The following is a 282,138-nucleotide window of genomic DNA, read 5'->3' as shown; positions in this document are numbered from 1 at the left end:
TTTTCTTGGCAAGGATACTGGTTTGTAATTTCCTTCTCCTTGTACAGATGAGGAAACTGAGGCACACAGGGTGCAGTGACAAGGTCCCTGGAAGGGGGAACGGGGGGAACAGAACCAGGGACCACAAGATCAGACGTGTCTCCTGGGCACGGCTTTGGGCTAGCTAGGGCAAGCCTCCGGGAGGCTGGGCTCTCCAGGGCTAGAGACTAGGACCTTGGTCCTGGTTTTTTCCAAATTCTCTCTCCCCCAATCACGGTGACCATTTATTACCGGGCCTTGAGATCTCCAACAGGAATGTGGTGAATGAATCCAGGTAACCCACCCTGGAAAGCCAGGGCAAGGGTCCTTCGACTTTCCCTTTGGGCCCAGGTCCCAATTCCACATTCCCCGTGCCCCCTTGGAGACTGGGGGGCCCCAGAGAATGGAAGCACCCAGAGCCAAGACCCGGCTGTTCTTGGTCCCCACTGTCCCCCCGGCAGGTGCTTAAACGATCCTGGCTGCCGGCTGCCTAGAAGTCTCAGGCTTCATCTTACAGACGAGGAAACTGAGGCGCCCAGCGTGGCGGCGACCTGGGCGCTGGGATGAGCCCGGACCGAGCCCCCATGACTCTCCTGGGGGGTGTTGGGGCGCCCCGAAGTCCCCCCGGGATCTGGTCCTGGCCCTGGGGCACGGCCCCCGGATTGCCGCCCCCCCCCCCCGTAGCCCAGCCCGAGGCTATATTTAACCTGCGTGGCAGACAGTCCCTCTGCACTCGGCCCCGGCCCCGGCCCCGGCCCCGGCCCCGGCCCCGGCCCCCGGCCCCGGCCCCGGCCCCGGCCCCGGCCCCCGGCCCCGGCCCCGGCCCCGGCCCCCGGCCCGACGCACCTGGCTGGCTTGGGCCTGAGCGCCGGTCCTGCGGCGGGTCCTGCCTGCCTGGCCCGGGCTGGAGGGGAGCCGGGAGGGGGCCGGGGGCGGACAGGCGGTGTGGCCGGAGGGCGGCTGCTTAAGTGTGTGCGCGGCCCGGGCGCCCGCCTGGGGCCCGGGCCGGGAGCCGGGGCGGGGGGCGGGCCGGGGCGGGCCGGGGCGGCCATAGGCCCAGCCCGGAGCCGACCCTGCCCTCGGCCCCGCCCGGGCCGTCCCCTCGGCCCCCCCCATCCCTGCCTCCTCTTCATCAGCTCAGCTGGATCCCGCGCTGTGGGCAGGAGCTAACTCCCTGCCCCTGCCCGCCTGGGGGGGGGGGGGGGCGGGGAGCGAGGCTTCCCAGTCTTGGGGTGTCCTTCCAGAATCCTGCGCCCCTCGCACCCCCTCCTGGCTTGGCCTCATCCAGGGATGAGCTGGTCTCTGATCTGGTTGGGGCGCTACTCACGCCCCTGAACTTGGCCTCCCTCTAGGAGAGTCCCGGCTCATCTTCCCAACAGCCCCCTGGGCATCTCCAGGGAGAGGCCTTGGCCGAAGAGAAGGCGCCCGTGCCCCCCAGGGATGGCCTGCACTGCCCTCCCCATTGGGCTCCTGGTGGGGCAGGCCCTGGGATGCCAGCCCTAAATGATGGTCTGCCGTTCCCTGCAGCCCCTCCACCCTGGAGTTCTTCCCTTCTCCCTGGCTCTCACCAGCAGCAAGGTCCATAATCCAGGCCTGGAATCCCAGGAGCAGGAGTGACATGGGGTGGATGTCAGCGGCCTTCCCACCCAACCCCAAACAGAAAAGAATAATCACCCCCCCCCCAGCATGGCTGGACCATGGGACCTCTAGGCTTCCAAGAGAGGGGGCCTGGCACCTCCCTAAGCAGCCCAGGGTACTTTGTGGGTTCTGTCCTTCAAGGCTTAACCTGATGGCTGTGCCCTGGATTCCCTTAAGCCCTGTGACCTACCCCCTTCTTTAGACCAAGCCTCCCAGCTCCTCAGAGGACAAGTGCTGGAGACCCTTTACCCTCTCCGTTACCAGCCCTTGCACACACCCTCAGGCTCTTCAGGGTCTTCCTCATCTGTGGCACCCAGTTTGGGAGGCCTGACTCCAGGGGAGGTCTGACTGGCAGCATTGCCTCCCTCTGCCTGGAGGACTTGGCCCTTCTTCCTGCAGCCCAGATGTCCTGGGCTTGTTCCCTTTCCTCCTTTCACTGCTGACCTTTGAACATGCAAGTCACTCAGACCTCCAGATCTTTTTCAAATGCCCTCCCCCATCAAGTGGATCTCCCCCATCTTATACTAGAAATTTTTTAAAACCCTGAGGTATGATTACATTACATTTTTTACTTTGCATTTTTTTTGTTTTCTACATTAATCCCAGCTTGCCAAGCTTTTTCTGTTATTCAGTAGTCCCCAATCCAGAGGAAGGTGCTGGGAACTTGTTGCACCTCCAGGGAGAAGAAGCCCTCTGAAGGAAGAATCAGTGACTATGGGACAGCCAGAAAGCAAAGACAGGGGCTCAGGGGAGCAGCAGCTTCAGCCTTGGGGGCACAGCTTGGGGGGGGGATTGTAACTTTCTGGGCCACTTAGAGCTGATTATCCCTATAGAATGGAAGGAGGTGACCATCCCCACCCCTGCCCCACGGTGGGGTGGTGGGGAGAATGGAGGGGAGCTCTTCTCAATTTACCCCTCAGGACCAAGTCAGATTTCTGTTTCAACTCTCAGCATCATCTCGACTTCCTTTTGTGACTTCCCTTTGTGCCATTCATCTCTAGGGTAGGGACCACCAGCCAGCCTTGAGCAGTCCGTGTATGGAACTGATTGGTCCTTGAGGCTAATTGCAAGCCACCAGAGCTGCCAGTATGTCCTGCTTTTGAATCCACTCTGACCCACTACCTTGCTTAGCATGATTGTGCTTTGTTTTCCCAAATCTTGGAGAAATCCCTTCCCTGTGCCCAGCAATTCTCATTTCCCAGGTATTGCTGTGTCTGCCAGACTACTGAGCCCATCATTCCCCCTCTACGCAATGAGGAGACTGGGAGAGGTGATGTCCAAGGCTCCCAGGCCACCCTGGGGAGGAACAGTGGGACTTTGTTTCCACAGTCAATGGCTCTTGCCTCCTTGCCAACTTCATTCAGATCCCTTGGAAACCCAAGGGTAGCTTTTGTGACTGAGGGCATCTCTAAAACAGATTCCTTTGCTGCCCAAATTTACAGGCCAGTGAAAGCTTTGTTCTGGGGATCCCCAGAGCCATGAGACCTTGAACCCTAATCCCTGGAAATTGGTGTTGGCACTTTGGCTCCCTATTCCATGGCAAGATTCAATTCATTTCCCTGAGCGCTAATTAGGGATTTTTAAGGGACCTGGAAGATTAAGGGTTGTTATGTGGGTTTGGAGATACTAGGCTGCCCTCTAGGCTCTGCATTCTACCCAAGGTGCCCACTGAGAAGAGAAGATGAAGGGCCCTTTGGAAAGGCAGCCTGGGGACATATTGGGAGTCACTTTCCATGCCATTTGACTCTACCCATCAAAGGAAGCTTCCAGGCCAGGGCAATGATATGTTGCATTGAGAGACCTTAGAGCCATCTACAGGTTGGAGGCTTATTATTTCTATCCTCTGGTGCTGATCTCGGAAAATGAATGCACCATGGCACAGCCAGGAAAAACTGCCCATTGAAATCAACCATGTTTACCCAGGAGGCTTCTGCTTGTCTATTGACCATACCTTTATGGAATATAGACTGCTATTTTGACGTGAGAAATAAGGTGATTTCTGGAAGGGCCCAAGTTACACAGTGCAAGAGGTCACTAAGACTAGTTTATGGCTGACTTTAGAAATGTCTGAGAAGATTCTAATCACAATGTTAACTACTTGCTACTCATAGTCACCCCAAACTAGGGGAATGAAGATACTGAATTCAATAGTCCCCTATCTCCATCTGGGCCTCGTGTTCTTCCTGGTCAGGTCTCACCCATCTATGACTCTCCATCTCTTCCAGGTCTCTCAAGGCCTGTCCCTGGGTCTTGGAAATTTTCATGGGATCTGTGGGGTCACTTCTTTCTGGCTTTGGAGGCAACTGAAGATTAAGCTGCTTTGGAGACAGCCCAAGATTTTACCAAAATCTTATTGCTGGAAGGATCAGTGATTGCCTCAAAAGAGAAAGAAAGAGGGAGAGAGAGAGAGAGAGAGAGAGAGAGAGAGAGAGAGAGAGAGAGAGAGAGAGAGAGAGAATTTCCTCCACCAAGTCAATTTATTCTCTCTGGTATAGTCAAACAATAGGGAGGGAGAGAGAGAGGTTGTGACTTGTCCAAGGTCATAGGATCATAGAGCTGAAAGGGAGCTTAGAGATCATGTGATCTTACTTCCCTCTCACCAATTTCAAGATGAAAAAGAAGCCACTTCCCCAGTGGCTCCCATCACTTTTCCACTAGCAACCAATTCCTAACTTCTTTGCCAGTGGCAATACAGTGTCTATGGGACACTCCAAAGACAACATCACTTCTATTTAAACCTTTTCTTGATTCATCCTCAAATATTCAGCACTGTGTTTCCCCTTTGCCTCCTCTTCCCCACCCCTCCGCACCACTCTGGTTCCTGGATATCCATCCCTGAGTATATCTGTATGTCCTCTGACTTCCCCCTTTCCTTCCTCTGTTCCTTTGGAATAAGGCCAGGCCATCCAGAGCCATATTCGCATTTTGAATCTCCCCCATCAGGTACCACAGGTACCTAGGTGGTTAGGGTTATTCCATATTAGGAAGTGGAGTTCCTCCAGCTCATGGCCCATCTTTTGTGCTTTCTGTTGAGCCATGGCCTTTGATGTTGCCTACTTCCCTAGATTTTTGTCTCCAGGAACTTCTGTGGATCTCTGAAAACTTTTTGCAGTGAGTTGGCTTCTCACTAGGGTATCTAGCTTGGTGGGTTTAAAGCAGCAGATTTCTGGTTTCCCCCTCTTCTTTTTGCAGATGAAAAACATTTAAATTTTAATTGTTACTCAGCCCTTTAATAGTAGGAAATTTTGCTTTTCAGTAATTTGGGGTTTTTCTTGGCAGAGATACTAGAGTGCTTTGTCATTTCCTTCTCCAGTTTATTTGACAGATGAGGAAACTGAGCCAAACAGGATGAAGTCACTTGCCCAAGTTAGTAAGATAGCTAGTAAGAGTCTGAGGCTGAATTTGAACTCAGTTCTTGACTTCAAGTTTAGCAACACTTTCTTCCTTGATTTCAATTAACCCTCACCAACAGACACCCTTAAATTTTAGGAAAACAAACCTTAGTGTTAGCTTGGGAGATCCTGACCTCTCACGGGTCCTTGAGGGCTTAGTTGATGTTTATTATTGAAAGAAGACTGCCTTCTTTGACTTGGTCCCTGAGGCTGTAACTATGGGAAAACAATGAATGGAAATCAGAAATGAGAAATCAGGAAGCCTTGAGGTCTGGCAACTTTTCTTAATTACAAAGCCCTGAACTAGACTGAAAGGGTTCCATAAAGGGGTAGTGGGTTTTTGCTCCTCTGAGGCTACAGGCTGCAGGCTGCCCCTTCTCCATAGATTCAAGTTGACCCTGTGACCCTCAAGGTCTCTTCTATGCATTGTTTTAGGGGTTGTCATTCCAGCCTGAAGGATAAGACTTAGGCTTCCAGAGCTAACCAAGATTTGACTAAAGAAAGGACAATTTTGAACAGAGAAAAGAATCACCACTTTGAGGAAGACTGTCCCTTTGGGGGAAACCCCATGGGTCCTGAATGTGGGTAGGTAAGGTTATGGTTCTTCAATCTGCACCTACCTTGGTCCCAGGCTTTGGGGTCCTGGGATTCCTTGGAATACTCATTCTCCACTTGTGACTCTTTTCATGGGATTTAGGAACCCAGAGTCTGGAGAAAGACTAAGAGAAATGGAGGCATCTCTCCATTGATTACTTGCCTGTTTGTATCTGTGTGTGTGTCTGTGGGGGTGTGCATATGTATGTAGAATGTGTATTGTAGGGGCGGCTAGGTGGCGCAGTGGATAAAGCACCGGCCCTGGAGTCAGGTGTACCTGGGTTCAAATCCGGTCTCAGACACTTAATAATTACCTAGCTGCGTGGCCTTGGGCAAGCCACTTAATCCCATTTGCCTTGCAAAAAAAAAATGTGTATTGTATGTGAGTATGAGTGTATGTGTGACAGAGAGAGACAGAGAGAGACAGAGAAGAAAAACAGAGAGACAGAGAGACAAAGAGATAGAGACAGAGACAGAGACAAGGAAACAACAGAGAGAAACAGAGACAGAGAGAGGGATACAGAGAGAGACTGAGACAGAAAGAGATAGAGAGAGACAGAGAGAAAGAGGAGACAGAGAGACAAAGAGATAGAAAGAGAGAGAGACAGAGAGAGCCAGAACCAGAGAGACAGAGACAGTGAGAGAGACAACAACAGAGAGACAGAGAGAAACATAGACAGAGAGAGACAGGGATACAGAGAGAGACAGAGACAGAAACAGAGACAGAGAGAGTGTATGTATAAGAGCCATGGAAGCAAAGGGGGCTGGAGCTCACTTGTGCTCACAGGTCCAGGATTCCAAAACTTCCTCCAAAGCCCTGGGGGTGCTTTACATCAAAGCTCCCTGTCCCAAATGTAAACCCTGGATGAACCAGGGGCCCTGGAGGGGGTTGATTCATTCTTCGCAGCAGCTTCTAGGCATTAGATCCTGTTCCATGTAAACAATCTGGGGTATGGCCCTGCCAGGCAGCATTTTATCAGACTTCCCTGTTCCCAAGCCTTGGATTCTTGCCTTCATCCTTACTTCCTTATTTCTGTCAGGGCAGATCCTTCCAGGCCCCAGGTGTTCTGAGCCAGTGTCTCTTGTCTGGATCCTCTCTTCTCATGGCTGCAATCCTTGATACCTCTCATCTGGACAATGGCAATTGCTCTTCCTCCCTGGTCTCCCTGCATCTCATCCCTCCTCTCCCCAGTCTAGCCTCACTGGCATAGGGGGAATGGAGCAGGCAGCGAGTGAAGAAACTGCTTGACCAGGACTGGAGGCCCTGGGAGGCCCTTCCTAAATCTATGCTCTGATTTTCTTCCCAACCAGCCTAGAAAGCAGGAGGTGTCCTACTCTGCCCCACTGGTCCATAGCTCCTTGGGATATCTGGGGTCCCTCTCAGATTGCCAGGACCATGGCTGATCTCCCTTTGAGTCTCAGGCTTTCTATCTCTTTGTCTCTCTGTCTCTGTCTCTCTCTTTCTCTCTGTCTCTCTCTGTCACACATACACTCACACTTACATACAATACACATACTACACACATATGTACACCCCCACAGACACATACACACAATCTATCTCACTTCATATATCTCAGGTTTAATTGTGAAATCAAAGCCCCTCATGGGATTGGAGAGAGCCAATGAAACACTGTTGGGGTTCCTCCAACCTCACCCCTTCTTGGATTACCTTCTAGACCATTTCCCCAGACCGAACTGCTTCTCCATTCTCTTCCAGTCACTTTTCTCCTGAGGAGGGGATTAGACAGACTGGGAGAGGCTCTATCCAGTATCCCAAACCCTTAGTTTACACGGTCAGTCCAGGGCCCTCCCCAGACTAGTACAACCAAGCAGTCAATGAACACTTATTAAGTGACTACTGTGTGCCAACAAAAATCAGAAATTCCGCAGATTAGAATATGCCAAACAAATCCAGTAAGAACTAGTCTGTTGAGGGTAAGTTAGGATCTCAGTCCAAACCTGGAGTGAGCAAAGAATGCTTTTTTCTTGGGGGGTGGGTCCCTCTCTGCAGTCTTATGAATGACAAGCAGTGAGTTGTGGCCAGGACCCCCATCTGTCTGTGGCGGGTACTGAGGAATCCAGCCCATCACCCCCTCTTCTCAATCTCTGGATCACCTCCCCACAGCTTCCTTCCAAACCTCTCCAAGGGTCAGTAAGCAACTCAGCTAAGTGCTTTCTACAAGGACTCCAAGTTGCTCCAGTGTCTCAGCCAATCTGGAATCTTGACTCCCTCCATGTAGGTAGCATGCAGAACAGAAACGATTTTTTAGATCACCCCTAGCAGAATGTTCCTTAAGCTTGAGAGACAGGATTTGAACCCTGGACCTCTGGCTCTGGAGCCAGTGTATTTATCCTCTTTGATCCTCATTTCCTGTCTCATTCTCTTTTCTTACAGTTGAGGTTCTTCAAGGAAAGTCTGTAGCCATTTAAGAAATGTCATAGGCAGTTGGAGCCAGTGTTCTCCTGATTTCAAGCTACTTAGAGTAAGGAAATAATGTTGAACTAGGCAAGAGACTTGGATTCCAATCCTGCCAGGGTGGGGGGGGGCAGCTAGGTGGTGCAGTGGATAAAGCACCGGCCCTGGAGTCAGGAGTACTTGAGTTCAAATTTGACCTCAGACACTTCATAATGACCTAGCTGTCTTGGGCAAGCCACTTAACCCCATTTGCCTTGTAAAAAAAAAAAAACCTAAAAAAAAAAAGAACCAATCCTGCCTGGGAGGCTTACTAGCTTCCTCTCTTGGAGCCTCAGTTTATTCATTTGCAAGATGGGGAAAATAACCTGTAGCATCTTTCTCACAAGGTGTAGATAATGTCTCTGACAACCCTTGGCAACTCCCAGTGCACTACAGATGTGACTCCCATCAAAAGACTAGTAATTCCTTGCCACAGTCACCTAGATTTGAGCCTGCCACTGATCCAGGAAATAACCCCTGGTGTCTGACTCTTGGGGTTTGCTGAGAGGCAAGGGAATTTCAAGGGACTTTTGGGGTGATATTTTCCATCCTCTACACACCCACACATACCAACCAGATCCCAGTAAATAGTGATTGTTCCTGCAGAGGAGATTTACCTTGGCTCCCCAACAGGGGTGAGTTGACCCTTCTTCATTCTCACAAGGGCCAAGCTCTCTGAGCTTCTGGGATTAGCCAAACATGGGAATATTTCCTCCAGTTCTTGTTGGTAGAGGCTTTGAAGTTTTACCTCCACTATGTTTCTAGCCATCAGAGAAGAGGGACAAGAGAGGTCCAAAGAAAAAAGGGGGGCTGGATTCCAAGATGTGTCACCTGGGTCTGAGTCCCACTGCTGCCACCAACTAGCCACGTGACCGTGGATAAGGCAGTTCTTGTCTGGGGCCTCAGTTTCCCATGCTGTAAAATTCCTGGATTCCAAGCTAGAATAAGATTTTGAGCTGGAGAGTCATTCTTTACTTTGGAGCATTGACCTGGAATTGTATGATTTCAGAACATTTCTGGGAAAGTGTTTATAGACAATTAATTTGTAATTGCTATAGAAGTGACTTGCCCAGGGTTGCACAGCCTCATGCCATGGACTAGACTGGACTCTTGATTCCCAACCATTTATCCACTATTTCATGGTCTGGACCAGAAAGAATGTTAAAGACCTTCAGTCAAAGCCTTCATCTTAAAAATAAAGAGGCTCAGAGAGGTTGTACACTTTCACTAGAGTCACACAGCAATATTCAAATCCAGCTTCTTGGAGTCCATATCCATTACCCTGCCTGTTGCCCTTTGCCGCCCCACACTCCCTCTCCTGTATTTAATTCTTGCTCCTATTCAGTCTCAGGACTTAGGGCAGAACTTTGCACACTGTGAAAGATTACTCAATTCTTGTGGATAGATCTCATTCCCATCATTCCCATCCTGTGACTGTCTAGTCCAAAACCCCATATCACTGGCCCCCACCCCTTGCCTTGTCCCCTCAGAATGGAGGCTCCTGGGGCAGCTAGGTGGCACAGGGGATAAAGCACTGGCCCTGGAGTCAGGAGGACCTGAGTTCAAATCTGTACTCAGAAACTTAATAATTACATGGTTGAGTGACCTTGGGCAAGTCACTTAACCCCATTCCCTTAAATAAATGTAATTTTTAAAAAGAATGGAGGCTTCTTGAGTGCAGGGACTATCTTTTTTGTGTCTCAGGCACTCAGATTACCAAATATTTTACTTCCTGAATTCACTTATTCATGCTTCCATGGATTCATTCATTCATCGTAGCTAAGGAGTCCAGCCACTGCTGCCTCCATCATGTCACCCCGTTTGTGTGGAGCTATAGGAGATATCACGCCATGGGACAACTGGAGGAGGTTCCAGGGCCCTTTGGGCCTATGTGCCTCTTATGAACTCTTTCCAAAGCACTAGAGAAAGGGGACAGACACCAAGACCACAACATGGAAGTAGTCTTGTCCTGATGTGACCAAGTCTGGTTGAGTCAATCCAATTGAAGTTGGTGAGCACTTATTAGCTGCCTACTGTGTTCCATATACTGCCTAGGGGCTGGAGATGCAGCAATAAAAATAAACTATTCCTGACCTTGGAGAGCCTAAATCTGACTGCTCATCTATTGGGGGGGAGGTGGAGGGAAGGGGATGATAGGAGAGGGGAGAGGAGGCTCACTGAGAATTTTTTTTATGTTGAGATTCCTGAAATAGAAAGATGTGGTTCATAGGGTAAATGCAACCAAGCCCCAGTGGGTATTGTGCCCCAGAGAAAAGAGAAGTTTATGAGGTGCCCCTTGATTAACCCCATGACTTTCCTTTATGAGAACCAGACTTCCTGGGCTTCACTTTCTTCATCTGTGAAATACGGATGACACAACACAACTAATGCAGAAATGTTTACATGATTGCACATGGATAATCTATATTGGATTGCCTGCCATCTTGGGGGGAAGGAGGGAGAAAATATTTGAAACATTGAATTTTTTAATTTATTTGAAACTTATTTGAAATCTCATTAAAAATGAATGTTGAATACTATCTTTGCATGTAAAAGAGAAAGAAATAGGAGTGATAAAGGAGTCTCCAGCAGATGAATGGATAAAAGATAGGAAGAGTTTTCAAAAGCAAAATTGCAGACCATGTGAAAACAGGCTTCCAAATCACCAAGAGAAATACAGACCATGATGAGTTCAACGTCTCATATCAAGCAAATCAGCAAAAAAAAAAAAATCACCAAAATGTGACTGAAGAAAGGACATCAACATACTGTGGGGGAAGTTTTGAATTGCTTGGGACAGTTGAGGATTAAGTGTAACCCCACTTCCATCACTGGCAGGTTACATAATTTCCTGAAGGAAAGTCTTGTGATGCTGCTTGTGTGTTGGGTATCTGGAACAGGTTGTGACCTATGATTGGTCAAGAGACCTCTGATCCTGGGAGGCTGCATATGCCTTACCTGAAAGGATGAGAACTAGAGAGGCAGAGACCAGAGATAGAGACAGTCACCTAGACAGAGAGAGAGAGAGAGAGAGAGAGAGAGAGAGAGAGAGAGAGAGAGAGAGTAAGGCAGAGACAGACAGACAAAGAGACAGAAACAGACAGAACAGAAAGAGAGAAACAGAGACAGAGAAACAGAGACAGACAAGAGAAGGAATAACTTCTGAATAGGAGATAATAGATCACTCTGAAGTCACAGACACATGGGGGAAACCCCCCAAGGTCTCAGCAACTATACTGAAAAATGACTTAGAAAGTATTTCCCTTTTAAGATTCTTGTCTCAAGTGAAAGAGGGAGCAAGTAAACATTCTTTTTTTGGTGGGGGGTGCAACACAAATGCCCAAGGCCACACAGCTAGGTAATTGTTGAGCGTCTAAGGCTGGATTTGAACTCGGGTACTCCTGGCTCCAGGGCTGGTGCTCTGTCTTCTGTGCCAGCTAGCTGCCCCGAGCAAGTACATTCTTAGAACTAAATTGACCTTGTCTTTAAGAACAATTTGATAACATATAATAAACAGCAAGTGTTAAATCTGATCATATTGTTTAGCTTAGCAAACTTAATTATAATAACATCAATAATGATTAGCATTTATGTAATTTTATTTTTGCAAAGCACTTTCATTTGTGGTATCATAACAATTCTGCAGGGTTGGTACTAGCACCATTTTGCATAGGAAGAAACTGAAGCACATAGAGATTACGTAATTTACCCAGGGTAATTTAGCTAGTAGATGTCTGAGGCAGAATTTGGATTCCTCTTCCTAATTATGGTATGGATCTAGTGGGATAGCTAATGTAACCTACCTGAAAACATTTTTAAAATAAAATTATATGTACAGTGAAAAAAAAAGATTCTTGTCTCCATTATTGAGTTGAGATTTGACCTCACTCCTGAACAGTTCTATATAGCACCATATACACAGGACTTATACAGACACACACACACCCTATATAGCACCATATACACAGAACTTATACAAACACACACACACACACAAAGAGAGAGAGAGAGAGAGAGAGATACACACCACATCACACCATACTACAGCATACAGTACTAGAGGACTGCTCTTTAGGAAACTCAACTAGTCAGCAGCAGTGGAGTTATATAAGGAAGCGTCTCTTTGACTCCAAGATCCCACTAATGAGCTTATAAACCCAAGCTAGAAATATCTTTGGTTCTAGGATCAACATTCTCATCCATCAAAAAGAATTTTGTTCATTGACTCTGGTGGAAGGAAAAAACAATCCCTCTGACCGCTATGAATTTAGTCAAAGTTTGTCTCAACATTTCTTGCTATTCAATCCTTCCAGCCCAGAGGGAGATCTAACTAGGCAAAGCTGCTAGGATTCTCCCTGGTCCAAGTATGCTCACTGACATTTTAAAGTAACCAAGAACAAACAGAAATTATATTTTAAAAAATCCACAGTCCACAAAGAAAAAGTACAACACTTGGGGTTATTAATTTGCTTTAAAAAAACAATAATAATGTCAATATCAAGTCACCCCTGGAGAAAAATCCTTCCAAATCAATCATTCCCTCTAAGGATCACCTTTTCAATCAGTCAAAAGTGACCAAAGATCTCTGTCAGATTGAACCAGCAGCCATAGTCAGTCTTAGTTAGACCCACAGCCGAGACAAATTAGCTCTCTGATGATTGTGATTCCTGGGAATCAGGATCCCTCCCTGAATTTCCATTCAAGGAAAACAGATTAGGTTTTTTATTCAGGTGAGATGAAGGACTACTAGATTGCAGACTTCTTATACTTTTACTTCTTCAGGCAACTAAGACTTCAATGCATATGCTTCAGAGGGTTGGGGATACCTAGGCAGCATTGGTCCCTGTCCTCAAGGAGCTTACAGTCTAATTGAGGTGATAATATGTAAAATCTAGAGATTGTATCAAAGTTCAACTCTACATTCTGTTCTCTCACATTTTTTGGCCCCTCATCCTATCACTGGCAAACTTCAGCCTTGGATCCCTCCCACCATCTTCTGCCCTTTTTTCTTCTTATTTATGGCTAAATGAAACTGTTCTGACTGGGTCCACCACAAATTTAGATTAGATCATCTTATGGACCCTCACTGTTTTTAGGCAATTCTTTTACACCTCCCTAATTAATTCACTCTCCCATTCACCACAGTGGTTTTTTCAAATTATTTCATCCTTCCTCAAACCTCCCATCCTCTCAGCTGAAAACTTTGTCTCATATTTATTTAAACTGTCCTCCTTGGAAGTTCCCTTGATTCACATCTTTCACCCAATAGAAGTACCTACAGCTGTGGTATACAAACCTCTATATCTCTCCTCTTCCTTCCTCAATGGTATTTGGTATTTGACTCACAGTTTTTCTCTATTCTCTAACTTCTGCCCTCATAAACTCTGTCTTCTTCCCTCTTCCTCATCTCACATGACTCACTTTCTTCTCCTTTACCTCTATCTCTCATAAAGCAGTGGCCCTTCTTGCCAAGGCAAACCTCTCTGCCTGCACAAGCAATTCTACTCCACCTCATATTTCAGAGTGGATTGTTCCCTTCCTCATTTCCACTTTTATTTCCAATCTCTCCCTCTGTACTAGTTGCTCTCCTGTTGCCTATAAAGTCACATTTGAACCTTTCATCCTTGCTAACTATTGTCTCATATCCCTCCATCTTGAGAAGCCATCGACAATAGATGCCTATACTTCCTTTCCTCTTGTCTGTTCTTAACATTGGAGGTTTTATGGACTCAACAAATAGCCACTACCTTAGACTTAGTTACTACTCTTACTAGTCCTTTGGCATTAATGAGGATCACTCAGCCCATTTAGTGCCTACCAACACACCAGGGTCTGGGGCTCCCATGACCAAATGAAATGGCCTCTGCCCTCCATTCCGTACAGGGAGACAACATACAAAATATAGGAAGTGGGATACAGGACAAAACCAGTAATTTCCTTAGGCACTTAATAGATGTTTAATAGGTGAAAAAGCAAATCCACCTCACTGAAGGGAGAATAGCTCAGCTCAGTCAGTGGAGTACTAGGTTATGAATATTTTGGCACTGGTCACTTGGGGACCTAGAGAGGCTTTGAGATCTGCCCCATGGAGGGAGTGCCCAAACCAAGGAAGTCATATCAAGTCTGCTATTTATATGGCAAGACAACCTGGTGCCCCAGGATTTATGTTCCAGGAAAATGTCCTGGAAACCAGAGCTCTGGAATGTCTTCTCCAAATGCCATGTTTCCATGGAAATTGTTTGTACAATAACTGGTAAATCATCAAGCCTTTGTGAAGGGTGATGATATTTATCCTTCGTTCTCAAAGAAGACCATGACATCAGGGATGTGATGCCATGGGAGGTATGTGAATTGGATTTGAGTGGGGGGGAGGGGCTGTGCTAAGTCACCAGATTCACTTTCTCCTCCAGAGCCATTTGAGCTCAGTGGCCAGATGAATCAGGACAACTGGAGATAGATCTGCATGCAAGATAAACAGAGTTAAGTGACTTGTCCAAGAAAATGGGTCACATTTGAACTCAGGTCTTCCTGACTTCAGGGTCAGCGGTCCACCATTGTGAATACAAGGACAAAGAATGAAACTTTTCAGAAATACCTAGTACCTATAGAGAGCTAAATGAGATAAATAAAAAATGAATAAATACAAATCTCCACAAAGTAGTTATCTGGAAAGTGCAGTTTGTGAGGGAGGCCACTGGAGATTGGATGGATCCAAAAAGGCTTGTTGCTGAAGGAAATGCTTAGGCTGAATCTTAAGGAAGGGATGCACTCTATGAGAGGAAGGGGAAAAGGGAATGTATTCAGATATGTTTGATAATCATGGTAAATGCAAAGAGAAGGGAGACTGAAGGCATGTGAGAAACAGTAAGGAGAGAGGTGTAAATCTGGGAAGTTAGAAGGGGTCAGACTATTAAAGGCTTTAGAAGCCAAATACAATTTTATATGTTATCCCAAAGGTGATAGGGAGCCACTAGAGTTTATTGAATAGGCAGGGATGATATTGTCAGAGTCATACTTTAGAAAGATCAATTTGACAATTGAGAGGAGAGTGGATTCTGAATTTAAGAAAAGACAGAAAAGGTCAGAAAACCAATTGCAGAAAATTGTAATAGTCTTGCAAGTGGCTGGACCATGGTGGAATCAGTGCCATGTAAGGAAAAGAGATGCATATGAGAAAGATATTATGAAGATAGAAACAACAGGACTTGGCAACTGCTTGGATTTGGAGAGTGAGAGATAGTGAGGAGTCAAGGATGACCCTCCTAGGTCTTGATCTTGGAGTGGGGGAGAGATTACTTGTTTGGAGGAGGAGAAGGTTTTTGGGGAAAAGATAATGAGATAATGAGTTTGGTTTTGGACATGCTGAGTTTAGGATGTCAGTAGGACATTCAGTTGGATCTGCCCAATAGATAGTTGGAGATGTGAGCCTAGAAGTCAAGAGGGAGAAAAGTATATTTGAGAGTCTTTTGCATGATTGTTGAGTCTTTGGGAGCTGCTGACTCACCAAGGGAAATAGTATGGAGGGACATTCACGGTGAGCTAGTGTAACCTTGGTGGAGCTCCATCAAAGGAACCAGAGTAAGTGTGGTCAGATAGGTAGGAGCAGAATCAGGAGAGAGTGATGAGCCTAAATCCTAGAGAGATTAGGCCATCAAGAGGGAGAAGGTGGTCAACAGTATAAAGGTTGCAGATGCAACTATGAGAATTGAAAAAAGGCCATTAATGTATGCCCAAAGGGCTATCAAACTGCATACTTTTCGACCTAACAATTTACTGCTAGGTTTGTATCCCAAAGAGATCACCAAAAGGGGAAAAGGACCTATAGGTACAAGAATAGTCATAGCAGCTCTATTTGAGGTGTCAGAATTGGAAATTGAGGTTATGTCCATCAGTGGGGAATGGTTGAACAAGGAGTGGTATATGAATAGAATGGAACGGACTTGTGCTAAAAGAAATGATGAGTAGGCAGATTTCAGAAAAAACCCAGAAAGTCTTACACAAACTGATGCTGAGTGGAATGAGTGGAACCAAGAAAACATTGTCCATGGCAATAGCAACACTGTGTGATGATCAACTGTGATAAACATAACTCTTCTCAACAATATAGTGATCAAAGACAATTCTAAAAGACCTGCCATGAAAAATACTATCCTAATCCAGAGAAAGAACTATGGAATTTGAGTGCAGATCAAGAGCTGACTATTTTCACCTTTTTAATTTTGTTTTTTGCTTTTCTTTCTTGTGGTTTTGCCCTTTTGTTATGTCTTCTTTCATATCATGGCTAATATTATAAAAATATAGCTAACCTGATTGGACATGTATAACATATCAGATTACGTACTATGCTAAGGTGGGGAGAGGGAAGGGTGGAAGGGAGAAAACTTAGCTGAATGTGAAAATTATTTTTACATATAATTGGAAAATGAATAATAAAAATATATGTTTAAAACTCTATTAATAATTAGAAAAATAAATCAATACATTTATGGTTAAAAAAGAAAAAATAGAAAAAGGCCATTAGATTTGGCAACTAAATGATCATTGGTAACTTTGGAGAGGGCAGGTTTGGTTGGAAGGATGATTTCAGGAGCCAGATAGTAAAGAGTTAAAAAGAGAGGTGAGAGACAATAAGTTCCTGAATTCCAGAGGAATTGTAGGAAAAGAGAATAGGGGTCAGATGCAAGAGATATTGTGGACGTCAGGATGGTAGGTTTGTTGAGACATGTTGACTGAGGAAGAGTGAGGAGTCCAAGATCACTCCAAGATTATGAACTTGAGACCCAAGTCAACCAGATGACAAACTTGGGCACTCTACCTACTCCCTCTACCCTCTGTGTTGGCTTAGCTGAGTTACATTCATTGCCTCTACTGGTGTGTGTTTAAGTGTACAGGGGTTACCATGTTAGATACCTTTAAAGAATGTGACCAACATGGTCATCAACTATGTTAAGCATGGGGGAAAATCATTTGTTCAAGGTATTATAGTCCTAGGAGGATCATCCCTCCCAATAAAATATTCATTTGCAATTCGCTTGTGCCTGGTCATCAGAATAACCGAGGAGTAAATTTTTTTAACTGAGTGCCTCCTCTAATCATGCTGCACTAATTGTCTGCCCTAAGTCTTTGATGTTTTGCCCAATGGGTCATCTTGGGGGAATTGGACTTGACAGTACCACTTCATGCAGTGCCAATGGGCTTAGACATTGTGGCAGCAGTGTGGCGAGAATACCCTACCCCGCCATGGACACAGCTTATGATTTTGCTGAGTTTGTTACTTCCCTTAAGTTCACGGTTGAGTGGAATTAAGATAGTCCCAACATCCAACTGTCAGACAGAATCTCCCTCATGAATTTGGTGTTGATTGATGCCCCTAGGAAGAATGAGGAGATCAGAGGGCCCACCACCCCTGGATTCCTTTAGACCAAGTGTGCTGAACCTTTTTCGTGTCCTGGATCCCTTAAGTATTGAGATAAAAGCCATTTTCAGAGTAATATTTTAAAAATCATACAATAAAACATACAGAATTACAAAGGAAATGAATCATGTTGAAACAGTTTTTTAAAAATATTTTAAATTCAGAGATGCCAGTTTAAGAAATCTGCTTTAGGGGCAGCTAGATGGAGCAGTGGATAGAGCACTGGCCCTGGAGTCAGGAGGACCTAAGTTCAAATCAGAGCTCAGACACTAATTACCTAGCTGTGTGGCCTTGGGCAAGCCACTTAACCCCATTTGCCTTGCAAAAACCTAAAAAAAGAAAAGAAATCTGCTTTAATGGTGACCCCTCATTTCAACAGAAGTGGGGGAGCTATTTTAAAGAACCAAAAATTTTTAAATGAAAATTGTTAAAAGAAAAGAGACTGAAAGGTATTCCCTGCTTCCCTGCCTTCCTGAACAGAGCACATAGATCAGCTTCAGTAGGAACCATGGCATAGGAGAATGCCCAAGAAACTCAGGACCAAAGAAGGACTTTGATTTTCAGCCTTCATATTGACAAACTGTAGGACAATGAACAAACCACTGGATTTCATTGGTTCTTGATTTCTTTATCTGTGAAATGAGAACATAAACCTAGGACATAAATCTCAGCAGCAAAATGAGGGAGTTGACTAGATGACCTGAGGTCCCTTCCAACTCTATAGTCTGTGGTCTCACCTAGTAAGGTTGCTATAAGGACTTGTGAAACTGAAAGAGTTTTGGAAATGATGGCTCTTATCAGGAAATGAACGTTTTCTTGACAGTTTGGGACAGTCACTTTGAATAGAAGTATACTGTAATGTAATGATAGCCTCAAGAATTACTATTGTACTGGGCTCCTTTGCCCCTACCTTGATGGTCCTCTATGAATACTCATGTCTGCTTTTCCTAGGTGATCTCTATGTCTTCACTGTGGAATCCTTGGCCTGTGGCCACCTAGACTACAAGACCATTCATTGGAAAGAGAACCTCTTCTCCCTTCCTTCTCTTCCATCACTCAGATACCTTTTGTCCCTCTTACCTCCTTCAACCCGGTCTCACGAGTTGAGGAGGTCTCATTCCTCACCAAGGTCAATCTTTCAAACCTGTTCAAGTGACCCCATTGCATCCTGTTTCCACCAGTTGACTGACCTCTCTGTCATCCACACTCCTTTATTTTTTAATTGAAATTTTATTTTATTTTTCCAATGACATGCATTGGTAGTTTTTCAACATTCATTCATTTGCAAATTATGAGTTGCACATTTTTCTATCTCCCTCCCTTCCCTTCCACTTCCCCATGGTGGTGAATAGTCTGGTAAAAATTATACATGTGCCTTCATGTTTAATATATTTACATATTAATTGTGTTGTGAAAGAGGAATTATAACTAAGGGGAAAGGAAAAAACCATGGAAAAGGAAGGGAAAAAAATAAACAAAAGCTTTTTAAAAGTTAACCTAGTATGCATTCAAACTCAGTAGTTTTTCCCCTCTGGGTGTGGATGGCATTGTCCATAGTAGGTCTCTCAGGTTTGTCCTTGATTTCTGACACACTCATTTATTTTTAATATCTCTCTCTCTCTCTCTCTCTCTCTCTCTCTCTCTCTCTCTCTCTCTCTCTCTCTCTCTCTCTCTCTCTCTCTCTCTCTCTCTCTCTCTCTCCCTCTCTCTCCCCCTCTCTCTCCCACTCCTTTTTCTTCCTCTCCCTCTCCCTTCCTCCCCCTCCCCCCTCTCTTTTTCTATTTCTCTCTCTCCTGGCCCCTTCTCTACTGTCTGAAAACTGCCCATCCTAAAAAAAAAATAATCCTTCCATCCCTGCTATTACCCCTTGTCTCTTCTGCTTTTTTGTAGCTAAACTTCTCAAAAAGGTGTCTCCAATTGGTGTCTCCACTGTCATTCCTCTCACTCTCTTCTTACCCTCTTATAATCTGATTTAGGATTTCATCCTTCACCCAAACTTCTCTCTCCAAAATGATCGGTGATCTCTTAGTTACCAAATTCAATGGCCTTTTCCCAATCCCTGAGTTTCTTTGACCTCTTTGCAGCCTTGGACACTGTTAAGCCCTTTTTCCTCCTTGAGACTCTCTTCTCTCGATTTTCAGGACACCCCTTCCTCCTGATTCTCCTCCCACCTCTCTCTCCTTTTCTGCATCCTCCTCCAGGTAACTCCCTCTAAGTAGGTCCCACAGGACTCTGTCCTGATCTTCTCAGCTCCCATAGTGATTTTCACATCTACCTATCCTGTCCCAGTCTTGCTGCTGATCTCCAATTGCCTTTCAGACATCTTCAGATGGATTTTCAATAAACATCTTCAACTTAATATGGCCAAAACAAAGCTCATGATCTTTCTCCCTAAACCCACCCCCACCTTTTCCTATTTCTAGGATTGAGCATAACTGACAGTGAGAAGGCACCAGAATCAAGGGGGAATCAGGAGAGACTTCTGTGTAGGTGCAGAGAATGCACACCCCTCACTATTAAGAGATCTACAAAGACCCCTGCCCTGCCATACTCTCCCCCTCAATCAGTCCATCTTCTTTCTCATGCCCCCAAATCTCTCATAAGTGTAGCCTTTGGGATCAGCATGGGTACAGTTCTTGGTTGGGTGACAGGGTGATGGAGTGGATAGATAGCCAGACTGGTAATCAGAAAGAGGAGATTTTGAGCCCCAACTCTGGCACAGAAGGTCAGGGTGACTCTGGGCTCTTCTCTGGGTCCCAGACAACTCTCTGACCCTATACATCACTGAGTAGGGGCAACCGCTGAGTTCACTTTGGTCAAGGGCCAATAGATGATCCACTATGTGAAGGCCTTCAATTTCAACTCTTTGATGATGACAGTATCCTATGACTGGGCAGCGAACATCACCAGATGACCATTGTTCAGGGAGAAACTTGGGAAATTAAAAGTACTGCACAATTTCCCCAAATCATCCAACCTGCTTCCTTGGGTTCATTTCTGGACTCTCCTCCATGTCTGTCCATCCAAGAACAGGGGTCTTTGTAGATCTCTTAATAGTGAGGGGTATGAAAAAAAAGAAAAAAAATAGTGAGGGGTATGCATTCTCTGCACCTACACAGAAGTCTCTCCTGATTCCCCCTTGATTCTGGTGCCCTCTCACTGTCAGTTATGCTCAATCACTTCTCTCAAGACCTTGTTCTCTACATGTCGCTTTTGTTAGATTGGGAGCTCTCTGAGGGCAGGGATTTCTTTTGGATCCCTGCTGTTCAGTGCTTATGAATGTGTGTTAATTTGACTTGACTCAACATTCATAGAAGCTAGAATGGGAGAACTAGATCAGAAGTCACATAATCTCCCCTCTCCTCTGAGAATGAGGAAATTGAGACTCACAGGAGCCATGAGACTGGTCCAAGGTTACACAACCACATGTGGATAGAGCTAGAAATGGCATCTCATGACCCAACCTTCCCCAGACTTTCCTATTCCTGTGGCAGACCCCCCATCTTCCCTGTCTCTCAGGAGCATACTCCCTCTTACTTGCCCACATCCAATCAGTGTTAATCAGTGTTGTTAGTTCTATTTCCACAGAATCTCTTTTTTTTTTTTTCAAGGCAAATGGGGTTAAGAGGCTTGCCCAAGGCCACACAGCTAGGTCATTATTAAGTGTCTGAGACCGGATTTGAACCCAGGTACTCCTGACTCCAAGGCTGGTGCTTTATCCACTATGCCACCTAACCGCCCCCACAGAATCTCTTAAACCCATTTCCAGGGTGGCTAGGTGGCGCAGTGGATAGAGCACGGCCAAGAGTCAGGAGTACCTGATTTCAAATGTGGCCTTGGGCAAGTCACTTAACCCCATTTGCCTTGCAAAAACTTAAAAAAAAAAAACCCATTCTCCCCTTCTCTTCAGATCAGTCACCTAGTTCAGCACCTCCTCACCTATGCCCTGGATTCTTACAACAATTTTCTGAAGGTTTATTTAAGACTGGGTCACAAAGTTTCAGTTTTATTGGAATAATTATCTTCCTCAAACACAGATCTGACTCTTCTCTCTTCTCATTGTCCTTATAGGCTCCCATTGTTCTAGGGTAACATAGAAACATTTAGAGCCCTCTAGGAGCCTGTTCTCACCTACCTTTCCAAGCTTATTTCATCTCCCTTCCCTTCTCTCTTTTCTAAATAAACTGCCCTACTTGTTCTCCCTTTCATTGCCTTCCTTCTGCTCGGGCTCTCTTTCCCACCCATGCAGGGGAGTTACTCCCTTCTTACATCCTCCTGTTAGAATTCAGATTGTCCTTCAAGGCTGAGAAGTCAACTCCTACACTTAGCCTTTCCACTCCCTGCCAGGCCACCCTCTCTTCCTCCTCAATTACCTTCATTTGATTCCCTGGGTGCTTTTGCTTCCCTCTAGAAAAACAGAGGGTAAGCATTCCTTCTTTATTTTGTCTTTTCAGCTCTGATGGCCACCCTTTGGTATCAATGGGCATTTATTAAACACCTACCATTTGCAGGTCATCGTGCTAAACCCAATATACAAAATACACACAAACAGGCAAAAAAACGGATCCAGGGATTTCTCAGGGAGCTCACAGTCTAATGGGGGATTGTTGAAAAACTATGTACAAATAAGTTAGGCTCTTAGGCTGTCAATATGCATTGATTAAGGGCTTACTATGTGTCAGTCACTGTGGGAAGTGCTGAGGATGCAGAAAGAGGTGAAAGACAATCCCTGCCCTCCAGGAGATTGCAATCCAATGGGGAAATGCAATCAAACAAGCTATCTACAGGAAAACTGAAATAATGAATCAAGGCAAGGCACTAGAGTTTAAGAAAGGATTGGAGACACTTCTCAAAGAAGCTGAGACTTGGAAGAAGTCACCTGGGGGTGAAACCAAGAGGGTGAAGTAAAGGCAAGGACTTGCCAGAGCTCTTCTCCAAACTACTCCAAATACCTTTAAATAATGACTACAAAAATTCTAAAGCAGCAGAACCTACAAAAAAGACAGGGTGAAACAATTTTCCAGCCCAAGACAATAGGGAAGATTCAGGGGAAGGGTCATCAGTGCCAGGGTGAGAAAGGAGCCCTGTCTAGCATAGACCTCAGCAGCACAGACCCGACCTCAGCAGCACAGGCCCAACCCCAGCAGACCAGGAGAAGGCCTAGGAAGCCACTGAATCAGCAACAACAGCTGATTCTGGAACTCTCAATCCAGGGATGCTAAGTGAATTAGAAGGACATTACAGGAATCTCTTTGCTATCCCTGAGGCAGGGCTCCATTTTTTCACCTATATTAAGATCTAGGTCACAGTTTGGGACCCCAGTTCCCGGAAGAGGAGGACGCACAACAGAGCTCACTGCCTTAGCAGAGGAGGGAATCTCCTCATAGTTCTAGGGCAGAGGGGAGCATTTGTGATCACCCACAGACAAGAATACAGCCTAGGAGAGTAGCCATAACCTCTCCTTAGATCATAAGATGTTAGAAAAATTGAACACTCTCAGGTCCCTAGAAATGTTAAGCAACTGCAAAAACTCCCCAAAACTTGAGCCAGTGCATCCTTCACAGAGCCCCACCTCAACAAAGAGTTAAAATCATGTTATAAGTGGGGGAAATGAGCAAACAATAGAAGGAAAAAAATCTGACCATAGACAGTTTCTATACTCATAAGGAAGATGAAAATACATACACAGAAGATAAAGTCAAAGCTTCTACACGCAAAGCTCCAAGAAAAATAAGAATTGATCTTAGTCTATGAGAAAGCTCAAAAAGAATTTAAAAATCAAATAAGGGAGGTAGAGAAAAATTCAGGAACAGAACAACATTTGTGTTGAAATGGATCAAATTGAATTTCTGCCACACAACTTTGTTGCTCTATCACAATTAAATCTTGTCCACACTGCCAAGAGAAAGAGGATTTCAGCTGTGTGGGTCACTTCCTCCGCTGAAGTTCATCACTATCTCTATGTGAATAGTTTCATCAACTTCTGTGGTCCAAACCATCTTCCTCCTCTACTGATAGGTGTTGCCCAACTTCAGCTGGTCCCTGAATAGAGGCCTGGGGATTGGCTCATCCTGTATACTTGCCCTCTTGGTTCCAGATCATGAGCTCCATCAATAGAACTTGTGAAAACTCTCCACTGCAAGGCATCAGAAGAAGACACCTCAAAAGAAGATCTTAGTAAATGATTGTTGAAAGAATGAATGATTGCTTGGAACATCATATTTCCTTTTTAACAACTCCATTATGCTAGAAGCTGGTGAACTGGCAGTCATTTAAATCCTTGCATCTCTCTGACCTTTGTCAGAGAGATAATTTTACATCATACACCCCACACACACACACATGCATATGCTCATGCACCTGTACACATTCAGTGCCTCTTTGCTTGTTGGAGTTCCTTCTGTAGGTAAAATCCAGATTTCTTCCTCCTTCTACCACAAATTTCACTTTCATGGCATTGATCCATGGGTCCAGATTGGTGGAGTTCTTTAGGATCCCACTTCTGCATGCCAACCCTAACATCTCTGATGGACTATGTCTCAGTAGGTAGCTAGCACAGATAGATACTTTGCTACAGACTATGTCACCTTCCGAGTGACCTTTAGAGAATGCCTAACTATAGACTCCTGAAAGTTCTTTTCTCATCTTGCATATGGGTAAACTAAGCCCCAACCTCCTCAGGTTGGTACTACCAAGGCTCACTGCTTCCCTTTCTACAGTGTTATTGCTTCATCCATTGGATCCTTTCAACATCATTCAGGAAGGATGATGTGTTAGGTGCCCCATCTACAGATGAGGAAACTGAGGCTCAGAGAGAATCTTGGCTCACAGGAGTGAGAGCCAGAAGAGGATGCAGAGACTGTTCTGTCTAGTCATCTCATTTTCATTATTCATAGATCAAACAGAAAGAGAAAGAACTGGGACTTGAAACCTCTTTCCATCTTATCTTATGCTTCCCATGTTGCTTGGATTTCTTGAACAAATCTGGCCAGATGCAATGGGTCAGAGTCTCTCTGCACCTTAATGAAGGGGGAGGGTCCCTCACTTGGGTCAAGGCTGGGGGGGGGGGGGGAAGGGTGTGGTCCAAATAGAGAGTGGGTCCTACTTGGTGACCACTGAGCAAACAGAGGGCTGGCAGGCCCAGGACAGTTTGTCCATTAACCTTTGGGAGTTTAAACAGAGGGATGATTGTGGCAAGGCAGAGGCTCGGGAGGAGGAGGGGGTGGAGGTGGCATCTGGTCCAATCATTTGTGCACTTTTCAAAGTCAATCAAGGGGAAAAAGGCACCTGTGGGGGTGAGGATGGGTCTAGGGCAGGTCTTTAGATCAGGGCCATCATCAGCGAAGATTTTGGTGTAGGGCTTCAGGGGGCTGTTTTCTTTGTCTTATCAGGAGGCCCAAGTTTGATCTGGGTTGAAGGGAGATTCTTGTTGAGGCCAAGGACATCATAATCACCTTTCCAGTCTGGAAGAGACTGCTTCCAAGTGCAAAACTTCAAGGAGGTCTTGGAAAAACAAAGTCAAGTTGGGCTGGCAGGTCCCCCAAGCCCAGCTTTTGATTGTCAGTCTCATGCGCTAGCCTGTGATTAGCCAGCCCAGGGGGTGTGCAGGGGGTGGGGGAGGACTTAGGAAGCCACTGTCACTGTTGGGCTCAGGGCCAGCTGAGAGGTTGAGCAATTAGTGGGGGAGTCCAACTCAGAGGTTTTCCTGCTGGTTCAGTACTGATTGACAGGAGCACTCAAGGAGTGTATGTGTGTGTGTGTGTGTGTGTGTGTGTGTGTGTGTGTGTGACTGTGTGTATGACTGTGTGAGTGTGTAAGGGTGTGGGAATGTGTGTATGAGTGTGTGTGAATGTGTGTGAGTGTGCAAGTGTTTGTGTGAGTGTGTGTGTATGTATATGTCTGAGAAAGAGAGAGACAGAGTGACAGAGGGACAGAGAGACAGACAGACATGCATATGCACACATGTATGTATGTTCTCTGTTTCCAAGAAAGCTCTGATTGGTTTTTCTTTGGATATTTGGGGGCTGCCTGGACCATATTCCTACAGGATATCAACCCTTTTCCACAAGGCTCTTTTCCACAAGGTTGGTGGAGCTGTGAACTTGGCCAACCTTTCTGGAGAGAAATTTGGAACTATGCCCAAAGGGCAAAAAAATGTACATGCCCTTTGATCCAGAAATACCACCACTGGGTCTGTACCCTGAAGAGATGATGAAAAAACATCACTTGTACAAAAATATTCATAGCAGCCCTGTTTGTGGTGGCAAAGAATTGGAAATCAAATAAATGACCTTCAATTGGGGAATGGTTTAGCAAACTGTGGTGTATGCATGTCATGGAACACTATTGTTCTATTAGAAACCGTGAGGGATGGGAATTCAGGGAAGCCTGGAGGGATTTGCATAAACTAATGCTGAGTGAGATGAGCAGAACCAGAAAAACACTGTACACCCTAACAGCAACATGGGGGTGATGATCAACCTTGATGGACTTGCTCATTCCATCAGTGCAACAATCAGGTACAATTTGGGGCTGTCTGCGATGGAGAATACCATCTGTATCCAGATAAAGAGCCGTGGAGTTGGAACAAATTTAAAGGACTATTCCCTTTAATTTAAAAAAAACCTGATATCTCATTGTCTGATCTTTCTATCTCTTATACTTTTTGTTTCTTCCTTAAGGACATGATTTCTCTCTCATCACACTCAATTTGGATCAATGTATAACATGGAAATAATGTAAAGACTAACAGAATGCCTTCTGTGGGGGGGTGGGGGGAGGGAAGTAAGATTAGGGGAAAAATTGTAAAACTCACATAAAATCTTTAATTAAAAAAAATATCTCAGATCCCACACATAATTCTCAATTCCAGGACTCCCTGTGGTCAACTTTAGACATCTGCCCAGATCTTTCAAAATCAAAACCACTCAGAACTGAGAGAAATCTTCTAGGCTCCCTCTGGCCTCTTTTCATTTTATGACAGAGAGGCACATGGTCCATCCCCAAATCACATAGCTAGTGAGAGTGTGATTCTCAGGTCTTTGCAGTCTGAAATTCTACCTCATCTGGGGAAAGAACTTGCCATGTGATTAGTGAAATCCTGCAAGACATAAGCAGCCTATCTTTATGCTTGCTACACCCCTGGTAGCACTGGGCTACATGATACTGATACACCATCAACACAGAGCTTTTCTTGATTTTCAAGCTCAAGAAACATTGTCTTCTGAAAACATGGCTTCCTTGGCCTTCACAAATGGGAGTGTCTGGAAGGAAGAGAGGGGCTCCTTTTATGCTTGAGTTGGAAGTATAGGCCATCTTCTTTGAGTCACAAAAGGTGGTCATAGGAGAAAGGCTTAGCCATTGGCAGAGTTCAGAGGAGAGATCAGGGGTGCAGATGAGTACAACTTGGATTAGTCAGGAGCCTGACATTCCACCCTGGATATGTCATTGGTTTTTCCCCTAGAAGTGCTTTCTTTAGGAAGCCTAGTGGAAGGACTAGTGGATCTGGAGCTAGACAATGGAAATTTAAATTCTGACTCTGCCACTTACTAGCTCTGTGGCTGTGGAACAGATGACAACTTCTCTGTGTCTCAGTTTCTTCAAAAGATGAAGGTAAAAATGGCATCTGAGATCATTTCCAGACCCTAAACTTTGACTATGACAATGTTTATAGTTCAGAGAATCAGAGAATTTATAGAAGTGTACAACCCCCCCCCCCCAATTTTACAGGTGGCTCAGTGGGACAGTGGTTAGAGCATTGAACTTGCAGGCATGATGCTGAGTGAAGGGAGCAGAACCAAGAGAACACTGTACACATGAATTTCAATATCGGGAATTGATCAACCCTAATGGAGGCAGCTCCTCTCAGCAGTTCAGAGAGCTAGGACAACCCTGGGAGACCTGCTATGGACAACACCATCCACATCCAGATGAAAACAAAACAAAAACTCTTCAGAATCGGAATGAACATTTTTGGTTCATGTTTTTCAAAATTTCTCTTCTGTATTTCTTTCTTATCTCATGGTTGTATTTCTTTTCCCTTCAACCTAATTCCTCATGCCGAATATGACCAATCTGTGAACATGTTAAATACAAATTTATGTGCACTATATGCACCTGACCGTTTGCCGCTGCGGGGCTGGGTGGGAAGGAAGAGTGGAAGGAAATTATATAACTTCAAAATATGCATCTGCATGTGGATGAATGTTCAAATGCTTTCATAACATATAATGGGAAAAATAAAACATCAATAAAAAATAAGAAAACAAACACAAAAAAAGAACTGAAGTTCAAATCTTGTCACAGGTGCTATGATGAATTATTTAAACCTGAAAAGGGACTAGCTGAAGGACCCAGAGACATCACACATTTTCAAGTACAGTCAGCTCCCAAAATTCTATCCAGTAATTACATAGAGAACAAAAACCAAAACTGATTTCTGAAATGCTTTGTTTGGAATTTGAAAAAGCCCTTCTTGAGTTTGCTTTATAAATTCAGCAAAAATAATTCAAAATCGGCTGAAATTTGCTACAAGTATCTTGAAAAACATATTTTCCCAGAATCCTTGGAAGCAGTTACAAAGAAATTTCAGGACCTACACACAGCAACACATACCCTGATCATTGCTGCAGTAAACATCATAAGAGAGACTATGGTGCTCTGAAGACCCCATTCCCAGAAGTATCTCAGGAAAGCTATTGCAGAAAGACAGAAGTTTATAACAATCTGTAGGCCAGAAAACTTGAATGCCACCTCACTTAATTAAAGGAGGCAAGAAGTAACATGTGGAATGGAACACAGAAAACAAATGTACAGGCAAATTTTAGACTTCAGGCAACATTTGAAGGTAAAAAACAAAATGTAGCTTGATCCTAGGAATCCAAGAACAAAGGAATTGATTTAACTTCAATCAAAATCTTTATTATAGAGGATTGATAGCAAAGACATCAAGGATAAGGAAGATTCTCAAAGAAGGTTATGGAAAACTACTGTCTCAGTGATCTGAAGTCCAACACAATGAGAATGCAACTTGGACAAAACATGTAAAACATAAAAGATTATACACCATCAGTATAGTAGTTTCCTTAAGGGAGATGACTGATCATTACCTTTTATGCCAAATTTGAAAGCAGTAGGTCCAGATACACATCATAACTATTGACTGGAAACCTTCCCAAGGCGACATGAATTACTAATCATCCTTTATCATCTTCCTCTCAGATTCAAGTTTGATTTCATCTTTTTTCTACAGAAGATAGTTCCTGTTTATTAGAAGAGAAACACTAATGACCTTGCCAAATATCTACAAATGATATACTTATTTACTCTTCCATTCTACTTTCATCCTACTAAACCATTCACTCTTCCCCCTTTAGTCCCCCCCCCCCAAGCTCTAAATTAATGTAACAAAAAGGGTGGACCCCAAAGTCCCAGAGTAGGGGATATAAAAGACCACCTAATTTCATATTTGGTAATCATTGAATTGGCCACTCAAGTGCCATAGCATTTAAGCCTCCTTTACTCATTACTGCTAAATTTTTGACTCTGTTAACTAACATGCTAACTAGCATACTACTAACACAATAAAATGAACAATTAATAGAAAATGTAGCATTTTCAGGGAGATAAGGTTTTTATTTTATTAAATTAATTGATTTTTCCAATTATATGTAAAGATAGTTTTCAACATTCATTTTTGTAAAGTTTTCTCCCTCCCATCCTTCCCCCCCCACACATATTTTCATATTAGTCATGCTGTAAAAGTGAAATCAGAACAGAAAGGGGAAAACCATAAGAAGGAAAAAGTAGGGAAAAAAACAAATTTTAAAACAGGAGAAAATAGTCTACTATGATCTGCATTCAAATTCCATGATTCTTTCTCTGGATGTGAATGGTATTTTCCATGGTCACTGCTGAGAAGAGCTAAGTCATTCATAACTTACATAATGTTGCTGTTAAGGTGTACAACATTCTCCTGGTTCTGCTCACTTCACTCAGGATCAGTTCGTGTAGTTCCTTCCAGATCTTTCTGAAATCTGCCTGCTCCTGATCTCCTATAGAAGAACAGTGTTCCATCACATTCATATAGCACAGTTTGTTCAGTCATTCCAAACTGATGGGCATCTCCTCAGTTTCCAGTTCTTTGCCAACAAAAAGAGCTGCTATGAATATTCTGGTATGCAGTTTTATTACCTTTGGGTATAGTTCCAGATTGTTCTACAGAACTCCATCAACAGAGTATTAATATCCCAGTTTTCCCACATCCCCTCCAACATTTATCATTTCCCTTTTCTGTCATATTGGCCAATCTGATAAGTGTGTGGTGGTACCACAGAGTTGTTTTCATTTACATTTTTCTAATTCCTATGACTACAGAGTGCTTTAATTTTTCCATCTGAAAACTGCCTTTTCATATCCTTTGACCATTTGTCAATTGGGGAATGATTTGTAGTCTTATAACTTTTACTCATTTTTCTATATAGTTTGGAAATAAGACTTTTATCATAAACACTGGTTGCAATAATTGTTTCTCAACTTTCTGCTTTCCTTCTAATCTTGGTTTTATTGATTTTTTGTGTAAAACTTTTCAATTCAATGTAATCAAAATTATTCATTTTATAATGTTCTCTATCTCTGTTCATAAACTCCTCCCCTCTCCATAGATCTGTTCATAGACTATTCCTTGTTCTCCTAATGGCTTTTTATGTTCTCCTATGGACTTTTATGACTAAATCCTGTACTCATTTTAACATTATTTTGGTATAGGGTGTGAGATGTTGGCCTATGCTTAGTTTCTAACATACTATTTTCCAGTTCTCCCAACAGTTTTTGTTAAATAGTGAGTTCTTTTCCCAGAAGCTGGTTCATCAAACAGTAGACAAGTAGAGTCATTTTCTACTGTTTCTTTTGTATCCAACCTATTCCACCGATTCACCACTCTAATTCTTAGCCTGTATCAGACAGTTTTGATGACTACTGCTTTATAATATAATTTTAGATCTGGTATGGCTAAGTCACCTTCCTTTGCAATTTTTTCTCCTTAATTCCCTTGAAATTCCTTCTGGTGAATTTTGTAGCTAATTTTTCTAGCTCTGTAAAATAATTTTTTGGTACTTTGATTGTTATGGCACTTAATAAGTAATTTGATTAAGTAGAATTCTCATTTTTATTATATTAACTCAGCCTACCCCTGAGCAATTGACATTTTTCCAATTGTTTGGTCTGACTTTATTTGTATGAAAAGTGTTTTGTAATTGTGTTCATAGTTTCTGGGTTTGTCTTGGCAGGTAGACTCCCAAGTATTTTATGTTGACTATATGGCCTTCTGTAAATATTTTCTCTGTGTTAGCATAGAGAAAATAACATACAGGTAATTTAGGGAGGAAGGACACTGACCAATGGGGGAACAGGAAAGGTGTGATATAAATGTTGGTATCCAAGGTTGGTCTTGAAGGAAATAAAAGATTTTTTGAAATGAAGACTAGAAAGGAAAGAATCCTAGGCATGGATTGACTTAGACATGGAGGAATGGCCAAATACAAAAGTTTGGAGACAGGAGATGGAGGGTTATAGATAGATAATTTTAGTTGAACTGCAGAGCATATATAGGATGGGGTTTAATTATAATTTACCTGGAAAGATCAATTGAAATCAATTTGTAGCAGACTTTAAAAGTCAAACAAGAGTTTAATTTCTTCTCTGAAGGACAGGATAGTAAGCCACATAGAAAATGATAGATTATCAACAGGGATGGCATTAAACAAATTGCTGTGCCATGTGAATTTGTTTACAGAAATGGAGGGAGGTCATGTCACCCAACAAGGTCAGGTCATGGATGCTGGGAAGAGTCATCTTTATAGAGACTGAACACATTAACCAGTGAAATTCTACAAGGAAACAGTAAAAAAAATGTGAGATTTTACTAGAAGTTGCAAAAATTTATCTCCTACTGAATGCCTAAAAAAGATGAAATCTAGGGGCCATGGTGACACACCAGATTCTCACTAACCTTCACAAACTAATGTAACAAATAGCCATCCTAGAAGTATAATCCTCAAAATATCCTTGCAAGACAAACTGCAAAGGCCATGAAACCCTATTCCAGATAAAACTGTTGCCCAGCATCACCTAGATGTCATGTTGCCCTATTAAAAACAAAGAAAAATGCTTTAAATGTATATATCCATAACCAAAGTGTATCACTTCCAATTCACATGGAATGAAAAGCTTTAAAATATCCAGCTAGACAGTTTTATCCAGTTACATTTCTGTCTAACCTTAATCCTGTCCTTACTATCATATTCTATAGACATGGCAGGAGAAATTCAAGCCAAGTGGGAACTTGAGGAAAGATCCATTGTCCCCATTATCCTGTATCTGCTTCCAGATATGCAAGATGAGCTGCTGATGTCCCAGTGCAGTAAAGTAAATGTTGGACCAGCCAACCTTAACAGAATGAGAACAAGAGAGCAATGTGTGTCCCTGATAGAAATAAATGAACTATCCACTCGATGATGAGAAGAATGAGAAAACGAATAAGGGCAATAACTCTTGAAATTTTTAGGGTGGTTTAAGGCAGCTAGGTAGTGCAGAGAATAAAGCATCCACCTGGAGTTAGGAAGACTTATCTTCCTGAGCTCAAATGTGGTCTCACAAATTTGGTAGGTTTCTGACCCTGGATAAATCAATTAATCCAGTTAAATGTTAAAGGAGCTGGAAAGGGAAATGACAATCCACTCTAATGTCTTTGCAAGAAACCCCCAACAGAGATCCCAAAGAGTCGGACTTAGTCGAAAATGATGGATGAGCAAAAACAAGAATTGCAAAGCTTCATATACATTCTCTAATTGGCAAATCACCAGTGCCTCTAAGGTAGGCACTACAAATGTTATTTTTCCCATTTACAAAAGAGAAAACAGGAGGCTCAGGGAAGCTCAAGGATTTAGCCAAGGTCACACAACCAGTAGCTGCCAAAGATCCAATTGGAGCCAAGATCGACCAAGCTCCAAAGGCAGTTCTGATCTTCTATTTAGCCACAGACTGTCCTTCTTTGTCCTCAGGGACAAAGGAGTCTGGTATGATCAATAAGTCACAATGAATCCGCAAAAATACTGATTTTGAAAATTCCCCCTCCCCTCCAATAGAAGCACTACACCAAAAGTCAATAGTTAATATATTTATTAAGCTCCTTCTCTGTGCTGGCTCTGTGCTAAGTGCTAGAGATCCAAGTACAAAAAAGAATGTCAGTGCTTGACCTCAGGAATCTTACAATCCTAACTAAGGCAGACAAAACACAAAAGAAAGGTCAAAGAAGTCAAAAAATGAGTTCAGGCAGGTGGAAATGAGGAGATGTTGACTTTAAACCAATTTCCTTAAAAGGCAGCTGAGGAGCTCATGCTCTCCATACAGAAGAATGAGCACCATGGCTCATTGGATAGTGCCCAAGGATGAGATTCCTAGAGCCTGGTGGAGGACTCAAAGAAGCCCAAACTGAGTGCAACTAGCCGGGAAACACACCCTGCAAAGCAGGAAGGATCAAAGTAGCACAGGGAGTAAGAGTAAAATATTCAGATTTGAACCCAGTTCCACTGAGTGCAAATCACACGGTCTTATTACCATGCCATGTTGCTGACCTTTCTTGGTCTTGTTTATTTGTCTGTAGAATAAAATGGGCAGATGGGTCAGACAGGATGGTTCAGGGGAAAGAGCCCTGAACTGGGAGAGAGGGGACCCCCATTTGAATCTTGATTCTGCCATTTGGGCAAGTTCCTTCATGCCTTTGGGCCTGTTTCCCCATTTGTAGAATGAAGAGGCTGCATTCCCTGGCCTTGATTCCTTCTAGCTCTACATCTGTGCACCTAGAATCCTCTGAACTTGGTCTCTAACATTCTGTGATTCTATAATTAAGTGGAGCAAGTAGCCAGGCAGTCTTGCTAGGATCTGAACTGGGTTGCACATCGTCCCTTGCAGAGGGAGCTGTGTGGGAAAGTGATGCAGTAGCAAGAGCTGGACAGAATCCATGGTAACAGCCCAGGAGGGAGGTCAGGATGGCCTGGACTCTGCACTGGCTGTGCTGCTGTCCAGGAATCCTGCTCTTCCAGTTCCTAGGATCCTGCTTCTCTATGGGAAAACATTTGTAAATGCCCTCCATGTACGGGTATTAACAAATTGTATGTGTTTCTACTAAACCGATGAGTATAAATGTGATAAAACATGTTAAAACTTACATGAAAAAAAGTAGACATCTAAAAAGAATGAGATGAGATGAAATACTATGTAGTACTGGAATCAACTGGGAGCCAGTGAAGTTCATTGAGTAGGGGAGTGACAGATCTGCACATTAGGAAAATCACCTCAGCGACTGTGCAGTGGATAATCTAGAGAACTGGTCAGTTAACAAACATTAATTAGGCACTTAGGGATGAAGCAATGTGCTACAAATGAGATTTAAGAAAGATGAAAAACAATCCCTGGCCTAAAGAAGTTTGTATTCTTATAGGAAGGTAACATGTAAGTAGTAAGAAAAGAGACAGAATATGTAAATCACAAGTAGGTTTGGGAAGATTGGGAAAGAATTCATGTCAAAGGTATGATTTGAGCTGTCTTTTGAAAAAAAAATATATTTTTATTTAGTATTTTCTTTTCTTTTCCCCAGTTATGTGTAAAAACAATTTTTGACATTTGTTTTTAAAACTTTGAGTTCCAAAATCTCTCCCTTCCTCCCTTCCCCCTGCATACCCATCCCACTGAGAAGGCAAGCAATTTGATATAAGTTCTACATGTGCAGTCATGCAAAACATATTTTCATAATAGTCATGTTATGAAAGAAAACATAACCAAAAAACCCTCTCAAGAAAAATAAAGAAAGAAAAAAGAAAGCTTTGGTCTGTTTTCAGATACCATCAGTTCTTTCTCTGGGGAATGGAGAGCCTTCAGAGCTGCCTTGGGTCCCTGCATCATTGAGAAAAGCTAAGCCATTCATAGCTGTTCATCCTACAATATTGTTGTTACTTTCTATATAATAGCTTTCACTTTGCATTAGCTAATGTAAGTCTTTTCCAGTGTTTTTTAGAGCATCCTGCTCATCATTTCTTATAGTAGAATAACATTTCATCATCATCATCATGTACCACAATTTGTTCTGCCATTCTCCAGCTGATGAAATTTCCTCAACTTCCAATTTTTTGCCATAAAAGAGCCACTATAAATATATATCTTTTTCCTTTTTAAAATATCTTTTGGGACACAGACCTAAAAAGTGATATTGCAAGGTTTAAGAGCATACATGGTTTTATAGCTCCTTGGACATAGTTCCAAATTGTTCTTCATAGTGGCTGAATCAGTTCACAACTCCACCTACAATGTATTAATGTCTCATTTTTTCCCCACCTCCCCTCTAGCATTTGTCATTTCCCTTTTTTGAACTGTTAAGCCAATCTAAATGGCATGACATAGTAGGATCTCAGCATTGTTTTAATTTGCATTTCTCCAAATCAATAGTGAGTTAGAGTATTTTTTCATATGACTGTACATAGCTTTTATTACTTCATCTGAAAACTGTTCGTATCTTTTGGTCATTTATCAATTGGGGAATGGCCCTTTATTTTATTCAGGCCTCTATTTGTTGGAAAAATGGGACTTTTCTCACAGAAATTTGCTTCAAAATTTTTCCCAAGGTTAGTATTCCCAATTGTATTTTCCTCCATCCTATTTCTCCCCCTCTTTATTCTATTCTCTGTCTCCTTTCACCTTGTCCCTCCTTAAAAATGATTTGCTTTGGGGTGGCTAGATGGCACAGTGAATAGAGCACCAGCCCTGGTATCAGGAGTACCTGAGTTCAAATCCGACCTCAGACACTTAATAATTACCTAGCTGTGTGGCCTTGGGCAAGCTACTTAACCCCATTGCCTTGCAAAAAAACCCCAACAAAAACTAATAAATAATATTTTGCTTCTGAGTACCCCCTTCCCTAAACTGTCTTCCCTTCTATCATTGCTATACCCAATCCTTTCTTCTAGCTAATTCTGATGAGAATAAGGTTCACTTACTCCTCTCATCTCCCCCTCTTCCCTTCCACTGTAAAAGCTTTTTCTTTACTTTTATGAGAGATGCTTTACCCCACTCTACTGTCCCCTTCCCCTTTCTCCCAGTATATTCCTCCCTCATCCCTTAATTTTCTTTATATTTATTTTTAAGTTTGTTTTAAATTTTTATTTGTTTTAGCAAGGTAATGGGGTTAAGTGACTTGCCCAAGGTCACACAGCTAGGTAATTATTAAGTGTCTGAGGTCATATTTGAACTCAGGTCCTCTTGACTCCAGAGCCAGTGCTCTATCCACTGTGCCACCCCTTAATTTTATTTATTTTTAAATATCAACCATTCATATTCAACTCAAGCCTGTGCCCTCTGCATATATACATACATACATATATATATATATATATATATATATATATATATTCCTTCTAACAGCCTTAATAATGAAAAGTTCGTATGAATTACCAACATCATTTCCCATGTAGAAATATAAGGAATATAACCTTAGTAAGTCCTTTCTTCTTTACCTTTTTATGGTTTTCTTGAGACTTGTATTTGAAGATCAAATTTTTTGTTCAGCTCTGATCTTTTCATCGGGAAAATTTGAAAGTCCCCTGTTTCATTGAATATTCATCTTTTCCCCCTGAAAAAATATTTTCAATTTTGCTGGGTACTTAATTCTCTTTATTTATTTATTTGTTTGTTTGTTTGTTTGTTAAGTAAGGTACTTGATTCTTGATTGTAATTCCAGCTCTTTCACTCTCCAGAATGTCATATCCCAAGCCCTATGATCCTTTAAGGCATAGGTTGCTAAATCTTGTGTTATCCTGACTGTCATTCCATGATACTTGACTGTTATTTTTAGTTGCTTGCATTATTTCCTCCTTGATTTGGGTATTCTGGAATTTGGTTATAATATTACTGGGAGTTTTCATTTTAGAATCTCGTTCAGAAAGGATTGGTGAATTCCTTCAATCAGGGCAGTTTTTCTTTTCTTTTCTTTTCTTTTTTTTAAGGTTTTTACAAGACAATAGAGTTAAAGTGACTTGCCCAAGGCCACACAGCTAGGTAATTATTGAATGTCTGAGGCCAGATTTGAACTCAAGAACTCCTGAGTTCAGGGCCAGTGCTCTATCCACTGCGCCACCTAGCCACCCTAGGGCAGTTTTTCTTGATAATTTCTTGAAAGATAAAGTCTAGGCTTTTTTTTTAATCATGGTTTTCAGGTAGCCTGATACTTTTTAAATGATCTCTCTGGGATTTGTTTTCCAGGTCAGTTTTTTTCTGAGATATGTCACAGTCTTTTATTTTTTCATTCTTAGGTTTTTGTTTTATTTTTTTCATGATTTCTCATAAAGTCATTAGCTTCCATTTACTCATTACTAATTTTGAAGGAATTATTTTTTTCAGTGAATTTTTTTTACCTTTTTTTCTCATTTGACCAATTCTACTTCTTAAGGATGTTTTTCTTCAGTGAATTTTTGTGCCTCTTTTTTTTTCATTTGGTCAGTTCTGCTTTTTTAAGGCATTCTTCTCATCATTGGCTTTTTGCGCCCGCTTTTACCATTTGATATAGGTATTGTTTTAAGGTATTGTTTTCTTCACTATTTTTTTTTGTCTCCTTTATCCATGCTGTTGACTTTTTTCACAACTTTCTTGCATCGTTCTCATTTATTTTCCCAATTTTTCTCTATCTCTCTTATTGATTTTGAAACTGCTTTTTGGGTCAGCAAGATGTCACAATGGATAGAACTCCAGCCCTGGAGTCAAGAGGACCTGAGTTCAAATTCAGCCTCAGACACGTCATTCTTACATAGATGTGTGACCTCGGGCAAGTCACTTAACCCCATGGCTTACCAAAAATATAAAAAAGAAAGAAAATCCTTTTTTGGGATCTTTCAAGACCCAAGATTGATATTGTTTGAAGGTTTTAGAAAAAGGAGATTCTGTCCCTCTAGAATTTGTTTAGAGTCATTATTTAAAGGTATTTGGAGGGGTTTGGTGGGACATCTCAAGCAAGTACATGTCTTTACTCCACTATCTTGGCTCTACCTCCTGAGTTGAGTCTTAAAAGAAGTCAGGGAAGTTGAGAGCAGAGGTGAGGAGGGAGAGCATTCCAGGCCTGGGGAAATGGGGAACACTAATGCAGAGAGTCAGAGATAGTGAGTTTTGTGTGAAGAAGAGGTCATATCTGGAAACTGGTGAAGTTGGCTCATCGAGTATGTGAAGAAGAGTCAAGTATAAGAAGACTGGAAATGGAGAAAGGGGCCTGTTTATGATGATTTTTATGGATTAAATAGAGGATTTATATTTGATACTGGAAGCAATAGGGAGCCAGTTTCAGGATTGAGTGAGGAGGGAGATAAAAAGATCAGATTTAGGTTTTAGAGTAATCACTTTGGTAATTAAGTGGAGGACAGATGGGAAAGGAAGGGAAGGGAAAAGGAAAGAAGGGACAGGAAAAAGGAAAAAGAAAAGGAAAGAAAAAGAAAAAAGGAAAAAAGGGAAAAAATCCTTCTAGATCTGATTGATTCATGGAAGAATTCTATCAATTTTTTTAAAGAACAGTTAATGTCTATACTATATGCCCTTATTAAAAACTGAGAAACAATGCACTCTATCAAACCCATTTATGAAACAAATATAGTCCTAATAACTTAACCAGGGAAGGAAAAGGTAAGTAAAGACAACTATAGAAAGTATAATTTGTGGTTATTAATTTAAAGATTTTAGGGGGCAGCTAGGTGATACAGTGAATAGAGCACCAGCCCTGGAGTCAGGAGGACCTGAGTTCAAATCCAGTCTCAAACACTTAATAATTACCTAGCTGTGTGACCTTGGGCAAGTCACTTAACCCTATTGTCTTCAAAAATTAAAAAAAATTAAATAAAATCCTCACAAATAGACTACAGTATCCTGATAAATCATTAATTATGATCACATTGGATTTATGCTAGGAATATAAGGATAGTTTAACAACAGTAAAATAATTACCATTTATCATATTTTTAAAATATCCAAAACCACATGATTTTTCAGTAGATACTTTGAAAACACTGACAAAGTATAATGCTCATTTAAGCTAAAAATCCTACAAAGTATCAGAGCCGAATAATTTTTTTAAAAAATATGAAAAAGTATCTCTATAATATTAAACACCAACATTGTATTCAATGGAGCTTTACTAGAAGCTTTCAGTAACAATAGAGGAGTAAAACAAGGATATTCATTCTCTCTATTATGAAACTACTAGCAGCAGCCATGAGACACGAAAAAGAAATTAAAGGTATAAAAAGATAGATGAGTGGAGCTAAAATTAACTCCTATCTGCTGATGACAATGAACAATAACTCGAAAAATCTTCAGCAAAGATATAGGCTACAAAATCAACCCAGAAAAGTCAGCAAAGTTTCTAGATCATTATAAGGTGTTTGGGACAGTCAGCATGTGCAACATGCTCAGTTGAAGAGGCTGGGGAAGTTGCTTCCAAAAAGCCCTGATGACCTTCCATAGAAATTAGCACCCCAATTTGGAGCATGTGCAGACACTTTGTAACTGGTTCCAATCTGTTAAAGATGTGCTGAAGAAACAACTGTTGATTGACTGGTGAGCATTCAAAAGGAACTAATTAAAGCCAAGATAAGTCTTGCTTTTTCCTGCCTGGTTGACATTTGAGTAAGAGAGAGACATGCTGTAAGCCTTTGGATGAAGGGAGACCTTGGACCTTTCCTATCCAATTCCAGTGTATCCTCTCTTCCTTTTCTCCTTGTGTTAGTTTATTTCTGCTCTTCAGGGAAAGAGTGTTGGAGACAGAAAAGACCTTGTGAACTTTAAAAGATCAGAATTATAACTTTAAAAAGCCATCAGAAATCTGAGGGGCTGGAATCCACTCTGGGATTTATCAGAAGTCACACTGAGGAGTAAAGACAGTCAAATAGGAACTACAGAGATTCAACTTTTGTCATCGGATAATTCAGAAAAGAATTTGTTGGACTGAATGTTATATAGAAACTGTTTTAGGTTTGAACCCACCTTTCTCAGGGACTGAGGTGGAACAGGGGAGAGTGTGTACCCAGGTGAGAAGGGGAAATGTTTATACATTGAACTGTGGAACAGGACTGGGATGGGATCATGGACTGAGTTCCCAGAGTTCTGAGCTAGTCTAGGAGGATGGGGATGTCTAAAGATTACCTTCACTTAGCCTTGGGCCCAGGGCTAAGATATTCAAGGCTGGAAGCATGAATGTAGTGCTCACTTAGAGCCCAGCATGTCCAATGGGGGATTGCTCACAATAGATCTTGAACTCAGTGTCCTGAACAGTAAAGTATCATGAGGAGTTTCCCAGAAAGGTCAAGATCACTGAACCAATCCTGAAGGAGTTCTCAGCTGGGTCAGAATCATCACGTTGCCTAGAGCAGATGGCCAGCCAAAAGACTGACCACACAAACACACACACACACACACACACACACACACACACACACACACACAGAATTGAGGGGTGGCTAAGTGGAGCAATGGATAGAGCACTGGCCCTGGAGTCAGGAGTACCTGAGTTCAAATCCAGCCTCAGACACTTCATAATTACCTAGTTGTGTGGCCTTGGGCAAGTCACTTAAGCCCATTTGCCCTGAAAAAATCTAAAAAAACTTGCTAGGAGGTCAAGGATGCCTAAGACACAATGCAGAAGAGGAGAGTGATTTTTAAACTCTTATAAACATAGCCTCAAAGGATAACACAACTTGGTCAAGGACCAGTTAGAATCCCTAGAAGAAATTAGGCAAGATGAACTGATGCTGCATGAAGTGAGCAGAACCAAGAGGACATTGTTCACATTAACGTCTCTGAGAGATGATCAACTATGATGGACACAGCTCCTCTCCATACTTCAGAGATCAAGGGTAACCTCTTATGGACAATGTCATTCACATTCAGGAAAAAACAAACAAACCAAAAACCCTACAGAGTCTGAATGCAAAGCAAAGCATATAATGTTCACTTTTTTAAAACATTTTTTTTATCTTTTTCCTTTATTTCTCATGATTTTTTTCATTTCCCTTAGTTTTAATTCCCCTTTCACAACATGACTAATATGTAAATATGTTAAACATGAATATCCACGTACAACTTTAACCAAACTGTCTGCTGTCTTAGAGAGGGAGGAGGGAAAAAAAAATGTGTAATTCATAAATTTGCAGATGGATAAATGCTGAAAAACTACCATTGCATGTATTTGGAAAAATTAAATAAAATTTCAATTACAAAAAATAAATTATGCAAGAATTTAAATTATATTATAAATTAAAGAAGAGTGATAGAAGAAAGCGATGGACCACCAATGAGAGCACAAATTATATACAGAGAAAGATATTTATATACATATATATGTGTATATATATATATATATATATATATATATAATAGGAAACAAAGCAGTCGATTGAGGAAGACATTGTATTACATATCTATGATAAGATATGATTTGATATCCAAGGAATATAGACAACTAGTAGAAATACATGACCAAAGGTCATTCTCCAGTTGAGAAATCATCAAAAGATATTAAAAATAACAGTTGTCAAAAGAATTGCAAACTATTAACAATCATGAAAGAATGATTCAGATTATTAACAAGTGAAATACAAATCAAAAGAGTTCTGAGATTCACCCCCAACAAACTGGCAAAGAGGATAAAAGATGGAAATAGTCCAAGTTGGAGAGATTGTGAAAAAATGAGTACACTAATGCATTGTTGCTGGAGCAGTAAAGTGGTACAACCATTTTGAAAAATGAATTGGAATTATGGAAATTTTTTATGGAAAAAAATGAAAAAAAATGTCTATACTTTTTGACCTACAGATTTCACTACTATATTCCAGAGTAGTCACTGACAAAGAGAAAATTCTTCACATACAGCAATATATTTATCTCAACCTTTTTACCGATTAGGTATCCAACTAAGAATTGGAAACAAAGTAGATGCCCATTGACTGAGGATTGACTAAACAAATTGTGGAATATGTCAGTGGATACTACTATTAATATGCTGTAAGGAAATATTATGTGATAAAATATAGAGAAGTAAGGAAAGCCCTATATGAACTGATGCAGAGTTAACTCAGCAGCATAATGGGCATAGTAACCACAACAACTTTAGTGGAAAGAACCAGACGAAACAATGCAAAGGAATGTTGCAGAATTACCAAGAGCAAACTTGGTTCCCAAGATGAGCTATGAAAAGACATTGCCCCATCATGCTTCTCTTCCACAGAGATGGAGGTTCCATAATGGTAGAATGTTACATGTAATGCCAGATTTATTTTTCTTTTTGACATGATTAGTTTTTGATGAATTTTTTTCTCTTTCACTTTTTGAAATGACCCTTGTCATAAGACATGACTCTCTTGGAAGGTGAACAGTTGGAAAATAGGGAGAATCTAGGTGATGTAAAATAAAAAAAAACAGCAAGAAAATCTGTTTTTAACCAAAAAAGAGAGAAAAGAGAAAAAGTAAAGATACTGGGCATATTCAGTTTTCTCAAAGATTATTGCTATTTAAAAGAATGGAGAGGTGGAAGAACAGATCTTGTTATTGGTCACTGCCCCAAAGTGTAGCATATACATATGAAACCAAGTCACCTACCTATAGCAGCCAAAAAGTGACAGATGATGCGAGAAGACCTATCTTCTCTGCCTTTTTGATTGGTTGATCCCAAACCCTTTGGCACTATCCTCATTTTGAAAATCACTGCTATGGCAGAAGCTGGCACTTTGCTGTTGCTCCCTTTGACCCCCCCCCTTTGGAATAAGACTAGGATGAGGACATTTGGGGTTTGACCTGAGCCTTGGTATCCACTGAGTGCCCTCATCTGAGCAAGGCTTGGGATGAATCCTCTAGATTGAGAGGCCAGAAGCAAGTAGTCAGTCATTATTGTAAATGAGCTAAGTTCACAAGCTTGCTAGTGTCTGAGCTAGGAGATATATCCAAGGTGGAGAAGGTCAGCTCTGGGAGCCAAGGGCACAAGCAGAGAAATGGGCCCTAAGAACTGAAATACCTCAAAAGTTTGCACCTAGACAAAGAAGGTTACTTCCACTTGATGCCCATATCCTTTGGAGCTCTGATGTTTGAGGCAAAAATTACTCCCCTCCCCCCAACCATGTTCTTATGGACTGCTAAGCATCCCTGGTAGTGGTCATTACTTGACCCACAGCAGTTTTGTATGGCAGGGGACATGTTAGTAAAGGGCAGAACTCCTGATTAATGAAGTCAGGTGTGGTGCCTGGTCCTCTTATCTGATTCACTACCTTGGAACTATTGGACATTGATGACCATAGGTGTGAATATATTTGGTGCACTAACTCCCTCATCCTTGGGAAGAGGACAGACATGAACACCTATAACTGCATTTTTCCCTACAAACTCCTTCCTTTGACTCAACTTCCCTGTTTCTGTTTATCTTCCCAGTTACTGAGGATTCAAGCCTGGAAATCATCTTAGAGAATCACCTCACACTCATCCTCAGTCTGTGAGGGTCTGTGTCCTGTCCATCTCACTTCCACTCCTTCCCTCTTGTCTATCTTTGCAGTCCCAATGCAACCACCCAAGTGTGAGGTCTTCCTCCAAGGGCATACTGGCACCAGCTTAAACCTGCTGGCAAGAACTCTGTTTAAAATATTTAGTACAAACACTTATACCTTTCAGATCCACAATACAAATCAGGACTTGATTTAGTGTTTTATTGATTGTCTGGTCTAGACATAAGAAAATGATAGAAAAATGTTAATGATATAGATTAAAAGTCTTTCATGAATACATTTTCCCCTTGGAGAGCTGGATGCCAAATATTTCCCAGTACCTCCTCATCTCTTCTTGCCTCAATGGCATGAGGGATGCCCCACCGCTCTGAGCATTTTGCTATAGAGAGAGGATTTGGAAGCATGGTCAGAGGTGGCCGATCCAGATAATGAGGAGTCTGGATGTATGCCACATGGACATGGATTGATGGAATTCTAGATGTTTATTATATCCTTGCTGGGAGCCATACAGCCTTCACTAGAAACTTCTTGCCCCATTCTACTTTTGAATGTCTAGTTCCTAGGAAATTTTTCTTTCCGTTGAACCAAAAATTGGCCATTTGACCTTTCACCCCAAGAAGCACCAAACTCAGCCCAGTTCCTAACAGCAAGAACATACTGAGTAAACACTTCTTGACTGATGAACCTCCCTCTCTTGCCCATGGTAGACTGTCTAAAATATGTCATCCCCCAACTACTTCTTCTCCAGTCTCAATGACCCCAGTTCCTTCAGTATTTGTGTGATATCTTCTCTGGTCCTTTCTCTGTCCTGATTGCCCTCCCCCCACACGTACACCCGACTTCCTCCCTTCCCATCTGCCTCCATGCAACTTGTTTCTGCTTTGTCTTTTGACTACATCATACTATTGTCTTCTAAGGACTTTATGACCCACTAAAACCCCCAGCCCTTTCCCATCAGATTTCTTGTCTAGTTGTACTCTTTAGTTTTATAATAGCGAAACAGATTTTTTTAAAAGTTGACTATAGGACTTTACATTTATGTCTGTTAAATTTGATATTCTTAAGGAGGTGGAGGAATGGTGTTCTAGTAACATCAGTGGGCTGCAGGACCCTGATGCCCCTGAGTACTGAAGATGACAACAGCGGCAAGGCCTACATTTGAACCTGCAAGAGGTGGAAGAGTAAAAGGGGAAGGTGATTTGAGTCAGCTTTCCAAGCAATATTCAAGCAGAGATCTACCTTCTCATACAAAGATTAAATACAGACAAATAACTCAAGATGCTCCCAAAGAGGTTCGCAACCGTGATTTCAGGTGGGAATTGGGAGAGAGAGAGAGAGTTGCTGCAAGAGAAAAAAACAGAGATCATCCAACTAGAGAGCACACAACCTCTTCTTCTGTGTCTAAGAAACCTCAGTTGGATCAGATTCCTGCAGCCAATCTTGATGCAGATGATCCTCTAACAGATGAAGATGATGAAGATGAAGATTTTGAGGAAGAAAGTGATGATTATGACACTGCTGCTCTACTGACAGAACTAGAAAAAATAAAAAAAGAAAGAGCTGAAGAACAAGCCCGGAAGGAACAAGAACAAAAGGCCAAAGAAGAGAGAATTCAGATGGAAAATATCCTCAGTGGAAACCCTCTCCTTAATCTCACTGGTCCCTCTCAACCTCAGGCCAACTTCTAAGTAAAGAGAAGGGGGGATGATGATGTTATCTTTAAGAACTGCGCCAAAGGAGTAGATGAACTGAAAAAAAAGGACAAAAGATTTGTAAATGATACTCTTCAGTCAGAATTTCACAAAAAGTTCGTGGAAAAATATATCAAGTAGTACAGTTTTATGTGCTTAATTATTGAAAAGGGGCTCATTCAAACTTTAAGGGTCATTCTGGCTTTTAGCTTGGTCAGGATTTTCTTCCCATGGACTTGATGGCTTATAGATTTCCTGCCTTTAAAATTTTAAAATACATTTTTTAACTTTATTGGTCAATAATATTTTATTTGATAATGGCATCCTCGATCTCGAAATTGGTTTAACCCCTCTTCCTACGTTGTTGATTTATCATTTAATAAACCAGTTTGTGTTCTGTGAATGTTTCCAGTTGTACTATTTTTTTCTTGTAAAAATGTTGTATGAGAAAATCTGGTTTCCAATAAAGATTTTAATTGTCTAAATACCAAAAAAAAAAAAATTGATATTCTTAGACCCTGTTCATCTTTCCAGTCGATTAAAATCTTTGGGGTTCCATTGATGGCATCCAATGTGCTTGCTAACTTTGTCACTCTCCGTTTCATGGCATCTGCACATTTGACACATGAGTCATCCGTGATCTCAACTAACATCCAATGCTAATAAACGTGGAGCCCCACAGAATCCTGTCTCGAGCTACTCCACCTAGAAATTTCCTTCCATAGTCACATGAACCTATTAATCATTATTCTTGGTGTCTGGTCCTCCAGACAGTTTGGAATACATCTTATGATTCATGTCCAGTCCATAACTGAACATTTTGCTCCAAGATAGCATGAAAAACCTTGTAATTAGACTAAACCCAAAATGAAATATTGAAAGAACTGAGTATGACTCAAGAGTCTCAGGACCAGATGATGATGGAATTCAATATTTTAGCCATATCTAAAGAAAACATAAAGAAAGCATCTGACACAATGGCAAACAAATTTTTTTTATCTAAGGAAAAGAATAGGGAAATATTCTATAAAATGACACAAAAAACTGTGAATAGAATTGGAATTTATATAGACAAAAGTTATACAAAATTTATACAGATGGAGGACATATCAAGGAGAGAAAGCTTAAGTATTCTGAGATTTCCTAAAAATGGTGAATGAAAGGACAAGTTGCCAACAGTGAGGTCATAGGAGCTGCTAAACCTCTTTAGTTGTCAGATGCTTGGAAGTCATTTCAATGTGGATAGAAGCAGAAGGCATGTACGAGGACTGAGAATACAGTTATTAATAAAACACTAAAGAAGAGAGCAAGAGATTAAGAATCATATTTTCTTATTAAGCAGTGAAAATCAGGGGAAGTAAAGACAAATATACAGAAATCCCTAAGTTTTTCTCCCCCCCCCACCTTGAATGCTCCCCTTCTTTGAGAAAGGATTATAACTTGAGAATTGAGAAGGGACCTTAGGGGTCAGCTAATTTGATCTCCTCATTTCATAGGTTAGATAAATTTAGCCTCAGTCCCTCTGGGCTTTAGAAGTGGGCTGCTTCCGGCTGTGACTTCATAGGCTTCTAGATTTATAATCTTCTCCAGGAAGGGACAGAGTTGGGCTAACTCAAACCTAGCTCATTTTATAAATGAAGAACTGTGTCAGCCAATCAGTTAATGAGAAATTATTAATCACCTATTATGTTCCAAGCACTTTGCTAAGCCATTGGAACCCAAATATAAAATGAAAGACAGTCCCGGCCCTCAAGGAGCTATCATCATGCTAATGTGGGAAGATAATACTGAAAGGAGATTAAGGAGCGGGGGAGGGGGGGGGGGGGAGAAATTTAGGAACCAGGTTCCAGGAATGGAGTACTGGAAGTCCTGGGGAGATTCAGGAGTACAGGCGAGAAGACATATAGCTGCTGGCCTAATTGCAGGTTCTGGGAGGAACCAGCCAGGCAGGGGAAGGATTCAGAGGACAGAAGAAGGGACCACAATGCAGAGGAGACTTCCAGTGGGATCAGTTGTCCAGCTTCCAGAGTGAAGAGGTTCCTAGGCAGAGTAGAGAAGATAGGATGGAGATGAGGGAGGAGAAAACACTGGAAAGGAGAGTGAGCTGCCTCTCAGAAACATGCATCAAAGACAGGATTTGAACCCAGACCTTAGAATTTCCAGTTATCTTTCCACTTTACTGATTTGTGTGTGTGTGTGTGTGTGTGTGTGTCTGTGTGTGTCTGTGTGTGTGTGTGTGTGTGTGTGTGTGTGTGTGTGTGTGTGTGTGTTTGGTCAGACCAGTCAGGTCCTGCCCTTTTTTCAGTTTCATTTTCTTCAAACCCAATTGCTCTTCAAACAGGGAGCATCTCATCTGAGGGGGAAGGGACCGATGGAGGGGTTTCAATATCATTGATGGTGAAATTAGTTTGCTGAAAGTAGGAAAGCCAGCAGATAAATGTTTCATTTCACTGATCTTTGTGGTCCTCCATATATATGGTCATATCTACTAAAGCAGCTCAGTGGCACCACAGATAGAGAACTGGAGCCAGGAAGACCTGAGTTCAAATGTGACCTCAGACATTTACCAGCTATGTAATCCTCAGCAAATCACTTCACCTTATGTGCCTCAGTTTCCTCATCTATAAAATGAGTGGAGAAGGAAATGGCAATCTGCATCTTTGCCAAGAAAACCCCAAATGGGATCAAGAACAATCATGACGTAGAGCATCAGCATCAGCTAAGGGACTGAGGCTCTAGGTATTCTCTCAGATGACTTCATGGTCAAAAATAGAAGAGGAAAATTACGATTAGGAAAAAGTCCCTCCCATCCCTAGGGACTTGCTTCCCCAGTGTTTTACCGAAGGACAGATGGTCTCAGCTGAAATAGAAAGGACTTAATAACCAGCAGTGCATCAGCCATTGGTGACAAGTTTTTTGATCCTGTGCATTTCCCCACAGGATGTATTTATGGTAGATTCATAGCTAAAAACAAAAGTTCTATTAGAAATGTTGCTAAATTATTCCTGTCCATTGATCCAAAGATCTCAGGTCCAAGGAGGTTAAGGACAGCAAGGAAAGACCCTTATGTGTACTTATAATCCTAGCTGCTCTTTCTGTGAATATCAAAAAGGCACCCACCAAAAATGTGCCCAACAATGAGACAATGGAACAACAACAAAATGTTCTCCAGAGAGACTGGGACGGTGCCACAAGACATGGGCCAACTTGTACAACAGGATGCAGGGTGAAGAAAGAAGAGACTAAAAGCAAAGACATGAGTACCAGGGAGGAAGTAGAGACCACAACCAATCTAAGAGCATATTTAACAACAATGGCACAGCATCTCAGGGCGGCTAAATGCAATATTCCTTTTCCCTGTTACTAGTTAGGCAAAAGCCAACAGGCACAGAGCTGGTGGCTACCATCATACAAGTAGGCCATTTGGGTTCATGGTCTTGGAGGGAAAGTGGGCCAACAAAATGTATTTGTAGGGAGTGTGGAACATAGAGAGTGCACCACTCCTGAGTTAAGAGAATCTGGGCTCAGATCTCATTTCTGATGCTTACGACTTGTGGGATCTCAGTCAAGGTACCGAATCTCAACTAGCCTCAGTTTCCTCCTCTGTATAATGAGGCTGTTAGATTACAACAGTAGTGTTAAAGGGATCCCTGCCTCCACATATTGACTTAGAAAACCATCAACTAAATATCTATTTTGTATTGTATTTTTATTTGCACATTTCCTATATACATTTTCATCTTGTTTGAATGATACTCAGTTTTGGAGACCTGGATGCTTGAATTTGACAGCCTCTGAACCAGGATCTTTTTCACTTAGGATCTGCTCATTGTAAAATAAAGATGTTTGAAAACAGGAGAAGATGACCTTCCCAGGGAGCTCACATCCCTGACAGGTCCAAGGGTTTGCCACAGGAGCCAGAAACAACTCAGAGCACTTTGGCTCATTTCAAATAAACATGTAAAAGCAGAGATTGTAAGGAAGGCAACTATTTAAACTTCAAGGTGCACTAAGACTTCTGGGACACCCTGGATCTCATGGTTACTGCCATTTGTTATGTTCATAATAACAAAGACCATTATTTTTAAATGCCTCCAGTCACTAGAACACAAACCATTCCACCTTTGAATTTTAGCCTTAGGGCTTAGATATATGGAATGATGAGGAAGTATCCACTATATTGAATGAACCCTAGCTTGACCAGGCTCCACAGTCCATCCATCTGTCCCTCCAGGTTATGGCGTAGTAATCAGAGACTTCTGGGTGGAACAGTGCACTGAGTACTAGGCTTGAAGTCGTGAAACCTGAGTTCAAATCTAACCTCAGATAGCTGTGTAACTGAACTTTTGTTTGACTCAGTTTTCTCAGTTGTCAAAATCTTCACCTATTTCAAGGGTTATTATGAGAATCAAATGAGAAAAGATTTGGAAAACTCTCAACTCTACAAATTCCCTTCCCTTTTTTCTCTACTTGATTCAGTACTACTAGACCTTCTGGGGAGGATGAGTCAGTCAGTGATCCTGAATCTAATTACTATCTCCAGGATTCCAGACAAGAACTCCTTCCCTGCTTAGAGACAAATTGGGAAGCTGAGTGCGGTCTGGAGCCGGCGTGATGGCGGAGGCGGACCCCAAAACTGTACAGGACCTGACCGCTGTGGTTCAGACCCTGCTCCAGCAGATGCAGGACAAGTTTTAGACCATGTCAGATCAGATTATTGGCTGAATTGATGATATGAGCAGTCACATTGATGATCTGGAGAAAAACATCGCTGACCTTATGACCCAAGCAGGGGTGGAAGAAATAGAAGGGGAAAACAGAGTACCTGCTACACGTAATAGTTAAAGGTTTTGTTAATAATTTGGAGTAGATTCTGGAAAATATTTTTTGCAAGCCAAGAGGTGAATGAACAGCTTTTCTCAACTAACTACTGTGTGCAAACATTTTTTATTATAAAGCTTGTATTCCTCGAATATGCAGTTTAGGTTTCAAAGTGATTTATTTTTTGATTTCTTGTGCGTGGTAGCTTCATAATATAATACATAAAATGTGTAAACATTAGTTAGTAAACTAAAAATTCTGACTACTCTTAGCTAAAATTTTAAAAATTTTTAGTGCATTTTTTGTCAGGTTATTGGTTGTTCCTTTTGTAGTAGTTTCAGTTTAATAACAAATTGCCGTGAGTTTTTTTTTAAGAAATATATTGATTTTTTTCAATTGTTATCAGACCCTCTTTGTGAAGTAAAAGACCCAGAGTCTATGGTTTGTAATTCTCAGCACAAAATTACTGTTGTACTAATAATGAATAAATGATATGTTGACCATATTTTTAAAGCAGACAAAATAATTCAAGCATTTTGTATTTAGATGTCTGTCATTACTGTTTCCATGATTGAGAACTGTACCTAAAAATCTACTGTAAAAAGAACTAAAAAAGGAGTGAAATTGATTGACAGTAACTACTGCCACTTTTTAATACACTAGAGGATTTGGATAGTGACAGTATCACAATTCCTCACAAATCTAGGTACAGAAAATAACCTTCTCTGAATTGCATTCACTGGTTAGAATTTTTGTGTGTCATAACATTTCAGTAATTCAGTTATAACATCAAAAGTGCTCACTGTAAGAACTTGAGGGGATTTTAAAACCCATTTAAAATCCATACTTACCTGTGCTATTGATTTTAAAAGCATTTGTCGATTAGAAGAGTAAACAAGTGGCCATTGTGAATTCTTGTTCACTTATTAACTTACTAACTGATGAATGCCCTTATTATAAGCTTGGATTTTTTTAAAGAAAAATTGTAGGTTTTGTTGTTTACCTTTTTTCTTACCTAATTCCTTGCACAATAACATTTTTGTAATGGGTTATAGGTGAAATGGAAAATACCAAACATTTTCATCATTTCATATTTTCTCTATGTTTTAATAAAGAGGTGAGGGACAAAGATTGGATATCCAGATGACTTATTTCATCAAATTGCTCCTGTGTTTAAAAAAAAAAAATTAAAGTCAAGATAAAGTTGAAGAATGATATAGAGGTAGAGGGTCATTTTTCCTGAAGAGGAACTTTTAAGTGAATATTTTGTGATTGTAGGAGTAATTTTCTGTACCACCAGATAGTTTATTGTATTGTTATAAATATGAAATAAAGTTATAATGACAACTTGTTCTAGTCTTAATATTTGTTAGAAAATTAAGTAAACTTAAACCTCTGTTAATAACCAAACATTTATAAGTGCTTACTATATAGAAAAAAAAAAAGGAAAAAAAAAAGAACTCCTTCCCTGGCCCTGATTCTAGTTTGTCTCTCCCTATTCAAATCAAAACTTCTTGAGGAACAAGACTGACTGACTTTTGGCTTCTCGGTATTTCGCCTTCAAGGAGCTGGAGCACCCTACCTTTTCCCTCTTCACTAAAGAGTTCCTCGTAGCTCTGGGCCCACCCAGGTAGTACTGGACCAGGTGTAGTTCTAGGGGCGTCTTGCCTCTACCCAGAGGGCTACACTCCTTTTCTCATCATCTTTGTATCTTGCCATCTCCATGTTGAGCTTAGATTTTGATCTATGGATGGAAATGATCTAGGTTCAGTTTGGGAAGTAGAAGAGAACTGAATATCCAGTGAGGATCAGGTATGGGACAGGGATTTATTTCCTACCAAAAAACATAAAGGAGGGGCGGCTAGGTGGCATAGTGGATAAAGCACCGGCCTTGGGGTCAGGAGTACCTGAGCTCAAATCTGGTCTCAGACACTTAATAATTACCTAGCTGTGTGGCCTTGGGCAAGCCACTTAACCCCATTTGCCTTGCAAAAACCTAAAAAAAAAACCATAAAGGACTCATCATGCTTTCCTAAAAAGATTTAAAACAGAATTGTACAATTGGCACTGCTACATTTTATCTGGATTCTATATGTCAATGTAATGAAGCCAGGATTTGGTTTCTCCCTTGGTCAGTGACTGTCTACATTGATGAACACTCCCCCTGAGCAGTCAAGGTCATAACTGAGAGACTCAGGACCTCTTGAATTTAGAAGACTACTTCTAGAAGACAGATTCATCTCCAGATTGCTATCTGATGACCTATACTCAGGAAGGAAATAAAATAAGAGGCCCTAAAGGCTTTGAGATTTTGTCTCAGTCTTGCCTAAGCAAAATGAATATATTTTATTTTAGCTGTCATGTGCTCACGGCCACGTGGCAGCTGGGGTTGGGTAGAAGGCAATCGCTTCTCCTTTCCACTTCACAGACAAAGGCTCAAAGACTCTTGCCAGGCTCTGCAGATGATAAAGTAATGGAGCATATGTCACTCACTTTTTAAAAATAGTAATTAATATTTTCAAATTGCATATAAAGAATTTTCAACTTTCTTTTTTTATAAGATTTTGAGTTCCAAATTTCCTTCCCTCCCTCCTTCCCCTCCCCACTCCCTGCGACAGTAAGTTATCTGATAGAGCTTATACATGTATAATCATGTAAAATATATTTCCATGATAGTCATGTGGAAAAGGGAACAGAACAAAAGGAAATTTTGCATTTCTCAAGTCAAGTGATTTACAACATTTTTTCCATATAATTATAGATAGCTTTGATTTCTTCATCTGAAAACTGCCTGGGGAGTGACTTATATTCTTATAGATTTGGCTCAGTTCCCAATATAGTTGAGAAATGAGACTTTTACTAAAACATGTCCATTCACTTTTTTTTTTTGCAAGGCAAATGGGGTTAAGTGGCTTGCCCAAGGCCACACAGCTAGGTAATTAAGTGTCTGAGACCAGATTTGAGCCCAGGTACTCCTGACTCCTGGGCCGATGCTTTATCCACTGAGCCACATAGCTGCCCCAGGATGGGTCCATTCACTTTTAAAGATTCACTGTATCATTAGTTGGAATAGCCAGGTGGCACTGGAGTCAGGAAGACTCACCTTCCTGAGCTCAAAAATGGCCTCAGGCACTGACTAGCTAGTTGATCCTGCACAAGTCCCACCCTATTTGCCTCAGGTCTCTCATCTACAAAATGAGCCAAAGAAGTAAATGGCAAACCACCCCAGTATCTTTGCCAGGAAAATCCCAAATGGAGTCATGAAAAGGCAGACATGGCTGAAATGAATGAACAAGGACCATCTACTCTTTCTCTTCATCTATTAATAAAAGAGAGTCTTTGGCACATTGGGGAAGCCAAGGGTAAGTTGAAGTAGGACATGGGAAGGGTGAGGCTGATACAGACTACCATGAGGGAACAAGGGAGGGGTGTTCTGGGAAGACTCTGCCTTGGCAGTCCATATACCCTTCAGACACATAAGAACTATGGAGTTACACAGAAGTAGATGGTCTCACCCTTTGCGTAGACATGGGAAAGTTGGTTTTATTATTATTTCTTAAATAAGAGATGGAAAGGAAGTAAGATGGAGCAGAGTGCAGGCAAAAGAGATGCCCAGGCCATGATGCCAAGTCAGAGATTAGAGACAGGACAGCTGAAAGTGAAGAGGCTGTGGCCTCCCATTTCCTGCTAGAGTAACTCTGCCCAGGACCACTGCCAAAGGTGAGGGGAAAGGGTCTCTAGAGGGGCCCTCCCTATGTCTAATATACTCTCTTGGAGGAAGTCAGACATTCATGGCAATATAAGGACTTAACAGGTTTTCTGAAGGGATAGATCCATTAATAGGGAATGACCTGATGCCAAAAAGAAGGCCCAACCTTCTGATAAATGAAGGAAGAAGGTATTTGGAGCCCCATTTGTGTATATATATATTATAATGATAGAGTGATTTAGACTGATGCTCCCCTTGGTGACCACATCTCTCCACTTAGCAAGGCAATTAAGCATTGCTCTAGGCAGCAGATTAAACATTAATCAAACACCTTCTATGTGTTGGGGGTGGATAGGTGCCCTAGTGGAAGATTGGTGTTCAAATCTGACACTTATTAGCAGTGTGACCCTGGGCAAGTCACTTTATTCTGTGTGCCTCAGTTTCCCCCTCTGTAACATAAGATGGAGAAAGAAATGACAACTCACACTAGTATCTTTGTAAAACAAACTCCAAATGGGATCACAAAAAACCAAATATGACTGGAGCAGTTGAACAACAACAAATTATTTTTAAAAATTGAGAAAGAGGGGCAGCTAGGTGGCGCAGTGGATAAAGCACCGGCCCTGGAGTCAGGAGTACCTAGGTTCAAATCCGGTCTCAGACACTTAATAATTAACCTAGCCGTGTGGCCTTGGGCAAGCCACTTAACCCCATTTGCCTTGCAAAAAAAAAAAACCTAAAAGAAATTGAGAAAGAAAGCATCCTTCTAATTGAATTATCCAGGGGTCTTAAGTCCAGAGCTCTCTGAGGTTGAAATGATGCCATACATGTGACCTGTCACAGTCTGTGTGGTAAGAAATAATAGCCAGTTTTCATTTCTGGAGAAATCTTTCTGGAGCTGAACATGTCCAGAACTTTCTCACTCTCATCTTGATCCCACAAACAGGGGATTTCTGAGGAATCTCCAAACCTCTCTTGTTTCTCTGACCTGAATTCTATGTCCTACCACAATCTGTGCTATCTACTCAGCACCACCTCCATTTTGAAGCCATTTGTATCAAAGTCCTCCATAGACTTTTCTACCCCTTCCTCCTGGGTGTAAGGCCAATTTTCAGCCTGGACATCATCTTGTTTATCTTCATTATGGATTCTGCAAGAAGAGATGTTCCCCAGGGGGTTGCAGCACTGATGCTTCTCATTGCTTTGAGGTGTTGCCAAAACCAATAAGACAAGCCTCTTTGTTTGCTTGGCCAAGGAGAACCCATGGGGTATGCTTTCATTGAGTTCCAAATTCTTCTTGTCTTCTGTCTTTGTTCATTGTGAGAACATCAGTGTTATGTTGTGCTCCTTCCTATAGTCTTAAGTTGCTGGTCATTTAATGAAGATCTCACGTTGAGCACCTCCAGTTAGACCAATAGTTCTAGGTGGGATATGGGTCACCATTTCTACCTCTCTGCCACAGAAAGTCAGTGTAAGACCAAGGGTCTTGGTCATAGGGAGACATAGTCACAGGCTTCTGCACCTTGTAGCCAGGTGGGTCTCCCAATAGGGTGATTCTCTGGTCCTAGTCTTCCTAGTCCCAGGTAGCAGCTATGGTCCATCACTTGAATCCTTCAAGGGCTCTGGAGAGTTAATACTACTTACCCTATGTGGCCCTCAAGAGCCCAGGTAGGATACAATGAGGCCTCATAAAAGTTTCCAGGGATCTCTTTTCATCCCAAGGACAGTCATAAGTGCACCTGATAAGGGGATAATGATTAGATGAGATAGATTGGAAGTGGAATCTCTTTGTCAGCTTACATGGTCTCTATTGGAATGGATGGGGATGTTGATCCTAGATCTAGATCTGGGAGGACCTCAAAGACCATGAGGTCCATACCTCTCATTTCATAGATGAGGGAAATGCAGTGGTTTGCCCAGGGTTGGCTAGTTAGTCAGGGACAACGGTAGCTTTGAACTCAAGTCTTCTGTTTCCAGGGTGACAGCCCTTGATGCTGAAAAACACTAGAATAGAAGAGAGTCTAGAGTGAGGAGGTGCCACACACTTGAGATTTCATAGCTTGGGGACCAGTATGGAAGGGATTCTCTGAAGGACAAACCACATCTTCAGAGTTGGGAGACAGTAGTCACATTAAATGAGTTTGCCAAATGTCAGAGGTCTAACCAAAATACTTACTCAGATCATGAGTCCAAGCAGTTGTCAAGTAAATAGTTAAAGAAAAAAGGGTATAGTTCTGAGTGGCATGAACCTAGCCTGGGAATTGGGGGACAGAGGTGGGGTCCCTGGGCTGTCACAAACTGGCTGGATGACCTGGGGTAGCTCCCTATACTTTCTGGGCCTCTGATTCCTCACTTGTAAAATAAGGCAATAAGGCTGGATGATCTTTGAGGACTCTTTGAGTTCCAAAATTCTGTAAAAAGATTCTGTTTTTAGTAGAATCTTTGGGGTGAAGAAGGGTGTGGGATTGTTTGCAGAGAAATGAAGATTTGCAGCTGCCTCACACGAGCCCAGTCCAACATTAAGAATATGATGTAAGTTTTTTTTGCCTCCTTCTATTCTTAGCCTGACTTGACATGGATCTCAAGCTAAACTTGGACACATTTTTTTCCTCCCCAAAGACCAAATAATCTGCTTCCTTGTTAGATTCTCTCTGTACAGGGCAGATCTTCACCCTGTTTTCCTCCTTACCTGCTAGTTCAAATTCAACCTCTTTGTATGGGAATATGGAAGCCCCTCTGTGGAGTTAATGAGGCAGAGTGTCAATGGACCAATGCCATGAGTCTGTCTGACCCATCGACTGGCTGCAAGACTTGCTGCAAGTCCGGGCCATGATACAGACTGATGCCAATGTCCATCAGCAGTGATACTCTCTCAGCCGGAGCAGCTATGTAGGGCTGGGCTGCAAAGGGCTACTTTGGGATCATGGGATGTAGAACCAAAAGGGACCTGAGGGATCATGGATGTCTTGGGGAAGAGAGATCAGACTTGTGGGAGCACCAGAACTCATGGGCACCATGACTGAGAGACAGCTTTAGGGTCAAAGAAAGGAAAAATTTCCTAAACACTAGTCATTCAAAAATGGAATGAGTTGCCTCTTGAGGAAATGAGACCTTCACCTCCAAATGTCTAAGAAAAGACATCATGGTAGGGGATGGAGCACTGGATATGAAATCAGGAAGCTCAAGGGTCAGATTGTACCCCTGGCTGATCCTGGAAGAGTCAGATAATCTCTGAAAGTTTCATCTAGAATATCTGAAGCCCCTTTAGCTTTCAATCTATGATCCCATGTGCTAGATGACCACTTTCAGACATCATTGTAGAGGGGTCAGTTCAGTTCAGAACATTTATTAAGTGCCTAAGCCTGGTGGTAAGGATAAAAAGAGGCAAAAGAGAGCTCCCATCTTCTAGGAGATAACAATCTAATGGAAGATAGAATAAGCGAACAAATATGTACAAACAAGCTAGACACAGGATTAAAAAGGCAATAATTAAAACAGGGAAAGCACCAGAATGAAGAGGTATTGGAAAAAACTTCCTGTTGAAGATGGGATCAAAACCAAGAGGCAGGGGAAATGACCAGGGAAAACATTTGGAGCCAAGAAATGGGTGTCTTGTTCCAGGAAGAGCCAGGAGATCAGTATCACTGAATGGAAGAGTATGTGGCAGAGGGGTGAGGTATAAGATGACTGGAAAGGTAGGGAGGGGGCAGGTGATGAAAAACTTTGAATACTAGTTGAAGGATTTTGTATTTGATCCTGGAGGCGATAAGAATGCAATGGAAGTTACTGATTGGGTTGATAACATGATTAAACCTGTGCTTGCTGAAAGGCATTTTGGGATCTGAATGGAGGATAGAATGGACGAAGAGAGACTGGAGACAGGCAGACTCACCTATTGCAAAAGTCAAGACGTGAGGTGATGAGGGTCTGCTCCAGGGTCAGGGCAGTGTCAGTGGACAGAAGGGGGAGTATTCAAAAGATAATGCAGAGGTGAAATCCACAGGCCTTGGTAACAGATTGGATAGGATCTAGAATGACTTTTAGATTCTGAGCCTGAGTGACTGGAAGGATGGTGTGCTCTTTTACAGTTGCTGTTGTTTGCCTTTTGCTTTTGAAGAAGACCAATGACATCACATGATCTTGTCTTGATTTGTGGGTGAATTGGATATAAGTGAGGCAGTTACACACAGTCATCAACCTCACTCTCTTTCCAGAGTCATCAGAACCCAGGGATAGGACCAAAGTTAGGACAACTGGTGATTGCCCAGGCTGTAATGAATGACCTTGGTATCTTTAATGACTTACTAAGCTCTAAGTGTTCCACAGTACCTGCTTCATTGGCCTTCATGGCCATTGAAGCAAACTGTTCTCATCTAGTCATTCCTCCAGGGGATGCTTTGGACAGTAAAAGGGAAGGTAAGAAGATGGGGAGAAGGAAAATGAGGTCCATTTTGAGCATGTTGAGTTTAAGTTGTTTCCTGAACATTCAGTTCTTAAGGGCATTGGAGATGGGAGACTAGAAGTCAGTAGAAATGTTAGGGAAGGACAGGTAGATTTGAGAATCATCAGCAAAGAGATGATCATTAAATCCATAGGAGTGGATGTGATCAGGTATATAAGGACCTTGAGATCCTAGCCAACTCTTAGCTTCCATGATTCTGCTCAGTGGTAGAATACTTATGTTTGAGAAATCACATGGCCTTATTCATTTTCTTTGGCTACTTGGAATTTTCTGTTCTGTAGCCAGCAGTCTAGTATCCCATATTTTTCTGGGACATTTTGTTCAGCCCTGCCTACTGGGCTTCAGGAAGCAGTGATTATCCTGAGATATGTAACGTGACCCTCACCATAACCTCTTTAGGGGAAAAATGGGTTTTCTAATAAAATATTCAATCTCTCTCTCTCTCTCTCTCTCTCTCTCTTTATGAATATGTACTATATATATATATGTATATACACGTATATACATATTGTTTATATCATGAACTTTCTTGCCTTCACATATTTGCCCTACTTAGAATGTTCCCTCTCCCCAGGTCCAGATTCTAGTCATCCTTCCATACTCCTCACTTCCCTCACTTCTCACTTAGGTTTCAATTTCTTTAAATGAAAAATGAGTGGGGTGGTTGAGATGACCACCACAGTCTCTCCCAGCTTGAAATCTCTATTTCTATGATGCTCTGAACTTGAACAATCAAAAGACACCTTTTGAAGGAGGTGCCCTTTAAAATAAACCTTGAAAGGAGCTAAGTATTAGATGTTCTAGGAGATTTCCCCCTCCTCTTTCCTTTTGAATAATAACTTGCATATTTTATTTTTAATTGAATTTTTAATTTATTTTGAGATCCATACTTTTCTTTCCTATCTTCCTCTTAGATATTTTAAGAGGTGAAGATGATGAAAAGCATTCCAAGACAGGACATAGCCTCTGCAAAGGCATAGGGATGGGAGATAAGCCTTGTACAGGGAACAGCAAGTAGATAAGAGATGTGGAGAGTAGATTTTGTGATCAGGAGTCACATGCCATTATCTTGGAAAACATAGGCTGGAATATTGTTGTCAAAAGCTTTAAAGTTCAAACTGAAGGATTAAAATTTCACCTTAAAGGTCATGTGGATCCATTGATGACCCTTAAGCAAAAGAGGGATGGAAAATATCATCTTAAAGCTTGAAATCAGAGTCTGGTGAGCAGAATCAACAAAGGTCAAGCAAAACAATTTTCCAGTCATAGTCAACTTGGGAAGTCAACAGGAAAGGTCCATCTCAACCAAGATTGGAGGGCAAGCCTAGAGTTCAGAGCAAGGCTAGGCAGTAGTTGCTTAGGGAGATCTCAGATCATGAACTGTGGTGGGGTTAGACATCTGGTCAGATGAACCTTTACTGGCCTGGGTGAAGGAGCCTGTTGCATTGCCCACACACAGTTCTGGATTGCAGGCCCAGAATCATAAGGATCAATAGCACAGGGGAGCTGAGGCCCTGGTCACCATTTTTCAGAGGGAAGTGGAGGGCTTAAGGTTGTCCCAGGGAAGTTAGGTTCCTTAGTATAATTTCTAAGACAGAGGGAGAACATTTGCTATAGAGGCTATAGGAGAATGGGGGACCTGGTCATAGTCACGGGACCAGGAGTGCTACTACTATTAACAATAGGGGAATAATGACTTCCTGAGTAAAGACCAGAGCACAGGTCAACAGTGATCACACCTCTCTTTAGATTACACTGTTTGGGAAGCACCAGAAACCTAGATTCCCAGAGCTAGCTCTGAAAACAGGAGCATGAAAAACCTGAAACTTGAGATAGTCCCCTCACCCATCTCCAGGAGAACTCACTTTCACCTCAAGTTTAAAGTCAAGAAATAGGTTGGGAAAATGAGCAAATGATGAAAAGAGAGCCCGAGGATAACAAATTATTCTGGGTCAGGGAAAATCAAGACACAAACCCAGAAGAAGATAAAGATGTCAAAGCAGACACAAGCAAAACCTCAGAGAAATATGAATTGTATACAAATCCAATAGGAATTCTTGGAAGAACTTAAAAAGGATTTTAAAAATAAAATAATAGAGATAGAAGAAAAATTGGGAAAAGCAATGAGAGATGCAAGAAAACTGTGAAAAAGAGAATGAACATCTTAGTTTTAAAAGCACATTTTTAAAAATAAAAATAAAAAATAACATCTTAAAAATAGAAATGACCAATTGCTAAGAGAGACACAAAACTCCACCAATGGAAGAAGGCCATAAAAAGTAAAATAAGCCAAATGGAAAGGAGGTACAAAAATTCACTAAAGAAAATAGCTATTAAGAGGTAGAATTGAGGGAGCAGGTGGGTGGTACAGAGGGTGGAGCACCAACTCTGAAGTTAGGAGGACCTGAGTTTGGATCCAGACTCAGACACTTAGTAATTGTCTAGCTGTGTGATCTTGGACAAGTTATTTAACCCCATTACCTTGCCAAAAAATATATTAAAAAAGAAGCTACCTGAAAAAAAAAATCTCACCGAAGAAAATAATTCCTTAAAAATTAGAACTGGGAAAGTGGAAGTAAATGACTGACTCTATGAGACATCAAGAAACAATGAAACAAAATCAAAAGAATGAAAAGACAAAAATGTGAAATATCTTATTGGGGGGAAAAATTGACCTGGAAAATAGATCAAGAATAGATGATTTAAGAATTGTTGGACTACCTGAAATCCATGGTCAAAAAATAATAATAATAAAAAAATTTTAAACTTTTTAAGCCTAGGCATCATATTTTAGGAAATTATCAAAGAAAATTGCCTGATATTCCAAAAACAGATGTTAAAATAGATTGAAAAAAACTCACCTCCTAGAAGGGATCCCAAAATTAAAACACCCAGGAATATTATATTCCAATTCCAGAAGTCCCAGGTCAAGGAGAAAGTAGTGCAAGCTTCCAGAAAGAAACAATTCAAATATTGCGGAGCTCCAGTCAGATTCACTGAAAATTCAATAGTTTCTACATTTAAGAATCAGAAGATTTGGAATATGATAATTTAGAAGGCAAAGGAGCTAGGATTACAACTGAGAATAACATGCTATATTCAACAAAATTGAATATAATTCTTCAAAAGGAAAATAGATATTTAATCAAATAGAGGATTTTCAAATATTCCTGATGAAAAGACCAATGCTGAACAGAAAAATTGACTGTTAAATACTAGACTCAAGAGAAGCATAAAAAGTTAAACATGAAAGAGAAATCAGAATGCACTCAGTAAAGTTGAACTATTTTACATACTCTGTGGGAAGATGGTGCATGTAACTCCTAAGAAATTTATCATTATTAGAGCAGCTATAAGGAGTATACTGAGACAGAAGGCATGGGTGTGAGTTGACTCTGATGAGATGATTTTTAGAAAGGGGTGAAGAAGAGGAATGTACTGGGAAATGGAGAAAGTGTGAAGAAGAATAGGAAAATTATTTAACATAATAGAATGCAAAAGGAAAAGCATTTATAATGGAGCAGAAGATGGGGGAGAGCAGCACTTAAACCTTACTTTTATTGGAATTGGCTTTAAAAAGGGAATCACATACACACAGTTGGATATGGAAATCTATCTTACCCTTCAGTAAAGTAGGAAGAGTAGAAAAAGAAGAGAAAGGGACGGAGACTGACAGAAGGGAGGGTGGGCTACTCAGAAACAAAACAGACTTTTGAAGAGGGACAGAATAGGAAAAGAGATTGATAAACAAGAAAAAAATAGAGTAGAGGTAAATTCACAATTAGTAATCATAACTGTGAATGTTAAGGTGATGAAATCACGCATAAAACAGAAGTAGATAGTAGATTTAAAAAGATTCAACAATTTAGTGTTTACAAGAAACAAGAGAGGTAAACATGAATTAAAAACTGAGGGACAGGGGCGGCTAGGTGGTGCAGTGGATAAAGCACCAGCCCTGGAGTCAGGAGTACCTGGGTTCAAATCCAGTCTCAGACACTAATTAATTACCTAGCTGTGTGGCCTTGGGCACCCGTTTGCCTTGCGAGACAAAAAAACAAAAAAAAAACCTAAAAAAACTCCCAAATTTGGAACAAAGTAATCTAATCCTAAAGAATGAATGACTCAAAGAACAAATCATAGAAACAACAAAAGTTTCATTAAAGAAAATGATAACAACGAGTTGACTTAATCAGAATTTATGGATTGCAACTAAAGCAGTTCTTAGGGAAACTTTTATTTCTTAAAATGCCTACATCCATAAAATAGAGAATGAGCAGATCAATAAATTGGGCATGCAGCTAAAAAACTGGAAAAAGAACAAATTTTAAAATCTCCATAAGTAGAAAATTGGAAATCTTGAAAATCAAAGGAGAGATTAATAAAATTGAAAGTAAGAAAGCCATTGAAATAATCAATAAAATTAGGAGATGGTTTTTATTGAGGGAACCAATAACATAAATAAACCATTGGGTAATTTGGCTTTAAAAAAAGAAAGAAGAAAACAATTATCATTATCAAAAATGAAAAGAATGAATTCACCGCCAATGAAGATGAAATTAAAACATTTATTAAGAGTTATTTTGCCCAATTATAGGCCCATAAATCTGACAAAGTAAAAAGGGTATTTACAAGAAACATATAAAATTTGTCCAGATTAAAAGAAGTAATTGAATACTTTAAAAGTCCTATCTTAGAAAAAGAAATTGGACCATCAATGAGACCTCTAAGACAAAAATCCTCAGGACCAGATGGATTCACAAGCAAATTTTACAGAGCATTTAAAGAATAAGTTATCCTAACACTACATAAACTATTTTTAAAATAGGCAAAGGAGTCCTACCAAATTCCTTTTACAGAACGAATATGGTGCTGATACTTAAATCAGGAAGAGCAAAAACAGAAAAGAAAACTATAGACCCATTTTCCTAATGAATATTGAAGCAAAATTTTGAATAAAATACTAGCTAGGAGATTATAACCATATCACAAAGATCATGCACTATAACCAAGTAGGATTTATGCCAGGAATGCAGAACTGGCTCAATATTAGGATAAACTATCAACATAATTGACTATATCAACAATTAAACCAACAAAAATTATTTGATTATCTCAACAGATGCAGAAAAAGCTTTTGCTCAAATGTAGCACTCAATTCTACTAAAAACACTGGGAAGCATAAGAATAAATGGAACTTACCTTAAAATAATGAATAGTATGTATTTAAAACCACCAGCAAGCAGTATCTAGAATAATATAAGCTAGAAGTCTTTCCAGTAATATCAGTTGAATGTAGGATGCCCATTATCATCATCATTATTCAATATTGTTCTAGAAATGCTAACTATAGTAAGAACCAGAAAAAAGGAAGTGAAGGAATTAGAATAGGCATGAGGGAACCAGGCAATCAGTCTTTGCAGATGTTAATGGTACTTAGAGAATTCTAAAGAATCAACTAATAAAATTAGTTGAAATAATTAACAACTTTGGAAGAGGTTTCAGGATATAAAATAAATTCACATCAGCATTTCTATATATTAAAAACAAAGTTCAGCAGGAAGATAGAAAGAGAAATTACATTTAAAATAACTAGTCGGTATAAAATTATTGGGAGTCTACTGCCAAGACAAACTCAAGAACAATATAAACACAATTACAAGGCACTTTTCACACAAATAAAGTCAGATCTAAGCAACTGGAGTAATATTAATTACTCATTGGTGTCTTTCACAAAAAAATAGTGCCTAAGAAAAGGAAGTTTACCTGACAGGCCATCAACTTACATTGAGTAAATAATGATACAAAATTGGTATTTATAAGTTCATCCTATTCCCTAGGGTGCATATACAGTTCCCCCACTCTGGCAAAAGGAAGCATTCAATAATTCTATTTATTATTATTATTATTATTATTATTATTAGTGATATTTATTGAAAACAATGTTTTACATAATAAAAAATAAAATTATTTTTAAAATAATTATTTCATCTTTGTCTCATCCTTTTCCATTTCTATATTTGGATTTTTTTTTTAATTCTGTTTTATTTCCCGGCTCCTATGTGCCTCTTTTTTTTTTTTTTTTTTTTTAGTTTTTTGCAAGGCAATGGAGTTAAGTGGCTTGCCCAAGGCCACACAGCTAGGTAATTATTAAGTGTCTGAGGCTGAATTTGAACTCAGGTCCTCCTGACTCCAGGGCCAGTGCTCTGTCCACTGGGCCACCTAGCTACCCCCCACCTGCCTCTTTTAATACCAACATTGCAAAAGGAAAAAAAAAAACAAAACTCCTGTACAAACAAGTACAGGTGAGCTAATACAAATATTTTTATACATATGAATCTTTTCTTCTTTCTTTGGCCTCTGGGATATAGCACTAGTAGTATAATTGCTTGATCAAAGTGTATGCATAGTTTGGTAGCTTTTTGAACATAATTCCAAATTATTTTCCAGAATGGTCATAATTTCATGTTTGGGTATGTTTTCTAGTGTACATCATATGTGTGGGTGTATATATGTATTTATATATTTATATTATACGCACATGCATGTATATATTAGATGATGTTCAAGTTTGTTTTTTGGTTTGGTTTGGTTTGGTTTGCAAGGCAATGGGGTTAAATGGTTTGCCCAAGGTCACACAGCTGGGCAATTATTAAGTGTCTGAGGTCGGATTTGAACCCAGGTTCTTGTGACTTCAGGGCTGGTATCCTATCCATTGCCCCAAGTTTGTTTGTTTTTACTGATTAAGTATTCCACCAAGTGGAAGAGACATTAGAGATTGCATAGTCCACCAAAGTAGACTTCCAAAGGTCCTACATGTCTAGGGTGCAGGGTGGGAATTTGAATGTGAGTTCTCGAATTTTGAGCCCAGAAGGTTAGGGAAAATACTGCTAAACTGAACCAGGATGTGTTGATGTTGCTACTGTTGAAGGTTATTTTGTCACTGTCATACTTGTGTTCATGTTCATTGTATCTCATTAGTCAGTGAAAGATGTATTCCTGACATCCTCCAGTTGGGACCAGACATTTTCTTCTCCCTGGGGATCTTGTTCCAATGAGGGGTGAGGTCAAATTGAACCCTCAGTACAGCCAGTTCAAGTCATAATGAGGATTACATCAACTTTTTTAAAGATTTATTGATGTCTTTCAATATTCCATTACAGACACTTCTGGGAATAACCTCTATTCCTGACACTCTCTGGGTAGTAGAATAATACTGTCGTCCCATAGGCATTCACCTCTTGCTGAGAGGAGGGAGACAATTCCATAAATTTAGGCAGGTTCTTGCATGTGTGTGTATTTGCATGTGTGTCATGTATGTGTGTAGATATGTGTGAGCTACCTCACCAACCTCACACCAAGTGGGCTACCAGAGGAGGTAATGAATTCTCATCACTGAGAGATCTTTAGTAGGGGGCTAGGTGACCCCTTGTGAGGGTTTTCATAGAGAAGAATCTTAAGAGTGAAGTGACTGGGTATCAACACATGGAGATCTCTTTCCAACCATCCAGACCCCTTAGGAAGTGTCTGCTCAGACAAAAGACCCAATTTTAGGAACCTACAGAGGAAGAGACTATCCTTTGACTTTGTTGTTCCCATGTCTCATGTTGATATTTGTGATAGGGATCTACTCAGAGATGACATGGGTGCTGAGTGTTTTTGGCTAATGGGCAAGCTTTTGTTAGCTGGTAGGCACCAAAACCCAAGAGAGACTTCCGAGAGAAGGCACATTATATCGCTTCTCAGCCTTTTGGCTAAGATCAAGTGTAGAGAAGGCACATTTTGAGAAGCACTATGTCTAATCAGTAACATAGGGAAAAATTATGTTTCTTGTCCCAACTCATCCTGAATTACCTTCTTTCCCAGTATTCAAGTGAGGGTTCAAGTAGAGAAGTTTTGACTCTGGGGATCAGGCCTCTGCTAGGGAGCTATGAACAGTTACAGGGGGAACAGCGACTGACATCACCTTTGGGGAGTTGGAAAGAATACAAGCCATAGTATATGAATGGTTTGGAATGCTATTGTTCCATAAGAAATGATTAACAGGCATATTTCAGAAAAAACTGAAAAGACCTTAATGAACTGATGTTGAGTGAAATGGAAAGAACCAGAAGAATGTTATACACAGTAATAGTAACATTGTATGATGATCAACTATGATAGACTTAGCTCTTTTCCACAGTACATTGATCAAAGACAATTGTAAAAGATTTATTGGAAAATACTATCCACATCCAGAGAAAGAACTGTGGAGTCCGGAGAATACTCTTTTCACTTTTTCAAATTTTTTTTTGTTTCTCATGGTTTTTCCCTTTAGTTTTGTGTCTTCTTTCACAACATGACTAGTATGGAAATTTTTTTTTTGAAAAAAAATTTTTGAAGTCAGTTGATCTCAGATCTCTTGACCTTTCCTCCAGTAAGTAGTTCACTCTGTTCTTTTATAGAAACTGCTTCAGCAATTACTGTGCCTCCAGTCTGATTGTTCTCTAACTTTGAGAGAGAGAAAGCAAGTAGAAGGTAACTCCCAATTGGGATTAATGGAATAACCTTTGAGAAACCAGGTCAACCTCACACCAAGATGAGGACATATCTGATGGGAGTGAGGATGGGGGATCTTTCACAGGCATAATTTCTTAATTTAGCCCAAGATGCAAGACTTGAAGAGGCCTTGGATAAGAAGATAAAGATATATGTGGATAGAAAGATACTAAGTTTTACCAATCTTACCTTGAATGTGAGCAGACCCCAAAGTCGGTGGAGCCAAACTTACCAGAAGCTGTTTCATAGATACTGGAAGGTCTGCTGAAGGCCTAGAGCAAATCTCATGTCCCCTACCTGTTAATTGTCCCCCAAAGTCTGTTTTCTGGACCCTTTTTTCTTTTCCCTCTATATACTCTCTCTTAATGACCTCCTCAACTTCTCTGGGCTTCTAGTTGTCCTTTGTTTTCCAAGACAACCATGCCAATCAAATTAATGGTGGCATGACTTGCACATTATGTTTATTTTAGTGAGGGGTATGTTGTGCAAAAACATCCTTCTTACTTACCTTTTCCAGAACCATTTCAGACTATGGCCTGCTTTGATAGGAAACAGGACTTCTGGTGATGTCTGAATGATGCAGGAATCTCTTGGCCTTTGAATGGTTTCCTTTCTCAAATCGATGTAGGTAGGTGGCAATGGCCTTGGAGTCAGGAAGATGGGAATTCAAATCTCACCTCAGATACTTGACACTTACTAGCTGTCTGTCCCTGATCAAGTCACTTAACCCTGATTGCCTCACATCCAGGGCCATCTTCAAATGATTTTGAAGGAGAAAGTAAGGCTGGTGACTTAGCATAGCACTCCCTCACTCAAATCCAATTCATGAGTTTGTCATGGCATCACTTCCCTGACATCATGTCTTCTTTGAGAATGAAGTATAAACATCATCATCTCTCATATCAGCTTGCCAGGCAAAGTGCCAGTATGTGGTTATCTGGAGACAGAATGGTGACACCATGCTATATTCCAACCTATTTCTCGATGGACTAATTACCATCTTTGCACCACAATGTTTCAGCAATGTCAGGCTATGACAACATGGTACATCCAAATCTTACTCTCATCAATGTGATCTTTCCTTTCAGGCATACAACCATACTCCTGCTGGAACCCAAAGACTTTGGTTTCCTTTTGACTGGTCGTGAGAATAACACCGCCAGCATCATTTATGGCTGTAACTTTGACGGTATCTGATCATCTTTGAATCTCCAACTTTTGTTCTTGATTAACGAAAACATTCTTGGCAAATGCTTTCCATCTTGCGCTGATCCAAGAATTTCATCTCTGGTGGCACAATGTCCCTTTTAATCATGGCCCCAGTTCTGAAAAGCAACAAAATAGAACCAGGGTCCTATTCCATTTTTGTTTTGGTTTTTGCAAGACAATGGGGTTAAATGACTTGCCCAAAGTCACACAGCTAACTAAGTAAGTATTAACTGTCTGAGGCTGGATTTGAACTCAGGTCCTCCTGACTCCAGGGTTGGTGCTCTATCCACTGCACCACCTAATTGCCCCCGTCCTATTCCTAGCTGGGGTATCCAGGGGACTCAAGCCTGTTTTGAACAAACACTAATTTTTCCTAAGAAAACACTTGAGCTTCTTGGGAAACTCATTGGGGGTAGTCAAGAGGTAGGGGCTGGGATAGGTAGTGGCTCGCCTTGAGGGGGACCGCCATCTTGATCCTAAGATCTAATGAGCTTTTTAACTGTAGCAACTTTAATATACGCTATTGGAGCTGGAATTACCGCAGCTGCTGGCACCAGACTTGCCCTCCAGTGGTGGATCCTCGTTAAACGATTTAAATGTACTCATTGCAATTACAGGGCCTCAAAAGAGTCCGATATTGTTATTTTTTCATCACTACCTATATGAAGATGACACAGATAAACTGATCCAATTCCAGCCTCTCCAATCCCACATCATCAATTGTCTATTAGATATTTCGAACTATAAGCTCCAGAAACACCTCAAACTCAAAAGTATCTAAAATGGAACTCTTTATTTTTCCCCTCTACAACCAAGCCATGTCACCACTTTCCCAAACTGTCCTATTTTTGTCAAAGGCACCTCTTAGGTCTTCCATCCCAGTGTCATGCTTGACTTTCCTTAACCATTACCTTGCCAACCAATGATCTAATCTTTTCATTTCTACTCCTACTATGCTTCTAGGATCTGACCCCTTCTCTCATTTCCATAGCATCTTGGTCAGACTCTCATTATCTATTGCCTGGACCTTTTTACTTTAAGTCTTGCCCTTCTCTAAACCATTTACTATATAGCTGCCAATATGATTTTCCTAAAGCATAGATCTAACCCCATTTCTCCCTCTACCAATAAACTTTCAGTGGCTTCCTATTGCCTCAGACAAAGCTTTAGCTCCTGTATTGTCTTAAAAGCATACACACACACAAAAAAAGCATACACAAGGGGGCAGCTAGGTGGTGCAGTGGATAGAGCACCGGCCCTGGAGTCAGGAGGACCTGAGTTCAAATTCGACCTCAGACACTTAATAATTACCTATTTGTATGGCCTTGGGCAAGTCACTTAACCCCATTGCCTTGCAAAAAAAACCCCCCCCCAAAAAAAGCATACACAATCTGACCCCAGTCTATCTTTTCAGTCTCATGATTGATTCATTCTCTCATCTGACTCTGCAATCCAAAGTGCTCCTCTTTTACAAGACTCTCTCTCCCACCCCCATGTATGGTCATTCTCCCGAACCTGGATGCATTTCCTATTCTCCTCTGTTTTAGAATTTTTCAATTCTTCTAAACCCAACCCAAATACTACTTTCTACACGAGGTCTTTCCTGATCCCCAATCACCTGGCATTGAACTGTTCAGTATTTATTTAAAAGTTAATCTGTATGTGTTTATTCTGCATACAAATATACAGAGAAAGGGGGAAATGTTTATTAAATAGTCTATATGTTTATTTATTTTGCATATACATATATATATATATATATATATATACAGGAAAAAAGGAAGAGAGGAGAGAGAGGGAGAAAAAAGGGACAGAGAAGAAATGGGGGGGAAGTAACAGAGTGAGGGAGGAAGAGAAAAGAGAGAGACTGAGAAAATGAGAGAGATTGAGATAAAGACAGAGAGAGAAGAGATCAGGATAGAGGGGAGAGAAAAGAGAAAGAGAAGAAAAGGAGAGGGAGAGAGAAGTGTCTTCTTAAATACAATGTAAGCTTCTTCACAGCAAGGATTATTTCATTCTTTGTTGTTGTATTTCTATGGTGTGGCATATAGTAGGCACTTACTAAATGTTTATTGATTAACAGATTGATTTCTATAGACTGATGTAATATGAAGCTGGCTTTAGATTAGATTCTGATGATATGACTCAAAATTTGAATTGTACTTTTAGGTTTGGAAAGTATTTTACACATATCTGAGTACTATCACAATCTAATGACTTGAGTACCATATTATTATTGTATTCACTTGATAGTTGAAGAAACTGAGGCTCAGAGAGGATAAGTGGCTTGTTGGTGGCCACACAGCTGAGTATCAGAAATGAGGCTTGAACTTAGGTTTTCCTGGACTCTAAATTCAGCGCTCCATTGGACTTAGCATGACATCTCACTGCCTCTCTCGTGTTTGAGGTTACTGTATTTTCAAGCAATATCCAACCCTCATCCCTCTGAGGAAATGTTCCTGGGCTTTGTTCCCACATAGATGTTTCACTTGCCCCTAGAGAAATGGAAGAATCTGAGGGGGGAGAAATCTTGCATGTGTTTGAAAAACATCCAAATCTCCATGGGCCACTGGAGATCATAGGGATTTGGAAGAGTTCTCAGCAAGCACATCCTCAGGAGTGAAAATCCTCTGACAGCTTGGAAGGACTCGGCAAAGACATGGAAGGAGTTCCTCTCCAGAAGGGACCACTTGCTGGGTGATCGTTTGGATAGGAAGTTGACCAGAGGACCTGATGACCCCTAATGAATATTGGGACAGAGATCTGGTTTGGTGAAAAGGATGAGGTTAGGACAATCTGCTTTCTAACTCTCTGGAGAGCTGGCTCTCCGATTGGCTGATAGTCCAGTCTGTCTCACATGGTTATCTCCTTACCTAGTTACTTCAACTAATATATCTTAAGGACTTATGAAAAAGTGATAAAGTTCTATTGTTGACCAAATTTGCGGGGGGGAAGGTTGCAGTTGGTTGGTGGTTGTTGTCTTTCATTCTCAAAAAGGACCAAAATGACATCACCATATTGGGGTGAAGGTACAACCTGTTTGACTATTTCTGATAAGACCAATGCACACTTGGAAGACTCCACCATAACAAGGGGACAAATAGTCCATCTGAGCATTTGGAGTGGAGATGTCTCTAAATGTGTGCATCTCATGTTCCCTGGCCTTGCTCATAAAGCACAGCACCTTCTTTGATATGGGCATGCTTCTCTGGGTGGTCCTGTGCCAGTGTCTCATGTCTCCCAATCAGTTCCAAAGTTCTTCAGGGAGACATTGGAAGTGCTTTTGTATCACTTTTTCTGACTTCCATGACAGCACTATCCTTATGTAAGTTCCATAAAATTGTCCAGCAGTCTAGTATACTTTTGGCATTCATGTAACCAACATGTAACCAACCCATTGAAGTTGTTCTCTCTGCAGTATTGTATGGCTGTTTGGCACTTTGGTTCAAGAAAGAATCTCAGTGTCTAGTACCTTATCTTGCCAGGGAATTGAGGTATCTCCTTGCAAGGAAGATGCCTTTTCAGCAAGCATCTATAATGTCCAGAAAGCATTAGTGGAGCAGGCCAGGTCATGTGGTCTGTTACTTCTGTCTGTCCATGCCAGTGAAACTCACTCCTCTCTCCCTTGATGTGGATGGGGCTTCCTGAGAGCACAGCTTTTCCATCTCAGATTGCATATTTCTGGGACTGTGCTGGCTCCCACTTACCAGATGGGTCTTTCCAAAAGTGGTCCTCTCTCTTTCATGGTACTCTTGAAGAGGACAGAACAAACTCTCACCTCTATTAACTATGCACCTCTCAACTCCAATCCAATTTCCTCTATAAAATTTCAAATTAAATTCACAAAACCTTTAATAAGTGCTCTTTCCACATTAAGTTACATAATAAAAAATATCAAGGATATCAGAATTATTGATGAGTACATTTTATGATAGGAATATTTAAAAAAAAAATAATAGGCTCCCTAGGGTTGGCTAGGTGGCGCAATGGATAGAGCACTGGCCCTGGAGTCAGGAGTCCCTGAGTTCAAATCCAGCCTCAAATCTAGCCACATCTAGCTGTGTGGCCTTGGGCAAGCCACTTAACCTCAATGCCTAAAAATAATAATATCAATAATAATAATAATCTCCCATAATCTAGATCAAGAAGGCACCTTTGAGTACAATACTCTTATTTTACATATGAGGAAATTGAGGTTTACAATGATTAAGTGACTTGCCCAGGATAACGCATCCAAAAACCGTCCAAGGCAGGATTCAAACCCAGCACCCCATCTATTTCTCCAGACAGCCTCTCTAAGTGAATTAAAATAACTGGTAAGAAACTATTAAGTTTGTACTAAACTAATTTACTTTCAGGGAGAAGAGAAGACTTAAAAGACTTCTCGGGGAGGCACAGTAGAAGCAAGGACATGTTGCAACCAGCTTACTCTAGCTTCATTGGGAAATTATTGGGGGGGGGCATGGACATCTAGAAATTGGCAGATGCAATAACTCAGACTTTGACTTGGGATGTTGCACATTAAGACTTTAAAAAGTGATGGGAAAGTGTGCCTCATGTGGATTAAACTCATAAATGTATCATGTGTCCATCTACCAAGTGGCTGTGACCTCTGTAGAAAGGCTGTCCTGGGCTTTTTGGTAGGACATTATGGGGCTCTGATGGCAGGGGGGCTGTATCATGGGACCATCCCTGTCCCCACCATCTGTGATCTATCATGTCCTCTCTCTCCCTCTCCTGATTCTGTTTCCTACTGGCCAAGTTCTCTGGCTTAGCTTTCAATATCACTCCCCATGTCCCTCTCCTCATCTCTCCTAGTACTGGCCTCCATCTTTTTCTTCTTATAGCTCCTCTTTCAAAGGAATAGGGGAAGTATGGCATCAGGGAGTATGGACAGGAGGCATGAGTTGGCAGTGGGAACTGGGACTGGTCCAGAATGGCATAAAGAAGAGACCAGCAGGTGGGTGGTCTGGATCTGAGACTGACAAAGGGCTTCTTGGGAAGGTTCCAAGGTGAAGGCAGAGGCCAGTATGTGGGTGGCCTGGATCTGAGGCTGACAAAGGGCTCCTCTGGAAGGCCCTAGGGGAAGACAGGTGGGTGGTCTGGATCCAGGCCTGACAAAGAGACCCGGAGATGGGAGGTCTGGATCCAGGCCAGTATGTTAGAGGTTAAAAGTGGCAAAGGGGAGACCTGAATCCAGGTCTTCTTAACTTCAAGGCTAAGAAGCTACATTGCCACACTGACTCTTTTTTTTCCCTTTTCCCTTGGAGCACAGTGATATGTTCTTCAAGGCATTCAATGGTCTCCTCTAAGAGAAGAATTAGCTTGCCCTTTGCCCACATATGAGTGTACCTTGGTCCTGGAAGAAACACAAACATTGCACACTCCTCATAAGTTACTTCAAAGTTGTCTTGACCTCCCTACTTGTATTCCTCTCATTGCTTTGGGCTAGTTTCTTTGACTTTAGCTCCTGGGACAAATTTATTCCATCTTGCTGATTTATCCCCCAGAGCTTTCTGAGAAGTTAAAAGTTAATTTATTTAGGGAGGTTTTTTCTGATTGTCAGCAATGGGAGGCAATCTGCTTCAGAAGACAGGGAGAAATGGAAGATTTGAGAAGGAGGGGAGGTTAAAAGGAAGAGTCTGTTGGAGAAAACAGGAAAGGATGAGCTCCAGAGAACAAGTGGAGGAGTTGACTTCCCAAAGCAAAGAGCCACCCCATTATCAGAAACTGAGGGAGAAGAGGTGAGAGTGACGCCTATTATGTCAAAGGGTTGTATCCACTAAAAAGTAGGAAGCCAAGACCCAAAGGAGTGAAGTGAGTTGTCTAAATCAAGACCCAGAGTTCATAAATTTTACAGCTCCTTAGAGGTAGCAAACTTTTCCTTCTGTCACATTGCTCTGGTGGAATCAAATACACATCCACATATAAAAGGAGCCACCATCTTGCCCTGCCAATCCTGTACTGTCTTTCTGCATGTATCCAGAAAAAGTTGCTTGTTTATCAATTTGTGAATCTTAAGTCCAAGTTCCATTAATCATTGCTCTGATGCTGAGTCATGGTGAGGGACTGGAAGGGATTGTCTTTGGCATTGAACAAACACGTAGTGGTAGATATTTTCTTTTGCCTAGGGAAAAATTTCTGTTGTTGGTGCCGGGACCTTTACCTCTCACTTCTCTGTCTTTCCAGGAATCCTTTGTGTATATGGAAAAATTGTTGGACAAAAGTTTGGAGACACGTCTTGAAACATTTAGTGAGCAGCTATTATGTTCTAAGCACTATTGTTTGTAGTTCATCCTTGAAGAGGACCATGACATCAAGGAGGTGACAAAATGACATGTAAGTGAATTGGATTTGAGTGAGGCGCTGCTGTGCAAAGTCACCACCTCACTTTCTCTTCTGGAGTCATCTGGGTCCAAGAGCCAGATAGAAATCAAAAATGAATGGAGATGCCCTGGATGTGAGGCAATCAGCATTAAGAGACTTGGCCAAAGTCACACCAGACATTGTGCTAAGCACTGGTGATACAAATACAAAACAAAAAAAGAAAGAAAGAAAGAAAAGAAAAAAGAAAAGAAAAAAGAAAAGAAAAGAAAAGAAAAGAAAAGAAAAGAAAAGAAAAGAAAAGAAAGCCAGTGGCTGGCCTCAAAGAGCTTATAATCAAATGAGGGAAGGCAAGACAAAAGGAAACTGAAAAGGTGGAATCCCAGCCTAGTGCAGAAAAGTAAGAAATGAGATTTTCTCAGCTGGGCTCCCTCCTGAAATGGAGTTCAACTAGAGGGCTAGAGTCCTAAGGCTGATGGGACCATGAAGGATGATGAGGTTTTCCCATTTCCTTGTATCTGAACTATCTTGGACTTACTTGAGTAATGCTCAGTCCTTGTGCAATTGCCTGCTGACAATTTGCCCAGCTCTGGGACATACATGACTGTTTTTGTGTTCTTTTTCATAAGTACAAAACTTTATTGAAAAAGAATCGAAGAACAGAATGGACAAGAAAGAATGAGAAACAAGTGAACTCAATAACCCCAGTGTCAATTAAATATGAGGCATCAATTATTGGGGGTGAGTGAGGGGAAGAATTCCTTCTTGGATAAGAGCTGTTGGGAAAGGGAGCAGCTAGGTGGGGCAGTGGATATAGCACTGGCCCTGGAGTCAGGGAGGACTTGAGTTCAAATTCAATCTCAGACCCTTAATAATTGCCTGGCTGTGTGACCTTGAGCAAGTCATTTAACCCCTATTGCCTTAAATAAATAAATTTTTTTTAAAAAGAATTGTTGGGAAAACTGGAAAGTTGTTTGGTAGAAATTAAGTTTAGACAAACAGCTTATACCATATGTCATAATAAACTCAAAGTGGATTCATGCCTTGAAAATATAAGGTAATAATATTAAAAGAAATTAGAAGAGTATAAGATCAGGTATCTTTACAGAAGGATAATTGTTAGGAATATTCTCAGGATAAAGGTGATGACAAAGGATAGATTACATAATTTCAGTTCCATAAAATTGAAAAGTTTTTTATAAACACTTACAATGCACCTTGGATTAAAAAAAGTGCTATGGGGGCACTTTTTATATCAAAGATTTAAGCAACTGACACAAATATATGTGACCAAAAGTCATTTTCCAAACGATAAGTGGCCACAGTCCATAAATATTCTAAAAAAGAATAATTACACATTATTCACAACTATATGACATGCAGATCAAGGTACCTGTGAATTTTCATCTCCTATCCAAGCAAATTGGTACAGATGGCAAACCATGGAAAAGGTCAGAACTGAAAGGGTTAATGAAAGACAGAAACACTGTACTAATTATACTCTTGGTGGAATCTGAATTGGTCCAATTGTTCCAGAAAAAGTAATTTGAAATTAGAATTTCAAAAAAAAGTCACTAAAATGTCTATACTAAAATGTCTCACTCCTAGGTGTAGCATCATTCAAGACCTATGTGACCACATACACTCCCCCTTTCTGGACTAAACAAACTGTCTGTCTTCAGACCTGTAGATCTGGAATTTCCAAGTTACCACTTAAACTACCAGGTTCCTAGAAGTAAACTAAAAATCCACCTTTCTGTCAATTAGGAATCTGATAAACAATCCTTATCTAATCTTCCCATGGTTTCCAAATAGTTCATTGGTTTTACACTTGCGTAAGCTTTAAAACAGTAAAAACAGTCACATGCTGGGGGACAATAATAAAGTCTTGCAGCCATCATTACCTTAGTTATGTCTCTACCTTCACACAAACCTCTCACTACATTCATCAGAGGGGCAGTTCTCTATGTGGTCCTCCTAATGCTCTGGTTCTCTCATCTTTCATCCAAGTGCTGGTTTCTGCATTTGTGTATTTTATCTCCCCCCCCATTCAAAGTTTCTTTCAGCAACTATATTAATCACATATGAAAGAAATACAGTAATACCTGGTATAGACTCACACCCCAAGGTGGGGGGGGGGGTCAAAGAGAGAAGGAAAAGTCCCACAGAGTGAAGTAATGTGATGGTAGCAAAGTGATACCTTTAAAGTGATAGCTTTTCCCTGTGGCAGCCAAAAACTGGAAAGAAAGGGGATGCCTATTAGTTGGGAAAGATAGGATAACGTATGTAATAGAATATTGGAATCATAAGTACAGTAGCAGGAGACCTTTCAGTCTAACCTTCTCATTTTAGAAAGATGAATAAACTGAGGCCCATGGAGGTTAATCAACTTTGCCCCAAATTAAATTGATTGTGGGGCAGCTGGGTGGTGCAGTGGATAGAGCACTGGCCCTGGAGTCAGGAGGACCTGAGTTCAAATCCGGATTCAGACATTTAATAATTACCTAGCTGTGTGACCTTGGGCAAGCCACTAACCCTATTGCCCTGCAAAAATCTAAAAAAAAAAAAAGTTGATTGTAAATGTTGCAATTTCTTCATTTCCAACTTAGCTGCTCTCCTGAACCTCATTATAGTCTCCAAGAACTCACCTTCCTGCAAAATTATACCAACTCAGAGTATGTACATCCTCAGCAGCCTTTGCCCTTGGTCTTGTCCCTCATTCTGATTGAAGGAGGAGAGTGGATATGACAGGGCAACTTCCAGGCTTTCCATTTAGGGATAGCATCAGGGAAACCATGTCATTTCCTACTCAATTGCAGGACTTCATGCCCCAGGCTGGGGACCCTCCTCTCCCTTTTCAGTCTTTGGAATGTGTTGCTGCTCTCATGCGACCGTGAACTCCTTGAGAGTAGGGACTATCTTCATATACTCAGATCTAAAGAATATAGTAGTTGCTTAATAATTTTTATTGACTGACCGGGCTCTTTCCAGTATACTCTACTGCCATCGTCACTGTGTTGCAGGAAAAGATGATTATGAAGAAATCAGAGAGTCATAGGAAGACTTATATGAGCTGATTCGGAGTAAAGTAAGCAAAACTAGGAAAATATATGCATGACTACAAAAATAGACATAGAAAAAGCAAAAAAAAAAAAAAAGGATGCCATTATAATGATCAATCTTTAGAGGAATTAAGAGTTGGGAAACCAAGGAAAGGAAAGGAATAAAGGGAAAGTGGGAAGAAAAGAGAGGAAGTTGGATAAAAGGGGGTAAACACACTGAAAGAAGGGGCATTCAGAATTAGGAAACTATGGGTGTGCACTGTTAGACACAGTTGATGTGTTAGTTGATTTAGCTGACCTGATTCTGTCCTCTTTATATTTTTGTCACAAGAGTTGGATAACTCACTTGGTAGGAAAAAGAGGAAGGACATATCTGGAAACGGAAGATATCAACAACATTTTAAAAAGATACAAAAGGGCCAGAATCAAATATCAGCACCTGGATTTTCAGAACTGGGTCATAATGAGGATGGGGAGAGAGGAGATGGGTGACAGAATTGGGATTCAAACAGATTTTGAGAGATGGGGGGAAATCTATTAATTAAACAGAGATCAGTGCAAAAAAATCTACTTAAAAAAATCAACATCCAGGGGCGGCTAAATGGTACAGTGGATAGAGCACTGGCCCTGGAGTCAGGAGGACCTGAGTTCAAATCCGGCCTCAGACACTTAATAATTACCTAGCTGTGTGGCCTTGGGCAAGCCACTTAACCCCATTGCCTTGCAAAAAAACTAAAAAAAAAACCCCAAAAAACCCAAGGTCCAGGATAAAGGATAGGAGAATGGTACTTATTTCTTGTATTAAAAGACCTGGGAGTTCTAGTGGGCTGTACTATTCCAATGAAGAAAACAAGGGAGGAAATCAGCATTTATTAAATTCCTACTGTGTAACAGCACTGTTCCTTTGCAGTATTATCTCATTTCATCCTCACAACAACCCTAGAAGGTGGGTGTTTTTATTATTCCCATTTCACAGCTGAGGAAAGTGAAATCAAGTGACTGTCTCAGAGTCATACAACTCGTGTCTGAGGCTAGATTTGAACTAAAGACTGCCTGATGCCAGGTCCCATTCTCTGTCAGCTGCACTCTAAACTGTCCTAAGTGTGATGTGGCAGATTAAATGCCAGTGTGAACTGTGAGAGGGAGACACTTCAGAGAGACCTTTCAGGTAGTCTGGGATGAGAAGGTGCTTTGCTCAGTCAACTCACAGCTTAGTGATTGTGTTTGTGGCTCACTCCTTGAGAGGCTGAGTCCTATGCCAACAGTTTTTGCTTCTTTTTAGGTCAATGGTATCTGAGCCTCAGAACTGGAAGGTATGTCACTGACCAACCATTCCTCCTTTCACTGTTTGGGAAACTGAGGACTCAAGGAGGGGACTTACTCAGGATCACCCAGGGAGTCCCCAGCAGAGACAGAACTTCCCAACTGGGGCTTTTCATTGTCATGGTTCTCCTGATAGAACATTAGCTCCCTGAGGGTTTCATTTTTATTTTTTTATATGGTACCTAGCCCAGAAATCAGTCACCTATAGTATGCATGGGTTTAATATTGAATGCTAGACAGAGTGGAGGACCTTTAGCTTGGAGAAGATTAGATTTATGGGACACATGATTGATGTCTTTACATAACCGAAGGTCTGGCTTGTGGAGGAAGGATATTAAGGAGCGGTCTTGTCTTCGCAGAACAAAACAACAGTGTTGGAACGGGCATTCAATCTTGGCTCTGCCTCTTAATGCCCGTGCGACCTTGGGTGACTCCCTAAATGTTTGAGGTTCCTTCTCTGTAAAGTGAGGGTAGTCAGATGAGTTATCTGCATCATCATCATCATCACCATCCTCATAACTAGTGAAGACAGAGAGAACCCAGTGGCCAGAAGGTGGGTTTAGGAAGCCACCCTGACTCCCTCTCTCCCTTTTCCGGCGGCGCCCAGCGAGACCTCCCAAGCGCGTTTCGTCCGTCTGGGATGTCCCTGATGATTCAGGTGTTTTCTCCCCACTTAGGAGTGAGGTCAGAGACTAAGCTTTTGCCTTCTTTTGTAGCCCCAGGATTTGGGGGTGTCCGGCTCCTGGGGGACGCTGGCCGACTGACTCTAGGCCCAAGGCCGGCCATCTGTAAACCGAGCGGGGCTTCCCGGGACCCCGTCCCACTCTGACCCTCTGCTGGGATTTTGTCCCCAGAAGGTGGCCTGGCTCTTCCTGCGGGAAAAGATCCCGATCATCGGCGCTGCGCCCCTCCGCCCCCAGGGGGCCGCCCCCGGCTCCCCATCCGACCCCCCAGGAAGCCTTTGTCCAAGCAGCCCCCCGCCGGAGGAGCCCCGCCCCGGCAGGCGCTGGACCACGAGCGCCCCCCCCGCGCCGCGCATCCTCCCTCCGTCCTCCCGCGCCCGGGGCGGGCGCACCTGGGGCCGGAGCATCCTCGGCGGCGGCGGGCGGGGCGCGCGGGAGCCGGGCCGCGCAGGCGCACAGGCCGGCCGCCGCGCCGGGCCCCGCCCCTCCCCCTCCGCGGCTGGCAGGAGGCGCAGGTGGCCGCGGCAGCCCGGCGCCCGGACCCCGGCGCCCCCCCCCCGCAGGAGCCCCCCGCGCCCCCCGCACCCAGCCGGCCGCAGCAGCATGGAGCACATCCGCACGCCCAAGGTGAGGCTGCGAGGGCGGATGGGGTGGGGTGCAGAGGGCGCCCCGGGCCCCCCGAGGCCAGATCGGCCCGCTGCCGCTCCCTGCATCTTCCCTGTGCCCCACGCCTCCCGCGATGCATCCTCCCCGTGCCCATCCCCCCGTGGTCTCCATCCCCCGTGCCCATCCCTCCCGTGGTCTCCATCCCTCCCGTGCCCATCCCCCCGTGCCCATCCCTCCCGTGGTCTCCATCCCACCGTGCCCATCCCCGTGCCCATCCCTCCCGTGCCCCATCTGCTCTGCATCCCGGGTTGCCGGACCGGCTGCCCCGTCCCTTGGCCCTGACCGCCACCGGAGGGGCAGTTCTCTAAGTTCTCCAGGCCGGGCAAGGGCAGAGTGTCTGTGTTGGGGGTGGGGGGATGGAGAGCCCAAAATGTCAGCCCCAGAGGACTCACCGGTGGGTTCAGGGGGGCTGGGGGCTGGGCTCAGCCTCTCCTTCCCATCCTCCTTCACCAGTCAGCTGGGAGATAAGACCTTGACCCCCCGCCCTCCCATCCCTTCCCCAAGGGGTGGGGGTGGGGAGTAGACTTGAAGCCAGCTTCTGTGGGAGCCCACAGGGAGCTGGGCATGCTTGGTTCCAGCTCCTAGGCTTGTGTGTAAATCTCCCCCCTCTGCCAGAGGAAGAGGATTAGATTCCTAGGCTGCTGATGCCAGGCTGCCCCAGATTGCTCTAATATATGGATTGATTCTGCCCCAGGGAATTAGTTGTTGTTTAACTAGTGGGCAAAGGCCAGGGAATGGCAGCCTTCTGGGAGATCTTGGGCCATCTACTCCCTGGGACCCTAGCAGGGCCTGGAATGAGCAACCCAAGACTCACATGTCCCAGTGGACCATGCCCTCCCGAGCACCCCTTTGATAGCCTCTCTGTTGCGTTCTCAACCAATCTCTATCCCATGATTCAGTTTGCCAGCCAAGTTGTCCAAGTCAGGACTGCTGGGGATGCCAGGCCTCAGAGCTGGAAGGGAGAGAGGGCCCTTACCTCCAGCCTGCCCAAGCCCCTCACTGGACAAGGCACTCTTTAATTAAGGAGCAAGCATTTATGGAGCGCCTTCTATGGACCAGGCTTTGTTGGCCTCAGGGGGTTGCCCCGTTCAAGGAATTGACTGCGCCCAGAGGGAATACAATGCCAAAATGTTATGGGAGTGGGGAGGGGAGAGGAAAGCATTCACCAGGGACCAGATGGGAAAGGACTTGTGTAGGAGGGAGCGCATCATTTCTCTGGGACTCAGTTTCCTACTCTATCAAATAAGGCAGTTGGACCAGATGCCCTTTGAGATCTCTGCCAGCTTTGTTGCTATGATACTGTGACCTCGGGCCTCTCATCTGTAAATGGAGGCTTGTTACTTATTCTTGAAGACATTTCAATTCTCTGATCTCCTGCTGCCCTCCTCCCCCCATTCCCACCCCAACTGTGGAAACCATTCTTAATCACTGGTTCCTCCCCTCTGGAATGAGGGTGTGTCTTGGACTCTGAGACTTAAACCCAGGCCTCTTTCCCGCCGTCTGCTACCCCTTAAATATCATCTTAGCCCTTCTTAAGACATATGCTTCTGGTCACAGGAGACATGTAACAAAGACTTGCCAACTGGCTGATGGGTCTGCCCCCCCAGTGGGGATGTTGGCCTCCCCTGCTATATTAAGGGGGCAAGGGGGAGCTGAGCGGCTTTGTCCACCTGCCTCTCTGTCTGTCTGTCCTCCCTTACCCAGCATCCTGGTTGTATTTCTGCAGCTTCCCTGAAGGCAGTCCTATTGAACGGGAAGGATGGGTGTGGGATTTCAGAAGCAGCTCTAGCCCCATGTGACCCCATTGCAGGGCTGGGGAGGGTGTGTTCGTGGCTGTGGAGAAGCACCCTGTTTGGTCAAATCTGACAAAGATTTCTTGAGGTAGCTAATTTTAATTTTGGGTCAAGGGGGTTTCTCCATCACCTTGAATATGTTACTACTTTGCTCGTTGGTCCTTGCTGGGAGAATCCTAAAGCTTTATCAGCTCAGAAAAGCTGTGAGCAGTGGCTCTGAAATTGCCATTGTTCTAGAAGCCTCAGCCATCTCCCAGAGGTGTGCGCACTCTCCAAAGGAGCTGATTTCAGCCTATTCAGCCGGAGTCCTGTCCTGGTTCTCCCATAGATAAGTCATTCAGTGAGTTCACAAGCATTTAGTAAATGTTTGCTCCATGAGAGTCGCTGTACTAACTGCTGCAATTACAAAGAAGGGTAAAATCAGCCTTGCTGCCCTCGAGGAGCTTACATTCTAGTGGCAAAGACAGCTTGTGAGTAACTTTGGCATATGAGATAAATCCAGAGTAGGGGCAGAAGGCACCATCAGGGGAGAGGACGAGGACTTCTTGCAGAAGGTGGAGCTTGAAGGAAGCCAGGGAAGAGGGAGTCTGTCAGATATTGGTGACAGCCAGTGCCAAGACCCATCAGGAGATGGAATGCTGGGATCCAAGAATAGCATGGAGGCCTGGGTTGTTGATTCAGGGAGCTTGTGGAGTCGGAGGAAGGTGTTAGATGCCTGGAAAAGTAGGAGGCCAACAGAAGATTTTATATTGGATTCTAAAGACAAGAGAGAACCCTGGAGTTTATTGAGTGTGGGGTAGGGTGGTGACATGATCAGACTTGCTCTTTTGGAAGATTAATTTGACAATTCAGAAAGTGAACTGGGGTAAGAGAGATTTTAGGTCACCAATCCCACAGGGATCCAGGTGTGTGGAGCTCTTGCCCCAGGACTGTGTCAGTGTTAGAACAGAGAAGGGGTCAGATGGAAGAGGTGTGGAAAGGAAGAAGATTTAGCAACTCTGTGGATAGTGGGGAGGAGGTGAGGTCTGGAATTTGAGTGACTGGAGGGATGGTAGACCCCTCAGTAGAAAAAAGGAAAGGAGGGGAGAAGGGAAAATCTTGAGTTCTCTCTCTAGGGCTCACCATAGTTCCTAGAACTAGTAAGCACATAATAAATGCTTGATTTATTCATTTTTATTCTGACTTTAAATGCATACAAAGAGTATCCTGCCCACCCCTAGAAAAGCCCAGAAAATTCTGGAGGAAACTGAATCTCCATTTCCCACTGCTTGCTTAAAAAAGAAGAAAGGAAGAAGAAGAATGAGAAGGAAGAGAAGGAGAAAAAAAGAGGAAGAAGAGTAGAGATTAGGTTCTCTATTTTCAAAACTGTCCTGCTGGTCTGTTCTCCCTTCTGAACATCTCTTCTTAAAACATGTCAGATAACCCTCTTTTGGGCATCACTATTGCCATTTTCCTTACACACACATTGACTGAATGAAAAAAAAGAACCCTGGTCACAATAGCTGCCTAACTTTTTGTGAAGTTTTGGAATAGTCAATGTCCTTTATAAGTGGGTTATCATTGGATTTCTTTTTTAAAATTTTCAATTATTTATATATTATATGCAAATAGTTTTCTACATTCATCCATTTGCAACCTTTTGAGTTCCCATGGCAGGGAACAATCTTATCTAGGTTGAGCATGTACATATTTCTATATTAGCCATGTTGTGAAAGAAGCATTGGAAATATGGGGGGAATAAATCTATGAGAAAGAAAAAAACATAAAACAAATTTTAAAAGTGAACATAACATACTTTATTCTGCATTCAGACTCCATGGTTTGGGGTTTTTTCTCTGAGTGTGGATGGAATTGTCCATGGCAAGTCTCTCAGGATTGTCTTTGATCACTGAACTGCTGAGAAGAGTGGCATCTATCATAGTTGTTCATCTCACATGCTGCTAATATGTCCAGTTCTCCTGGTTCTGCTCATTTCACTCAGCATCAGTTCATGTAAGTCTTTCCAGAGTCTTCTACCATCTCATTGGGTTTCTTGATCATTATCTGGTCTAGTGTGAACTGCAGGGTTTTACTGGAGTGGATGTTGTTCAGGCAGCTGTTTTGGTAGGAAGAACCCTAGTCAAGACGTGTTGAGAACGAGATGCCTGTGGGGCCAGTTCAAAATGTGCAGGTGAACTGGAACTTGGGTCAGGAAGAGAGTGAGAGAGAGTGAGAGTGAGTGAGAAAGTGAGTGAGTGAGAGAGAGAGACAGAGACAGACAGAACAGAGAGATGGGGATTGGCATAGCTGCCTTGGATCATTCCTTCCAGCTCTAAATTTGTCCTCCAATGATTCTAGGCTCTCTATTGTCTCTGGGATCAATGCAGACTCATCTTGGAGACCTTTCCCTTCTTTCACAGTCTGGCTTCTGCTCTTCTACACTGCAATCAGCCAAACTCAGCTGCCTTGCTGTTGTCTGGCCCATCTCCTACCTCTGCTCTTTGGCACAGACTTGCCCCATTCCTGGACTGCATGTCCTCTTGGATCAAAATTGAATCTGAGGTCGACTGTACCAAGTCAGGAAGGCCTGGGGGCCATTTAGTCCAACTTTTCATTTTGAAGAGAAGACAGAAATGCAGGGAAGAGACTTGACAACTACCCAGCATGTTGTCAGTGTCCAATGCAGAGCTGAATTTGAACCCTGGTCCTCTGTCTCCAGAGCCAGAGTATCCTCCTCTGTGCTACCTGTTCACTTTCATTGCCCCTGCTGTAGGGAGACTTTCTGATCCAGCTAGTTGATCGAGTAAGCATATCCAAATTCACCCCTGCAGAATGTAAGTTTCTTGAAGGCAGGGCTGGTTTTTGATTTGGTCTTTGAGTCCCCAGTCCTAACCAACTCATTCAGAGTGAATGGGTAATGACCATGTATTTTCTCAGTCCTTTTGTCTCTTGTCTTTTTCTTTCCCTGCCTCTCTCTGTCTCTCTGTCTCTGTCTGTCTGTATCTATCCATCTATCTTTCCATCAATCTGTCTCTCTGCCTCTGTCTTGCTTTCTCACACTCTCTATCTATCATTTCTCTCTCTGGGTACCAGTTTTTCCTGGTTATATCTAGAAAGTCTATTTGCTTTTTGTCTCTTCTAAGCTCCCTGATGGCTCAACCTTCCTCTTCAAACTCTTTCTTGTTTCCTCCATTCTCAGCCTGTTCTGATTTCTGCTGCCAGCCAGTGAGGGAGAGGACAAAGGATCCTGCATCTTTTCCTGGATTTTCCTCCATCCAGTTTGCTGTATTTGGCAGGGCAGAGCTCCATGATGGGCTCTTTGGACCATTCTTCTATGTGGCTCAATGGATAGAGCACCAACCCTGGAGTCAGGAGAACCTGAGTTGAGATCCAATCTCAGATACTTACTTAGCTATGACCTTGGGCAAGTCACTTAACCCTATTGCCTTGCAAAAACAAAATAAAAATAATGTTTTGCTTTTAGAAAAACTATCAATAAAATTAATTTTAAAAAATATGATGGGGGCGGCTAGGTGGTGCAGTGGATAAAGCACCGGCCCTGGAGTCAGGAGTATCTGGGTTCAAATCCGGTCTCAGACATTTAATAATTACCTAGCTGTGTGGCCTTGGGCAAACCACTTAATCCCATTTGCCTTGCAAAAACCTTAAAAAAAAACCTTATAGTAAGAGGAAAAAAAAGAATATGATGAAGGGGTGGCTAGGTGGTGCAGTGGATAGAGCACCGGCCTTGGAGTCAGGAGTACCTGGATTCAAATCCGACCTCAGACACCTAATAATTACCTAGCCGCGTGGCCTTGGGCAAGCCACTTAACCCCATTGCCTTGAAAAATCTGAAAAAAATAAAAGAATATGATGAACTCTCAGGGTGCCATAGGCATAGAGAGGAAAACCACTACTAGGTTTAGGGTATTAGTCACTTAAGCATTAAGGGGGCCCTTGATGACGTCCATAGTACCAGATTTTAGAGTTTTCCATCATTGGTCCCCGCCCCTTCTGGGTCCCATCTCCAGTTTTTTCAGACAGAAAAGGAATTGCCTCTAGCCTTTCTCCTTCCTCTGCTCCTCTGCAAGCTCAAGGCTTAATGAAAAAAATTATTTTTCCTTGCATAAAAATTGGAGGCTGTGACCCAGTCCCTGAAGGGCTCCTAGGAATATGAGCATGAATTTTAGTAATCAGTGATTGCAGAAGTGGTGGACCTTGCCAGTGATAAGGACGCTGTTGTAGAACTTTCTTACCTTGTACCTTGAGCTGGGTTAATCATGGTGTCATTTGCTCTCAGGGTCCTGGAAACAGCAGCAATGCCCAGTCACCACCATCATAGCTCCTGTTTATTTTATAAAGTTGTTTTTGGTATCTTCCCTTCTTGCACTGGCTTTATTTCCAGATATATATTCTTTACTATTTTCTAGGGCCATTTCATTTCATCTCTTAGTTTGAGTTTATTTCCATTGTTGTGACCATTGTGTGTTTGGTTTCCTTGGTTCTGCCAACTTCACTTTGCATCAGTCAAGTGCTTTTCTGAATTCTTTCTAGTGTTAATTTCTGAGGGTGCAGATTAATTTACTTTTATGTATCAGTTTAGTTTAACTATTAATCTATTTATGGGTATCTCCTTTTTCCAGTCATCTGTATCCTAAAAAAATATTTCTATGAATAGAACCCTTCTTTCTGTCTTTAACCCATGTTTAGCAACAGGCTCTCTGGGCTAAAGGGTATGGGCATTTTAACCCCCCCCCATTTTAAACAAAATTCCATAGTGCTTTTTAGAATGGTTGGACCAATCCCAAGAGTCTATTTGTGTGCCTGTCTTTCTTCAGTCCCTCTAACTTCTAATCTAATGATTGTTTTGATTTGCATTTCTCCTATTATTAGTAATTTGGATCAGTCTTTCAGATGGTTATTAATAGTTTACAATTCTTTTGAGAATTATTTTTTTCATATCTCTTGACCACATTTCAATCATTTTCAATCATGTGTGACTCTTAGAGGTTTTCTTGGCAAAGACACTGGAATGGCTCACCATTTTCTCTTCCAGTTCATTTAACAGAGAAGAAAACTAGGTACACAGAACTAAGTGATTTTTCCCAGGCTCACAGAGCTAGTAAATGTCTGAGACTAGATATGAACTCAGGTCTTCTGATTCCAGGCTGGTTTCTCTATCCATTTTGCCATCTAGCTGCCTTTGCCAATTTACTCCATGAGAAATTGCATTGTCTTATATCATTTGTGTTAGCTCCCTATATCTGGGACATCAAATCCTTATAAGACATGTTGGATGCAAACCCTTTTTTCCACTTAAACATATTTTCTTATCCTAGTTGTGTAGACTTTATTAGTGCAAAAGCTTCACTTACATGTAATTGAAATTATTTCATCCTTTATAATCTGGTCTATGCTAATTTCAGTTAGAAATTTTCCTATTAGGTATAAATGTTTTCTTTTAAAAATGCCATCATTTGGGGTGGCTAGGTGGTGCAGTGGATAAAGTACTGGCCCTGGAGTCAGGAGTACCTGAGTTCAGATCCGGCCTCAAACACTTAATAATGACCTAGCTGTGTGGCCTTGGGCAAGCCACTTAACCCCTTTTGCCTTAACAAAAAAAACTAAAAAAGACACACACAAAAAAATGCCATGATTCTCTTCTTATTCATTTTTTTTTCATTTAAGTCAACCAGCATTTATTGGATGACTATATAGAAAGATAGGACTAGTTGTTATGTGTTGAAGTCTTTGGACATAGGAAGATTACAAAATAAAATTCAGTAGACATTTATTGCACTTGCGTGTTCACAGCAAGAAAAATGGAGGACAATGTTCTAACTCTCCTAAAGAGTTAATAGTCTGATTGGAAGCAGCAGTGACAAAAGAGAAATGTGAAGCTGAACACATAGTCTGAGGTTAATGTCACTGCTCCATTTTTTAAAGCTCTTCTAATGGAGTCATCCTTAGAGTCTGAAGAATATTCTTCTGAGCATTTACTGAAGTGGCAGATCCTTATCTTCAAGGTTAGGATTCAGTATTTGGATGTGGCATTAACTGTCAGGAACCAAGGTTTCCTCTCTTTTCTCCCATTCTTTTTCTCCTGACTTCCTTCCTCTGTCTTCTCTTTGCCAAAGAACATCTAAGTCATCTTTTAATTTATTGTTATTGTTTGACTTTTTTTTTAAAGTTTTTGCTAGGCAATGGGGTTAAGTGGCTTGCCCAAGGCCACACAGCTAGGTCATTATTAAGTGCCTGAGGCCGGATCTGAACTCAGGTACTCCTGACTCCAGGGCCGGTGCTCTATCCAATGTGTCACCTAGAGGCCCTGTTGTTTGACTTTTAACATTTACATCACACCCCCCTCTTTTGAGTTTATTGTGGCATGTGGTATAAGACTTTGGATTAAATCTAATTTCTGCCAAATTGCTTTTATTTTTTTCCTATAGTTCCACTCAGGTAGAGAGTTCTTCTCCAAAATAGTTTATGTTATCTGGTTTATTGAACAGTTGGTCTTTGATTTTAATCATTTCTTATTCTTCTTTTTCTACTATGCTCTACTTTTTCTTTTTTCTGTTTATCTAGCTCCAAATACTTTTGATGATTACTGTTTTAGAGAAATAATAAGTTTTTTCCTTCTTTTTCTCATGAAATAGAGTTAAGGGACTTGCCTAGGGTCATATAACTGGTAAGTGTCAAGTGAGACTAGTTTTGAATTCAGATCTTCCTAATTCCAGGGCCAGTGTCTGTCCACTTTATAATTCCTTCCTCATTAGTGTCATTTTTAGATCTGAAAGTTCTCTTCCTTTTTTATCTCTGTTTTTTCTCATTTGAGTCTAAATCTTTACCTTTTCCAAATCAATTTTGTTATTATTTCATCTATCACTATATAGTAGCTCTCTCTCCACCCCTGCCCCTTGACAGTTTGATTGGTATAGCACTCAGTTAATAAATTAATTTACTTAGTATCATTTTTACTATATTGGTACAGCCCAGATTTGGAAAATGGATATACCTCCAATTAAGTCTTTATTTCTTTAAATAGTATTTTGTGATTTTATGTTTTGTCTTGAATGTGCCTTAGTAAATTGGTTCCTAGATATTTTATGGTTACTTTGAAAGAAATATTTCTTTGTATTATTTCCATCTGAATTGTGTTGTTCTGTTGATAAGTACTGAGAGTTTTTGTGGATTTATTTTGAATTCTGCTACTTTCCTGAAATTATGACCCCATTTACTTTTTTTTGCTAATTTCCTGGTGTTTTCTAGAGAAACCATGTTGTCAATAAATCAGTGTTTATTAAGCACCTGCTAAATGCTAGACCCTGACCTAGTCACATACAAAGATGAAAATTAAGGTCTTTGCCTTTAGAGAACTTCCATGAGGTGGGGGAGGGGAGGAAAAGATGTACATTTAATAGAATGTATATATTAAATAGGAAAGTAATGAAGGGAAGATATTGGTAATTGGAAGGATCAAGGAAGGACTTTGTAAGTTAAAATGAGTCAATTTTTTTTAGGTTTATTGCAAGGCAAATGGGGTTAAGTGGCTTGCCCAAGGCCACACAGCTAGGTAATTATTAAGAGACCAGATTTGAACCCAGGTACTCCTGACTCCAGGGCTGGTGCTTTATCCACTGCGCCACCTAGCTGCCCCTGATGAGTCAATTCTTGAAGAAAATTAGGGACTCTGAGGCAGAGGTGTGGAGGAAGAGCATTTCAAGACTAGAGGGTGGCCATTTCAAAGGCATGAAGACAAAAGATAGTGCTGTGTGTGTGTGTGTGTGTGTGTGTGTGTGTGTGTGTGTAGGAAAGACAATTTGTAGTCTGCTTCCTTAGGCAACTGATTACAATTCTACTCTTTTGACTTCCCCTCTCTATGATGGAGAGGACCTTTCCATTTCCAGAGTGTGGGAGGGGAGAATTGTATGATGAGAAGGGGCCATGTTCTCATCACCTCTTTCAAGAGCCTGCTTCTCAGTCCTCCTACCTCATAACTTTTCTCAATCAAGCTCATCTCCTACAGAACTATCAGGAAATACCCCTAAAATTCCAGTCTGACCACATCTCCCTGCTATTCCATAAACTCTAGGGGTTTCCCAGGACCTCCAGATCACCTAATCACTCCTCTCCTTGGCATAGAAAGCCCTATCAAAGTTGTTGGCTTCCTACCTTGACAGCTTCCTCCATTTTACTCTCCTTTACACACTCTATGATCCAGTTCACCTCTGTCTCCTGGCTTCTGGGATTTCTTCCAGACTCAACTCAAACTCCACCTTATGCAGAACTTTCCTAGTCCCCTCAGATGTGAGAACCTTTTCTTAGAGATTAATTTCCATTTACTACACAAACACACACACACACACAGTGTTTATGTATGCTGCATATTTTCTCTCTTGGAACCTTTTCTGATCCTCTTAATGCTCTTTCTTACCCAACTTTTCCTGCCCAGCCTGTCTGACTCTTGTCTCCATCTTCTTGTCAGTTTTCCCAGTGTCCTTTAGACTCTCCCAACATCCCAGTCAACACTCCTTTGTTATGGTTCACCCCAATATCAGACCTAGAAGTTTGTCCTAAGTTTTGGCAAACCAGGGCCAACCTTTTGATAAATGTCAGACCTCCTTGGACTGAGGAACATAAAGGATTTGGTGCTGATAACTAGAGTGTGTGTGTGTGTGTGTGTGTGTGTCTGCTCTGCTAAGCTGAGGCTTCTTCCTCATCATCTTAGAATCCTCAGGGAGGTACCTTTGCCCCCCAAGCTGTATCTCAGCCAACATTCTCATTGAAAATCTTTAGGAAAAGTTACAAAGCCTTCTCTGCAAAGGCTCCCCAATCTTCTTTCAGGAGCTTGCATCAAATTAGATCTACTTGGTGATGGAAACACTAATTAGAAGGGGGGGATCTCATAAGTAATTTGTGGTCTGCTTCCTTAGGCAACTGATTGCATTCTGCTCTTTTGACTTCCATCCAGGATGGGGAGGATCTTTGCCATTTCCAAAAATGGGGACAATAAGAAGCTCATAGCCCAAGTAATGTCATTTTCTTTGTAGCAACCTCTTTCCCATATAAAACATTTCCACATTCTTAGTAGAGGTAAGAAATAAACCTACCTGATCTTATTCTTACCGTCTTACTCTCACCATTATTTGGCCAGTCATCTCTCTGGAACCCTGGAAACTCAAAAATTGTAGTATTTCTCATGGGCATATAAATGGGACCTTTTATATAAAAATGAAAAACGTGTATGCCATCTTGGGTACTACACACTGAGGGTACTGACACATCACAGAGCTCATTTCTGAAGGAACTCAGGTGTTCTTACCTTCTTCCATTATCAGATGATCTGAGACCAGAAGCCTCCATGATAGCAGATAGCTGATGGAAATCCACCTCTCTCCATGCTTCCTTCCTCCTCCTACTTGTGGGATTGTTTCCTAACTTCTCACTGGTCAATGGGGAACTTCCAACTTTTTGCCCATCCATTTCGCCCTACTGATTGATCTGGCAGCCAACACAGAAGTGACCATCCTTTGCCTCAGTGAGAGACTATGTTTTAAGTGATTGCCATAGAGCTCTCACTCCAGTCAAGTCTAGAGTCAACACTTTAAAAAAATAATCCCCACAGTATGTTTCCTTTGTTTCTTAACTGCCTACAGCCAGAGTGGTCACCCAGTGGCTTATTCTGTTCTTAGCCAGGTTGGTCCTCAGGAAGGCAAGCAGAGATCATTGTAGAGACCCTCCTTGGAACTTCTCTGACATGGCTCTTGCACACACCCAGAGTGACCTTCAGGTCCGCATCACGCTCCAATAATATATCAGAGGAGGACTCTCAGGCTATTTTTAAAATCCCCTTTTCATAGATGGAGACCTCCTCTTTTCTGTTCTACCTTTTCCAACAGCTTTCATTGATTTATTCAAGACTAAGGATTGTTATAAAAAGAGGACATTAATGAAACATGATTTAGAGGAATAGATAAAAGTCATAGGTTTCCCATTTTTTTCCTCTTCTTTTTCCTCTCAACTTCCTTAGATCTTAAATGTTCACTGATTGCATGGTCCCTACTTGGGTCTGTAGTCATCTCTTTGAAGATGGACTGTTATCCTGTGAGTTGGAGGGCAGGCCCTTGGCTGTCTAGTGATGGTTAAGCCATGCCCATCAGACATACTACTGCTTCTTCTCCAAATCTTCTTACTCCCCAGCTCACTGGACATGTCTTGGGGGGGAGGCACAACCAAGGTAAGGAAATGGCAGCCTTTGTTGATGATGATATTGAGGGGAGCATGGTTTGCCCAGGTCAACTGGCCTCTAGTCATTGGGTGCTTAGATGATTCATTCATTCATTCCGGTGACAGTAGAGTAAGAACAGGGACTGTCTTTCCCCTTTTTTGTATCCTCAGAGTTTAGTCCAGTGTATGGCACCTAGTAGGTGTTTACTCAATGCTTAGCAACTGCCTGAGTAGGGTTCCTGAATTTTCTGGTACCACAAAGACCAGAAGGACAGGGAAGTCAGCAGAGGCAAATGTTGCACTCAGGTCAAGAATGTCAAGGATTCAAGAAAGGTCTTCATAGTTGACCATTGAGAAAGGGATCCCGGAGATGGTAGTTTCAATTGAGAGCCCAATTACAAAGGGTTGAGAAAGGAATGTGAGATGACAAAATGGAGGTAATGTGAGTAAAAAGAAAAAGCACTGTCTTTTTTTTTAGGAATTTGCCCATAGTGGGGCAGCTAGATGATGCAGTGTATAGAGCACCTGCCCTGGAGTCAGGAGGACCTGAATTCAAATGTGACCTAAGACACTTAATAATCACCTAGCTGTATGACCTTGGGCAAGTCACTTAACCCTACTTTCTAGCCAAAAAAAAGAAAAGAAAAGAAAGGAATTTGCCCATAAAAGAGGGGTGGGGGGCTAGGACTGAAGGAGAATTTTTTATGACCAGCATAAATTTCATCTTTTAAAAAAACAAGCCCTATTTTTTCTTACTTTCTTTCAAGTATGAAGAGAGTCATTTGTGACTTGTGTTTTAAGTACAAGATCTTGCCCAGATGCCCTAGCTTTAGAGTATATAAAGTCATTCCCTGGCCATGTCACCCAGCCAGGAGAACAGCTCTCAGTGCCCCAGATTGCTTGGCCAAGAACAGCTTGGGTCAGTTTTTTTCCTAAAGCCTCCACCCACCCCCAGATCCCCCACTTCTCCAGGCTATGTCTTGGGGAATAAATGCATTTCCCAGGACACAAACTCCCTCCTCCTCCTTCCATCCAAGTCATTAAAAGTAGTTTAAAAATAATTCCTCCTTAACATTTGATGGCAGGCAATGACAACTTAGTTTTAAACAAATCCATATTTACTTTACTTCCCTTATCCCTTTAATAAAACTTGGCTTATCACCGATTCCCGGAGAAATGTAATTGCTAGCCAAGCTGGGTGATGTCACATGGTGCTAGAACATGGAGGATGCCATAAGGGAAGATATCTCTCCTCCTGGAAATACAAGTCTTTAGATGGTGAAAATTCTATTGTGTTCCAGACCCTTTTCCCCCTTCATGGTATGTGGGAAAACCTGGAGAGGAAAAAAAGACTTGGGTTTATCTAACTTTGCTGCATGGCCTTGGATCAGTCACTGAACCACTGAGTTCCATTTTTCCTGAACCCTTTCTCTCTAGATTTGTAATTTCATATCTTTGGAGTTTTCCATTGACAGAGTTCACATCCCCCTGTACCTAATAGACACACTGTTTAATCACTAGGTGATCTACCCTTTGGTGATGAGTCTCTTGGTATATGGCTTGAGTGGTCCTCTGATAATACACACAGATCTGTCATTGATCCTCAAAATCTTGCCAGTTTAATGCAAGGAGCTTCCCATTGGTTTTTATCCTTACCTTCTAGAGCTAAGAGTCACCAACACATCCAGAATCTTCTAGATAGGAAGGGCCTTAGAGGTCACCAAATTCTGCTTATTTCTCCTAAGCATATCCTCTTTGTTGTTGCTCTGTCATTTCAGTCATGGTTTGCCTTTTCCTTCTCCATTTCATTTGACAGATGAGAAAACTGAGACAAATAGGGGTTAAATGACTTACCGAAGGTCATATGGTTATTAACTGCCTAAGGTTAGATTTGAATTTGGGAAGATGATGGATTTGTATTCTCTTACTTGACCTCCTTTCTCTTTCATAATGATGTAGAGGTGATTTATAGTATCTCCTGAAGATTAAGATTTGGAAAACATGGTAAAAGCTTCACAGATGGGGAAATTGAGGCAGAGGTGAAGTGACTTGCCCAAGTTCACTCAGGTGGTATCAGGAGCAAGTTGGTCCAAGTCTAATTTTGTCTTGCCCAGGGTCTTAGAGAGATTACAGAGGGTTGACCAGAAGTATCCTGGTGTAGACTTTGCCTTTGTTGATCTTTACCCAGATTCTTTCTCTTGAATCCCACCTTTGATTTTTAGATTTCCTCACAGGACTAGATCTATTGACTTTGAAGCCAGAAACCTGGATTTGAATATTGATTCTCCCTGTGTAACCTTGGGCAAATCACCCCAAGCCTCAGTTTCCTTAAATGTTAAATGAGGTAGATGGAACAGATAACCCCCAAGATGCTTTTTGAGTCTAGCAATCTGGTTTTTTTAAAATATCTGATATCACTGGGAAGAGAAGAGGAGGAGGAGGAGGAGAGGGAGGGAAGGAGGAAAATAAGTGTTTGAGAATTGGAAAAATAATGTTTAATTAAAAAGAAAACAAAAGTAAAAACTTCTCTTCCTCCTTCTCACCCTCCCTCATCCCCATAATTATTCTGTTTAGTTCGAATCAGGTACAACCTTCAAAGCCATATTTTAGGCATGAATCTTATCCCAGCAAATCTTGGTGCCACCCATGCTTTCTCATTCAGTCAGTTAGAAAGCATGTATTAGGCACCCACTATATGCAAGGTACATTCATCTTATTCACTCCACTGGCTTCGTGCATTTGTGTAGAGATATCTGAAGCCATGGACTCTGTCTTTTTTTTTTTTTTTTTAGGTTTTTGCAAGGCAAATGGGGTTAAGTGGCTTGCCCAAGGCCACACAGCTAGGTAATTATTAAGTGTCTGAGACCGATTTATCCACTATGCCACCTAGCCGCCCCCTAGGACTCTGTCTTCTTAGAATGAATGCATGCATGCCTGTGGGCTTGAATGAGTGGACATTTATTAGGCACCTGCTGTGTGCAAAACTCTTGACCCCAATAGAGAATCAAGGCTGGGCAGTATTATCCATTTGTATTGAGCCATGAGGCCAACTCCCTCCCTCCCATGGGGTCATGTTGCCCCTGGAGCAAGGCAGCAGGGGGACATGGGATCTATCTTCGCTGGCTTTGCGGCAGGGGCCTTTGCCACTCTCTGGATTTTCCACTGGCACCAATAGAACAATAGCAGGCCAGGGGTAGGGTGCAACCAGGACTCCCAAGATTCAGTTTGTCCTGGGCCAGCAGTGAGCTCCAGTTGGCACCACTTGTAATCAGTTTTTCCGTGGTTCTTCCAGAACCCTGTAGGCCAAGGCCATGGGCCATGGCTGTCAGGACCATTCTCAGAATTCTGACCAGTCGCTCCAAAGGGTCAGACCCCTGTAGAGACGCTGGAAGGGGAAAGTCAATCTCCGAATATGGCGTGACTCCCGAGGCTGGGAACAACTGACTGCCTTGGCCAGGAGGCCACCCTGGGGGCTCATCCTGGGAGTTGAGGGCTGGCCATCCACTCTTGTGCTCTTTTCTCTGGTCGTCTTTTCCTCGCTTCCTCTCTAATCTGGGCTGCATTGGAAATCCCCAGGCTTGATGAGGTTATTTCTGCCAGGCACGGAGGTGGTGAAGTACATCAGTTCTGGGACCATCTTGTCCTTCAGCCCATGTGCCCCTGCAGGCTGCCTTGATGCTATCCATGGGCAGGGCCTCCTGGCAGTTATTTATGAGCAGAGGCTGCTGGCTCCTCGCCCTCCCATTTTCCTTTCTCTGCTCTTTCCGAGAACTCGCCGTGCTCTCATTTCTCAAGGAGCCAGGGCTCCCTGTCACCATCTATTTTGGCTTCATTCTGCATCTCAGCTTATGGGTTTTAAATAGCTCCTTCAGGCAGAGGGCTAATACCTTACATACAGCCTGAAGTAACCTGATAGGCCAGTGGTAGTCTGCCAGCTGCCTGTTTGCAGATGGCCTGGCCCATTCTGGGCTGCCCAGAATCATTTAGGCTTTTATCTCTGTCACAGACTGAGCAGAGTGACTCAAGTCTGCCCATGGGGGAGCCAGTTTGACTTCCTTTCTCTAGTTTCCATAGTCATGGGACCGCCGATTAAGATTTGGAAAACATGGTAAAAGCTATTTAGTTCAATCTCCTTTTGCAGATGGGGAAATTGAGGCAGAGGTGGAGTGACTTGCCCAAGTTCACTAAAGTGCAAGTTTCTCCAAGTCTGATTTTGTCTTGCCCAGGGTCTTGGAGAGATTGGAGAGGGACTGGATGAGGGCTTGACTAGAAGTATCCTGGTATAGAGAAGGGTATTGGCTTTGGGGTCAGAGGACCTGCACTGCCACTCAGTTACAAGCTGTGGAAACTTGAATAGGATATTCTACTTTCCTGGGCCTCAGTGTCCTCATCTGTAAAGTTTGGGGTGAGTCAGTTAACCTCTGAGGCCTCCTTCTACTCTCAACCTAATTCCCAAAGGATTCCATGAGGTTATACTCAAGAGCCCTTCATGGCCAATCTGGCTTCCGAGTTTGAGAAGCCCTGTTCTCATGGGGCAGATTGGATTGGAGTGAGGGCTGAGCATTTGGGGAGTTTTGTGTCACCAGACCCTGCCATCCGCTCACTGCAGCATCTGTTTGTGTGGAGACAGTGTTAGCACGAGGCTCCCCTTTTTTGGAGCCACTAGTTCCTCTTAAAAGCATCCAAACTCACCAGGCTCTCAGATTGAATATGTTGTTGTAGGAGTTGCTGCAGAACCCCTCAGGGATGACTGCCCCCCCAGTAAGCCTTCCAGACTGCTCACCACTCACCAGGACAGCTTCTTCTTTGGCTGTGCCCATTGCTTTGCCTCTAGTTCCTGGCTCCTGTGCTTCTCCTCAGCCCCCCAGTAGGATGGCATCTGTTTGCTTTCCAAGTGGAGCAGTCCTCATTCTTAGAACCTTTGGGAGCCTTTGTCACAAACACGAACTAAGGAGCTCTAACTAATTACTAATTGAAGCAGAGTTAAATGGGTTGCCCAAAGTCATACAAACTAGTGTCTGAGGCTGATTTGAACTCAAGTCTTCTGAACTCCAAGCCACCGAACACTCTATTTACTGTGCCAACTATCTGCCATAGGACTGAGAACTGGAAAAGGACCTTTAAGGTCATTGATTCTAACGCTCCCATTTTACATGTGAGGAAATTAAAGCCCAGGGAGGTCCAAGGCCCCACGGGTAGGAAATCTCTTCCCCCTAGGATGTGTAGAATTTTGTCCCACTGACTACCTCCTTCTGCCTTCCCTGCATCTGTCCCTTGACTCTGACAGACTCCACATTCGATGTCCCCTTGGTGAGGGTCTTTCCCTTACCTCCAGTCACCTGGCAGATCCTGTCACTCCCTCAGCATCTTTCTCACCTTCCCCTATCATTGCCCCCACTGCCTGCTCCAGACACACAGCACCACTAGCAGGACTGTTGAACTTCCTCCATTGGCTTCTCATTTCTGTTCCTCCCTTCCACCATCGCTAGATTCACCTTCCTTTCACATGAAATCATTTGTGAACGGCACAGCTGTGATATTAGCATCACCCCCAGATTGGATTGTGTCATCTATACTCTCAGAATTCTTCAGAGCCTCCCTATTTTCTGCTGAATTAATTCTAACCCCCTCACCCTGGAATTCAAGGCCTTACAAGGACCAGGCGCCAACATCTCTCTCTAATTGTCTTGTGCCATTTCCTGGTTCCCTGTCATGTCATGAGCTGAACTGGGTGGCTCCAGTCTCTTCCCATCCCTTGTCCAGTCTCTCCTCATCCCTTGTCTGCCTCCATGACTTTGTTGAGGTGGCTCAGTGGTGTGGGAGAACGCTGGCCCTGGAGTGAGGAAGGCCTGAGCTTTAAGCCTGCCTCAGACACTTACTACCTGTGGGAGCGTCCTTGAATCTCTATCATCATTGAATCCCTATGGGCTTCAGTCCTGTGGTGTCATTAACTTCTCCCTAGTCCATCATATGATTCAGAGAGCCTCTGGCTGGCTGGGTAAGGTTTCTCCAGCTCCCTTATTAAATTGACAATTCTCCTGACAAGTCTTTCCTCCAAAGCTCTTGTTTTTCTTCTTTCTTTCTTCCTTTCTTTGTTTCTTTGTTTCTTTCTTTTTTGGTTTTTGCAAGGCAATGGGGTTAAGTGAATTGCCCAAGGTCACACAGCTAGATAATTATTTAGTGCCTGAGACTGGATTTGAACTCAAGTCCCCCTGACTCCAGGGCCAGTGCTCTACCCACTGTGTCACCTAGCCATCCTAAACTCTTGTTTCTTTTCCACTTCTTTCCTCTATAGCTCTGGTTTAATTTATAATATCCTTTTTTAAACTCTTTCTTCATTGCTTCCAGAATTTCTAGTGGACACTAGTGCACAAACTTTGAGTCTTGGAGATGTAGATTTATTTTCCTTTCTGGAATTGTGTCCTGGATACCCTCATCTTTGTAATAACTCTTTGTAGTCTGCATCTTCTGTTTACTCATTCTTCCAGTCTTACTTCTTGAATTGGGACTTTGTGGTAGGAATCCTGGCACTTGCTTGGGCCTCATTTGCATTCTCCAAGGTCCTGGGCTGCCTTCTCTGGGTATTTAAGCCTACATAGTTTATCTTTTGGAATATCATTTTCCAAGCTATGGAAAGTTCTACATTGCTCAAGGATCTTATGGTCAGTTCAGGTGAAGTCTTTCAGTGCTCTATAATCAGTGTGGTCTAGGATACAATCTGATCACTGCTGTAGTACTCTGGACCCATTTTGAATTAGGGTCACACTGATGGATGCTTGACCCTGGTTTTAGCTTCTGTAGACTACTGAATGTTCCAGAGGGTCAGAATTGGAGAACAGCAGACTTGTTGCTGCTTCTATTTCTTCCTAGCATGAAATCTTTTTGGGGCTGGGTTTATGTTCCTCAGTGTACCAGCGACCCCAGCCCAGTCCTCATGCCAGCAGGGTTTGCATGGGGTCTTTCTGGTGGATCCCTTTCCCAGCTCTTTCACTAGTCCAGACACAAAAATCGACCACCTGTGGTTTTTCCTTGGATTAATCAGTCACTGCTTTCTAGTATTCTTCTTTGATCTTTTTTTTTTTTTTGCAAGGCAGTGAGATTAAGTGGCTTGCCCAAGGTCACACAGCTAGATAATTATTAAGTGCCAGAGGCTAGGATTGAACTCAGGTTCTCCTCACTCCCTGTCTGGTGCTCTATCCACCTAGCTGCCCCTGTCCTTGATCTTTGTTGGAGTAGAATTGTCCATACTGCTTCCCTTTATTCCACCATCTTTACTGGGCTGGTTGTACTTTTTTAAAAATATTGACTGACATACTAACTGACATAATCACTTTCCCTTTCAAATGCCGTTGGCCAAAGATGGGAGCATTACAGTCAATATTTAGATCATTGTGAGTCAAAACAGGGAAATTCATGGATATTTGGAGGTCAGTTCCAAAGAGGTGTGCTCCAAATTAAGTCACTTTGGAATTACCAGTAAGTCCCATGTGTGACTCAGGGAAGGGGAAGATGTAAGGCTGGGCTACTGGACTTTTCCTTGGTATTCCCACCAGACTGCTTGGATGCCTGCCTGTAGAGGGCTTTGAGGGTTCCCATGGCCTCGCACTACATGGTGTATGCCAGGGCAGACAATACTAGGCAAGCTTTCCCTCTCTGTGTCAGGGGAAGACAAGGAGGGTTTGTAACACAAGAACTCACTTTTCTGTGGGTTTCAAAGTGCTCTATTCATAACATCCTGTGAAGTAGGTGGTGCATTGTGTTGATTTGTATAATAATGATAATAATTTTGAGAATACTTCAAAGTTTGGAAAGCTCTTCACAGTCTTGATTTTTATTATTATTGATTATTATCATCATTGATTGTTATACTATTATAATTCTAAGGTTTTGTTGTGCTACTCCCAGGCTGCTGAAGCAGCAACAAGCTCTTAGCAATGAGCCAGTCTTGGCAGGACTCTGAGAAAGTGTTGAGTTCTTTCAGTGATGGTTCCTGTAAGCCAGAGATTGGTCTGGGACTCTGAGGTGCTTCTCCCTCTTGGGCTTTGGATATAACTTTTTCTCTGCTTCCCAGATTCTCCAGCCCAGGGAATGACCTACAGAGCTTGTCTTTCTGCCTCTGTTTCTCCCTCTCAGACAGTGAGAGGATGCCAGCAATACTGGAGAAGTTTCTCTTCTCTCTGGTCCTCAGGTCAAGCAATAGTCTAACCAAGAAGCTGTTCCTTCTCAAATTTTTTTTAAATCAAAATTCCTTTTAAACTGTTGTGTTTCTGCCTTTTTTCAGTCATGTAAGAAAGGGGTAATGCCTTCTATAAGATCTGAGAGTTGTATCTAAATAAATCTCCTGGCCCCAACATGTGGCTTGCTTTCCACCGTACTTACATCTTCCTCTCTAGCCAATTTCTATGACCTCTGGAAAGAGAGCCTGAGCCTCAGGGAGAGGAACTTTTCACAAAGGTGACATTTTGGGCCCCTCCTGCCTCTTGTCTTTACCTGAAATCTGTGTTCTCCTGAGCCCTCTTGAGTAGTAGGGTAAGGTTGTATTAGAACTGAAGTGTGACATGATGGAAAGGACACTGGACTTGGAATCTGGAAGATAGAGGTTCAAATCCCATTTCAGACAATTCCTAGATGTGTGACTCTGGGCAAGTCATTGACCACTCTGACCTTCAATTTTCTCCTCTGTAAAATGAGATGGTGGACTCTAAAGTCCCTTTTAGCCTCAAGTCTATTACCCCATAACTGCGATGAACATTTGGTCCAGGCTTCTTACTTTACATAAGGGGAAACTGAGGCCCTAGGAGGAAAGGGATCTATTTTGAATTTCTGTTGCTATGTTTATTCTAGTTATCATGCACTTTCTAGGTGTTGAACTTTGGATGAGAGAAGAATTTAAATAAGCCAGAGTCCCTGCCCAAAGGAGCTTACTGTCTACTAAAGAGTTGGATATGTGCCCTATTTACTATTATCATAGCCTTTTGAGGGCAGAATATTGGCAAAACGGCTGATTCGGCTTTGGACTTGTCCTTCATTTGGGGGTGAGAAGACTGCCTGGCTAGTTCTGACCATTTTAAGAGAAAAGTGACTGATCTGCAGGTTTGATTTCTGGGTCTTTTCAGAGGGGGTGGCAGCCCTTTTGAAACTTGGAACCTGCTCATGTATATGAGACTCTATGAAATGAAATTTGAGCTTAATTAAGGATATTATTACAATCAGAGGGACCCTCCTGACCCGGGGTAGTAGAGCAGGGTGGAGAAGACAGGCCTGAGGCCTTCCCTTCGCTGTTTGTGTTTGCCATAGGAGACACTCCTTCCTGAGCCTGCTCTCTTGTTTGTACCTGGTCCCTTGTAGTTCTCCAAGAACTTTTGGCTTTTTTTTTTTGTTTGTTTCCCCAGAGCTCAGCAGAGTGTCTGACATTCGGCAACTGATTATTGACAGATTAATTGACCCTCTCACTCTACCCTGTGGAGGAGGAGATCTAGGGTCATCCCTCTGAGCAGGATTGTGCCAGATGGTATTTCTGACAAGTCATCCCACCTCTGCCGCACACCTCCAGGGATGGGAAACGCACAGCTCCCCCCCAGCAACTGCTCCCCTTGTTAGGAGAGTTCTATAATCGGCCTCTCTGCAGTCCCTCTCTTGGGCCTAGTTTAGCCACGCTGAAGCCTCTGTCAACTGAAGTCTCACCCACTCTCTCAAGCCAACCCTTCATAGACAGTCCACACCCCAAAACACCAGCCTACTCCTCCTCTGGGGCTCAGCACACAGAACTGCTGCTGTTGGGAAGAGCTGGCCAGACCTGGCTTGGCTTCCAGACTTCCCGGCAGGGAGAAGAAGGAGGCCAGTGTTTTGGTGGCCACTCTTCCTCTGTGGCCCCTTTATGTCATCTTATGGCTCTGCCAAGGGAAGGGAAGGGCCACAGATGACCTGAAGGCTGTGTGCACAGAGGGCCTGACTGGGAAGCCTCCTCTTCCCTCTCTGGGAAGATTTCTCACTGCCCAGCTAATCCCCACCTCCCAATCCACCCTGTGAAATGCTGTCTGGCCATTCTGGAGTATGTAAGACATGGTCTTGGTGTGCTCCGAGGTCCATTCTCCCCCAAAACCTTGCTGACCAAATTTACATTACTGAATCTACACTGGTTCTTCGGTGTGGCAAGATAATCTTTGTCATCCCACCATCATGACTATCTCCCTAAGTGACTCACTCTCCCACTCATCACAGCAACTTTTCCAAACATTTTTATCCTTCCTCAACCCTCCCATGGATCTCCTTTCCCAGCCCCCACCATCTCAGCTTTGTATTTTACTGAAAAATTTGAGTCTATGAACCGAGAATTTCCTTTTCATTTTACACCCCTCAGATGCCTTTGGCCATTACAGCCTCCTTCACTCCTGTCTCCCTTCTCCTTACCAAGGAAGATACTCTCCCCACACGAATGATCCCACCTCACCCTCTATTCTGCAGAAGATTGCCCCCTCTGCCCTCCTTCCCCATTCAATCAGATCTCCTTCATCTGTCCCTGGCCACAGGTTGCTTCCCTCCTGCCTATAGGCATGCCCCTGCTGAGCATCTTCAGAGACTTCCCCCATTTAACCCCTCCACCTCCACTTGCTGTGATCCTATATTTCATTCCTTACATTTTTTTCTTTTTCCTTTTGCTTTTTAATCTTATTTTTATTTTCTAGGCCTTCTTGTTCTTTCAATATTTATTGTCCCTTTCAAAGGTATCTGTTAGCAATTTGATGTAAAACACAGTCTCTTTCTGTATTAACCTTCTGGGGACTCAGTATATCATTACATCGTTTTCAAGTTGCTGTCCTTCTGTCTCCTTTATATCTTTTTATCTTCTCTTATGATGCAGTTAATGTTTGAGTCTGTCAATAGTAGAGAAAGGGATTTTATTTTTAAAGTTTGATCATTTTGTTTTCTTATCTCTTCATTGAGTTATTAATGATTTAGTCAATTTTGTTAGGTTTTTACATTCTTCAACTTTTGTTTTTTAGTTCTGTTTTCCTTTTATTTTAATGTTTTCTATCCTCTTTTTAAATTTTTAATTTATTTTTTGGTTACATATCCTGTTAATTTTGGAGCTGTTTAGAATCTTAATTTGTTTATTTTCTAGTTCTTTGACTAATTCTACAGCCTCCTGAGGGTCTCCCAGGGTCCCTCTTGCTCCCTTCTCCAGGTCATTCTCTATGCAGTTGCCAAATTGATGTTCCTACAGGAAAGAGCTAACCATGGCAGGCCCCACTCAAAAACTCCAGTGGGTCCCAGGATCCTTAGGATAAAATACAGGTCATTGTTTGGTGTGACCTTCATATCTTGGCTCAGGCCTACCATATTTCATGGCCCATCTCAGCCAAACTAGCCTCTTCAGCTTTCCTCAAGGACCATAGTAGATCACATTTTCACATCTCGGTCCAGGTTGTCTCCCACACTGGAATGCCCCGTCCCTTTTTTTTTTTAGGTTTTTGCAAGGCAAATGGGGTTAAGTGGCTTGCCCAAGGCCACACAGCTAGGTCATTATGAAGTGTCTGAGACCGGATTTGAACCCAGGTACTCCTGACTCCAGGGCTGGTGCTTTATCCACTGCGCCACCTAGCCACAACCCCCCCCCCCCCCCGTCTCTTTTTAGAAGTGGAAACCCACTTCCAATGCTGCTTCCCCTCCCCCTATTGTTTTAATATAATTTATAAATACTTTTTCCATGTTTATACTCTGTATTTTCTTATAGGACCACTTATTATTTTCCCTGATAGAATGTAACTCCTGGAGGGATATGGGGGTGTTCTGGGAGGACTAGCATTTCTGATATGAGGGCTGCTCATTCACCTTTAGTGTCTACCTGCCTCTCAGCTCTCATCTGTGACTCCAAGAAACTGAGGCATGCTTGGAGGTCACACCCTGGTCAACCATCTCAGCAGATAGGCCAAACCAGGTTGAGGGTAACTGAAGGACCTCAAACCTATCAGGGAATTAGGGAGAATATCTACTCCAAGAGTGTAAAGACTTTCCTCAACAGAATGAGCAGAGGACAACCATTTGTTCCAGCGGCCATGACCTTGGCTGAAGTAGGCCACGGAAGTGCTTTGAGTTTGGTCTGATAGGGAAGATGCCGAGGTCATCCACTGCGTTCTGGGCCATCCCATCATCCTGACTTTGGTCCTCTCACTGGACTTTAATGACACTGGAAGAGTGAGGACTTTGTACAGCTCTGCCTCTCTTCAATCCAGTTCGTGGTCAAGTTGAGCCATCGTCTCCATGACGTCATTGGTTCTCTTCTAAAATAAGGGATGAACAACAAGGTTTAAAGTTTGCAAAGGGTTTTACAAATGTCTCCACATTTATGTTTTAACTCCGCTTTTTTACATGCATTTTTAGAATGTTTCTCTGACATCGACCTAGATTTGCCTACTTGGAGCTTCCTCTTGTGCTCCTGGTTCTGCCCTCCTTAGGCCATGTAGGACAAGGCTGGTCTCTCCTCCATGTTCCACCCTTCAGAAATCTGATCATAGCTCTCGTGTACCCCCCAAACCTTCCATTTCCAGGCTAATATACTCTACTCCTTCATCTGGTCCTCCTAAAACATGGACTCCAGGCCCTTCTCCCTCCTCTGCTTACTCTCCAGTTAAGTAGTACAGTGAATAGAGAGGGCTGGAGCCAGGAAGACCTGAGTTCAAATCCAGTCTCAAACTTTTCCTAGGTGTGTGACCCTGGGCAAGTCACTTAACCCTGTTTGCCTCAGATGCTTCATCTGTAAAATGAGCTGAAGAAAGAAATGGCAAACCATTCTAGTATCTTTGCCAAGAAAATCCCAAATGGGGTCAGGAAGCATTAGCCATGACTGCAATGACTGAACGGCAAGAGCAACATCAGCAGCAACAAGGATGACAACAAAGATACTGTCCAGCTTATCAACTTCCTTCTTAAACTGTGGGGCCTGGAATTGACCCTAGGGCTCCAGTACTATTAAGGCTCCAGATACTATTAAGAGACCTGCCCACTGAGAAGTGCCCAAGGCAGGATTTGAACCAGTCTTCTAGACCACAAGCCCACTGCCCCATATAATTTAACTGTTTGTAAGGTGTTAGCAGTGCAAAGATAAAGAATGCTTCACATGCCCATTAGTGGTATAGTATGGGGGAGACTATGAAGACTGGTGGATCAGGTCAGTAAGTAGGCTTCCAGGTCAGTCAATCAACAGTCATTTATTAGGTACCTACTATGAGATGGCTTAAGTGCTGGAGATACAAAAAGACAGATCCCAATGCCTGCTCTCAAGAGGCTCACAGTCTAAAGGGGACCACAGTTTACAAGCAATTGGATTCAAATATCCAGAGTATAAATGAGAGAGAATCTCAGAGGGAAACTTTCAGCAATGGAGGGGAGAGAGAGAGGCTTAGTTGGATTCCATGCATGGGAGGAATCAAAGAGGGCAACTAAGGAAAGAGATCATCCTGGGCAGGAGAGGCCTTGAAGGGGAGAGGGAATGGAGATGTGCTCAGAAGCAAGGATAGGAGGGCTCCATCCCAGACATGGAGGTGAATCCAAGGATAAACCTCGAGGTGATGTGGCAGGATGCTTGAAATAAGGTTGGGAAAGGTCTGTAGAAAGTTTGCATTTTCACCTAAAGGCAGTAGGGAGCCAGTGAAGGTGACAGGGTGGTGATGCTGTGAGACCTGTGTTTTAGGAAGATTATCTTAACAACAGTATGCAGGATGAAGAGAGAGGGAGACCAGAATGAAGGCTCTGTTAGCAGGTTCCAAATAAGACAAAGAGGGGGCATCTAGGTGGCACAGTGGACAGAGCATGGGCCCTGGAGTCAGGAGGACCTGAGTTCAAATCCAGCCTCAGACACTTAATAATCACCTAGCTGTGTGGCCTTGGTCAAGCCACTTAACCCCACTGCCTTGCAAAAACTTAAAAAAAAAAGTACCAAATAAGGCAAGGACATTTTAGCATCAGACAGTGGGTTGTTTTAGGTGGTAAAAGGAGGAAAGAATTAAGTTTTTAAAGTCCCACCATGTGCTACGTGCTTTATAAATAATCTCTCATTTGATCTTCACAGCAACTCTTGCTACACAGGTGTAGCTAATATCTCCATTTTACAGGGGGAAAAAACTGGGGCAGACAGTTGATTTGTTCAGGGTCCCACAGCTGGAATGTTAGAATTAATCAGTCAAGATGTATGCTGTGTCTAATATGTCCCACTAACTGCTAAATGCAAAAGTCAGTGCCTCCCTCAAAGAGCTTACAGTCTAAAGGATTGCCAAAGATGATTCTAAGGTTATAAGCCTGGGAAATTTAGTGGTGTCATCAGCACAAGCAGAGAAGTTGAGCAGCAGCCGACCAAAGGTGTTCACTGTCATGGAGTGATGGAGAGATCCTGCACAGAATCCAAATTGGAGAAGAATTCCCTGTGGATGATGAGGTCCTCCTGTTGTTTCCATTTTTAGGTGAACTTGTGTTCATTAAGTCAAGCCCTGAAACAGTCCTGAGCCTCATGGAGAAATAGGTGACCACTGAAGAAGAATTTGTTAACCATCCACATAGGAAAAACCAAGTGGATGAAGAATTTCTGCTCACTTAAGGACATACAGTTAGATGGAGAACTAATCTGTCTTGTCTCTCTCTCTCTCTCTCTCTCTCTCTCTCTCTCTCTCTCTCTCTCTCAGTAGAGACAGATGGAAAGTAAATTGGGCCCAGAATTACACAGGAGGAAGAGGAGGGGAGATTTACCTTTGAGAAATTACAGAATTCCTTTAATTATTTCCAACTTCTCCCAGCAAGGGTGATATATTTCTTTAATATTAATGATCTCATTAGGGCATTAATATGTCTATGGGACTTGGAATGCCAGTTTTAAGAGACCTAAAAATGTGAGGGACTCATGGTGGTTAGCAGGAGTTGTGATTCAGTCATTAAGCGTCTATTAAAAGCTTTGTGTATACTGTGCATTATGCTAAGACTTGGGGCTACAAAGAGAGCCCCTGCCCTTGAGACATTCCCACTTCAGATTTGGATCTTTGTTTGAGATGGATAGGATGATGGTTCTTGGTAACAGGAACAGAGACCTTCACAGTACCTTTTTTGAGAATGTGTCTCTGTATAGCTATTTTCCATCCTCATAAATTATCCATTCTAGAATGTCTACAGGAATCAAAATCAAGGGCTGTTGTCCATATTTGACCCTTAGACTCTTCCCATTTTTTTGAATGTGGCAAAGTCCTATTATAAAAATCGTTTCAGGAGTATCAAAGTTCAGCATGACCCAAGGCTGACTCATCCTGCTCTATTCCCCCCCACCATGTACTTGCCCTGGGCACCCCCTTGCTTGGAAGGCACTCCCTTTCTTCCAGCTTCTAATATCCTTAGTTTTCTTCAGAGCTGAGCTCCAGTATCTCCTTCCACTTGGGGTCCTTCCTGACCTCTCCAGAAGTCAGTTCCTTCTCCCTAAATTACCTTGCTTCAGTTTTGTATATCACAGAGAAAAAGTGAGATGACTTTGTTGGTTGAGTCTGCAGGGCTGGGCCATTAACCTCCCCTGTATGGACCCAGCCATTATGTTTGTAGGATTGGTTTAGTCTTCATTGGGCTGGTGGGGTGTTATCCCCCCATTCTCTTTCTGGATGACTAGTTAAATTCCCAGCCCTCGAATCCTGGGGATGAAGCTAATTATAGTAATCATTATGGTTGCAAGTCTAAAAAGGCTCCCAGGCAGGGAGGGGGTGCTAAGAGAGCTACACAATTCAGGTCTGGGTCAGTTATTTTATTTCTACATAAAAAAAATGCAAGAAATGGGAGAATTCCGGCAAACATTCACAGAATGAATAGGATTCTCTCCCTTAACTTATAACTTTGGATGCAATCGGCTGCCAAGCTAATATTTAAACTGCCCTGGGGCAATAAAACAGTGACCAGGACTGCTAATTAGCCCCATGACATTTCACCTCAGCTGGACACTGCCTAATCCAACAGCCAAACTTGGGTCAGTCTTCTTTCCAGTGGCTGACACAGGTCCCAGAGGTGACCTTCAGCCTCTGAGGCGCTGGGACCCTGACAGCTGCTCTCCTGCAGGCCTCCCAGGACCTTCAGACCTTTCACCACCAGTTGTGAATATTTCCACCATATGATAATCTTTCTCCTCCAATCAGTAAAAATGTAAGAGGAAAAAAGGCAGCCAGGGATCACTGGGAGCAACTGCCTAGCTGAGTCCCCTGGGGAGCCGCTGTAGGGGGACCAGGATATCAGACAAGGACATGGACATGAGCGGATTGTCTTCCCAGGCTGCTTTGAATCCTTCTTTTTTTTTTTAAGGTTTTTGCAAGGCAAATAGGGTTAAGTGACTTGAGGCCGGATTTGAACCCAGGTACTCCTGGTTCCAGGGCCGGTGCTCTATCCACTGTGCCACCTAGCTGCCCATTGAATTCTTAATAACCATAGATGATCATGAAACAGGAATCTGTTGGATTGATTTACATTTCTCTTCTTATTAGTGATTTGGAGAAGTCTTTCCATAGGGCTTTTAACTTGGCCCTTCTCTTGGGATTTGTTGGTCAGGTCTCAAAGTTTGAGACTTCTTTCCCATGATTATTTTCCACTGAGGAATAGCTCTTGGCCACAGATAGTTTTTTAATAACCTATTCATCTTGGTTATCATTCTTTGAGATATTTGTTTCAAAGATTTTTTCCCCCTCAATGACAACGGTGGCAATGTTGTCATTAATCTCAAGGTTGCTGTGAAGGAAGAACATTATAATAGAAAGCAATTATTTTATTCCTAATTTTGTATTCTTTAGTTTTTCACTATTGAGTGTTTGGTTTTTCCTTAATCTAATTTTCCTTTTAAACATTGCCTGATGCCTTTATTTGTACTCTAGTCATTTTTCTGAGTGTCCTTACCCCTACTGAAATCTCTTCCTTGTAACCCAGAAAAACTGGAGACATCTGACTGCCTAGACAACACTTCACACCTGCCCTCCTCCCCTTTCCTGTGAAGAGGAAGAGACTAAGTCATCTGGGTGCATTACCAGCCATCTCAGTTGCTCCCATTTACACAACTGTGGCCTTCCTGTACTCTCCTGGCTCTGTTCGCTTCCTCCCTCACACTGCTTCAGTTCCCATCACAAGACATCAGTTCCTTGGAAGTGTCCTCTTGATGGACCAATGCGTTGGTCAGTTGACTTTTAAATTGCCTGCTAAGGCCCACTGACAAAATCTCCAGTGTTCCCAGCTCTGATTTAGTCCCCTAGGACCTAGCCCAGTTGTGCCCCTAAGAAACATTGAGGATAAATGCTTGTTAGAGTGGATTATGGGTTTGAATATTCATATTAATTGCATTGAATGTGTGGAGAGAAGCCAGGCTATCTGGTGTCCAATCAGGAAGTCCTGGGTTTGAGTCGGTCTATCCTGGCTGTGTGACAGGTTGGCAGGGACATCCTCTCTTGGTGTGCAGGTCATTCTTTAGATGTCAGGAGGCCAGAACTGCCTTATGAGAGGGCATTTCTTTATACTAATGAGATCCTAACCCCCTGGCCCCCATTCCTCTTGAATGTATGGATGTTAGATCATAGGAGAGCATGGGCCACTATAGATGGCATGTGTGTTATGTCCCAGTGTTGGGCCTGTAGAAGAACATGAGATATGGAGACAGATAACGGGTTCAAGCTCCAAATTGGTTCCTTCCTCCCTGGGTGATTGTGGGCAGGTCAAAGGGGGCTAGGGGTTCATTTTCCTCCTGGGCAGATCTAGGAGCTCCCTCCTGATGGCATCCTGCCAGGTCCCTGCTGGCTTGGCATCTTACAGCAACCTATAGTCTGGACCAAAGCGCTCCAGCTCATCTTGGCCAGACAGCTGCTGTACTATAGCTCAGACACTGAGGGTGATCTTTGGGAAAGAGGCACATTCAGTCTGTCTCTGGCCAACTTGGGCTTGGTGGAACTGGCCCAGGTCCTCCTGACAGAGCCCTGAGAATCTCACCAACAGTCCCTCCCCATCACTCCCATGAGGAGCACACAGCAAGGTTTCATGGGGCCCTGAAAATAGGACAAGGCCCCAGGGCCAGATCTGAATCAGCTTACCTGCCAACAGAACAGAGAATGTTCAGCTGTTGGCCAGACATCCATTATGCTCCACTGGTTTATCTTGCTGATTATCCTAGAATATTTGGAGTCTGGAAGACCTGAGTTCAAATCCTGCCTCAGACATTTATAAACCAGACAGCTGTGTTATCCTGGACCCCCAGCCCCAATTTCCCCCTCTGTAAAATGAGGATAATTGTAATACCTATCTTCCAGGATTGTGGTGAAGAAAAAGGTGGAGAGCTTTTCCTTATTAGCGCTGTTCTCTGTTGTTGCTTTTGTGAGGCCCAGGTTAGTAAATGCTATTAATTACTCTTATTAAGTAGCTGTTGGGTATGCCTAGCACTGCGGAGAGAGGAATCAAAAGGAGTTAGGGTTTCCGGCCCTTCCTAGGACTTTTTTTTAAGGTTTTTTTGCAAGGCAAACGGGGTTAAGTGGCTTGCCCAAGTCCACACAGCTAGGTAATTATTAAGTGTCTGAGACTGGATTTGAACCCAGGTACTCCTGACTCCAGGGCTGGTGCTTTATCCACGCCACCTAGCCACCCCCCTAGTACTTTTTAAAGACCTAGAGGCTCTGGGTAAGTAGAGGAAGATGAATTAAATCTGGAGCATGGGATGAATTAAAGATGTCCCCCAACCCTCCCCAAGGGGAGCCTGGACTCAGTGCAGACCTCATGTGTTCTGATGGCAGTGAGGAAGCCGCCAGACAGTCACCCCTTTAGACTGCCTCATTCTGGCTCCAGGGCCGCAGCCGTGACTTCTCTGCCCACATGTGCGAGCCCTGCCCCCGCAGCCAGCATTGTTCTTAAAATAAAAAGTTTCCTCATTTCTTGCTTGATCACATGTGGCTGGGAAAGTCAGATTCTTTATTGAAATTTGTCTCCATGCTGGATGCTTTTCTCAGTGGTGCCCTTTCTCTTTGTGGCTTTCAATCCTTTCCTCTCCCTTCAACAAGGCTCCTGACAGCTGGGTTCCCCAAGGACCAAAAACTTGGGAATCTACTGGCTGCTGCCAAATTCTGGAAAGCAATTTTCCACCAGCAACTTCTAGGCTTCCTATGAAGACATGGAAAAATCCAATTCTGCCTTCCAGCTGCCCGATTCAGATGCCTTTGCCCACTCCATGGAGTCATCCTCAAATATCTCAAATAAACCTTTGGTCTCTTCTCTGTTGATCTGCTTTGCTTGGACAAAACAATTCCTTTCCAACAAATCCCCAAATAAACTTTTTCTAAAAAGTGTATCCTCTGGAAGGATAAGAAGCTTAATCCAGGCACCATATTTAAGTACCTTTGACGTGCTTCCTGTTGGTTGTTCAATCACTTCAGTCATATGTGACTCTTTGTGACCCCATTTGTGGTTTTCTTGGCATAGATACTAGAGTGATTTGCCATTGCCTTCTCCAGCTCATTTTGCAGATGAGGAAACTGAGTTAGACTGACCAGGGTCACCAGGCTAGTGTCTAAAGACAGATTTGAACTCAGGAATGATTCTTCCAAAACAACCTTACATCAACTGGAAATTGGACCTGGGTCTCTACCATGGGAGGTGGGAATTCTGCCACTGAACCAGCCCTGCCCACAGATCTCTCTATTTGACTGTCCTGAAAATAGAAAGAAAATGAAAATGGGGGCCTCTGTTTCTCATTTTGTTGGGAGATTCAAAATGCAGGCAGATCAGCCAATTGATTGAGGAAGATGAAGGTACTAGACTATGGGTATCAGGAGGGGCTTCCTGGAGGAGACAGAACCTGGGTGGAGGCAGAAGGGAGCTCAGTATTCCTAGGAAGAGAGGAGGATGTAATGGATGTATCCCTTCACGTGGGCACTCTGACATGGGCATTAGCCTTTGTCCTTGACAGGGCTATCTTGTTGTTCTTCTGCCTTAACTTTAATTATTGTGCCAGCCTGGCTCATTATCTTTAACCTGACTGATTGGGTTGTTTTCACTGGCGTTGTGGTGGAGATTGGCCCAGTTGTGCCTGCCTTCTTCATTTAGCATCATTCCCTACAAGTCTTCCCATGTCCCTCTGAATTCTTCATATTAACTGTCTCTTCTGGCACACAAACATTCCCTTACATTCATGGGGGGATGGCAAAATCCCCCAGTCACTGAGTAAATTTAATTTTCTCCTTGTGCTACCCAGTTACAGCACCATGACCATTTGATCCATCATGGTCTTCCTTTTCAGTGGGTCAATATTACCCTCCTTGAATATAGTACCAGCAGTTCTAAATTCCAATTCTGAGCTGGGTGGCTTTGGGCAGGTTGTTTCATTTGTTGCTCTCAGTTTCCTCCTATCAAATGAGGATAAGAGCACATAGGTTACATATAGACAGATTTTGTGTTTGTTCAATTTTATTCATATATATATAGGAACAATTGTATCCAATTTTGATCATGGGGACCAAATGGAGGAATGGGTGGAAGACTCACTCTGAGCTGCCACAAACATGGAAACCTCAGTAGGTAAAGAATAGAAGAAATAGTACTCTGCCTCCCATCCCCTCCAACTTGACCTCATCTTGGTGACAAGAGATTTTGGACCAAACTGGGCCCATGGCGCCCTTGATAGGCAGTGCTGGTAAAAGATAGAAGGTTGCTCTATAGCCTGACTCTGGCTTCATTAGCATGGAGGGTGCTTGCCATTCAAAAAGCAACCTAGCTGGGGCACCTGGGTGGCGAAGTGGATAAAGCACCAGCCTTGGAGTCAGGAGATCTGAGTTCAAATGTGGCCTCAGACATTTAATAATCACCAGGCTGTGTGGCCTTGGGCAAGCTACTTTACCCCAATGCAAAAAAAAAACAACAACCTTAAAAAAAGCAACCTAGCTAAGGGAAAGAGGAGACAACATGCAAAGAGCCATGTTCAAACACAATGTTTACCGAGTAAATCGAGGTTAGTCTGTGAGAGAAGGGGTGGTGGGCTGTGTGGTCTCACCATTGCTTGGCACCAGGGAATATTTTTTTTCAGTCATTGACAAAAATAGACATTGATGTTCACTCCAAAACTCTGAGGAAAGCTCTGGGCTGCTGTCCTCAGAACAGTGCTTAGACTCTGGGGGCTTTGGGATACAGTACATTGGGGGAGATATCAAGTGATGGATATTGGGACTTGTGTTTGTGGTAGTGAGTCCCTTTACTCTAGACACTACTGAAAATTCTGACTCTTAGAAATGGATTTCTCTGTTCAGGTAGAGAATGTCCGTCTGATGGATCGAACATCTTCCAAAAAACCAGCCCTGGGGACTTTGTATCTGACGGCCACTCATGTCATCTTTGTGGAGAATGTGCCTGAAACCAGAAAAGAAACCTGGGTGTGTACTGTCACCACTATCCATTATTACACTTTATTATTCATAAGATATTTTGTTAGCATTTTGTCATTTCCATTTTGGGGGTGGGAAATGCTGTGAAGCAGTGATAGATTGGTTTTGTCATCTCCTAGATGCCCACGTCCTGCTGAGCTCCATGGGAGTCTTGACCTTCATCAGCCAAAGATTTGGGTACTTCCTGTATTTCTGTGGTCCTGGAAGCTCTTCCTTGAGCAGCACTAAAATCATTGCTGAGTGAGGTTGGAGAGAGGATACTGTAGGGAATGAGTTGGACAGTCATCAAACCCTCAGAAGCCACAAGTGTTCAAGGAAAAGGATTTGGAGTCAGAGGGTTCAAATACTACCCAATCACTTGCCATGGGCCACATGACTTCCCTGTGGGCTTTGGTTGGCCCTCCTGTAAAATGAAGAGGTTGGACCAAATAGCCCGTAAGATGTTGGGGAGGGGGCCTTAGAGGCTGCTGTAATTCTGGCATCATGTCCTTTTCCTCAAGATCCTGTCACGAGTTTAAGAACTCACAGCATCGGATCTAGTGGCCAAGGCCTGCAAAGTTGTTTGTCCTCAGAAGTATAGAAAATGAGCCGTGTTACCCCTGTAGTATTTTTTTCATTTCTGAAAGGAAAAAAATGGTGAGCCCAGTCATAGAAGAAAAAGTAATGAATCAAGTCACAATGAAAAAAGTGATGAGTCCAACTGCTCAGTTAAGGAAAGTGTTTACAGACAAGACTGTGAGGCATGGTGCCCAGCGGAGGCATGAGGCCAATCAGTCACAGCATTGGCACTAGAACCCAGAACTGTAGTCCTCTCAACATCCTATGGCATGGCCCCAGTAGACCTCTTTGCAGAAGGCTTGCTTGGAGGAGAAGCTCGGATACAGAGACACTGTCTCCTAGGAGTTCTAGAGATAGGCTGAGGGTGGGCTGCTGCTCTTCCTCTCCCATCTTCAGATCTCTTGACCACCCACAGTGGAGAGGACAGAAAGTCCAAGTGGCTTTTGGCCTGCACTGCCACTGAGATCCTGGAAAAACAGTGGCCCACCTCTCCTGGGAGCCATTATGAGCTCTCTTTGATTGGGTTTCTTTGTGGTGATGTCCCCAGTGGCTCAGGATCTCTCTCTCCCACCCAAAGAACTCTGGGCCCACATGCATTAGACCTGATCTCTGGGGGGCTAGAAAACTGACCAGAGGGTCACTTTCCATCTTTAACCCACTGTCCCCAAATGGAGTTCATTCAAGAAAACCTCCCAAGTCCAGCTTAGGGATGACTTATGTGTCCCTTTTTCTCAGAGTGGTTAGCAGAAGCCCCATCTCCTACCAGGCATCTGGGACACCCTTGGAGTATTAGGTATGGGGCAGCCTTCACTCCAGAGTATAACTAAGATGCTTACGTCTCACAGGAGAACATAATAGCCCACTGGCTTCCCTCTGCTTCCCACAAAGAAGATTGAGGAAATCCTTGATCATTGAAGAGCTCCCTCCTTTCCCATTGAGTCCTAGACAATCTCCCCAAGACTTGCCAATCACCCTTTGCATTAGAGCTTCTTGCTGATTAATATTGGAGGCTGATGAAGAAGCAACCCTCTCTCCCCCAGACCTAGAATTCTCTACTTCAATAGGGACCATGTAGGCTGTCCTTGTTCTTCAAGAGATCCCCACCTCAAGAAACCAGATTTTTCTGGAGAGCCTATTTGAAGTAGTCCGGTGTCTGACCTCTCAAACAAGGGGGTAACCCCTGAAGTAGCTCCCTCAGCAGCCATTAGAGTGACATGCCATGGGCACATGAGCTGGTCTGTTGACCTGTCCTCTCTCTGGTCCATCTTCCCTCCCGGATTAACCTGTTTTGGTTAGCAGGTGGTCCGGGTCAGACTTTCCCTGACTCCTGACTCCTAGGATCCTAGATCTAGCAACCTTAGAAACCAACCATTTTATAATTGTAGAACCCAAGACCCAGAAGGGCCCCGGGTCCCCCAGTGATGTCTCAGCCCCCAGGTAGGGGATAAGAAGAAGGAGGGAAGGGCAAGAGAAACACCTAGAAACTGATGTTTCCCTGAAAGAGCCGTAAATATGCAATAAGCATATCTTCTTCTTGGCCTTTCTGTGTTTCAGATTCTGCACAGCGAGATCTCCTCTATTGAAAAGCAGGCAACGACGGCAGGGGGTTGCCCATTGCTAATCCGCTGCAAGAATTTCCAGGTGCTTCACCTCGTGGTCCCTCAGGAGCGAGACTGCCAGGATGTATATATCTCCCTCCTCCGCTTGGCCAGGCCAGGTAGGGCCCAGAGAACAAGGACTTGCGAGTGAGCTTTGGCACATTGGAATCCCCCTTTAAGTCTGCATTTCTCAATCTTTTCCATGGGAATAGTGGGAGTTATTTTGTCACCTGTTTTGTCAGAATAATCATTAGGAGGCTGCCCTAGCATGACTTGCTCTGAAACTCTTCGGGATGACTGCTTCCTTTTCTAGACATTCACTAAACACCCCTTTAATAATGTTTGTTGTTGTTACTCAGCCATGACTATTTGTGATTCCATGGGGGTTTTGGGGGTAAAGAGATTGGAGTGGCTCATCATTTCCTTTTCTAGTGGATTAAGGCAAATAGAAGTTTAGTGACTCCCAGAAGATCATACAACTAAGAAGTGCCTGAGGCAGGATTTGAAGTCATGCCTTCCTGATTCCAGACCCAGCACTCTATTTTCTAGGTCACCAGTCTGCCTTTCTGCAAGGAATCCAAGTCAGGCTCATTGACCTGTGCAGGTTGTGGATTCCATTTCTTAAAATTCAGGGCATTTCTCTTTCCTCATCCCTATAGTCCTGGTCCTGCTTTCCAGGACCTTGTCAAGACCACTGAAAATAGCCCAACATGACTAGTCCTTTCAGTAGTTCATTTACTCTGCTGATCCAAATGCATCAGTGGCCACAAGGTCCTCTCTTATCCTGGGCATCCCACTTGGAAGGCCATTTTTATCCTTCCTGTTTCCATATAAAAATCATTCTTCAAAACAAAACAAAAACAGGGGCAGCCCCAGGTGGCATAGTGGATAGAGCACTGGCCCTGGAGTCAGGAGTACCTGAGTTCAACTCAGGCCTCAGACACTTAATAATTATTACCTAGTTGTGTGATCTTGGGCAAATCACTGAACCCCATTGCTTTGTATAAACAAAATAAAAGAAAAATTATTCTCCTTGTGAGTCAGAACAAAAGTCAAAGCTGAGCATCTACGTTTTTTTTTTTGTAGAGTTATTATCACATGGATTTAGACTGGATGATAATTGAGGCCCAGAGAGGTCACTGGCAAATCTGGACCTTGAACTCAAAAGTCAAGGGTCTTCAAGTTCTGTGGTCTTCCCACCATTTTTACCACAGAGCCAAAAACCCTGTTGTTTTTACCGTTGGCTTTAATTTCCTTCTCTGGCTCAGCACATTCCAAGCTTTATCATTCCTGCCTCTAAAAAGCTGTGTATTGATACCTACCAAAAGAGATACTTCATTGAAAAGGTGGGCACCAAAGTTGGATGAGCAATCCTCCCCCCCCCAGAGGTGCACACCTACCCCCTTACACTGTAGCTGAGTTAGAATAGGAAGCTAGCAGATAACACTGATTCCTCCCCACTGATTCCTCTGTAGAGGTTGCTGGGGCGGGGGGGAGTTGGAGGAGGAAGCCCAGAGGCATGATGAGCTATTCCAAGATTTCCATGAAGGGGCATTGCTTCAGTCTCTATAAAACACTTCAGTCAGGAGTAATCAATGTGACTCGTAGAAGCTATGGCATACCCAGCAGCCCACATCCTGTAGAACCATCTTGCCCAACGAACTAAATCAGATTGAGAGTAACCAATGGACCTCAAGCCCATTGAGGAGTTAGGAATGGGTGGCTGAGAACATGGTTCCATGGCCATGAAGGTAACTGAAGGCAGTGCTGTGGAGGGCTTGGAGCTTAGTTAGACATTGAAGATGCCAAGGTCATCCATGGCACCTAACACTGAAGACTTCAACTCTACCTCACTTGAATCTAATCCATGCATGAGCCAAGATATCACCCCGTGATACCTTGATCTTCTTTGAAAATGAAGGATGGGGGGTGGCTAGGTGGCGCAGTGGATAAAGCACTGGTCCTGGAGTCAGGAGTACCTGGGTTCAAATCCGGCCTCAGACGCTTAATAATTACCTAGCTGTGTGGCCTTGGGGAAGCCACTTAACCCCATTTGCCTTGCAAAAATCTAAAAAAAAAAATGAAGCATGAACAACATCATTCTCAGTAATTAGATGATAAACTGTGAACCCTAAGAACTGTAAGAAACCTTAAAATAAAGGGTTAAAATAACATAACAGAAAAATATAGATTACACATGAAGATTTATTCTCTGGGATTTACCAATAAACCTACAGGTGGAGATTATCTCCAAGATGGTCATATGGATCTAAGGGAGACACTGAAATATTTATCCAAAAACAAAGACTAGGGAAAAATCTTTAACTATCCTTAGTGGCCTAGCCATGGAAGTTGCACAGCATCTCTGTCCAAGACTGCTCTACAAAGATTAACATCCTCAGGGACAGCTAGGTGGCACAGTGGATAGAGCACCAGCCCTGGAGTCAGGAGGACCCGAGTTCAAATATGACCTCAGACACTAGCTGTGTGGCCTTCAGCAACTCACTTAACCCAACTGCCTTGCAAAAGAAAAAAAGATTAATTTTGAATAATAGTATCTGAATTCTGGTTGTCTCTTCCTGGGAGGATGTGTCTCTTAGCATTCTGCCTATTGTCCTCCTTAATTTGTAATTAAGAAAGGGGGAGATAGCTCAGTATCTTAATTTATCTCTAGTTTTGGCAAGGTGACTGATACGAGTATCCTCTAAAGGAAATTTATCTTTCATCACAATTTAGTTTTAATGTTATTTTTTTCACAAAACTTAGTTATTACTATGCTGCTGAAGGGGTGGAAGGGTTTTCATTCTCCTTTAAATTTCCCAAGAACCATTTACTCCACCACAATTATGACTCGACCCTTAATTTGTTCTAGATGATTCTAGAGATATTCAAAATTGGGTGCAGAAATATTCTAGGGAGACTGCAGAAGAACCAAATGAGGGGACATTTGGGTGATGGACAAGTAGACTTTGTGACTTTACTGTGGATTTTGTTCCATAATGAAAGGATCGCCAAGTCCTATTGGTCTGATCAATGTTAAGCAGGCACGTCTCTGCCACTGGTCTTTTGGTGATTTTAGAATGAATTTATTTCAGTTGCATGGGAAGTTGTGGCTCACTTGTGATGTTATTCAAAGGGCCCCCTTCTAAGAAGGCTTTGGTTCTGGCCTCATGTAGACTCAGATTCATCCTGGGGTGGGGCAACCCTGATCCTACCTCCACCCAAAGAAGGGGGCCAAATTTCTCTTTTTTTTTTTGTCCCTGCCCTGGAATAGAACTGTGAGGGGAAACCTTGGAAATATAGCTTGGTGTGGCTCATGTGGCATCTCTCCCAAAGTGAATATTCCTGAATATTCCCATCCCTTCTAGCAATGGTCCCCTAGTTTCTGTTCTAGAGTTCCTGAAGACAGTCGCAGTGTGACTATCAGGTATCAGGCAACAATTTATTTCCTCAATCATTTAATCAATAAATATGTTGAAGTATGTACTAGATTGAGCAGCTGGGTGGCACAGTGGATAGAATATTGACCTTGGAATCAGGAGGACCTGAGCTCAGATCCAGTCTCAGATACTTACTAGCTGTGTGACCCTGGGCAAATCACTTCACCCTGTTTACCTCAGTTTCTTCATCTGAAGAATAAGCTGGAGAAGGTAATGGTGAACCACTCCAGTATCTGCCAAGAAAATCCCAATTGGGGTCACAAAGAGTCTGACTGAGCACCACCACCAGCTATGGGGCTAAGCCCTGGAAATACAAAGGAAGGTGAAGGACAATTCCTGCCCTCAGGAAGCTTCCAGGCTACTGGTCTATAACTCTGAGCAAGCCCTTAACCCTCTTGGGGAACCAGGAACTCTCTAAAATTCTAAATTACAGATGAGGTCCTGATTTGCATTGCTGTACAGAATTTCCTCACTTGGGACATCCCCACACCAGGAAATTCCGGGTCTCCTCCCTCTCCCTCTCTGTCCCTAGGATTTAGAATTTTAAAACTTTCTTAAGGGATTTGCCCAGAGTACAAAACTAGTATGTCAGAGGCTACTTTTGATCTTGGACCTTCCTGATCCACATGGTTGTGGCGAAGGGAAGACCCCAAGCTGGCTGGGGTCAGAGGATGTTCACCACTGCACTGCCTACTTCTTCTGTAAGAGCCCTTGGGGTGCCCTCCATTCCCAGAATGCCCTTATTCATAAAGGAATCCTTAACTCCTTTCAGGTGCCTAAAGGAAAGGCCTCTTTGATTCAGTGCTTGTCAAACAATATAAAAAAAGAATAAATGTGAATAAATTAAAAAACCAAGCACAAGTAGGGAAGTAGGAAGAAAATTGAGAATTCTAAGAAGCAGCGGTGGGGAGGGGGGCATCCTAGGCATAGGGCACCGCTAGCTCAAAGGTACAGAGAGAGGAGAGAATCTGGCATGTGAGGAACAGGGAGAAGACTTCTTTGACTAGATCAAAGAGTGGCTAATGGAGCTGCAAGGGTAGATGGGAGCCAGATTGTGGAAGACCTGCAATGTGACTGGAGGAAGTTGTACTATACTTTTGAAGATGAGGACTGATATGGTCATGCTGGTGCCTTGAGAAGATGATCTTGGCATCTGGTGTAAGATGTTGGAGGAGAGAGTCTGGAAGCAAAGGGTCTCTTAGGAGGCTGGGCTTGGACCAGAATGCTGGCTGTGGGAGCAGAGAGAAGGGAACTGAGCCAAGAAATGTCTTGGAGACAGAATCAGTAAGAATGGACCATCAAGTGCATTCACCTGAGAAAGTGGCCACTTCAACATCTATGCCAACTATGGAGTTACATCTCCCACCCCAGGTTTCTACTCACCCTGGTGGCCAGGCCACGAAGTTCTCCCTTGGAGCTGGTTCAGTAATGAGGTGATGACCGACATGTCATCACATCCCTGGTGATCAGGGCTGATGATGCCCCTGGGATGGTCATTCCTGGGCTTCTAAGACTGGACTCCAGAACTGCTGTTCTCTGCCTCACTTTGCCTACCTTTCAGTAAATACCTCTAGTCAGGGAACCCCAAAGTCATTCTTGAGCCCCCAAGTTTCTTGTTATCCCATCCCAAACACGATGGAAGGGCCATAAGCCTCATCATGGGGGGAGAGGGATCATGGGCAAGGAGGAACCTCCACTGATCCTGGAGGTATGGGAGGGTCCTCAGTGGGCTGAGATGCAGGAGTCCATTCCAGCCTTGGGGACAGTGAACAGATACCAAGCTGAAGACACAGATTGAGAATAGAGGAAGAGAGCAGCCTGGTTCTGTTGAGAGGTTCCAGAGAGGGAGATGAGCTTGTAGAGATGGGAGGAGTCTGATGATAGCAAGCCCAGAAACACAGGCCTTCCTCATGGGCAGGTTTGTGTTTAGCCCTGGCCACCAAGGGGGCTTCTTGGGAAGATGGCTCTGGGCCCTTCTGGTGCCTCTGGGGGGCCACTCTCCCACTTGGCTGGACACCTGCCTCCCTCTGACTGGAATCCTCATTGCATCCATTCCATACATTCCTTACTCAGTAGGGGCAAGTGGACATCCATCCCTCAGTTGATCTTTCAACATTTCTGCATTTTGTCCTTGTGCTATACTTGGGGGCTAACATGCCCTAGAATGTGATTCTTCAATCATGTCTGATTCTGTGGATTTTCTTGGCAAGGATACTGGAGTGGTTTGTGCCATTTCCTTTTCCAGCCCTTTTTACAGATGAGGAAACTGAGGCAGACAGGATAAAATGACTTGCCCAGGATCACACAGCTAGGAACCCTCTGAGGCTGAGATTGAACTCATTCCTGACTCTGGGCCCAGCCCCACCTCTCCACTGTACCACCTAGCCTAGGGCAACTGGTGCCTAAAGGCTGGGCTGCTAGTCGTGAAGTCTTGGGTTCAGATTCCACCTCCGACACTGTCTGTTTCTGTGACTTTGGGCAAGTCAGTAGAGTGCCCCACTGGCTCTGGTCAGAGAGGAGGTAATCTCCCATCTCCCGGTGTAACAATAGCTGGATTCTTGGGTGAAAATCCTCCGAGGTCCCTCTGAGGTTGGTGGCTCTGGGATTAAAGTTTCCCTCAGTTCTGCCTAGAGAGAGAGCTGGTACAATTGGGTCAGTCTCCTGCTCCCAGTAGAGACCTTGCCCCAGCTTTACTGAGGAAACTAGGCCAGCCAGACCCAGTTGCCTCCCCCGCCCCCCACTCTCTGGGGTATACCATTCTCTCCTGACTCTGAGGCCCAGGTGGATCTTCCAAGGGCTGTTGTTGGTCTTATACGTTTGTTCCCAATCCCTTTGATCCCTTCTTCAACACTGCTCCTCCACCACCCCATCTGCTGGTTCCTTTCCCCCATTTTTTGTGGGTTTCCCCATTCTTTCGTGGACCCTGACATCTCTAAGTTCACATCCATTGTTGCTTCTCTGATCTGACTTCTGACCCCACCGATGGACGCTACTCTCTCTGCATGGCCATACTTGGTGGTTTGTGGCTGTCGGCATAGGGAACCTTTGGCCTGAGGATCCAGACCCCCAGATCCCTGGCCCCCAGCCCTGGACCCTCAGCTTCATTTGTCTTCCTCAGTTCCTCCTAAGTGACTCCAAGAATAACTCATTATAGACACTGACAAAGCATTGTTTGTCCCCCTTAAGATTTTCCTAAAGTTCCTTGTTTCTCCCTCATATTTCCCCAATTAGATTAGAATCTCTGGGAATTCCCCATGTTTGGTTTAAAAAAACAAAAGTCTGCTGTTGTCCTTTTACTTTTCAAACTCTTCCTTCTGGCATTTGGGAAATATTGTGAGTCCTCCCATTGCATGTTGCCTTTATCCCTGATCCTGAGTCATTAGCAGCTTTCCTTGGTGTGTATCCTGAAGTCCCCATTAATGAAGCTTTGCATAAAGATCAGGGAAGGAGAAAGTGAGGGAGGGAATGTCTGTTCAGGATTATTAGTCCTTGGATGGAAGCCAAAGGAGTGGAGAGGCTCCCTGAGTCCGTGCCAGTCTCTCCTTCAACCAATCTGGAGGAGGCTGGCAGGCAGAGGCCTGGCCAGGAAGCATGACTTGTCATCCGTAGGACTGCTGAAGACACCATCCACCCTTCTAGGGGATCTCCACCTTGCCTTTCACCCTTAGTTTCCTTGTCTGGATGTGTCTGTCTCTGAGGACTCTGAGTCCCCCATTTTACAGATTAGGACACTGAGGCCCACAGAAGTTTAAGATCACACAGATTGACTCAGCCACCAAGAAGAGAAGTTGCCTGGAATAGATGTGGATCAAGAAGACTGCTTTTTACTCCCTGTGTGGCCTTGGGGAAGTCATCTCCCTCCCTACACCCCAGCTTTCTAATCTCTAAAAGAGAGGTTTGAACTAAAGGATCTCAAGGGACCCTTCTTCCCTGAACCCCGGACTCCAGTGATCTTCCCTGGTGGTGACCACAGTTGTGTACCCCAACCATACCTCCCCAGTCCTGGTGGCTTCTGCAGAGGGGGCTAATCAGACCACAGAAGGATCTGGGTCAAAACCCAAGAAAGGACCCAGCAGCAAAACCCAGAGGCTCAAATATCTATTGGCAGGTAGTCAAAGTTTAAATAACAAATGAGAGGCAGCTGAGATCCTCATGCCAAGTGGCAAATTTGGCCTTACAGGTATCACTAAGACTTGGTGGAACAAATCCCACAAATGAGTCATGGCTCCCTAGTCTATCTTGTCCATATGTGAAATAGAGGAGAGGTAGCATTGCATACAAAAAAAAAGAGGAAAACATTCAAGTGATGGAAAATATCTGGGTGAAAGTCAATGAATTAGAAACAAAAGTGGTTTTATCTTTGGTGTATGCTAGAGACCACCTGGTCAGAAAGTGGAAATAGATGAGGAGACTGGAAATTAGATTACAAGCTTGCACAAAGACTGGATAGTGGTGTTAGGGACTTGGATTATCCAGATATCTGCCATTTGTTAGAGTGCTCTCTCTATCTCTGTCTCTGTCTCTGTCTCTCTCTGTCTCTCTGTCTCTCTGTCTCTCTCTCTCTCTCTCTCTCTCTCTCTCTCTCTCTGTGCACACATGTCTTTGACCAGATTCAAAGCACCACTGTCCCATGCTTTGCTGCAACTCTGCCCAGAACTCTCCAGCACTCACTCCCAGGCTTGGAGTTTGGCCCCATGCTGTTGAGCATCTCAATCAGTGACTTAGATAAAGGAGGGCACGGTCAGCTCACTACCCAAGCAGGTGGCGCCTCGCCGGCAGGGCCTGCTGACTGGGATTTTCAAAGATATTGAGAAGTTAGAGTGAGACATTTGGTTGAATCCGATAGGATGGACTTCTGGAGAAATAAGTGGAGATTTTACTGAAGTGGAAAAATTCCACATAACCCACACAGGCTATGGGAGGCAGGGTTAGAAAGTAGTTGGTCTCAGGGCAGCTAGGTGGCACAGTGGATAGAGCACCGGCCCTGGAGTCAGGAGTACCTGAGTTCAAATGCGGCCTCAGACACTTAAATAATTACCTAGCTGTGTGACCTTGGGCAAGCCACTTAACCCCACTGCAAAAAAAAAAAGTAGTTGGTCTCAAAAATACCCAAGGCCTTAGGAGACTGTCATTTCCCTAGCAGTCAGCAGTGTGATGTGGCAGCCCATATAGCTCTGGGGACTTTGGATTGCATCATGAGGGGCAGAGGGGTCCCTCTCTATTCTGCCAAGTCAGATCTCATTTTGAATATTGGATTTGGTTTGGAGGGGAGCCTAGTTTTACAGGGGCAGGGATGGGCTGGAGAGGGTCCGGAGGAAGACAACGCAAATGGTGAAGGGTCCCTGTCATGTGAAGATTGGCCAGTTGACGCAGGAGTGTTCCAGCTCACTAAGACTTGAGCTGAGGGGTAGGGAGGAACTTGGCCATTGTTCCTTGAGGCAGTGACTAGACAGTGAGTAGAACCAGGGTCAGAGGCAGGAGGCAGAGAGGCCACACTTACTCCACAGTGTTGTTATCCCAAAGTGAGAACACTGGGAAAGACTACCTGTAAAGGCAGAGCCTCCGCCTCCTCCCTGAAAGCCTTCAAGCAGAACCTACCTGGGCAACCCCTTCAATTCAGTGAAGCCCAGGTATCCTGGAGTTCTCTCTCCCCTCTGATGGTACCTCAAAGAGGTTTGCCATCAGCCACATTTTGAGGGTACAGGAAGCAGAGACACATGGCAAAGATAGTTTTTTCCTGCCAGTCGCACAGATGGTTAATGAGGAGGTGGTTTGAAGCCTTGAATGGCCGATACCAGGAAACCCCAGAGCAAGCCGTGGGAGAGCTGAGACCAGAGTTGGGGCCAGAGCTATGACCCCAGAACCTACCCCCCAGATCAGTGACAAGTCCAGGGTCACAGAAATAACCAAAGAGCAGAGGGAAGAGAAGCCTACACCCCAGGAAGTCCTGGGCTCCGACAGTCTCTGATGGAATCACCCACTTGGTTGGACCATCTCTAGTCCTCCTGCTCTATATCTGACCCAGATGCTACTAGAGGAGAAAGTGAGAGAGTGAGACGGATGACTACATCCACTTGCTTACATGTCATGGCATCACCTTCATGATGCCATAGTCTTCTTTGAGAATGAAGGACAAACATCATCAATCAAAGAATTGTTCCACCTGGTAGAGAGATTATTTATCACAGTCCCATTATGGTTAATTATATCTAATTAATAATTACACATAATAAATTATATGATGAATCATCTTACATAATTATTTTATAAGCATATATCATTAAGAATACAGAATATTTATAATTGGAGATAATAAATTAGATAAATTTATAATTGCAGATAATGAATTAGATATAATTAATACAAGTAAAATCCTATTTTCTGAAGGTTTAGAGCTAGCAGGATGTGAGCCCCAGGTGCCACTTAGGACATCCACCAACTGTACATGCATGTGGTAGAAATTTATTTGTGTGGGGGCAGCTAGGTGTCACAGTGGCTAGAGCAATGGCCCTGGAGTCAGGAATACCTGAGTTCAAATCTGGCCTCAGACACTTAATAATTCCCTAGCTGTGTGGCCTTGGGCAAGCCACTTAACCCCATTGCCTTGCAAAAAAGCCAAAAACAGAAACAGAAAAGCATTTGTGAGACCACCCCTGTAAAAGCTATTGAGAGGGGATTCTTGGTCCTACAGGCATGTCACAAATCTTCCTTTTATAAAGGAGGCCCCAAGGAGATGAAGGCCCAACCCAAAGTCCCTCAGGTGGGAAGCGGAGGAATTTCATCCTCTGATGACAAGGCCACAGAGATCTTTCCTCTTGACCATCTGCCTTCCTGGCAAGGCTTAGGAGCCAATACTTTAAAAAAAAAACCTGGCAATTTTCTGCCTTGGAAGATCTTGGAGCATTAAAGGAAATTAGAAAAATGCCGTTTCTATTTGTCTGCCCCCAGATCCATCTGAGAGGATTCGAATCTGTCAGTGACTAAAAGTCTGTTGATTCTTGTGTTTTTATTGAACCCACTGGTGGCCCCAGGGTGGGGGTTCTTTGTGCCGTCCTGGCTTCTAGCAGAGTGTGAGAGAGTGGAGGCTCAGGTGGCATCTGCTCTCACTTGGTGTTGGGGACAGAGAGCTTCCAACCCTCGGGGAAGCCCTTCCCAAGCATTGTGGGACCAGAGAAGGTGTTGGGTGGCTCCCAGCTTGAGGACCAGGATCTCATTATCTACACTCTGACTTCTATCTTTCAGTGAAATATGAAGAGCTCTTCTGTTTCTCCTTCAACCCCAAACTGGATAAGGAAGAACGGGAGCAAGGCTGGAGACTAGTGGACCTCCGTGAGGAGTACCAGCGCATGGGCATCCCCAACAGCTACTGGCACCTCAGCGATGCCAACAGAGACTACCGGGTGAGTGAAGCAGGTGATAGAGACCTGGATGGCAATACTTGAGTCTCCCCACTCTCAGATCAGACCTCCCTTCTTCTCCTGCTTTGTGGGGGAAAGCTGTGAGACAACAGAGGCTAAGAGGTTGGGGCACTTGTTGGCCAGCTCCCCTGCCCTGACTGGTCAAGGTCCTCATCACATAGCAGGGGCTCCCTTCCCTCGGGTAGCTGATCCTCTACTTTTCTCTCAGGGAGGAGAACCATCTTCTCCATCCTTTTACAAAGAGTAACAATGTAGAGCTCTGCAATGAAAAGAACATGGTGCCGGAAATCAGGAGAGAGAGATCTGGGCCCCCATCCTAGCTCTGCTCCGAGACTGTGTGCAAAAGTAAACTCACTCCAGGTCACTGCCATGCCCCCCCCCCCAATAAAGGAGGCCTCTGGATCAATCTCCAGGGCACTTTCCATTTCTTCCCGCTACAGTTTCTGATGGTAACAGCCATGTCGGGTTTGCTTAAACTTCATGGAAAGTTGATTAAAATTGCGCTCCATCTCCAGAGAAAGGACCCCTGGCTTCTGAGTGCAGATCAAAGCATCATTTTTTTCACATTCTTCTTTCCTGCTTTTTTTGTACAGTGGCCAATATGGAAATGGGTTTCGCATGATTTCATGTGACTAATTGAGATCACATTGCTGGCCTGCTCAGTGAGTGGAGGAGGCAGGGAGAGAATTCATAACTCAACATTGGAGAAATGAATGTTAAAAATAGAGAAATATTAACCCCGTTTGCCTTAAAAAATAGAAAAATAATGAAAAATATATAAATATATAATAATATAATAATATATACAATCTATAAATAAAAACCTAAATAGAAGTTTCTGTAGACTTGGACCCAGAGAAGGTTTGGTTCTTTCTTTTCTTGAACTTGAGCTGGGTGTTCAATATTAAATGTATATCTAAGATGCAAATATTCAAAAACATGGGAAGCTTGGGAGCTTTCAAAGAAGTCATACCTGGGAGTAAAGTTCTAGAGCCATCCATTGGAAGGGGCCTGAGAGTGTCTGACATGTCTCACTGATGCTTTTAGTGTTTCTAATCAGGTTATAGGCCTTATTAAATAGTAATAATGTGATACCTTTAAAAGAAAGTCCAGATTATGTTTAGAGAATAGGAAATACCTGGGTCACTGAGAGGAGTATCATGAAAAGGTCTGGAAAAATAAATCTTGAATGCCCCCATAGACTTGGGATATCCCTCAGTATGCAGAAGGCAATTGTGGACTTTTGAGCAGAGGAGAGCTGGGCCTGGGAGTCAGAGTAATCTGGCAGCCAGCCAGGAGGGAAGGAGGCACAATGAACTCAAAACTCATTCCCTGGTGGGGCGGCTAGGTGGCGTGGTGGATAAAGCACCCGCCCTGGAGTCAGGAGTACCTGAGTTCAAATCCTGTCTCAGACAGTCAATAATTACCTAGCTGTGTGGCCTTGGGCAAGCCACTTAACCCCGTTTGCCTTGCAAAAACCTAAAAAAAACCAACAACAACAACAAAAAAAACTCACTCCCCAGGGCCTGGTCCAGTCCCTTACTAGAGGGTGATGTCAAAAATCAATTCGTCTGGATGGTGCTGGATAGGAGGGGACATTATTGATGGGTAAGCCAGGTCATTGAATTTGCTCCTGCCAGCTTGTCATTTTCCTTGTGTTTCTTGGGGTTTTGCCTTTGCATTTTGACAGCCCAGCCAGGGTTTTGTCTAGCAGATCCTTTTCTTCTAGTAGAGGAACGCAGGAGGGCCAAAGCAGATGGCACAGCCATCTCTCCTGAGCGGGAATGCCCCATTCTTCAGCCATCATCTGCTGCCTCTGTGGAGGGATGTGGGCCTCAGTGGGCATCCTCTGGAGCCCAGATGGGTCAATCATGCTTCACTGGATCATGGCCAGCCTTCATATTACTGAGTACATAGCTTTCCTGGGGCTGCTTCCACAGAATCCCAGAAGTTAATCGTTGTAAGGCTTCAGAAACTGTTTAACCCCTCCCTCAACTCCAAATCATACCCCCATGTAATATCTCTGACACAAGGTCATCCAGCCTGGGCTTGAAGACACCCTAGGATGGGGAGCCCACCACCCCTCTGGCAGCCTATCTCAGTTCCGGTCTGCTCTTGGAGTGATGAGCTTGGTCCTGACATCTAAGCCAGGTGGTTCTACCCCCTGGGACCATGCAGAATAAATCTTGTTCTTCTCCTACCTCACAGACCTTACATAAAAGATAGTTATCATGGCCCTCTGGAGACTTCTGCTCTCATCTCTAGGAAAAACATCCCCAATTCCTTCCACTGATTTTCCTATGACCTGGATTTGAGCCCATGGACTTCTTTGATCTTTATCCATTCAGAAAAGGCTTCTCATGTTTCTCTGAATTCCTCATAGTCATCATTCCTAGAGACACAATACCATTCATTTCCTGCATCCGCCACAATCTGTCAACCATTCCTCAATAGATGGACACAGACTTTGTTTTCATCTTTTTCCTACCCTAACAGATGCTGCCAAAAATCTTCTGGTGTATCTAAGAACTTTATTTCCTATTTTAAATGTCTTTGGGATATGTGTCCAGGAGTAGGAGGGAGATGACTTAGTAGATAAGCAGAATTGGATTTGCAGTCAGAAAGACCAGAGTTCAAATCTTGCTTCAGGACATTACTAGCTGTGTGACCTTGAGCAAGTCTTTTTTTTTCCCCTCTAGTTACATGCAGAACTAGTTTTCAACATTCATCCTTTTGAAAGCTTTTGAGTTCCAAAATTTATACCACCATCCCTTTCTTGCCCCCTCTTCATATACGATCATGTTTAATATTTCCATATTAACCATGTTGTGAAGAATTGGAACTAAGGGGGAAACCATGAGAAAGAAAGAAAAGGAAGTTTAAAAGAGAACATAGCAGGTTTGGCTCTGAATTTAGACTCCATAGTTTTTAATCTGGATGTGACAGCAGGCACTGTCCATAACGGGTCTCTCAGGGTTATCCTTGATCTCTGCACTGCTGTCCATCAGAGTTGATCATCTCATAGTGTTGTTGTTAATGTGAACAATGTTCTCTTGGTTCTGCTCACTTCGTTCAGCATCAGATCATGTAAGTCTTTCCAGGCTTTTCTGAGGTCTGGCCACACTTGATTTCTTACAGAACAGTAGTATCTTACAGAACAGTAGTATCCATAACATTCCTACCTTGTTCAGCCATTCTTCACATGATGGACATCCCCTCATTTCCAGTTTTTTGCCACTACAAAAAAGAGCTGCTATAAATATTCTTGTACATGTGGGTCTTTTTTTTTTCTTTTCTGTGATCTCTTTGGGGAATAGACCTAGTAGTGAAAATTACTGGATCAAAGGATAAGATCAGTCTGATTGTTCTTTGGGCATAGTTCCAAATCCTTCTCCAGAATGGTTGGATCAGTTCACAACTCCACCAACAATGTATTCTAGGCAAATTATCTTTTTTTTGGTTTTGTCTTTTCAGTAGTCCAACTCTTGCAAAGTGGTTTAACATTTTCTTCTCCAGCTCATTTTACACATGAGGAAGTTGAGACAAATAGGAAGAAATGACTTGCCCGGGGTCACACAGCTTGGGAAGTGTCTGAGTTCAGATTCAAGCTCAGATCTTCTTGACTCCAGTTCCAGTGCAGATATATAGATATTTATACACACACACACACACACACACACACACATATGTGTGTGTGTGTGTGTGTATATATATATATATATATATACACATCAGCTATTATGTCAGTGAATTAATGATTGATGATAATGATGATGATGTGTATGGCATATTGAACTTGCAGTCCACTAAGACTCTCAGATCATTTTCAGATGAGTTGATGTAAATCCAGCCTACTTTCTTCATATACTTCTGAAATCAAATTTTTTAGAGCTAAGTTTGACTATATATTTTTCCTGTTTCAGTTTCATTTCATGAGCACAGTGGTATTATACCAAGATTTTGTTAAAAATTGTCTCTGACTGTTCATTTAACAAGCCTGTCTAAAACAATGATGAAAATATTGAAATAAATAAATAAAAGGTCAATTCTAGATCCCAAAGGTACTCCATAGAAGACTTCCTTTCAAGTTTACCTTGTATCATTTATGTCTGCATTGGGAGGTTGAGCATTCATTATTATCCTGCCCATATCTCTATTCTTACACAAAGATGGCATGAAGACTGTCTCAGGCTCTGCTTATATTCAGGTACAGTATTACAACATATTTCCCTAATCTGCCAGCATAATAACCCTGTCAGAAAATCTGACACTACTGTTTTTGTTGAAACCTGACTCTTTATGATCACTGCTTCCTTTTCTAAATATTCATCAACCCTCCTTTTAAAAGTGCATTGTGGGGCAGCTAGGTGGTGCAGTGGATATAGCACCAGCCCTGGAGTCAGGAGTACCTGGGTTTAAATCTGGTCTCAGACACTTAATAATTACTTAGCTGTGTGGCCTTGGGCAAACCACTTAACCCCGTTTGCCTTGCAAAAACCTAAAAAAAAAAGTGCATTGTAAATTTTGTTTAGAATGAAAATCAAGCTCATTAGACCATTAGACTCATTTATTCTTTTGTGAAAATCAAATCAGAATTTGTCCTTCTCAGTCCTCTGTTGTTCTTTCTTTGTCCATTATTTTTCCAAAGCCCTGTCTTGAATGATGTCATATCCTCCAGGCCTTTCAGTACTCTGAGCTATAGTAACCCTGGACTTGACAGAGAAAGAATTCACCAGTTCCATTATCTCTTCTCCCCTGACAGTATCCCATTCACATCAGGTAGCTCCGGTCCTTTTTTTCATCCCTATCTTTTCCCCACTCAGGATTAAAAATAACCACAGCATCTGGGTTGTTCTTTGTTTGAGCACCTAGATGGTTAAATGTTTGTGAGAGCATTGATACCTCAGAAATTGACAAACAGGAGTGGCTAGGTGGCGCAGTGGATAAAGCACTGGCCCTGGAGTCAGGAGTACCTGGGTTCAAATCCGGTCTCAGACACTTAATAATTACCTAGCTGTGTGGCCTTGGGCAAGCCACTTAACCCCGTTTGCCTTGCAAAAACCTAAAAAAAAATTGACAAACCAGGGCTTGATTGTTTGATTGATCAACTAGATTGAAAAAGGTGTTGGACAAAATGTCAATCATCCAAATTAAACCTAAAAATGTTTAAGGTACCCATTCCTCCCTCCCCCAGAGAGTCAGTTATTAAACATTTGAAAACATGCTTCTGCTCCCAAGGTTTGCTATTCTTTACTTTTACATCCTTGACTATTCATGAAGGACCACCCATGCTTTTGTATGCATCTTCTGGTACTTTGTTTCTATCTTCTGTATACCTCTTTGAAAAATCCAAGTTGCAGTAGGGCAGTGTTCAATAAATTATTTGTGAAAGAACTTGCTATTTTTTAGAAAACTTTCTATCCGTCACAATGAGCTCAAAATGAACTTTGGACTCAAATATTAAAGGTGGACCATAAAAATAAATTAGAGGACAATCAACTCAGTTGCCTTCCATAGCTCTTTAGATAAACAGGGAACTCTTAACTAAACAAGGAACAGAAACAATCAGAGCTTTGCCAGCCAAGTTTGATTACTTGGAATTGTAAAGTTTTGCACAATTAAAATGAATGCAATTAAGATAAGAAGGGAAGTTGGCACTTGAGATTAAAAGAATCTTTGCTTCAAATAATTTGATAAGAGTTTGCTATCCAAGTTATAGGGGGATTAACCCAAATAGATAAGCAAAAGTTATTTCAGAATTAATATACAAAGATGATGAACAAACGGTTCTCCAAAGAAGATTGACTAATTGTGAATAAGTGTATGAAAGGTGCCCCATGTCTTTAACCTTAGGAGGAATGCAAATTATAGGTTTCAACTCACACCTAGCAATTTGGAAAATATGAAAAAGTTGGGAATAATCAGTGTTGGAGGGGTTAGAGTTAATAGATGCATTAATACTCTGGGGATGGAACCATGAGTTTGTCCAGTCAGTCTGGAAAACATTTCAGAACTCGGTTTAAAAGGGGACTAAATCATCTAGATCCTTTGACCCCAATATCTTCTGGTCAAGTATATATCCCAGAGAGGTCAAAGGTAAAAATGCATATTCATTACAATAGTTATTAGAGCATTTTTTAAGGATTTTTGCAAGGCAAACGGGGTTAAGTGGCTTGCCCAAGGCCACACAGCTAGGTAATTATTAAGTGTCTGAGACCGGATTTGAACTCAGGTACTCCTGACTCCCAAGTCCCCGGCTGGTGCTCTATCCACTGCATCACCTAGCTGCCCCCTAGAGCATCTTTTCTAATCACAGGTCAATGCCCATTGATTGATGAATGGCTAAGACATTTTAGGGTGTGATTATTATGGAATGTGGCTGCACTCTGAAAAACTGATGAATGAAAAAAAACTCCAGAGAAGCACTCGGAGTCTTAAAGGAACTTATAAAAAGTGCAATAAGAAGAATAAGGAAAATAATATAGAGAACGACAACAATATAAATGGAAAGAACTGCAACCAAAAACAATCATGGCTGAATGTTATGAAATTAGAAGGGTTGACTGAACTGGGGGATTGTGGCACAAGAACACTATAAATTGGCTGATGAGTTGGTTAATTTTGATTAATTTTTCCTTTTTCATTTTAAAATAATGATAGCTCTTTGAGAAGGGGTAGAGGAAACATGTTCAGAGGTATCATTGATATTAAAACTAAAGATTTTAATAAAATTTTCAAAATCAAAGTTGTTGAATTACCTGTATATCCACATTGGCTGATTTAGACAAATCTTTCCCCATTTACTGGAACCATTTCTCATAGTATATTCACTTTCATTCTGGAGAATTTCCCCATTCCTTAGCCCCAGGGGCAGGTGTCTCTAGAATTTTTGACCTTCCAGTTTCTCCTTTCCTTTGAACCCTTTGATATCTGCCCACCCCAAATTGAAGGTGCATGTCAGACTTGGTCCATTTTTCCATTCCTCTGATAACAAATTTTAGAATAAAGAAGTCATTTCTTTACAAGTCATACCCTTTCCATCTGGAAAACTAAGCTCTTCCCCATTGGAGAAAATACTAATACATTGTTTGTTTCTCTGCCTTTTGAAAGAGTAAATGCTCCCAGAGGTAGATGGAGCCTCCTTATTTACCCTGCTCTCAGCAGGGAGGGACCTTCAGTTCTATGTAACTGTGATATATTTGGTCCCCAGGGGAATGGAAATGGAGAAGACCTAGCTCCTGCCATGTGAAATGAGAGGGGGAAATGAATGCAGAGAGTGAACCCAAACCATAAATCTAAGGAAGTCTGACTGGTGCTCATACCACAGATACCCAAAGCCCCCAGGCTGGACTGCAAACCGCAGCGTCCTGGGACACCTGCCTGAGCTCAACCTGCCTGTCCTGCCTAGCCTTGAGAGAGTACAGGATCCCCTATACTCCAAGGGGAAACAACCAAGGCGGGTTCTGGGAGCCACTGTAAAAGAATCTTCTGCTAGCTCTTTGATGACATTCAAGACACTGCTTCAGCCTTGGTTTTCTCTTTGTACAGAATGCTGTGTGAGTTGTAACCAGTTTCTAATCCTTCCTGAACCTCAGTTTCTTCATTTGTTAAATGAGGGACTTGGGCTAGATGATCTCTGAGGTCCCATCCAGTTCTAGGATCCAAAAATCCCTAGGGGAAGAAGGTGCCCCCTAAACTCTTCTGTATTTTTCTTCTGAAGCCCCATGATGAAGGTCCACTGTTCAGAGCTGTGTACTCTCCCTTTCCCTTCCCCCTCTTCCTCCCTCTGTCCTTCCACTTCTTTCTTCCTCCTCCTCCCTTCTCCTTCTTCTCCTTCTTCTCCTCCTCCTCTTTTCTTCTTTCTTCTCTTCTTTCTTCTTCTTCTCCTCTTCTCCTTCTCCTCCTCCTCTTCTTCTCTTCTTCTTTCTTCTCTTTTTTCTTCTTCTCCTCTCTCTCCCCCCTTCTTTCCCTCAATCTCACTCTTTCTTCCTGCCTCTCCCCTTGAATTCACAACTTGGAAATTCAGCAAACCTGGTGCTTGGGTCTTAATGAGCAGCTATTACAGTGGATTTTCTAAAACCACCCTTGTATTCTGTTGGACAGGTGTGTGACTCGTATCCCACTGACGTCTATGTCCCCAGGTCAGCCACTGCACATATCATCGTGGGCAGCTCCAAGTTCCGAAGCCGCCGGCGGTTCCCTGCCTTGTCTTATTACTATAAAGACACAAATGTGAGTCCAGAGTTCTGGTTTTTCTTCTCCTAGATCTGCCTTCTCCAGTGGGGAGGTGGGGTGGGGGTCCTGGCAATGTGGTGTGTACTCTGACCCTGCGAGATTAGGTGTGTACCCTGGTGACCTGTACTCCAGGTGTAATCATGAGCCTCTTCAGACACCCTTAGTCACTGGCCCGGCTGTGGTCTTCATTCCCAGTCCCCTTGAGAGACCCATGAGTGTGTCCCCAGAGCCTTCCTTGGCCCTCAGAGGAGCGGGGTTTTCTTGGGAGAGTGTCAGGGTCAATAATTGAGTGTCTGTGGAGGGTGACTTTAAGCCGTAAATAACCAGAAAGTTTCTAAGCCCCAAGGGTCCTGTTCAGTGGAAGGAGCTTCAAGTCTGGAGACCTGGGTTCAAGGGCTGGCTCAACCACTCACATTATGTGTCTCTGGACAAGTCCTTTGCCTTCCTGCTGTCTGATTCATCTTTTCTCTAAAATATGCTGAGTCCTCCAAATAATGGCTTGCTGACTTTGTTGGAATAGACTGAGCACTCTTGTAATCCCCCCCCCAGCTCAGATGGACTGTTCTTCCCTGGTAGAGAATGTCAAATGAAGCCAGAGGCTGCTTCCCAAGATGGCAGTGACCTCAGAATAAATGGCCAGCCCTCTGAGGTCACTCAGAAGGTACACACTCTTCTGGACCAGTATTTAGTTTGAAGCAGCTAGCCCCGAGCCTTGGGAGTCTCATCTCATCTCATTCAGACCAAGGGAGGGCCAGGTGGACATCAGAGAAGAGTCATGACTTACATACAGTCACACAGCTCATCCATGCCAGACCCCAGACAGGGTGCCCAACTCAGAACCCATTCTGCTGACACTAATACTGTTCTTGATGCTTGGGAGGTGGAGGCTTGTCCCACTCCCAGAGCCCCCTGGAGCCCCGGGCCGGCCTCATTGAACAGAGTTTGATTGCCTCCCCCAGGCCTCCATCTGCCGGAGCAGCCAGCCCCTGTCTGGCTTCAGTGCCCGCTGTCTTGAGGATGAACAGATGCTACAGGCGATCCGGAGGGCCAATCCTGGAAGTGACTTCATGTACGTTGTGGACACGCGGCCTAAGGTGAGGACAGGGACCCAAGAAGGGGCATCCATGAAAGGGAGCAAGACGGTGACCATCCCCTGGAGGGGAGGGGAGGAGAGGTCCAGCCCCAGGGGAATGTCTGTAGTTTGGCTTCCTCAGCACTTCAGGACCTGTGACTGTTTAAATGTGGCCAAAGTTGCCCATCCTGACTGGAGCAAGTCGGTCACCAGCGGCTGTGGCCAGAACAGGATATTGCCCTCTGCTAGAAAGTCTGCATGAGGCAGCAAGGTCCAGGCCAGGGTCCAGACCTGCTTCTCGCCTTTGTTATTCTAGCCAAGAGCTTGTCTCTCCCTGGCCTCAGTTTCCTTCTTTGTAAAAATTGGGTGTTGGATGGGAAGGTCAGTGAGGGCTTTTCTAGCTTCCCACTGTGGTTTCTAACCTGATGTCCCAGTCAGGGGTATTGGAAACAGAATTATCCCACAGAGCCCCTGGAGAAGGGAGCCACTATTCAGCCAGCGGGCAATATCTGACAGGGCCACAGCCTCAGTGAGCCCTTCTCTGCACTCCAGCATCTCTGGGGGTAGCTCTCTGAACAGCACAGGCGTCGCAGCAGGGAGGACAGCTTTGGCCCAGCGGACCGTAGGACCCTCCAGAGGTCTTGTGCGGACTGGAGGGCTTGCGGTGGGTGGTGCCCAGCTCATCTAGGTGTCTGAATGCCTTCTCATGGCATCTGGGCCTCCCAGGTTTTGAGAAGAGCAGAAGGAAAAGAAGGGAAACTAGAGCCCCCACTGGTGGTCCTGCCCCCAGGGGCCCCCCTCCCTATGAGTCAGGGCAAACAGTGCCCCCTCCTAGAGAAGATAGAGGTTAGGGCAGATCAGGGGCATTTCCCTGAGGGGGTACTGAACACAAAGAATGCTGACTTGGGGGCAGGGGGCCCTGGCTTTAAGTCTTGTCCTCCTGCTAAGGGGGTGACCTTGGGCAAGTCCCTTCCTCTCTCTGACCTTCATTTCCTCCTCTTTAAAATGGGGTGGGGGGTGATACCTAGCCTCCCCCCCAGGCCTGCATTTCTCAGATCTGCCGGGTGAGGAAGGGAAGAAGGTGCTTCACTTTTACCATCTGATGATGGGGGGCCCAGCCCGTGAAGGCGGCTGTCTGTCTATACTGGGCCCAGGCTGTCCTGTCCCCCAAGTTTTGGGCTCTCCAGCCCCCAGCCCCAAGTGTTCTGCTCTCCCAGGGGCTGCCCCCTACTCCTCCCATGTGGACTAGAAGCCACCTGCCCTTAGCAGTCCTGGGCTGTCCTGTCTCCTTCCTATCTGGAGCCTCTTGATGCCCCAATTCTGGGCCCTGAACTGGGGTTTCCAAAATCTCTGGAGAGAGAGAGAGACACACAGAGAGACAGACAGGCAGACAGAGACAGAGACACAGAGACAGACAGACAGAGAGAGAGACAGAGACAGATGGAAAAAGACAGAGACAACAGAGACAGAGAGAGGAAAGAGACAGAGACAGATGGAGAGACATACAGACAGACAGAGACAGAGACAAAGAGAGACAGAGTCAGACAGAAAAAGACAGAGACAGATACAGAGAGAGACAGAAACAGAGACAGAGACAGAGAAGGATAGAGAGAGAGAGAGACAGAGATGGAGAGAGGGAAAGAGGCTGTCTCTGGCACCAGGAGCTGCCCCTGGCCCTGAGCAGCAGCTAGGAGGGCCCAGAGCCAGAGCCAAATCCAGATTGAGGCATTGGGGAGGCTCCGTGTGGGGGAACACTTGTAGCTTCACTCAGAGAGAAGAGGCTGACTCTGGGGCCTTAAGGAGTCAAAAAGCTGTGCCCTTGACCTTTTATTCTCCTCCCACCATTCTCCCTCTCCTCTATTTGGCCTCCTCTTCCCCACCCCGTCTCTGTCGCTGTCTTCTCTCTCTCTCTCTCTCTCTCTCTCTCTCTCTCTCTCTCTCTCTCTCTCTCTCTCTCTCTCTCTCTCTCTCTCTCTCCCTCCCTCCTCACTTTCCCCATGGCTTTTGTCCTGCAGACCCACTGCTGGACCCGGCAGAAGTGATCCCTCTTCCAAGTGACCCCTCTCTAGACCTTGAAAGAACCTCATGTCCCCAGAGCCTCTAGTCTAGTCATCCTCTATATTTATGTCTCACAAAAGGGAATGGTCTGCAGGCCCCTCACCATCCTGGTTCCCCTCCTCAGCCCACCCTTGGCTTTGCCCATGTCTTCCCAAACATGCAGTGCTCCTGGGCTGAGGGTCTTCTTGGGGAGGTCACTGGTGGTCACTAGCAGAAGAGTCTTGGGACAGTGACCGCTATGAGCTTTCTGATTCTTCTCTGTAGCATGGAGGGAAATGGCTCCAAGTTGGTAGAGCCCCACCAAGCTGGAAAGCTTTGGGGTGAGGGCCTGGCATCCCAGAGCAGCTTCCTTGGAGCTGAGAGGCTAGCCCTGTGGATTTGCCAGCCTTAGCCACTTTGGGAGGCCATGAATCTCATGGGGTCCTGGGCCTCCTCAGGGAGGAGGACAGCCAAGCCCAGGTCCTTGGAGTGTGGGAGGGAGAAGGTGCACAGGGGAAAACGCCAGGCTTGGGTCCACTCCCTTGACCACATTAGGTTCAGGCTGGCTGTGAGCCATGAACCCCTTCTTTTTTCAATGTGGATCTCCTGGTTTGATCAGTTTAATTTGTGCCTGGGCCACATAATTATTCTACTTTAGGATCACACAAATCCTTCAGGTGTAGAATAGGGAAAGACGGTTGGCTCTAGAGCCAAGGACTGGACTGTATTCAAATCCTACCTCGTCTGCTCATAATCTGTGGCCTTGGGTTAAGTCTCCTCCACAATCTGGCCTCATCTTCTCCAACTCTAAAATGGGGGTGGCGGCTAGGTGGTACAGTGGATAGAGCACTGGTCTTGGAGTTAGGAGTACCTGAGTTCAAATCTGGCCTCAGACACTTAATAATTACCTAACCGTGTGGCCTTGGGCAAGCCACTTAACCCCATTGCCTTGCAAAAACTAAAAAAACTAAAATAAAAAAGTAAAATAAATAAAATGAAAGCCGCAGAGACCCCTTCCAGCTCTAGATATACAATGTGTCCTTGTGAGTATGTGGTCTTGGGCAAGTTACTTCATTTCCTTGAGTCTCAGTTTCCTCATCTGTAAATCTGGGGCTTGGACTAGACAGCTCCTGGAACTCCTTCTAGCTCTGGTCCAGTGAGATGAACTGTGCCCTCTCTGTGCCTCAGTCTCCTCCTCTGAACAAAGAGGGGCTGGCCCCTGAGACCCCTCCTCACTTAGACCCAGGATCCTATGAGCCTTTTTCTCTGAGGTTCCACCACCATTTTCCTTGACTGTGCTGCTTCAATGGTAGGTCAAATACCGCCATCTTCTGGTGGCTGGATGAAAGGCCTAGACTAGACCTAGCTCAGTTCTGGTTCTTCACTTGATGAGTTTGGTTTGTTGTTGTCACCCCTGAAGCTTCCAGGTCACCCACCTCCCCCGGTCTCTTCTCTTGGTGGATGGGTGGGAGGGCTAAACTTCAGTCACACAAATTGAAGAGCAGGGAGGAAATGAAGGGTTTTGGGTTTTTTTTTTTTTGGCTTCAAGAGATGATCTTTTGAGGACCAGGATACAATAGCAGGCAAGTGACACCAGCCTACTGCGATGGGGCTGGATCCATGTATCAAGTCATGAAGTTCTTCTAGTATCTTCAATCATGGAGCCATCAGACATTCTGAAGCAAAGACTATGAGTCCCAAGACTCCCTCCACTCAAGATTTTTCAGGGCCATCCAGACTTTCCTCCAAAGCTTGACCTCTGACACCCTCCAAGTATTTCAGTTTACCATCAGATGCATCCACAACTATCTTCTCATCACTGGTGGATTTCAAGACTCTTCCCTGTTAGAGTGGGGTTAGGGTTCAGCTTTCAGGGAAATGCCCAGTGGAAGGACCACTGGGGAGGCTGGCTAGCTTGTGAAGACTGAATGAGATATGTATTAAGCATTTGGAAAATTCATTATCTTCAAGAGCATGTCACGCCTCTACAAATTAGTCTCACTTTTCTCATTGGCTTTTGGCTGTGTCTTCATAAACAGCAGCAGCACTTGATGGCCAATTCCTCCAAGGCCTTCTGTCCAGTGAAGCAAATCATTCCATCTTTGTTCTCCCTTTTCTACAGAGGAGGAAATGGAGACCAGAGAGGGGTAGAGACTTGTACAAGATCATCCTGCTGGGGGTGATAGAGCCCAACCCCATTAAAAAACCACAAACAGCTCTAGTGATAGGTATAGATCTAGAAGGGTCCTCAGAGACTGCTGTGACCACCCCATCCATTCACAGACGAGAACACTCATTTGCTCTAATCCATACCTGAAGACAAGTGACCATTGGTTGATTAATCTGGGAGTGGATGTCGAAGCCTGAAGCCCACCAAGGAAGGGGCTCCCTACCCCCTGAGGTAGCTCTCACTGATAGAAGGTTTTTCTTCATCTTGGACCCAGATGTGCCTCTTTAGAACCACCCTCACTGCCCCTGGCTCTGCCCTTTGGGACTAGGTCAAGCAAGTCTACTCTGACTCATGATCACCCTTCTAGTATTTGACTGCAGCTCTCATTTCCTTCCTGACTCTTCTCCACCCTAAATATCCCTGCTTCCGTCAGATGCTAGCAAGTCAACCAGCATTTATTAAGTGCCTACTGAGTCTCTCCACCCTAAATATCCCTGCTTCCGTCAGATGCTAGCAAGTCAACCAGCATTTATTAAGTGCCTACTGAGTCTCAGGCACCATGCTAAGATGAGGCACTGGTGATGGAAAGAAGGGCAAAGTTGGGCTTCACTCCCTAGGAGCTCAGATTCTTTTTTAATTTGTTTATGTAATGTTTTATTTTTTCCCCAATTACATGTGAAAACAATTTCACATTCATCTTTTTTTTTTAAATTTTGAGTTCCCAATGGCCTCCCTTCCTCCCTCCCCTCCCAAGGAGGGATTCTGATGGAGAAGACAGCATGCCAATTCCAGTGTCTGTATGAGATAGATGTGGGATAAAGGATCAGCATCTCAGAAGGAGAGGACCAGTGCAGAGGGTGGATAGGTCCTAGCCCCACCACCCCCCCAGGCCTGCTGCTACCACCAAGTGAGCATAACCAGGCTTTCTCTGCCTTTCAGCTCAATGCCATGGCCAACCGCGCAGCAGGAAAGGGCTATGAGAATGAGGACAACTATGCCAACATCAAGTTTCAGTTCATTGGCATTGAGAACATCCATGTCATGAGGAGCAGCCTTCAGAAAATGTTGGATGGTGAGTGAGCCCACCCTGCCATCCTCTCCCCAAGCTTAGCACCCATGGCTAACCAATGCCACTCCTGGTCCAAATGGCAGGCCAGCCCAAAGACCCAACAAGGTTGGGATACTGGAGATGCCTGGGAGGGCAGGGCCCTGTGAGCAGGATTGACCTTGTGGTTCTTGGACTTTGATTGAAATCAGAATTTGGAGGCATCATAGAGCAGTGCAAAGATGTCCAATTCTGGAGCCAGAGGATCTGGGTTCAAATCCAGTTCTGTTTTTATATCCTTGGGCAAGTTTATAGGTCTCAATTTCCTCATCTGTCAAATTAGGAAGAGGAGCTTGATGGCCTCTGAAGCTCCTTCCAGACCTAGATCCTTGGTCCTTGGATTTATTTGGGTATGTATTAGATTATGGAATCATGGAGAGACTTTGGAGGCCTAGCTGGAATTGTTAGGAAACTTTTCCAGACTGAAGTTCAGAGGATCACAGAACTTAGAATTTTGGGGACTTTCAAGATCATTTGCTTTAACTCCACCACTTTAAAGATAAAGAAACTGAGCTCCAACCAAGGAAGTCTCCATAAGCATTTCTTGAGTCAGACAATGTGTTAAGCCATGGGAATGCAAAGAAAGGCAGAATAAGCCAAGTGACTGACTCCAGACCATGGAGAAAACAAGTGACAGAGAGAGGATTTGAACCCAAGTCTTCTCATGTGGGATTCAGTGCTCTGTCCCCTGGGGCAGCAGTTGATGTGAGACTGAGTTAATCCAGAAGCTTGGATAGAATCCCTCAGTTGGTGGTGTTGAACCCAAGCTTCAGCCCACCATGATTTTGCACAGCCCAGATACTTGTTGCCTTAGAAGGCACTAGGAGGAAGATAGGAAGCTTCAGGTGTGATGCTAGTATTCCAGGAATAGTTTGACCAGACACAAGAATAGGACATCTCTAGTTCTAGACATTAAGCCTCTAAATATAGTCCAGGTGGTATGAACTTTTGCCACTGCCCTATGACACTGTTGATTCATATTGTGTTTGAGGACCACTGAAACCCCCAGATCTTCCTCCAAACTGCTGGCTGGTCATGCCTTTCCCATTTTATGTGACAAAATTCTTTTTAACTTGAACATAATCCTCTGTATCCCCAGTAAATTTCAACATAGAGCCCTAACCCGGCTTTGGGAATTCCACTGTCATCCAGAGCACTGGCATTTTGGCTGATTTTTGTGGCATTGTCATCTTTATGTCTGTTCCTTTACCCTAATCACTGATAGCATGTGAAACAATCCAGGGCTAGCTTACTCTAGCTGTGTGAACTGCCCACCTCCATTTATGTTCCTGCTTGGCATGATTGTCCTTTTGGGCCTCTTCTTATGCATGGTCATCAGGAATCACATGCCAAGATAATGTACCACAGCCTCCTTACACCCCTGGCTATCTGATGCCCATTACCCTTGGGTCACCTGAAAGATGAAGTCTTTTAAGAGCATCCTCTTCCATGGTCTAGCATCACTTGGAGACAATTTTTGTTACTAAGATGGAGTCTAGGACCAAAGGCTATACAACTTCCCAGGTGTGACCCAATGCATTCTCTTCCTCTTGTTTTGGTCTCAGCCTGGTTCCTGCTCAGCCATGGTGCCTATGCTCACAGTGGCTAGACCTGCAAATGATTTAAGTTCTTTAGACTATACATCATAGGGAGTAAAAGCTGTCTCATCCACTTGATTTTCCCTATGTTAGATGGCTAGGGCAGTTCATTCTGAATGGAAAGCACTTAAAATCCATTTTTGTTAAGCAATTTTTATTCTATTTCTACCTGTGTGCCAGCAGGTTCAAATCTTGCTTCATTTACTCCCTAGCTGAGTTCTGGGCAAGTCACTTCATCTGTCTGCCTCAGTTTCCTCATTTATAAAATAGCGATAATAATAGTAGGATCTACTTCCCAGGATTATTTCAAGGATTAAAAGCATTAATAAGTGATGTTATTTGTAAACTTTGAAATGTTAAATAAATATTAGTTGTTGCTATTATGATGACTATTATTATTGTCTATGATGAGATCCTCCAGATGCTCCAAATGAATGGGAATGAGATTGTGCAGATTGACTCCAATGCCAATCAAAAGGGCTGATCGTCCATAGATCCAAGAAAAACAAGTGAAGATGATGAGCACAGTTGGACTGACAGCCCAGAGTTTGTCTGGACAAACCACATGAAATATAATGATTTGGCCCCATAATTCAATGAGAGAGAGAAAGTGAATTGATTGCCTTCAGAAATTTTCCAAATTCCTTTAATGGCACTCAGTCTACCATCTTGTTCATATCAAATGTTCTCCAGTGTGGTTATCTGGCCATAAGACAGAGCTTCTTGGATGACTGATCTATAGTGGAAGGGACTTCAAAGGCCCCTAGTCCAGCTCCATCATTTTAAAGATAAGGAAGCTGAGGCCCAGGGAATTAAATGACTTATCCACAATCAAACACATGGTAAAAAACAGACAGGATTTAACCCCAGGGGTTCCTGCCCTCTTCACCTTGTACCACACACTAGAAGTCTTTAAAGGACTAAAAATGAGTATGATACAGAGGGCAAAGGAGAGAAGCATTATAGATGTGAGTAGACCACACCAAAGAATATGAGGAATTTCAGAGATGAATAAGAAATGCATACCAAGAGAAAGAGAAGATACCTTGATCATGTAGCAAGAGGGAGACATGGAAGGTTCCTTTGGAACATCAAAAGAACTTGAGAAAGGTCACTGGTACATTGCATGGTCCCGCCATGATGAACTTATGGGAGAGTGTAGGCAAGAGTGTCTCTGGATAGGTAAACATGGATAACCATGATATGCATCAATTGTTTGGAGTTACCATGAACATAGATCCATTTCAGTACATGAGAACTGAGGAGGTTGACATGTTGGTTAGAAGGTAATGACAATTCTCTTCACTTCCTTTTTGGGGTATTAAGGCCTTCTGTTATTTTCCCAATTATTGACTAATTTGCTGCCTTTCAGATTCCTTGAGAATCAGTAAAGGCAGTGCTTCCAGGATGGACCTCCTCTGTGTCCTATTGGCTTTATAGAATGTCACTCCATCTTGGCTTTCTTAGGTGTCATTTCTGCTTTTTAGGCATTATATTAGGAACCATATTGGGAACCATGACACTTTGGGCACATTTGGAGCCCTCTAAAGAGGTATTGCTACTGTCCCCAAAGGGAAAGACCCTCAAACCTGTCATTGAATAATTAAATCCCTTCTACTTCACAGTAGAGTGTGGGCTTTGCAACCTTTGCTTGGATCCACCTGCCAAGAGAGGAGATCACCACTTCCCTAGGGACATATTTGGGTTTTGGATAGCTTGTTAGTTAGGAAGTTTCTTCTTACCTCAAAACTAAACTTACTTCTTTATAACTTTCTATCATTGTTTGTGGTCCTACCTTCTGTGGCCAAACAAAATAATCATTCTTCTGAACGTTTCCAGTGTTTGAAGTTGTGCCCACGTCCAGGCTTTCACAACACTAAAGATAGTCTAATGTCATATCGTCAGATCTTTCCAATTTTGTTGTCCCTTTCCCTTTCATCTTTAGATGCTTTGGGGATGACCTAACTGAGTTGCTCACCAAGCATTTGGTAAACTGTTTTTCCTTGCTGTTTTATCAGGAGACACCATCTTCCTTAAGTCTTGGCAAAGCATTTATGGTATCTCTCCACATTGCCTTTGGCTGCCATGTCTCTCAGCTTTTCTAATGAAGTTTCTTTTCCCCTTGCTGTGGCTATTGCTTTCCATTGCTTAAACTACGGTTAAGAAATAGATTCAGCCTGTGTTGATGTTTATTTGATTATTTACTTTCCATTCTTTGGATCATTAAAAAAAATCACGGTAGGGTAACTTTCATTTTATTTCTGTATTCTTGTCTTTTTTATTAGAATTTTGCATCTGTTTTGCCAGGTTGTGAGTAGGACATCTTATTCAGGAATAGTTCTTCCAATCAAATGGCTTCCCAACCATTTCATTTTCTGTGTCATTTTTTTTTGGTGTGGTCCCTTTCTATGGTCTTCTGTCTCAAAGAAAGTACCATGATATTTAAGTGAGATTCTTCACAAACCTCTAACTTCTTTGATGAAGCATTTTTCCAAAATATTTTTTACCATTTTCTGCTATCCCATCTTAGCATCCAAGCCCCCAGGGAGGGAAATGTATTATATTTTGTAATTAAAATTATAAATTATAATGTGCAACATTATATGTAATATAATATTACATTACAAATATAAATTGTGAATATAATTTGGAGGCTCTTATGAAGTTCTTTGTAGAATTTCTTTAGTTCCTCATCTTTTGTGAGATATATTGGTGTATCCACCACAGTGATCCTCATAGAGACCTTTTCACTCCTATTTATTAGGAGATGCAGAAGTGATATTTTTGTTGACTCGTATTAAAACCTCCTCTGCTTTTCTTTCCAAGGAGAACCTATGAGTTAGTATCCACCTGCTTTGGTCTGGCCTTATTATAGAAAAAATGCCAACAGAGTTAATATTCCATGCCTCTGGCAATTGGTCATTCGTTGGTCATTGTACCAAGCTCTTATGGGTAGTAAGGAAATGGTTCATATTTATAGCTGATCTAAAAACTGTGAGATGATTCTTGTTCTCAGCCTCATCTCCTTCCTTCCTCTTAACCACCAGAAAAGAGGCTGCCCAGGGCTGAGGTCCATCTTGTCCTCATGGATTGCCAAGGCCAATGTCTTTATCAGTAGGGTCTTGCTTGCTTATAGTGAGCTTTCCAATCCTTAATTGGGCCTCTCTCAGCTTTAGGCAACTTCTCCTCTGTTTCTAGAGGCCAAACAGAAGGAAGATAATGGGACTTAGAATAATAATTATCACATGATTTTAAGACCAATTGCAAAGTTGAGCATTCAATAATATGGTCCCTGCATTTCAGTCTGGTAGAATCTCACCCTTTCTGAGCATAGCCTTCAAGAAATCTGACTCACCTCCTGGTGATGATGGATCAGCGGGAAATGACCTTGACCAGAGTCACTTGATTTTGAGTTCCAAGAAAATCCCCATCTGTATTTGGTGGATCTGGGGTCCAGGATCCAGGTTTAGTCACTCAGAGTATTGGCTGTGCTGGAGCTTACTTATACCTCCACCCCCCTCCAAAATACCTTCCCAAGGAAGTGAAGTATCCTGAATAGGAGGAAAAAAGGAGTTATGGTGGTGGAGGCCAAGTCAACAGAGAGGAGGACACATAACCTCAAGAAAAGTCCATATCCAGAATGGCCTATTGGAATGAAGTGAGGGGTCCCGGGCTGGACATGTGGTTTCCCTGGTATGGGATGCATTCCCAATCAGCACAGGCCAACACTTTCCCTCTAATTTAAACCTAGAGAATGTTCTCCCCACCAAATGTCTCAAGCTGGCACCTCTGCTCTCAGGTCCTTCTTTGTCTTGCCTCCCTGATTCTCTAGGGAGGATAAAGTTGGTGGACTTGATACTACTGCCAGACCCAAGAGCCCAGGGACAAGTCTTGTAATGTGTAGACCTCCCAGAGCCTTTGACCCGCCTCAGAAGGCCCCCTCTGTCCTGGGTTCTGGTCTGTTTGCAGATGACAGGCTTTCAGGGGGGCAGCCGGGGTGGAGTAGCCCAAGTGGTCACTCCACGTCGTTTCCTCCACCAGGCTTATGGCTCTTGTCGACTCAGCTCTCTAAAGCAAATATGAATAGAACTGGGTCCCCATGGTAGCTGACAACAAGGGTGCTTCCTCATCAGCCGGTGCATGTGCTTCTGGTGACAGCTGAAGTGGACTTTTGTTCAGTAAAACGGTGTGTAAATATTGGTTGAGAATCAGTGTGGGGAACAAGTAAATGGGCCTCTCTGCCGCTCCTGGACTGACGTGGGCAAACAGAGCCGCCACATTGGTGCCTTGCCGTTTCAGTCCCATCTGTTTTGTGGAGCTTAATCATTTGGCCAGCTTGGCTTTTCCTGCTGTCTTTTGACCTGGGCAGAGGGTAGAGTCATTTCAGTTTCTACCTTGAAAACAAGCTCATTAGAAAACCTTGGGGGCCCAGGTGGCTTCCCAAATACATATTCATTAATATTCATTTCTGAAAAGAAGAAAAAAAATGAAAGAAGTTGTTCCTTTGAGGGGTCTGCCATGGCCAGAGTCTCCAGTAGCCAGTACCAATCAGCAGATCAATATTTATTGAACATCTATTACAAGCTTTGGGCTAAGCCTTGGGGACACAAAGAATCAAAAGACAGTCCCTGTCCTCAAGGAGCTTGCAGTCTAATGAATTGTAGGAGAAAAGAAGCAGACAGTGTGGGGAGGAGGAAGCCCTAGATGAAGTCTGAGATGCTGCTTTTGAATCTTGGCTTTAGAATAATCACATCTCCTCTCTGACCCTTGGTTTCTTCTCCTGGGCAGTTCTTCTGGGATTGAGATGACTCCTGAGATCCATTTCTTCTTTGATTTCTCAACCCATCTAAAACCCTTTCCCCATACATTGGGCCTCACTTCTGAAGCCCTATGGACACAGAATGGGAAGGATTGAGATGTCTTTTCTACCCAATTCCCTGGGCTGTTCAGGATCCATTCTGAGGATGCTGGGAGGTGTTCTTGGTGGTGGTAGTTGTGATGGTCCTTCTTCTTGAAGAGGACCAGTGACATCATGAGGATGACTTCTTTGCTCGTGTGTAAATTGGATGCGAGTGAGTCAGAGCTGTAGACAAAGTGAGAAGAATTGACAACCCAAAGCCACAGTGTCTGTTTTGAAGTCAAATCATGCAGAAATTCAAATGACGGGAAGAGGAATTTGGATTCATCTCTTCAGGGCTACTCAAATTATCTCAGCTTGTCTTCTAGGATATAGTGGCTAAAATTCTCTTGGGCTGTCAGTTATTTAGTCACCACACCTAGATAACAGAAATCAGGCAGAATGTCCCCAGTGAGGTGGTGCAGTGGATAGAGCACCAGCCTGGGAATCAGAAGAACTTGAGTTCAAATTTGGCCTCACTTAATAATTGTCTAGTTGTGTGACCTGGGGCAAGTCACATAAACCCCATTGCCTTAAATAAATAAAAATTTTAAAAAAGAATGTCTTCACACTAAGAATAGGTCTTTGAATCTTTTGTAAAGTGAAAAAGCCCTCTGTTACAGAGAACCAATTTAGAATTAAATACTCTAGAAATAATTTGAGTCTTTACATGTGGAATGAATTTGAGCAATAACAAAAAAGCCAACTAAGAAAGAAGTCAATTCTTATCCAGCCAATGTTTTTGTCTTATTATGTCTATCTAGTTCTCATAGTGTGTGGTCTGTGCATCCAGGGGATCTTCAAGGTCAAAACAATTTTCATAATAATATTAAAACCTTCTTGGCCTATTAAATACAATCCTCTTTTCTAATCATATATCTGAGTGTGGGACTGGATTTTCTTCAGATAATGTAGCCAAAGCAACATTATCAGAACAGATTAAATTCAGAAATAGACATGATAAACCAGCTGTCTTCTATTAAGCCAGGCATTCAGGATTTTCAAAAAATATGTTAAAATGATGCCATTATTCTCACTAATTATTTTTATTTTGAAAAATTGCTAATTTTCTTTTAAAATGTTGCTTCTGTTAATATATGTATTTTAGATGAATGAATAATTTTATATATATACATATATTATATATATATATATACTTTCTAGTATGTAATATATTATTGTTGTCATGTCAGACTCTTCAGTACCTCATGGATCATGACACACCATACCCTTTTGTCCTCCACTGTCTTCCAAGTCTGTCCAGATTCATGTCCGTTCTTTCCACCCTCCTCATCCTCAGCCTCCCCTTCTCCTTTTGCCTTCAGTTTTTTCCAACATCAAGGTCTTTTCCAATGAGTCCTGTCTTTTCATTATGTGGTCAGAGGATTTAAACATCAGCTGTTGCATTTGACTTTTCAGTGAACAGCCTGGATTAATTTCTTTAAATCCTGGCTTATTTGATCTCCTTGCTATTCAAGGGACTCCAAAGTCTCCTTCAGCACCACAATTTGAAAGTGTTGATTCTGCGCATTCAGCTTGCCTTATAGTTCAATCCCCCAATTTATGTTGCCACTAGAAAAACCATAGTTTTCACTCTATGTCCCTTTGTTGGCAAGGTGATGTCTCTACATTTTAGTTTGCTGTCTGGGTTTGCCATTGCATTCCTTCCAAAAAGCAAGTATCTTTTCATTTCATGGCTGCAGTCACCATCTGCAGTGATCTTTTGAGTCCAAGAGATTGGAATCTGACGCTGCTTCTGTTTCTTTTCCATCCTTCTGGACCAGTCACCAAGATCTTGGTTTGTTTGGGGGGTTTTGGGTTTGTTGGCTTTTTATGATAAACTTCAATCTTCTTTTACACTCTCCTCTTTCACCTTTATCAAGGGGGTTCTGAATTCTTCACTTTCTGTCATGAGTATCATCATTTCTCCCAGCAACCTTACTTGTGGCTTTTGTTTCATCCAGCCTGGCATTTCACATGATGAACTCTGATAAAAGCTAAATAAACATAAAGAAAACATAAAAGTGACAATATACAGCCTTGTTGTATTTCTTTCACAATCTTAAACCTATCAATTGTTCCACAGTTGGTTCTAGCTGTGGCTTCTAGACCTATATACAGGTTCCTGAGTAGACCAGTAAGATGATTTGGTGGACTCTTCTTTTTGAGGACTTGTCCCATTTTGTTGTGATCCCCACAGTCAGAGGCTATAGGACAGACAATGAAACCAAAGTTTTATTCTTTCTTTCTCCATAATCCAGTGAATGTAGGCAATTTGGTCTCTAGTTCTTCTGCCTCTTTGAAAACCAGTCTGCTCTTCTGTTCAGTCTTCGTTCACATAATACTAAAGTCCAGCTTGCAGGATCTTAGGCATAACCTTGCTGGGCTGTGAAATGAGTGTAATAGTTTAGTAAAATTTGAACATTTCTTGGAAGTATCATTCTTTAGGGGTGAGATGTAAACTGATCTTTTGCAATCCAGTGTCCACTGCAGTCTCCCAAATTTGCCAGGATATTGAGTATAGTACCTTAACAATATCATCTTTTAGGATTTTAAATAATTCAGATGGAATTCTTTTGTCTCCAGTAGCCTTCTTGTTAGTAATACTGCTTCTTATTTTTAATATCGTTAGATATCAATCCATCTGAACAAAAGCTCTTTGGGATTCTCAGTAATTTTTAAGATAGTAATTTTTTTTTTATTTTGGGGGAGTTCAGAAACCAAGGTAGGATACTGCTGGTCTACTACACCAAATCTTTGTTGAATTTTGGTCAGTAAAATCTGTTTTCCTTTATGTTCCAGTCCCTCTTTGACAATATCTATATATATACATTTATATATATAAAACATATATAATATATATAAATATATAGTATAAATATAAATTAACAAACAAATAAATGTTCATTTTTAATGAGAAGATGAAGCATTATAGAAGTGGGACTGTGACTTCTGCTTCCAATCACCTTGTCAAAATTTGTTATATGAAATTTGAAAAATGCTGTCCTTGGTATTTGTAGCATTCTGGAAGCCTTTAAACTGAGAGCTACCCTTGGTCCATCAGCCGGGAGCCAGGGGCATTTTGTCCAGATCTCCTTCTAAGGGGCAGGGTCTCTTTCTAGGATACAGGGTGATTAGGGACTGCGTTAGCAGCATTACTAAGCATAAGTGGATGTTTCTGTCATCAGCATCATCATTTCTCCCAGTAATCTTACTTCTAAGTGGTCCCCATGGAGAGACCCAGGTGAACAGTGCAAAGTGTTTCTGAAGTTAGCTGGTAGAACTGCCCCCTGCAAATATAATTGTTGGGATCCTTGTTTTTACAGAGCATTTTCTTCTTCTAATATGTGTGGAATAGCCACAGACAATTATGTCCTCCCTGAGCCTGAAAAAGCTAGTAAGAACCACTATCGAAATGAACTGAAAAAAAATTAGCCTGCATTTACAAAGCACTTTAAGGTTTTGCAAAACACTTTACAATCTTATTGAATCTTGACAATAAGCCTGGGAGGTGGGGTTATTAGGATTCCCATTTTATAGATGAAGAATCTGGGGTTCAGAGAAAAGGAGTTTCTTCAAGTCAGTGGCCCAACTGGAATGTGAACTGGGCCCTCTGGCTCCCAAGGCTAGGGATTTCTCTCCCACCCAGAAATTCTTTCTAGTCTTACTCTTTCACAAAACACAACATCCAAGGGGGCATCTGCTACCATTCATTCAGTGGGCTGAGCACCAGTGACAATGGCAGAGTCAAGACCCTGGCTCCTACCAGTTAGGGACCCTTTCCATTTTCTGGGCCTCAGTTTCTTCACATGTAAAATGAGAGAGCAGGCCATGAGCTGCCAGCTTCACCAGGGGTGAGTTCCCATTTGAAGCCAGGGCGTTAGCACCCCAGAATTCATCGCAGCCTGGGTTGTTTTCTAGTATGTGAGCTGCGATCCCCGTCGATGAGTGACTTCCTCTGGGGCCTGGAGAATTCCGGCTGGTTGAAGCATATCAAAGCGATCTTGGATGCAGGGGTGTTCATTGCCAAGGTGAGTGGTCTCATCAGCCTGGGATGTCCCATTGAATCTTAACAAAACCTCCCTGCCCTCTCTGCCTTATTGCCAGAGGGAGCCATTTGTCCCTTGCCAGCCTAGAATGCATCCAAATGGCACTAGATGGTACAGTGGATAGAGCACTGGCCTTGCATTCAGGAGAATGGGAGTTCGAATCCAGCCTCAGACACTTGCCTCTTACTAGCTGTGTGACCTTGGTCAAGTCACTTCACCCCAACTACCTCACATCCAGGGCCATCTCCAGTCATCCTGATTTCTATCTGGCCATTGGACCCAGATGTTCTGGAGGAGAAAGTGAGGTTGGTGACTCAGCATAGCAACCCCTCACTCAAATCCAGTTCACGTGCTTATCATGGCATCATCTCCCTGAGGCTGTGGTCTTCTTCGACAATGAAGGACAAACATTAGAAGGTATCCTTCAGAGTCCATAGAAATGACAGTGACATCATCTCCTGGCACACTAACCACCTGCCTCTAGATACCCTGGCATCCCCAAGCTGGAGGAGAGCTCTGTTTCTTCCCCCTCCCCCTTGGCCCAGGTCCAGGCCTGACTGCCCCACTTTGGCTGACTCCATTCCCTGTCTTTATTTCAGGCTGTGGCTGAGGAAGGGACCAGCGTTCTTGTCCACTGCTCGGATGGCTGGGACCGAACGGCCCAGGTGTGCTCAGTGGCCAGCCTCCTCCTGGATCCTCACTACCGTACCCTGAAAGGCTTCATGGTGAGTCTGGCCATCCTGCCGGCTGCCAAACGCAGACTTGGAATCTGCCTGTGACCCCTCCTCTACTCCCTCACAAAGATTGCCATCAGAAGGCAGAGACTGAGGCCCCTTCTTCAAGGCCAAGCCTCGTGACTGCGCATCTGCTCACCCCCTAATGGGCGTAGTCCATTAACTTCATCTGGGTCACTGACCCTGCCAAACCCAGGGCTGGGAGCAACGAGCCTCAGAGGGTTCAGGCAGTATCTGAACAGGAAACCTCTCGTAGCACAAAGAAAGCACTTAACAAATTCTGATTTCTGCAACATCTCCAAAAAAGTGGACACTCGATTTCTTTTTTAATACCTCCAGTGATGGGGAACTCACTACCTAACAAAGTAGGCTAGGCCTTCACTGCCTGAAAATACTCCATATTGAAGTACATTGCAGGTTTCTATAGCATCCATCCATCAGTGGTGCAGCTACTACTGGGTTCGCCATCATCAAGGGCCCACCTTGTCTTGCTTGTGTAGATAAAAACGATTGGCCCCAGACTTGACCAGAGAAAGTGAATTCCAATCCTAATTTTGTCCTCAGGATGCCAAAGATTCTATTGCTTTGGGTTCAATGTGGAGTTGGATGTGGACTGCCCCTTGGTGTAGAGGGTTCTTCAGAAGGTGGCTAAGGCTTCCCAACAGCTGTGGGAGGAGCATCTGTGTTCCTCTCCCCCAGGTGCTGGACCACAATATCATGGTTTCTAAGCTGCCTTTTTCTTTTTTCAGGTATTAATTGAAAAAGACTGGATTTCCTTTGGGCACAAGTTTAATCACAGGTAAAGTGTTGTCCTTGATAACTTCCTACCAACTAACTTTAAAGTTGGGAGTTGTTTTGGGATGCTAGAGGATGACCCCTCGAGAGGCATCTGCCATCTCAGCCAGCAAGGAAGTGTATTATTCCTGACATGTCTCATTAGCAGGGGGATAAGAGCCATTTCTGGCTCGCACCAGGGCTGGCTGGCTCTGATGTATTTTAGTTTTTCCTTCAATTGAGAACTCACTGAAGCCAAGACCCCATCGGTGGATCCCACAACTCAAAACACTTTTCTCAATCTCTGGAACTTTGGGTAAATCACTTCTCTGGCTGGAGTCTCAATTTCCTCAGCTGATAATGGGGCGGCTAGGTGGCACAGTGGATAAAGCACCGGCCCTGGAATCAGGAGTAGCTGAGTTCAAATCCGGCCTCAGATACTTAATAATTACCTAGCCGTGTGGCCTTGGGCAAGCCACTTAACCCCATTGCCTTGGAAAAAAAAAATCTAAAAAAAAAATTTCCTCAGCTGATGAGTGAGCTGTCAGTTTATAAGACCACCCTGGTCCTTGCCATTACACATTCTTTGAAAATGGAGGATTGGTTTTCCTTTTTCATGATCAGATTGTGTCTTCTTATTGCCATACTTTTGGTAGAGAGCGAAAATTGTATTTGCACAGCTTTACAGCTGAGACACCTGAGACTCCGATGGATCTGTGGCTTGCAGTTAGAATAGTGAAATCACAGGTAGTGACCTTCCAAAACTGTTGAATTTCCTTCTGTATTCACAAAGCACATGGTCTGGCCTTTACCAGCTTCTGGGCCTCTTCTTCTTTGTGAGGTCAGGGACCCTGGACAGGCCCCTTAGCCTCTGGGAACCTCAGTTTCCCCCTATACAGCATGGGAATAATGATAATGGCCTTGCTGACCACCCAATGATAAGGGACTTGCTGACCACATAGGACTATAGTGAGAAGCACATTTTGCTGTGGAAAGGGGAAGTTTCAGGCTGGGACTTGTGTAAGTCCATCCTTTTCCCAACTTTTCTGTGAAGGACCTGGGGCTACTTTGGGGTCCCCTTTCTGTTTCCTTGACTTCACTTCTTTCCAGTGGACATATCTGCCCCATTCCCTCATCCTCCCTCATCATGTCGTTGTAGATACGGCCACCTGGATGGTGACCCCAAGGAGATCTCTCCAGTCATTGACCAGTTTCTTGAGTGTGTCTGGCAGCTCATGGAGCAGTTCCCCTGCGCCTTTGAGTTCAACGAGAGGTTTCTGGTGCACATCCAACATCATATCTATTCCTGCCAGTTTGGGACCTTCCTCTGTAACAACCAGAAGGAGAGACGGGAGCTGAGGCAAGTTGTCCAGGGTCTCTGCTCCCCTCTCCCAGGAAACCCACCACCATTAAGGGCTTCACCTTCTAAATGGTAGCATTTTAATTTTTTAAAATTTATTTAAGGCAGTGGGGTTAAGTGACTTGCCCAAGGTCACATAGCATGGCAATTATTACATGTTTGAGGCCGCATTTGAACTGAGGTCCTCCTGACTCTAGGGCTGGTGCTCTATCTACTACACCACCTAGCTGCCTCAAAACAGTGGCATTTTAAAGATTTTTCTTTGGTCCAAAGTTGAAGTTGACCTTTAAGGGGAATTGAGTTTGATGGAAGTCAGCATGACCAGACCAGTTCAACCAATATTTATTGATGACAGGAGCAAGACAGGTAACCCAGTTCTGTGATTTTTTGGGTGTAGAGCAGTCCCAGAGTGGTAAGTCACTCTTTCTCAATGGATGGTCTGAAGAAGTTACCCAAAATGTCATAGTATGTTGATCCATTTTGCTAATTTTTCCCTTCTTCCCCTTTTTCTTTAAAATGATTATTTTTTAATTACATAGTCTGACTATCTGGGAAGGAGTTGGGGAAAGGGGAAAATATAAGGGGAGATTGAGTTGATATAAAAACAAAAGATACCAGTACAAATCTATTATTTTTTTTACAAAGTATCTCTGGAGCACTTGGAACTTGAGTGACTTGCCTAGGGTTAGTTGCTCAGCCAACAAGTGATAGAGGTAGGACTTGAATCCAGGATATCCTCCTTCCACAGCCAGCCCTTTAATCACTACCCCTGCTGACTCTAAACACATTTAACTGTAAAATTTTCAGGTAGGTGTTGCCATAGTGCATAGAGTGCTGGGCCTGGGGTCAGGAAGACTCATCTTCATGAGTTCAAATCCAGCCTCAGATAATTACTAGCTGTATGACCCTGGACAAGTCATTTACCCTATTTGTCTCCATTTCCTCATCTGTAAAATTATCTGGAGAAGGAAATGGCAAACCACTTCATTATCTTTGCCAAGAAAACCCCAAATGAGGTCATGAGACACAAATGAAGAACAAGAAAATGTTTAGGTTAAAAAAACATGACAAAAAGCCAGGTTTTTACAGCATTTTCACATGGAATTTGGTGAGTGCACACTTGAATGCTTTGGTAAATGTAAGGAATTTCGGACATTTGCTGGTCCCTTCAGGGGAGAGGATCCCCTGAAAAATATGCCTGTCATCCTCTGCCTGAGCATCAGTCAGGGACCCTGGGCTCTCTGGCCATCTCTACCCCTGAGGGACTGTGAGGGCAGAAGAGCCACTTCCCCTCAACGGGCTTATCTGTAAAATTGGGGGGGTCCTTCTGGTCTTGAAAGTCTTGCAGAGAGAGGCCTTGATTCTTGGGAAGGATTTCAGGGGGTTTTCTCCTTTCTATCTCTCAGGATTCAAGAGAGAACTCACTCTCTGTGGGCTCACCTGTGGAAGAATCGGGCTGACTACCTGAATCCCCTGTTCCGAGAGGACCACAGCCAGGCTTGTGGGATACTTCGACCCCCAACCAGTCCATGCAACTTCCTGTACAAGTATGGGAATTCTTGTATTATCTTCTTGGGGCATGACAAATATTTATGAAGGACTTACTGATAGCTGGGCCTGGGCTCAGCATCTGGGAGGTAGAAGGTACCGCTGTAGCCATGGACCAGCCAATCTTCTAGGGAGATTACAGCACAAATGCACATCCTCCAAATAGGAATATATTTCAAAATACATACAATAATATCAACGAATGAATGAATGAATGAATGCCTTTCACTGGCCTTCCTTTAGGCCTCTCCCTCCTCTCTTCTGCTTCCTGACTCCCCTAGCTCCCTTTAAGACTTAATTAAAGGGGCAGCTAGGTGGCATAGTGGATAAAGTATGGGCCTTAGAGTCAGGAGTACCTGGGTTCAAATCCGGTCTCAGACACTTAATAATGACCTAGCTGTGTGGCCTTGGGCAAGCTACTTAACCCCATTTGCCTTGCAAAAAAACCTAAAAAAAAAACAAAAAACAAACAAGACTTAATTAAAGTCCCACCTTCCATAGGAAGACTTCTCTGTTAATTATTTCCTATTTATGCTGTAGTTAGTTTGTTTGAACACATGTGTTATTTCTTGTTGCCTCCCCAGTTAGATTTGAGCTGCCTGTGAGCAAGAATTATTTTTGCTTTTCTTTCGATCCTCAGCGGGCTAGACTTGGGGTCTACCAAGTGCCCGGAATATAAATGTTTAAGTATTGATGATGAATGCATGGAGGAATGAAAGGATTCCACGAGGCACTTGCCCTCAAGGAGTTTATACTCTAGTGGAGGGGAGGGGTGGTTTGGGAGGAACCACCTTGTTCTGGGATGGCCTCCCCCTGCCCAGGAATCATGGCCCAGCTGATTTGATCATGGCTCCAGAACCAGAGGAGTTAGCCTTGGGTAGAGGCCAGTGAGGGTTCTGTCTGGGCTGTGGAGATGCCCAGGTAGCAGTGAAGGGAAGCATGACTGGACCTTGCTTCGAGAGCGACTGGGGAGATGGTCACCCTTCAGGACATTTGCCAACCCTTGATTGGAGAGATGCAACTCAAAGCTGGATGATGTGGGGGGTGGAGAGGGCTGTGGGAAGGCTGCCTAAGGGATGGGGCATTTGTTGGGCTTAAAGGGAGTCACCTTTGGGAGTGTACTAGAGACTCAGGGGAGATTAGAAACATTGCTTAGTTGCAATGAGGATGGTCAGCGAACAGTCAGCAAGCAGTAATAAAGACCTTCTGTGTACCAGGCACTATGCTAATAGTGGGGATAGAACGAAAGATAAAAAGTGATCCCCGCTCCAGGGAATTTCAAAATAGTATACTTTGGCCTGTCCACTCCACGACTTTCCTTCCTCATCCTTCCCACCATCTCCATGGCATTGGTTTCTGTGGCCTGCTCTCCCCTCTCTTTTTTGTGATGCCACTGATGCTTCTGGGATCTCACGTCAAATCTACTAGTGTTTCCCAACACCCCACGTTGCTTTCCCTGGTTTCCAATAAGAGGTGAAAATTCATCAACAGTAAAGATTAGGGGGGTGGCTAGGTGGTGCAGTGGATAAAGCACCAGCCCTGGAGTCAGGAATACCTGGGTTCAAATCCAGCCTCAGACACTTAATAATTACCTAGCCGTGTGGCCTTGGGCAAGCTACTTAACCCCATTTGCCTTGCAAAAAAACCTAAAAAAAAACCCCAGTAAATATTAGGGCAGAAATGGTTCACTTGTCTGTGTCCAGAATTACCCCCTGCTGAGCTTCATAGGGAATGAGGTCTTCACCTCATTTGTGTCCCCTCTGGCGTCAGTCTGGCTGGAAAACCTGTATCTTTTTGATCTCACCTCAGAAGCATGAGATAAAGAAACCAAAGATTAGTGAAAGTAAAGTTGTCATTACTCTAGTCCCCATGGTAAGAGTCCCAAATATAGAGAGATGTTTGTGTGAATGCACATTGTGAACCCTAAAATTATAAGAACCTTAAGAACATAGGGTTAAAATAACATAAAAGAAAAATATAGACTAGATGTGAAGTCTTATTCTCTAGGATTTACTGATAAAAACCTATAGATAGAGACCATCTAAAGATGATCACAAGGATCCAAGGGAGACACAGTCATATTTATCCAAAAACAAAGAATGGGGAAAAATCATTAACCATCTTTAGTGGCCTGTACATAGGACTTTGCACAATATCTCCATCAGAAACTGCTCTACAAAGATGATCATCTTTGAATCTCTTCCTGAATTCTCCTCTTGTCTCTTCCTGGGCAGATGGTCTCCTTACATCCTGAGCATTGTCCTCTAAATTTGTATAACAGCAGGGAGACCTTTGGAATCTTACTTTTTAACTGGGGAACATGTGATCTGATATGAAGCCTGGTATTCTTTTTTTTTTTACTTTTTTTTTTGCAAGGCAATGGGGTTAAGTGGTTTGCCCAAGGCCACACGGCTCGGTAATTAATTATTAAGCGTCTGAGGCCGGATTTGAACTCAGGTCTTCCTGACTCCAGGGCCGGTGCTCTGTCCACTGCAGCACCTAGCTGCCCCTAAGCCTAGTATTCTCTAAGGGGAATTCATCTTAGTTATGAGAAATTATTCTTTCACATTTATATCATGTACTCACAATATCCTATAAAAACGTTGTTTTAAATGTATGTTTTAAAATACGTTTTAAAATATTTAAATATATATGTTAAACGTTATACATATATTAAATATTGTATATATAATTCAATATATATTCAAATATTTTAAAACCTATTTAGAAGGTGTTTAGAAGATACTGCTATAGGTGATCAAAGTTTCATAGATACAGACATTTGGAAAAGCAAATCATACTGGATGTTGATGTTGGGTAGACCGAGGTATGGGGCCTTGATTCATATTTCCTCTTCCTTTATTATTCTGGGTGCAGATTGTGATCTTTACTCTGAAAGTCCATTTGTTGCTGCCCACATACAGATTGCTAGGTCAGAGAGGGCTCAAATCTCAGGAGCTAGTTGTTTCCTGTCATTCTCATTTTGTGTGATCTTATTGGAAGTTTGCCTTGTGCCTCACAATGCCTGGTTTTCTTCTTGAAGAAAGTCTTTTTTTTTTTTTGGCAAGGCTATGGGGTTAAGTGGCTTGCCCAAGGTCACACAGCTAGGTAATCATTAAGTGAGGTCAGATTTGAACTCAGGTACTCCTGACTCCAAGGCTGGTGTTCTATCCACTGCGCCACCTAGCTGCCCTTCTTGAAGAAAGTCTTAAAGAAATGAAAATATAATAAAACAGCTACTTTGTTTTTGCTTAAACATAAATCCATAAAGAATCCGATTAAGGGACCTTGGTGAACTGAAGAGTCATTATATTGTCCCTAGTTTTAAAACAATGACCTTATAACAAGGTGTGGCAGATTAAATCCCTAGAAATAGTGTTGGTAGGAAGGAGAGGTTGTTGATGGGTGTCAAGTATCCACCTGAGGAGCCAACTGCCACCTTCCACATAGCTTGCACCATGGCAGGTGTTACAAGAACACCAATATCCTCATTTTAGAAGAAAAAGATGAGGCTCTGTGAGCCCCAACTTGAAAATGACTTGTTCATGGTCTAGAGTATGTAAGATGGGTTTTGGACCTGTTCACTATCTGCCATTATCCCAGTATAGGTCAGTTTGTGGATAATTGGATCAACATCTCACATTTAAGTACCAATAGTTATCAATATTTATACCCTAGGGGTGACTAGGTGGTGCAGTGGATAGAGCACCGGCCTTGGAGTCAGGAGTACCTGAGTTCAAATCCAGTCTCAGACACTTAATAATAACCTAGCTGTGTGGTCTTGGGCAAGCCACTTTAACCCCCATTTGCCTTGCAAAAGCCTAAAAAAAAAAAAATTTGTAACCTAGAAATGAGGTGACTCTTGGTGTCCCCCACCTCCCTGCCCCTACTTCTTTCTGCCTCTCTGACATTGTCAAGGCAGAAGCTGATGGAGATTGCCAGGACCAAGGGCAGTGGGAATTCAGTCTCCGTTTCCCAGGTTGCCATGTTCTTGGAAAACAGCCTCCACATGGCTCTCAAGCCCAGTCACTGACCGGAGGAGAGCCTTCACCTGGAGAACTTTCTGCATCACTAGATTTTCAGAACACAGTGCACTTGCCTTGTTGGACTAACACCCCATCAAGTTGTGACCTAAGCTGGAGGAGCCTTCAAGCGTATTAGTGCTTTGGCTACAAGTTCTGGTGCTAACCCTGACCATATGTTCTTAAGAGCCTAGGGAGGAAGAGGAAGGATATTATGCAAGTGACCCCTATATTACAAACCATCCTGGATATTTTCGTCTAAGTCTAGGGTATGGGGGAGAATCAGCCTCAAAACAAAGCAAATTAGCATGGGCTGGGAAACAAAAAAAAAATTAGAAATAATGACTGGCTTCTAGTTTGGGGTTCAATAGTCTGCTGTCATATCTGGTTTTTCAGTGCTTTCTTTGGCTTACTGACTATTTATGGTATTATGATTTTACTTGCTGTGGATCAAAGCTGTAGGTCTTTCAAAATTGTCTTCACAGAGTGGTCAGTGTTGTATTCTCATTGGTTCTGCTGCTTCCAGTCACTTCCTTCTACATCAGTTCATCAAAATTCTCCCAGGTTTCTCTGAATTGTCCCTTTGATCACTTATGATAACACAATAGTATTTATCACATTCACAGATAATAATTTATTCAGTCATTCTCTCAGGCACCCCCTTAGTTTACCATCACAAAAAGAATAAAAATAAATATATTCATATATATGGAACTTTTTCTTCTCTGATCCCTTAGATTGTAGGTTTAGTGGAACTATTGATGGAGGAAACAGTCTGTACAACTAACTTTGGGGCAGTTCCAGATTCCTTTCCCGGATGGCTGTCCAGTTCACAACTCCTCTGGCAATGTATTAATATGCCTCTTTCTCCAACATTTATCATTTTCTTTTATCTGCCATTTTCCTTTTTTGAGGGCATTAGCTAGTATAATAGAATACTTATTTTTGGAGTCAGGACAGCCTGAATTTGAGTCCTTCCTCACACATTTACTAGCTGTGTGGCCCTGGGCAAATCACTTAACCGCTCTCTGCCTTAGTTTCCTCATATGTAAAATGGGAATGATAATAGCACCTACCTCTTAGGATTGTTGTGAAGCTCCAGTGAGACATAGTGAGTGCTTTGCAAACCCCAAAGTAGGATAGAAAAAAACTAGATATATTGTTTTCAACTTTGCCAATCTGATAGGGGTGGGGGGGGGGTGTTGAGATTCAACTTCAGGGATACTTCAGTTTGTGTTTATGGTATTATTAATGGTTTGAAGCATTTTTTCATATAGCTTGGATAGCTTGATTTTTTTCCTTTTGAAAATTGCCTAATCATTGACTTAATTGATAAATATCAATTTAGGAATGGGTCATGTTCCTACAAATTGGAACTGGTTCCTCTTTCAGAGACACCTGTTGCAAAGATTTTTCCTAAATTTAGTTTTGTTTATATTAAACCTCTAAAATTTTGTATAACTCAAATTGTCCATTTTAAATTCTGAATTCTTTGTCTCTTGTTTGATTGGTCATGAATTTACCATTATTCATTTCGTTTTTTCCTGTCTTTTTTTTTTCTTCTTTTGGTTTTTGCAAGGTGATGGGATTAAGTGATCTGCCCAAGGCCACACAGCTAGGTAATTTTTAAGTGTCTGTTGAACTCAGTACTCCTGACTCCAGGGCCGGTGCTCTATCCACTGCGCCACCTAGCTGCCCCACCTATCCATACATTTGATAGATAATTTATTTCTTGTTCCTCTAATTTGTTTATGATGCGACCTTTTAAATCTGTCAAGTGACTACTTGGAGTTTGTCTAGATACGTAGTGAAAGTTGTCCGTTTTGAAGACTTGTTCTTCATGGCCTACAAGAAGCAGGCTTGCCCATCTGCACTGCCACCCCTGGCTTACTAGCAGAATTCCTTCTCCAAGCCCAGGATCCCACCTTTAGAAACCTCCTCAGAAAGTTATTCTTGGTACTTGCATTCTTTCTTCTTTAGCAGGTGGACAGCTGGTTCACAAAACTGTCTTTAGGTGTCCCTGATGGGACTTTGACCCTGAAAATGTCTTGGCAGTAACCCCCAGGCCTCTGCTGTCTTCTCTAGGTTTTGGAGTGGAATGTATAATCGCTTTGAAAAAGGCATGCAGCCTCGCCAGTCAGTTACTGATTACCTAATGGCGGTGAAAGAGGAAACGCAGCAGCTGGAGGAGGAGCTGCAAGTCTTAGAAGAGGTAACAGGCCTGAGGCCAGTGGCCTTTTTTCCTCATCTAACTCTCTTGTGTGGATGACTCGCCAGCTTCCCCGTGGCCCTGTCTGCCCTCCTTCCTTCCCTCCCTTCCATCTTGTTGGCCACCACCGGACCAAGGCCAGGTGGCTGTCAGGAGGAATGCCGCCCCCAGCTTCAGAACCCTGTTTCAGTTCAGACCAGACTTTCTGCCTACTCATCCTCCCTGTCCAGCCCCGATCTAGCCTCACTCTTCATTCCTTCTCCCATCCCCAGCCCCATTCTCCTTCTGATTGTTGATGGATCCGTTGTACCAATATGACCAACCCAACTGCAGACACCTTGGTGTCTTTCCTCATGGCTTCCTTCCCCTTGCATTTTCAGTGAGCCTTCCTCCTTCCCCTCCGTCCCTTCCTTCCCTTCTCCCTCCCTCCTTACCTCCCTCCCTCCTTCTTTCCTTCTTTCTTCCTTCCTTCTTTCATTCATTCCTTCCCTCCTCCCTCCCTTCCTTCCTTCCTTTTTCTCTCCCTTCCTCTCTTCTGGATATCCATATATCTGTGGTTTCTCCTCCACATTCTAAGGAATGTGGATTTGTTTAAGACAGGTAGAGGAAGACTAGTTTAGATATTGATAGAGCCCAATTCATAGAAGGTGTACCAGAGTTAAGTCTGAAAAGAAACAAAGAATTCAGAGAGTCTGTGGGCAGGAAGAAGAGCCTTCCAGGTCTGTGGAATTGGGGGGGGGGGGGGAGAGCAATGACAGAATGACAGGGAGAAGAGGAGGCATGTACACACAAAGCCTGGGACACTAGCTTTCATGACTCTGGGCAGGTCACTTACCCTGTCTGCTGCTGCTAAGAGCACCTGCTATTTGTCCTCTGAAGCACTGGCTCTCCTTGGCTCTCCTTAGCTCTCCTGGGCTCTCATTGGCTTTTCTTAGCTCTCCTTAGTTCTCTTGGGCTCTCCTGGGCTCTCCTTGGCTCTCCTTGGCTCTCCTTAGCTCTCCTGGGCTCTCCTTGGCTCTCTGCTTGTTGGTTCTTGTGTTTTGGAGGGAGGAAGGAGGCTCTCTTGGTGCTTTGTCAAAGCCTTGATCTTGTGAGCTGGGAGACTCTGGGGTCTTCAATGCAGGCTGGGTAGTGGGTCAGAGCGCCCCTGCTTTGGGTGGGGGTGCCCCCAATGAGTGCTGCATCCTTCCCCAGAGCTGGGAGCCCATTGACTGAGCAGATGCAGAGCCAGGGGCCATCACCCCAAACTAAGGGTAACGTTTTTCTATTTAGCGACTGGAGAAAATCCACAAGATTCCACTGAGTCACAGGCCAGGGAAGAGGGAGCCTCCAGCAGCACTGTCCGCCTCTCCCCCCAGAGTCGGGCAGCCCCCCGCTGATCCCAAAGCATCTCCCTCCTGGAGCCCTTCCCAAGGCGACGGCGACTCGGCCCTGATTCTTACACGGGAGACCTTGAAGAAGTCGGATCCTGATCTGTCTGCCAACAGCGACCAGGAGTCAGGGGTGGAGGATCTGAGCTGCCGCTCCCCGAGCGGGGGCGACTGCCTGCCCAGTGAGGACAGTGGCAAGGACCCAGACCCCGACGAGGCGGTGTTCCTTACTGCCTGAGCCCCCCCAAAGACCTGCCGGCCCCAGGCCACATTGCCCCTAAGAGAGGAACTGGCCAATTCAAAGGGCAGTGAGCCAGGCGAGTGGGGCCCGGGGGCCAGAGCCACGGGCTGCCCCTCTCTAAGGAGGCCTGAGCAGAGAAAATGGCCTTGGCCTTGTCAAGTGGCAGGAACCTTCCTCCCCCCTTCTAGGTAGCATAGGAAAATCAAGGAAGATTCAGTTTGTAAACGCAAAGCAGAGTCCTCGTGGAACTGGAATTCCAGGGAGGAAAACATCCCCAGGAATTTTCCTTTCCAGCTTGATAGAGAAATCCTGGGTCACTGAACCCTAAACCTTTCTTTTAACCTCCCTGAACACAAGCCTGAGAACCAAGCATGATAGTCACTGACCTAAAAACAAAAACCCACCTCTTTGGAAATTCCCCAAAGAGAGGTCCTGATGCAGAACAAGAGACAAAACAAAGCTTAGACCTAAAGGTTTGGGGGGAGGGAAGGGGTGGACTAGAAGCAGAAAAGGAAAGGCCTGGGAACAGGAGTCAACTCAGCAAATATTAAGTGCCTACTGGTTACGAGATTAGAGATGGCCCTTCGAGGAGCTGACTGGCTGGAGTGGGGGGGGAGCCTGAGCAAGGGAGCAAACACCAGCCTAGTGGAACAGGAGCGCAGTGAGGTCCAGGAAAGCTTCCCAGGGAGGAGGCACCTTGGAGGAAGAAGAGGGCATGCCTGCTGGGGGCGGGCATGGAAAGCTGTGGATCGGCCAGGAATGCCAGCTGGAGGCATTTGTGTTGTTTATCCTAGGGACAACAGGGATTCTGAGCAGGTTCCAGGCAGAGGACGCAGATGCCTCGGGAAGATTTTTGGCAGATTTGGGGAAAACTGAAAGGGGAAGAGGAGGAAACAAAGTGGGAGGCAATCCAGGCAAGGGATGCTCAGGACCAGTGACTTCAGGGGATCTCACGCACAACTGGACTGAGGGGACCGGGGTGGGGGTTCCAGGATGACTCCTGGGTGGAGGTGACATGGTGACTTGAGGGGAGTCCTCTTGCAGAGGTTGAGTTGGATGGTGGGTGTTCTGCTCAGAGCCTCCCTCTTCTAAACGACCCTGTGATAGTGTAGTCTGTGGGGCCCTGCGCTTACCTCCCGGCTCCCTAACCCAGGACTGGGGTCAGGGGAGGGAGGCCCTGGAAGGCCCTTGTGGTCTGATTCCCTCAAGTGGTAGATGAGGGAAAGGTGACATCCCCAGTTCCAGAGAAGAAAGGAGGGGGCACAGCCCTGTTTGGTGTGCCCTTCAAGGGTGGCTGGGAATGTGCTCCCCTCCTCCTGACTCAAGTCCCATGGAAATTAAAGCTATCGCCCCATTTTTGGTATGGCCTTTATCATGGAGAGAAAAGCCCCCAGCTCGGTGGCAGCCTCACAACCCTCTTTCCTCCCCTTCTAATGATTCTTACCACAGGCCCTAGAAACAAAGCTTCTTTTAAACAAGAACAAACCTCGGTCCCCCTACATCCATCACGTGAATATACCTCAGTGGCAAGGCTCTGCTGCACCGTGTGCAGGGCTTCCCCTCATGTTGGGTACCTAGGACCCCACTCCTTCCCCATCAAGAAACCCCCCCCACACCCTGGCACAGCCCTGATGCTCACTGAGGATGCTGGTGCATGTACCACAAGGGACTGAAGTTTAATGAGTGCTTCACCTTTGGTTCCAAGAGTTCTTGGTATCCGCAGGCAGGTGGGAAGAAATGCAGGGCCAGGTGGCCATCAATTCCTCCTGTGGTCGGTCTGGGCCTTGATCTTGCCAGACCTGGGTATCCTGAGCAGTGAATTATGGGCTCTTGCAGAGTCCCGTGATCAGAGGAGGTGGGAGAGCAAAGCCAATTATCATCACTGGTCTCTGGTATAGAAGCCTTCTTGGCTTCTAGGGGAGGAGAGGGGCTGCAGGCAGGCCTCCCCCATTCTGCCTCAGGGTTTCTGGATGCAAGGTGTACAGTTCAGCACATCTGACCCTAGTTTACTTTTGTTTTTTTATCCTAAATCTGCTTTTGCAACATCGGGATTAACGTTCCCCGTTCTTTCTACCTCGAATAATGTATTTGGCACTGGAGGCTTCCTCTGGGCCCTGGCAGACATGACTCCTGTTTTCCCTATCAGAATGTTTTCTTTTCTTTTTTTTTTTTTTTGCTGTTCTCTAGGGTTCTCGTTTGTCTCCATTTTAAAATAGTCTAGATCCCATCTGTCTGGACAAAGCCAAAGTATCATTGGTGATCCCCAGGTCTGGCAGGCTACTGCTCCCCCTGGTCCACTGCAGCATCGGGGAGTCCTTCAGAGATTGACTGCCAACTCCAAAACATGGGCTTTGCTGCCTGTGTTGACCAATGCCAACCCTGACAGCATCCTGAGGAGAAATGGTCCATTTTTACAATGTCATTTTTCCTCCATTTTATTACATTGTCACCCTATTTTACAGGTCATTTGAAAATTGCCTGTAGAGAAAAAAATCTGAATTACAGAATTTTAATTGATTGGTATGGTCTAAATTGGACAGGTTGAATAGTTACAATGCTGACGAGCGAGTGACCTGACTGGTTTTGTGTGAATTTGTTTTAAATTGCATCTTAAAAATATCTATTTCACTGTGTGACTTCAGTACGAATCTGTAAAAAGGGAACAGTGAGGGCTGCCTTCATGAAGTCAAGAGGAGGAGTCCTGAACTCTTGCGTGGGGCGTGATCCCTGACTGCACCAAGGCTGCATTTACAGGCAGATGTATCTGTGCAGCCGCCTCGGAGCAGTTCCCAAATGAGAAAGTAGATGGAATGTTGGTTCACTTGAGTGTTGGTCTTGTCCAGTATGTCTGTATATTGTGCTGATAAAAAGTGCTCTCTACAATAAATCCTTCCCATGTGAGTTCTGTTTTCACGAAGACCTTTAAAGCTTTGGTGCATATCCCTGGGGGATGCCGTCCTGTTCTTGGCAGGATAAGGACCACCTTCTCCAAGGCAAGTGCCTCTTCTTCCTTCCTCAGTCCAGCTGCCGGAGTTCTCTGTGGTGAATCTGCCAGCTTGCCCCGCTCCATTTATCCATTTGGATAAGACAAGATTCTGCTCTTTTGAAATCGGTTCTTTTGAGAGCCTCTCCACGGGTCACACTGTCTACTTCCATCGACATGACACAGACTTCAGACAGATTTTCCAGGTTAAAAGCCAAAAGCCAGGGGAGGGCTCCAGAGAAGTGGCCTCAGTGCAACCAGGGATTTTCATGAGGCTTGCAGTGCCACCATTCCAGTGAAGAGACTGAAAAGGGTGTCTTGACCTTATTTTAAATCAGAAGCAGAATTCTTTGTGCTGGAAAACCCTCAACAAGGCAACAGCTTGTATGAAGGAAGGAAATGACCACGGCCTAGGAAACTTCCTTAAAAGGACATTCTCCTCCAAGGTAAAATTTCCTCATAATTCTCAGAATGCCAGTTGAGAATGAAACCTGCACAAAGTTGGTGCTCAAAAGAGGGGGTTGGTCGAGCCAGCCACAGCCTGCGCCTCCTGACTGACCAGCTCATGCTCTTCCAATCAGCCCTGGTGGATGGGCAGAGGAGAGTGTCAACAGTGCTCAGCCCTCCCATTCCTCCCAGATATGCTGAGTCTCCTGTAGGGATCTACTCTGGTGATGCAATGAGTTTATGCTCAGGGAACTCCTAGCCCCCAAACCAAACTTTAGAAGTTGTCCTGGTCAACTTGAGCCTCTGGCCCTCTTCCACCCACAGGATATCAAGAGATTTAACTTGGCAGGAGATTTGGATGGCCAAAACAGAAAATGCTACTCACAAGGAAGTAGGGAAATGAAATGGCCAGGGCACTGGGAATTCCCTGGGCTTTCAGCATCAGCACTCCCTTTCACCTGGCCAATGGCAGTAGGATTCCCAAAATCACCCTTCCTCAGTTATCCAGACCTGAAACTCCTGATCCACTGGAGGAGACTCCTTCGTGCTCACTGGGGACAATTACAGTGACCATCACCCAGGTTTTCCCTGCTTATCTACTGGATCTCAGAATTGAGACCTCAGAGGCCCAAATTCCACCCACTCCTGTACACTCCATCCCATTCCTCACCCAGCCTGGGACTCAACAATGCCTAGACAGCCCCTTCCCCTTTTAGGAAGATTTTCTTCACTATTAGTCCAGCCTTCCGCTGACCAGCACAAGGGAAATCCCTCTTGCTCTTGAGCTAACCCAAGGCCCCCATGGTGGTGCTGAGGGCCAGCCCTGAGCCTCATGCCTCCCATTGGAGGGTCTTGTTGCCCTGGCACTTTGCCCTTACAATCTAAAGAGATAGCTGATTTTTTCCACAAGGAGGAACATTTCTAAGTAGGCAGGATTTGTATTGACAAAAGGTAACGTGCATTTAGTCCATCTTTACAAGAAAAGCATAAATGACTTTTATTTGATCATAAGATCACAGAGCTCCTGAGGGTTCAACCTCTCATGTTGAAGCATCCTCCCAGTTACCCAGGACACCTCTCTACAGACAAGTAGATGACCCAGGTCTGACCCAAGACCACCCAACCCACCTGGCTTCAAATCCACACTAGTGCTTCCCCACCCACGATACTTTCAGTGGTCTCTAATAAAAGGGGAGGGGAGAAATAGTTAGTCTGCGTCCTGATTTCCCTATTACCTCTGGTAATATTACTTATTCCCTCCTATTACCCCTCTTGTAACCTGATCTTTAGAAGATCCACTTCCTAATGCCCCAGCCTGGCCAGTCCTATAGGGCAGCTTCATTTGGGGAGGGGGGGAGGGAACTGTCCTTTCTGGACACTGCCTTCCTTTAAAACACCAAGCCAATACTTTTGCTGAGCAGATACTAGCTTCATTCACAGTCTCCTTTGTGATTTCAAAGGTGTGGCAGCAGGTCCTCGTCCTGCCACAGGCACAGGTCCCACTTGGCAGATGCAGCTTCATCTTCGTATGTGGCTGTGGCCAAATGCACAAAGATGAAGCCACAGTCCAGAGGGTCAGCCTTCTGGGGATGAGCTGCCTCTCAGGGCTCGGTGCTACTGGTCCTTGGATGACTGAGGGTCAGCACCCCCAGGGCCAGGCCAGGGCCAGGCTGAGATGGCTCCTCTGGGGCCACCAGAGTGCATGCTCCAAATCAGTTGCCACCGCATCCAGTGGTGGATCCACTTCTTGAAGACTTTAGACTGATTAAAAGTGGGCATATTGTCATGATTGCTTAAGAACAAATTTTTTTCCTGAAAAAATAAAGGCAATGTGATATTTTAATGACCATTACCCCTAGTAACTAAGATTACAAGAGGAAAAAAAACAAGCCCAAGACTTTATAAATAAACCAGTCCATTTCAGTTAAAAATATGAATTTAAAAGAATATGAATGTATAAAATACTTGAATTTATCCAAAATTACATGCATAGGTATTTAATTTCTAATAATCAGAAGTAGCAGCAGAAACTTAAATATGGTAAAAGACTTTATCAACAATAAATACAAAGGATATTTTTAGTGCAAAGAGTGCAGAAGGATTTCTCAAATAAAGATAATACAAGGCATCCTAATTGTATAGAATCAGGCCCAGCTCTACGCAATGTATACTGTTAATCTACTACACAATACAACCATTAGGATGAAATGCCTGTTTGCAAATCACATCTATTTAAAATGTGCTTAATTGGGACTGTTCATTCTTCTCTTGGCAGTTCCATTTATTCAGGAAAATCTGCAAAGAAAAAAATCCCAAATGAACTTGACAATGAGGTGAAAGGCAGCTGGCCAGCTCAGCACTTGGTACAAACCTTCAGGAACATCCTAAACCTCTGATGGGTCAGAATGAGCATCTGCCTATGAGGAGCCTGCGACCAGCCAGGTGCTGACATCAGAGAGGAAAAGGCAAAAAGCCACTCGGCACAAGCCTGTCCCTCCCTCCCCCATGCTCATGCACAGCAGATGAAGGAGTGAGAAGAGGAGCTCGAGTCTTCTGGAGGGGAGGTGGTGCCAAGGGCACATGTGAGGCCAGATAGCTCAGATTCCATCAGGAGAGGAGGGGAACCACTAAGGTGAAGGGTCTATTTTGCCATGGGGGGGGGGGGAGTTGAAGGGGGTATTTGGTAATTAGAGCTAAGCACAAAGACTACCCCACCACCACCACCCCAACAAGGTCCATGGAAATCCCCTATGCATCCCCCACCCCTCCCCAGGGCCCAGGAGGAAGGCTTACCTAGAGGGGAGCGTGGAACTGGGTGTGTGTGGCTATGGCCTGCTGCAGCTTCTCTTCTTTGGCTCGGCGACAATGGCAAACCTAGAGGAGAAGGTGGAGAAGGCCCCGTTGTCTCCACTGTCGCCAAGGCAAGACGTGAAGGCCACCTCCTCCCCCAAACTGGAGAAGCCCTGAGTGAAAGATGACTGTCTCTTCACCTTGCCTGGGAACATCCCATTCCATGAGGCCGATGGAGGGTTCATGCTCCAGGGATGCCCCAGGCACAGGCTGGGCAGGGCCTGCTCCTGAGGAGAGCCCAGAGGGAGCCAGGCTGGCCAAGCACAGGCCCAGGGAGCCGCCCAATGAGACACTCACATCAGGGACCATGTGAACACCCACTAGGACCTACAGTTCTCTTTTCCATGAAGCTGCTGAGAAAATCATCGATTTCCATTTTCCCCTCGAGGAAATCCTCAGCTAGGGTGTCCGACTCCTCCTCAGCCTCGTGGGCAGCCACCTTCAGCCTGGCCTGGAGGGCGCTTGCACTGCAGCTCTGAAAGAGACCGGGGGTGGGGGGTGGGAGAGGGGGCTCAGCAGAGGCCCCTTGCTCAGGGTCTGGCACAGCATCCTGTCCACAAGACCTGGAGAGGAGGAAAGCCTGGGGCTGGATGAGGCCTCCTTGAGCCCCTCAGGACACCTCAGGACTGTACCCTGGAGGCCACTCAGACACTTCCCCATCAGGGAATAAACCTCCAAAGCCACAGAGGAGGCTGGGTGATGTTTCTGCCTCACATGAGGGCACCATTAATGGACCAAGAGCAAAGAAATAGAGGGATATGAAAATATTTAAAACCAGATCCCCCCCACAAGTGAGCTGTGCTGACAAAAACTCCACAACCTGGAACGAGCTGACCTTAAGCTTGGTCAGGCTGCGTTTCCTTCCCATCTAATGATGGGAGGCCATGAGGATGCCAATGGGATTACCCCTCCCCATCTCCTCTGGTCTTTTTCCAGCTCTACCCCAATGGCTAGTAGCTTCGCTCACACTGAACCAGGATGTGGTTTCCCCTAGCCATTGCAGCCTTTTCTGACCAGGTCACTGCTGGCAGGTCAAGGACATTAGCCCCACAAGGCCCAGACTTCTTCCCCTGGCACCTGGTGGCTCTATCATCCAGACCAGACTAGGGCAGTCCTCTCTGCCTCCACACCTCATATAAGCTCCATCCCTACCCCATTCCACCCCTAGCTCTGTGGGCTGGATTCCTCCCGACCTTCACGCCTCAGCTCACATGTCATTATGAGACCCCCTAATACAGAGTGCTCCATAAGGAGAGCTGCCCTCTTTGGCTCAGAGAGCATGGATCCAGTGGGGACATAACCACTATCCAAGATGCTTCAACTGAAGAGGGCAGCTCTGGACTGCGCAAGGGGATCTTGGAGGATCCGGGGGAAGCCTGGTAGGGTCTTCACCTCAGAGAACCTGACAATGCGCTGAGACCAGCAGTGACAACAAGGAGGCCATGTGCGGCCCAGGCCCACAGGATACAAAGACATCCCACCTGCTCTTCCTCATTCTGCCAGAATCAGAAGAGTGCCCCACCCCATGCAGATAGAGCCCCCAATAACAGGGGCCCCCAGCTTTGTGATCATCCCCTTGAAGACAGTGAAGTGTTAAAAACCAACCACATCCCCACAAGGACTCATCAACCTTCACTCCCTCCTATGTCAATGAGAAGAAGAGCCATATGGAAGCCACTGGGATCTCCTGCCAATGGGGGACTATTTGTGGAGGAGGCCCGAGATGCAGGAGAGATTTCAGACAAAGGTCCAGAGACAAGAGACGGCAGCGCCATGGATGCCAAGAGAAAGGTCAGGCAGGACTGCCCAAAACAGTCCTCAAGAGAGGCATGGGCCAAGGTTGGGCAGCCTGGAGGCACAAGTGACCGGGGTAGAAGGGAGGCTGAGCAGAGAGTGCCAGGAAGAAAAAAGGGTCACGTCCGGAGAAGGTTTCTAGGGGAGATTCAGATAGTTGTACATGACTGGAGCATGCCCAGGTGACACCTGCCCCAAGGAGCACTCATCAGACCAACACCAAGTAGAGGAGAGGGGGGCAGGCCCTGGACAATAGCTAGCAGGTGTCACTGGCCCCAAGTCAGGAAGGCACCTCTTGGAGAAAAGCCACAGCACAGACACAAGTTCACTCAGGGAAAGGCACAAAGACTGGGACTGGAGGCCAAGGCCTCATGCAGAAGAAGGTGACTCATGAGAAGATGAGCTGAGATCCCTAAGGCTTGCTGGGAAGACCCTCAAGTTCCCCCAGATCCAAAGCCCTGGACCCCAAGGTGACCCTTTGCCCACCACTCTTCAGAGTCTCCCTAGCGAAGTCTCAATACTAAAGCCTCAGGAGTCAGGCCATCCCACAGCTCGGGGGCACAGCAATGAGCCTGATGGTCAGCTGACACAGCCAGATGGATCATGGCCACAGACCATACGGATGGTCCTGGTCCTAAGAAACACAGTTGTCTGTGATGATGAGGAGTCCCGGACCCACAAGTAACACATAATACAAAGTCCTACCTCGCTAAGCTCATGCTGCCTCTGCATCTTCTTTTCAAAGCCTGATTTCATCTGAGTGAGCAGTTCATACTAAAGAAGAGCAAAAAACAGCATGTTGGGCCTTTCTGGTCCTGTCCTAAGTTCTCTCTTCACAAAAATCAATGCACTGACCTTGTCAAGGACTGTCTGCCTCTTGGCTTCCAGGCTGGGCTCTAAGAGGAGATTTCTTCCTGCAAAATGAAGGCAATGTTTAAAGCCAGTCTCACCAGCCCTCCTCCTCCTCCTCCTCCTCCTCCTCAGGAAGCTTGGGGTGGGGACAGGCCAGACTTACGGGCCAGCTCTTCGATGCTCTTGACCAAATCGTCCTTGTCACTGATGACCTGCTTCAGCTGGGGCAGAGTGGAGAACTGCTCAAGGAAGGCTTCTTCTTGTTCATTCATGTCTGTTAGTTGTGACAGGCTGGGAGCACACAAGGAAAACCAATACCGACCAGGTCAAGGCCCAGGTGCTTTCAGACCCTTGTCACCATCTCCCATTAGGGTCTCCTGGAATCTGCTCCATCGCACCACCTTCTCCCCTGACCTTGCTCTCTCTTAAACAGTGCCCCTCATTCTCTCATCAACCCCATACTGGAGCTGAACCCACAGCTCTGTCCTGTATTTACTGATCTCTTGCTCCCCATTCTCCCCGTCCTCCCCACTTGGATCTCTGAGGCATCACCCCCCTCCTGCCTCTCCTCCCTGGCTGATCACCCACAACAGCACCCCCCCCCCTTTTCTATTGCTTGATGTTCTTACCAGGTACCATGGATTCCACAAGATCTCACTACAGAACCAGCCCTAGTCTCTCTTCTAAATCTAGTCGACTTCACCAACTAGGTCGTACCCCATCTTCCTAGTCTACAGTACTCCACAGCCCATTACTGTCCCATATCTGTTGAGGGCATCATCTTCCTTCTAGGCAGGCAGGTTCACAACCTTTGATTCCTGCCTCTACCTGCCCCTACCTATGGGTGTCTCCATCTTGTTGACATGTCTTTTACACTGTTTGCATGTCTTTTCTTTCGTCTTTCTTCTCTCCCTCCTATCATCTCAGACCAGACTCTCAGCACTTCTTGCCTGGCCCAGCCCATTCCAGTGGTTCCCTTCCTCAAATTCTCCTCTCAAGTACAGTCTGACGATATCAATCCACCACTCAATACAACTGAATGGCCAGCTTCTCCCCTTCATCTCCAGGCTCCTCAGGATCCTTTCTTCTACTTTAGGAGCTCTGAGATCTGGCCTTTTCGTCTTCCCTGTCACTGGCTCTCAGGACAGTAAGGGAAACAAGGCTGGTGGCAGAATCAAAGGATTCCTGTTCTTGTTCCCCCTTTGATGGCTCCCACCTATGTTACCATGGTAACACATCCTTGTCAAGGCCAGCAAAAGACCGGGAAACAGCCTGGCCCAGCCCTCTATGGAAACAGCTCCAAAGAAGACCAAACGTCTAGAGAATCCAACAAGAAACAAGAATGAGTCCTTTGTCTAGTCCAGGTCAGCAGAGGGCAAGCAGAAAAGGCTGCCTCCAGAGTCAAGAGAAACATGAAAAGGAGAAGAATTCTGGGAGTGATGTATTTACATTATGCATTCTCTAAGACAGTTGGAATAATCTTGCTATATTCCGATGAGCTTAAAAGAAAGAAATGTGAAAGAAAAGACCATCTCATGGTGAGTGAGAGACATAAGAATCCCTCTCATTTTCCCATGAACTAGTCAAAGGAGAATACAAGATACGGGGTGGTGTCGAAACACGTTCAGCTTAGAATGGGAGCACGAAACAACTGGGAAGTGGAGGGACTGAAGTGCAGGGAGGGATTAGTCATTAAAGAAATCCCCCTGTTGGAAGGATGGGGGAGGGGAGGCCCAGGTGACTGAAGCATGGATAAGGGGAATAAAAGGAACACATCATGCTCTTCTTTTTTAAAAAGGGTAGAAAGTAAATGGAAAACAAGGATTAGAGTACTAATGAACATGAGTGGGGTAGATTCACCCATTAAGGGGCTGGAGAAAAACACTCTCAGCTGAACTCAAAGAGCAGGACGACCCATCATTGACTTCAGAAAAGGCAAAACTCAACATGGATCTGATTCAGTCAATGTGCCAGCTGTCCTTAACAGCAGAGATATGAAGCAAGACAGCCCCCACCCTCAGGGAGCTCACTATCTAACAGAGAAGACAACATAAAAAACAAGTTTATGTGAGTAGGACAAATATGAAATCAAACTGTGGAAGCCAGAAGGGTGACTGGTCAGCTCAGGAGCGGGGCGGCCAGAGAGCCAAAAGATGGCTGGGGAGTGAGCTATGAGAAGCTGGGAAGTCGGGAAGGGCTGTAAGACATCCAACAGAGTATTTCAGATTTGTTCCTGGAGCGAGTGGGGTTGACAGGGTTGAACCTTTGTTTTATGAAAATCACTTTAGTGGCTGAATGGAATGAAGAGAAACTGGAGGCAGGCAGATACTCTCCAAGAGGGAGGCGAAGAGGGTCTGCACCAAGGGAGTGGGCAGCATCAGGAGGGGAAGTGGCTTATTTAAGAATGTCCCAAAGGTGAACTTGACAGACTTTGAGAACAGACTGGGAATGACGGGCAGCTAGAGTGGAGAGGTCAGCAGAGATAATGGGCTGAGAGACAGACTAGAGATGGTCACAAAACCCATGAAAAGTGCTCTAGACTCTCAGGACAAAACCCTGAGTTAAGAGACAGAGAAGGAGTGATCAGAGAGGGAGGAGAAGAAGCCATGGTGTCAAGACTGAGGTCTGAGAACTGAGCCACAAGAGATCACTGGTCACTTTAGAGAATGTGATTTAGGTGAAATGAAGAGGTTGGATGAGAAGGGAAGAAATGAAGATATAGCTTGTTGACATCTTTTCAAGGACTTTAACTCCAAAGGGCAAAAGAGAATAGTAGAGACATACATAGGCCAGCTGTGGGACTCCCTTTAGTATCCCTTTCATGGTCTAGTTCAACTTTGGTCTTATGAGAATATGTTACTTAACCTCTCTTTGCCTCAGTTTCCTCCTCTGCAAAATGAGAATAACAATACCCCCTTCCCAGAATTGTGGTGAAGACTAATTTAAATAATCATTGTAAATGAACCTCCAACTGAGCCTAGGGTAATAGAAAGGGTAACTACTATTATGACTAAAAAAAAGAAAAAGGAAAAAAGGATTGGGGAAACAAAGTGATTTTTTTTCAGAACAATCCTTTCCACCAAGTTGAACTATGTAAAATAAATTCCTAAAACGATCAGCAGAAATTTCTGCACCTCACCAACAAAACTGGGCAGAAAAACAAAGAAACGACATGCAACGAACTGACACGAGACCTGAAATGATGGGATGCTCAAAGACACAGACAGCAACTCACAGAGCCCCACTTCATGGAAATAGAGGAAAATGCAAACAATGGATGTGAAGCAGTCTAAATTGATAAAAATAAAGATGTTAAATTAACTTGCTCATGTTCAGTGCCATAACAGTCAAATGATCTAAAGACTGAATTATAAAGGGAGGGAAATAGGCAGCTAGGTGGCATAGTGGAAATAAGCACTGGCTCTGGAGTCAGGAGGACCCAAGTTCAAATTCAACCTCAAGACACTTCATAATTAACTAGCTTTGTGACCCTGGGCAATTAACCCCTTGCCTTGCATAAACTAAAAAAAAAAAAAAAAAAAAAAACTGGAGAACGATCTAGAACCCTCAAGGAAATAATTGAAAAAGCAGGCAGGAAGGGGGCCTGACAGGACTAAATCTCAAGGCATACCTCAAAGCCATGATCATGTCCAAGCTCTATGCTACTGGTTAAAAACCCGGTCCCTCTGTGTAACAACAGATAAGGTTCATGCAGACAAGAGCAGTAGCATTTGATAAAGCCAGACTCCCACAACACTGTTCCCCTGAGCTGCCCAATCTGTCCCTGCCACTCTCTAGTGGCGACTCCTGCAGCTCCCCGCTACCTCAAGGGTCTGTTTGGCTCTTCCGGCCAGTGTTAGTTTTCAGGAAGTCCCACAAACACTATGATCCGGTGACAATGGACACAGTGCTCTGACCTCTTTACCTCTGTCTCCTTTCTGGGCCCCTTAATGCCAAAGGACCTTCCCTCTCAAATAATCCCCAGTTCATCCTGTAGAGATCTTCCCCTATGGTGTCAGCAGCTCCTTGAAGGAAGATGGACTAATTCTGCCTTTCTTTGGTCCTAGCACATCTATGCATCCTGACTAGTTTAGTATGAATTGGCAGAAATCAGGTACAGACTAACATCTTGCACCACAGACTTGATAAAAGATCACAATGTAAATAAGTGAGAAGAGCAAAAACAACCCCCCCTCCCTTTTCTGAGCTTCTGGGGTTCCTGCATACAACTCCCCTCTTCTGTCTTGGGGCCAGAATGCTCCCTCATCTCCCAAATCTCTTCAAGGCTGCTGGTGTGAGCACCACCTCCTATGTGAAACCTGATCTTCATACTACTGTCTCCCCTAAAGTAAAAATTACCAAGTATTCACATGGGGCCCCCTCAGAAAAGAGTTTTCTGCATTCTATGGGGAATGGTCTTGTTATTGTTCACACCGGCCACTCCATCCCCCATTTCTGTGTCAAAATTTTGAGTTCCTGGCCTGGACAGACTTTCCTCTTAGAATCCTTTACTCATTTAGCCATTCTCCAAAACTGACAAATGGTCAGAAGATATGAACAGGCAGTTTTCTGAGGGAAAAAATCCAAGCTATTAATAGTCATCTGAAAAAATGCTCCACATCACTATTTAAAGAAAAACAAAAACCATTCAGAGGTACTACCTCACACCCACTAGATTGGTGAAGTTGGCAAAAAAGGAAATGACAAGAGCTGGAGGGGATGTGGGAAAGTTGATACGCTAATGCACTGGTGGTAAAGTTGTGAACTGGTTCAGACATAGAGAACAATGTGGAACTAGGCCCAAAGGGTTATAGAAGTGTGCATACTCACTTTGACCTAGCTACCTAGGTCTGTGTCCCAAAAAGATCAGAGGAAAAGGACCCATGTACACAAAAATTTATAGCAGCTCTTTTGTAGTGGCAAAGATTAGAAGAAGGGGGTGCCTACCCTCTGGGGGATGGCTGAACAAGTTGTGGCATGTGATGGTGACAGGGTAGTCTTGTGCAAGGAGAAATGCCCAGGAGGTGGTTTCACAAAAACTTGGCAAGACTTCTATGACCTTTTGCAGAACCAGAACAACCCTGAGGCAGGGGCTGCCTTTCTTTTGATGACTTGCCTCCCCGGGCTTACGCAGCAGTTGGCATGTTTACTGGACTCTATCTTCCAGGTGTCACTGACCAAAGCCACCTCATACAGATGGTACTATCACAACAAAAGACACTGTAGATGAACAAAATGAACTCAAACGTACTCTTTTGTTTCTTTTTTTTTAAAGGTTTTTGCAAGGCAATGGGGTTAAGTGGTTTGCCCAAGGCCACACAGCTAGGTAATTATTAAGTGTTTGAGGCCGCATTTGAACTCAGGTCCTCCTGACTCCAGGGTCGGTGCTCCATCCACTGCACCACCTAGCTGCCCCCACTCTTTTGTTTCTAATCACCAACTGCAAACAGATTAACGGAACCTTTCTTTTTTACCCCAAAGTAAACTATTTCAGAACATTCATGGTGTGTCCCTGTGGGATGTGCATTCAAGACCAAAAGCATTCCAGGCCTCCTCAATGAGAGTCAGAATTATTCAAAAGAAATGGTCTTGTATACCACAGAAGCAATGTAAAGATTAACCAGATGCCTTCAGTGGGGGGAGGGAAGTGAGATTAGGGGGGAAAATTGTAAAATTCAAAATAAGTAAATCAAAAGAGATGGGCTTAACCTCTAGGAGGAAAATTAAAGCAAGGAAAAAAATTGTCTTAGAGTCAGACTAAGACTTCTACTGGGGTGGCCAGTCATGGCGTCAGGAAAGTGGCACCTGTCTGGTCCTGGCGCTGGCAATGCCAGGCTTTCTCAGCACTAAGCTTTGTCTTTCTGGACACAAACGTGCTTTGCCCAGGCTCAATCCTCATGTCTTCAATCTGATACCTCTCTGCTCCCTTTGTCCTCCCAGCGATCTGACTCCTGAGGTCCTGCCTCCCACCTGTGGGTCTATCCCAAGGCACAGCCCTCCCCATTCTCTCACAGCTGCAAGCCAAGTCACTGCCCAGATGGCCATCCCCAAATGGCTTTGGACACTGTTCTTTCCCATCTACCAATCCTAGAAAGTACTGTTAATGTATTCCCCCCTCCCCAGCTCCAACAAATACTCTGGGGCCTCAGCCCTGTAAGGACAGAGTTCTTTTCAATTTGTAAGGCTCGCACTCAAGTCCTGTATCTTCCTCTGCTCGTGTGCTCATTTATACACACATCTCCTCCCAACCTTTCTTCCAAAAATTCCTCCTTCTGACCAGTGAAGCACATCTTTCTAGTGAGACAGGTTTGCATCCCTCATTCTTTGTCACCCCATGGAATCATCTGGGTGTCACAGGAGCCCTCATTGCTCTTCACCTGAGAATGCAATGGCCTCTTCCCTCTCCTTGCCCTGAGGCCTGGCCCCCCCAGGCCAAGCACCAGTCATTTATAGCAGCTCTTTTGTAGTGGCAAAGGTTAGAAGGAGGGGGCTGGCACTGTGGTTGGCACTAAAGGCCCTTCCCGGAAGTGGGATCACATGTGACTCCCCCTCACACATTCTTCGATCCAGTTCCTCTGGGTCACCTTTCTGGATCTCCCTAGGAGCTGGTGATCCCCCTCCAATAGTCTTGGCTTTACTTTGTATATACTTGGCGGTCTGGGGCCTGGCATGCCAGAGGTGTTTACTGACTGCCTGATATAAAGCTCTACACAGACCAGGCCCCAGGTTCTGAGATGGACTGAGGTGGCTACAGACCCCCAGGGGAAGTGCCCTTCTCTGGGATCGCCTCCTGTTGGCCGGGAAGCCCCCAGAGAGCCCAAACAGGGCCCAGCCCGGTCAAAGCCTAGGACCTCTTGCCTCCAGCACACCCCAACAGAGGGTGAAGCCCATTTCTCCTGCCTCCCCCAGGATGGAGGTGATTTATATGACTTATATGACTAATGAGATGAGCAAGGGTTTACCTGAGCTCGGAGAGTTCTGGAAACGCCTCAGGGATATCAGGCATCTTGTAACCACCCCCGTTTTGGCCTGTCTAAAGAAGGTAACAATGCAGTTAAAGCCCCTGTGAATCCTCTCCACCCCACCCACATTTCCAGGGGACTCAGAGATCTAACCCCAGTCTGGAATGACTGCTGCAAGGCAAGTGAAGTCCAAGGGTCAAAGGGTCTGAACATCACCAGCCCTGGCAGCAGGACCCAGGAGGCTGCAACCTCACTCAAAGATCAAGCATAACCCTCCTGTGCTGCGGGCTTCCCTACTATTAGCAACAGGCCAGCAATCCTGGTCTAGGAAAACCCCGGGCCAGCATTGTGCTGAGGGTGAATTCTGCGTGCTCCCCTCTGGACAAGTGAGCTGGCCAGATACCTACCAGCGTCAGGGCCTCGGTGGTGGGGACAGGCAGTGGCAGACTGGAGAGGAAGCCATAGGAGGGAGCAGCAGGCTTAGGGGTGGAATAACTGGAGGCCGGAGAAACATTGTCAGCAACTGGGACGGAAGTCATGGGTCTGTTGGCTTCTTGTGGAGGATAGGAGGGAAGGAATGGAAAACCCTGAGCAGAATAAGGAGGCATTCCCGCTGGGCCACTGTACAGGCTGAAGGCAAAACAAGAAGCAAGATGAATCTTAGAATGTGGGAGGAAAACCAACCAGACTATCCTTGAAAATGTGGATTTTGGACTCCAGCAAAGTGGAAAACCCAAGAGGGCAGGTACTCCAGACTCATTTCTAGTTAAAGTGAACCTGGGTGGCTAGGTGGAGCAGTAGATAGAGTACCGGCCCTGGAGTCAGGAGCACCTGGGTTCAAATCCAGTCTCAGACACTTAATAATTACCTAGCTGTGTGGCCTTGGGCAAGCCACTTAACCCCATTTGCCTTGCAAAAACCTAAAGGAAAAAAAAAATAAAGTGAACTAAGCCATCTCAATCAGAGAACTAGAGCTTAGGATGTGGAGTTTTTGTGCCAGAAACAGGAAAGCTCCCAGATCTCTTGATGACATGATGTTCCACGTAAGGAGAGAAGATGAAAAATCCCTTCCCCTCTGCTGCCAGAGCGGGGAGGCAATTCTTGGGTTCTGCTAGCAACCTGGGTCTGCTTTACTTGGAAGGTTCCTTCCAAATCTAACAAAAGACCCTGAACCCCTGGGGCCACATGGCCCTCCCTGAACTGAAAGTACCACCCAGAATCTTCTAGTTCCCAACAGCATGACAGGAGAACAAAGAGGCTGAGGATCCTGGTCTTCACTTTGGTCCCTCGCCATCCAACTGAGCCTGGACTCAAGAAGAGCCAAGTCTTCATGCTTAGCCACTATGTGGGGGACCTCAATTTCCTCATCTGCCACATGGAGACCCCAACAGCCCCTCCTTCCCTGGGTTAATATTGGGAAGACCTTAGCCCAGGGCTGGTTCCCTTCAAGACTGCACACTCACTGCTCTCCCCTGGACAGGTCTACCTGTCACCACCACACATCCCGGGTCTGCCCAAGATGTCATCTCTTGTTCTCCCAGAGGAAGGGTCTATCTAGCCCTCAGGCCTGAGGTGCTCCTGTCTATTCAATTCTCAAGTCTTAGGAAGGGAAGTTTTCCACAACTTCCTTTCTCATTACGGTAAGTGCATATAGGATGGAGGGGGGCCCCTGGATAAATGATTTCAAAAAAGAAATGAATCCACACCTCCTTTTTAAAAGGGTATTTCCCTAACAGAAGATGTCTTTTCCCCCTATGTACCTGAGACTACTTATTCCTGTACAATAGCTTACATTTCTAGCAAACGAGAGCCAATCAAATGTTTTCTTTTCTTTTTTTTAAGGCAATGAGGTTAAGTGACTTGCCCAAGGCCACACAGCTAGGTAATTATTAAGTGTCTGAGAATAGATTTGAACTCAGGTCCTCCTGATTCCAGGGCCAGTGCTCTATCCACTGCGCCACCTAGCTGCCCCTAAATGTTTTCCTTAAAACAACCCAGTGAGGCAGATAAGTGAAAATGTGCAGGATAAACCCAGAGAGAAATCTGCTGTCTGAGCAAACCCAGCACCAATTGGCAGTAGGAGATTGGCTTGACTGGAAAAAATAGTTAAGGCAAAGCTTCTCCTTTAGCAGAGACCTGGGTAAAAGGAAAATGATTTAGGAGGTGATGACTTCTTGAACTAAGCTGAAATACATTTCTAAATAGAGAGGCAAGTTTCCCCAAACCCCCGGTTTGTTAGGAATCATAGGCCTTGATTTATACTTACTAAGGAAATGCTGAACTGGGAGCCAAAACTGGAGGATTCTTCCAGAACTCATCCAAGAGACTCTGAATAATTTTTCCAAGGTCTGAGTGCATGGTAAACTGAAAACAAGTGTAATAACATTTTAGGACATTTATGTGATCTCTCTCAAAGACTATGCAGAATTCAGCCAAGAAAACAGGTATGGTGCCCTCAGTTAAAGCTAACCTTCAAGAGGGGTTACTGCTTCTTCAGAAGGGGCTTTCTCCCAGGAAAAGGACACAAATCTCGAAAAGGATACTTTTCCAGACTGTGGTGGCCAATAACTTGACATCCTCCCCCCAATACCAGTCTCGCCAGGTGGATTCCTCTAAGACCACAGGTACTTCGAGGTTAATAGGCCCAACTTGTGGTCCGGCCTTCAAGAATGCAGGCTCCCCTCCATGGCCCACTGAGGCAACAGAATGAAAACTTTGACTCAGTTGGACGGTCATACAAGATGCAGGGTCCAAAGTGGCTGGTGCTTCTGACCAGGGGGAGGCAGACCCAACTCCCAAGTTGCGTTTAAAACAGGTTTGTCAGTCACTTGCTTGGGACTCAAGACATGTCACCGATTGCTGAGGGGTCCCAGACCATCCCATAAAAATGAATCCCAGAGCTCAGACAACTGTTCAATTCTCCGGTGACTCAAGAGTACAGGCTGAACTTTATAGGTGGGCCTAGCCAAGGCACAGCTCCTTAGTCTGTTAGTCTCGCAGGAAGGTACATTAAAAATGCCAGTCCTGCCAAGAAGCAAAAACAAGGGCCTCTCAGTCCCAGAGTTTCAGAAGAGAGAATCACCTGCCACTGTGTACTGGTGAAATAAAGAGAGCAACTGCCAAGGAAACTAAGGTGAAGGTCCCAAGTGGAGCCTGCAAAGCCCCAAGCTCACCAAGGAAACATTTGAAACATTATTTCAGGGGCATTACTACTTAGCAGGGCTTTCCTATTTATTTGGATTAACCCGTACCGTATACCTACATTGTTTACTAATGGACAGGTAACGTACACTCCATGTTTGTCCATTAAATGATGTCGTATTGGAGGGTAAACACTGATCACTGGTTTTTCCTGAGGAAACTGAGGAGGAAGGAAGCTAGTGGGGTGAACAGAAGAAAAAGACATTGTTAAGTCCTACATTCAACACACATAGTTCCCCTAGAGCTAGACAATGAAAATTCAAAGCCTGGATGGCCACATGGGGGAGATCCAGGCTCGAGAGCCTTCGAAGCCCCTGGTGGTTCTACACATATCCTGAATGAGAAAACCCAGACTCCCAAAGGTCAGCGGTTTGATCAAAGTCACATAGCTCCAGGAAGTGCCAGGCCAGGCCTAAGGGGTCCTGATGCCTTCCTCTGCCCGGTATTGCCATAGGAACAGCTGCACTATGAGCTTCTGCCATCGCAAAAAGCATTTTACTAATGTAGTTCAATGTATTGAAATCAAACAACCCAATGCCAAAAAGTTAAGGTTTGGCCAAACTGACCTCGCGGTCAATCCTGTCCTTCCTTTGGCTGGGTCCCTCTTCCCTTGTGAGAAAGCTGAGGGCTTGGAGTAAGTTTTTGCTCCCTGTTTTGTACATTAATTACAACAGCTATTAAGACTTATCACTAAACAATTTGGGAATGTGGTTTTACATTCTACAAATATCTGTCCAACAGTCAAACCTCTTTGGACTTTGTAGCCATTGTAGCCTTGGTCCAGGGTAGGACTGCAGAGTCCAGAACTTTTTTCTTTTCGTTTTGATAGCTGTGTTTCCATTTAATTTTGTTTCCTTGCAAAGTAAATACTGACAGAGTGCTTTCTGTGGGGGGGTGGGGGGAGGGAAGCAAGATTGGGGGAAAATTGTAAAACTTAAATAATCTTTAATAAAAATAAATTTAATTTTGTTTCCTTGGAAACAGCATTTATAACCTCACTTCCTCCCCAGCCAAGGGCTAAGGAGTCTTGCTTTAAGTCAGATTTCTTGGTCTTCTAGGGCTCTCCTCTATCTCTACAGCAAGTACATAGGAAAGCCTCACAAGCTACAGACCCAGCCACCTCACCTGATCCATGGAGGTCCAAGTGCACTACCCCCAGTGGTCTTGGCGCTTATTGGGAAGACTTCCCAGGAAGCAAAACTAACCATCAAAGTCACCCATCCCTCCCAAGGTGCCCAGCTCTGAGAGGTACTCTGCCCCCATCATGGTCCCACACAAGCCTCGGGTGGGTGGGGGGGCCGCCAAGGTGTGACAGCAGCTTTCCCAGGACACTTGTTTAAATCCCTGGGAAATGGGAATTCCAATGACTACACTCCTCATTTCTCCCACACTTCCAGCTTTTCAACACAACAGGCCACAATTCCAGAGATCTGACTCGGGATGAAAAAGGATGCTCATCTCCTGATGGAGAAGAATAAGACACAGCCAGTTTTGCTCGTTGTTTTGCTCTTCTCTACATTTATGTATGTCTGTAATGTGGGTTTTGTTTTTCTTGTTTTCTCAATGAGGGGGTGGGAGTAGGTGGGAGGCAAAAAAGTCACTGTTGAAGAAAACAAAATTTAATCTTATAAAAAAGGGGAGGGGCCATCTATAAGGACTGATAAACTGTTATCTTCTGTCTGTGTAGGACTGGAAAGACCCTTAGTGCCTTAACTCATTAGTCTTCAGGCCTTCTCAGGCTACTGTTGGTCCAAAGGCAATTCTAAGGAACTAAAACTGCTGAGGTCCATCCATTGGAGGCCACTGAGTCTAACCAAACTCAGAACAAAGAGGAAGAGCTGGGCCCTCAACAGAAGGGCTGGTGTGAGTCCCAAGGCGCTGTGGTCAGGAGTCCTAGGCTCCTGTTTCTACGCCATTGCTCAGTTGGAGTTCCCTTGAATTTGATGAGTTTTGCTCTAAAATCCCCACTACCTTTTCAAGCTGCCTTCCTTCCTAGCTACCTTATACTTGAAACTACGCACCAGATCTTACCCTCCCTGACCATTTGTAGAATCTGACACAACTGACCCACCTCTCCCCATCACTTAACTCTATGACAAGACCTTCTCCTCCTGAACTTTCTTTCCAGGCTCACCAGACTTTCCTCATTTCCCAGAGGTCTTCTGACTCTATAGTCTTTGCTACTTCCCCCAATTCAAGCCTCCTTCCCTCAGAACCTAAGCTCCCTATTTGTGTGTGTCCTTTGGGATCAGCACAGTACTGGCTTGGGATTCCTCCTTCCCTGTCAAGTGTGGGATTGTCCCGAGACTCTGGACTCTTCTCTCCCCTTTGTGACCAAGGGCTAACTCCAGTCCCACAGCCACCCTGAGTCAAAGGCCCAACTTCTCCATCTTTCCCAAGGCTGTCTTGGATGACTGGCCCACACCTCCTCATTCCCCAGGACCTGCCTGCCTGGCCTAATGTCCTTAGCCTTACTAAGAACATGACCATCTTGACCATCTTGGGGTCTAATATACTGCTCCTGAGGCTGCACCCCTCCTGCCCAGCCTCCTCCGATCATAGCTTCTCATGGAGAGTCTTTCCTAAGGTTCCATCCCAGCTGTCCCTGGCAGAGGCCTCCCAGATTGAGGGTCCTAGCTGAATCTCCCTGCCCTGCTTCCCCAACTGCCCGTTGGAGCCTCCTGGAAACACCATGAATCCCAAGTGTCCACAGCTGAGTTCCTTATCTTTCCCTGTCCTCTTCCAGTTTCTGCCAGTCTCTTAGGCATCCTTCTTCCTTCTCCCCACTGTTTAATCGGCTGCCAAGTCTTGATGATTTCATCTTTTCACCATCTCTTGCACCTGCCTCTTCTCCCCCCCAAAGACCAATATATTTGAAGCCTTCAGCAGTGTGGCCCCCTCCTTGGTCTCCCTGCTCTAACTCGTCTAGACAACCAAATTCCTATCCCCATTACCCCCAGATACAATGGGGATTTCTCTGTTAGGCTTTAAACACCTTTCTAACTAGGCTCTGACATCCACTTCTCACCTCTGGTCTGGCTCTCACTCACGCCTGGAATGCCTTTCCTCCTTACTTCTCCCTCCAGAAATCACTGAGGGTGTAGCTCAAGGACCAGCTCCAATCTGAGGCCTTTCCTGTTCCTCCACCACAGCCTTCCCTCTTTCCCTCCCACTCCAACAACCTCATATTGATACCATGCTGTACAGACTTGCAGATGTTCCATTTCTGGTTATACTCTAGATATCTGAATGCATCTGGACCATCTTCCTGTTACAATCAAACCTTTGGGCCTATCTCTGTTGATGAAGGGAAAGGGAGGAGGGTATCAGCTCCAGGTCTCCCATGTTGATTCCTAGCCTGTCTGCTCACCAGGCCGCCACATGGGGCCCTTCACTCGAGCCATCCAGTTGACCTCCCATCTCTTCATTTTCCAATCCACAGAGGCCAAAGCAATCTTCCAGATAGGCACCTCTGATCCCATCATACTCCTAAAGGCTAAAAATGAACTCCCACTTCTTGCTATAAAAGGACCTTCATTAGAGTTTGGTCATCTGCGGGCAGCCGATTCTTCTACAACTTCCAATGGGTCCCGAGGACAGGAGCTGATGCCCCCAGTCATACATGGCCAATCCCTGGGATGTGAGCAATAGATAATTTCATCATTGCAGTGGAAAACTTCAGCAAAGGCAACCCTGAGAACCTCTTCCTCGAGCAAGATCAACCTGTATCTCCTACTCCTATGGATTAAGAGCGGCCTGGTAGAGAGCCACTCCTCAAGTTAAGAAAATCCAAATTCAGCTCAGTCAACATCTGTTAAGCCAAACACACTTAGGCGCTGGAGACACTGAAGGGTCAAATTCAAGTCCCTGCCCTCAAGGAGCTGATAATCAAATGGGGAGACAAGACCCATGTCTACCAACAAGCTCTACATAGGGTCAGTAGGAGATAACTCAGGAAGGGGAGAGGGCTTGGAAAGGCCAGGGAGGTCAGTGGTCAGAGCAGAGTAGGGAGAGCCTTTCAGGTCTGGGGACTGGCCAGAAAGGTTGACCACAGCCAAGGAGGGACGGTCTTATTGGTGGGACAGCCAGGAGGCTGGGGGGACACTGGACGGAAAAGCACGTGTTGGGGAACAAGGCATGAGAAACCTGCAAGGAAAGGACGGGGCTAGGGATGAAGGGCCCTGAATTTCCTATTTCCTTCTGGAGCCACTAAAGATTATCGACTAAGTCTTGGATCTTGGGAGGGGGGTGAGATCTGGGAGGATGTGGGTGGGTGGGTGGGGGGGGTGTTTTTGTTTTGGACATGTGGCATTTAGATGTCTGCTGGGCCCTCAGGCTGAGGTGTGAAAGGCAGCAGGAGGTTGGCTAAGTGAGCCAGGGCAGCTGGGGAGAACCCAGAGGGAAGCACACTAGAAGGAGGAGAGGATCAGCCGTAGAGCACAGGTGTGTTCTGGAGGAACCTCCAGCCATGGTCAGACAAGTAGGAGAACCAGGAGAGAACCTAGAAGGGGCTACAGAGGGGCAGTGAGGATCCAGAAAAGACTCTGGATTCACTACCTTGAGACCAAGGGTTGCTTTAGAGAGTGGCCTCAGGGGAACGATGAGGTCAGAAGACAAGCGTGGAAGGGAAGAAGAAGAGTATGAGAGAAAGGGGGGGCACCTATCTTAGCCCACCTTCTTCTCAGGGAAGACAAGTCCCACTTTCTAGCTACGTGACTGTGGACGAGGAACTGTGCCAGAGCCTCCCATCTTCATCCCTAAAATGGGGATGATGCTCGCCACACCTACCTCACCAAGCTATTTTCCAAATAAACTAAAAACGGGTGAAATGCTTTGTAATCTAGAAGCTTTAGCAGGAAGCTGCGAAGTGTGGAGCGTTAGAAGCGGGAGAAAGCAGCACGGCAAGCAAAGCGGGAGCCACAGCAGACTACTTACATGTTGATGTTAATCGTTAGGTTGTTTACCGTGAAGGGCAGTCTGTACTCCACATCTTTCTGTATTTCAGCCAAGCTGTCGGGGGAAGGCAAACAAGTGGAAAAGCATCATTAGTGTGGGACAGGAGGAAAGGGCCATCAGTCGGTCCTCAGCTGCCCGAGAAGGCCCTAGAAGGAGGCGGGCAGCTGGCACAGGGTAGGGTCTGGGTGTGTGGGTGAGAGTAAAGCAATCCCGCCCCTGCTGGGAGATGCTCGGGACTGAAGCCCCCCGCTTGGCGCCAGGCGCATGCCCACCCCGGGGGCCTCCACATCCCTCCCGGCAGAGTCGCGGTTCAGAGGGTTCTAACTCTTTTCTCCGCGGATGCTTTAAACTCTGGGCAGTCCTCGGCGGGCATCGGGGAAGGGGCTGAAGAGGGGGAGAGGCGGCCAGGGCGGTTGGGCAGGGGCACCGCACCTCCCCCGGCCCGCGGGCCCCCGCCTCACCCGGCGTGCGCGGCGCGCAGGGACTCGATGAGGCGCTGCCTCTGCTGCTGGAGGCTGGTGAGCGCCCCCGCGCCCGCCCCGCCGCCCCCCGCGCCGCCTCCGGCCGCGGGCGACGCGCCGCTCTTGCTCAGCGGGAAGAGCCAGCTCATGCCTGGGCCGAGGCCCCGCGAGCCGGGGCGGGCGGCGGCCCGAGCCGCCGGGGCATGTCAGGCCGCGGGGCCGCTCGCTGGCTCGCCCGAGGCCCGGGGGGGGGGGGGGCCCTGGATCGGTCCGGGGACGGGAGGGGACGCGCCGGAGCCGCCGCCGCCGCCGCCGCCGCCTTCCGCGCCTGCGCGCTCCCCGACCGCGGCCGCGGCGCCGCCTCCTGCGCTTGCGCCGTCCTCCCGCGTGCGTGCGCGGAGGGGGAGCCGCGGCACGTGACGGCCGTGCGTCCCCGCGCCCCGGCCCGGCGTTGCGCGCTGCGGGCTGACGTCATCGTGCGGCGCCCGGCCGGACTGGTGAGGAGAGGTGGCGCCGCGCGGCTCCCGCGCCCCCTTCTCCCGGGCCGGCGAGAGGCGTCTATGGGGCCGCCGCTGAGGCTTGACTCTATGGCGAGGACGAGGCGGAGGAGCACGACGACCGCAGCGGCGCCGGCGGAGGTCCTGGCGTCCGGGGGCGCGGCGGCGGAGGCGGCGGCGCGCGGGCACGCGGGGCGGGGCGGGGTGGGGGAGGGGCGCGGCCCGTGGGGGGGCAGGGCGCGGGGGCGCGCGCCGGGCCGGGAGCGAGCCGGCCGGGGAGGGGGCGCGCGCCGATGACGTCGGGGCTTTGTAGCGCGGGCCCAGGCCCCTCCTCGGGGGAGGGCGCCCCCGCCCGGGTCGGGCCCGGCGCCCCGGGAAGGCCCTCCTCCTCCTCCTCTTCTTCCTCCTCCTCCTCTTCCTCCTCCTCCTCTTCCTCCGGGCCCACGTGCGCAGGGCGGTCCGGGCCGCCGGGAGCGGCGGAGCGCGGCCCCCTCCTCCGGGGGGCGGGCGCGAGCACGTGCGCGGGGCGGGGGGCGCGCGCGGCGGGGGCGGCTCTTGGCGGCCTCGTCCTTGCCCTTGTCCTTGCGGGGGGGGGGGGGGCGGGGGTTATTGATGACTGTTGGGGCGGGGGCGGGGCGGGCCTGCCCCCTCCCCTCCCCCTCCTCCCGCCTTCCTTCCCGAACCTTCTCCGGCGCGCCGCCCGCCGCCCCGCCCGAAAGGGGAGGCGCCTCCGGCGCGGCCTTGGCCCCGCCCCCAGCCCGGGGCCGGACACGTCGGCGCCTCGGGGGGCCCGCGGGGCCCAGCAGCCTCAGTTTCCCGTCCGGGGACTTAGTGACTGTGTCTGGCCTGCCGCGTCCCCGCGGGCGCCGCCGGGCCCGGGAACTTGCCGGCGTGTCCCCGGGGGCCCCACTTGGGGGCTTCCTTGCCAGTAGCTTCTCACCCCCTTTTCCGGCCCGTTTAATAGATGGGGAAACTGAGGCAGACAAGTGGCTTGGCCGCGGTCACGCGGTGCCTGAAGCCAGGGGGCTTGGAGCCTGGATCCCCGGCTTGGGCCCCTGGTTCTGGCCCGGCGTGACTTAGCCGAGGGCCCCGGGCCCCTTTCTGATCCCGGGGCTGCCAGTGACCCGTTACTGGGTTAATGCGGTAGCTACCCTGCTACCTTTTTATCTGTGGCCTTCCTTTAAACTAACACATTTTATTTACAATTTTTTTTTCGAGAAAAAAAATCCTGGTTGTCCCTTAAGGGACCTTCAAAATTCTCAATTGTTTTATAGATTTGAAAGTGAAAGAAATCAAAAATGAATTTCAATGGCAAAAGAAGGAAGTAAACTACCTTTATTTTTCCTTCCCTATTCCTCCACTTCCTTCCCACCCAAAAACAAAAATCCATCTAGATAAAATACTGCCATTAGTGTGAATGGAAAGGCATCAACTCTAGAAGGCCATGTACCCATAGCCAAGGGTGAGTAGGGACCTTAGATCAGAAACAGTTTGGTGTTCTCCGTGCCTAACTCATGCCAGCTCCACAAGCCCCATTTCTCGTCTAGTCCTGTCGTTTTCTACCTCCATAGCATCTTAGCAGCACCTTCTGACACAGCCACTCCTGTTGCAGGTCCTCATTTCCTCCCACCAGAGCTATTGCTCAAACCTTCTGCTGGGTCTCCCTGCATGCTTCAGGTTTCTCCTGTGGAGTGACCTTCCTAAAACACAACCCTGACCATTCCACCTAATCCTCACTCAGTAAGCTCCTTGTTAAGGTCTACAATCACAAAATTCTTGGGCTTTTAAAACTCATCGAGACCTAGCCCCTTCCTACTGCTCCTGTTGTCCATGGACTTGATGATCCTGTGGCATTGGCCTGCCTACTGACTCCCACACATATCATGCCATGCCTTGACTCTTTGTCTCTTTCTTGGCCATCCTCCATGCTTTTTTTGTTTGTTTGTTTTTAGGTTTTTTGCAAGGCAGATGGGGTTCAGTGGCTTGCCCAAGGCCACACAGCTAGGCCATTATTAAGTGTCTGGGGTCTGATTTGAATTCAGGTTCTCTTGACTACAGGGCTGGTGCTCTATCCACTACCCCACCTAGCTGCCCCCATCCTCCATGCTTTGAAGGCCTCCTGACTTCTTTTAAGATTCTGTTCAAATCTCAGCTATCAAAACCCTAGTCTCCTCTCATCCACTCCCACCCCCTAATCTTGGGGCCTACCTTCCAATTGACATTCCTTTCCATTTATGTCACTTCTGTTTCAGTTTTCCGGGAATGTTTCCATCATTAGAATATGATCTCCTTGAGGGCAGGAACTATGTTTCTTTGTGTCCCCCCAAACTTAGCTCAGCATCTTTTATTGGAGACACTTAATAATGAATGTCTGTGGACTGACAGGTATAGTGGGGGGGGGGGGAATGGTGACTTTATTTTCACTGACCTCTGCTGAAATTGAGCATTTCCTTCACTGATTTAAAAACATCCCACAGTGAAATTGCTCCATTGGCTAACATAAAGCTAAAAGGGGTCTGTGACACAGAAATTAAGAACCTCTGCATTTGATGGCTTCTCAAGTTCTCTTCCAGATGGAACATTCTGTGATTCTAATTCACTTGTACCCTTTCTGGCCCATCCCTCATTTTACATCTGAAGTAGTTACAAGTCTTGCCCAAGGTCACACAGATGGTTAGTGTAATTTTATCAGAATGTGAACATTCCGTACAGTTGGGAGATAGACACTTTGCAAGTCAAGAAATCTAGGTTACTTCTGATTGGGAGGCAGACTTTCCAAGTAGATCTGTTCAGTAGGTTTACTGGGTAAGTCTGCTTTGGGGCCAGGATTTATTAATGCTTACTGAAATCGGGATATCAACTTGCTTTTTTATTTTTTTTTAATGTTCTAGGTACAAAAATAAAGGATAAGAAACCTTATTTTATAAAACGACTCTTCAATCAAGTGTAATATTTTGATGCTTGTTGGCATCTAAACCCTTTGTGTTCCCACTATGCCAGCAGCGACTGTAGATCATAGCCAAAGAATTTGTGAAGTTTGGGCTTGCAACCTGGATGACGAGATGAAGAAAATTCGTCAAGTTATACGGAAGTATAATTATGTTGCCATGGTATGCTCAGAACCCAATTTTTGCTTTGTGTGTGTTTTGCTGTTTCTGTTTTTTGTAAAATTGCTGCTGCAGTTGTGTGGCTTTTCTTTGATGTGTATAATGTGAGTGATGGAAAAGAAGAAAATCTTTAAATGTTAGAATTTTTTATTGTAATATAGTTTGGGGCTGCATTTTGTTTTCATAAGGTGAAAATTGAACAAATGACTTTTCTTCTCATAGAAAAAGGATTTTTTGCCTAGAGATAATCTGTGACAACTTGAAACTTCCTTTCTTCATCTTTTCTTAGTCTTTGGTCTCATTGCTATTTTCATAGGTCAAAGATTCTAAATCATGATTTCTGACTTTGATGCTCATTTTTCTTGAAATCTTCCATAGAGGAACCAATTTGCTAAAGATATTTTTTCTGCTTCTTTTGATTGTCTAAGCTTAGTTAGCAAGATGAAAAATAAAGTTAAACTTGTATTCTGCCAGGGAAGTGAGGTTCATTTATTTTTACATGGATATATGGTGTGTCTCCATTTCCCTTCTTGAGACGGTAAGAACTGAACCATATAGCATTGATCTCTTTTTGGAGGGTGGAGAAGAGGAAGATTATTGAACTAAATTAATTTTCTTCCACTTAACAAATGCAGGCTTCCGGGTAACCAGAAATCGGTTATTTTCTAGTCCTATAAAACTCTTAACTCACAGTTTGGAAAGTGAAACAGTTTTTGCTCCCTCACTAGTCAGGAGTGGGAACAAGGGAGAAGGGATAATTCTCACAGAGTTGCGTGGGTGTGTTTGGAATGTTTTTTTACAGTGATTTTTTCAGGAAGTAAAAAATGATGTTTTAGCCAAAGAAAATTTAAGAGCCAACGATGTTAACATAGGCATTGTCTCAAAAAGGGATTGGAAATATACAACGAATTGTCCCTTTGGGTTTTCTTTTAATACATAAAAGAACTGAGTTCTTGGTGCTGTGGTGTACTATACAACCCTTCTGGGGATGAGATCTGTGATTTTTTTTTCTCAAGTATAAGCATGTTTGATTGTCTCTGATGTGATATATCTTAAATGTCTTCCACATAGGAAGTTTTTGTTAAACAGGAAAATCCCCAAAATTGAACCTTTAAAATCACTGTTTAGTGTTAAGAAAACAGGTCTCTATTTAAAAAAAAAAAAAAAGGTTTAAGATGTTTCAACATTTAAAAAGATTTTTGTTAGGTTGCTCAGCCTGAGAGTGTATATATGAAGTGTAAAGTAGCACCTTAAAAGCAAAATTGTCTTTTTTTTTTTTTTACTTAAAAATTGAGTCCATTAGGAAAGATTAGATTATATTTGAGTTTTTTTGGTAAATCATGAATTTCTAAACCTTTTCCTAGGACACCGAGTTTCCAGGTGTGGTTGCAAGACCCATTGGAGAATTCAGAAGTAATGCTGACTATCAGTACCAACTATTGAGGTGTAATGTAGACTTGCTAAAGATCATTCAGCTTGGATTAACATTTATGAATGAGCAAGGAGAATACCCTCCAGGAACTTCAACATGGCAGTTCAACTTTAAGTTTAATTTAACGTAAGTTTTTTTTTTTTTTAATCTACCCCAAGTTTTGGTTTTTAGTGATTGAAAGTTGGGGGGGGCTGTCTTGAGAGACTATGATTGATCTGGCTAATAATCCTGAAATTCCATAAAAAGTGTAACTTCAAAGCTGAAACTTCATTTTTTGTTAAGGTTTAGACAAGTACTAAGTATTTTTCAGGCTCCGAGAAGGTTATCTGATTCAATCTAACTGTAGAAGTTGCACTGAATGACTTCTCAAAAAGTTATAGTCTATCTCACTTTTATGTCGGTCCTCTTGCTTGATTTGTTCTCTCTTTTTTTTTGCAAGGGGGCAGTGGGCTCAGGTGACTTGCCCAGAGGTCACACAGCTAGGTAGTTAAGTGTTTGAGGCCCGAATTTGAACTCAGGTCCTCCTGACTCTGGGGCTGGTGCTCTGTCCACTGTGCTGCCTAGCTGCCCTAATTTGTTCTCTTATTTAATATTTTTATTTTGAATTCTAGCAATCCGTTGGTAAATTTTGATATTTTTGTACTCCTTAGTAAACTCAAAAACTTTCTCAAGATGAGAGTTAAAGTCGATCTCTTGGGAAAAAATATCTAGGTTAATCTTTTTCCTTTGTTCTTTCTTGAGTCATCACTGGGGACGGTCTTTCCAGAGTATGCTATCTTTATAAGTTCCTCATGAATGAAAAATAAAATGTACCATACTAGCCAGGTGTTTTCACCTGATGCTTCAAATCTGCTTGCAAAAACTCCTTTTCTCAGCATTCCATTTGGTTCTTAAGGATACAGTAACATTGTCTCTATTCTTTACGAGAGTCATTTGAAATGGTTTTTAAAAGCTTATGAAGGGGCATCTGGGCGGCACAATGAGTAGAGCACCAGCCCCGGAGTCAGGAGGACCTGAGTTCAAATCTGTCCTCAGACACTTAATAATTAACTAGCTGTGTGGTCTTGGGCAAGCTACTTTAACCCCGTTTGCCTTGCAAAAAAAAAGGAAAACTCAAAAAACAATCCTAAAAAAAATAAAGCTTATGAGAAAGTGGTTTATGATTTTTTTTTAATGACCAGATCTTCTCAATGACACTTCCTCTTATCCTTTCCCTAAATAGAAGTTTCCTTTGTAGCAGAGAAGAACAGGTAAGCAAAACACATCACAGTGTTGACCTCATCTGTTTGTACATTTTTTTGTTCTTCATCTTTAGTCTTCTACCTCCCAAGAGACAGCAAGCCTGCTTTGTTATTGTTTGAGTGGTTCAGAGGGGGTCTTTGAAGGGTTCTTTACTTTCACAGTTGTTGTGGTCCTGTAAGCTGTTGGCCTGTTCTGCTTGCTTGGGTTGCCATTAGTTTCTTAGGTTCCTCTGGATTGTTCACATTTATCATCTTAATTAAAACAATTATATTTATAAGCCACAATTTGTTTAGCCACTTGTCAGTTGGCACCCAGGTGCCTTCCAGTCTTTTCCTAGGACAAAACATGTTGTCCTGGTTCTCCATGGGCCTCACCTTCCTGAACCCTCCCTGAGATCGTGCATCCCTTCATCCTGGCCTCACCGTCGTCTTTGATCCTTGCCTTGCTCTCCTCCTACTATCCTTCTTTCCTCTTTTGTTGGTGCTCTTGAGCTCGGGTGGGAGACGCAGCTGCACTCCCTGGGACAGCTCCAGGTTTGTGTCAACTGGGCTCCTCTACAGCATGTCCACAGATTCTTGTCGGAGTTTTCTGTACTCCGGCTGCTGCTTTGCTCAGCCACAGACACCTGGACTCCTAGTGTACTAAAAACATTGAGACCTTCATTTGTGAGTTCACCTCAGCATCTGGGTGTCTGTGCTATACAGATTATCTCATCCATAACAACAGCCCACATCGAAGTTCTAGTCTTAGCCTTGTTTTATTGGAGAGAAATTTGCCCAGGATCACACAGCCAGTAAGGGAGGATGAGGCTGGATTTGAACCCAGATTTTCCTGACTCCCAAGGCCAGCCCTCTGTCTACCGAGCTACCCCCTCCCCACCCAGTTGGTTCATCCCTCGGCCTCTCCTCTTGTTTCAGTGTCTGAGAGGAGAGCTTGTCTCTTCAATTATCTACACCCCCTCCAATTGTCCATCTTTCTGCTCTTGCTCCTTCTTATCTGACTTCAAATCTGCCCAGGTCTCCCTCACGCCTTTCCCTGTACATCTTACTCCTCCACAGGCTTCCCTCACTGTCAGATCCTGGTTGCTTCTGCTTTCTGAGCTCCCACTCATTTCTCAGCCTTTGCAATCTGGCTGTCAGGGTCCAGTCAATGGGTCTGAGTCAGGACTGAAAGCCCATTGTCATCCTACATCATCCACATCCTGAGGATGGGAGTCTCCTGTTTTCCTTTCTACATTTTCATGGACTCTGGATTCAATCCATCTCTGTCCACACGTCTACTTTTACCTTGTGCCCACCTCACGGGACTTGTCCAAGATTGTGTTCAGGGCCATCTCCCTAAATCCATCCTCCAGAATTCCATTTCTTTTGAACCCCATTCATGATGGAGACTAGAGAGTCCTCCATTTCATCATTTTCCTCGACAGCCTACTAAATGTCAGACTATGCCTTGCCTCAGTTTGTCTCCCAAGTTCTCTGACTCTGGAATTACTACCATAGAGCACAAGCTCCTTGAATACATTCTTGTATCTGCTTTCACAGCATCATGGATGGTGCTCCATAGATCCTTGTTGGTGGGGGCTCATGTTTAAACACATGTGTGTGTTTCTGTTTTGCTCATGCTAGCTTTAAGACATCTGTTGGGCATTTGGTTCAGGACATCCAGTATAGGGATAGGTGGAGAAGAGAATCTGAGTAGAGGTCAGCAGAAAGGTGAGGCTTGGAGGTCACTTGAGATTCATCTGCTTAGATGGTCATTGGATCTTTGCCCTCAGACAGCTACAGTTAATAGGAGTGATCCAGAGGACCCCTCCAGCAGAGGAGAGAGAAGGAGAGGGTGACCAGTATCCAAGGCTGCAGGATTGAGTAAAGGCCATTGGCTATGACCACTGAATGATGGTTGACAACTTTGGGTGGAAGGATGAGATCTGAAACCAAATTGAGAGGGGTAGAGAGGAGGGATGGTGGAGGCTCCAGGTGGCCTTCAAGGACTTCAGCTCCAGAGGGCAGAAGTCATCAGGGACCAGGGCCTGAAGGAAGACTGAAAGTAAGTGTGGGTGGGGAATCCCCTGAGCCCAGAGAGGGTCAGCCCTGGTGGTGACCACCTTCAGGTCACTAATTAGAGCCTTGGGAGCTGAGAGGTGGCTCTCTTTTCTCCCTTACAGACAGACCCTCTGTCATCTTAGTCTTGGAGAGGTACCTGCAGAGGTTGACTGGTTTCCTATAGGCAAGGCATGTCACCAGAACAGCTTCCTAGCTTTGGAACCCTGGGCAAGTCAGCTCTGTCTGCCTCGATTTAGGAAGAGCGCCCACCTCCCAAGGTTGCTGTGAGGGTTCAAGGAGATCGTCTTTACATAAGTGCAGAGCCCAGACTGGGTCCACCTGAAGTGCTCTTTCCCTGTATCTGTGCTGGCACAGCCAGGTTCACACATGGGTCTTGTGCTCCATAGGCAGCAACTTTATTTTCAGTGCTGCCTTTGGAGTGGCCCAGACACCTCAGACAGTGGAACAGGGGGGAAATGAGAGGCCATGGTCAGAGAAAGGGACTGCTCTGTGGGGCCAGCGAGGGTAGAGGCTGGGCTGGGGACTGATGATGGCTGGCCCAGGAGACTGGAGCTGAAAGGGGCATGTGGATGGTGCCAGATTTCTGATTTGGGGCTAGGTAGGTGTGTGACACAGGGGCAAGTCAGGGAGGTCAAGGCTGCCAAGGTAGAAGCCACATGCCTAGTGATTGTGGCAGCTGCCTCTTGACTGTTTTGTTTGAGCCCCACAGCATCCCTTTCACAGTTAAGAAAACTAAACCTGGGGGCAGCATAGTAGACATAGTAGGCATAGTAGACAGAGCGCCAGCCCTGGAGTCAGGAGGGCGTGAGTTCAAATCCAGCCTCAGACAGTAATTATGTAGCTGTGTGACCTTGTGCAAGTGACTTTAACCCCATTGCCTTGCCAAAAAAAAAAAAAGAGAAAACTAAAGCTGGGAGAGCACTTTCCTAAAAATAAGGGCTGTTTTTCCCTTCTATCCCCATGTTCAGGCCAGAGTCTCATATACACCAAGTGCTTAATCAGTGCTTACAGGACAGGCTTACTGTAGGGATGATCGTTGGAGCTGAAGCTCCTAAAGAGGCCACAAGTGGAGACATTCCTGGAGGGGAGGGCAGCTGAGCCTAAAACAGGCCTGGCAGAATGTGGACAAGGCCTGCTGGGAGTCCATCCAGAAGGGGAGATTGGAGGGGTACCTTTGGCTACTGGAGTGGCTTGGGAGAGGCAGTGTGAGCACCAGTTGGGATAGATGGAAAAGGGGAGACCAGAACAAAGGCCAATTAGGAGGCCAGTAGAGTGGGCCAAGTGATATATAAAGAGACTTGGGGAGGTGGAAGAGGAGTGTGGAAAAGGGGCTAGGTTCTCTTTGCAATATTCTTTTTACATTCGTGTCTCAGCTCAGAGAGCCATTCATTCCTCCATTCAGCAGCCAGGGCATTGGGAGCAGGTTTTGGTGCTCTCCTAAATGATGGAGGTCTTGGGATAGATGCCTAGCTGTGGGATCTCTGGGCCTGGGGGTCTTCCAGCCACTTTCTTGAGAAAGGATAGGCTTTTTCTTTCTCTGTGGACCTTCCTTCTATGTCCTCTCAATGGCTCTTCTCAAATCTGTTTGTAAACTTTAATAAATGTTCATTCTTTCCCCCCAGGCCAATACCTTGATGAGGAGGGTCAAAGCTGCCTTCCTGTCATTGTGCCCCCCCTTCCCCCCAGTCCTTTTTTCCCTTAATGGAACCTCATATCAGTTTCCCTTAGGAACACGTCCTTCCTAAGCCTTCTGTGGGACTCTTCTCCTTTGAAAGGAAGTTCAGTCTGCTCATACTTCTCAGCCCATACTTGTAGCTAATTAGCTAGAATTTGGGGTCTGGGGGTTTTGGTTTTTTGGGGGGGGGTTCTGCAGTGTTGGAAGGATTGGAGAAGGGAAACAAAGGTCATGGGGACATCTTTTCAAAAAATTCAGAGAAGGGGGGGTCGGCTAGGTGGCACAATAGATAAAGCACCAGCCCTAGAGTCAGGAGTACCTGGGTTCAAATCCGGTCTCAGACACTTAATGATTACCTAGCTGTGTGGCCTTGGGCAAGCCACTTAACCCCCTTTGCCTTGCAAAAAACCTAAAAAACAAAGCAAAATAAAAATATGGAGAAGGGAAGAGAAGGCCGGGCCAAAAAGAAGTACATACCAGCTGGATGTCTTTGAAAGCTGCAGATTGGCAGAGATATTTAGTGTTCTGCTGTAAATATGGAAATGCTTCTGTGTAAATTCAAAATAAAAAAAAAAAGAAAAGGACATGATTTGCCTAAGCTCACACATGTAGTAAGGATCATAGACAAGATTAGAATCCTGATCATGCAATCTCGAAAAATGGCTTTAATTTTTAAATGTGGGTTGCGGAAATCATTAATATTAAACTGACAGCCTATTTTATCCTTTTCTACTTTGTACTATAGGTGCACATTGTGGTTTCTAGCAGCACATTTGGAACATCCTTTCTGAATTCTGTTCTTCCCTCCCCATAGGGAGGACATGTATGCCCAGGACTCCATCGAGCTCCTAACAACCTCGGGAATCCAGTTTAAAAAGCACGAGGAAGAAGGGATTGAGACCCAGTATTTTGCAGAACTTCTCATGACATCAGGCGTTGTCCTCTGTGAGGGGGTCAAGTGGCTTTCGTTTCACAGGTAAGTTAACTTGAAAAGTTTGAATTTTCCTTTTCTCTCCCTCCTCCTCTTCCTTCTCTCTTCCCTCCTCTCTCCTGTTACTATCTCCTTTTCTCCCATCATCCCTTGCCCCTTATTCAGGGAGCCACCCCTCAGTACATTTAACAAACATTATTCATTGAGGCATCATCTCGTTTGTAAAGCATCTTGGTGAGATTGTTGCAAAGGATTTCTAGTTTTGCAGTGTGGGCAGAACAGCCAGCCCAAAATTTGTATGAAGTCCTTGCTGTTGGTCAATCCTCATGCTATTTGTTGGGAATACAAAAACCACAAATTGTACTGAAGAAATCCAAAGGTTTGGTTGCTATTTGAAGAAGAAATGATAGATGGTGTCTAGGTTTGGAAATATATATTAACAACGGAGATGAGAATACGATGGCACTAAAATCAGAATCACTGGATCTTCACTTCTCCCTCCACCGGAGAGACTGGTTTTCTTCAGAGGACACTACCTCTTAGTTAAACTACTTTCAAACCACAAGCCCCCTGTGGGGTAGAGAACATACGGGCTTTGGAGAATGTTGGTTTTGGTTCTTTAGCACTACACTCCAGTCCTTCAACCATATAGTAGGTGTTAAAGGCTTCTGTGGGAATCTTAACCACTCTTTATCACATTGTTCTTTGGGAAAAGATACTCTGTGTTCCCAGAAAAGAAAGGCTTTCTGGGAAAAATTGTGCATGACTCAGTTCTCCTTTTTTAAAAAGCTTTTCAGTGGATGCCGCCTTTTTCTTGTTACCACTATCCCTTGAGCAAGCAGAGTCATTTGGAATGGTTCCATGGTCCTTAGGTTTGTCACTTGAACATTCCCTTCCCCTACTTGACAGTTTTGCTGACAGCCCTCTGAACAGTGTCTGTCTTATTGGAAAGTCAGACTCCATTCACCTGGTTTTGAGTACAGGGCATAGGAAAAAGATCCAGTCTCCCAGATTGGCCTGAAATGGTCTCAGGACAATATCATGACTGAGAGGCATGTGTGTGGACCCATGGAGACAGGTCCCCCTCTGGCTGTGATGGTGGGTGGGTGACCACAGAGCACCAGACCAGGGGCCTGAAGAGAGACAGAGTGAACACAGAAAGGGAGCAGAGGTGGTTTGGGGGGATGCAGATTCAAAATTCTTTATGTAATTGGCATAATATGAGAAGTTATCTGTATGATGGAAAATTGCTTGAGATTTTCGTATTTTAGATTATAACTATATTTATGCTGAATGTTTTTTGTTTTTTCTTTTATTGAGACACTTTATTAGATATCCATCCTGTGGTCTTTGCTTTGGTTAGTTTTTGCTTATCAGTGTCCAGCCTGCTGCAGACTATCTGTAAGGCCCCAGATCATCCTTATGATGCTAGTTAGTGTGACTCTGGATAAATCACTTTGACAACTAGGAAATACTCTAGAGATGATAAACTTATTAGTTTGTTTCATCTTCACTATAATGGTTCATAGGAACCAGCTTTGAAGCCAAGGGTAACAGTCAGGAGATAATGATTTTTTTCCCCCCTGATCAAAACCTAATGCAGATGTGACTCTCACACTACATGGATGGGAGAGGGAGGCATGAAAAGCCTGTTGCAAGTGACTGGACCTCATTATACAAACCATAATTGGGAGTCAGGGTAGAGGTGCTTTAGATTTGGGCAGCTTGCACCATTGAGCAAGTGAATTGTGGGTGAATGGTTGGAGTAGAGGATACTCTCAAGTCCTTCCTCTCTTGGCCTGCCTTCAAGACCTCTAACATGTCAGACATAACTTCCCACCCTCTTGATAGGGTGGCCAAAATTCCAACGGGATAAACTCAAAGGCATTATCTGGCTGTGAGAGCGAAGGGAAAGTGTTTATATGTTTAATCAGGATGATGGAGCATGGAAGGCTCAACCAGCTTGTAAAATGAAGGAGGTCTTGGAAAGCCAGGAAAGTTATGGGAAGAGTAATCTGGCAAAACATGTGTCTGGTTGTACATGGAGGAGGATTATCATCAGGTTTTCTTAATGTTGGATTCTGTGACTGAGCTGGCCGACCAAGAAGCCTGCTGATACCATTGACAGGGATGGGGAAGTCTTAGAGGAAAAGGTGGTCTTGTCAGTGTCTGACAGGTTGAGCGTGTGTTAGTGACAGTGGAAGGTAGAACAGGGTGAGTCTAAGGGAGGGACCCTAGTAGTTGATGAGAGATGGGGGCCTCTCAGGAGAGGAGGATGAGGTCTCAGAAAGAAAAAACAGAGCAGAGGCTGGGACCCTAGGAAGAAGAACTTCAGGGAATGGATGTCTATCTTCATCCACTGGGAAGGTCTAGTGGGAGGACTCAGGATGGCCAAGATATGTGAAGCGAACTGGCACGGGGCAATGAAGGGGACAGGGGCTACTGTGGAGGGAAAGACTTAGGGAGGACCTTGTTACTTAGGCATCTTTGTACTTCACTTTGTAACTGAAGTGGATTCCAGGGCCAGGATGTTGAGTCGAACATAGAATTTTTTTCCTTCTATAATCCCCATGCTTTTTCTTCTAGTATTTTCTTCCCATTTTCTCACCCCACTCAGCTTTTTGTTTGGTTTTTCTGTTTTGAACACACACATCAGATCTGTTTCCTAGGAAACCTATCTAAGGGATGTTTGGTGTTCTGCCAAGTTTATGAAGATAGAAGGATTTTATAGTTTGGTCCCCTCAAGACATGGCTCCTACAATGGAAGGGTGCCCTCAGCTAGACTCCTCTCCCTTTCTTCCTGCCCCTCCCCCCCCAAAAGCAGTTTTGAATTTGGGATTTGCTGAGGCTGAATAGAGGATTCACTATGAACATAGTAGCTCTTTCTTTGGGAACAGTGATTCTTGTCTCAGTGCTCAGGATGGCTTAGAAATGCAGTAATGGTTCATTTGCTAGTGAACGTGATGGGAAGCCTTGTCAGCAGACTGACATGGCAAACCTTGTCAGAATTGGGAATCTTCCTATGCAAAATTCTATATAACTCTCTAAAACGTTTCTTTTTTGAGCTCTTAGATAGTGCCTCCCCTTGGCTCTATCAACCCAGCCAAACTGACTGTAGTCCAGATCACACGCTACACACCTGACAGTCTGCTTAGCCAAGATCAGAGATGCTCCCTAGATTGGTCAACAGGAGATGATTCTGCTAGAAATGCTGCCCAGTCATTGAGGGAAGGGGTGGAGGGAGGGAGGAGGATGGATGGGTTGCAGGGACTACATCATAGAACCTGGAGGTTTATTATTTAGTCTTGGGATTCATCTTACCTTTTCTTTTATTTGGCCCTTTTGTAGTGGTTATGACTTTGGCTATTTAATCAAAATCCTGACCAACTCTAACTTGCCTGAAGAAGAACTAGACTTCTTTGAGATTCTCCGATTATTCTTTCCGGTCATCTATGATGTCAAGTACCTCATGAAGAGCTGCAAAAACCTCAAGGTAAGGTTTTAATGTTGACACATGGTCCAAAACCCAGTTCGATACTTGGCTAAATAAACTAACACCAGGTTGCCCACCCAGACCAGGAGTGGATGCTCAAGACAGCCTTGTCTCAGTGTGGAGCTTGTCGTTCCTCCTTGGGTGTGAACTACTTGTATCCAGGGTGTGTGTGGGTTGTGGTACGTGCTGTTGACATTAGAACCAATGTCACCTGGAAGGTGGTAGATCTAGGTCTCCAGGTCATCTGTTCCGTGGCCTTCTGCAGAGCTTCAAGCCTTAGAGTAGACACTTTTCTTATTAGTATTTACAACAAAAACCAAAAAAATTCCAGTCTTTTTTTTTTTTTTTAAGTCATCCTGGCCAGAAACAGGTCCTCCATTCTTGGAGGTGGCACCTGAGGAATGGGAATGTGTCTATTTTATGGATAGCCTGGTGAAAGAAAGCCTGCATTTATAAAGGGCTTTATGCTAGATGCTAGGGCCACAGTGGTCTTCTGGGGTCAAGGAACTTCTTACCTAATGATCTAAGGAGGTGGGGAGGTTGCAGGTTTCCAATGGAAACAAGGCAGCCTGCACTGAGCCTTGAAGAAGATGAAGGACAAGTTTGAAGAAGAGAAGGAATAGGAAGTCAGCCTGGAACAGCCCCCGGACATCCCCTGGGCAGACCAAGCCACTGAGTTTGGATTGTCTTCATCCACTAGGGAGCTGCTAACCATTTTTGGAGGGGGCAGTAATATAGTCGGGGTACTTGTTTTTAGGAAGAAGAGAGGATATACAAATAAAATCCTCACAGCTTGATGACTTAGCGGATTGGGGGAAGCTGCTAGCATTTGTTGAAGTGAAGGAGAGGTCCAGTGAAAGTTTGAGAGCCATTAGTGTGAGATGTCAATTGGTAATTGGTTATCTGTGTCATGGTGGTGATTGAACTCCTGAGAGTTGATGAGATCTCTTGAGAGGAGTGGGAGGAAGAGCGAAAGCCAAAGCAGCTCCCCAGTTAGATGATGAGAGTCAGAGAACATTGTGCTGAGAGTCTGAGAAGAGGCCTTCGCTGTCCAAAACAAGCAAGAAGGATTGAGGACAAGGAAAAGGCCATTGGGTTTGGGAAGCATATGATTGTTGACACAGTCTTTGAGAGGAAAGTAACAGAAACCAGAGAGTGAGGGGTTCAGGAGGGTTGGGTAGAAGTGCCAAGGATTCTGAAAGATTCAGCAGTGAAGGGAGGAGGGGGCAATGTCAAACCAAGGCACTTGAAAGAGGTTTTTAGTAAAAGCATGTTTATTGATGACAGGGAAGGGAAAATGGAAGATCAGAGAAAATGTGGGGATGGTATCTAGGTTCTATGGGGAGGGGTGTGGGTCTTGGTAAAGAGGAAGAACCCGTCACAGAGCTCTGTGAAGGAGGAGGTAGGAGAAAGAAGAAAGAGGTAAAGAGGATTTCTAAAGCCAGTACCACCCTCTCCCCCAGAGCAGAGGATTGGTGAAGTGTGGGAGAGAAGAGAGGAGAAGAGTGAATGGCAGTTGAATGAAAGAATTCATTTTCTTTCCTTTTAGAATGGAATTAGCCAGCAGGGCCTGGGGCTTCCCCTAATCCCTCACAGTTCCTCAAAACATTTTATGGCTGCTCCCAGTGACCTGGAATGCCCTTTGAGCTAGACTGGAGCTCTGAAAGGAAGAGATGGGTGGAAACAGACTCACTGCCCTTCTTCTAGCCACTCTCCCTGTTGCTTCCTTGTATCCTGGGGCTGATCGAGCTTTAGAGACAGAAACAGGGGAGAGTTGGAGCCCAGGAAGATGGTCTAGTCACCAGCCCCTTGTTTTACAGAGGAGGAAATGGGGATCTCTGGAAGAGAGTGGCTTGCTTGCTCAGGGTTGCTTGCAGGTGGGAGTGCTTGCATGTTAGGGTTCTCTTCCTCCTCCAGAGTTCTTTCCTTCAATCCATTGTGCTGCAAGGAAGGTCATGGTCATTTGATCACATTGTGGGTGGGTCACAGGAACTTGTGTTTTTCTCTCTTTAAAAATTTTGCCACAATTGAATTTTGTCTTCATATCTAAATTCTTCCCCTCCTTCTCCATTGAGAAAGCAAGAAAAAAAAATCCATTACAGACATATATAGTCCAACCAACCATATAGTCCAACCAACCAAACTCCCACATTGACCTCATACAGAGACAAGATAGATGCCACAGTCTGCAGTGGGCCTGGAGGTGGAGGTCTCTAGAATTGTTGTGGGGCTCGAGGTCTAGTCTTTCAGGGCTGTGGGAACGTCAGCCACAGTGCCTGGATCATGTCATTTTTATCATAATAGGAAAGCTCACTCCCAAATGCCTTATCACCACATCCAGGGAAGTCAGTAAACCAGCAGCAGCCCCTGCTTGCCCCCTCCCTCCCCCTTCACCGAGTGTGTTGTCGCTCTGTGACAGGGAACCTTCTGCTTTTTGTGACAGGGTGGCCTGCAGGAAGTGGCGGAGCAGCTGGAGTTGGAGCGGATAGGACCACAGCACCAGGCGGGATCCGATTCCTTACTGACGGGGATGGCCTTTTTCAAAATGAGAGAAGTATGAAGACCTCCCTGCTTTTTACTCAGTTGGGTTTGGGGGGCATTCACAATTCTTTGTTCTCTGGCAGATACTTCCTGTGGGCTCATAGGACTGGGGAGGCGGCAGGGATTTTGTTCTGGTGACTCCAGAGTTCTTTTCCTGACTTTGGTGATTCTTTCCTCAGATGAAACTCTGATAAGAAGTGGTGGTCAGATAAAGAGCAGAATAACGTAGTCTGATCCCTTCCTCTCTCCCTACCCCTGCACCCCTGCCTGATGGAGGATTCTACTTCCAGGACATCCTCTCCTCCACCGTGATGCTAATGATTCCTCCATAACGTTCCCTCCAGCACAGTTACCGGAGCTCAGGCCCAGATTTGAAGGAAAGGGGTTTGTCAGCCAGGCCTCAGTTAGTGGCAGAGCTGAATTTAGAACCAGCAATGATGTCCTTTTCTTTGGCTGGCAGGACACAGGCCTCCTGAGCTGGCCTTGTGGCTTCTACCAATTGAATTCTTGAACAAGGCAGGGAGGATCACGGGGCTCTGGGAACCATCCCTTCTGCTCATAGTAACTGCTCATAAGAGTGGATGGTAAGGTGGGCGGAGAGCTGACTTGGGTTTGAGTCCTGACTGGGTGACCTTGGAACATACCCACACTTCTGAATTGCTGGCAATGCCCTGCATGATCCTCTGTAATCCTGTGTATGCCTCGCTCTTCATGAGAGGGGAAGGTTACCTGCCTCCCAGGAGCTCATGTTTGAATGGAGGAGACAAAATGTGAATAAACAGGTATGCCTCCAAAGGTGATGTTGATGGAAGGTAACCTTAAAGGAGAAAGCATTGGCTTCAGGAAGAACCTGGAAAGGCAACTTTGAGTTGAATTTTGAAGGGAATCAGGGAGGCAGAGATGAGGAGGGAGAGCAGTCTAGGGATTGATATAATCTTTGTGCCTCTGGGGAGAGGACCAGCAAAAAGGCCATTCTGACCCGACTGAAGAGGTGTCGGGAAAGAATGTGGAAGAAAATTAAAAAGGTAGGAGGTAAGGTCCCCTCAGGAAAAGTTTCATTCCTCTTTGGTTCTAGAGGTAATAATTATTCTGTAATGGGAGACATCATCAGAGTTATATTTGAGGATTGAGGAAAAAGTGATTGGATTTGAGAAGAGATCAAGTGCTTAGAAAGAAGACAGTGGGAGGTCAGGGGAAGAAATGGAGTGCTGAAGTTTTTTCCAAGAAAGGTAGCTGAAAAGAGGAGGAGAGCTATAGGACAACAGCTAGCAGGACGTGGTAGCATCTAGTAAGAGTTGTTTAAGGTGGTGTGGTGGAAATCATTGTAGTTGGCAGGGAAGGAACAAATCTTGGAATGAAGGTTAGTGTATAATCTGAATGTTTGAAATCAAATGAAAGGTTGGAGAGAGATAAAGAGAAAACATTCTACCTAAGAAGACCAAAGGGAATGGAAAGAAGGACTTTTGGGGGGAAATCCTCAGTGGAACCACAGAGGCTTGAGAGAAGAGAATTATTAGAAAGGAGAAGGATTCCCTTGCTGCAGGAGGGAATTCGTTCAGCATGAAGTGGGGCAGAGGAGGCAGATGGGAAGAGTCAAACAAATTTGGACCAAAGTGTACCTGTCCTTCCTACCAACTTGGCAGAAGAATCAGCTCAAACTCCTTGGGCTGACTTTGATCTGCATCTACACCATAAAAGTGGAGGCCTTTTTGGGCCTCAAAATGAACTCTTCGGGTAGGTAGGTAGGTAAGAAGAGCCTGGTGGGAGATGAATGGGAACAGAAATCCAAACTGAAATAGACCAACTTTTGACTTTGTAAAAACACAGTCTTGGAGAACTGTTCACAAAGGCTTGGAAGAAGCATCTTTTGTCCTGGTCCATGGAGTGTCCTCCCTGATACAGTGAAGATAGTCTGTCTCAAAAATCATCCAAAGAAGCTGCCTGCCCTAATGTATTTGAATGTAATTTGAAATACTTGGCTTTTAGCTCTATTTTGGAATGAAGTGAAGAATGTTAAATGCTGAAGATGGTGATTTCATTAGGGTTTGCAGTGGAATAAACCCTGGAGTCAGTATAGGCTTTCACATTCTGCCTGTGGCATATATGGCTCTAGGCAAGCCTGAAGTGGAATTTCTTCATTTGAAAATCTGGGATAGGAATCCCAGTACTTCACAGGATAGTCTGTAAAGCCCCTTGTAATTAAAGCATTATGGAATTGTCAGTGAATGTTACCTCTTAAGATTCTGGGAGGGAGGTGGTGTCAATATGACCGTGAGTGATTTACAAAAAGGCAACTGAAGCCCAACTTCTCTTGGCTTTGAGGCTTGTGCTCTCTCCATTATTTCCCTGTGCTGCTTCAGACTTTAAATGCCTCACTGGGTTTGTAAAATCTCTGTGCTCTTCAACATTGCTTGGTGTTGCATTTTCTTCATTTTTTAAGATGGTGATTCTCTGACAGTAATTGGCCTGCTTTAGATTGTTTAGCTCATTGAAGAATGGGAGACTTCATGTAACAATGTGATAGATTTTCTGTCCAAGAAATAGTGGGCGATGATGAACGAGTGACTGAATTGCGTAGAATGTAGACCAAACCCCTTTAACATCTTAAGTTCTCTGTGAAGGAGCCAGGGAAAGGAAAATATTTACTTATATCCTTAGCCTGTTATAGGTCCCTCTCAAGATTACTCTAGACACAGGTGGGGGGGGAATAGGGTCCTCTCTTGAGACTAATGCAGGACATAACTCAGTCTTGTGAATTTTGCAATCACCTACCAACGAAATGAGATTTCCCAGCCATCTCCACAGTTATTTCCTAGTGTGATTGGTAGCATTATTTCACCTTCTGCCAGAAATCTGTTGTACCACCTTAGCTCTTCTGCCACTCAGACTTACTGCCGACATGAATCTTCCCTTGCCAAGGTTCTCTGGCTCACGATCCAAGGGCACCAGCTTCAGCTTGCCTAGACCTAACATGTTTTTCACTCTCAGACATAGGCTGGGTTGCGCTCCACAGACGGCAGCCTACCACGCAGCTGACCAGGACTGGGAGTAGTGAGTAAGCCCTGCCGCAAGAGGGACTGTTGGGAGGAGGTTTGGGTTAAGCTGTCCTTTTCTTCACCATTCCCCTTCAGATGTTCTTTGAAGATCACATCGATGATGCCAAGTATTGTGGGCACTTGTACGGCCTTGGTTCGGGCTCCTCCTATGTGCAGAATGGTACGGGGAATGCGTATGAAGAGGAGGCCAGCAAGCAGTCATGACATGAAATGGATGGACAACAGGCCTTGGTGTTTGGAGCTACACATGTGCTTGTATATAGGTTTTATCTCCAGTTAAATCCCTTGGACAGTAGACAATAAGGCTTTTTCTTTTTTTACCCTGCCTTCTCAAACCGTTTTCTCTTTTGTCTTTCAGTACTAATTATGACCATTCCTTCCACAGATCCTGATAAGTAGAAGAGTCTTCAGGTTAAATTTGGCTGTATAATTAATCCATCTGTTAGCAAGCATGTGTGGCCAAGGGGAACATCCGTATCATACTCAATCTTTTGGTAAACATATCTAGTTGGTCTTAGTTTGTACCCCACACCTCTTCCCTCCCCATTCCCAGATTAACAAGCACTGACTGTAACTTATTGCCCTGTTTCATGTCTGTCCCTTCCAGTATGCAAGAGTTTTAGCTATTTGAGATTGTGGACCATCAATTTTGCACTTTAGAGAGTGACTCAGATCCACCGTTTTAGTAGAAGTTTGGGTTTTCCTTGCTATTAGCCTGAAAGTTGATCATTTGCCAGTTTTACACAGCACTCTCTTGTTTTGGACCCATGGAACAGAGTCTATTTACTGTGCTGCAATTTGTTGACTTGGCAAAGCTCTCCTGAAAGGGAAAGGGGGCTCCTGGAGAGTCGAGCCCCTGCTCACTGTCCCTGGGGCTTTGGAACCCCGCTCACCAGTGGCTTTTGGATCGGTCTCTGAATGGGCTTTGGGACTGAAGAAGTGCTTCACAGCAGCTTTCTGCCTGTGTGCCAGACCTGTCAGCACCCCAGTGGCGCAGCTGCGCCTTTGCCTTGGTCCGCTTCCTCGCTCGCTTTTACCCCTCCTTCGGCTGTCCCTCACCCGTTCCCTGTGATAGTCATATTTACCGAGCCCTTGTTTTGGCAACTCCACAAGTCAGTAAGTCCAAAGAGAGCAAGTCACCTTAGGTATGTCTTATACCAAATTAAATTAGAAGAGACGAGATTATGCTTTTGTAGTTGCTACAGAGACAAAAATGATTACGCGATTTGTTGTAAAACGACAAAACGACAAGACAAGTTAGAGTGAATAAAGTCACCTGAGAAGTGTAATGCTTGTTTATTTTGTGTGTATATCTTTGCAATATATTTTCTATATATTGACAGAATAACTGTGAAAATACTTTCTTAGCCATGTAGACAGGAGCATGTGAGCAGGCCAGAGCATGTGAAGGAAGACTTTGGTAATGGGTAACTTAAACGCTACTCAGAAATGATGATGGACGGCAAGTCATGGTGTGTGTGTGTTACCTGCACTTAACTCAAGTCGTATTAGCTGTTTGCCAGATTGGCTTGTTCCCTTGTACTTTAACATTCTTTTCTTGTTGAGTTACGATGCTGTAACTGGGTGGTCCTTCTTCAGAAAAGTTACTTGCAAAACAGAAGGTATTATTTGTTTTTAAAGCTTTTGTAAATAAAGGCTTCAAAAATGTTTTCTTACATCTATCACTGGACTGGTGGTCTTCTTTACAAATCCCTTTGTTTGACAGATTTTCCTTTGGTCTTCAGGGAGCTCTTCCAAACACATACTTCCACTTCCTCTGTGAAAAAAGGTGCCCCAAAACCTTCCTTTTGTATTTTTAACAGACCCTCCCAAGCCAGTCCCAAGTGAGGACCCAGACTCAGGGATAGAAGTAGTTGGCCCAAAGTCACCAGGTGAGCTGTCGAAAGAACTGTGGCTTTGAATGCTCTTTGGCTTGTACTGTACTCTTTTATTTTTCCCCATCAGATGGTCCTGAAAATTTGACAGTACTGTTACTAAACTGTTTCTTGCGGGTTTTCTTTACCTCTTTTTTATAGAAAGGCATAGATGGCTTTTCCTGCTGGATGCAGATTGGATTGCTCATTATCATAGCCCATTTTTATGAGTAGATTTAATTTGGAGGCATTTCTGAGAAATAAGATTATTTCAGATGTCTTAAGACATGATCACAATTTCATTGATAACTGCTAAATGAGTAACAGAGGTTACAAATGTAAGAGAGAGCGTGACTTGCCTCTCCTCAAGCTGGTGTCAGCCACTCCCCCCCCCCCCCAAGTCTATAGTCATTGCACTCTACCTTGTGCTCTTTTCCCAGACACATACAGACATTAAAAGAGTACAGCCATCCATTGTTAGAGTATTCTAACCATCCCTCAAGGTTTAAATGGCTAGTCATGCTTCAAGAGAACCATTTGGTAGGGTCAACTAACCTTTGTATAATCATGTATTGGAGTGTCTGTCCTTTCTCCCCATAACAGAGTTTTGTAATGTGTTCTCCCTCTCCCTGTTCCCCCTTCCCAGGAGAAGCTGAAAGACCCAGCTACTCAAGTGAGCATCTTGGAACAACTGGGGAAGCAGTCATAGTGGAAGGATTGATTAAATGAATGATTTGAAAATTTAGACTTTGAGTTAGAGGAGTTGAGCCTGGTACATTAACTTGGAGTGTGTTTTTAAAATTCATTACAGATAGGCTAGCATATATTAGATTATTCTTAGGGAAATTTCTAGTTTACTGCCTAGCTAGGCTCTCTGAAAAAACCCAGAAAGGGGATTTATGAGACTTCCAGTAATGTGAAACACAACAGTGAAGGAAAATGTCAGAAGACTATCCAAACCCTTTGATTTCCTTTCCAGGGTGAACATCAGTCTCTATTATTTTCTTTTGTCAAAGTTTACATTGCATGGTGGAAGGATTACATCACAAAACAGTGAAATGCACTCACTCTGGAGCATTTGGAGAATTTTTGAGATTAAACAGGAAAGACCAAGAAGAGGTTGACTAACACTTCTATGATTGTTCATTGACAATTGAACCATCATGCTTCAGATCCAGAGTGGCTAAATGATGAAGTAGAAATAGCACTAGATGGGGCAGGATGAGAAGTTTGAGGATGTGCATAAGTATATACAGAATAGGACTTGGCTGTAGCAGACAGAATTTTAAAAGCATTTGGGGATCAGTTGTCAAGACATGAAGAGGGAAAACAAAGATGCAAAATCCTGGATGCTATCATTAAGGAAAGGTGATAAGCAACTATTGACCTGAGGTCAGACTTTCTCCTTTACAAATCTCAATTATGTTCCCACATTCGGCCATTTCAAGCATATCCAATTCTTGATGTCTCCACTTGGGGTTTTCTTGGCAGATCCTGGGGTTTATTGCCAATTCCTTCTCCACCTTATTTTCAGATGAAGAGATTGAGGCAAATGGAAATTAAGGAAGGCCAGATTTGAATTTGTCTTCCTGACTCTGGGCTGGTCTTTGTCTACTGTGCCACCTAGGGGTCCCTATATTCCCACATGTGGAAGGTGTAGTGATAAACCTGAGAAAGGAGCAACAAGACTTTGTCAAACTATTCTACTACAGCAAATTGCATCTTTGGAAAGGACAATTGAAAGATACAGAGAATACCAGTTCCCGCTGTATTATTATTTAAAAGATCAGTTAAGTAGTCCAAAAATGATAGATTTAATGGAAGGTTTAAGAAGGAATGTGCACAGGATTTCTCCATGACTGCAATAAGAGCTAATAATCTGCTGTTCAAGTTTTGGCAAATACAGGCTCACCAAAGTGGGTATTATCATGGGATGTGTCCAGTGTACAGTCCAAATGGCAGAGGCATACATTATAAATGATGAGGTCTTCCTTGTAGTCAGATAATACTATAAAGTACCAAATACCACAGACCCTGTTAAGATCCACATTTAGCTATGATGTCTTTCCACAAGGGAAAATACAAGTGGGTGAAGAATGCTTTTTATCTAGATGATAGGATGTGCAGCCAAGCAGGTGAGTCTGTTCATCTGTATGTCTTAAAATCATAACAGACAGCACAACCCCAAATGAAGCAGACAAAAAAGAATGGATTAGATTTTAAACAAAATTCTTCCATGATATGATAGGTGCAAGTCATAGAAAGCCACTGCTTCAGAAGAATCAAAATTGCAGACAGGTGATAATGGAGACATGGTTGATATAAAGAGGTTTAACTTATAACAATACCTTCTGGATGATGTGTGATTGGAAAGGACCTGGGTCAATCATGTAGTGAAAGTTGGAGGTAATTGACGGCTTAATTGCAGCCCTTTTGCCAAGTAAAACCAAAAAACCTAGAAATCCTCCGGCATTAGGAGGTTTTTCTCTCTTCCCCTCCTCTCCCCTACCCTGTCCTGAGAGGATGGATGTGAATGCATAAGTGGGCAGAGAGCTATGCTTTGGGGTCAGGGGCGGGGGGAATATTTAATCAGTAATGAGATCATGGACCCAGTGAAATATTCTAAGAGGTGACTACTGTTTTCTGACTAAGAAATGGTTTTCTTTTCCTTACACATTCTGGAACAGTTTTCAACTTGGCACCGCAGTTTATAGGAAATACTCAGGTTTTTTGTTACTAAAAACATTGTAATTGAGTGCTAAGTGAAGCCATCTTCCTTTCCCTGAATTCCTTTCTGAAGCTTTTCTTTGACCCAGTCTTGAGTCTGTGTTGTATTAGCTACACATAAACCACTTCTACTGTTTGCCCCAACCCTCAACTAAAATCTCTTCATCTCTGTAATTAAGCTACTTAAGCAATGACCTTCCATAGTGAGTTCCATTGAACTCAGAACCTTTCAAAATCATCTCTGTTCTCCTCCAGCCTCTGAAATGCAATGGTCCAGGGCAGCTAGGTGGCTCAGCGGATAGAACACTGGCCTTGGAGTCAGGAGTACCTGAGTTCAAATCTGACCTCAGACACTTAATAATTACTTAGCCTTGTGGCCTTGGGCAAGCCACTTAACCCCACTGCCTTGCAAAAAAAAAAATGCAATGGTCCTTGCCAAACCAACCCCTCACTTTGTTTCCTTGATCCCACCCTCTTCCATCTGACTGTGTATCCCAGTTCTCTAATCCCTCTGAATCTACTAACTCCTTTGATCTTATTTAAACCATTTCTTGGTCTTCCAGGTACTGAAAAGGCTAGTTTTTAGTATTCTTTTAAGCTCTTACTCCCTCCAACAGACAAATTTTGAGAAAAAGATCTTCATCCACTTCCAACTCCTTGGTTTTTTACCTCACCATTCAACTGAAGGTCTTTAATTTTTTCCATTACCAACAATCCCATAATTGTACTTCTAAACATAGACCTGTCTTATCCTTTCCCCCCAGTTGAATGACATTGTAAAATCTCTTCTAATCCAACAAGTGTTCGTGTCCTATCACCTGGAGGACATCACACTAAGCCCTGAGATCTGAAATAAACTCGAGCTAGATCTAGAATCAGAAGAGACGTTAGACTATCAAGTTCGCCTCCATTTTCAGAGGAGCAGAAAGACCTAGAAGTTATCAGGAAATAAATATTTATTATACTTAGAATGTGCCAGGCCTCATGTGCTAAGTGCTGGAGATAGGCAAAAGAGAAGTCCTATTTTGGAGAAAGGAACTCACTGTTGAACAATGAGAACATGCCAACAGCTGTGTACAGAGAACTGCCATTCAGAAGGATTGGGGAGGTTTACAGGATTTTAGTTTGGACTTGAAAAATGCCAGGCAGAGGGAGGTCAGTTGGGGGGGGGGGGGCGGTGAGGAAGGGCAGTATGCCAAACCTGGAGTTAGTAAGTATCCTAGGCTGAGAGATGGGAGTGTTCATAGGGTAAGGTGGTGAGTGTCACTGGGATTCAGAATATATAGGAAATATAAACTGTATGGAGATTAGAAAGGCAGGATGGAGGCAGATTGATAATGGCTTTGAAGGTAGAGGATTTTCTGTTTAATTCTGGAAGTGAAAGGGGGCCACTGGTTTATTGAGCAGGCTGGTAACATAAGCCAACTCGGACCTTCTTTTAGGAAAATGATTTTGGCAACTTCAAGGGGATAAATTGGAGAGAGAGACTTGAGGCAGGCAGGTGTGAATCCAGGTCTGCACCAGGACCTTGGCAAAAGAGTCATGGTGAGGAGTCCAAGATGACTCCTGAGTTGTGAGCCTGAAGGCTAGGAGGATGTTGGTGCTCTCAGCAATAATAGGAATGGGGGGGGGGGGTAGAACAAAGAGGATGAATTCTATTTTAGATATGTTGGGTTTAAGATGCCTAAGAAACATCCAATCTGAAATGTCCAAAAGGCATCTGGAGATGTGAGATTGGAGGGCAGCTGACATTAAAGCTGGGGACGTCAATTTGGGAACAATCTGCAGAGAGATCAGTGAATCCATGGGAGCTGCTGAGATCACTAAGTGAAATAGAGAAGATAGGAACCAGGACAGAGCCCTGGGGAATACTAAGAGTTGGTATTGCGTCCTGGATGAAGATCAGGCAAGGAGACTGAGAGCACTCAGGTAGAAAGGAGAACTAGGAGAGTATAACAAGGAGGAATGGGCACTCAGTAATCATGTGTTAAGCATCTGCTGTGTATCAGATAGTGTGTGTACTGTGCATGGATACAGAAAGAGGCAGACAGTCTGTTCCTACTCCCCAGGAGTTCACAATCTAATGGGAAGGGCAAAAGACAAGCAAATATAGACAAAATGATGTATTTACAGAATAAATAAGACATAATTAAGAGAGGGAAGGAGTTGGTATTAGGAGGGATTGGGAAAGGTTTCCTTTAGCTGGTGAGATTTAGTTAAGACTTAAAAGAGGCGAAAGAGATCCCTTCTGTAGAAGGGAAGAAAGCCAGAGAGAATTTCCAGAATCAAGAAATGGAGGTGGAACCATCAGGACACCAATGTCTCAGATCAAAGTGTCTGTTTCAGGGAATTGGGTGTAAGGAGACTTGAAAGGTAAGAGAGGGGTAGGCCATCAAGGACTTTGAACACCAAACAGGATTTTCCTCATTTTGTTTAGCAGCATCAATAGTCTGCAGAGAGGTCAAGAATGAAGAAGGAGAAGAGGTCAATTGGACTTGGCAGTTAAGAGATCACTAGTAACTTTGGGGAGCACAGTTTTGGTGGGATGATAAGGTTGAAAACTCAGATTGTAATAGGTTAAGAAAAGAGTCAGAGGGGAGGAAGTAGAGGCAGTAATTGTAGATGGCCTTTACAAGGAGTTTAACCACAAAATTGAAGAGAGATCTGGGACAATTTGAGGGATGGAAGAATCAAGGGAGGACTTTTTTCAAGATGGGAGAAACATAGACATGTTTGTAGGTAATAGGGAAGCAGTCATTAGAGAAGGAGAGATTGAGTGGAGAGCACAGAAGTGGCCCCCTGCTGAAGAAACTGAGATAGAATGGGATTATTTGTACATGAAATGGGTATTGGCAAAGAGAAGAGCCACCTCTTTCCATGAGATGAGCAAAAGAAAAAAGTGGCAGAAAGCAAAACTGAGTAATGGGAGATGAGGAAGAGGGGAGAAGAGGGAGCTCATGGCCAATGGCCTCCATTTTTTTAGGTTTTACAAAAGCAAATGTCTCAGCTGAGGTGGGGACAAAGGGGAGCCATGGATACCTTGAGGCCATGGATGGCTTGAGGAGGGATGAGAAGATCTGGAAGAGCAGAAAGAGAGGTAGAAGAGGATTGCCTGATGGCAGTGAGGGCCCAGGAAAGCATGGCAACATCAGTTTGTGGAGCACCCAGTCAGAATGGTTACATGATTTTTTCCACCTTTGTTCAGTGCTTATGGACAGGATAAAGACTGAAGCTGGCCTAGACCTAGACTTAACTGGTGATATGATAAGGGGGCTGGAACTCCAGAGAGGAAGAGTCAGCCCCACATCATAGCCTGAGTGGTAGGATCAGAATTTAAATTCAGCTCTTTTCATGTCCTTTCAAGATTTCCCATTTAAAATGTTCTTGTAGGAAAAACTGGCCTTGAAGTGCTTCTCAGTGCCACAGAACAAACAAATAACACTCTACAAGATGGGTCTGGCCTAAGAAAGGTCCTGGCTTTGCTGCTGTAGGACTACTTGTGGAGGGTCATTTAGATCCATCTTTACTGGATGAAATGGCTGAGGTCACTTCTACTACTGTTTCATAAATTTACAATATCATCCAGCTCAACAAAGAAGAAACCAGTGTAGGGGATGGCTAGGTGGCACAGTAGAAAGAGCACTAACCCTGGAGTCAGGAGTACCTGAGTTCAAATTCAGCCTCAGAAACTTACTAATTACCTAGCTGTGTGACCTTGGGCAAGTCATTAACCCCATTGCCTTGCAAAACAAACAAAAACAACAACAAAAAAAGAAACCATTGAAGCACCTTCCTTGAAATCCTCAAGTAGGAAGGAGCAAGCACAAGATTGAAACTCCACACCTCCAGCTCCAGAGCCAGAGTCCTTTCCCTAGCATCCTCATGAAGATCTGATGAGAATGTGTCTAAAGTGTTTGGCACTGTTTATAATTCTTGTGATGGAGTAAATAATGTAACTGTTTCTCATTCCCAGGTTTTCTCCAAGACTGGTCTAAGCCATAGGGAGAATTTGATTTCTATCACTGGTCAAAAGAAAAGCACCATATATATAGGCATGCACAACAAAAGATGAATTCATGAAAAGAGCCCATCATCCTCTCACATCAGTGGTTAGCTAGTTGCTCTATGGTGTTGTGGGATCCTGGTATGAAGGAGTCCTTGGAGACAGTGTAGCCTCACCCTCTAATTCAGCAGGAGGGCCTCCTCTGTAGAAGTGCCATTCTCAGCCCTAGGATCCTGAGAGAGACCTGGAAGGGCCTTACAACATTACCTAGTCAACTTGACTTTGAAGAGGAAGACATGGAGTTACATCCAGACCTGAGATTTTAACTTCAAATCCAGTGTTCCCTAAAGTTTACTTCCTGCTCTCCTTCTGTTGATTAAACAGGATGTGTGACCCTACTTGAGGTTTTCTTGGCAAAGATACTGCAGAGATTTGCCATTCCCTTCTCTAGTTCATTTTACAGGTGAGGAAACTGAGACAAACAGGGTGAAGGAACTTACTCAGAACCCCACAACTGGGAAGTGTCTGAGATCAAATTTGAACTCAGGTCTTCCTGACACCAGACCCAGAGACTTACCCACTTTACACCACTCAAAGCTGAAGATCATCATAAATCATCTACTCTTGTGTCTTGTTATTGTTGTGGTTTGTTGTTTGTCCCTTTTCAAGGAAGACTACAACATCAGGAAGGTGATGTCAAGACTTTCAGTGAATTGGATTTAAATGTGTGTGGGGGGGTGCAAAGTCAGCAGTCTTCCTCTCTAGAGGGTCCAGTGGCCAGATATGGATCAGGATGTCTAGAGATGACCCTGGCTGCATTGGGAGACCTTGGCTTTTTTTTTTTTAGTTTTTTTTGCAAGGCAAATGGGTTTAAGTGGCTTGCCCAAGGCCACACAGCTAGGTAATTATTAAGTGTCTGAGACCAGATTTGAACCCAGCTACTCCTGACTCCAAGGCCGGTGCTTTATCCACTATGCCACCTAGCTGCCCCAGACCTTGGCTTTTTTAATAAAGTTAAGGTCTTTTATCAAGTGTCATGCAAAGAATGTCCTCTTCTACCTAATAAAAAAAAAAGAATCCATTTGGGAGGTAAAGATCTCAGGGTTTCTGGCCAAAACAGAAATCATTATTTGCACTCTGCACCAATCAGAGTCCAAGCTAGGTCTAAGTGGGGTCTGGAAATCTGTGATTTGGGTTTAAGTCAGGGTCCTTAAGACATCTAGCCTATAAAACCCCAATATCAAAATTTATATTTGTGCAGAGCACTCACAGTTAATGGGGTGATACCCTATATGGATAGAGGGAAGGGAAAGAAAGAAAAAGAAAAGAAAGGAAGGAAGGAGGAAGAGGAGAGAGGGAAAGAGAGAGACAGAGAGAGATGGGGGAGGGGAGGCCTTAATCCCCAAATGGGTATTGCTTCATTGAAACCTACCTTTGCCTAAAAAAAGCCAAGGTCTCCCACTGTATTCAGGGCCATCTCCAGATGGCCCCAGAGAGGCAAGTGAGGCTGGTGACTACACAACCCTCCCTCACTCCAGTGGCTAGGACATTGCAGAAGTGCCTTCGATTCTTTGGCTTTTTCTCCTAGATGGAAAATGTGTCTGGCTCTCTACACTTTATTTAAATCTTTCCAGTGGCAGACCAAGGAAGATAAATGACTTTATAGTTGTCCCTTCCCACCTTCTTCCCAGCACTGGAAGTTAACAATGCCAAAATCCCAAGTGTTATTTCTAGGACCCAGACAAGATCAAGACCACAGGCCTGGGCACTTGCCCACCTGGGCATCATTGACTGAAAGCTTTGCAATTCACCATTCCTTTCTCCTGCCAATGGGCAGTTTCTATGAAGCAGAATTGCTAGCAGGCAATAGTAAATTTGTCTGCTCCTGTTTTAAAAACATCTCTGAGAGAATGTGAGGGATGGGGCATTCCATGGGCTCTTGGGCTTTCCCTCATATTTGCGGGCGGTGTGGGCATTTGGTTTTAAAGGGACGCAGTCCTTTCCTTGGTCTTCAGATGCTTTGAGCCCAGTTGTGGAAAGAGCTTAGTTCCAGCCATCTCCCAGGAGACTCCTTGGAAACCAGTCTCCGGGAATGAATTTTTCCTGAACCTGTCCATCAGCTAAGCCCTAATCTGTTTAAGAATCAGCACACTGCCTATTAAGGGGGAGGGGAAAGAGGGAAAGTTGCCCCATCCACCATCAAGGGAGGTCTAACTATGGCCTTCTCCATCACCAGTGAATCTCAGTGTCCTGGAGTTATCCAGGACAGCTAGTAGAAGGGATGGCTCTGATTTCCCACAAGCATTCCCTGGAATACTTACACAGATAAGGTCCAAGTCAGACTTCTGAGATTAAAACTTGATGCAAACCAATGATGCAACATTGGACAGAAGCAAAACCCAAGTTCTAGTCTTTGTATCATGGGCAGAGTCTTTGTAAGATCTGACCAATGACTGCCACTCATTCCAGGGTCTTTTCACCCAAATTAAGGGGAGGTGGGGCAGCTCTAAAAACAGACTATTTGTACAAAGAACAGAGCTGAGGTTGCTTCAAAGTTTCTGAAAAGGCCTGGTACCTCTCAATGATGGGTTTTCTTCATAACGAACAACTCTTCTAGTTTGCTTTACATTTGGAGAAGGAAATTGCCAACCACTCCAGCATTTGCCAAGAAAACCCCCAAATCTCAGGAGATTTGGACATGACTGAAAAATGATTGAACAAGTCTGAAAAGCAAGTTTGATATCAGGATAAATTTCCTAATAAGGTTTTTTAATTTTTAATATAATTTACTTAAGGCAATGGGGTTAAGTGACTTGCCTAAGGTCACACAGGTGATTATTAAGTGTCTGAGACCAAATTTGGACTCAGGTCCTCTTGACTCCAAGGCCAGTGCTCTATCCATTGTGCAACCTAGCTGCCCCAAGGAGTTCTTCTTAAGTGAAACTGAAGGTAGGGAGTCTCTCTTGGCGTACCCTAACAAACATGAGAGACCTCTAAGGAAATATTGAATGAATGATCCTTTGGAGTGTTATAAGAAGGAAAAAATTTCTGGGTTTGGCAAATGACTCTGGACACTATTACTTCATATTCCAGAGGAGGAAACTGAGGCCCAGGGTGGATGACCAGCATGACCACTCTGCTGCTGGTGATACAGTTGGAACTTGACCCAGGGCTGCTGCTTCTGGTCCCAGGCACCACTCCAGAAGGTGCCTCTTGGGGCCACACCACTCTCAGATGGGCTCCTAGGATCAAGATTTAGAGTTGGGAAGGGCCCCCCACTGTCCAGAGGAGAACCACAGTATAGAAAGGTTATAGACTTGTCCATTATCACTTGGGTGCTTAGGGAAGAAGCCAGGATTCACCCCACATTCCTCTTAATCCAAGACAATGACCTCCCACCAATCACCCTCTTGACCGTGGGTGCCATTTGTGAAAAGAGACTAGACAATTCTGTGGCCCTGGTGAGGTGAGGGAGGGGACAGCTTGGTAGGACAGCTTCTAAGGGTCCATGCTGCAATTTGATTTGTTGTTTGAGGTTTCTCCAATCTTATTCCTAATACCTTAAATGATTTCTTTTTCTTTTCACTAGAAATCCTAGATTAATTCTGATGCTCTTTTTTCTTCTCCCAAATGACCTGATTGTGTGTAACCCTCTACCTGCTATCTATCCCGCCTCCCCTCCTCTACTCCCAGCCTGATCATTATTGCTAAGAATCTTATTTTTTTAAGTAGCAGGAAAATCAGAGTCTTAGAGCAGTGCAGTTCAGGGGTCATTTCAGCCATACAATGAGCTCAGTTAGACTGCCGTGAGCATCCAACAAGCCAGCGTTCCTTGTGGACATTCCAGGCAGCTCTTGGCAGTGACCAAGGTCACAGCATTTCTGAAGGAATAGATGCTCTGCCAGAGAAGGCAGCAAACACAAACAGCTACCACACACAACGGAGGCAGGCTGGCATAAGAAATATTTCTGTAGAGAAATGCCCAACCAGTCTTATTGTTAAAAGCCCACAGGAAGAGACTCCTCAAAGTCCAGACAAACAAGCATTAGAAGTTGCTGGGCAGACCAGATCTGCTGGGCAGATCTTCTGATGCCTCGAGTCAGAATCTGTATCCTAACATGGGTCAAGGGGAGGGGAGAGCCCTCAGGTACCAGCTACAGGTGCCCTCCTCAAATGGGGGCAGACACGGAGCTAGAATATTTCCCATTTTCCTTTTTAAGGAATAGAAATAAGACATGTATAATCTTTATCACATTGCTTGCTGTTTTGGGAAGGGAAGGAGAAAATTTTATAAAAATAACATTTTGAAAACTGTCTCTACATGTAATTGGAAAAACATAAAATATTAAGATTAAAAAAAAAGAAACAAGCATTGTGTCCCTTGGAATGAAGATTTCACACACAAGCCTCAACTTGATAAAGTTGCCTTTTATTAATGTATCTAGTGATGATAAACTGTGTTGAGTAGTTATGCAAAATATTTGAGTGAGAAACCCAAAAGGACAGCAAAAGGGTCAGATGGGGAGAAAGTGGTCATCCCCTTTGCCAAGGACCAGATTCTTCCCCAAGGCCCAATTGAATCTTGTCAGAGCAACCAGGCGCCAGTGTGGTCTCTGCAATGCCGCATTCCCAACCCATCACACATCCACCCACATGGCCTCCTTATGGAAACTCTGCTCCCGTAACAAATATCAAGTGCTAAATGAGTGAAATCTCAATGAGAACCATAACCCTTTGTAGAAAAAAACAAAAAACTCCTTACACCAAAAGCAAAATGAAGCTGTAACACATGCTAAGAAAACGTCTCACAGAAGAAATCCAGGCACATCAGATCCAAATCATTGTTGTTTCTCAAGAGGAAGATGAAAAAGAAAACTTTCCTATCCCTCCCTCTCGACCTTGAAGCAAGGCTGAAAAATGGACTCTGGTAAGAAAGAGGGATTCTGATGTCTTCTCTATACTCCCCCTGCCTGAATAAAGACTCGGGCTCTCCTTCCTTGGGCAGGAAGAGAGCCAGAAGGGGCCCTTTGCTGGAGCTCACTTTCCTGAGGCCTTGCCTGGTTTTCTATGGATGTCTTTGTGTCTTTGCCTAAGCAACCCCAGTGAGAGCTCCAGGACGTCATCATTTCCTTGCTAATTGGACTTCTAGGCCTATTAACAGGCTGCCTACACTGGACTTCTTGGGTCAGTGCAGTAAAAACTATCATTGTAAAATCTTAACGCATATAAAATTCATGGGTTCACCTCTCAAAATAGAACACGCTAATCAATATTCTGGCTATAGTTAGTGCATACAAAGGCACAAGGGTTTCTTGGTGGGGCAGAACATTTCATCATTATCTCATAGGAATTCCATTTCAGTTTCTTTTGAACCCATCCCCAGACCAGAAATAGTTTTCCATGGGCATCTGCAAAACTCTGTTATGCCACATACTTGAGGATAGACATTGTCTCACCACCACCATTTTGCTAAGAAAGAAGAGGGTATGCAGTCCCTGTGGGGTTATTTCTTTCTTGGCCTATGAGAGAGTCTAGTGGAAATGCAACCACTTTTCTGGGGTCAGAACTACCAGGAGAGTCAGGTTAGATATGAATTCAAAAACAGGCTCAATTGGTGGCTTTTATATGACCTCTTGAAGTTTTTGTCATCATAGTGCTATTTTTTTTATTGATTCTAGGGAGACTGAAAATGAGGAAATTAATTCTCAAGCCAATGGGACAAAGAAAATATTCCAGTGATCCCAATCACCAGTTGACTTTGTCTATGGTATTAGCTCAACTCTCCCCATCTAGATGTGCCTTTTGGAGCAGGGGATGGAGACAACTGTTGGAGGAGATTCTACTTCATCAGTCTCTTGGAAGTCAGAATCATTTCTCACCCATCTGAGGATGCTCCCATGATGATCCGATCTGCTCTCTCTGTCTCCTCACTTAGCACAGCTGGGAAACTGGACCAAACTTTAGGGGTCAGCTAATCCAATGATGAGGAACCAGAGGCCCAGAAAATTGGGCAGGGTCCCCTGGACACAAGAGGTTGAACTGAGAAGAAGGAACCCAGCCAGACTCTCAGATTGACTTCATGGTAACAGACTTCTTTCCTAAGGCAGATACTAAGAGATGGATTTGGGAGAGACTGACTTCTGACATGAAACTATTCTGGATTTGAAAATCAGCTGAGCCAATTAGTTAATTAGAGGGTTATTTGTGCTATCTGAACTCCTGGTGGTCAAGTTCCCACCATTGTGAATCTTCTCCAAGATTCACTAGGAAGGGAGAATGTTCTTTCCCTTCCACTCATCACCTCCCACTGACCTCTGAGCATCCAGTAGGGATTTCTGTTAGTTGAAACAATCTTTACATTTTACAAAAATTTCTGCAGTTCTGTTATGTCTCAAACAATGACACAGAGAAGGGATCATCTCTGCGCTTCTGTCAGATAGGTCTACCCAAGGAGTAAATGGAATTAACGGGCCAATTGTGGGATGTCCATCCTTGTTGAAGAGTCTCCTCTGGTGATCCCAGCACCATGACTTCAAACTGAAACAGAAAACAAGAGTCATCTCAGGGAGTCACCTAGAACAAGTCCCTCAAGGCAGTTCCTGAAGGTCAGGGAATGAAGACTCCTACAAGGCTCCAATGGGTGCCAACAGGAGCATAGGAATCAACTATCAGGAACTCAGTGTTTCAGAACATGATTCCATGCCAAATTTGATAATTCTTAGAGTATTTTGTTTTGTTCACAAAAACTTACCATTATGTGAAGTCTCTAGGTCTCATTTTCTATGGTCAGCCCAGGATTGCTCATACCTTGAAGGAAAAGGATATAATAGTACTTTGGAAAACATCTTCCACAGGAGCAAGACTGTTGTCCCATCCATCTATCGTTTCCCCACAACCCGCTCCTAATATTCTCCATCAGAGGCTTCATTTGGGGTACTGTGGCACTGGGTCCCTGGGGGATTATGTGGGTGATTCCCAAACAGATGAGCCCTTCCCTGTCCCCAGGTGCCTGTTGCTGGAGGACCAGCCTGGTTATATTCTGAGGAGCTGGCTCATCATCAGGATAGCTGCAGAGGGATAGGTTACAAGGCTCCATGGCTAACTCTATGGTCATCAATTAAAATCATAAACTTCTTTTTTTTGTTGTTTTGTTTTTTACAGGGCAATGGGGTTAAGTGACTTGCCCAAGGTCACACAAAACTAAGTAATTATTAAGTGTCTGAGGTCAAATTTGATCTCAGGTCCTCCTGACTCTAGGCCTGGTGCTCTATCCACTGTGCCACCTAGCTACCCCCAATCATAGACTTTGTGAAGAATTCAGTATTTTCCCCAAATAGCCTGCACGGTGTTTCCAATGCACAAGCTCAGTGGGTCAACCCCAATGTTCATGATACATATTTAGGGTTATAATAGAAAATACATAGAAATCCCATTAAAAGACATTCCTTCCTTTGGCCTCTCAGATAGGATAACACCTCTCAGAACCTTCCTTTAAGGAGGCAGCTAGCCAGATCTCCTTCCTTCCTTTCTAGGCTATGCTCCTGGACTTCCTTTAACATGTCCTTTCTTCTACCTTTGTATCCCCACCCCCACCCCTCCAATTTCCTTTTATGCATTGTCTTTCCCTCATTAGAATGTAATTTCCTTGAGTGTAGGCTTTTTTCTTCCCTATTTGTAATTATATTCCTGGTATCTTGTCAATCTACTGAATTTCATTTCCTATTCACATGTATGAAAGACAATGAACCCCAACTTGCTCCCTCCCCTTCTGCACTTCCAGAACAAACTTGTACCCATTACACAGGAGGCACCTGATGGAGTAGAGGAGATCAAGAAAGCTACCTCCTACCAGTAACATGCTTTTTTTCTCATTCATTCCAGACTTTATTCAGTTCCAAGTAACCTCAAAACCTTTTCCTTCACAATCATCCTTTTGGCTGCTTTGTTGATGCTTAGTCATCCTATTTGCTTGGTTTTTAAATTAAATGAAAACATTTTCAATGAGAAAAATCTCATTTTTTTCACTCCCACCTCAATGAAAGAAAACTAAAAACAAAACTCTAGTAATGAAGCTGCCTAGTTGAGGAAAACAAACTCTGGCATCAGCCAAGTCCAAATACACCACATATGGGCATATGTGTATATGAACAAATACGTGTCCATATAAATTCATGTGTATATAGGTCTAATTCTGCATATTTTGTCCATCATCTTTCCAGTCCACTAATCATCATATTGTTCAAAGTTCTTGTCTTTCAAAGCTCTTGATTGGTCTTTACAATGGTGCCATATTCCTTCATGTTTGACACAGTCTCCTAGCTGTGGTCATCAAGTTACAGAATAAGGACTATAACTGTATAACTGTAATGGGAGGACTGGCCTAAGAGGGCCCGATCCTTAGAGTATATATATATATATATATATATATATATATATATATATATATATATATATATCCACATACTCTTCCTGGTGGATTTTATTGTGACGAGCTGTTGTTCCTGCCTACTTTCAATCCAATACATGAAAGCTTGGTGAACCTACCTTCTGGCCATGAGGAAATGAAGACCTGGGATGAAAAGGAGTCCTTTGACTGGTTAAGGATATGAAAGGACTGATGACTCAGGAGACTCTGAATCAGAACTGAGTTCACATGGAACAAGGATTGGACTTTTCCCTCTGGCAAGAAGGGCTATGAACTTCCAGGTGGGAATAGGTCATCTGATGTCCTATCTCCTTCCAGTCCCTATCCCTGCCACTTCTGAGCATCATCTTTTTAAACCTTAGGTAGAGGAGTAGACCAAGAAGGTAGTCCCCAGGTGACCCATAAGTCTAGTAAAGTCATCAGAGATTCCACTGGCAACATGGGGTCAGTAGCAGAAACTACCAGGATGGTAATAGCCAACAATCAAAGAAACGCCTACAGATAGAGGTATAAAGACAGTGTCTCTAGAAAGCAGCTTCAGGAATAGTCATCCTTTGGGATGGAGAGATCAACTCTGGAAAGCTCAGTTACAACTAGGGGAAATCACATGAGGATTATGAGAAAAGGACTTCTGAGATTCAGGACTCAGGAGATATCTCTTGACCACACAAGCTCCTTTCATGTGTACTTCACTCCTATTGTGATTTAAGTCTGACCCACTGGCCCCAGGGGTCTGCAATATATATGGGAATAAATGGCAGTGGAAAGTATTTAGTAAATACTTTTTTTTGCTTTTCCTTCTCATGTCCTTTTCTAGAAGTTACTGACTGATTGATGTCGAAGGGACATACTAGATGGGAACTCATGTTTGGTAATATGAGAAGTAATGGCCTTTATGGTTACACCTAAACCCTGAGGGAAGAAGTAATATTCTTTCCTTTGGGAATTTATCCTGTTTTCCCAGGAGAAGCTGAATTCAAATCCAGTGGGCCTTTATGAAGATCATAGAGCTGCTGGTTTTCCATTGGAAAAGTTTTCCACTGGTGTAAAACATACCTCCACTGTGCCTCCTATGTTCAAAGGATAATGAGTTCCTATAATCCTTCATCTGATACTCGCCATGATGGAGAAAAGGATGACAAAGACATCTGGGATGGGAAGAACTCTCTAAAGGAAATTCTTGCAGAATGGAATTTGGTTCCTAATCTGAATTAGGTGATTAAAAAAAAATCCTTGACTGATAAGTGTTGAACTGGAATTATAATTTTTTCATGTTTTCAAACAGTCTTAGCTGCCTGGAACTTTGAGAGCTTGTAACTGTCCTGGGGTCACCTAGTCAGTAGGAGGACTCTTGAACCCAGAACTTTTTGCCCTGAAGTTGGTGCACTATCCCTTACACTGGGCTACCTCTGCATACTTAGAAACACCAAGGACTAGAGGACAAGATCTATCTTGTTGTCAGTATCCCTTGCTCACAGAACAGTTTGCCTCACTGGAGGTGCCTTTCCCAGGTAGAAGACAAATATTTGAAGGAAGACCCAATTCCGAATTAGAAAGCAGGATCAGACAAGAGCGAGGAATAAGGGTATTTATGATTTGTGAAAAACAAGGCTCTTCACAGCTGCAGATGAAAAAGCTCTAAATCTGTGTTCACAAAGGTTTAAAAATTAAGCTTCAAACATAAAGTGTTGAATTCTAATGAATATCAATGATGAATTAAAATAAGGAGGGTTTTCTATCTAAGAGAACCCTGGCACCTTGCCCTAATTTGTTCTTCACTATTCCAATACATTTAACCCTATGATCTAAGCCACACACACACACACACACACACACACACACACGCTCTGTATCAGCCACATTTCTCTCCTTATCCTTAAGTGCCATGAGCTTTCAAATGAGAACTAAGAAACATTAGGAGCCCCTAAATATTTTAAGGGGATTGGTAGGGGAGGGGAGGTGGGGTAGTGGAATGGAGAAAATCTGCCTACTAACTTGAGTTCGCCAGTCCAGGTTACAGAGCTCAGAGGGAGCCTTGAGGACAGCACTGAAGGAAAGGCTAGAAACAAATGACTGCTTAGCGATTTGAAAGAGAAAGTTAGCAAGTTGGATTCAGGTTAGAAAGAAATGTTAACTTATTTTTCCAAGAATTGATTTCTGTACTGTGATTTTGGGGAGTTAGAAGTAATTCTAAATTATGTTTTTGCAAGATTTGAGTTTGGATCCTGTTTTAAAAGCAAAAATCCTACAAGGTGATAACCATCCCTGGTGCTCCAGAACTCATCTCCCACTGTTCCATTGACATATAGGTCCAAGAGACTCATTCTTTCCAAGTCTCTCTCTCACACAGAGCAGTAAATAGCTTTCAATCAACACTAGCAGTTATGTAGGGAGAAATCCAATTACCCCAAAGTGAGCCCAAGACAATCCCTAAAGCAAATCATATTTGATCCGCACCATCAAGTTCAAATCTTCATCTTTCAAAATGAAGGAACAAAGATTATCTTTCTTACCTACTTTGCCCTTGTCTGGATTTGTGCTGCTGTCAGTCCAAGACTGAGAGTCAGTAAGAAGATGGCTCTGGGACTCCCTCAGTGGTTTGGAAGGAAATTGATGTCCTTCGAGGCTAGATGACAGAGAGAAGAAGGATAGAGAAAGGTGACAAATGACTTGGAGTATTATTGCCTAGAGGTGGGAGCTTGGAGAAATGACTTGGATGCTCTACAAGGGTGATGAGTGTCCAGCCTCAAGTGTGAGTAAGATGACAACAGGCCACATTTGATCACTAGCTCAAAAATAGCAGAAGGCGAACCCACCCAACGGGAAGTAAAACAAAGTCTCAAAGAAAAGTACTTCTCTACAACTTCTCTTGATAGCTAATCAAATCTGGGGAAACTGTTGAAAGCATGGCTATGGCTTCCCCTAGGTGCCCAGACTTTAGGAAATACAATGGCATCTTGTAGTTGATGGACAAGAAAAACAGTTTGGTTTACAGCTGTTGCTCACTTTCACCTGGTCCCCCAGTGGTCATTCAAGTGATCTCATTAAATAGAAAGTCATAGAACTTAGACTCTCAAGGGGGCACAGGGGTGGGGGGTGGGGGTAGATTTTGACCCTTTTCACATTAGGGTGAAACTATGAAATTTCAAAAATCAGATTTCATTTCACCTTTTAATGAAAGGTCCTTGAAGTCAGCAGCATAGGTTGTAGAAGTTACACAAATTGAGAACTAGAGTCAAAAAACAAAAAGAACCTAAAAGTATAGTTATCTCCTTTTGCCAGTGCCTACAGCATTTTGGACCTAGATTATAGTTTTCCTAGGAATCAATGGCATTCCTCCTAGGCAAAGGGTCTCTGCTAAGGACCTTGGATGAGGCAATCCTGAAGACTCATGGTCTGAGGCCTAGGCAGGTCAAAAACCTTTTCCAGTCCCCCTTAATGATAGCCTTCCATTGATCTCTTCTACTTAATCTCTCTTTAACTCACATGTTGTCTCCTCCATTGAACTGTGAGCCCCTTGAAAGAGGGATTATCTTTTGTCCGGCACATGGTAGGGGTTGTTTAATAAGGGTGCATAATTGATTGATTCCCAAGGTCACATAAGGAAGTGCCACCAGAGTCAGGACTAGCCCTAACGCAAGTGTCTTCTGGATCAGTACTTTATACTTCAAGCTTTCTCTGTCTCCCCCACCTTGACATGTTCTCCCTCCTCAGCTTTATTTCATGAAATCCCTGGCTTCTTCAAAGCCCCAGTTCAAGAGCCATCTCTTGCCAGCGGTCCTCCAGGGTCCCCCAGCTGCAAGAGGTTCCCTGTGGGAACCTACCTATTAGCCCAGATATTATATAATAAATATTATCATTTTACTTCGAATAAAACACAGTTTCTAGTATGTATAAGAACACATGTCATTTGACAAGAGTTTGGTCCTTTAAGGAGTTCTTCCATTTTAGTTCTGTTGGTTTGTGTTATCTTTACCACCCCTAGAGGGTTTTTCTAGTTACTCATTTTGAGTTCTGAGTAAGTCTTATGTAGACCAGTCTGAGTGATTCAGACAGGAATTACAGTGCCTATGGATGTCTCTGGTGCCCATCAGAATGGCATGCTTCAGAGGCCTATTGTGTCTAGGTCAGAACTACTTTACCCTAGGAAAATTTCCTCTGGTTGGTTATAAAATGAGTTTTTCTAAACCGAACTATATTTTCTAGTGTAAAATTGGAGGTGTGTTGACATTAATTAAATATGTGTGACCTTAAGATAGGAAAAATCACAATGCAAAATGTAAACCAACTCTTCAAAAGCATTTTGAAATTAAAATTTTAATTTAATTAAAACATACACATGCATAATAGGTAAATAAAAAAAGCTCAATAGTGATCATTTTTTTGGTCCTTTCTTTTCTTTTTTTTTCTTTTTTTTTTTTAGGATTTTTGCAAGGCAAATGGGGTTAAGTGGCTTGCCCAAGGCCACACAGCTAGGTAATTATTAAGTGTCTGAGACCGGATTTGAACCCAGGTACTCCTGACTCCAAGGCCGGTGCTTTATCCACTATGCCACCTAGCTGCCCCTGTCCTTTATTTTCAAAGAAGATCATGGCACAAGCAAATGAATTAGATTGGAGTGAGGGGGGCTGTGCTAAGCCACCGGCCTCACTTTCTATTCCAGAGCCTTCTGGGTCCAGTGGCCAGATAGGAACCAGGATGACTAGAGATGGTCCTGGATGTGGGGCAGTCAGGGTTAAGTGACTTGCCCAAGGTCATACAGCTAGTAAGTGTCAGAGGCTGGATTCGAATTCCAATCCTCCTGATTCCAAGACCGGTGCCTTATTCACTGCCATCTCACTGCCCCAATAGTGATAATAATGGTAATAGGATCTATTCCTAGGTATAATGTCTTGTTGAGCAATAGAAGATAAGGGTATCTACAGGAGATTGCCATTTACTGGATAGTGGGCTAACCTGGGACTAGAAGCCATGGATCCCACTCCCAACCCCATGCTTTTTGCTTTGAGGAGGGAAAGCAGCCACTTTCAATATTAAGGTAGCAGAGGGAAATAGCTCCCAAGCTCTTCTTCAGGGCAACACCCTCAAGCTGGCTCAGCTGATTGCTGAGGGTGGGTAGAAATGCTGTTTCAGGAACTGGGCTCCAATGTCTTTGGTGGCTGATAACAGCATGCTGCAAAGCCTGATCTGGTTGATTCTGTCCACCAACCTCTACCCTATGACTTTTGGCTCTCTGTCAATTATCTGACGTAATGGCATGGCCAGTACTGGTCCTTCAAGCCCCAAAGAGTCCAAGACAATCTTTCAAGAGAGGTAGGTACACACCACTCCCTCCCCTTCCCCCATTGTTTAAGCACAGCTATACTGAACAAACACAATGGCTAGAAAGATTTGCCCTATTTTTCTTCAGAGGCCATCTGTGAAAATGAAACCTATTCATACATATACACATAGTTATGTATGAAGGAAGAAGGAGAGAGAGAGAGAGAGAGAGAGAGAGAGAGAGAGAATTTTCTGTCAGGGAATTCTTGAAAGGAGCATCAGGATTTATTTTAGGTGGGGGGTTCAGGATTTTTTAAATGTAGTATTTTTTTCTTTTTGGAAGTCATACCCTTTCCATAAAATGCAGCTAGAATTATCATAAAAGTAAATTATAAAAGAATATTATTGGGTCCACCTCTCTCATAAATGCCTTTTAAAAAACCCAATTATCTGATTTGCTCCTCATAAACACTTTAGGAGGGAGTGATAAGATTATTCCATTTTACAGTTAAGGAAACTGAAAAAAAGGTGAAGTGACTTACTTAAAAGTCATATAGGGGCGGCTAGGTGGCGCAGTGGATAAAGCACGGGCCCTGGAGTCAGGAGTACCTGGGTTCAAATCCGGTCTCAGACACTTAATAATTACCTAGCTGTGTGGCCTTGGGCAAGCCACTTAACCCCATTTGCCTTGCAAAAACCTAAAAAAAAAAGAGTCATATAGCTACTAAGTACCTGGGGTTGAATTTGAACTCAGGTCTTCCTGATGGCAGATCCAGTGCTCTATCCCCTGGCTCATTCAACTACCCAGTCATGTGGCTCTTAGGTGCTTGAGGTGGAATTTAAAGCCAAATCTTCCTGACCCCAAGGCACCCTCAGTCTCCTATACCATGTTGCATAGAGTTTCTTCCTTATTACTATTATGGTTATGCCTCCTCCATTTTGTCTGACAGTTACAATAGAGGTGATGAAGAGACTTGCCCCAAGGTCACACACAGACTCACCATTCCTCAGCTGCAAGACCTCAGACTATTATGTCATCCCTTTCACTTTATAGAAGGACAAACATTTTTTTGAAGTTAAATGATTTGCCCAAGGTCCTATAGACTGTTAATGATAAAGGCAGGATTAGAACCCTGGGCTTCTGACTCTAGAACCAGTACTTGTTCTTTCCACTGTGCTATCATGCTCAGAATGAAACATTTCGGAAATGCATCCATAAGGATGAAACACGCTCCAAATGTATGGACACTTAGCTATGGAGCCACAGATAATGTAGCCTTCTACCTGATGACCTGACCCTCCAAGCCCTTGACCCTTGCCCCCCCTCAAGTTTGATGCTCTTTTCCAACAGGTTTGTCTTTAGTGGCATCTCCCAAGGGGTGACTCAGGCTTGGTCTTCGTGGTCACAGCCACCATATTTCACAAGCATGGAATACCAAGTCTTCATCCTAGTGTGGATCAAGGTGGGTTCTCTTGGGGCAAAGCCTCCCTAGGGAGGAATGGCTCTGCAAGAGTGGCTCATGACCCTCTTGGACCTTCACTGGCTTGCTCACCAGGAAGCCTTTGGGAGCACTCAGTGTTTTCCATCGCCTGTCTGAGAGAGACTCCTATGCTGCTTACATTCATAGAGGGGTGTAAGGTCCTCAATAAAAGCAATGTTGAGCTGCCACAGAAAAATATCACCATAGGGGTGGCTGGGTGGCACAGTGGATAGGGCACCAGCCCAGGAGTCAGGAGTATCTGAGTTCAAATCCGGCCTCAGACATTTAATAATTACCTAGCTGTGTGGCCTTGGGCAAGCCACTTAACCCCCATTGCCTTTCAAAAAATAAACAAACAAAAAAACCCCCAAAATATCACCATCAATATGTCATTATGACTATCAAGAGAAGAATGGAGAAACCACAATCATAATAGTTAGAGATAAGGAAGAAACTGTGCATCACATAATATAAGGAATAGAGTATGGGACCTGGAAAGGACTGGGTATAAGTCCTACATTTAATACTTACTGGCAGCAGGGGAACATTACAGTGAATCACTGGACCTTGAGGCAAGAAGACTCATCTTCAAATCAGGCCTCAGATATTTACTAGCTGTGTGTCTCTGGGTAAATCACTTCACCATCTTGCCTCAGTTTCCTCTTCTGTCAAATGAGCTGGAGAATGGCAAACCTTTCCAGTATCTTTGGTATGAAAAATCCCAAATGGGATCATGAAGGTTGGACACAACAACAATACTTACAAGTCTCTTCCCTTTCCTGGGCCTTAGCTCCCTCATCTGTTCGATGAAGAGGGCTGGACCTGATGACTTCTTTGAGTTTCAGAATAAGGATCTTAAGCATGAAAGCTATGAATATGACCCAGATGACCAACCCTTGGCCTGTCCAAAGGACTTTGTGTCTTCAGCACCATGAACATCCCTGTAAAGATGTCATTTTCAACCAACCCACATGCATGGTCTCACTGTGGCCATTTGGTGGCATTCTGAGGAGAGGACCAAGAAAGCATGCCAATGGGGGGGGCACTTAGTTACTTTTTGACAACCGGGGTCAGTCCAGCTGGAGTGGATTGCTGCTCGAGATCCTGGTTCACAAGGCAAGTGGGGAAGGAGCACCCATCTCCAAGGCTGCAAGCAAGCAGAGAGCCAGCATCAAAGTGCTGCTCAAAGGCAGCAGAACCCTCCCTTCCCAAGACAATTTGTGGAAAACATTTGTGCATGTGTCGCCCATTAGGATGGGGACAAGCCACCTGCCCACATGACCCCAGGTCTCAAGGACTGTCCTTATGAGACCCAGCCTAGCTGGTCCCTGAGGGGAAGAGGACTTCCCTGGAGTTTTACAAGATGACAGACATAATGATGCTCATTTTAGAGAGAAGGAAACAGACTCAAAAAAGGGAAGTGACCAGTCCAAGATTTCATTGAGCAAAAGAGATCTCGTTTTCAAAGCTCACCCAAACCAACTTACAGGCAGAGACTGAGGCCAGGGGGATAGTTTCTTGCCAGATGTTGACACCCAGTCACCCAGATATTAATCACCAGAAGGGAGATTTGAATACATCCCCTCTGACCATAGTCAGTTTTTCCCATGGTCCCATACTCTCTCTTACTGCATGTAGGAAACAATCCCGTGCCAGGTCATCTCTGCCTCACATATGTGAATTCAGAAAAGCTCTGCACCTGGAGAACACGGGCAGTGGCCAATACTTCTTCTCATCCCCAAAGACTTGGCGCAGGTTTTTGCTGAACCCCAGACTGAAGCCATTCTTGTCTGTTCCATGGCGAAAAACAGGACTTCTGAAAGCCTCTAGGCAAGAAGAGAAAGCCAGAGCATCAGCAGGGAATGCACCCATGCCTTGCCCTTGTTCAGAAAACCATCATTGAATACCTTGACTGAACCTAAAGAGGTGAAGTTATTCATGTGTTCAAGTATTAGATGTAGAGGGCATTGTGGTAAGTGGGGACCAGAATGTAGTTTTGAAAGAGGAGACTGATTAATATAGAAAGACAAAATCTTCCCCTAATGTAATTTTCAATAAAGTCCTTGGGACCTCCTTATGAGAGATACTGCCTCAGGGTTTCTGAGCCTATACCACAAGGGTACAAGCTCTCCTCAGAGTTGGAAGTTCAAGGAAGGAGGCCCAGAGCCAGGCTAGCAGGTGACAGATATCTGGACACAGGACCCATGAAATCATCTAATATGAGACAGAGAAGGGCAGCAGTCTGTGCTAGTGAAGGAGCTCAGTTTGACCACCTCAATAAGCCTTGGAGATATTTAAGGATAGGACAGGAGTTCATTAGTAGGATAGGATAGAAAACTAATGGGATCTATAAAAATGGTGCTACTTACCTAAGGTAGACTTGTTTTTGCTGACCAGCCAACAGTGGTAGCCAAAAAGAGAAGACAAACTGACGGAAAACATGGCGGCCGCAAAAAATAAGAACATAATGTGAAACTTGGCTTGCGTATCAGGAAGTCCATTCTACAAAGAAAGGAAGAAAGGATAATAAATGATCGAATGAAAGAACAATAAAGAATAGGGAAAAAAAGGAAAGCAGGAAGAAAGAAAAAGAACAAAGAAGGGGAAGGAAGGAAAAAAGCTAGAACGATAATAAGAAAGAAAAAGGAGGAAAAAAGGGGAAGAAGGAAGAAAAAGAGGAAAACCATTATGGAAAGGACTCATTGAACTTGTCTCCACTGAAAAACTTGAACCAACTGCTGACAGAGCTAGCTGATATATGACTTTTAAAATTTGGAAATCATTTAAATTTTCCATATTAACCTGGCACATTAATTGGAATTGATGTCTACACCCAAGGAAAGGTTATGGTAATGATTCAAAGAAAATATTCTAGTTTGAAAACCCAAGAAAATAGTCTTGATCAAAATATCCAAATTCCCAAGGGAAGGGAGTATGAGTTATATTTATGAAAGCAAGGGCATAGGAGCAGAGTGTACCTTTTCTCATAAGATACTAATAAAATAATTTGACTAATTTTGTGTCAGTTTGACCAACTGCAGTTGAGTCAGAAACATGAAGGCAATTTCATTGTGAGAGCTGAATGTTGCCAGTCTGTGCTCCCTCCCTGTACATCCCCACCCCCGGTTACAGGAAATACTTACTGTCCAGAACTTGATAAAATACTGTAAGTCGGTTGCAGCGATAAACAGGCAGTAGAGAAGGGAATAAGCCAAGAAAAGGAGGAAAAATTTGTAATTTGAGAATCCAACACAATTGTTCACCCTGGCAACAAAACGACAGAAACGACATTGTGAAAGCCTGGTCTTAGGGCCTCAGCTTCTTAGATTGAGTCACCAGAAGAGGCAAAGATACTGGAAGGCCTTTGGGGGGACTAAACTGGCAGGAAACATTTACATAGAAGGGATCGAGTTTCATTCAATGCCCTATAAGAGGCCAGGCAGGTGGTTTTCTGGATAAAAGGGACTCCCAGATGAGGAGGCTCCCTCTACCAATGCAGGTTAGCACCTCCCATGCAATGTAGTCTTAGATGAGGATTATCTAGAAAGAACACTAAGAGAAGAAGGGACTGGCTCAGAGTTACCTGGTGACTGGTGGACATGCAAGGCAAGCTTAGAACCCAGGTCTTTTTGACTTGGAGACTGGTGCCTTAAGCACCATGTCATCTTATCACTTAAAACCTTATGCCTCTACTATTACCCTTGGGATCTTATCAGCTACATACAAATATCAACTATTTCTTGATCTCTATATAACTATGCCTCCCTGTCGCCTCACACACATATGAATTTCTATAAACATTTGTTGAGTCAATTTTCAGTTGTGTCCTACTCTTCATGACCCCTTTGAGGATTTGCATGGCACAGATTCTGGAGTGGTTGACCATTTCCTCCTCCAATTAATTTTACACATGAGAAAAGTGAAACAAGCAGAGTGAAGTGACTTGTTCGGGGTCACACAGTTATGAAATGTCTGAGGCTGGATTTCAACTCAGATGTCCCTGACTCCAGACCATGTTGCTTAGGAAACTTCTTGCAAAGGAACTGACCTACATCAGAAAAAAGCTGGGCGGGCACATGAACATGATCCATGATGATTTGATCTAGTCTTCCAATCCAGATTCCCAAGGGCTCATACCTTGGTCCTCCCTAGAAGCCCCTGGTAATCCTTTAAATTATTTCTAAACCTGGAAAAGTGATAGGTGCGTCCTGGAAATGAGCAGGTTTTAGACTGGCCTGGAAGGAGTCCCAGATTCAAGTTGAAACTCTCCCTGAACAGCTGGTGGTTCTGTCCCTGAACTTTAGGGGGGGGGGGTCTCTCATTTCTTTTTTTTTTTTAGGTTTTTTTGCAAGGCAAACAGGGTTAAGTGACTTGCCCAAGGCCACACAGCTAGGTAATCATTAAGTGTCTGAGACCGGATTTGAACCCAGGTACTCCTGACTCCAGGGCCGGTGCTTTATCCACTATGCCACCTAGCTGCCCCAAGGGTCTCTCATTTCTGTAAATGAGTAGCTGGGAATAAATAGAGGAACTGGTGGTCTTTCCCTAGGTTTAGAGCTCTAGGATTCTTAACTTCCATTGCCCAAACCTGTCCAAACAGACTGGGGGGAGTCTGAAGGGCTCTTGACCTCTCTCTGGGCAGAGAAAAAGCCTTTCCTCCCCTCCCCTCCCCAAGTATGTGTAGTGGACACACCAGCATGAGCATGAATCTTTTCAAGAAGCAATGGATTGGGGCGGCTAGATGGCGTAGTGGATAAAGCACCAGCCCTGCAGTCAGGAGTACCTGGGTTCAAATCCGGTCTCAGACACTTAATGATTACCTAGCTGTGTGGCCTTGGGCAAGCCACTTAATCCCATTTGCCTTGCAAAAACCTTAAAAACAAAAAAAAGAAGAAGCACTCTAAGTCACTTCTGGTCACCCCTCTATAGGGATTAGAACCAAAATCATGGAAAGCTTTTCTTTTTCATTTTAACTCTCTTGGGTCCCAGGCCCAGAGTACCTCTGACATGTCTTCCAGCTCTAGAGCTGAGACCCTATGTGTGACCCTGGATAGATCACTTGGCCTCGTTGGAGAAGACTGGACTACAGGATGCCTGTGTAGCCTGACCCTGGCTACTGGAACAGGACAGCCCATTCCTCCTTGAGTTTGCTGATTCAAGTCATGTCTGGGACGTGCAGAAATGAATCCCAACAAGTGGGAGTAGGAGCATCCTCCCCTCTCTTCCCCCAGGCTTTTATCTCAAGATCACGGCTTTCCTCTGCTTGGGAGGGGAACACCAGGAGCTCCCTAAACCATCCTGCCTCCCATACAAAAGATGTCTTGCTAAGCTAAGCACTAAGAACAAGGCAGCAAAGAGGGAAGGGTACACTCTGTATCCTTGGCCAGGAACCTTCCCAGGTCTCAGCCTCATTTTCCTCATCGGAAAAATAGAACAAGACTAGAATCTCTGCCAAGCCCCTCTGAACCACATATCATTTCAATGTAGTGCTCTGCAATTTGCCTTTGTGTGTGTATGTGTGGGGAGGGGGTGGTTATTTTATCCTCTCCCCCATCTATTGTGCTACTTTGTGGGATGGGGAGGTTCCACAGGTCCTACAAATAAGAGGAGGCCCACAAGGATCAGCCCATGAGGCCTCTATTTCAGTCTGATGATCACTCTCAGGGCCATGGAGTGATAAGGTTTTAGACTGTCTCCAGAGACCCCATCTGCTTCTGTGGAGGCATGGTTCACACAAAAAGAAGACTCTTGCTTGGTTTTTTATTTTTACTTATTTATTTTTTTTTATTTTGATTTTTGCAAGGCAATGTGACTTGCCCAAGATCACACAGTTTGGTAATAACTAAGTATCTAAGACCAAATTTGAACTCAGGTCCTCCTGACTCCAAGGCCAGTGCTCTATCTTCTGTGCCACTTAGCTGCCCCAGTTTTTGATATTTTTTAATCCTTAATCTCACTGGTTTCTGTGGGACTGGAGCCCAATTGGAAGGGAATTGAAGCATGGACCCCCAGTCTGAGATCAGGCATGAATCTGCCCAGAGAGACTCCAGTGGAGTCAACCCTGCCTGGGTCACTGCTGATTATCAAGGTTGGGAGGTTGGGGAAAGTTCCTAAAGTTCTGTATGATAAGAAGCCATTCTTCTTGTTCTTATGTTTCATTTGGTGAACCAAGAAGGCAACAACTATTTTGGAAAAAAATGTACATGTTTCCTTTGAGCACAGATTTATGTTTCTTTCTTATATTCTGTTTCAGTAACAAAAATACAGGCCTCCCAAGGCCTTGTGACCCTGATATTACAAGACTTTGTCAGCAGAAAGCACAAACTCTGGAGGGGCCCACCACACTGGGAGAGCCTCAAGGACACTCCCAGCATCCAACATTGGTCTAGATTTGTTTTCTGATGACCTCCCTCCATAAGTGAAAAGGCACATCCCTGGGGCCCTAAAATTATTGGGCAGTAACCCATGAAACCAAGAACAACACAAAAATGGCCTCAGTTCTGGGTGGCTTCATCTGGAATTAGCAGAAGGTACTAAGATCCTTATCCCACTGACCAATGAATGGACAGACCCCCTGAGGGGAACCCACCCTGTCACATCAGTCATTTAGTTGAAAATGAAGCCAGAAGGCAAGAGGAAGATATAACAGATGACAGGATGGATGGATGACAGATTTACTGTTGGAAGAAGCCAATGGAGGAGATGGAAAACTTGACTTTATTGTATTTCAAGCCATCAACATTTTTAAGCCTTGTTGCCTGCCAGGATGCAAAAAAGCAGCAAAAGACAATCCTGCCCTCAAGGAGCTGGCAATCTAGTAGGGAACACAACAAGCAAACAAATATATATATAAAAAGGATAATTAAGAAAGAGAGAAGATCCTTGAATGAAAAGACATTGGGGAAGCTCCCTCTAGAAGTTGGGACTTTAGTTGGGATTTCCAGGAAGCCAGGGAGGTCAAAGCAGGAGAGGAGAATGTCCAGGACTTGGGGGACAGCCACGAAGAATGACTGGAACTGAGAGACAGTCTCAGGACACAAGAAGTATCTTGGTCACATTGTGATGCCTATGATAAAAATTTTTAAAAGACAGCCATGAAAATAAAGTAGCTTTTATAGAGCAGTTGGTGCAGAGAAGCAGATGAGGAGACCCAGTGTCAGTTTTGATAAGACCCCATCAGTGAAATTTCCATCTACTCAGACTGTCTAGAGTCAAAGCATCTGTGTTTAAGATCTGTCTCTGATACCATCTGTGGGATTGTGGAAAAGTCATGTAGCTTCACTGGCTCTCGGTTTCATCTGGAAAGAGGAGTTGATATCAATGGCTCAGTTTCCTCTCTAGAATCCTACAATCTAGGACTATTCTTTGATTTCAGTGTAAAATAATATAAGATAATAAGGAAAAACAGTAAAAAAAATTATGTTGAAAAATGTGGTTCCAGTTTTAAGAGTAAGAAAACTCATAGACTAGGCAGAAAATGAATGTCCATCTATCACGAATATTTTCTTTGGAGAATCATGAGGGGCTAGAGATTGTGAGCTTCAAAAAGCATGTCAAGAAAAGAAATGGATATTAAAACAGAGAGAAAATAAACAGTTCTTGGGGTGAAAGTGATTTCCAAATGGGCTGGTAGGGTAGAGTCAGATTACGCACAGATAGTGCTAAATCAGAATGAAGATGAGGAGAAAGGGCATGGTAATCTGAGCTAACCTAGTTAAAGAAGCCACTGAAGCTAGAAAATGTTTGAGAAGTGATTTGGGAACATCTTCTGTCATTTGCTAATGAGATTATTCAACCCAATCAATGGCCACCACAAAGAGATCAAATGGAGCTGATAGAGCAGCATCTAAAGTCAAGGCTGATTGAAATGTAGGATTATTGGTAAAGTCTTACAGAGGTGATAACAAGCATGAGCAGAGTCACTTCTTAAACCACCAAGAAGCAATAAAAGTAAAAAGGAGAGAAAACTCAATGAAATCCCCAACTGAGCCAAGCAGTCCTAGAGATGTCTAAAAATGAAAGAGGAAGACAAATAGATGAAAGATGGAAAAGATCTGTAAATGCTGTTTATCAATGGCAGGACAGTCACCTCACTTGGTCCCTAACATCCCAGCCCTTGAGGGACTTGCCTCATGATTTAGTAAAGAAAACAAAAATGGAGGGAATAGCTGGTATAGATTTGAGATACACAAAGGACTTCCATGCTTAAGGGTTAGATTCTTGAGATATCTGAAAGATGAGAGAGTAGACCAAATGCTTTAGGAAAAAAAAATCTTAACCTCAGACTTCATAGTGTAGTGGAAAGAGGGTTGACATTGGATCAGGAAGGCCAGAGATCATGGAACAATGGAAAAAGCACCTGTGAGTTGGGAAGACCTTGGTTCAGATCCCACTTGATGCTTTCTGCCTCCCTGTTTTGCTCAAATGTCAAATGAGGAAACTGTTCCAGATGCTCTCTGAGGCCCTTCCACCCCCACAGCTTGTTACTGATGATGAATAGAGTTGTGATTGTTTGAAAATGACTTTGGGTTAGCTGGCTGCTTCTAGTCTGGGGATATCTCCTAAAGAAGACCTTGCTGATCCATGAGGAGGGAGAATACCTGTCAACTCTTCTTTGAGATAGATAGAATGAGTGAGTGGTTCACAGAGGGGCCCCTTAGACTGTGTGGGTCAGAACTCTGCAAAGAATCTGTGAGTTGGGTCCAAAACAGAGAAGACAGAGGGGAGTGGGTTGCCCTGCCTCTGGGAAATGGCTCAGGACTTAGAATGATGCCAAGCAGTGCCCTGAATTGCTACCAGAAATGAAGAATTTAAGTCTCTCAAGGGTCAAAGGAAAGACATGTGGTAATTGGTGCAGATGGCAGCAACATAGCAGAAAAGAAGGTGGGCATGTCTTATAGAAAGAACAAGGGATGGTCAACAGTCAACCTGCATGTTCCACTGACCTCCAAATGATGTTGAGAGTGGGCAGGGAAGGCTCCACATCATGGCAGATAGCTCCTCTGGAGAAATACAGAGGAGAAGTAGGCAAGGGCTGCACCCAGTGAGAAGGCATGGTTGTGCCATTGAGATGACTGTCTACATTAGTGAGTTCATGGACCCATGGCAGAGCCATCTTCTCTATGCATATGTAGACAACAGATATCTCCCAAAGGAAACCCAAACCCTTTTACTGAGTACTGTCCCTGACCAGCAGTGACATTATCAAGTGTCAACAGAAGGCAGGGCTATATCTTCATGATGGTATTAACCCTAGTTAACCCACATTGTAGTGGGGGGGGTGTATATGCGCACACATGACTTCTGGGCTCTGCTCTCTCCACTCTGCACTCCATCCTAGGAGTCTTCTTATACCTCTCTGAATTCTCTGATTTATCCTGGGCCATAAGTGTCATGAGACACTTAAAGAGTCCACTCAGTGTCACCTCTTCATGCATCCCTTATTCATATGTATCCATCTACCTCTACACCACCTCACTGCTCCTCGGGGACTGCCACCAACATCCCAACATGTGTGAAGCAGGAAGTGCTGCTAGCCAGATGTAGGAGCCTGGGAGAAAATGGGGAAGGAGGGAGATACCATGCTTAATTTGCTACTGCTCCCTCTCCACCAGGCCCTGGCTCCAAGACCAAGTAGATTTGGAGTCTCTTTCTGGAAATATGGAAGCAAAATGCACCACCAGGAATAATGATGTGCCTGAGCCCAGAGGCGCCCTCTCTGGTGATTCAACTCCAAACAATACAATTCTTCCTATACGTGACATGTCTAACTACTTAATGTATTTAACAAATTCAAATTTATATATGGAAGGAAAAAGGAGTCACAGATATGATTTGTACTTACCAAGGACAGTGGTGGTCCATTTTCAAAATACATCTAATAAAGCAAAAAACAAAACAAAACAAAACAAAAAAACAAACCCAAAACCCCCCCAACAGATGCACGGTGAAATCACAAAATCATTAAAAGGCCACATACAGACAGGCATAGATACACACACACACACACACACACACACACACACACACACACACACACACACCACATAGCACCACAGTACCTTGCATAGTCCAAGCATTGGATTTTGATGACTTGCAAAGCTACTTAAGGGTAAAAATTCTATCAAGGAGTCAGTCCTAATAGAAGCATGACCTTAAATATAGAATTGACCCTTAAAACAATAGTCCATTTCCTGAAGACACTTCCATTAAAATCATCACACCCACACACATCCATGTATGACCCACCACATCAAACAGAAATAATATAGCTTTCAGATTGGGTCCCATTTTTCTCAGAACTACCACTGCTGAGCAAAGTCAAGACAAAGGAATCTTGGCCAATGGCTTAATGGAGTTTTACCTAAATTTAGAGTTAGGGTTTTGTGAAAAGCTATTCAAGTTGAAAGCTTCAAGAGTTTTGGGGACCTCTTGAATGTCTTCCATCATGCTGAAGATGTAAAATGGATTAAAACTTGTACTTTGTTATGTCCTGGCCATGGATGGGATCATCATGGGTCACTTTTACAAGTCTTTGCTAAACTGATACTTGCTCAATTAAATTGTCTTTACAATAAGTCATTCTTTTTGTGTTTCAAGTGAAAGCTTGCATGCTAGCCTTGGGGCTTTACCTGTGGAAAAAGGTTCTGGGTGGGGATGGGGGGGATGGGGATTGCTTCATTTTATCTTTGGATGCCCAGATCCTGATACATTGCTCAGAGCACAGATCCATATTTAATCAAGGACTCTTGAGCATATATACCAACATCTAGTCCCAGCTACTACTTTAGAGATGGGGAAGTTGAGGACAGAATTGATTTTTGTCACTATAACTGAGCCCCACCATTGTGGAAAAAAAAATAAAACCTAATGTAGCCCAGGGAGTGAGTGGCCTATTGACTCTAACCAGATAGTATCTGGTCCGGAGACACAAATAGGATGAAATTTAAAAAAAAAAAGAAAAAAGGAAAAACAAGAAGCAGAGGGAAAAAAATGTAAAGACAGAAGGCCAAAGGTGACATTTAAATGGGTTAATTAGATTCTGTCTCTTTCCTTTAAAACACATGGGCCTTCTAAGGGATTAATAAAGGGAAGTATAAAAGTTGTCTTACTTATCACAGACGGAACAGTGATGGCATCGATCTGGCTTTATGAGCTGGCATCTGTCACAATATCGGATTGCTGGAACAGAAACATCGAGTTAACCTTGGATTTGGCATCCAATCAACCACACAATCAGTTAGCAAACCGTTTTCTGAAGATTTGTTTTGAAAAAGCATTCCAAATTAGCATTCTTCCAAAATCACAACTGGCTTATTTTTTAATGCTTTGGGGGAGGAAGAGGGGTTTGGGAAAGGAGAGGGAGGAGAGAAGGAGGAAGGAGAGAAAAAGAGAGAGAGGAAGAGAGGAAATCACTCATCTACTATCCTATATCAGAGACCTTGAACCTAGAAATGGGAGGGATCTTAAGAGTCCAATGCCCTCAATTTACAGATGAGGAAACTGAGTCCTAGGGAAATGAAGTAGGTCCCTTTGGGGATTGTCAGAATTAGGGTTAGAACCTTGGTCCTCTGATTGATTCCAGACCATTCCTTGTGCTACAGAATCTCCAGTGAGGAAGGCTCCCCTCAAGGATAGGACCCTACTTTGGGCATCCATGGGTTTTCTAGTAACTGGAAGTCTCTAATGGATAGTCAGTGGAATGATCAAAGCCCCCAGAAGGGATGCCAATATGTTGCCTTGCAGTCAAATAAAGAATAGAGTCTCTTCTTCCAGGTAACTGAATCATGCCTTTTTGGCTGCAGAGAGGATGTGGTCATTATTTAGGGGCCATCTTGACCTCAGGAGACATTGTGAATGGCAGGGGTTAGAACCTCATCATCTGGCTCCCAGCTGCCATGGAAAGGAATGTCTGCCTCTGATGCAAGTATGTGGACTGTTCCCAGGTAAAGGGGACACCCTGGAAGTTCCCTGTCATTCTGCAACAGCAGACTGGTGGCCAGGAACATGGCTGGAGCTGGCATCTGAGGATGTGGGTTTGAACCCTGGTTCTTCTATTCATTCACCCTGTGGGACTTTGACTAAGACCTTCCACCTTCCTGAGCCTCTATTTCTTTACCTCTAAGGTGAAAGGGCTGAACCAGGAGGTTCCCTTCCAGGTTCTATAGAATCCTTGAGTCTACCAACCCAACCCAAGAACCAGAAGGCCTCCTAGCTCACTCAACAGAGGGCACAGGGGCCTCTGCCAGAGAAGAAAGCAGCACCGTTTGCACTGTTGAGTCACAAAATCAAAATAATAGTTCTAGCTTTGAGTTCATCCTCCTTCTTCATGGGGGCTTTATACACCCCCATCATCCCTCTAGGATCAGATTGTTCTCTGAGCTAGCCAGAGGTTAAGGGTCACACAGCTAGGAGGAAACTGAGGCTGGATTTGAATCCAAGTCTTTCTCACACTAGTTTTGGAGTAGCCCCAGCTGCAACTTATCTAGAGATAAGGAAGAGGGTGGCTGTATGGGCGAGGGCCCAGCATGGGTGAGGGCCCAGCATGGGTGAAGGCCTAGCATGGGCGAGGGCCTAGCATGGCCTGCAGATAAGCACAGAGTTTTGAAGAGGGTGGCCATGGTCTGCCCACTGCATCCATGTGGAGATTCTAACCAATGGGACAATGAGGAACTGAGTGCAGCAATAACAGAGACTTTTTCCCCTTCCCATTCTGAACAGAAATATCCTTTTGTTTGTTAAGACCCCAGTGGTGGTATTGTGGTCAAGCTAAGTCTGGCTGGTCTTGGATTGCTTTTGGGGATAAGAAAGGGACTCAAGGGGGGATGTGACCAGCCCAGGGTCACCAGCTCCAGTCATTTCATTGGACTGATTGTGAATGTGTCAGTGTAGAATGGGTTCATCTGTATGTGCCAGCATGTCCAAGACCTACAATTTTGCCAAATAGATTATAGCCCATGGATAACCAAGGGAACTGCTTCATGGTACTTAAGACTAGAGGTAGAGGCTTGAAGCCACCTGGGAGAGGCCTCAGTGCCTCTGGGCAGGACTTCATCCCTTCCCATTCACCTCCAGGTGATGGCTGGGGCTCAGTAGGGATAGGAAGGAGAGGTCTTCAGGATAGGCTGGTAGCCAGTAAGCCAGTAAACACGTTGTCCTCCTAGTCTAATGGAGGAGACAACCTGCAACCTCTCCGTCCAAACAAGATAAACCCCAAAGAAAACCAGGAAAGCCCGCAGCAGGGATGAGGAGTAGGGGGCAGTGGCCTGAGAAAACGCCTGGAACCAGCAGATAAATGTCATATGTGAGGAAGAGTCAGAGTGAGGGGGCCAATCTTCCTAGGGTCAAGAGTTCTGGGAGCAAAGTGAGAGGTCAGAAGCTGGGGAAAAGGGACAGCCCTGGAGTCAAGAGGACCTGAGTTCAAATCCGGTCTCAGACAACTTAATAATTACCTAGCTGTGTGACCTTGGGCAAGTCACTTAATCCTATTGCCTTGCCAAAAAGAAAAAAAAGAAGATGCTGGGGAAAGGAGGAGGGGCAGGCAAGGATGGGCTCTGAAGGGCAAACTAAGGATTCCTACTGACTCTTGGAGGTGATGGACTTGGGCTTTTCAAAGATCCCTTTGGTGAAAGGAGGATGGACTGGGGTGGGGAGTGCCTGGGGCAGACAGATTCCCCAGTAACCATTGCAGTAGACTCTGGAGGACAGGAGGCTAAGGAGCAGCTCTTCTTCACTTAAATCCAATTTACAGACAAGATATTAGGCTCCTGATGTCAGTGATCCTCTTGGAGAAGAAAGGAGGAAGAACAATGAGTCCAAGTGTGAGGAGATGAGACAGAAGGGGGTATGTTTGAGGGATTGATGCAAAGGCAAAATCACCAGCTCTGGCAACAGCTTGGATAGGGAGGAGGGGGTGAGAGTTAATGAAGGATCTGGGAGGAATCCTAAGTTTCAAGGCTGAGAGAATGAGAAGAAGGTATCTCCTCTACACAATGAGTTCCATTTTGGACATTGGGGTTAAGATGTTTAATGGACATGCTCGAAAAGCAGTTAGGTGTGTAAGACTTGGGGGTGGGGTCAGAAGAGAGGTTAAAGCTGAATTAGTCTGAGACTCATCCTCACAAAGAAGAAAATGGAGCCCATGGGAACTGATTAGATCACCATGTGGACAGAGAAGGAGGCATATGGGGTAGCTCAGTGGTGCAGTGGATAGAGCATCAGCCCTGGAGTCAGGATGACCTGACTTCAAATCCAGCCTCAGACACTTAATAATTATCTAGCTGTGTGACCTTGGGCAAATCACTTACCCCTATTGCCTTAATAAATAAAAGGTTTTTAAAAAGAGAGAAGAGGGCCCAGGACGGAGCCAGGGAACAGCCATGGTTGAAGACATAGCCTGGATGAAGATCTGTCTTCAGCAAAGGAAACAGGGTACCAGGAATGGCCATTGGTCTGGACAATGAAGACCTTGTGAGGAACTTTGGAGAACGTTGTTTTGGGGGAATGAGGAGGTCTGGAGCCAGAAAGTAGAAAGTCAAGAGACAGAGAGGGAAGTGGAGTGCCTTCCAGCAGGCAGCCTTCTGGAGGAGAGAGAATGGATGCCAGCTTGCAAGGCAAGTTAGAGCCAGGAAGGTTTTCAACTGGATGAGGTGGACATGGGTGTGGAAAGATAGCACTTTACAAATATTATCTTATTTGAATCTCACAACCACCCTTATCTTCTTTTTACAGTTGAGGAAACTGAGGTCTAATTTGAAAGTATCTGAGGTCAGATTTGAATTGAAGTTGCTATCTTCTCTGACAATTAGCTATCAGATCAGGAGAGATGGAAGATGCATGTGAGGAGTGGGACAGGGAAGAACGGGGGCGTCTGCTCAGAAGGCAGGATAAAAGGGGGATCATGTGCATCTAGAGGGGTTTGCCTTGGCAAGGAGAATGGTTTCCTCTTCCTGAGAGACAAGGATGAAGGGGATGGTAGGGGAAAGCGTCTGATTGACAGGAATTGAGAAGAGAGAGGACAGGGAGGAGGAGGAGGAGGAGCAGAGAAGCAAAAATGACCTCTCTTTTTTCAGTGAAATAAGAAGTATCATTCTTAGGGGAGAAGGTTGTGTTTGGGGGAGCCAAGGGAGGTTTAAGGAGGATGGGAAGGCTGGGAAGAGAGGCTGTGGAGAAAGGGAGAGCCAGAGGAGAAAGAACTCAGGCCACATTTCCAGCATTCTCTTCTCCCCTCTTATTTCCAAAATGGCCTTTTCTCTTACCATTGGCTTCCATTTGGGATCAAACCAGTGAGACTGACCAGAAAAATGTGCAGGTGAAGGTGCCAGCATGCCTCAATCTATGTCCAGCCTCTGCTTCCCTCAGGCTCCCCCTGCCTGATGGTTCAGGATCCCTAGCATCCTGCTCCCTGGTCCTTGCCAGGCACAGTTACTCAGCATCACCACCTATCCTCTTCCGGCCCTGTGACCTCCCCTTTACCTGAGGCATGGCCTGAGATGAACCCAGAAACTGAAGTCTGAATTTAGTGCCAGAAGGGGCTGGGATTCAGATCTCCCTTGGGATGCTTCCCAACTATGTGACTATGGACACACCACTCACCCTGTGTGAGCCTGGGTATCCTTTTCTGTGACCTGGTAAAAATTATACTTCAAATACTTCCTTCAGAGGGTCAAATGAGGTCATTGAGGACAGGTAAAGGGTTTTCTTTGCAAACCTTGAGACATCCTCTTGAAAGGTTTCAGCTCATTCATATCATCTTCCCCCTCTCTGACTGTCCCTGCCAGTTGGTTGGAGTGCTTGGGGGGGGGGGGGGAGCTAGGAGCTAGCTATTCCTCCTCTCCCTGGGGCTCTACATACAGTAGGAGCTTTATAGCTAAACTAGAAATGTTCCCTATTGGCTCAGGAGTTCAAACAGTCACTGGGGAGAGGGTGCTAGAAGGATGGGAGGATCTAGTTCTTCTCTTCCTTTAGGAGTAGCCAAGGATAATACCCCACCCAGACTGTCTGAGGACATCAGGAATGGCTGGTGGCTGCCACAACTCTGGGCCAGCTAACAAACTGATGAAATGATCTGTCATTGGCAAAAAATAAATTCACATGAATTAAAAAGCTGGCTAAACGACTGCTCCCCCTTTCCATATGCACATGAACAAGAATTCCTGTGCATAACTATCTTTTAATAAAGTAAAATTATATAACTTTCCCATGTCAAATTAAATTTACCCTCTTGTATTGCCAACGTAGGCTGACTCACCCCCCTTCGAAAGAGCAGCCGCATCCCCCACAAACAGTGGAGGAAGATTTGATGTCAGCCTCAATGAATCAAACTGGAGCAGGCAGAATGAAAGGGAAATCAGATGTATTGGCAAGGGTGCCTATGACACTGCTTCACACATCGTGTTGGCATTCTAGCTCTAAAGACTTGATGAAATCCCCACATATTGGCACAATGTTTAATGTTGGGTTTTCCATTCATTTAGGTCGTTTAATCTGATAAATTTGAAAATGATGCTCAATGTCTAAACTTCTTCTCTTGCAAAACCTCATTTGACCCAGACCCAACCAAGGGAGGCTTACCTCCAGACATGGTCCTTGTATAGATGGGAAGATCCTTGGCAGCTCGCTTCAGGACTTCCTGATGGGTCTCCCCGCGAGGCTCGCGTTCCAGCATCTCTTTCTCTGCGTAGGACAGATGGAACTGGAAAATAATTATTAAAGGTAATGAGGATGGTCAAAGAAATGGCCACTTATCAGCTCCTACTGGTTTAGCTAAAAGGGGAAAAGAATCCTTAATTCCATTACCAATGAAATAACATTGTGTATACCGGGAAAGACCTATTCTAGCCTTCATCTGATTGTGTTTCATTTTTATTCTTAATATGGAAATGAAGATAACATTAAAAAATAAGACCTATTGAATGTTCTTTAATCTCATCATCTGGGGGCAGCTAGGTGGCGCAGCGGATAGAGCACTGGCCTTGGAGTCAGGAGTACCTGAGTTCAAATCCAGCCTCAGACACTTAATAATGACCTAGCTGTGTGACCTTGGGCAAGCCACTTAACCCTATTGACTTGCAAAAACTAAAAAAAAAAAAAAAACTGAACTGGGTCCAAGAGTTGGATAAGTCATGTTCTTGAGGGCTCCTGAATGAACCAATCCATGCTCCAGAGGCCTCAGAGACTCAGTTTCCACATCTGTAAAATGAGCTGGAGAAGGAAAGGGGCAACCATTTCAGTATCTTTGCCAAGAAAAGCTCAGGGGGGGGGTCAAGGAGAATCATACATGATTGAAACAAGTCAAGTCTTAGATGGATGCTCCAGAGTCAGATAGTAAAAGGGTAGAAAACATCCAGGGCTTCCTGCACAAGGGCCTCAAACCAAAAAAGGATCACTCCTACAAATTCCACTCTTACCTTGTCAAGAGGGGTAAAGGAAGGCCTTTTCAATGAATATAAACAAAATGTAATTTGCTTCCAACTACTGCTTTAGGATGATGATGTAGTTTTTCAATATCTAGTATGTTTACTCTTTTTCCTTGCCTTCTAAATGGCTTTCTTTTAATTAAAAATTACAAGTCTACTGATTCATTTTCTGGAAAAATGGGGGGGTATCAGCTGGGTGGCACAGTGGATTGAACACCAGCTCTGTAGTCAGGAGGACCTGAGTTCAAATCCAGCCTCAGACACTTACTAATTACCTAACTATGTGACCTTGGGCAAGTCATTTAACCCCATTGCTTTAAATAAATTTTTAAAAATAGTTGAAAAATGGTTAGGGAAACTTAACCTAAGAACAAGAGCACCACAGTCCTAGAGCTGGACTGGATCTCTGGGTCTACTGAGTCCAGCCCTCCCTCATTTGACAGAGAGGGGAAACTGAGGCCCAGGGAAACTTAGGAAGGGTAACAATACTAAGTGACAGGGGAAGGATTAAAAAATAGGTGTCCCCCATGTCCAGAGCTAGGGCTCTACAGGTGCTTCAATGCCCTGGTCAACAAAACTCTCTCAGATGTTTTTCTTTTTTGTTCTCCACAATGCCTAATCTTGTTGAGAGTAGGCTTTCCAAATGCCTTTGGGACATGACCTCTTAATGAGATTGTGTTCTTTTCTCCACTTTCCAGAATCATCTCATGCCCAAGGGAGAAAAAAAGTTACAAAAGAAAAAGATATTACTTGAAATTATGATAAAAACAAATGGACCCTGTGTAGAGCTGGTTCTCTGGACTGGGACCTTTGGCATCTGGTCTATCCAGAGCTATTCTTTTTCTTGAATGGGGGCAACTTTAATCCTATCATTATGAGATATCTCTAGGAACAAAGAATTCTTCTACCTACCAGCTCTCCTAAGGTCAACAACTTATTTCCAACCATGAGGAGGACTTCACAAATTTCCTTCTTCCTATCTCAAAGGGTATCTGTCTACAGCTTAGCCTCTATTCCCAGTCAGGCCACTCACAAGTGGGGATCATCTCTACTTGACTTTCACCTTGTCGCTCCTTAGGGCCCAAGACAGTGTTAGAGTCAGCTTGGAAAATTGCCAGTGTCTTCTTGAGAAATGGAATCCGAAGAACCATCCAAACAAGAACAAAGGATCCAAGAGTTGAAAGGGCTCTCAGAAGCCTCCCACCCAACTCTTAGCTGACTATGAATCTCCTCTATGAAATCCCCTATGAGAGAAGTGGAGGGGATGGAAAAACCGAGACAGTAATAAAATCCTATTCATAGTCATCCAGCTGTGCATTTTAAAATCTCCAAAGTATCCTAGATTCATCATCTTTTAACCTCCATTTCCAAAATGTTGCCAAGGCCTGCTGATCTCACTTCTGCAGCCAGCATCTCTCAGATATGCTCCCTTCTCTCTTCTGACACTACTACCTTCCTGGTACAGACCCTCATCACCCCCCACCTGAATTATTGTGTAGTAGAGACAGAAAAATATGTTCTATAGTTTATCTGTTCTCTGTGTACTGACCATGTCTTTTACATTAACACTAAACCTCATCCCACTGTCCAAGGGATCCAGAAGAGAAAGAACTTTTTTTTTTTTTTTTAGGTTTTTTGCAAGGCAGTGGGGTTAAGTGGCTTGCCCAAGGCCACACAGCTAGGTAATTATTAAGTGTCTGAGGCAGGATTTTAACTCAGGTACTCCTGACTCCAGGGCCAGTGCTCTATCCACTACACCACCTAGCCACCACAAGAAAAAAGAACTTTCAGTAAAGTACCTTGTCCTTCCCAGGCAAGGATTAGGTAAATCCCTGCTGCCAGACACAAGAAGAGACCCTATCAACAAAACAAAGGATCCCTACCTTAGCCTAAAAGGATTAAGTCTTAGAGCTACCACCCCTTATCTACATATCCCTCATTTACCTCTTCTCTGCCTCAGAATTATTGTCCCCCAAAATGTGTGTTTAAATTAGATCATCTTCCTGTTCCATTAAAAGCTCACCTCTCTTCAGTAGAGTTGCTTGTCTTTCCGGAGGAAGCCAGCCCATTCTTGTGAGTGTGATTCCCCCAGATAAAATCTCATATGCCTATAACTTTCCTTACCATTTATCCTCTCATAGTAACTGCTGTTGCTGATCTTTCTCTCCCCCTAGCTTCTGCAACACTTAAAGCTTTTTTTGTCCCTAAATCCTCCTGGGTCTGAGTTTTTTAAGTGAATTCTTTCACTTTTGTTCAAACCCCTGAAACCTTGAATCAGGCCCCACATTTTTTCAGAAATAATTGCAATTCTATTTGAGGTCTCTGCTTGCCTCCAGTCCATCTTTTCATTCAGCCACTAAAATGATTTTCCTAAAACACAGGTCAATAAACTCCAGTGACTTCCTCTTTTAGTTTTTTCCCTATTTGTCTTGAATAGAATTTCTTTGTAGATATTTGTTTGCATGTTGACTTTCCCATTAGACTGAAGCTCCTAGAAGGCAGAGAAGGACTTTGACTTCTTTTTGTATTCCCAACACTTAGCACTGTGTCTTTGTACATAGTAGGCACTAAATAAATGTTGATTGAATTGAATCCCATTTTGGGGTGGCTCAAATGTTAGGAAATATTTACGGAGCTCAAATCTAGCTTAGTTTCCTGGGGGATCTACTCCCCAAATGCTGCTGGCTCTGCCTTCTGGAGCGTCTCTCCTCCCCATGCAGACCCTACAATGCCTTCACCCCATTCTCATATGGAGTCTTCTCCAGCCACCAAACCCTCCTGGGGTCCTTTGGATGGATGTGCTCCAGATTTTTATCCTTTCTTTCATGGAATACCCAGATTGGACCTCTTCATGTGGTACTGATCTAAGTTCCAGTCGGATCATCTCTTCCCTCATTTCCCAAATCTTTTGCTAAGACATTGATCCTAGCCATGGGATTCCCCATCCTCTCCTGGAGAACCTGATTTTTCTGAGCCCATATCAAAGTGTCCATTCATCCTCTTTGAGTCAATTCCCTTCAGAGGCAGCATGTCCTATTTCAATAAGGAAGGTAGGAAATTATTATCGGCTACTTCCTAGGTATCAGATACAAACATCTCATTTGGCATTCACAACAATCCTGGGAGGGCTGTTATTGTTGGTCTTATTTTTACAGATAAGGAAACTGAGGCTAACAGGTTAAGTGACTTGCTCAGAGTCACTCAGCTAGTCAGTGCTTGGGCTGAATTTGAACTCAGATTTCCCAGGCCCAACAGCCTACTCTGTCCCTGGTTGCACATGAAGGTAAACTATTCAGATGTCTTCAAACTTTAACTTACTTCTTTTGAAGGATTCATTGGCAGCGTGAAGATGGTTTTCCAGTAAGACCAGACAAACATCGCAAAGAGCAAGTGATATACTATAAGACACACAACTGAAAGGAGAGAATCACATAACTCAAAGGTGTATCACAGCAATTTTGTTAGTTTAAAAATCTGTTAATAGTTCCTTAGGAGAAATGATCAACTTTTATTAATGCAGGTTGATCCATTAACCAATAGCTCTTATAGTTCCACCCAAAGGCACATATGTGCTGGTGATGCCCACCGAGTGTGATCCAAAGCATGCCCATATTTCCAAATACTCCCTTTGGTTCCTATGGATGCACCATCCAAGGAAACAACATGAAACCAGCCACAAAAGGGGAGAGGGTTTTTTTTACATTGTGGAAATAATTTCTTTCCCAGTGTGGCAGAAAAGGCGATATGGTTTTTGCAATGGACACAGCCAAGCTGAGTGACTTTCATTAGCCAGCTGACCATCGGACTTTGATTCTGGACCTATCACATGCCAGGTCCTGAGGGATCCGCTGAATATCCAGAGACAGGTAGGGGGACATTACACAGAATCACATAAGAAACATGCTCAGAAGAGACACACGGCTACTGAGAACAGAAATTCTCTGGGCAGGAGCAGCCTTGTAGCTGGTCCTCTGGCTAACAGTCACAGCTTTTCTAGTGGCCTTCCATTGTTCTCTAGGGCTGTCCATTCAAAGCCTGAGCCTCTGTGAACACTGGGCCATAGGGCCCTATATTGGGACAATGAACAAGGAAAACAATGAGGAAACCAACCTTCCACAAAATTCAGTCATTCATAAATATGGTGCAGATCTTGAGCCACCCAATCCAATAAAATCAGGTAAAATGATTTTGTTTAAAATGTTAAGTGATAGGGGCAGCTAGGTGGCACAGTGGATAGAGCACCGGCCCTGGAGTCAGGAGTACCTGAGTTCAAGTCCAGCCTCAGACATTTAATAATTACCTAGCTGTGTGGCCTTGGGCAAGTCACTTAACCCCATTGCCTTGCAAAAATAAAATAAAATAAAAAAATGTTAAGTGATAAGAGTGGTTTTCAAATTTAGCTAAAGGAGAATTAATGCTAAAATGTGGTCAAAGGGCAACATTAGTCTAACAAACCAGCAGTGGCCACAGCAAGGGCTAAGATCTTTGAGGAAGAGGGCTGGTTCTGTTACTTTATCCTTGTGGGAAACTCCCAGAGGAGGATATTCCCTCTCAGGATGCAGATTGGGCTCCTTCTACACATTTTTCTTAAAGTGATTTGCCAGGCAGTCAGTAGGAATCAGAGGCAAATGGACCCAGGTCTGTGACCCTTTAATCCTTAACAGCAGGTAAGGGGCAGTCCACTTGGGGGCCAATAATATCTCCAAGGAGAGGCTAGTCTGACAGCTGCTCACACCTTGAAGCCTTGGACCCCTTTCTTGACCCAGCCTGCATACCTTGGCAATAGTGGGACAATGCATTATCTTGGAGTCTGAAAGTAAGGTCTCCTGCTGGCTGGGGAGACCAGAAGGCCCATCATGACTTCATGTCTAAGCAGTTTTGGGTTTGATTTAGTAAGGATGGGGAGATTTTGATGCGATCTATATTTAAGGTCACTTAAGAAAACATTTACCTTGTTCTCCAATATTTTCCATTGACACTGTAGGAAAGAAAAACAGAACAATGTTGGCCATGAGTATTAGGCAGCATTTATTGATTATACTACTATTTAATTTTTAAGAACCAGAAAGAATTCCAGGTCAAGGACCACAAAGACAATTAGACAGGACTGTGACAAACCATTCCAGCCCAAAGAAACTATTTGGTTCAAAACACAGCCAGAAGAGGTCATCCCATCCAACATTAAGCAATCCCAGGAGAAGACAAATCCCTAAAAAGTATCTCAATGTCATTCTGGAAGAGAGGGAGGTTGCAGAGAGCTGGCCTTGGCTTTGTGCCTCTCACTACGGCTATCAATTCCTTCAGTGCAGGGCCCTGGAAAGCATCTGCATTAATCCCCAGTCATCCCAGAATTCCTTCCACAACAGCCCCAGCAAGTGGTCATCCAGTTTTGCCCATGCCATCTCCAGTGATGGAGAATTCACCACCACTGGAGGGAGCTCATTCTACCTTTGGATAATCCTAAGCATTGGGAAGATTTTCCTGAAACAGCCAAAATTTGTCCTTCAGCAAGTCCCTCTCCTCTCTTGCTCCTGGTTCTGCTGAATAAATCCAATCCTAAATAGTAAAAATTTTACATAGTGCTAAGGCTTCACTAATAGGATCTCATCTTCCACCTGAAGGTCATGGATCTGATGCCTGGTCTCAATTTCCTCCCTTATTCTTTCCAATCCTCAGTTGGTAGTCTTCCCCACAGGGTTCTGCAAATGACAGCATGGGGGCCTTTCACATGTTAGGCCATTATTATTAAATGATTCATTTGATTCACCTAATATAGTATCAAAATGCAAAACAGAAAATTTCAATGCCAAAAATTGAAAAACTTTTGCACAAACACAATCAATGCCGTTACTATACAAAGGGAATCACCTGAATAAGAAAAAAAATATATCTTTGTATCTAATTTCTCAGACAGTGATTTGAGATCAAATATAACAAGTCATTTCCCCACTAGATAAACAATCAAGGGAATTGAACAGAAAGTTCTCTAAAGAAGGATCACAAATTATCAACAATTCTCTTCATGACTGTTGCTCTTGACTATTGGAATTCAAATCAAAATGATTCTGAGGGGTGGGGTCGAGAGATGGACTTAGCCAATGTTGGAGGGGCTACAGAAAAACACTGAACAGACATAAAGTTTAAAAATTTTTATTTATTTAAGGCAATGGGGTAAAATGACTTGCCCAAGGTCACACTACCAGGCAATTATTAAGTGTCTGAGACTGGATTTGAACTCAGGTCCTCCTGAATCCAGGGCCCATGCTCTATCCAGTGTCACCTATCTGCCCCCCAGACATACACTGTTGGTGGAACTGCAAATGAATTGACCCTTTCTGGAAAGCAATTTGAAATTGTATAGATAAAGGGATTAAAATGTCTGTCCTTTTCACCAAGATCTTTCTGCTAAGCAGATGACCCAAGGGGTCATTCTATAGCCCTCACAGCACTCTAAGTTATTATCACTATGTTACAGATGAAGAAATGGAGGCAACTAGAAGAAATTCTACCCCAAGTTAGTATCTGGGGTCATACTTGAACTCAGTTCTTCCTGATTTCAGACAAGGAAATTGTGGATATAAAGAAAGATCCCATACATCAAAGTATTCATAGCACACCCTTTTTGTGGCCACAAAGACCTGGGAACAAAGTGGCTGCCCATCCATTGGTGGAAGCCTAAGCCGGTGTGGGATACAAATTGCTTTTATAGCATCAAAACAGGAAGAAGAATTATGGGGACATGAAGACATAGAAGCAGAAGTAGAGGGGAGCAAGCAGAAACAAGAGAGTAATATAAAATTAAACAACAGCAGGTATTTATTAAGACCCTGTTCCATGGCAGGCCCTTTGTTAGGTAAAGGGGCCACAGAGGATGAAAGCTTCTACCAGGCCAGGGATATGGGCAGTGGTGGGATTCGGGAGGTTTGCACTGGTTTGGTAGAACCCATACTAAATATATGTTGGGTTTGTTGAACTGGTCGTTCATTTATTTGAATCCCACCACTGGTTATGAGGTATGTTGGGAGGATATGGGTGCAGAACACGAGGAATCTATAGCTGGCTGAACTTTTCTCCTGCCTTTGTTAGAAGGGATGGCTCACCAGATGGAGAGGGCAAAGGGATACGAAAGCAATCATTTAAAAAAGGAAAAACAAAAAAGGACCAGAGAAATAAAATTAGAGGCAGCTAGGGGCACAGTGGCTAGAGCTCTGGATCTGGAGTCAGGAAGACAGGTTCAAAATGACCTCAGGTATTTACTAGCTTTGTGATCCCTGGCAAGTTACATAAATTCTCTCTGCCTCAATTTCCCATCTGGAAAAATGGGGATAACAATAACAACCAGCTCACAGGGTTATTGTAAGTATAAAATGAGATCATGTTTGTAAAAATACTTTTCAGACCTTGAGGTGACTATAAATGCTGGCACCATTTTGATTAATTAAAATAAAATGATCCATTTTCAAATGCTTCACAAATGAGTTCCCTTCTAAACTGGGACTGCCTTTGGCTGTCTCCTCTCTCTACTTGGCTGGGAGACCAAGCGCGGTTGGCAGCAAATCTCAGCATCAGTGGGATGGCCAATTAGAGACCAGATGTCTCTGGCCGTGGCCAGAGCCACCGAAAATTTGCCGTGGGTCCTTGGAACCATGTGGTGACACAAGGGAACAAGTGCCCAGGATGCTTTTGCATGTTAGTTGGATCTCTGATCGTCTACAAGTTACCGTCCCATGAGGGATGTGCTTGTGGAGGAAGTAACCTCTCCCTGCCCTGACATTCTTCCCCTAAGTGAAGACAGATGGGGAAAGGAGGCAGCAGCCACTAGAAGGGAGGGAGGGAGGCTCAGCTGCTCTTTGGAGAGAACTGGCAGAACCACAGGACCGACGTGGGGGGTTTCTCCATGTGGTCACAGACCATGGGGAACAATTTCAAGGATGCTGTGGTCCTTGCTTGCCAGGGCTTGAGTTGGGCCTCTACCTGGAGGCCACCAGAAAGATGGTGACTGCCACTATGGTGGGCAGCTGGGCAGATGTCTGTCTCAGACTGTGAAGAGGAAGAGAGGGTCTGCAGAGCTCCTGGAACCCCACCCCCCCAAGTGGAGCCAGCCTAGACGAGGTGGTCCCTACAAGGACCTCGATCCTGGCCATGGCAGCTGGTGACCCTCCAGGGCAGGAAAGCTGATCCATTTCTCCTGAACGAAGGTTCTTGGTGGAGACATCAAATAGTTGGGCCTTTCCTCCTCCTTTGGCAGTTCTTGATTCTGCAGTTACTCATTTGTTTCTGTTCATTAGGTTAAATGAGTGGAGTCACAGCTAAAACAGATACTCTCCCATTCTGGGCCAAGTTACCACAATTAACCATCTGTGGGCTCAATGATGGAGGACGAGGACCCAAATAAGAGGAAAAGATGGTACCAACCACATAGGACTAAGCATCATGGCTCAGGAACAGGCTGCCCAAATACTCTCACCCAAGCCCAAGCCCTACCATTCAGGGGTACCTATGCCACTTAGCTGCAGAGAGAACTTGAGCAAGTGAGCTAACCCCCCACCCCATTCCAGGCCTCAGCTCCTAAGCCTGGAAAATGGACCTCACTAATATCTGAAGGCAGGGGGCTGAACTAAATGACCTCATGGGCTTTCAAGTCAGAAAAGTGGATCCCAATCTTGGCCCTAATGCTAGTTGACTTCCAGATGAGGGAATAGGGCTGCTGGGATCCCGCCCCACTCTGACTTCTGACCTGTCCAGTCTGAATCTCTTGATAACTGGGTGGTCTTAAGCCCCCTCCCTAGGCTCAGTCTGTCACACTACCATGTCTCCTGTTCCACTTGGATCAAGCTAGTATCTCTGGAGGACAAGAGTCCTTCTCCAAGGTTCTTGTAAGCCATAGACCCAACCAACCAGCACACACCCTAAGAAGTCTCAAGACTGGAGGGAGGGAGGTGTCCAGAAAAGATCTTCCCTGTGCCTCTGTCCACTAAGAGCCTTACATCTAGTATCCCCTGCTCTTAAGGAGGAATGGCTCAAGGCCTTTGAAACCTCCTTCTTTTCCTCCTCTGAAGGTAAGAATTTGTCTACCACTCTCCTCATAGGCTTAGCATTAGGTAAACACCAGCTATGATGATGCAAAAGAAATCATTTAAAATGAAAAACAAAAACCAAAAAAGGACTCTGAGTTCCCAGTGGACCACATGCTACTTCATTGCTGTCTGTCCCAAACACTAGCCCTTGAGCTGTGCCAGGTTTGACAGGACTCTGGAATGATCAGGACCGGGAAAGAGTCTCCTTCTGGATGCCGAAAGTCCCCCTCCCCCAAGTGGACTCTGGCAGCCAGATCATGTGCTGATTCCTAATAGCCCACAGCCCCACGTGGGTTTTCCCTCCTTTGGAAAGGGGAGGCATTAAACAGGGTGATTTGCCAGCTTGGTATCTCTGTTCTTCAATATCAGGAAGGACCTGGTTTAAACATATCAGACTCCAGGCAACAGAAATTCAGAAGGTTGCTTCTCCTCCCTGCATTGTCCTACTTGAACTGAGATGGGGTTCAAGACCCAGCCACATTTTCTCTCTGACTCCCATGACAAGACTGGCAAGTATTGATTGGTAGAGAAAATCCTTCTCCAAGACAAACGTAGTTAAAAAATCCAGCCAATCCTTTTTATGAAGCCCAAACTGAGCAAAAATAAAATATCAAGAATGAATTTCCACAGTGCCTCCTAAATATTTATGGATCAAAGGCCAAAGAAAAGAGTAGGGACTGGAAGGAGTAGAAGGTACCAGTCAGAGTCATTTCTGTCTGCTCCCTAGCTCCTTCCCAAGATGGGGATACAACAGCCTCTTGGGGGCAGGAATCCTGTTCCATAGAAGAGAATATGCATTTATAGAGCCCTTACTGTATGCCAACTGTGTGACCTTGGGCAAGTCACTTAACCCTGATTGCCTCGCATCCAGGACCATCTCCAGTCATCCTGATCCCTATCTGGCCACTGGACCCAGTTGGCTCTGAAGGAGAAAGTGAGGCTGGGGACTTAGCACCACTCCAATCCAATTCACATGCATGCCATGACATCATCTCCCTGATGTCATGGTCCTCTTAGAGAATGAAGGACAAACATCATCACTATATACTAGACAGTGAGAAGCACTTTAGAGAGATGATCTCATTTGGTCCTCACTATTAATAAGGGGAGGTGCTGTTATCTTCCTTTTACAGATGAAGAAACTGAGGCTTGCAGAGCCTGAGGGACCTGCCCATTGTCATGAGGCCCTCCTGACTACTGGGCCACCAAGCTGCCTGGTTAACCCACCTTTGTTAGCTCCAAATTTGAAATCTGAGTTCCAGGGGGAATGACTTTTTCTTCTCTCTCCTCACTTTAATGTCTTCATAAGATTTGAAATTAGATAAGACCTTAGAAGTCATTCAGGGGGGCAGCGAGATGGCACAGTGAAAAGACCACCAGCCCTGGAGTCAGGAGGACCTGAATTCAAATCTGGCTTCAGACACTTACGAGCTGTGAGATCCTGGGCAAGTCACCTATCTCCAGTTGTTTTCCCCCCAAAATAAAGTCGTACGAATTTTCCATGTGAAGGTTAATCTGCTAGCTGGTATTTGAAAGAGAATTTGAATTCAAGTCTCCCTGATTTCCCAGTGCCCGGCTCACAATAATACTGATTTTTAATTACAGGCAGCTTTGAGTCACAGCAGAAAGAATGAATGTAGTAATAAAATATAACTTATGATGGCAGTAACAAAATGTCTTCTGGTACCATTTAGCCAGGAAAAGCTTGACTCCCTGTTCAGATTCTGCAGGCAGGTCTCATGATTTTGCATTCTCCATTACACTAATGTTTATAAGGAGATGTCGCCCGCCATATTCAGAGAAACTTACAGCGGCTCTCTCCTCTCCATCCTATCAAGGTGGGACATGCTATAGAAAACAGTAAGAGCTGCTACTCCTTTCCATATTTTTTTTTAGGTTTTTTGCACAGCAATGGGGTTAAGTGACTTGCCCAAGGTCACACAGCTAGGCAATTATTAGTGTCTGAGGCAGGATTTGAACTCAGGTCCTCCTGACACCAGGGCCGGTGCTCTATACACCGTGCCACCTAGCTGCCCTCCTTTCCCATATTTTCATCCAGTTTGTGGAGAAGGACTTTACAAGGTAAGGAAGTTGGCCCCCGGCCAGCATGGACATTGTCCTCTCTGTTACTTTTGTGGGGAGAATAGGACCGCTCATGAATTTTTTTGACATTTCTTTTCTTTCCTGCTCTCAGATATATTCAAAATTCATTCTTTATATAAATGCTTTCAAAACTGTGTCGCTGCCGGCATAGATTTTTGCCCTCTGGGTTCTCTAGACCCATTTCTACTTCCTCATCTGGTTAACTGGGAAACAGAAAAGTTGGAGTCCAGAGGGGAAGGTTTTATTTTCAACCATGAAAAGTTTGTTATAGAAATGCTGGCTGATCTATTCACTCTGCTATTTGCTGCCCCTCCAGGCCTCTCTATAAGTGACCTTGGGGTGATTTGGCTTTCGTGGGTCTCATGCCAGTCTCCCTGCAGGCTGGTTCTCCCTTCACTGCTTTGTGAGGCAATGCAGGGGATGCAGGATCTTCTCTCTCCCTCTTCTTGAAAGCTTTTCAAGGTTAGTCTGGAGCTGCCCTTGGCTGCAAGATCTCTCCACCCAGCAATACCAGGAGTTGGCTTCTGCACTTTTGCAGCCTCCTGGGGTGACTGCCCTAGAAAAGTTCAATGTTTAATCGGACATGATGACTGTCCATGTTAGGGTCCTTTTTGTTATCCATTTCCCATTTTAGGGGTAACCAAAAATTCTTTGAATAAGTCAAGATGGTATTGTTTTAGCTTCATATAATGTCTTCCTCTGTTACCTTTAATTTAGAAAAAAAACTCGCTATCTTATTATGTAATTTTGCTATCTCTTATACTTTTTGTTTCTTCCTTAAGGATAGGATTTCTCTCTAGTCACATTCAACTTAGATCAATATTTACCATGGAAACAATGTGAAGACTAACAGACTGGGGCCCTGGAGTCAGGAGTCCCTGAATTCAAATCTGGCCTCAGGCGCTTAATAATTACCTAGCTGTGTGGCCTTGGGCAAGTCACTTAACCCCATTGCCTAGCAAAAACTAAAAAAACAAACAAACCCCCAAACCAAAAACAAACAAAACCTAACAGACTGTCTTCTGTGGAGGGTGTGGGGAGGGAAGCAAGATTAGGGGGAAAACTGTAAAACTCAAAATAAAATCTTTCTTTAAAAAAAATAACATGGGCGGCTAGGTGGCGTAGTGGATAGAGCACTAGCCTTGGAGTCAGGAGTACCTGGGTTCAAATCCGGTCTCAGACCCCCCATTTGCCTTGCAAAAAAGAAAACCCCTAAAAAAATAACATCTTCCTCTTAACACTTACTCTTTCTTTGAACTTATTTTTGACATTGGTCTAAAGAGTTGATGGTTGACTATGCAGATAATTGTTTAGAAAATAGCATCAACCTTGAAAACATTTTTTTTTTTAGGTTTTTGTGATGCAGTGGGGTTAAGTGGCTTGCCCAAGGTCACATAGCTAAGTAATTATTAAGTGTCTGAGGCCGGATTTGAACCCAGGTGCTCCTGACCCCAGGGCCAGTGCTCTATCCACTATGCCACCTAGCCTCCCTCGCCACCTTGAAAACATTTATAATACATTTTTATATGTGATATACTTCACTGTTCACTGGGTCCAGCAATTTCTAACTCTTTCCTTCTTTCCCTCCCCCTTTTGCAAGGCAATGGGGTTAAGTGGCTTGCCCAAGGCCACACAGCTAGGTGTCTGAGGCCAAATTTGAACTCAGGTACTCCTGACTCCAGGAAGATGCTCTATCCCACTGTGCCATCTAGTTGCCTCACCCCACCCCCCAACTCTTTTCTTAGAGTATTCATGATGTGCAGGTATGAGGCTTCTTAATTGGAGAAAATCCTTTGAGATCTAATTTCTTAATCCGAATCTATATTTTCCAATGTAATTTAAAAAATTATCTTCCCCTCGATCCACTTTTGTCCTGAAGTCACCAATTAGGGAAGTTAGGTGGCACAGTGCATAGGACACTTTCAGGTCTGAAAGACCTGCGTTCAAATCTGTCCTCAGATTCTTACTAGTGGTGTAACCCTAGGCAAGTCACTTCACACTGTTTGCCTCATATTCCTCATCTGTAAACTGAGCTGGAGAAGGAAATGGTCAATCATTCCAGTATCTTTGTTAAGAAAATCCCAAGTGGGGTTGCAGAGTCTGAAATGACTGATCCATGCCAACCAAGTATTAATTTATATACTGAGCTACTTTGGAGAGTCTTATCAAAGTCTCTCTAGACTATTTCCACCTCCTCATTTTCTGCATGAGATGATAGCAATGTGATCCTCAGGGTCATGTTGGCCCACTGCAAGGTCAGTTGGCCAAGAGTCCCATGTTATGATGTCAAAACAAGCCAATCAGCTTTTATTAAACACCTACTTATGTGTGGGGCCTTTGGTAAGTACTGAGAATATACATTGAACCAAAAGGAGAGAGCCCCTCCCCTCTAGGAGCTTACATTCTAACAGGGAAAAAACCCCACAAAAAAAGGAGATTGAAATGCAGGTTGGGGAGAGTGAAGAGTGAAGCAGAGGATAGGGAGGAATGAAGATGGTCCCAGGGAGCTTTGTTCACCCAGTCATGCCAGGATGACCACTCTAGATTGACCTCTCAGAGGAGTGATGCTGGGCTGTTCCTCCACAGAGGGGCTCCTTCACTAAGGCTTCCGATCACGGCGATGGCACAAGGGTATGCTTACTTTGTACATTACTTGCCCAGGATCTCCCATGGAGAGTCCCAGATGACTGGCTGGTGGATCCTTTCCTACTCCTCAGCCATTATCCCATTACAGGGATAATAAAATCATCAATTTAGAGTTGGAAGGGCCTTTAGAGGCCATTTGACAAATGAGGAAACTGAGGCACAGAGCTTTGAAGTAGCTTTTCCACCGTCACCCAGAAACAGTCATGCCTGCAGGCGCCCAGGACCACCCCACACCACCGGAACGCCAAGATGGAATGCTGCACACCAGAAGGATACTGTCTTCCCGTCACTAGAAACCTTTACACATTCAAGTCAATCTTTGCATCATACTTGCAGTGATGAGCACCTGGTGCATGCTGAATTGTGTCCTCAGTCTTCTTCATTGAGCTTATATTCTGTCACTAATGAAAATTTCCATCCTCTGAGGGCACCCATCGCATTGAATAACTAAGGAAACGCCATAATCATTGCTGAAGGACACATACATTATTACTGTGAAGAGCACTGCACTCTACAATGAATGTCCCACGTGATGGATCCCTGCTTTGAAGGAGCCCCAACCACCCAAAGGCCTTTCCGCATCTGCAGACTCGCCCAGCCTCCTCACTCTTGCTGCAGCTGCTGCGCCTTGGTCTCCCTCAATAGCATCAGCTATGATTATTCCTAAGGAGTATCTTGAATCTCAAAGAGAAGAGAAAGAAGGGAGGCATTGCAGGAGGAGGGTGTGGCATCAGCATCAGAGGCAGCCACAGACAGTTCATTCATCACCAGCTTCCCAGCATGCCACACTGGGATGTGATTCAGATGGCATTCCCCTAGATCATCTCCCTGGTCCCCTTGAGTTCTACGATCTGTTCTGTGATTTCAGAGAAGGAAACAGCTGAAGGCTTCTATCACAAAGGACTAGAAGAAAATCTGAGGCCAATGACCTCAAAGAATCGGGTAAAGGATTGAATAAGTGCAGTATCCTCTGGGTAAGAAAGAAAAAAAGCAGTTAGCTGGCACAGAGGATGGGGCACTGGATCTCTAATCAGGACAACCTGAGTTCAAATCCAGTCTTAGCCATTTACTATCAGTGTGACCTTGAGCAAATCATTTAAGCCTGTTTGCCTCAGTTTCCTTATCTGTCAAATGAGCCAGAGAAGCAAATGGCAAACCACTCCAGAATCTTTGCCAAGAAAACCTCAAATAATGGTCCCCAAGAAAAAAGATACAACTAAAATACCTGAACAACAGCAACAACTGGATAAGAAAATGGGAAATAAGAATTATATTTCCTAATGCTTCCATAAAAACAGTTTAACATACCAACACTGGAAGGGGATAAGGATTGGAAAGTTTGACTCACTTATTAGGAGCTCTTATTCTTGGTTGATAAATTGGGGATTTAATGATTCTCTTGCACCCTGAAGTCATGACCCTGAAGAAGTTTTAGCAAAAGGCAAGTAATAAAAACCCTGGAACATAGATGGAAGCATCTTGGGGTATAGGCTAGGAGTAGAGCTTAGAGCACTGGACCTTGAGTTGGTAGGGCTTGGGTCCAAATCTTGCTTCGGACACTTACTAACTAACCATGGATAAGTTCCTTCTCCTCTTTCAAGGTCAGTATTCTCATCTATAGTAATTGCACCTTTCTCTAAGGGTTGTTGTGCGGGTCCAATGAGATGGATTGCCTGTAAAGAGCTTTGCAATCCTTCAAGCATGCTACAAAGGTTTGCTATCATCACTAACTCTAGCCTGTGTGCCAAGGATACAAGCACCAGAGGTCTCCTGAGCTCCCCTGGTTTTCTGCCACCACTTGGCACAATTGCAGTTGATTAAATATCCATCCACTCTTTCTTAGCTGCCCATTGTCAAGTAGGAATGTCTATTCTTTAGTGATTCATAATTGGCTTCTCAGGAGGCCCCAAGGATCCAAAATTCACTCTTTGCCATCCTAGGGAAGAGCTGGCCAATAGAAGACCAATGATACGCTCTCCTGTGATCCTTCCTTCTCTGTAACCTTCTCCTTTCCTCTCCCTGGCTCTTCCAGACCTCCCCAGGGACTGCCATCTTCCAATGACAGCCAGGATCATCATCTTGGACAGTTCCATTCCTCACATGGCCAAGTCTTGTCGGTCCCATCTTCATTCCCAGTGTCTCCTCTCCAGGCTCTTCTCTTCATTCCCACAGTCCTCATTCTAGGCCAGGTCTCCCTGCCTCCAGGCTCTCTCCTCCACAATCCATTCCCCCCACAGCAGCTGAGGTTATCTTCCTAAAGTCTGGGTCTTACTCAGTAACCTCCAGGGCAGACTCTTCTCTTGGTCTCCCCCAAAGATGTATCAGGGCTTTGAATAGGACTGCTCTCTGCCCCTTCCTGTACCTGAGTCTTTGTCATAGAGTGTCCCCAAAGCCTGAAAAACACTCCCTCTTCACCTCCACCTCTTGCAAGCTCTGGAGCCCTTAGGGCCAAGTTCAAGTGCCTCTGGTCATCAGAACCCTCCCTTCAACAGCAACAAAGAAATCACTGATTCCTTGTTTGTATTTCCCTTTAGGAATTCCTCCCAGTTTCTCTCCAGTTCCTAGAAGGGAGTCAATGCTAATCACTCATATAATACCTTAAGATTTTCAAATCCTTCTAAAAAGATCTCATTTAAACCTCACCATAATCCGGGGTGTGTGTGTGGGGGGGGGTAGGGGCCATGACAATTCCCATTTTATGGTTGAAGTAACTGAGGAATGTCGAAGTGAAATGATTTGCCCAGTATCACTCCCTAGCAAATGTTTGGGGTAGGATTTGAACTCAGGTCTCCTGATTCCAGGTCCAGTACTCTAGCCACTAAACATTTATTAACAAATATTATTTATTAAGTGATTATTAACTAATTCAAAGTTTTCGTTAGAAGGGTAAATACCGAAGTTGATACCTAAATGCTCTGGCAGCATAATGAGAAGACAGGACTCATTAAAAAAGCTTGAAGGCAAAAGGAGAAGGAGACAGTAGAGGGTGAGATGCAGAGATAGTGTCAAGGAAGCCATGAATGTGAACCAGGACAGACTTTAAGAAGCAGTGGAGAATAGAGGGTCTGGGGTGCTATGGTCCATGGGGTCACCAAGAGGAAGACATGACTGAAGGACTGACTGAATAAAACACTGATTATGGGGATTCAAAAATAAAGGAGGAAAAGTTCCTGCCTCTCAAACCTTTACCTTCTTTTAGAGGGAACAACAAGTATATCTATGAACATAACAAAATAAACACAAGACAAATGGTAGTTAGGGAAGGTTCCAGCAGAGGAGGAAACCAGGGGAGGCTTCATTTAGGAGGAGAGCTTTGAAGAGACAACAGTGAGGAGGGGAGGAATTTCAAGCATGAGGCCTAGACAGAAAAAAGGCATGGAGATGGGAGATGGAGAAGCCTTATGAGGAAAGGCAAGAAAGCTTGCTTGACTGAACATTGAAAATGGGAATATTGGAAGGCGATCTAAAAAGAAGAGACCCTGGGATGCTGTATTGGATCCTGGAGGCAACAGGGAGTCACTGGAGTTCACTTAGTGGCAAAGTGACATGATCAAACCTGCCTTTTGGGAGAATCTCTTTGGCATTGAGTTGAGGATGGATCAGAGGGAGAGATTTAAGGCAGGGAGATCAAAGGAGACTCCCACAGGCTCCAAGTGATGGATGACAATGTCCTGGCCCAGGGGAGGACCCAACGTGGAGAAGGAGAGATGGAAAAGACAAGGTTTAGGGTTTCATTGGATGGGGCAGGGTGGAGAGGGAGGGGGAGCGATGAGTCCAAGATGGTTCTCAACAATGCTGTCCCTATAAGATGACTCTTTAAAGGCTAGCTATGATGGCCATGATGGCACCCTTGACAGAAGTATTCCCTCAGCAAAGACTGCTTCATTTTGGCCACTGTCCAACCCTTGGGTAGACACAGATACCAGGGCGTCTCATAAGGTTGGGGACAGATTCAAACTAACAGATAGAACCCGTACTTAGTCTTTTGGGACAACCCTCAGACAAATGGCTGCCAATGGAATCCACAAGCCTCCCAGCTGACAGGACCTTTCTAAAACTCACACACTAAAGTGTGCCATATCATCACAGACAATAACTCCTCCAAAGGGTACCCAGTGCAGCAATAGTGCCTGCCTGAAGAAATGCCCATGAAAGTAGACCATCGAAGCTGTTAAAGATAGAAACTCGCAGAAAGGAGAAATGCCACGGCAGTTTCCAAGGAAACCAGTGAACCCCTGCTGTGGAGCCTGGGCATAATCCTCAGTGGCACAGAGTACCCCCTGTGCAGGACACTTTGCAGGTGGTGGGCACAGAGGGAGTCCTGCTGGGCATGTTGGCTATATTTGGCCATACCTCCTGAATGCCCAGAGGTGGGCCAGGCTTGCTTCTCAAGGTTGCATGGCTAGCCTCCTCTCCATCTCTACAGAGATCCAGCTGGTACCCACACAAGATGCGGCAACCCCCAACTCTGAGTTTCTTCCTCCAAGCCTGGCTATGTTCTCTCTCCTCCCTCTGACTTCCAGCTTCACTGGCTTCCTTCCAGATTCAGCTAATGGCCCTTCCTTCCTCTCCCTGTCCACATTGGACAATCTCTCCCATTGATCTGTTAGCTTTCAGGGAAGGGGCTGGTCTGCCTTGCTTCCTATCCTCAGAGCTTAGTTGATTGATGGATTTGTTGGAACAGATATCTGTGATCAATGAGGCTAAGCCCTTCATTTTGTAGCTAGAGAGTAAGGGATTCCAGGGTCCCCCAAGGCACATCTCCTGAGTTAGCACACCTTCTGGGCTCATCTAACCCCTGAGATCAATGCACACACTCAGTCTATCACCTAGCATGGATCACCAGCCTCCTATGTGTGAGGCACCGTATCAAGCATCACAGAGCCCCAAAGAGAGGCAAAAAGCCCAGTTCCTGCCTACAAGGAGCTCATGGACAAGTAAATACCATGACCAACACACAGATACAGTGAGTGCATCCAAGATACACGCAGATGGCTCCAACTGGGAGTCCTAGAATCACTGCAGATTCACCGTCACCACCAGCTTCCTCAGCATCCTCATCCTCAGCAGCATTTGCCTGTGCTTACTTTCAGGTTTATGAAGAACCTGTACCATGCTATTTCCTTGGATTGATCCACCCCAAACCAAAGACATGCTATTGTTCTCCACCTGCCTCTCCTCTCAGCTTCCCTATTTCCATTCTCATATCTCCTCCACAGAGCTGCCAAAATGATCTTTCTAGTAACTAGATCTGGGCCAGAGAACTGGTTACCTGCTTCTTATATTCCTCCCTTGTTTGTACTTGATTTAAGCGTCCATAGGAGGGGTGGCTAGGTGGCACAGTGGATAGAGCACTGGCTTTGGAGTCAGGAGGACCTGAGTTTAAATCCGACCTCTAGACACTTCATAATGACCTAGCAGTGTGGCCTTGGGCAAGCCACTTAACCCCATTTGCCTTGCAAAAACCTAAAACAAAACAAAACCAAAAAATAAAAGAGCCAATAGGAGCCAGGGGAGTTTGTAGAGCAGGAGAGTAACTCATCATCAGGAACAACCCTTTGGTGGCTATGAAGAGGATGATTCCCCAGTGATGGGAAATCCATTTCTTGAAGCTGTTCATTCTACAATGGCATAGTTCTAACACTAGGAAGTTTTTCTTATATTCCAGAAACATCTTCCATTCTGCCATCCCTACCCACTGCTTCTAGTTCTGACCTGGGAAGCTGAGCAGAGCCAGTCTTTCCTCTTGCACTCCAGGACCCCTCCAGTCTTAGAATAAGGAACTACCTCCTTCTCTTACCATTTAAAGCACATCAAGACTAGGTCCTCTGAACCTTTTTTTTGGTGCCAGGAGCTCCTGTAGCAGGCATCTGGGGAATACTGTGGACCTCTTCTTAAAAGCATATTGTATTGCCTACATTCAAAATGGAAGGCAATGCTCAATGGCAGTTAGAGGTTAGTGAGATCATAGACCTTCTGAACTCTATCACCCTAGGTGAAGCACTCATGATCTACACTTCCACCCATTAGAATATCTGTCCCCTGAAAGGATTGCATCTCTTCTTCTCCACCTCACCAGTGTCCTCATAGGGACTTGCTACACTGCTATAGCATGGTTCTCAGAAGTCCCTGAAATTGTCTGGTCCACTGTCAAAAAATGCTTATAATATAGCCTTCATATTTTAAAAAATGAGGCAACTGACACTATATCAATTTGGCTACAAATGGAGGAAAAACAAAATGCCTGAAAGTTATTTGGATCTATGTTCAGACTATACAGTTAACAAGCCATGCATACCCTCTGACTCAGTTATGGCAAAGTAAGACAAAATACATTAAAGAGGTCAAAGAAAAAGAAAGAGGACATGTGGATTAAAAAAAATGACATCTAGAATAGCTTATTCTATAGTCACTAAGAATTGGAAACTAAAATGTTGCCCTCTCACTGGTGACTGGCTAAACAAATGGTAGCTTGGTAGCTAATGAATGACATGGAATATTCTTATACCATAAAAAGTGTTGAGATGGATCATTTTAGAAAACTGAGAAGAGTTCTCTGAACTGATACAGAGTGAAGTGAACAGAATTTGGCAAACAATGTATACCATTGCCTACAACATTGTAGAGAAAAACCACTTTGAAAGACATGAGAGCTCTAATTAATGCCACAAAAAACACAAGAACAAAGAATGAAGAGGAAACATGCCATTCCCCTCCTTGCTCTCCAAAATTCAGAAGGCAAGGTACATTTTCAAATATATCTAATGGGAAGATTTGTTCTGCTAGATTATATGATTTACACTGAGGGACTGAAAATCGATTTGCTTAATTTCAGGGGAAGGGGTTTGATGGGATAGGGATAGAGTAATAAAACATACTTGTTACCTAAACATTTTTGAAGGAATTTTTTTTTAATTGAGTAACTTGAAGATCCTGAAGAGGTTAGGCTAACTCTAGATAGAGTGATGGGATGAAGAATGCTAGGATTTCCATATCTAGGAAGGTTTCGGCCTGTAAAAAATGTAACTTACTCTGAGCCCTGTCCAACGGCTAGGCACAATTCTGTCTTTATGCTCTGCAGCATCAAATCCCTCCACAGGCTTCCCGCATTTATCTCAATACCACACTGAGTTCTACAGCCTCTACATTTCAGGCTAAAGAATGAACTCAAAACCATCACACAATTGGTAGGACAGTTTGTTGTGGTAGGGAAGATAAGACAGGAGAAAAGATTAGAAGCCAGGTCAGTCCCATGCCCACTGGGTATGGGGGGAGAAGTACAGTAGTGGAAAGAAGGAACACAGAAGCCACAATCAAAAAGCTAAGGAGACCACCAACTCAAAACTAGCATTTTCCAACCAAGCCTTGCCTAAGAATCTCCCAGGCAGGGGGAGGAAGGATCAGTGGAATCTGGGCCAAAGACCAGGTCCAAATTGGGAGAACAGGAGTCTGGGGTCTGAATAGGACAGGGGAGAATCTAAAGTCCCCTCCAAGCTGAAGTTTTTAGATTGCCCATCTGGAGCCTGGGAAGAAACACTGCATGTCAGTCTATGTCTGCTAGGGCTTTCAGAGAACTGTCAACTAATTCCCATAGGAGTCATAGGATGTGAAGCCCAAGAAATCATCTGCCTCAGGACACTTTTACCATCATGGCATCCTGAGCCCTTTGGAAAAACTGGTGAAGCCTTCTCAGAATCAGCTTTTTCATCTGCCATAAACAAATAAAAAGCATTACAAAGGAAACCAATGATAATGAAATAAGGGGGGCAATTTTCCTTCTCCAAGTTCACAGGCCCCCTGAAATCTAGCCATTGACTCCAAGGAACATCAGTTGATTTAGATCAGGGTCTTCATTTTTCTGTTGGGGAAACTGAGACCTAGAGTGCAAAGTGATCAGCCCAAGGTCCCAAAGGTGGGAGAACCAGGCTGGAATCCCAGTTCCTCTGGCTCCTGGGTCTAGTTCTTTTCCATTTCACCAAGCTGGCTCTCCTTTTAATGGAGATTATGGCAAATGTCAACAACAGCATTGGCTTCCCAGCCTCCAGTCTCTCCTCCCATGTACTCAGTTCTCCACTTGACTGCCCAAGTGATTTTCTGAAGCCCAGCTCTGACCGGGTCACACTCCCCTCCCCTCCCTTTCTTTTCAGTGGAGGGAAAAGGCTTTGGAAATCTCCTGGACTTTGCTTTTCCTCACGGTTAGGAGGCCCTGGCCCTTCCAAGAGACCTCTAGTCTACTGAACAGCATCCCCTTCCCTCACATCCAATTCCCATGCTTGTCATGGCCTCACCTCCCTGATCTCCCTGATCTCCAGAATGAAAGACCAGAAAACCAAAACAGTACACGAGAGTCACCTACTATACTGAAAAAAGCAAGACATCAAAAGGTAGCCAGTAGACAGATCTGAGGCCTGCGATCATTCCTTGTCGTGTCTTCCATGATGCACGGACAGACAGGACCCGCCACTGTGGAACCAGGAGAAGCGAGCCCCTCCCTCCCTTCTGGGCTGCCTGCCTCCACAGGAAGCTGGGGAGACGCTGGCCAGCCTGCCCCAGGCTAAGCTGCTTAGGCTAATGCTCAGGAGAAAAGTAACAGACAGAAGGTTTTCTAATCACAGCCTCCCTCGGGCTCAGCAGAGGCCAGAGAGCCGGGAGAGCCGCTGCCCCCAGGGCCACCATGGCCCACTGAAGCTCAGGGGAGATTCTCTGTGCTTAGGGGTGGTGGCCCGAGTTGGAGGGGCAGCCGGGCATTCCAGAGGACTTGGCCCCAGCTTCCTGGACGGAGCCAGGGCTCCCCGCCCCGGCCAGAGGCTGAGGCCCCCTTACTCCGGGGCGGCCGAAGACATGCGTCCCAGCTCTTCCCCATTCTGCAGTGTGGGCAGCTCTCCTCGGTGCTGGCGGAGTTAAAAGGATCTCTGGCTGCCCAGCCCCTTCTCTCTGGGCCCCCCCTGCAGCTCACTGGACTAGGATCCTCAGGGCCCCTGCCTGGCCCCCAGAGTAGACCCCATCCTCCTGAGGGCCCCCATTCTCTCTCCTCCTCTCTTCCCGAATGCGCCCCCCTCCCCCCCCACTTGCAGTAAAACCAGTTTTGCCTGTTGGCTGGGCCTCAGGGTTTGCCTGGAGGGGTCTGTGCCCCCTCCCGCGCGCCCGCGCCCTGGCACTGTGGACGAGTGGGGGGCCAAGCCCGCTGCCCAGAGGACGCGTTGGGCCGGGCGGCGCCCCGGTTCCTCCCCACCCCAAGTTCCTGGACGCCGTTCCAGCGGCTCACGGCCCCCCGCGCTCCCCGCTCCTCCAAGCTGACTTGTCTCCGCACCCCGCGTCGGTGCGGGTCCCGGGAGAGGAGGGCGCGGCCGGGGGGAGCGGCGGCCCGGGACTGCGGGGGGCTGTCTGGGGGCATCCGGGGCTGTGACGCAGGAAAGGCCACGCCGGGCGGCCGGCCACTGACCCACGGGGGGGGGGGCAGGGAGGGCGGGGACAGAAGGGGCGAGGGGGGGGCCGGCATCCGAGGGGCTCGCGGACCGAGCGGTCAGGGGTCCGGGGGGGCCTGGGGGGCTGGCTGGTGCCGCGTGGGGCGGGTCCGAGCGCTCCCGGACGGGGCGCTGGGTCTGCGATCGGGGGATGGGGTGGGGAAGGGATGGGGGTCCCTTGGGCAGCGCGGGCCGAGCCGCGGCCACGCAAAGTGAAGCAGGGCTGGGGCGGGGGGGAGTGGGGCACGGGCAAGGGCGGAGGCCCCCACCCGTCACTCGCGGGGCCCGGGAGGGGCGGGGCCCCGGAGCCGCGCGTGGCTGGCCGCGAGGGCGAGGGGTGGCCGGGGTGGCCGGGCCCGCCGGGGGAGGGGGACTGACCCACGCAGAGCTGTCCGGCGTAGGCGTAGTAGGACCAGCCGAGCAGGAGGCCGATGAAGAGCACGGGCACCCAGTAGAGCGCGCGCCGCCAGCGCCGGCCTCGGGCCCCGGGCCGCCCCCGGCCGCGCCCCGGGCCCCGCTCCGAGCCCCGGCCCGCGCCCGCGGGCGCCATCGCCGCAGCCCGGCCCGGCCCCAGCCGCCGCCTCCGCGCTCCCGCCCGGCGCGCGCGCCCACGCCCACGGCCACGGCCACGGCCGCCCCGGAGGGAGGGCGGGGCTCCGGGCCCGGGGGAGGAGCCGGAGCAAGGCACCGCCCCCGCCCCGGCCGCCCTCCTCCCCCTGGGGGACCCGCCGCACCCCCCACAAGTCCAATCTCCGGGCCGCCCCTCCCTGTGCGCCGCCTCTCCGAGCCTCCCGCCCGGGGGCCGCCGCCCGCTTGTCCCCGGCCACCCCACGGCCCCCCGGTACTCGCGTGGCCAAAGAGCTGCGCCCTCCCGGATCCGGGCCCCCAGGCTCGCCCGCCTGGCTCCACGCGGCCGGTCTTCTCTCTGCTCCTCCGTCTCCTCCCCAACAGCTGCCCGGGGTCCGACAGCCGCCTCCTCCCTCCCGCCTCCTAGTTTCCCGGACCAGGAGCCTCGGAACCGCTGCTCCAAAGAACCGCCCCCCCCCCCCCGCTCCCCTTTCTGTCTTTCTGACTTTGTCCCCCCACCCCGAGTCTCTATCTTTCTCGCTGTCTCTTCATCTCTCTCTCCTCTGTCTCTCTGTCTCTGTCTCTGTCTCTCTGTCTGTCTCTCTCGCTGACTCTCCATCTCCATCTCTGTCTCTGTCTCTGTCTCTGTCTCTCTGTCTGTCTCTCTCGCTGACTCTCCATCTCCATCTCTGTCTCTGTCTCCGTCTCCATCTCTCTGTCTCTGTCTCTCGCTGACTCTCCATCTCTGTCTCCGTCTCTCTGTCTCTGTCTCTCGCTGACTCTCCATCTCATCTCTGTCTCTCTGTCTCTGTCTCTGTCTCTCTGTCTGTCTCTCTCGCTGACTCTCCATCTCCATCTCTGTCTCTGTCTCCGTCTCCATCTCTCTGTCTCTGTCTCTCTCGTTGACTCTCCATCTCCATCTCTGTCTCTGTCTCCGTCTCCGTCTCTCTGTCTCTGTCTCTCTCGCTGACTCTCCATCTCCATCTCTGTCTCTGTCTCTGTCTCTCTGTCTCTGTCTCTCGCTGACTCTCCATCTCTGTCTCCGTCTCTCTGTCTCTGTCTCTCGCTGACTCTCCATCTCATCTCTGTCTCTCTGTCTCTGTCTCTGTCTCTCTGTCTGTCTCTCTCGCTGACTCTCCATCTCCATCTCTGTCTCTGTCTCCGTCTCCATCTCTCTGTCTCTGTCTCTCTCGTTGACTCTCCATCTCCATCTCTGTCTCTGTCTCCGTCTTTCTGTCTCTGTCTCTCTCGCTGACTCTCCATCTCCATCTCTGTCTCTGTCTCTCTCTCTGTCTCTCTCGCTGACTCTCCATCTCCATCTCTGTCTCTGTCTCCGTCTCTCTGTCTCTGTCTCTCTCGCTGACTCTCCATCTCCATCTCTGTCTCTGTCTCTCTCTCTGTCTCTCTCGCTGACTCTCCATCTCCATCTCTGTCTCTGTCTCTCTGTCTCTGTCTCTCTCGCTGACTCTCCATCTCTCTCCGTCTCTCTGTCTCTGTCTCTCTCGCTGACTCTCCATCTCCATCTCTGTCTCCGTCTCTCTGTCTCTGTCTCTCTGTCTCTGTCTCTGTCTCTCTGTCTCTGTCTCTCTCGCTGACTCTCCATCTCTGTCTCTGTCTTTCTGTCTCTGTCTCTCTCGTTGACTCTCCATCTCTGTCTCTCTGTCTCTGTCTCTCTCGCTGACTCTTCATCTCTGTCTCCGTCTCTCTCGCTGACTCTCCATCTCCATCTCTGTCTCTGTCTCTCCATCTCTGTCTCCGTCTCTCTGTCTCTGTCTCTCTCGTTGACTCTCCATCTCTGTCTCTGTCTCTCTCTCTGTCTCTCTCGCTGACTCTCCATCTCTGTCTCCGTCTCTCTGTCTCTGTCTCTGTCTCTCCATCTCTGTCTCCGTCTCTCTGTCTCTGTCTCTCTCTCTGACTCTCCATCTCCATCTCTGTCTCTCTGTCTCTGTCTCCGTCTCCATCTCTCTGTCTCTGTCTCTCTCGCTGACTCTCCATCTCCGTCTCCGTCTCTCTGTCTCTGTCTCTCTCGTTGACTCTCCATCTCTGTCTCTGTCTCTCTGTCTCTGTCTCCGTCTCCGTCTCTCTGTCTCTGTCTCTCTCGCTGACTCTCCATCTCCATCTCTGTCTCTGTCTCTGTCTCTGTCTCTCTCACCCTCCCCTATAACTTGCCTGCATCTGGTTCCCCCCCAAAGCTCTGTGCCCCTTGAGGGCGGCCTTCTCTTTCCACTGTATACAATGCCCAGTTCCTGGCACAGAGCAGGCTCTGAACCCATGTTTTCTGACTGAATTAAACCTAGATCTCGATTTTCATTGATATCTAGATCTAGATCATCTATTGTTCTCTTCCCTTCAGTCCCCCCACCGAGGCAGCCAGATGGCTCAGTGGGGACAGGGTTGGGCCTGGAGCCCTGAGTTCACATCCAGCCTCAGGGACTTACCCCATGTGAGACCCGGGGCAAGTCACTTAACCTCAGCTTGCCTTAGGCCGCGGAGAAAGGGACTGACAAACCAATCCAGAATCTTTGCCAAGAAAACCTCATATACACTATGGACAATCCCTGGAGTCAGGAAGGACAATGCCAATCCTCCAGCATGTGCCTACCTCTCCCCAACTAAGAGAGCCACTCTGACAGAGATGAATAAGTAAGCAGAAAGCCAGACTTCGGTCAGCAAAACCAACCAACCCGATAGAGGTAGGAGATCCATGCAGTGATCCACCCTTTTAGTCCCCTAATCGAACAAAGAAGAGAAGGAGGCACACTTTGTTGTCTTTTCATCAAGATCAAGCTCGCTCATTATGAGTGCTTTAACAACACACTGGATCTGTTCAGAAGGATTACCCCAAGCTTCTCTGTATTTATTCCTCATCCTCATCTTTTCTTATATTCATCTACCACAATCCATCTGGTAATTCCCCAAGTGATGCTCTTCATCTTGGGTTCTATTTTCTGAATTGAAATTGAGCCCACCTCAAGTGATTATTATCAGTTATCAGTAGTTGTGGTGGTAGTAGTAATAGCGATGTAGTAGCAGTAGTAGTAGTAGTAGTAGTAGTAGTAGTAGTAGTAGTAGTAGTAGTAGTAGTAATAGTAGTATTTTGGTCCAAACTTGTGATTTCATCCATGGGAGTGAGGTCCTAATATGGGAAACTTTACGCACAGATGCAGATCAATCACACCTACCACATTAGAGACATATCCAAGAATGCTCAGGTCACTATTGGTGTCAGAGTCATATTGGAACCCACATCTTGGATCTGGGTCTAGCTTGGTTCTGTTCAACCATATTGTTTTTTTCAAAGGTCATAGAGTTCCAAATTGCTTATTGCCAGGGGGTGGGGAGGATGAGGTCCAATACTTTTATATTGTAGTCTCAAAGATGATGTTCCAGATTCCTTTCTCAGGATCACCCCAGGACACCGGCCTCTAATCAGAAAGTTCCCCACGGAGGTAACTGGCTCTTCAGAAACAATTTCCCTCTGCAGACAATTTCTTAGGGAGAAGCTTTCCCAGACCTCTTTTTCAAGGCCTTCCAATCTTCTCAGGTTCTATCCAATGTGCTTTGGGCTCTTATACTTTAGGGACACTCTCCATGAGTTCAGTCTGAAACCTAATCACTCTGGAGGGTGGGGAATGCTTTATTTTGTCTTGGTATCTTCAAGACACCAAACAGCATCTTAATACAGGCTTGTTGCAATGAGCAAAGGCATCCTTTTGGAATGAACATCCACCTCATCTCAACTCCCATCAATATTTACTAGAATTAAAGCATTTGATGAGGTTCATCTGGTCACTGAGCCCAACAGTCTCTAAAAGTTTTCTTAACAGGTATCTCTTTCCCCAGTTACTGACTTGTCACTGATCATTAACTGCCAAGAGCCCTTTCCTCTGATATGCAGCATGCAAAGGGGGACCTTGTATTGGCTATGTGTGAGCAACCATCCCTGGTTTTGGCTCCCAATGCTGAAGTATCTGAAGTTGAGGCCCTTGGGCTGGACTCTCTACTGTGGAAGGCCTGGTATACTTCTGCATGTGCTCAGCAGTTCACTTATATGGGTTTCATAGATCAGAGCTCTCTTCTGGTATCTAACATATCTCTTAGGATCCATGATGCAGAAATCTTTTTTTCTTCATTCTTTTTTAATTATATAAATATTTTATTTGTTTTCCAAATACATTTAATGGTAGTGTCTAGCAATCATTTTTTTGTGAGATTTTGAATTTTACAATTTTTTCTCCCTCCCTCCCTTCTCTCTCCCTCCCCCAACAGAAGGAAATTTGATACAGGCTTTACGTTTGCATCCATGATAAGCACAGATCAAAACTGAACTTGTGAGAGAAGAATCAGATCCATAAAGGAAGAAAGAAAACATTAGAGATAGCAAAATTACATGATAAGGCAACTTTCAAGAACTGAAGGTACTTTGGTCTTTGTTTAAACTCCACAGTTCCTTCTCTGGATACAGATGACATTCTCCATCACACATCCCCTGAAATTGTCCCTGATTATTGAATTGATGGAATGCGCAAGTCTATCATAGTTGAGCATCAGCCAGTGTTCTGGTTCTGCTCATCTCACTCAGCATCAATTCATGTAAGTCTTTCCAGGCTTTACAATCTTTTCTGAAATTCTTCATGAGTTCTTATATGGGGGAGCCTTTAAACCTCTGCTCAAAAGAAGCCCTTTTGGGCTTGACCCCCTGGTCAAGGGAGGACCTGCCATACCTGAAGATGTGATTCTGGGTTAGACAGGCATAAGAATCAGCTCAAAGAAGCCAGAGGCTCAATTAAACACTCCTCTGAATCTACCCCATGGGTTTTTAAGGCTGTGAAATCTTTAGGGAAAAGGGCCTTGGAACTAATCATTGACACCCTGAAAGAGAGAGTCTGTAGTAGTATAGTAGTAGTAGTAGTAGTAGTAGTAGTAGTAGTAGTAGTGTTTTTGTCCAAACTTGAGATTTCATCCATGGGAGTGAGGTTCATCACATACATATACCACAATTTGTTCAACCATTCCCCAATTGATGGGCATCCCCACAATTTCCAGTTCTTTACCACTGCAAACAGAGCTGCTATGAATATTTTTGTACATGTGGGATTTTTACCTTTTTTTCATGATCTCTATAGCTGGATAAGAGTATGCACATTTTTATTGCCCTTTGGGCATAAATCCAAATTGTTCCCCAGAAAGGTTAGATAAATTCACAACTCTACCAACAATGCATTAGTGTTCCCAGATTTCCCACATCCCCTCATCCCTTCCAACATTTATTATTATCCTTTCTGGTCATATTGGCCAACCATGATGCAGAAATCTCATAAGGAACATAATGAATATACCTCCCTTTAGTCTGCTCTGGCTTGCTTCCATATTAAAATTTTTATCCCTTTGGGTTCAAAAGGCTCTCTCTCTCTCTCTCTCTCTCTCTCTCTCTCTCTCTCTCTCTCTCTCTCTCTCTCTCCTCCCACTCCTCTCCTCTTTCCCCTCCTTCCTCCTCTCTCCTCTTCCTTTTCCTCTTCTTCTTCCTCCTCCTCCTCCGTCACTCTGTCTCTATGTCTCTGTCTGTCTTGCTCTCTCCACATCTCTCTCCTATCATTTAGTCATGCCTTTCAACCTCTCTACATGACTTCTGAAACCTGGGCATTAGGGTAAGTCTTCATCCATCCCTGAAAATCATCACTGCCAACTCCCAATGCAGCCCTTCTCAGAATACACTCATCAGCATGGGAGCCTTGCCAGTCTTTCCCTCCAATACTCTTCCTCCAAACTGCCATTAACTATGGGTTCTCTTCAGGAAAGATGTTCTCTGTCAATATTTTCTCTCTCTCTCTCTTTTAAGGTTTTTGCAAGGCAAATGGGGTTAACTTGCCCAAGGCCACACAGCTAGGTAATTATTAAGTGTCTGAGACTGGATTTGAACCCAGGTACTCCTGACTCCAAGGCTGGTGCTTTATCCACTACACCACCTAGCTGCCCCTTAATATTCTTTTAACTATGGGGATGGGTGGGTCCTGGGTCTCTGGGATGGGATGTTGGCTTGGGCCTCTTGGTCCCAGGGCCAGTACTCTGTCCACTGTAGCACTAGACTGTTCCATAGCACATTTTTGATGAGGGACAGAGTGAAAGGAGAAAGAAAATATAATAGATGGTAGTGGGGAGAAATGGATGGAGGGAATTACAAGCAGCAACATCAACTGTGCAGGTAACTTCTCTGATAGACTTTTTTAAAATTAAAGATTTTATTTATTTTGAGTTTTACAACTTTTCCTCTAATCTTACTTCCCTCCCCCACCCCCCACAGAAAGCAATTTGCCAGTCTTTACATTATTTCCATGGTATACATTGATCCAAATTGAGTGGAATGAGAGAGAAATCGTATCTTCTTTTTTTTTTTAGTTTTTTTTTTTTTTTTTTTGCAGGGCAATGGGGTTAAGTGGCTTGCCCAAGGCCACACAGCTAGGTAATTATTAAGTGTCTGAGACCAGATTTGAACCCAGGTACTCCTCACTCCAGGGCTGGTGCTTTAGCTACTGCACCACCTAGCCACCCAAGAAATTGTATCTGATAGACTTAGGATAAAGAATGTAATCCACCCAGAGACAGTTGATGGCATCAGAACATAGATTAAAGCACATTTTTTTTTCTCGTTCTTTCACTTTATTTCTCATGAGATTTTTTTTTATTTTTGTGGGGAAGGGGGGATTATGTTTGCTCTTACAAGACTATTTTAACAATATATAAATAAATAAAAAAGCAAATTAAAAATATTCTCAACCACCTATAGGTTCTCTCCTTTAGGGTGTCAATGGTTAGTTCCAAGAGCCTTTTTCCCTAAAGGCTTGAAAACCCATGGGGGTAGATTCAGAGGAGTGTTTAATTGAGCCTCTGGCTTTTTTGAGCTGATTCTTATGCCTGTCTAACCCAGAATCACAGAATCTTCAGGTATGGCAGGTCCTCCTTTGACCAGGGGGTCAAGCCCCAAAAGTATCACTTTGCTACTTTCTTGTTGTCTGATCATGCAGATTCTCCTTGGAGAGCACCAGAGGGTGGGAACCCACCTCGGTCAGAGGTGGCCTTTTGGAGATAGCTCTGTGTGTGTGTGTGTGTGTGTGTGTGTGTTTGTGTGTTTGTGTGATCAGGCAGAAATCTCCATCTTTACAACTTTCCTTGCTTTGCTCACGCCTCTACTCTCTGGGTCCAAACAAAATGTCTAGTCACTCTTCCATATTATTTTGCCCTCTAAATCCTCAAACACAGCTGTCATGTCTCCCCACTCCCCTCAGCCTTCTCTTTCTTATGTGACATGGACTCAGAGTCATTCCTTACCTGGATTGTCTTCTAGTTTCCCAGGGTCCTGCATAAACCAGGGTGCCCAGACCATCACACACAGCTCTAGAGAAGGGCTGCCTATAGAGAATAAAGGACTAGCACCTTCTTATTGCTGGAGGCTGTGCAAGATGACATTCCCCATTTTTGTTTGCCCTATCATGCTGCTGATTCATGGTGACTTTACAATCCACTGAAACCTCCAGATTTTTTCCAGATAATCCATGTCTAACCACATCTCCTTTAGCCTATAATTGTGAAGGTAATTTTTGGAACCTAAGTGGAAGACCCCTACAGAATTCCATCTTAATAGATTCAGCCCAATGGTCTCTAATGTTTTTAATTGTATACTCTTATCAATAAGGAAAACAAACAAACAAAACTTTTTAACATGGATCCCTGAAACATATTTTAAAATAAATTATACATGTTATTTATAAATTATATCCATATACTATAAATTGTTCATTTTGGTTTTTCAATTGTTTCTGACTCTGTGATGTTATTTGGGGTTTTCGTGGCAAAGCTACCATAGTAGTCTACCATTCCCTTCTCTAGCTTATTTTACAGGTGAAGAAACTGAGGCAGAGGAATGTGACTTGCCCAGGATCATATAACTAGCTAGTAAATATCTGAATTCAGGAGGATGAGACTTCCTGACTTACTCCTACTATGCTACCTAGCTGCCCAGTCAGGGTAAACACATTATTCTATTACTACATGCATACTCCTCTAAAGCTTACACAAAGCCAAAGTCTAAAAAGTAGGAACTAAAGATACAGGAGGCATTATAAATCTGTTTTATTGATTAATGATTCAAATAGCCATTTTGTTTGCAATGGGGAACAATGCAATTGAAGATGCTTAATTATTTTTCAAAAATTCCTGTCCGTGTCCTAGGGAAGAAAGTAGATTTAATAATCGCTACTTATTAGTAATTAGCAGTCAAGTTGTCTGATCAAGCAGGTGAATTTCTTTTCTTTTTTCCTTTTGTTGTTGATGCTTTCCTATTGAGAGATGGAGAGCACAGCAATCAAATCAACTGACACAACTTTCGAGCTGGAGCCTTGTCTCTCTGGGAGTCCTGGAGGGATGCACCAATTGTTGTCTTTAATTCTTGAAGAGGACTACTGAGGCAGCACTTCATTGGGGTGAAGGTACAGTGTGTCTAACTGTGACTGATCAGACTAAAATAAACTTTGAAAGGCTCTACCATAGGTCAGGCACAAACAGTCCACATGAACATATGAAGCAGAGATGGCTCAAAATTTGCACATCTCATGTTTCTTTTGAGTTACTGCAGTTCTGTGTTACTCATGGAGAATAGAACTTTCTTGGATCCAGACATGCCTTGCGGGACCATTCGGTGCCAGTGTGTCCCATAAAAAACCTTGAGGGTATCTTTATATTGCTTCCCCTGACTTCCATGATTGCTTTGTTTAGTTTTCCATTAAATAATGTCTTAGGCAAATGCATATTAAGCATTTCTACAGTGTGGCCAGTCCATCAGAGTTGTGTTCTCTGCAGTAGAGTTTGGATTCTTGGCAATTCAGCCCAGGAACAGACTTCAGTGTCCAGTGCTTTATCTTGCCAGGGGATCTTTAGAATCTTCCTAAGACAATTCAAATGGAAGTGATTCAGTTTCCTACTATGATGCAGACAGGTGGTCCAGCTTTCCCAGGCATATAAAAATGAGGTCAGCACCATAGCTCTGTAGACTTCAGTTTGGTAGACTGTCTAATACCTCTTCTTTTGGAGCCTCCCAAATACCAAATGAGCTCTACAATATATGGGTCAGTCCCATTATT

The 282,138-nt window shown here is 44.4% G+C and overlaps 4 protein-coding genes and 2 pseudogenes across 9 annotated transcripts; 4 read left to right on the top strand and 2 right to left on the bottom strand.

Moving 5' to 3' along the window:
• The first annotated feature begins 44,219 nt into the window (after nucleotides 1-44,219).
• Nucleotides 44,220-44,945, top strand: LOC141515994 (spliceosome-associated protein CWC15 homolog pseudogene; annotated as a pseudogene).
• A 4,407-nt stretch (nucleotides 44,946-49,352) lies between these two features.
• On the top strand, nucleotides 49,353-50,474 carry LOC141515993 (heat shock factor-binding protein 1 pseudogene; annotated as a pseudogene).
• Nucleotides 50,475-79,473: 28,999 nt separating this feature from the next.
• On the top strand, nucleotides 79,474-168,173 carry MTMR7 (myotubularin related protein 7). The gene is made up of 14 exons (XM_074228184.1): nucleotides 79,474-79,532; nucleotides 112,846-112,968; nucleotides 115,093-115,255; nucleotides 125,819-125,976; nucleotides 134,098-134,226; nucleotides 135,189-135,323; nucleotides 140,448-140,580; nucleotides 151,030-151,139; nucleotides 151,757-151,882; nucleotides 152,641-152,690; nucleotides 153,825-154,025; nucleotides 155,432-155,572; nucleotides 161,681-161,807; nucleotides 163,077-168,173. The coding sequence occupies exons 1-14, from the start codon at nucleotides 79,509-79,511 to the stop codon at nucleotides 163,410-163,412; spliced, it is 1,956 nt and encodes a 651-aa protein (XP_074084285.1). The 5' UTR covers nucleotides 79,474-79,508; the 3' UTR covers nucleotides 163,413-168,173.
• Nucleotides 165,568-188,177, bottom strand: VPS37A (VPS37A subunit of ESCRT-I). 2 transcript variants are annotated; one of them, XM_074228186.1, is made up of 12 exons: nucleotides 187,922-188,177; nucleotides 187,440-187,514; nucleotides 182,566-182,680; nucleotides 181,570-181,667; nucleotides 179,711-179,933; nucleotides 179,304-179,374; nucleotides 172,505-172,632; nucleotides 172,345-172,403; nucleotides 172,195-172,263; nucleotides 170,027-170,170; nucleotides 169,639-169,719; nucleotides 165,568-168,657 (listed from the first exon to the last, which is right to left on the bottom strand). In XM_074228186.1, exons 1-11 carry the CDS (start codon nucleotides 188,068-188,070, stop codon nucleotides 169,639-169,641), a joined length of 1,212 nt encoding a protein of 403 aa, XP_074084287.1. In that variant the 5' UTR covers nucleotides 188,071-188,177; the 3' UTR covers nucleotides 165,568-168,657. The 2 variants fall into 2 exon arrangements, with proteins under 2 accessions (XP_074084287.1, XP_074084286.1); XM_074228185.1 differs by having other exon boundaries at nucleotides 165,568-169,140; nucleotides 187,922-188,175.
• A 209-nt stretch (nucleotides 188,178-188,386) lies between these two features.
• CNOT7 (CCR4-NOT transcription complex subunit 7) lies at nucleotides 188,387-209,640 on the top strand. Of its 3 annotated transcripts, none has more exons than XM_074228187.1 (7): nucleotides 188,387-188,559; nucleotides 191,310-191,528; nucleotides 192,890-193,083; nucleotides 198,752-198,913; nucleotides 202,217-202,361; nucleotides 204,805-204,915; nucleotides 208,034-209,640. In XM_074228187.1, exons 2-7 carry the CDS (start codon nucleotides 191,412-191,414, stop codon nucleotides 208,160-208,162), a joined length of 858 nt encoding a protein of 285 aa, XP_074084288.1. In that variant the 5' UTR covers nucleotides 188,387-188,559; nucleotides 191,310-191,411; the 3' UTR covers nucleotides 208,163-209,640. The 3 variants fall into 3 exon arrangements, with proteins under 3 accessions (XP_074084288.1, XP_074084290.1, XP_074084289.1); XM_074228189.1 differs by lacking the exon at nucleotides 188,387-188,559 and adding an exon at nucleotides 189,169-189,880; XM_074228188.1 differs by lacking the exon at nucleotides 188,387-188,559 and adding an exon at nucleotides 189,169-191,223.
• An 11,332-nt stretch (nucleotides 209,641-220,972) lies between these two features.
• On the bottom strand, nucleotides 220,973-272,920 carry ZDHHC2 (zDHHC palmitoyltransferase 2). Of its 3 annotated transcripts, XM_074228180.1 has the most exons (13): nucleotides 272,816-272,918; nucleotides 254,099-254,125; nucleotides 252,466-252,560; nucleotides 248,303-248,423; nucleotides 242,842-242,911; nucleotides 241,575-241,607; nucleotides 234,874-234,994; nucleotides 234,100-234,232; nucleotides 233,430-233,556; nucleotides 232,785-232,877; nucleotides 227,501-227,613; nucleotides 223,314-223,369; nucleotides 220,973-223,099 (listed from the first exon to the last, which is right to left on the bottom strand). In XM_074228180.1, exons 2-12 carry the CDS (start codon nucleotides 254,118-254,120, stop codon nucleotides 223,329-223,331), a joined length of 969 nt encoding a protein of 322 aa, XP_074084281.1. In that variant the 5' UTR covers nucleotides 254,121-254,125; nucleotides 272,816-272,918; the 3' UTR covers nucleotides 220,973-223,099; nucleotides 223,314-223,328. The 3 variants fall into 3 exon arrangements, with proteins under 3 accessions (XP_074084281.1, XP_074084283.1, XP_074084282.1); XM_074228182.1 differs by lacking the exon at nucleotides 232,785-232,877 and having other exon boundaries at nucleotides 272,816-272,920; XM_074228181.1 differs by lacking the exon at nucleotides 241,575-241,607 and having other exon boundaries at nucleotides 272,816-272,919.
• Between the last annotated feature and the right edge of the window lie 9,218 nt (nucleotides 272,921-282,138).

This window comes from Macrotis lagotis, chromosome 3, assembly GCF_037893015.1.
Source record: "Macrotis lagotis isolate mMagLag1 chromosome 3, bilby.v1.9.chrom.fasta, whole genome shotgun sequence".
In the NCBI taxonomy this organism is placed as follows: Eukaryota; Metazoa; Chordata; class Mammalia; order Peramelemorphia; family Peramelidae; genus Macrotis; species Macrotis lagotis.
This window is presented reverse-complemented; position numbering and strand designations above follow the sequence as displayed.

Bases quoted from the DNA above. Each gene is read 5' to 3' on its own strand.
- MTMR7 (XM_074228184.1), top strand. From the start codon at position 79,509: ATGGAGCACATCCGCACGCCCAAG. The intron at 151,140-151,756 runs GTGAGTGGTCTC...TCTTTATTTCAG, and splicing joins CAGGGGTGTTCATTGCCAAG to GCTGTGGCTGAGGAAGGGAC. The intron at 152,691-153,824 runs GTAAAGTGTTGT...ATGTCGTTGTAG, and splicing joins GGGCACAAGTTTAATCACAG to ATACGGCCACCTGGATGGTG.
- VPS37A (XM_074228186.1), bottom strand. From the start codon at position 188,070: ATGAGCTGGCTCTTCCCGCTGAGCAAGAGCGGCGCGTCGCCCGCGGCC. The intron at 172,264-172,344 runs GTCAGTGCATTG...GCTCTTCTTTAG, and splicing joins GGCAGACAGTCCTTGACAAG to TATGAACTGCTCACTCAGAT. The intron at 170,171-172,194 runs GTAGGACTTTGT...GGTCTCTTTCAG, and splicing joins GGCAGCATGAGCTTAGCGAG to AGCTGCAGTGCAAGCGCCCT.
- CNOT7 (XM_074228187.1), top strand. From the start codon at position 191,412: ATGCCAGCAGCGACTGTAGATCATAGCCAAAGAATTTGTGAAGTTTGG. The intron at 193,084-198,751 runs GTAAGTTTTTTT...CCCTCCCCATAG, and splicing joins AACTTTAAGTTTAATTTAAC to GGAGGACATGTATGCCCAGG. The intron at 204,916-208,033 runs GTATGAAGACCT...ATTCCCCTTCAG, and splicing joins CCTTTTTCAAAATGAGAGAA to ATGTTCTTTGAAGATCACAT.
- ZDHHC2 (XM_074228180.1), bottom strand. From the start codon at position 254,120: ATGGAAAATATTGGAGAACAAG. The intron at 248,424-252,465 runs GTAAGTTAAAGT...ATTATTTTCCAG, and splicing joins CAATGAATCCTTCAAAAGAA to TTCCATCTGTCCTACGCAGA. The intron at 234,233-234,873 runs GTAAGTATTTCC...CTTTCTTTGTAG, and splicing joins ATTTTATCAAGTTCTGGACA to AATGGACTTCCTGATACGCA.